We start from the raw sequence: 288,358 nt of genomic DNA, 5'->3' as shown, positions 1-288,358 counted from the left end.
CTACTGCATGACCACAGGCTTACTGAGTCAATCATCCTATTGTAGTGCTGCCAAATGGCCCTCAATTCATAAGGTGCTGACTTTCTGAGGACATGCAATCTGCCATTGGGTTCATTCTGACATATAGAATATGTTCTTTCCAGGGGTGTTTCTATGATTTTTTATGTGGGGATAAAGGGGGGACTTAGCACCAGTTGGCCATGGGAAATCAGCAAAAGGTATCACAAATAGCATTGAAAATTAGCTTAATCTACAATGCATTGTATTGGAAAACTGTTTCAACTGTTAATTTGTATCTGTCCCTTATCTATTAAAAAAACTATTTGAAAATGAACACAGGGAAAATATTCAAGTTGGATACATGTTAACTTAGTAACTCACTGGCATTGAATTATTATCAACCTTTGAAAGCAGCATCAATGATGAGATAGAATGATAGTGCTACTGTGCCTTCATCATTTGAATCACTGATCTGATTCTGACATTGTTAGATTGATGAAAGCAATGAGGTGGGAACCAACAATACCTTCTCCAATTTTCTAATGTAAAGTAATTGTCAAACTTTCTCCTGCTCCTCCCCTCCGGCGTACAATGTCGCTAGAATACTAACCACTGGACCTGGGATTCATCATTACGCACACCTGGAAATCATCATTATGCACACCTGTTAATCAATATGATTCACACCTTGACTTCATTACCTTAATCATTTTCTCCCCTTTATATGTCACTCCCTTATTTTTTATCACCAGTTGATATTGTTCTTGTTTACCAGCGTGTAGCCTTATGGAATTGTCTCATTACTGTTTTATTAAATGTCTGTATTGTGGGCAAGGAGGGCACAAGCTAAAGCGATGTCCAGTATTTCAGAAAATCCGGGATCCACTAGAGAAATGGGGCGGTCACGTGATGTTCCATCCCCTGGACAAGAAGTGAGTATTCCAAGTTCAGCTCTTCCTGTTAGACTCTTTTCGGTGTCCATCACTCTGGCTGACTGTGCCTCATGTACTGTGTCTATAGCTTTAGTGGATTCCGGCGCCGCAGGAAACTTTATGGATCAGACCCTTGCCTCCTCCCTCAACATTACCATCTATCCGCTCTCCTCTCCTTTTCCAGTTCAAGGACTCGACTGTCGGCCATTAGGATCTGGGACCATCACACACATCATTCAACCACTCACCCTCACCGTGGAGTCCAATCACCAGGAGAGCATCTCTTTGTTCATCACAAGTGTACCAGGTCACAAAATCATCCTCAGCGTCCCTTGTTTCCAACGCCATAACCCTATCATCTCATGGTCGAGGATGGAAATCACAGACTGGTCACCTGAATGTCAGAAGACCTGCTTCCCTGTCCCCTGTGGTTCCACGTTGTTTGAGAGTCTTATGGTTGCCCTTCAGCCCAACATGCCAGAGGAATACAAGGGCCTTAAGGCGGTATTCTCCAAGACCCGTGCTACTTGTATCCCTCCTCGTCGCCCCTGGGACTGTGTCACCAACCTGTTTTCCGGTGCTACACCTCTGCGCAGACGCATCTACCCTCTGTCTGTGGCTGAGCCCCATGCCAGGGTTTCAACAGGGTTCTTCTCGACCAAGCTGAAAGATCACATCACCCACATTCAAGCAGTCCTGGAACGCCTCTTGGTCTATCACCTGTTCGTTAAAACAGAGAAGTGCCAATTCCACCAGAGGGCTGTATCCTTCCTGGGTTACCAAATCAGCCTGCAGGGAGTGAGGATGGAGAACAAGAAGGTAGATGTGGTAAGGTCATGGCCAGTCCCAACCACCATCAAGGGGTTACAACAGTTTCTGGGGTTTGCCAACTTCTGCCGCCGCTTCACCTCCCTCCTCAAGTGTGGGCCGCGTAGGTTGGTGTGGTCTCCAGCAGCCGACAAGGCCTTTTGTCTCCTCAAGGGCCGTTTCACCTCCGCCTCCTTGCTAAAACACTCAAATCTCACGTTACCTTTTCTGGTTGAGGTAGACGCATCAGAAGTGGGCGTTGGGGCAGTTTTTCACAAAGACAGGGTAACCCATTGAAATTGCATCCTTGTGCTTTTTTCTCCAAGAAACTGTCCTCCGTAGAGAGGAATTATGACATCTGCGATCGGAAGCTTATGGCGATTAAGTTGGCATTAGAGGAGTGGAGACACTGACTGGAGGGTGCCAAGGAATCATTCGTCATCCTCACCGACAATCGGAACCTAGAGTACATACGGACAGTGAGGAGACTGAATCCATGTCAAGCCAGATGGGCACTTTTCTTCACCAGGTTCAACTTCACGCTGACCTGTCGCCCAGGTTCTAAGAACATCAAGGCCGATGCTCTGTCCTGTAACTACGATTCGGGAGAGGTTCCTGTCCAGAGCGCACCTATAAACCCATCCTCCCGAGTCGTGGCTCCAGTGGTTTGGGGTGTAGATGTGGACATCTGCAAGGCTTTAGAGAGGGAGCCTGAACCCCGGAATTGTCCTCCTGGGCGCATCTACGTTTTCACTGGGATAAGGGATCTGCTGCTGTCCTGTGCACACACAGCTGTTGTCGCTGGACATCCAGGTATTTCTCGCAACATCCACTCCATCGCTGAGAAGTACTGGTGGCCCACCTTGGTACAGGATGTCACTCACTATGTCAACTCCTGTTCCATCCCGAGTCACATCCCGAGTATGGAGGGCCGCCTTGGAGATGCTCGGGTCATGGTCAGCCTCACTTCCGGGTATCGGCCTCAGTCCAACGGGCAGGTGGAGAGGATGAACCAGGAGCTGGGGAGGTTCCTGAGGACTCCCTGTCAGGATCAGCAGGGTGAGTGGGCACCATTCCTTCCCTGGGCAGAGTACGCCCAGAACTTCCTACGTCAGTCCTCCACTGGGTTGACCCCCTTCCTGTGTGTTTTGGGTTTCCAGTTGGCCCTGTGGACCTCGGGCCAAACCGCGGCTCCTGAGGTAGATGAGTGGTTCCGCCGCGGAGGAGGTATGGAGCGACGTGTATGTGAGACTCCAGCATGTTGTCCATCGTCAGAAGAAACAGGCAGAATGCCACCGCAGTGAGATCCCTGTGTTCCATCCTGGGGACCGCGTCTGGCTCTCTATCAGGAACCTCCCACTCCACCTGCCCTGCAAGAAATTGTGCTCCCGGTTTGTGGGGACGTTCAAGGTTCTCCGGAGGGTCAACAAGGTGACATACAGGTTACAACTACCCAGTCACTATCACATCTCACCCTCTTTTCAAAGTTTCCCTTCTCAGACCCGTGATTCCTGGTCCCCTAGCTGATACTGTCCATAACGACACACCCCCACCCCGCCTGGACATTGAGGGGGCTCCGGCGTACACTGTCCCTACTGGACTTCCAATGTCATGGGGGCCGGGTCCAATATCTGGTGGACTGGGAGGGGTATGGCCTAGAGGAGCAGTGTTGGGTTCCGGTGGAGGACATTCTGGACCCCAACATCATCCATGATTTCCACCTTCGCTGCCCGGACCAACCCGCTCCTCGTCCTTGGGGGTCGTCCCTCTGGTCGGCGTCATCCTGCAGCTGGAGCCGCACGTCGGTGGAGGGGGTACTGTCATATCTTCTCCTGCTCCTCCCCTTCAGCGTACGATATCGCCAGAATACTATCGACAGGTCCTGGGATTCATCATTATGCACACTTGTTAATCATTATCATTCATACCTGGACTTCATTTCCTCCCCTTTCTACGTCACTCCCTTATGTTTTCTCACCAGTTGGTATTGTTCTTGTTTACCAGTGTGTAGCCTTGTGGAATTGTCTCGTTACTGGTTTTATTAAACGTTGCACCTGCTTCCCGACTCACAGCTCCGTTGTTACAGTAATGGAGGAAGAAATTTACATTGAATAGATATTCAAACAGGGCGCTATTTCATCAACACATACTACAAATGCACAGATAAATAGAAACAGAGCCATCGCCACTAGGCACAGATGTCAATTCAATGTTTATTCCACTTTCGTTCAACGTAATTTAATTGAAATTACATGGAAACAATGTTGATTCAATCTGTGTTGCCTGGGTTTTATTTAGATGGCTCTGAATAGAACCATTTTGTCACTATATCAGAACCCTCTGAACAACGTTCCAGATAGACTCAATTCAGGGCAGATATAGAACGCCTGTGGTCCAATTTGGAAGTAACAGTTTAATTCGTACTTTAACTCCAGAGGGATCTGCAGTGGTGACAGAGGTTGTATTTACCACTTTTTGAGAGTGCAGGACTAGTTACATGAATACGACAACACAACTCTTAATATTGTTCTATATTTTCTTTGAATCATATGAGCATTAATGATTACACTTGTACACGTTACACTCTTCTGCAAACTGGATGAAGTCCGTATATTTTGGAGTGGCTTTCATTTGAAGAAGAAAAAAACACCCCAGGACTATTCACACATTATTGATAAACATGTTCTTTCTAAAAAAAAATAGTACTGCCATTTATGAGAAATGTTTCAATATATTTTCCAAGATAATCTTAGCTGCTTCATTAAAAGACTGAAGAATACATCCCAGAAGCTTTTGATACCATTCCATTCTTGTGGGCCTGCTAAGGAATATTGGTGTCTCTGAGGGGTCTTTGGCCTGGTTTGCTAACTACCTCTCTCAAAGAGTGCAGTGTATAAAGTCCGAAAATCTGCTGTCTCAGCCATTGCCTGTCCCCAAGGGAGTACCCCAAGGCTCAACCCTAGGCCCCACCCTCTTCTCAATTTACATCAACAACATAGCTCAGGCAGTAGGAAGCTCTCTCATCCATTTATATGCAGATGATAGTCTCATACTCAGCAGGCCCCTCCCAGGATTTTGCGTTAAATGCTCTACAACAAAGCTTTCTAAGAGTCCAACAAGCTTTCTCTACCCTTAACCTTGTTCTGAACACCTCCAAATCAAAGGTAATGTGGTTTGGTAAGAAGAATGCCCCTCTCCCCACAGGTGTGATTACTACCTCTGAGGGTTTAGAGCTTGAGGTAGTCACCTCATACAAGTACTTGGGAGTATGGCTAGACAGTACACTATCCTTCTCTCAGCACATATCAAAGCTGCAGACTAAAGTTAAATCTAGACTTGGTTTCCTCTCGTCATTGCTCCTCTTTCACCCCAGCTGCCAAACTAAACCTGATTTAGATGACCATCCTACCCATGCTAGATTACGAAGACATAATATATAGATCACCAGGTAAGGGTGCTCCCGAGCAGCTCGATGTTCTTTACAATTCGGCCATTAGATTTGCCACCAATGCTCCTTATAGGACACATCACTGCACTCTATACTCCTCTGTAAACTGGTCATCTCTGTATACCTGTCGCAAGACCCACTGGTTGATGCTTATTTATAAAACCCTCTTAGGCCTCACTCCCCTCTATCTGAGATATCTACTGCAGTCCTCATCCTCCACATACAACACCCGTTCTGTCAGTCACATTCTGTTCGCTGCAGCTAGCGACTGAAAGGTGCTGCAACAAACAATCAAACTGGACAGTTTTATCTCAATCTCATCATTCAAAGACTCAATCATGGACACTCTTACTGACAGTTGTGGCTGCTTTGTGTGGTGTATTGTTGTCTCTACCTTCTTTCCCTTTGTGCTGTTGTCTGTGCCCAATAATGTTTGTACCATGTTTTGTGCTGCTACCATTTTGTGTTGCTACCATGTTGTTGTCACGTTGAATTGCTTCCATGCTGTTGTCATGTGTTGCTGCGTTGCTATGTTGTTGTCTTCGGTCTCTCTTTATGTAGTGTTGTCTCTCTTGTTGTGATTTGAGTTTTGTCCTATATTTATATATATATATTTATTTATTCGCAGCCCACGTCCCGGCAGGAGGTCTTTTGCCTTTTGGTAGGTCGTCAATGTAATTAAGAATTTGTTCTTAACTGACTTGCCTAGTTAAATAAAGATAAAATTAAAAAGAACAAGCCCGCAAAATTTGTATTTTTCTAGACTTGGCATCCCACCCTGTAATGGTCAAAATGTATACAATTTCCTGCAGACAATAACTTGTAACTAGCTAAATTGCTCATGGGTTTATTGCAGCATCCGTAGCACTTACCCCATCACAACCCCAAATATAAGGTTGTTTTGTTCCAATACAAACAAATACAAACCATTTGTAGATTCAAAATTAATTACTTTTAACATTTAACATTAGCTAGCTAGCTACCAAATTTGGTTCCTTGGAAGTTATGGGAACGTATGTTTTTGGTTTCACATTGGTTGTGGGAGCAAAAATATAAACATTTTGGTTGCTGGGAGATTCTGAGAACATTTTACTCTGGTTCCCTAAATGTTTTCTTGGGAGGTTTTATTAACGCTCTGAGAATGGAAATTAAAGGTCATTTGGAGATTTTTTAATAACTTAATAACTTTAACTTTCACAGAATGTGTCAATATCACTGCTAGCTTATTCTGGGCTAACCTTTTTGAAAACACAGATACAGTAGCTCACATGGAAATGATTTTGCTTCGGTATTAATCATTCAAAAAGTACATCCATGAGATTCTGCATCCGTGAGATTCAAACCTATGATCTTCTGTTCTCTATACTTGGAATTAGTCCACTGCACCACCAGGACGGAGCGCACATAGCATGTTTTTTTACAGATACAAAGCTGTTCATTTTAGTCTTTTCAAACAGACCCCATTTCAAAGGAAATAAGCATTCGTTAAGATGTTTATATGTATAATTGTTCTTTTTTATATTCCCAGAATGTAGTAAAAATATGAAATGAAACAACATGGTAACGTAAGTGCCACTATAGACAAAATGACTCCCTTTTAGGATTAGCAAACCTAAATCATTCTGATTCTGGTTTGTAACAAGATCACAAATAATGCCTTGCTCTGTAACCTTGATTTATACTGTAACTAACCAAAATTTAAACATCAATTATTTAGATTTTCTCTACTCTATTTCAATCTAATTCTTACTCTATTAAGATTAATACATTAGTTACTTTGCATAAACCAAGCTATTTCTCATCAATGCAGAGCGATACTATATGCAAATTAAATCATTATGAATGTTCTACAGACTCCTTATATTTACTATGTTTGGTTAGTTACACAGAATAGTTAAAAGCAAAAACTAAGCAATCCCTACAATTGTCTTGCCACAAATAACTTATTATATACATTAAATAATTTGATTTCACTCTCTGAAACTGAGAGGTCACTAGAGGGTTAATGTCGTATTTTATCTACTTCCATGCTCTTATTTCTACCTTTCTACCACGTGTACAGTACTGCAGCGATTTGATTATTTGAACGTTAGCTGAGTCATATGGTAAATGAATTACAGTATGTATAGGTACATATTTTGATTTCAGTGTGATGTACTGTACATGTCACTCACAGAGTGATTAACAGTGCAGTCACAAGTTGATATGCACAGGTGTGACTGAACCTTTCTGTACAACAAGTGTTGTACATCTACAGTGTCTCAAGTTAAGATTGTTTGAATCAATCATGTTAACCTGGGTAGGGAATTAGTCTGTGGTGTCTAATTAGTCTTATGGTATGCTAATTTTGTCTTATTTTAATGACCTTTTTCATTCTTCCATTGTTGTACAAACTGTTTTTCAAGAATAACCCCCAAATCAAACTACTCCCAATCCATTGATCATTTAGTTACAATGCAAAACACAAAATGAGTGTTGCGAAACTCTGGATTAGTTTCTGACCAAGTCACGAGGTCGGCTTACAAGATCACCACTTCAATATGTCACAATGACGGGGTCAAACCAGCTTCAAATGGAGGAGAGGGAAACCCAATCCCCTTTAAGCTAGGACAATTTGTCCTTCCACCTTGGCAGGTGTCTTGATGGCACTCTGTGAATAGGCAATGAATAGGTAACAACCCAGCTAGCATAACGTTCTGAGAACCATATATTTCTTAGAGCTTGGTGAGTGTGGTTGTCATATGGTTATTTCGCATAAAACCTCCCCACAACCTTCTGGGAATGGTGCAGAACAGTTGCTTGGCTTTGGAAAATTCCAAAAGTTTGAACATGGTTGCATTTGATTTCAATTTTGGTAATGTTCCAGGAACGTTCTCCAAAACTGGTTTGACATTGGGAATGTTCTCAAATAGTTTAGAGAATTTTAAGAAACAACGGTCTTCTGTGGTAATTTCAGCACTTCAACATAACGTTTCCTACGGATTTCCTCATGGTTCTATTTAAAGTCATATCAGATTGTTCCAAGAACATTAAGAAACAACGTTCTTCTGTAGAAATTGTAGTACTTCAGCATAACGTTTCCTCATGGTTCTATTTAAAGTCAAGTTCTCCATAAAAAAACAGAACTTTAGTTATGTTCAGAGAACATTCTAAGAATGTCATTTAAAAATATACTGTATACATTTCGTTCTCAGCATCAACAAAACTCTCTCTATCCTCTACTTTGTTAAGTGAGTTCAGGTGTGTTGGCCACACCTGATCTTAATGAGTGCTTGTTTCTTTTGAAATGGGGTCTGTTTTAAATCAAATCCATTTTTTTGCAACATGCGCCGAACAAAACACCCTACAGTGAAAGGCTTATTTACAAGCCCTTAAAACCTCTTGGTGCTAGGGGGCAGTATTTTCATTTTTGGAGAAAAAAACGTTCCCGTTTTAAACTAGATATTTTGTCAGGAAAAGATGCTAGAATATGCATATAATTGACAGCTTTCGATAGAAAACACCCTAACATTTCCAAAACTGTAAAGATATTGTCTGTGAGTATAACAGAACTGATGTTGCAGGCGAAAGCCTGAGAAAAATCCAACCTGGAAGTGCCCCATGTTTTGAAAGCGCTGCGTTCCAATGACTCCCTATTTGGCTGTGAATGTACCATCAACAAGCTTACACTTTCTACGTATTCCCCAATGTGTCTACAGCATTGTGACGTAGTGTTACGCATTTCTGTTGAAGAATAGCCGTAGGCGGCCACATTGTGTAAGTGGTCACATGGTGGCTCCAAGAGAGATTCTCGCGTAAAATACAGAGGTAGCCATTACTCCAATCGGTCCTAGAGACAAAACAAATTGTCCCGACGGATATATTATCGAATAGATATTAGAAAAACACCTTGAGGATTGATTCTAAACAACGTTTGCCATGTTTCTGTCGATATTATGGAGCAAATTTGGAATATTTTTCGGCGTTGTGGTGACTGCAATTTCCGGGCGATTTCTCAGCCAAACGTGAAGACCAAACGGAGCTGTTTCGCCTACAAAAATAATATTTTGGGAAAAATGAACTTTGGCTATCTACCTGGGAGTCTCGTGAGTGAAAACATCCGAAGTTCATCAAAGGTAAACGATTTAATTTGATTGCTTTTCTGATTTCCGTGACAAGGTTGCCTGCTGCTAGCAAGGCATAATGCTATGCTAGGCTATCGATAAACTTACACAAATGCTTGTCTAGCGTTGGCTGTAAAGCATATTTTGAAAATCTGAGATGACAGGGTGATTAACAAAAGGCTAAGCTGTGTCTCAATAAATTTCATTTGTGATTTTCATGAATAGGAATATTTTCTAGGGATATTTATGTCCGTTGCTTTATGCTAATTAGTTTCAGGCGATGATTACGCTCCCGCATGCGGGTTTGGGAGTCACTAGAGGTTTTACCCAACAATTCAGTTTTAAAGAAAAATACCTAAAAAATAAGAAATGAAAGTAACAAATAATTAAAGAGCAGCAGTAAAATACAATAGTGAGGTGATATACAGGGCGTACCGATACAGAGTCAATGTGCGGGGGAACCGGTTAGTTGAGGTAATTGAGGTAATATGTACATGTATGTAGAGTTATTAAAGTGACTATGCAACGATAACAAACAGAGAGTAGCAGCAGCGTAAAAGAGGGGGGGACAATGCAAATAGTTTCCTTACACATTAGATGCAGTGATCACAATATAGTGGCTATATCCAGGAAAGCCAAAGTTCCAACAGCTGGGCCTAAAATACTGTATAAGAGATCATACAAAAGATTTTGCTGTGGCTCTTATGTGGATGATGTTAAAAAAAATGTTGGTCTTGTCATGTCATTGCCCTTTTGGTGAGGTTTATGACCCCCATAAATACCTTTGCCCCTCTCCTCTCTCTACTCTACAGATTTGACTCTTCAAAAGCCCTTTGTTAACCTCTTCAACCTATGGGGGCGCTATGTCATTATTGGATAAAAAAACGTGCCCGTTTTAAGCGCAATATTTTGTCACGAAAAGATGCTCGACTATGCATATAATTGCCACCGTTGGAAAGAAAACACTCTGACGTTTTCAAAACTGCAAAGATATTATCTGTGAGTACCCCAGAACTAATCTTACAGGCGAAACCAAGATGAAACTTCAAACAGGAAATGAACAGGATTTTTGACGCTGTGTTTTACTAACGTCTCCTTATATGGCTGTGAATATGCTGTGAACGAGCTTATGCGCTCTGCCGTTCATCCAAGATGTCTGCAGCATTGTGGCGTATTTGTAGGCATATCACTGGAAGATTGGCCATAAGAGACTACATTTGTCAGGGGGCCGTCCAGTGTCCTTTGTCTAAATTGGTGCGCAATTGTCAGTAACACTCATTTTGCCATGGGATACAGAAGCAGAAGCACACTTCCAGGAACGATACATCATTGAAGAGATATGTAGAAAAACACCTTGAGGATTGATTCTAAACAACGTTTGCCATGTTTCAGTCGATATTATGGAGTTATTTTGGAAAAAGTTTGGCGTTTTTATAACTGAATTTTCGTTTTATTTTGGTAGCCAAACATGACGCAGAAAACGGACCGATTTCTCCTGCACAAATAATCTTTCAGGAAAACTGAACATTTGCTATCTAACTGAGAGTCTCCTCATTGAAAACATCCGAAGTTCTTCAAAGGTAAATGATTTATTGAATGTTTTTGCTGGTTTTTGTGAAAATGTTGCCTGGTGATGCTAACGCTAAATGCTAACGCTAAATGCTAGTTTTGCTATGGTAGAGAAGCATATTTTTGAAAATCTGAGATGACAGTGTTGTTAACAAAAGGCTAAGCATGAGAGCTAGCATATTGATTTCATTTCATTTGCGATTTTCATGAATAGTTAACGTTGCGTTATGGTAATGGGCTTGAGACTGTAGTCATGATCCCGGATCCGGGTTGGCTCGACGCAAGAAGTTAACATAGAGAGAGTCTGGTAACATCAATAGGGTAGGGAATGAAACCGTATGTTGGTAATCCAACCAGTTGAAAATATCCGTTGGATATAAAGACTATGTGTAAAGGTTTTCGTCCTCCTCTTCTGAGGAGGAGTAGGAAGGATCGGACCAATACGCAGCGTGTTAAGTGTTCGTCATATTTTTTATCAAAACTGAACACTACACAAACTGAAAACGAAACAGTTATGTGTGGAAAACACAGACACATAAAAAATCACCCACAACCAAAATGGGGAAAACAGGCTACCTAAGTATGATTCTCAATCAGAGACAACGATCGACAGCTGCCTCTGATTGAGAACCATACCAGGCCAAACACAGAAATACAACATAGAAAAAAGAACAGACTACCCACCCCAACTCACGCCCTGACCAAACTAACACAAAGACATGATAAAGGATCTAAGGTCAGAATGTGACAATATGATGTCAGGTCAGTTGTCGTCTGAGACATTATTACTGATGATAGGATGATATAAACTGTATCTTGGAAAGTCAACACATTCTAGATTCACATGGAATTGTTGTGAAAGTTAAATGTTTTAATGGGAAACTATTGGTGAAAAGATTAAATGTAATTTTAGCTTCTAGATGAGATAATTGTTTTCATAAAGTAAACTCTGCTCACTCAGTGGCCCCGCCCAAGTGAACAGATATTGGTTGTAAACTATGAAACACCCTTCTCTCCACCAATACAAAAGCCTGTTGATGATAAGTCAACCTTTGTGTTCCCGATGACGTGTGTCCATACGTTTAAAAGGGCCAATTTCAACGTGGAGGTGATAATCGATACGCTGGAAGGATGAATTTCGACTATACCAGCCAGAATATAGCATGAGCTTATAGTATGGCAACTTGGTATAAACTTTCAACTCTTATTCACCAAAGAAGTGATACATCCTAGACGTTGAGTAAGCAGCAGCAGCTGTAAACGTGGGCTAGAAAAGGACGGACAATCTCTTCAGAAAGACATGGTACTACAACGTATATGTTCTACCACACGACGACGGTACTACAATGTATCTGTTCTACCACATGTCAAACATGTAACGTGTGTTGTACTGCAGGGCAGCTCTCTAGGCCCTCTACTCTTTTCTATTTTTACCAATGACCTGCCACTGGCATTAAACATAGCATGTGTGTCCATGTATGCTGATGATTCAACCATATACACATCAGCAAACACAGCTAATGAAGTCACTGAAACCCTTAACAAAGAGTTGCAGTCTGTTTTGGAATGGGTGGCCAGTAATAAACTTGTCCTGAACATCTCTAAAACTAAGAACATTGTATTTGGTACAAATCATTCATTCGTTCTAGACCTCATCTGAATCTGGTAATGAATGGTGTGGCTGTTGAATAAGTTGAGGAGACTAAATTACTTGGCATTACTTTATATTGGAAACTGTCATGGCCAAAACATATAGATTCAATGGTTGTAAAGATAAGGAGAGGTCTGGCCGTAATATAGAGATGCTGTGCTTTCATGACACCACACTCCAAAAAACAAGTTCTGCAGGCTCTAGTTTTGATTCATGTCCAGTCGTGTGGTCCAGTGCTGCAAGGAAAGACATAGTTAAGCTGCAACTGGCCCAGAACAGAGCGGCACATATAAATACTTTGCAAGCCAGTCTTTCTTGGCTAAGAGATGAGAAGAGACTGACTGCATCACTTCTTCTTTTTATAAGAAACAATGTGTTGAAAATTGTTTTCATAGTCAACTTACACACAGCTCTGACACACACACGTATTCCACCAGACATGCCAACAGGGATCTTTTCACAGTCCCCAAATCCAGAAAAAAATGCAAGAAAGCATACAGTATTATCCAGAGCCCTTATTGCATGGAATGTCCTTCCATGTCATATTGCTCAAATAAACAGCAAACCTGTTTTAAAAAATCAGATAAAGCAACACCTCATGGCTCAACACCTCTCCCCTATTTGACCTACATAGTTTGTGTGTATACATTGATATGTAGGCTATGTGTGCCTTTTTTTATGTATGTAGTTCTGTCCTTGAGCTGTTCTTGTCTATTGATGTTCTGTATTATGTTTCATGTTTTGTGTCTTCATTGCTCCAGACCACTGCAAGGGGGAGCACTCATTATGCATTTGGGTCCCAAGGTTTTTATATGACCAATCATATCGAGTGGTTCCAATGACGAATTTGATGCGAGCCACCCATCCCTGGTGACTTTCTTCAGCAAATATGTCTGACGAAACATTACAGGGGAAGCAAACGTAACGTCATAACAAGTCAAGCTAAAAATGTACAATTGAGAGGAATATGTTAGTAGATGTAGACACAAACGATTGTACGTATTTTTTTCGCATAAAGTTAATTTATGAAAATCACTATTTAGCAAGTTAGCTGACTAGCTAACATTAGCCAGCTAGCTAGCTGGTGCAATGACATAGTATGACATTATAATTTGTGTTGTTTAATGTTTTAGGGAATCCTGACAAAACCAGCAAACCAGGCTGTCGTCTTGGGAAACAGTGGATGTAAAGAATCTAGCTAACTAAAGCATTTACTGCAAATTGAATGTACAGTTGTGTAAGTTTGCCTTGCCGTGCAATGCAGCTGAAGAAACATAGCTCGCTAACTATTTACTTGCTTATTGTGTAGTGGAGGATAAAAATCACTGTATGCCTATGAATGTGTAGCTAGCTACAGTATGGACCCTATGGACCCTAAAACGTTTGGTATGAATATTAGTTCAGAACCTATCTATGAACCTCAGCTATCATAGTTGTTGTATCAACTTCAAGTCTGAATGGCATTAATGAAGCTTATGAATTGAGTAGAATATAATAACTTTATTGTGCCAAGGCTGCAAGTCCTATATGCATGTACTGTAGTTAATACCACCCATGAGATCCATACATTGTAGCTTGTACATTGAATATATTCACTGATCATGTACTCTTCCTTGGCAAATAAAGGTGTGGTTCAGTTATGAATCTCTGTGAGACATTCTTTTTCAGTCTAATCCAATACCAGGTGTATCAAACTCCATTCTTTGAATGATGCTGTGTCTGCATGTATGTATTACAATTATACACTTCAACAGTGTTTACCACTACTACTCCTGGGACATCAATGATTACACATTGTAACTATGCAAAAGACTAGAAACATTATTAAAGTAAAGGCTGATTTGTAATTCATATATACAGAAATAAAATAAAAACTATGCATATCTAACGCCCTTCATCTGCATTAATCTGAGGACACAGGTTAGCATTTTAATGAGATACTTAATTTCAACCAGTGGAGAATGTGAAACGCTTTATTGAAAGAAGTTCATTATCCAGGTGTTATAAATACATAATACATGCATTATAATTATGATAATTGTAATATTATATTATAAATACAAGTTCAATCTGTACTTCAAATCACATATGGTGTGCAATATAAAACGAGGAAGAAAGACGAGGTGGTGAGAGAGGTGTAGAAGACAGAAAAGGAAAGAGGTAAGAACAGAGGCAGACAGCATATGATTAATGAATTACAGTGCTACCCTAATATTCTCTCAGTTCATCACAATTACAGTGTCTCTAGGGGTGTCTCCTAACCAGCCTTGGGCCCCCAGTTGGACAAAAGGTTATCTTAAGAGTGGGTGAGGTGGCAATGATGGGACTGACTTACTCTCTCACATCAAAACATACCTGCAGACGAGAGAGATGGATAGAGAGAGAGCATGACTAAGCCTTGCTTTTTTTATTCTAACATGGTCAGTCATCATAATCATCAGGAGGTGAAATGCAAAACTGACCTTGGATAATTAACTCTGGGACTACTACATCTCTATCTGTATTTCAATGTAAAGCATCTCTTTAATAATACTTCCTGTTGACCCGACCAAGTGACCTCTCACCTATGATCATGCTGTGCCTTCTGTGTCAGCCAGTTCAGATGCGGGAGGGATTCACCAACACAGCTGATACAACCTAGAGGATTTAGGGAGAAGGGGGAGAGGGATGAAGTGAAGGAGGGAGTCTGTTATTGTGGGTGTGTGGTCTCACCTGGTGTCCACACTAAGTGGCTACAGAATACTTTATGCTGGAAAACAGAAACATGAGGACAAACAATATAATATAATGTCATTATTAGACATAAATACCACTTGTAGCTTGATGATGACTTGATCATTTGAATCAGCTGTGTAGTGCTAAGGCAAAAACAAAAATGTGCACAGTTGTTTGCATTCCAAACACAGTTGGTGAGGTGTCAGGTTTGCCTCTGTACTTAAAGGGGGATTATTCCAACTCTCTGTGAAATGCTGCAGATCTGCCCACAGACAAGGTAGGAACACATCTCCCACACAGAGGAGTTGGATAGAATTCGACAGGACAAGGTATTCTTCTTCCTCCAAACTGTGCATGTGAGACAGGTTCCATGTACAACAAGACAGGCAGAGAGGAAGAGAGAAAAATAACATAACAGTTTAAAAACTTCTTATGTCTGCAGGGGCAGTATTGAGTAGCTTGGATGAAAGGTTCCCAGAGGTGCCCAGAGTAAACGGCCTGCTCCTCAGTCACAGTTGCTAATATATGCATATTATTATTAGTATTGGATAGAAAACACTCAGAAGTTTCTAGAACTGTTTGAATGATGTATGTGAGTATAACAGAACTCAAATGGCAGGCAAAAACCTGAGAAGAAATCCAAACAGGAAGTGAGGAATCTGAGGTTGGTATATTTTCAACCCAGGCCCTATTGAATTTACATTGGGATATGAATGAAGTTGCACTTCCTAGGGATTCCACTAGATGTCAACCGTCTTTAGAAACTTGAATGAGGCTTCTACTGTGTTGTGGGACTGAAAAAGAGCTGAATGAGTCAAGTTACTGGCATAGAGCCATTTCCTGGTCACGCGCATTCCACATGATATCGACTTGCTCCTCTAGACACAAAGAAATTCTCCGATTGTAACTTTATTGAAGATTTATGATGAAAACATCCTAATGATTGATTCTATACCTAGTTTGAAATGTTTCTCCGACCTATAATATTACTTTTTGAAGTTTTCATCCGAGCGTTTAGATTTGTATACCTAACGCGCTAACAAATGAAGCTACTCGGACATAAATAACGGACATTATCGAACAAATCAAGCATTTATTGTGGAACTAGGATTCCTGGGAGTGCATTCTGATGAAGATCATCAAACGTAAGCGAATATTTATCATGTAATTTCTGGTTTCTGTTGACTCCAACATGGCGGCTAATTTGATTATTTTTCTGAGTGCCGTCTCAGATTATTGCATGGTTTGCTTTTTCCAAAAGGTTTTGGGAAATCTGACACAGCGGTCACATTAAGGAGGGGTATATCTATAATTCCATTGTATTATCATCTACATTTATGATGAGTATTTCTGTTGAATCTATGTGGCTCTCTGCAAAATCACTGGATGTTTTTGGAACTAGTGAATATAATGCGCCAATGTAAACTCAGATTTTTTTTATATAAACATGAACTTTATCAAACAAAACATACATGTATTGTGTAACATGAAGTTAGTGATTAGTTAGTGATTCATTTTATCTATATTTGTGCTTTTTGTGACTCCTATCTTTGGCTGGAAAAATGGCTGTGTTTATTCTGTGGCTTGGTGGTGACCTAACATAATCGTTTGTGGTGCTTTCGCTGTAAAGATATTTGAAATCGGACACTGTGGTGGGATTAACAACAAGATTACCTTTAAAACGGTATAAGATACATGTATGTTTGAGGAATTTTAATTATGAGATTTCTGTTGTTTTGAATTTGGCGCCCTGCACTTTCACTGGCTGTTGTCATATCATCCCGTTAACTGGATTGCAGCCCTAAGAAGTTTAATTACCTCTGGTCATGGACACTTTGCCAGCAATAAAGCTTCTACGGCCTGTTCCTCGGACAGTGAACATCTGGCAATATCTACATTTTCGACCCCTTGATCAGCTCGCACTCTGAAAGTAAAGAAAATAGCTTATTTTTTGCAGATATGAAAACAATAATTGAGATATGACCGTTCAATCTAAAGCAGCAGTTGTCATTTTCAGGATACGTCAATACAGCACAGAAAGCTTAACACCAGACTGGTATTGTGGTTGTTCATTAGGTGATGGGAAATATGCAATATGTATACACAATAATGTACTTTTACCTGTTGTATCTCGAAAAAAAAGCATTGGAATTAAAAGTGAAATGTTTAACCTATTAACCTGCTTCATTATTTATGCATTACCAGTTGATGAAGAACAACTCCACTTTCATACATCATTGAACATTTGTCTACGAATAAATAAGAATAAAAAGTTAAAACAACTTTTTAGATTTGATGGAGAAATTTCACTTAGTGCCTTATCAATTTATGATTTGTATTGATGTGGACGAGAGACTGGGGAGCAGGAACAGAGTTTTTTTTGTTGAGCAATGCAACGAATCTGTATCATTCTGGCAATGATACCTGCACCATCTACACGCTACAAAGACTCCCTAACTCTTCGCCATTGTACACGATGGCCCATTGCTCGGAGACTTCCTTTGACCATTCTAAAGCCCACATGGGGCATCCTTGCCTTAATGGAGCTGACTTTCCGGTCTAACTCTTCATCTGACATATCAGAATAGCATTCCCTGATAGACTTATTGTGTTCTTTCATCCTTCTGTAAAAAAAAGCTAACCGTTACACTGTCATGAAATATGATTATATATTGACTATGAAACAAATAGGACATTGCCTGCTTATGAGTTGCCATGAAAGAGTTTGATTAATTCAACTGAAAATGGTGAGTACAGGCATTCGTAGCTAAATGCTTTTGGTTAGCTTGAGAATAATAATTGCATGATCTATCATTCTACGGTATGTATGTAATATAGTACAATGTTATGAACTAACACTGAATCGTAGGAGCTAACTACTAGCTATGTAAAAGTTGGACGGAAGAACGCCCAGTGCTGCTTACCTGGGATGCCATCATCACACAGACCTTCTTCGTAGGTGTCCGCTATGACTTCCTTTGTGTTGGAAAGAAAGGCTGAACAGTATTGGTTGTAGCCAAACTGACACTCAAAAAATAGCAAAATGAAATGAAGTTTTGTTTTCAAATACTTTTTTTGTTCTCTAAATATTATTGGGGAACACAATGCATAAAGTTTTGCGCTTTATTACAAAATATTTAATTGCAAAAATGTTTTTTTTTTACTTTGAAGCCTCGTTTTTGCTTTCAGAAAAATTATATTTGATTGAAAAATAAAAAAGTTTTGCTCTCGACAAAAATACATCCTTTTGTTGCAAGTTGGGGGGGGGTTAATAGCTAAACAATAGACTAGTCAACCTTTACTAAAGAATAGTCTAATAGCCGAGCTAGGTGTGAAAACCCCCCTCCTATCTCAGACCAGATTTGCCCTAACAACCAAGGGGGAGTTAGAGCACTGGTTATGCATTTGGGTCCCAATGCACTACTTTGTCTCTAACTGACAATGACAGTGCAATATAAACCAAATAATAAACTGATAATTGTGCATGACTTCATATGAAACAAGCAGGTTTCGATCCCTCAACGTTCTTGCCTGAAGTCCAGCGCGCTATGGACTGCACCAAAAGCATGCTCAAGCCGCAAAGTCGATAGAGCGCGTCCTCGCGGTAGCTTGCTACTCATTGTAATAAAGTAATGACTTTTCAATTAAGTTACCTTACACGTTATGTTGGCTGGCAATTTGTTAGCTACGCTGTCCTTAAGAAACCACATAGCATATCATTACAGCAGTATGTACCGGTATGTTAGTTATCTACCTATTGTTAGTAGTTATACATCAAACTTGACAGTATATTAACTATAGGCAATCTAACTACCCAACGTTTATTGACTTGATTATTCCTGTCATTCTTAGCTTAGCTAAATGGTATTGTCGTTGTGCATTCTCAATGGACATTCCGGTGCTTTCGTAAATTTGCTCTATCTACACCGATTTCAGAGCACTCTCATCTGAGTACCAGAGCGTAGAATAATTCATTTACGAGCGCTCAACACCCATTGAACATGGCCGGTGTCAGTAAACATCGGCAAAAAAACATAAATAAATTGTTTCCAGCAGCACAGTTACAGTCACCAACGTTCTGGTTAACACAAAAACTGCCTAACCAGCTCTGCTAGGGCGAGTAAAATGGTCAGAGTGGTCTCATTTGTGTCTGGAAGTAGCTAGCAAGCTAGCCAACGTTAGCTTGGGTGCTTGACTGCCATTGTAGGGCCAGAACGCTCAAATGAACCCTACAACATGGGAGCGAAACGGTCTGAATTTACAAACTAACAAATTGACAATCTCTCAACGTTCTGAAATTATGAGAGTCACGTTGTACAGTGCCATATTTTCTGTTCCATACTAAGAGAAACCCAGAGGGTTTTTTGTTTTTCATGGAATAGGAACACCATAATATTAATCAAATGAATTAAGCAAGTACCAGTCAAAAGTCTGGACACACCTACTCATTCCAGGATTTGTCTTTATTTTTACTATTTTCTACATTGTAGAATAGTAGTGAAGACATCACAACTATGAAATAACACATATGGAATCAGTTAAGAACAAATTCTTATTTACAAGGACAGCCTACTCATTCCTCCCTGTCGGGGAATTGAACCCTGTCTCCCGCGTGACCTCCCCATCTCTGGTAATGCCAATATGGAAGACTATCAAATGCTTCTCAAAGATGCCCTCTGGTGGTCAAACTAGCACTAACTTGCAGTAACAGAAAAAATGGCTGACAATTAAATGACGTGCCACAGAATGCTGCGGCAACACGCATGGTGTGCTGCAGTCTGACACAACATTTAAAGGAGGAACCACTGTAGCTGCTGCTTTTGCAACAGAAGAAAGAAAATACCCCCCAAAATACATTCAGTGAAAGTTAAAGAAGTTATTCAAAAACCTCAAAATAACCTATAGTTTACATTCTCAGAGCGTTAAGAAAACCTCCCAGTAAAACGTTCTCAGAACCTCCCTACAACTTAAAATAAACATTTCCAGAACAGACACATTTTTAATTTCTGTTCTCAGAACGTATGGCTTTGTTCCCAGAACCAATGGAAAACCAAAGATGTACTTTCCCACAACTTCCAAGGTACCAAATGTGCTAGCTGGGGACAGCTTAGCGTCACCTGTGAACCACCCTTGTCCGTGTGTGTGTGTGTGTGTGTGTGTGTGTGTGTGTGTGTGTGCGTGCGTGCGTGCGTGCGTGTGTGTGTGTGTGTGTGTGTGTGTGTGTGTGTGTATTAGGGTGGGGGATTGGATCAAATCAGAAGACACATTTCTATCTCTCATGGACTAATAAAGTATAGTATTTTAACTCATGGTGGAGAACTGGTTCATGTTTATTCCATTCAAAGTGTTTTTTCCATCCACACACCATACATTAAAGCAATAATCTTTCTTCCTCATTTATTTTTTCCTGCTCAGTAAAATTGGTATTCATGGTTCTCTTTTTCCTTCCAGGAGAATACGATGCATAAAAACAAGAAAGGGAAATGATCTTTAAAGATCAACTCGGCCCCTCTTACGTTGGAACCACCTACCCCCTCATGGCCATTCATAACACCTGAATAGTATAAGAAGACCATTGAAACCTTCAGTCAAAACAAGGTAGGTTATCCAGAGTGTAGGTTTCACCTCAAAACCAGCAAAATGAACAACAGCAAAGGTAGTCTACCCTCTAAAATGCTACAGAAATGACAACAAACCCAAAGTGACCTCCGAATCACACAAATGTGATTGCACATCCTCCTGAAGTACTTTGAATGACTCTCTGCTAAATAATCCCAAAAATATGACTCACCTGCGCTTTAAAGTGTTGTTGTCTGTTAACCCTAGCCACAACATCAAAACACAGACACCGCTGGAGAGTTTATAGATGTGTCACCTTGTAGTCTTTGAGAAGGAGAAAACATTTGTTAAAAAAAGAGAACATCCTGTATGCTAACCATGACCTGTGTTTGTGTACCTTTTGTCTGCCGTGTGCTCGCCAGCTCTGCATGGCTGTGTGTTGCTACTACTCTGGCCCTTCCAAGGCACTACGGGGTCTATGGCAGAGTGTCAGGATCCTGGTAGCACTCACTGCACCATCTCCCTGGAGAAACTCCTGGACCGGGCCATCCAACATGCTGAGCTCATCTACCTGGTCTCAGAGAAGTCTCTCACCTTGTTTGTGAGTACACCCTACCATAAATGTATGTTAAACATGGGTTGGAAATACAATAATTATGTTTTTTATTGTAGCACAAATTTAATTGTAACACGTCAAAAATGTATTCTACCTTTGCTTTCAAAAACACATGAAAAGCTGGTTTGGAGTGCATTTTTTGTTTCTAAATACATTTCAAATGTATTGTAAACAGATGATCAAGTAATTTCACATCTGTCATGGTCTGTCTTCTTTCATTCAAACCTTCTCTTGATTTTGATCGATTGTATCACTCCTTTGTATATGGATCGATCATGCAGCGACAGAGCTCATGCCAAATGTCTTCATAACTTTATTCAAACTTGAATGTTCATAACTGTAGTATTTTCTGAGAAGTGCTAGATGTATAAACCTATTACTATTACTAATGCCTGAATCCAACTGCACGTCTTTCAAGATCCCAGTGAGAACTTGAAAAACTGTTTTATCCGGTGTAGAATGATATGAAGTGTGTGCACTTATAAAAAAAAGACTAACATATGTTGTTGCTGTTAAAATATCCTTTAAAACGTCCTGTTTGGAAAGCTCAGTATGGTTTGTGGGGTAGGGAAGTGAGGTTTGTGAACTCCCTAGATGAAAACCGATCAGAACTCAAATGTGTTTCTTGTCAACAGATGGCTTATGCTGGAAGGATCTTGCTATGCGCCAGTCTCTGTTAGTGTTTTCTTCTTACTTTGTTCCATTTCTCCCTCTCTGGCTCCGTGTAGGAGGAGATGTTTATTCCCTTCCAAGTTCGAATTCCGTTGACTCAAACAGGGAACACATGCACCACCAGCACCTTATCCATCTCCACTTCCAGAAGTGAGGTCCAAGAAAACTCTGTAAGCAGGCATGGAACTGACAGAGAGGCAAAGGCTGTGTTTATATTGCTAGATGTTGGTTTTACTTCAAAATAAAATTGTTCAATGCCTATTGCTCATAATATCCTCTGCATATGATGGGTTTTTGTGTTGACTGAAAGAGCTTGATGCCATTGTTTCTCTATTTGGTTCTCTCTTGTTTCAGGACAAGTGGCTTTTGCACTCCATTCTGTTCCTAATCAAGTTCTGGATTGATCCCCTGGTCAAGCTGCAGACTTCATTGGATCGCTATGACAATGCCCCCATGGCACTGATCAACAAAACCAAGTGGATATCAGACAAGCTGATGAACCTGGCGCAAGGAGTGACCATCCTCATCCAAAAGGCGAGTCATAGGTCATATCACTGTTGCAAACAGATGTGCATACAATACACTGCTTTCAGGAGATATCCTAACATATAGTGTCTCAACCACTTTTGGAAGTATTTTTGACAAAATACAGCAGTATAGTACAGTATTTTCTCTCTCTCCAAATCTAGCTGTTTTGGTTTGTTTTAAAGCTAATGAACGTTCCTTATCTTTTCTTGCAGATGCTGGGTGAGGGTGCTGTGATGCTGGAGCAGAACAACAAGAGCCTGGCAGACTACCCTGTGCATTTTGACATGTTAGAATCGGTGCTCAGGGACTATAGCTTACTGGCCTGCTTCAAAAAAGACACTCACAAGATGGAGACCTTCCTCAAGCTGCTCAAGTGCCGGCAGAAAGGTGGCCTGGGCTGCTCTCTTTTATAGCAGAGTCCCTCCAGTGTGGAGTAGAGTGAAGTTGCTCCTAGATGCTGACCTCGGGTCAGTTTTGAATTTCCCCACTAATGGCTAAGGTTAGGATTGGGGGAGGAGATCCTAGATCTGTACCTAGGGGGAACTTCTCTCGGAGCCTCCAGTAGATACAATCTGTCCTTTCAACCGACTATCTGAAATGAACACAGGCATTATTCCTCTCTTCCTCCAACAACTTCAGCTGCTTTCTGCAGTACCTATCAACATGCTAAAGTTAAATATGCCATGTATGTTCTTGCTGCCCTATCAAGCTTGCTTGAATACCTGTAATGGTAGCTATATATTTAGGTAGGCGTAAAATGAAATGTTATGTGAATACATGTCTATTTCAAAGTTTTACTTTTAGCAATTCTAACATGTGCTTATACAATCTATGCTAACATAGCATTTAGTATTTTATACACAATATGTTGACATAGCATTCAGCATAGGAGCTGCAGAAGATATGTCTACGATATGTTTCCATGTTTAAGTAAAACAAAGCACCAGGAATGGGAGCTCGTGTTGCCTTTTAAGAAGGCAAGAGAGAAGAGATTAGAACAGCAAATATAAGAACATCAGACTGACATCTTTGTACAGAGGGGGAGGTATGACTCATCGCAATCCTCCTCATGTTAGAATAGAATAATATAGACAGGGGCACAACTTTGGATTTAGAAGTGGGGGGGACATAAATTATCAGGGGGTCTTCCCTCAGATATTTTGGGGGGGGTCATCAAAAGCTTATTTCCTGCATTTCTACTAGGGCTGTCCCCAACAATAACAAAAATATTAGTCCACCAAGAGTTGTCTTTTCTTTGGACCAATCGATGGGTCTACATTTTTAAAAAGTGTATTTTTCCATATATAGACATAGGGTATGTGTTTTAATAAAATCAACTATGTGTCCTTAACTTGTCTGATGCTGTTTGATTAAATTAAGACACACAAATGACTCAAGAGGGAGCCAGAGATCAAGATAGCCTAGCCAAAATAATAAAACAAAAGTTTCCTACCCTCCCCCACTGCTGCTGGCCTTCGCAGATTCTGCCCTTACACTTCTGAAGTAGCCAGTAATAGGCTATACCAGCAATCACAAACTTTCCCATTTGTGACCGACCGGCTAGATTCGGTCTTACGTAGCAAAATTTGAAATGATGTTTCTTACATAAAAGTAGAGACTCCGAGCTAGTAAATGGCATATCATACACTATAGTTGAGCAACAATGGGAAAGTAATTCTGCTTTGAAAGTTGATAAACTTGTAAAATCACTTTTGAGAAAATGGCCCTCGAATATTTTGGTACATATACTGGAGAGCTCTTCTTTGTCAACACCCATTCAGCATCATTCACACCCTCTTAAGCTTTAGCCCCACCCACCTCTTTAAGAATTCACATGTGGCCTCCCGGGTGGCGCAGTGATTAAGGGCGCTGTACTGCAGCGCCAGCTGTGCCATCAGAGACCCTGGGTTCGCGACCGGTAGGTCCGTTGGGCGACGCACAATTGGCCTAGCGCCGTCTGGGTTAGGGAAGGCTTGGTCGGTAGGGATGTCCTTGTCTCATCGCACACCAGCGACTCCTGTGGCGGGTAGGGCGCAGTGCGTGCTAACCAAGGTTGCCAGGTGCACAGTGTTTCCTCCGACACATTGGTGCGGCTGGCTTCTGGGTTGGATGCGCACTGTGTTAAGAAGCAGTGCGGCTAGGTTGTGTATCGGAGGACGCATGACTTTCAACCTTCGTCTCTCCCGAGCCCGTACGGGAGTTGTAGCGATGAGACAAGATAGTAGCTACTACAACAATTGGACACTACGAAGTTGGGGAGAAGGGGTAAAATTCAAAACAAAAAAAAGAATCAAGACAAAAGGCTGGTTTATACTACGGGTGTGTTCGTACATTTTATTTGGAGTGCCAGAGTGTTTTCTGGACATTTGTAAACTCAGAGCGTTGTCAGATTATTAGTTTGAGTGTTTCACTCTCGGAGTGTTCAGAGCGCACACTGGACACTCTGGCCGAGGAGTAGGGTTGATTCGAGCATTCTGACCTAATAAGAGCAGTCAAGCACCCAAGCTAACTGGTTAACATTGGCTAGACTGCTAGCTACTTCCAAACACAAATGAGAGAATAGCTCACTCTGACCATTTTACTTGCCCTAGCAGAGCTGGTTAGGCTGTTTTTATGTTATCCAGAGTGTTGGTGACTGCAACTGTGCTGCTTGCAACAATTTGATTACGCTTTTTTGCCAACATTTAATAACACGGCCATATTCAACAGGTGTTGAGCATTCGTAAATTTGTCAGTTATTCTGCGCTCTTAAATCGGAGTAGATAGCCAGAGTGAATTAACCAGCTACGTTTATTGACAGTTATCGCAGTGACATTCTATTGAAATGGTTACTTGCATAGTGGAGTCTAGCTAGATAGCTAAACAATGAACCATAATCCCAACTCATAATGTTACTGCCCTGCATGAATCTGCAGGTAGCTAACCGACCAGATCAATGTTAGCTAGCTAACATTAGGCTATAGCTAGCAATGGAAATGGCTCTGAGCTGCAAATAATATTACTACACAGATCATACATGTGACGTTAGCTAGCGAGTCAACCAGCTCATGTTATAGACAGAACCTTGCTACATGGCAGACCAATCCGAAGTCATCTCGGTCGCATCCGCACTCGGTCCGCAGGTAGTATTACATTTCATTACATTTCATTATAGTACAACGGTTTGATTTGTCTAATCTTAGCAATTTCTTCTTAGCTAGCTACATAGCCGTCTTTGTACCATAGATAATTGCGTAATTATCGTATTTCGTCGTCCTAACGCAGTCTACACTGCTATCTGCCCTGCAGCTAGCCAGCTAGCTAACGTCCACCGTCTACCGATTAGCAGCACAACTATTACACTCAACTGAACGACTTGATTAGTGTAGTGTTAGCTAGCTACATAGTTGTCTTTGCTGTCTTCGTATCCAAGATAATTGTGTAGTTTAGAGTGTGTAGGTTTAGAGTGATTATCTTAATTTACCGAGGTTAGCTAGCCAGCTATTTGTCGTCCTTAACGTAGGAGACACTGCTAGCTAGCCAACAGCTAGCCAACGTCTACCGAACAGAACTTCCGCACTCAACAACCCGGTCGCATTTCGCTTCGCTCCACAGGTAGTATCACATTTTTCATTTCATTTCATTACAGTACAACGGCTTGATTTGTTTGATCGTAGCTAGCTACATAGCTAGCTACATAGCCGTCTTTGTATCAAAGATAATTGTTTAGTCTAGAGCGATTTCCTAGGTTAGCTAGCCAGCTATTGTCGTTCTTTTAACGCAACGTAACGTAATCATCACTGCTAGCTAGCCAGCTAGCCCCGAATAGCAGCACAGTAGAAACTATTACACTCAACGGAACGACTTGATTAGTGTAGTGTCAACAACGCAGCCACTGCCAGCTAGCCTACATAGTCAACAACGCAGCCTCTGCCAGCTAGCCTACTTCAGCAGTACTGTATCATTTTAATAATTTTAGTCAATAAGATTCTTGCTACGTAAGCTTAACTTTCTGAACACTCGAGACGTGTAGTCCACTTGTCATTCCAATCTCCTTTGCATTAGCGTAGCCTCTTGTGTAGCCTGTCAACTATGTGTCTGTCTATCCCTGTTCTCTCCTCTCTGCACAGACCATACAAACGCTCCACACCGCGTGGCCGCGGCCACCCTAATCTGGTGGTCCCAGCGCGCACGACCCACGTGGAGTTCCAGGTCTCCAGGAGCCTCTGGAACTGCCGATCTGCGGCCAACAAGGCAGAGTTCATCTCAGCCTATGCCTCCCTCCAGTCCCTCGACTTCTTGGCACTGACGGAAACATGGATCACCACAGACAACACTGCTACTCCTACTGCTCTCTCTTCGTCTGCCCACGTGTTCTCGCACACCCCGAGAGCTTCTGGTCAGCGGGGTGGTGGCACCGGGATCCTCATCTCTCCCAAGTGGTCATTCTCTCTTTCTCCCCTTACCCATCTGTCTATCGCCTCCTTTGAATTCCATGCTGTCACAGTTACCAGCCCTTTCAAGCTTAACATCCTTATCATTTATCGCCCTCCAGGTTCCCTCGGAGAGTTCATCAATGAGCTTGATGCCTTGATAAGCTCCTTTCCTGAGGACGGCTCACCTCTCACAGTTCTGGGCGACTTTAACCTCCCCACGTCTACCTTTGACTCATTCCTCTCTGCCTCCTTCTTTCCACTCCTCTCCTCTTTTGACCTCACCCTCTCACCTTCCCCCTACTCACAAGGCAGGAAATACGCTCGACCTCATCTTTACTAGATGCTGTTCTTCCACTAACCTCATTGCAACTCCCCTCCAAGTCTCCGACCACTACCTTGTATCCTTTTCCCTCTCGCTCTCATCCAACACTTCCCACACTGCCCCTACTCGGATGGTATCGCGCCGTCCCAACCTTCGCTCTCTCTCCCCCGCTACTCTCTCCTCTTCCATCCTATCATCTCTTCCCTCTGCTCAAACCTTCTCCAACCTATCTCCTGATTCTGCCTCCTCAACCCTCCTCTCCTCCCTTTCTGCATCCTTTGACTCTCTATGTCCCCTATCCTCCAGGCCGGCTCGGTCCTCCCCTCCCACTCCGTGGCTCGACGACTCATTGCGAGCTCACAGAACAGGGCTCCGGGCAGCCGAGCGGAAATGGAGGAAAACTCGCCTCCCTGCGGACCTGGCATCCTTTCACTCCCTCCTCTCTACATTTTCCTCTTCTCTCTCTGCTGCTAAAGCCACTTTCTACCACTCTAAATTCCAAGCATCTGCCTCTAACCCTAGGAAGCTCTTTGCCACCTTCTCCTCCCTCCTGAATCCTCCTCCCCCCCCCTTCCTCTCTGCAGATGACTTCGTCAACCATTTTGAAAAGAAGGTCGACGACATCCGATCCTCGTTTGCTAAGTCAAACGACACTGCTGGTTCTGTTCACACTGCACTACCCTGTGCTCTGACCTCTTTCTCCCCTCTCTCTCCAGATGAAATCTCGCGTCTTGTGACGGCCGGCCGCCCAACAACCTGCCCGCTTGACCCTATCCCCTCCTCTCTTCTCCAGACCATTTCCGGAGACCTTCTCCCTTACCTCACCTCGCTCATCAACTCATCCCTGACCGCTGGCTACGTCCCTTCCGTCTTCAAGAGAGCGAGAGTTGCACCCCTTCTGAAAAAACCTACACTCGATCCCTCCGATGTCAACAACTACAGACCAGTATCCCTTCTTTCTTTTCTCTCCAAAACTCTTGAACGTGCCGTCCTTGACCAGCTCTCCCGCTATCTCTCTCAGAATGACCTTCTTGATCCATATCAGTCAGGTTTCAAGACTAGTCATTCAACTGAGACTGCTCTTCTCTGTATCACGGAGGCGCTCCGCACTGCTAAAGCTAACTCTCTCTCCTCTGCTCTCATCCTTCTAGACCTATCGGCTGCCTTCGATACTGTGAACCATCAGATCCTCCTCTCCACCCTCTCCGAGTTGGGCATCTCCGGCGCGGCCCACGCTTGGATTGCGTCCTACCTGACAGGTCGCTCCTACCAGGTGGCGTGGCGAGAATCCGTCTCCACACCACGTGCTCTCACCACTGGTGTCCCCAGGGCTCTGTTCTAGGCCCTCTCCTATTCTCGCTATACACCAAGTCACTTGGCTCTGTCATAACCTCACATGGTCTCTCCTATCATTGCTATGCAGACGACACACAATTAATCTTCTCCTTTCCCCCTTCTGATGACCAGGTGGCGAATCGCATCTCTGCATGTCTGGCAGACATATCAGTGTGGATGACGGATCACCACCTCAAGCTGAACCTCGGCAAGACGGAGCTGCTCTTCCTCCCGGGGAAGGACTGTCCGTTCCATGATCTCGCCATCACGGTTGACAACTCCATTGTGTCCTCCTCCCAGAGCGCTAAGAACCTTGGCGTGATCCTGGACAACACCCTGTCGTTCTCAACTAACATCAAGGCGGTGGCCCGTTCCTGTAGGTTCATGCTCTACAACATCCGCAGAGTACGACCCTGCCTCACACAGGAAGCGGCGCAGGTCCTAATCCAGGCACTTGTCATCTCCCGTCTGGATTACTGCAACTCGCTGTTGGCTGGGCTCCCTGCCTGTGCCATTAAACCCCTACAACTCATCCAGAACGCCGCAGCCCGTCTGGTGTTCAACCTTCCCAAGTTCTCTCACGTCACCCCGCTCCTCCGCTCTCTCCACTGGCTTCCAGTTGAAGCTCGCATCCGCTACAAGACCATGGTGCTTGCCTACGGAGCTGTGAGGGGAACGGCACCTCAGTACCTCCAGGCTCTGATCAGGCCCTACACCCAAACAAGGGCACTGCGTTCATCCACCTCTGGCCTGCTCGCCTCCCTACCACTGAGGAAGTACAGTTCCCGCTCAGCCCAGTCAAAACTGTTCGCTGCTCTGGCCCCCCAATGGTGGAACAAACTCCCTCACGACGCCAGGACAGCGGAGTCAATCACCACCTTCCGGAGACACCTGAAACCCCACCTCTTTAAGGAATACCTAGGATAGGATAAAGTAATCCCTCTCACCCCCCCTTAAAAGATTTAGATGCACTACTGTTCCACTGGATGTCATAAGGTGAATGCACCAATTTGTAAGTCGCTCTGGATAAGAGCGTCTGCTAAATGACTTAAATAAATGTAAATATAAATCTCTCGGCATGTCCAGCCCACTCATTATCTCAGCCATTCATGACTAGTGGGAAGGTCGCTGACTTTTTCCGTGGCTAAACCAACTGGAGTCTTTGACAATTTTTAGAGCCTTCCTCTGACACCGTCTGATATAGAGGTCCTGGATGGCAGGATGCTTGACCCTGGTAATGTAATGGGCCGAACACACTACCCTCTGTAGTGCCTTATGATCGGAGGCCGAGCATTTGAAATATCTGGCAGTGATGCAACTGGTCAGTATGCTCTCAATGGTGCAGCAGTAGAACTTTTTGAGGATCTAGGGACCCATGTCAAATATTTGTCATTGCACCACACGGTCAGGTTTCTGACCTCCTCCCTATAGGCTGTCTCAACATTGTCAGTGATCAGGCCTACCACTGTTGTATCATCAGCAAACTTAATGATGGTGTTGGAGTCGTGCCTGGCCTATCAGGAAGTCTAGGATCTAGTTGCAGAGGGAGGAGTTTAGTCCCAGGGTTCTTAGCTTAGTGATGAGCTTTGAGGGCACTATGGTGTTGAACGCTGAGCTGTAGTCAATGAATAGCATTCTTACATGGGTGTTCCTTTAGTCCAGGTGTGAAAGGGCAGTGTGGAATGCAATAGAGATTGCATCATTTGTGGATTCCCCATTAAGCAACAAGTCGGAGTCAGAGGCCGAGCCTTCTCTGGTCTCTACCCCTCCCGTTACGGGGTCTGAGACGCCGAAGCTTCCCACCATTAGCTCTGACAAATTGAAAACTCTAGTCATTGGCAACTCCATTACCCGCAGTATTAGACTTAAAACGAATCATCCAGCGATCATACACTGTTTACCAGGGGGCGGGGTTACCGACGTTAAAGCTAATCTGAAGATGGTGCAGGCTAAAGCTAAAACTGGCGAGTGTAGAGAGTATAGAGATATTGTTATCCACGTCGGCACCAACGATGTTAGGATGAAACAGTCAGAGATCACCAAGCGCAACATAGCTTCAGCGTGTAAATCAGCTAGAAAGATGTGTCGGCATCGAGTAATTGTCTCTGGCCCCCTCCCAGTTAAGGGGAGTGATGAGCTCTACAGTGATGAGCTCTCCAGCGATAGAGTCTCACAACTCAATTGCTGGTTGAAAACTGTTTTCTGCCCCTCCCAGAAGATAGAATTTGTAGACAATTGGCCCTCTTTCTGGGACTCACCCACAAACAGGACCAAGCCTGACCTGCTGAGGAGTGATGGACTCCATCCTAGCTGGAGGGGTGCTCTCATCTTATCTACCAACATAGACAGGGCTCTAACTCCTCTAGCTCCACAATGAAATAGGGTGCAGGCCAGGCAGCAGGCTGTTAGCCAGCCTGCCAGCATAGTGGGGTCTAAGACCGTGTCTGTGCCTCAACCTGGGTTGGGCAAAACTAAACATGGCGGTGTTCGCCTTAGCAATCTCACTAGGATAAAGACCTCCTCCATTCCTGTCATTATTGAAAGAGATGATGATACCTCACATCTCAAAATAGGGCTACTTAATGTTAGATCCCTTACTTCAAAGGCAATTATAGTCAATGAACTAATCACTGATCATAATCTTGATGTGGTTGGCCTGACTGAAACATGGCTTTAGCCTGATGAATTTACTGTGTTAAATGAGGCCTCACATCTTGGCTACACTAGTGCCCATATCCCCCGTGCATCCCGCAAAGGCAGAGGTGTTGCTAACATTTACGATAGCAAATGTCAATTTACAACAAAGAAAATTACGTTTTCATCTTTTGAGCTTCTAGTCATAAAATCTATGCAGCCTACTCAATCACTTTTTATAGCTACTGTTTACAGGCCTCCTGGGCCATACACAGCGTTCCTCATTGAGTTCCCTGAATTCCTATCGGACCTTGTAGTCATAGCAGATAATATTCTAATCTTTGGTGACTTTAATATTCACATGGAAAAGTCCACAGACCCACTCCAAAAGGCTTTCGGAGCCATCATCAACTCAGTGGGTTTTGTCCAACATGTCTCTGGACCTACTCACTGTCACAGTCATACTCTGGACCTAGTTTTGTCCCATGGAATAAATGATACTCCTGGACTATCGGACCAGCATTTTATTACGTTTGCAATCGCAACAAATAATCTGCTCAGACCCCAACAAAGGAGCATCAAAAGTTGTGTTATAAATTCTCAGACAACACAAAGATTCCTTGATGTCCTTCCAGACTCCCTCTGTCTACCCAAGGATGCCAGAGGACAAAAATCAGTTAACCACCTAACTGAGGAACTCAATTTAACCTTGTGCAATACCCTAGATGCAGTTGCACCCCTAAAAACTAAAAACATTTCTCATAAGAAACTAGCTCCCTGGTATACAGAAAATACCCGAGCTCTGAAACAAGCTTTCAGAAAATTGGAACGGAAATGGCGCCACACCAAACTGGAAGTCTTCCGACTAGCTTGGAAAGACAGTACCGTGCAGTATCGAAGAGCCCTTACTGCTGCTCGATCATCCTAACTTAATTGAGGAAAATAAGAACAATCCGAAATTCCTTTTTGATACTGTCACAAAGCTAACTAAAAAGTAGCATTCCCCAAGAGAGGATGGCTTTCACTTCAGCAGTAATAAATTCATGAACTTCTTTGAGGAAAAGATCATGATTATTAGAAAGCAAATTACGGACTCCTCTTTAAATCTGCGTATTCCTTCAAAACTCAGTTGTCCTGAGTCTGCACAACTCTGCCAGGACCTAGGATCAAGAGAGACACTCAAGTGTTTTAGTACTATATCTCTTGACACAATGATGAAAATAATCATGGCCTCTAAACCTTCAAGCTGCATACTGGACCCTATTCAACTAAACTACTGAAAGAGCTGCTTCCTGTGCTTGGCCCTCCTATGTTGAACATAATAAACGGCTCTCTATCCACCGGATGTGTACCAAACTCACTGAAAGTTGCAGTAATAAAGCCTCTCTTGAAAAAGCCCAACCTTGACCCAGAAAATATTAAAAACTATCTGCCTATATCGAATCTTCTATTCCTCTCAACATTTTTAGAAAAGGCTGTTGCGCAACAACTCACCGCCTTCCTGAAGACAAACAATGTATACGAAATGCTTCAGTCTGGTTTTAGACCCCATCATAGCACTGACTGCACTTGTGAAGGTGGTGAATTAACTTTTAATGGCATCAGACCGAGGCTCTGCATCTGTCCTCGTGCTCCTAGACGTTAGTGCTGCTTTTGATACCATCGATCACCACATTCTTTTGGATAGATTGGAAACCCAAATTTGTCTACACGGACAAGTTCTGGCCTGGTTTAGATTTTATCTGTCGGAAAGATATCAGTTTGTCTCTGTGAATGGTTTGTCCTCTGACAAATCAACTTTACATTTTGGTGTTCCTCAATGTTCCGTTTTAGGACCACTATTGTTTTCACTATATATTTTACCTCTTGGGGGATGTCATTCGAAAACATAATGTTAACTTTCACTGCTATGCGAATGACACACAGCTGTATATTTCAATGAAACATGGTGAAGCCCCAAAATTGCCCTCGCTAGAAGCATGTGTTTCAGACATAAGGAAGTGGGTAGCTGCAAACTTTCTACTTTTAAACTCGGACAAAACAGAGATGCTTGTTCTAGGTCCCAAGAAACAAAGAGATCTTCTGAATCTGACAATCAATCTTAATGGTTGTACAGACGTCTCAAATAAAACTGTGGAGGACCTTGGCGTTACTCTGGACCCTGATCTCTCTTTTGAAGAACATATCAAGACTGTTTCAAGGACAGCTTTTTCCATCTACGTAACATTGCAAAAATCAGAAACTTTCTGTCCAAAAATGATGCAGAAAAATGTATCCATGCTTTTGTCATTTCTAGGTTAGACTACTGCAATGCTCTACTTTCCGGCTACCTGGATAAAGCACAAAATAAACTTCAGTTAGTGCTAAATACGGCTGCTAGAATCCTGACTAGAACCAAAACATTTGATCATATTACTCCAGTGCTAGCCTCCCTACACTGACTTCCTGGCAAGGCAAGGGCTGATTTCAAGGTTTTACTGCTAACCTACAAAGCATTACATGGGTTTGCTCCTACCTATCTCTCTGATTTGGTCCTGCCGTACATACCTACACGTACGCTACGGTCACAAGACGCAGGCCTCCCAATTGTCCCTAGAATTTCTAAGCAAACCGCTGGAGGCAGGGCTTTCTCCTATAGAGCTCCATTTTTATGGAATGGTCTGCCTACCCATGTGAGAGATGCAAACTCGGTCTCAACCTTTTAGTCTTTACTGAAGACTCATCTCTTCAGTGGGTCATATGATTGAGTGTAGTCTGGTCCAGGAGTGTGAAGGTGAACGGAAATTCTCTGGAGCAACGAACCGCCCTTGCTGTCTCTGCCTGGCCGGTTCCCCTCTTTCCACAGGGATTCTCAGCCTCTAACCCTATTACAGGGGCTGAGTCACTGGCTTACTAGGGCTCTTTCATACCGTCCCTAGGAGGGGTGCATCACTTGAGTGGGTTGAGTCACTGATGTGATCTTCCTGTCTGGATTGGCGCCCCCCCTTGGGTTGTGCCGTGGCGGAGATCTTTGTGGGCTATACTCGGCCTTGTCTCAGGATGGTAAGTTGGTGGTTGAAGATATCCCTCTAGTGGTGTGGGGGCTGTGGTTTGGCAAAGTGGGTGGGGTTATATCCTTCCTGTTTGGCCTCCAGTATTTATGCTGCAGTAGTTTATGTGTCGGGGGGCTAGGGTCAGTTTGTTATATCTGGAGTACTTCTCCTGTCCTATCCGGTGTCCTGTGTGAATTTAAGTATGCTCTCTCTAATTCTCTCTTTCTCTCTTTATTTCTCTCTCTCGGAGGACCTGAGCCCTAGGACCATGCCTCAGGACTACCTGACATGATGACTCCTTGCTGTCCCCAGTCCACCTGGCCGTGCTGCTGCTCCAGTTTCAAATGTTCTGCCTGTGTTTATTATTATTTGACCATGCTGGTCATTTATGAACATTTGAACATCTTGGCCATGTTCTGTTATAATCTCCACCCGGCACAGCCAGAAGAGGACTGGCCACCCCACATAGCCTGGTTTCTCTCTAGGTTTCTTCCTAGGTTTTGGCCTTTCTAGGGAGTTTTTCCTAGCCACTGTGCTTCTACACCTGCATTGCTTGCTGTTTGTGGTTTTAGGCTGGGTTTCTGTACAGCACTTTGAGATATCAGCTGATGTACGAAGGGTTTTATAAATACATTTGATTTGATTTGATTTCATCTGTTGGTGCGGTATGCAAATTGGAGTGGGTCTAGCGTTTCTGGGATAATGGTGTTGATGTGAGCCATGATCAGCCTTTTAAAGCATTACATGACTACAGACATGAATGCTACGTATCGGTAGTCATTTAGGCAGGTTACCTTAGTGTTCTTGGGCACAGGGACTATGGTGGGCTGCTTGAAACATGTTGGTATTACAGACTCAGACAGGGAGAGGTTGAAAATGTCAGTGAAGACACTTGTCAGTTGGTCAGAACATGCTCGGACTACACGACCTGGTTATCTGGCCCTGCGGCCTTGTGAATGTTGACCTGTTTAAATGTCTTACTCACATCGCGGATGCAGAGAGCGTGATCACACAGTCGTCCGGAACAGCTGATGCTCTCATGCATGTTTCAGTGTTACTTGCCTCGAAGCGAGCATAGCAGTTATTTAGTCTGGTAGGCTCGTGTCACTGGGCAGCTCTCGGCTAGCTTTCCTTTTGTAGTCCATAATAGTTTGCAAGCCCTGCCACATCCAATGAGCGTCAGAGCCGGTGTAGTAGGATTCTTAGTCTTCTTAGTCTTGTATTGACGCTTTGCAAACACAGAAGCCTGGGAGGGATGAGAGAGTCAAGCCTATGGGTTCGTAGCTTCAACCCCTCATGCTTTGTTTTCTCTTTCCAGTATTATGTCTATCTTTGATAAGCTACCCAGGAAATGGCTGAAAATAGCCCATATTAATATAAGTAGCCATAGAAATAAGGTTCATGAAATCAATAACTTGCTACCATCAGATAACATTCATATATTTGCCATTTCTGAGACTCACTTAGATCATTTATTTGATGATACAGCAGTAGCAATACACGGATATAACATCTATGGAAGAGACAGAAATGCTTATGGGGGAGGTGTTGCTGTATATATTCAGAGCCATATCACTGTAATGCTGAGAGAAGATCTTATGTCAAGTGTTTTTGAAGTTTTGTGGTTGCAGGTTGGCACATCTTGGCACATCTAAAGCCTTTACTGATGCTATAGGCCAACAAGTGCTAACAGTCAGTACCTAACTAATATGTGTGAAATGCTTGATAGTGTATGTGATGTAAACGGAGAGGTCTACTTTCTTGGGGACCTGAATATTGACTGGTTTTCATCAAGCTGTCCACTCAAGAGGAAGCTTCTCACTATAACCAGTGCCTGTAATCTGGTTCAGGTTATTAATCAACCTACCAGGGTGTTTACAAACATTACAGGAACAAGATCATCCACATGTATTGATCACATTTTTACTAATACTGTAGAACTTTGTTCTAAAGCTATATCCGTACCCATTGGATGCAGTGATCACAATATAGTGGCTATATCTAGGAAAGTGTATTGAATACGATGGGAGAGATAGAGCTGGTTTCAAGCGCAGGTGTTTATTTGTAAAGGACCACAGGAGGAGGCAGGTAGCTGGGTCCAGGGGCAGGCAGAAGGTCATACACAGGGGGTCCAAAAAGGCAACAGTACAGGCAGGGAAAAGGCTAGTAACGTCGTCCGGGAGATCGGGCAATAGGTTGATAACAGGAAATCCGATAGGCTAAAGTACAGGCAGATAATAGCCCTCGTTAGTGAGGCAGGCCAAAACTATCATACATGGGAGGTTTAAATCACTGGAATCCCAGCGCCCTGAATAGAAGTGTGTCAAAAAAGAAACAATACCTCACAATGATGGGATATTGGAAATAATTAAACTAAATAGTGTGTGATAATGACATACAGGTGTGTGAACAGGTGATCAGAATTCAGGTGATTGGGATCTGGAGAATGAGCTGTGTTCAGGGGATCTATGTGTTTGAGAGTGTGAGTTGGAAAGTGAGCTGCATTCGGGGATCTACGTGTTTGAGAGTGTGAGTTGGAAGCAGACGTTACAGAAAGCCAAATATTCCAAAAGCTGGGCCTAAAATAGTGAATAAGAGATCATAAAAAAGATTTTGCTGTGACTCTATTGTGGATGATGCTAAAAAATATTTGTTGGTCTGATGTGATTAATGAGGAGAATCCAGATGCTGCACTTGAGGAATTTATGAAATTGCTTCTTCCAATTATTGATAAACATGCACCTGTTAAGAAACTAACTGTTAGAACTGTTAATGCTTCATGGTTGATGAGGAATTGAAAAACTGTATGGTTGAAAGAGATGGGGCAAAAGGAGTGGCTAAAAAGTATGGCTGCACATCTGACTGGCTTACTTACTGCAAATTGAGAAATTATGTGACTAAACTCAACAAAAAGAAGAAGAAACTGTATTATGAAGCCAATATCAATGATATAAAGAATACTGTACTTTAAATGAAATGATGGGCAGAAAGATGCATACAACTCAATTTTTCATCGAATCAGATGGCTTATTCATCATGAAACCATTTGACGATGCCAATTATTTTAATGATTATTTCATTGGCAAAGTGGAAAAACTTAGGCAGCAAATGTCAACAACAAACAGTGAGCAATTGTATTCATGCATAAAAATAAAAAAAGAATGAAAGAAAAGCATTGCAAGTTTGAATTTTGTAAAGTTCGCGTGGGAGAAGGGTAAAAATGATTGTTATCGATCAATAATGACAAACCTCCTGGCATTGACAACTTAGATTTGGGGCGGCAGGTAGCCTAGTGGTTAGAGTGTTGGGACAGTAACCGAAAGGTTGCTAGATTGATTCCCTGGGTTAACAAGGTAAACATCTGTTGTTCTGCCCCTGAACAAGGCAGTTAACCCACTGTTCCCTGGTAGGCTGTCATTGTAAATAAGAATTGGTTCTTAACTGACTTGCCTAGTTAAATAAATGTTTTTTTAAATATGGAAAGCTACTGAGGATGGTAGCTGACTCTATAGCCACTCCTATCTGTTTTATTTGTAATCTGAGCCTAGAGGAAAATCTTTGTCCTCAGGCCTGGAGGGAAGCCAAAGTAATTCCGCTACCCAAGAGTGTTAAAGTCGCCTTTACTGGTTCTAACAGCAGACCTGTAAGCTTGCTGCCAGCTCTTAGCAAACTGTTGGAAAAAAATGTGTTTGACCAAATACAATGCTATTTCTCTGTAAACAAATGAACAACAGACTTTCAGCATGCTTATTGAGAAGGGCACTCAACGTGTACTGCACTGACACAAATGACTGGTGATTGTTTGAAAGAAATTGATAATAAGAAGATTGTGGGAGCTGCACTGTTAGATTTCAGTGCAGCCTTTGATAGTATAGACCATAACCCGTTGTTGAAAAAACTTGTGTTATGGCTTTTCAACCTCTGCCATATCATGGATTCAGAGCTATCTATCTAATAGAACTCAAAGGGTTTTCTTTAATGGAAGCTTCTCTAATGTCAAACATGTAAAGTGTGGTGCACTGCAGGGCAGCTCTCTAGGCCCTCCACTCTTTTTGTATTTTTACCAATGACCTGTCACTGGCATTAAACACAGTATGTGTGTCCATGTATGCTGATGATTCAACCATAACAGCATCAGCAAACACAGCTAATGAAGTCACTAAAACCCTTAACAAAGAGTTGCAGCCTGTTTTGGAATGGGTGGCCAGTAATAAACTTGTCCTGAACATCTCTAAAACTAAGAGCATTGTATTTGGTACAAATCATTCCTTAAGTTCTAGACCTCAGACAAATCTGGTAATGAATGGTGTGGCTGTTGAACAAGTTGAGGAGACTAAATTACTTGGTGTTACTTTATATTGGAAACTGTCATGGTCAAACATATAGATTAAATGGTTGTAAAGATGGGGAGAGGTCTGGCCGTAATAAAGAGATGCTATGCTTTTTTGACACTACACTCCAAAAAGAAAGGCTCTGCAGGCTCTAGTTTAGTCTAATCTTGATTATTGTCTTAATTAAATCCCAAATTGTTTACATAGTCAACTTACACACAGCTCTGACACACACACTTATCACACCAGACATGCCACCAGGGGTCTTTTCACAGTCCCCAAATCCAGAGCAAATTAAAGAAAGCGTACAGTATTAAATAGAGCCCTAATTGCGTAGAACATCCAAGTTATTTTCCTTCTGTTGAAATAGGACAAAAAGGCTACAAAACATTTCCATACACACAACAGCTGTTAGATACTGCTAACTGATAGATACAGTGCCTTGCGAAAGTATTCGGCCCCCTTGAACTTTGCGACCTTTTGCCACATTTCAGGCTTCAAACATAAAGATATAAAACTGTATTTTTTTGTGAAGAATCAACAACAAGTGGGACACAATCATGAAGTGGAACGACATTTATTGGATATTTCAAACTTTTTTAACAAATCAAAAACTGGGTATGTTGTTGTTGCTAATCTGTGAGCTTCTCCTTTTTCAATAATAACTTTCAATAATAAGCTAAGTTTCAAATGATCATCACCTGATGAGTGGAACTGTGTTTTTTTATTGCAGTGTGCTTGCTGTTGTTAGCCATCTCTTTTGAAAATAACTTATTTGTGTCAAGCTTTATTGCATTTAAAATGGAACTGACAGCATTTTAGCAACATTACATATTTTTTAAATCGGTACATATACAACCCAGGTAAGAATGACCCTTTAAAAAAAAAAAACTTAGATATGGTCATTTTCATGTTTTCATTCATTCTTAGAATGTTTTGGAATTACGTATACTAAGAAATTTGTGAAAATTCTATAGCAATATAGAGTGCGAAAGCGGCCGTGTGTTTGGACAATTAATAGACACTGCAGTAAATAAAACTGAATAAAAACATCTGTCTTGTCCAGGACTGGAGTCTACACAGACCAGTGCGCTATAGCCAGTCAGAGCTACAGTAGACCTTTATACAAACAAGCCATTTGCTACACGGGTCTGCCATCATTCACTTTGAACTGGGCTGTGTGTGTTTACAGGCAGTAGCAACAGCGTGAATTTAAGTTATTAGAACGCATTCGCCAAAATCCACAAAATACACCTGAAAGGATTTTAAGAAAATATATAAACACCACAGGAGTCCTCTTACATTTAGGAAATGTACGGTCCTATTGATCAAACAACCATGAACAGGTAGTCTCTCTCTCTCTCCCTGAGTTATGCACATCAACAACAACAAGATCAACAATGAATGCTAGCAAGGGCAAGATGAGCTAAAAATCTAACGAAGGAACATTAGATAAACCCTCAAACTTGTTCAGCTAGTTGGCCATCAAAATTGCGCTGATAAACGATGGGGAATTGTAGCCTCCTCGTCCTTCTAAAGCTTGCCTATCAATTAAAGCTTGGGTGCTTGGTTGGGACAAGCAAACTGGCTAAAGTTGGCTAGCTTGCTAGCTAGATACTTTTAGACACAAATGAGAACACATCACTCTGACCATTTTACTTGCCGTAGCAGAGCTGATTAGGCTGTTTACATGTTAACTAGAGCGTTCTTGACTAACTATTACTTTTTTGCCTATGTTTACTGACACTAGTCATATTCAGCAGGTTTTGTGCTTTCGTAAATTCATTAGTTCTGCACTCTGGCACATTCAGATGAGCGTGCTCTGAAATCGGAGTAGATGGCCAGAGTTAATTTACGAACGCAAGAGAGACCGTGCATCCGGGAAGTATTCAGACCCCTTGACTTTTTCCCACATTTTGTTACTAAATAGCATTATTTTAAAATGAATTCAATAAAACATGTTCCTCATCAATCTATTCACAATACCCCATAATGACAAAGTGAAAACAGGTTTGTAGAGAATTTTGCAAATGTATTAAAAATAAAAAAACAGAAACACCTTATTTGCATATGTATTCAGACCCTTTGCTATGACACTCAAAATTGAGCTCAGGTGCATCGTATTTCCATTGATCATCCTTGAGATGTTTCTACAATTTGATTGGAATCCACCTGTGGTAAATTAAATTGATTGGACACGATTTGGAAAGGCACACACCTGTCTATATAAGGTCCCACAGTTGACCGTGCATGTCAGAGCAAAAACCAAGTCATTGGGTCGAAGGAATTGTCCGTAGAGCTCTGAGACAGGATTGTGTCGAGGCACCGATCTGGGGATTTCTGCAGCATTGAAGGTCCCCAAGAACACAGTCGCCTCCATAATTTTTAAATGGAAGAAGTTTGGAACCACCAAGACTCTTCCTAGAGCTAGCCGTCTGGCCAAACTGAGCAATTGGGGGAGAAGGGCTTTGGTCAGGGAAGTGACCAAGAACCCGATGGTCACTCAGATCTCCTGAGTTCCTCTGTGGAGATGGGAGAACCTTCCAGAAGGACAACCATCTCTGCAGCACTCCATCAATCAGGACTTTATGGTAGAGTGGCCAGACAGAAGCCACTCCTCCGCTGGCTGGGCCATTCAATGTCCTTGAATTTCCCAGCCAGAGCCATGACTTCAAACCGATCAAACATCTCTGGAGAGACCTGAAAATAGTTGTGCAGCGACTCTCCCCATCCAACCTGACAGAGCTTGAGGGGATTTGCAGAAAAGAATGGCAGAAACTCCCCAAATACAGGTGTGACAAGCTTGTAGAGTCATACCCAAGAAGACTTGAGGCTGTAATGGCTGCCAAATGTGCTTCAACAAAGTACTGAGTAAAGGGTCTGAAGACTTTTTTTTTTGCACAAATTTCTTAAAACCTGGTTTTGCTTTGTGATTATGGGGTATTGTGTGTAGATTGATGAGTAACATTTTTTCAAACCCATTTTAGAGTAAGGCTGTAACGTAACAAAATATGGAAAATGTCCGAATGCACTGTACGCTAACTGTATAACAGTCGTTCAAGTTCTTGCTAGCTAACCAAATTACCCCTGCATCTCTAGCTGTGTATAGGCAATGAAAATCAATATGAGGGAGAAAGGTCAGTCACTCCCCCACACCTCCAATGGCATGACATCCTCCTACCAGCTACATAGCTAGCTATCTAGGTAATGTTAGACTCCGTTTTTTTAGCTTGCTACATAAATAGATACGCTAGCCTATTAGCTACGTTATGACTAACTTGTGATCATTCTGTTTTGTCCAGAATATTGAGTGATTGAAACCAAAACAGTGCATCCCGAATGAAGGCAGCAAATAACATACCAGGCCAGCTGTGATTTCAACCTGATGGCATTATTCTTTAGACTACCAATAAATGTAGTGGTGAATTATATTTCTCATGCATTGAACTGCATCCATCTATACTGCCAACAATGCTTTAGTGTACGTCGTGGAAAGGTTGAGTCAAATAGAACCTATTTTTAAAACCACTTATGAAGTTGGTTTTGTAGCATAAACTGGGCATTTGATATTTTTTACTGATATTATGATGGTCTGTTTGTTTCATATCTGCAAATTAGTGAAATGATGTCAGTTCCACTTTAAACTTCAGGTCACCGGTTACTTTTTGTGCTGATAGTGATTTTTGTTTTGCAATGGGAAAGTAATAGTTATACATTTCAACTGGGAAATGCTAAATGGTTGTGTTTTTGTATTCTTATAATTGGAACCTACTGGTTATTTATGTCAGAGTTTTTCCATCAGCCCTATGCAGTGGTGTGTAGTGGTGTCTGGACAAGTGGGTATACTGTAATTTTTACCAAATGGCCCAGCCAGCGAAGAAAAGTAATTCTGTGTGAAAAATCACACACACAAAAAAAAAAAGTTTTCCTGTAGATTTTTCTGATTTTCACTCTCAAAATCACACATGATCTAAGTCCACAACAATGCTTAAACCATATCAATCTGATTGGGTGGGCCTGTCAGGGCCTGGTTCCCCAGTGGGTGGGCCTCTGTCCACCCAGAACCATCCATGTCTACGCCCCTGATGCAAACATCATATGATGACAATATTGAACATCACAAATAGCCTACTAACCAATACTTCAGACTAAATGTTTTCAATACCTGATTTGCATAACCATTTTTGCCTTAGTTAGCATTTACTTGTAGATACTGTATCATAAGTAGAAATGTATTTTCTTCCCTTCCTTCTACCGATGTCATTCTTCTGTGAGCTACTCCATGCCAAAACCAGTGAAGAGCTGCACACTTGCTACCTGCAGATGATATTCCTGTGCTGACTGAATGAAGACGATAACGACACGTTTTTTACTCCGCTGGACTCGGGAAGAAATTACGAGTCCTCATTGTCCGAAACAGAGTCAGAGTTACCTCTGCTGCAGAGGATAAGTTCATTAGAGTTACCAGCCTCAGAAATTGCAGCCTAAGTAAATGCTTCACAGAGGTCAAGTAACAGACACACCTCAACATCAACTGTTCAGAGGAGACAGCGTGAAATCAGGCCTTCGTGGTCAAATTGCTGCAAAGAAACCACTACTAAAGGACACCAATAAGAAGAAGAGACTTGCCTGGGCCAAGAAACATGAGCAAGGGACATTAGACCGGTGGAAATCTGTACTTTGGTCTGATGAGTCCAAATTGGAGATTTTTGGTTCCAACTGCCGTGTCTTTGTGAGATGCAGAGTAGGTGAATGGATGATCTCAGCATGTGTAGTTCCCTCCATGAAGCATGGAGGAGGAGGTGTGATGGTGCTTTGCTGGTGACACTGTCTGTGATTTATTTAGAATTCAAGGCAGACTTAACCAGCATGGCTACAACAGCATTCTGCAGCAATACGCCATCTGGTTTGTGTTTGGTGGGACTATCATTTGTTTTTCAACAGGACAATGACCCAACACACCTCCAGGCTGTTTAAGGGCTATTTGATCAAGAAGGAGAGTGATGGAGTGCTGCATCAGATGACCTGGCCTCCACAATCACCCAACCTCAACCCAATTGAGATGGTTTGAGTTGGACAGCAGAGTGAAGGAAAAGCAGCCAACAGGTGCTCAGCATATGTGGGAACTCCTTCAAGACTGTCGGAAAAGCATTCCAGGTGAAGCTGATTGAGAGAATGACAAGAGTGTGCAAAGCTTTCATCAGGGCAAAGGTCAGCTTCTTCAAAGAATCTAAAATATTAAATATATTTTGATTTGTTTAACACTTTTTTGGTTACTACATGATTCCAAACGTGTTATTTCATAGTTTTGATGTCTTCGCTATTATTCTACAATGTAAAAATAAAGAAAAGCCCTTGAATGAGTAGGTGTCCAAACCTTTGACTGGCACTGTATATTTATATTCTGGACTCTGTGTCACGACTTCCGCCGAGGTTGGCTCTCCTACCCGTTCGGGCGGTGCTCGGCGGTCGTCGTCACCGTCCTACTAGCCACTACCGATCCCTTTTCGTTTATCTGTTGGTTTTGTCTGATTGGTTGCACCTGTGTGTTGTTTAGTTAATTAGTGTCTGTATATATTGTAGGTTGTCCCACCCTTGTTTTGTGCGGGATTGTTTATGTTGTCATTATTTTCGTCTATCGGTGTTTTTGTGTTTCTTATTCTCCGGTTACTCTGTTATCCTGTGTTGGATAATTTCACCCTGTGTGTGTTTGGGTTCACCGTGTTTGTTTTGTTCAACCGAGAATAAAACCTTATATCGCTATCTGCTCTCTGCGCCTGATTCCACCCACCTTGATTAGACGTGACACTCTGACATTGCTCGTTATTGGGATTTGCTTGTATTGTTAGGTATTACTGCACTGTTGGAGCTACACCCGCGATAATATCATCAAAATATGTGTATGCCACCAATACAATTTGATTTGATTGTACAATGCAATACGATTGGCTGCATCACCGCTTGGTATGGCAACTGCTTGGCATCTGATGCAAAGGCGCTTCAGAGAGTTGTGCGTATGGCCCAGTACATCACTGGGGCCCGAGCTCCCTGTAATCCATGACCTCTACACCATATGGTGTCAGATGAAGACTCTAAAAATGGTCAAAGACTCCAGCCACCCAAGTTCTATCTGATACCGCACAGTAAGCAGTACCGATGCAGAAAGTCTGGAACCAGTAGGACCAAATAGTTATTCTGAGTATCTACTGGTTAACTGTTTAACTATCTGAATTGAACCTTTTTGCACTAACTCTTTTGACTCATCACATATACTGCTGGTACTATTAATTATGTATCCTTAACTATATGTACAGGGGGCAGCAGGTAGCCTAGTGGTTAGAGTGTTGGACTTGTAACCGAAAGGTTGCAAGATTGAATCCCTGAGCTGATAAGGTAAAAATCTGTCGTTCTGCCCCTGAACAAGGCAGTTAATCCACTGTTCCTAGGCCGTCATTGAAAATAAGAATTTGTTCTTAACTGACTTACCTAGGTAAAAATATTATAATAATATCTACCTCAATTACCTAGTACCCCTGCACATCGACTCAGTACTGGTACGCGGTGTATATAGCCAAGTTATCATTCATTACTCATTGTGTATTTATTCCTCATAGTATTATTTTTCATTTTTTTCTCTCTCCTGCATTGTTGGAAAAGGGCCCGTAAGTAAGCATTTCACTGTTAGTCTACGCCTGTTTACGCAGCATATGACAAATACATTTTGATTTGAAATGTATGAGTGTGTGGAATGCTGATGCTGATATGACTTTGTCACAAGGTGGCAGTAAAGCCTCATTAAAGTATGAAGTCTGAACTCTGATCTACAACTGAAAAGATTGAACAAAACTGTGCCCTGTGGTAGAAAACATACCCACACTTGGTAATTTGACAGATGTTCTTATCCAGATCGACTAATAGTTGGTGCATTCAACCAAGGTAAGACAACCACATATCACAGTAATTGAAAGTAAAACCTTCCTCAAAAAGTAGACATCAACCACACCAAGAACTCTATCTATACGTCACCACACAGACACATACCTGCATTTTGAGTGAGAGTAGATCAAGATGTTTGCTTTCGCATGGTACCCCAATCCAGATTAATCAAAAGAAGAAGAATTTCATTATTGCATGTGTAGTGTTGCAAAGGGAGGGCATTTTACCAGTACCTTTTACAATTTAACGTTCAACAGTTTGGCGAATTTGTAAAAGGTCTAGAATAATAAAAGAAGCATGTAAGATCAGTATTACACCTGCTTATGATATATTTGTTTTGCACATTGCACCACAGTCTCCTGACAATGTATGCCCCTTCCTTCCTTACTAAATCTCTGATCTCGCCCTGCAGTTAGAGTCCTGCTAATAAATGATGGAGAACAGTGATTATGGGCCTAATGATAAACTACTGTTGCATGGTGGAAATGAGCAGATGACAGAGTGCAAACACGTACACACGCACACACACACAGCCATGTCTCACTGTGTGGTCTGTGGTTGTACTGTGTGTCTGTGTGTGTGTGCGTGCCTGCGTGCATCTGATCTCCCTAAGGAGTCCTCAGACTGGACTTGGTTAATGAGATTATAACTCATTGCTGTCACAATCTGGGAACTCCCAGTTCCAATCCAATTCTAAACCCCCATGTCATTACCACACGTAAGCATAAGTCTACCACAATGCAGTTAGGAATGTATGCTTGTTTATACACTGAACAAGAATACAAACACTACATGCAACAATTTCAATGATTTTACTTAATTACAGTTCATATAAGGATGTCAGTCTCTCAAAATAAATTCATTAGGCCATAATCTATGGATTTCACATGACTGGGAATACAGATATGCATCTGTTGGTCACCTTAACAAAAAAGATAGGGGCGTGAATCAGAAAACCAGTCAGTATCTGAAGTGACCACCATTTGTCTCATGCAGAGCAATACATCTCCTTCGCATAGCGTTGATCAGGCTGTTGATTGAGGCCTGTGGAATGTTGTCCCACTCCTCTTAAATTGCTTTGCGAAGTTGTATATTGGCAAGAACTGGAACACGCTGTAGATCCAGAGCATCCCAAACATGCTCAATTGGTGGTATGTCTGGTGAGTATGCAGGCCATGGAAGAACTGGGACATTTTCAGCTTCTAGGAATTGTCTACAGATCCTTGCAAAATGGGGCTGTGCATCATCATAATGAAACATGAGGTGATGGCGGCGGATAAATGGCACGACAATGGGCCTCAGGATCTCATCACGGTATCCCTGTGCATTCAAATTGCCGTAGATAAACTATAATTGTGTTATATAGCCATCTCTTTCAAAATAATTTTTGTTGTGAAACATTGTTTAAATCTTATTAAAATCTGTATCTATACAACCCCAGGAAGAATGACCCTTTAAATAAATTTAATAAAATCTGACAAGCTACCACTTGGTCATTTCCACTTTTTCATAAATTCTTACAATGTTTGGGAATTATGTATACTAAGGCATTTGTGAAAACACTATAGCAATATAGATTGGGACATTGGCCATGCGTTTGGACAATTAATAGACACTGCAGTAAATAAAACCACATTTGTCTTGTCCAGGACCGGGGTCAACAAAGACCGGAATGCTATAGCCAAATAAGAGCTACAGTTGACTTTGAACTGGATTGTGTGTTTAAAGGCAGTTGCAACAGCATGACTTTAGATCATTAGAACGCATTCGCCAAAAGACACCAGAATGAATTTCTGCAAATATGTAAACACCACGGGAGTCATCTTACGTTTGGGAAACTTTACAGTCCTATTGATCAAACAACCATGGAAAACCAGGCTCTCTATACCTCAGTTATGCACTTTTTTTAATGTAACCTTTATTTAACTAGGCAAGTCAGTTAGAGAACAAATTATTATTTACAATGACAGCCTACCGGGGAACAGTGAGTTAACTGCTTTGTTCAGGGATTCAATCCAGCAACTTTTTGGTTACTTAGCCAATGCTCCAACTGCTAGGCTACCCGCCAGCCAACAACAAGATCAACAACTAATGGTAGCTAGAGCTAGATGAGCTAAAATCTAAAGAAGGAACATTTCAGCTAGTTGGCCTATAAAATTGCACTGGTAGGAATCCAGAGTGGCGCAGTGGTCTAAGGCACTGCAATCTCTGTGCCACTAGAGATTCTGGGTTCGAGTCCAGCCTCTGTCGAGACCGGGCGGCGCACAAATAGCATAGCGTTGTTAGGGAGGGTTTGGCCAGCAGGGATATCCTTGTCTCATTGTGCACTAGCGACTCCTGTGGCGGACCGGGCGCAGTACACGGCCGCCAGGTGTATGGTGTTTCCTCCGACACTTTGGTGTGGCTGGCTTCCAATTGGATGGACAGTGTGGCTTGGTTGGGTTGTGTTTCGGAGGACGTATAGCTCTCGACCTTTGCCTCTCCAGAGTCCATATGGGAGTTACACGATGAGACAAGACTGTAACTACTACCAATTGGGGAGAAAAAAAGGGGTGGAATTTTATTTTTTATTTTTGTATTTAAATAAAATTTGCACTGATAAACAATGAGGAATTGTAGCCTCCTCGTCCTTCTGAAGTTTGCCTGCCAATGCATGCTTGTCCCAACCAAGCACCCAAGTTAACTAGCTGAAGTTGGCTAGCTTGCTATCTAAATTTAGCAAAAAAGAAACGACCCTGTTTTTCAAAGATCATTCGTAAAAATCGAAATAACTTTACAGATCTTCATTGTAAAAGGTTTAAACACTGTTTCCCATGCTTGTTCAATGAACCATAAACAATTAACGAACATGCACCTGTGGAACGGTCGTTAAGACACTAAGAGTGGGGCAATTAAGGGCACAGTTCTGAAAACTTAGGACACTAAAGAGGCCTTTCTACTGACTCTGAAAAACACCAAAAGAAAGATGCCCAGGGTCCCTGCTCATCTGCATGAACATGCCTTAGGTATGCTGCAAATAGATACGAGGACTGCAGATTTGGCCTGAGCAATAAATTGCAATGTCCGTACTGTGAGACGTCTAAGACAGTGCTACAGGGAGACAGGATGGACAGCTGATCGTCCTCGCAGTGGAAGACCACATGTAACAACACCTGCACAGGATCGGTACATCCGAACATCACACCTGCGGGACAACAACTGCAACAACTGCCTGACGCACAATCCCTCCATCAGTGCTCAGACTGTCAACAATAGGCTGAGAGAGGCTGGCCTGAGGTCTTGTAGGCCTGTTGTAAGGCAGGTCCTCACCAGACATCACCAGGAACAATGTCGCCCATAGGCACAAACCCACCGTCACTGGACAAGACAGGACTGGCAAAAAGTGATTTTCACTGAGTCGCAGTTTTGTTTCACCAGGGGTGATGGTCGGATTCGCGTTTATCGTCGACGGAATGAGCGTTATACCGAGGCCTGTACTCTGGAGCGGGATTGATTTGGAGGTGGAGGGTCCGTCATGGTCTGTGGCGGTGTGTCACAGCATCATCGTTCTGAGCTTGTTGTCATTGCAGGCAATCTCAACGCTGTGCGTTACAGGGAAGACATCCTCCTCCCTCATGTGGTACCCTTCCTGCAGGCTCATCCTGACATGACCCTCCAGTAGGACAATGCAACCAGCCATACTGCTCGTTCTGTGTGTGATTTCCCGCAAGACAGGAATGTCAGTGTTCTGCCATGGCCAGCGAAGAGCCCGGACTTCAATCCCATTGAGCACGTCTGGGACCTGTTGGATCGGAGGGTGAGGGCTAGGGCTATTCCCCCCAGAAATGTCCAGGAACTTGCAAGTGCCTTGGTGGAATTGTGGGGTAACATCTCACAGCAAGAACTGGGAAATCTGGTACAGTCCACAAGGAAGAGATGCACTGCAGTGCTTAATGCAGCTGGTGGCCACACCAGATACTGACTGTTACTTTTGATTTTGACCCCACCCCCCCCTTTGTTCAGAGACACATTATTCATTTTCTGTTAGTCATATGTCTGTGGAACTTGTTTAGTTTATGTCTCAGTTGTTGAATCATGTTATGCTCATACAAATATTTACATATGTTAAATTTGCTGAAAATAAACGCAGTTGACAGTGAGAGGACGTTTCTTTTTTTGCTGAGTTTAGCTACACAAACGAGAGAACACCTCACTCTGATCATTTTACTCACCGAAGCAGAGCTGGTTAGGCTGTTTACATATTATCTAGAGCATTCTTGACTAGTTATTACTTTTTTTGCCTACGTTTAATGACATCGGTCTTATTCAGCAGGTGTTGCGCATTCATAAATGAATCAGGTGAATCCAAGAGATATGCTAACTGTTGTCGTGTCTTTGGCTATGCCGGATTAAGTGATATGACATGCTATTCTACAAAATAATTTCTCCGTAATTAATATTACCTGATTGAGCTAATCATGTAAATGTAATTAACTAGAGAGTCGGGGCACCACGAAATTATATTTATAGAGCTGTTATCTTCCGAATAGACCTAGTAATATTTTACATCAATAGCAGTCAATATTAATCGTCATCTTAATTCAGTCTCATATGAAAGTTGTAAATTCTTAGTTATCTGCACGAACCCTGGCTAACAAGTTGAATTAGCAATACAAAATTGGGTTTAATTATTTATTTACTAAATACCTAACTAATCACACAGAATTACACATACACATAATTAAATCATAACATGATTACAAATGACGTCATAAAGGAAAACATCCCTAGGGGGTGGAACAGATATGACAGCTGGTTAGACAAAAGAAAAGGGTCTGGGTTTGAGTGAAAGAGCGGGAAGACTGAGGAACAAAGGGCGAAGCTGTGCTATCGTAAATACAATATCTTATGCATTCTAAATTTACCGCCCATTTGGAAAAGGAAAATGGAATAAATATTTACGCTGAGCTGCACTTCAGTAGGTTGGTGGTAGATGGAAGGCCGTGTTGCCAAACCGAGTCCTTTGTCCTTTGAAGAATGTCTCTGGTGGTCAATTGCATACGTTGTAGTAACGTCGTTGTGTGGTAGACGGGATACTCTGGCTGTTCCTTCCTAACCTGCGTTTGCATCTGCTGTTGCTAATTCAACGGCTAGGAGGTATCACTTCTGTAGTGAATAAGAGTTCAAAGTTCATACCATTCGCAACCAAAGTTCACGTTGAAGTTGGCTTCGTTCTGTAGTTATTATCTGAACCATTCTGACATCGGACCGCCGTCCTCACATCCTCAGAACCTTACATCCTTATTCACTACATTGTCGTCAAGGCTTTATATAGGAAGCGAGAGGAGGGTGTGTTTGAAAGGTTTTATAGCCCATGTCCCTTCACAGGGGCGGGCCACTGATTGAGCAGAGCCCTACCTTATGAAAACCCAAATCTCACATTTTAGAAGATAAAATCACATTTCATCCCATCACGAATAATTTCATATTCAAACATTTAAATTGAACAACAATTCCATGTGAATCCGATAACTCTGATGTGTAGACTTTCCATTGTAGAGTTTATGTCATCTTATCATTGATGAGAAGGTCTCAGATGACAACCGAACTGACATCATATTCATTAAGTACCACTGCATATGTTCAATTGGTCGGATGACCAGAATATAGTTCATCTCCCCCCACCTTCTGATGTTCCCAGAATCTCTATGTTAACCAAGGGGTTTGCAAATGTAACATCAGTAGGGTAGAGAGAGGAAAAAGGGGGAAGTAGGTATTTATGACTGTCATAAGCCTTCCCCCAGGCCAACGTCATGACACTGTATAACAGTCTTTCTACTTCTTGCTAGCTAACCGAATGACACTTGCATCTTTAGCTGTGTATAATCAAAGAAAAAAATGATATGAGGGGAAAAAGTCAGTCACTCACCCACGCCGTGTTTTTAGCTTGCTACATAAATAGATACGATATAGCCAGGTTTTGACTGACTTGTGATCATTGCCATTGCCAGTTTGATTGTATTGACATTCTTAGTTACATTCGTCCGTTTTTGTCCAGAATATTGAGTCATTATAACTGAAACAGTGCATATCGAATGGAGGCAGCAAACAATGTTCCAGGGCAGCTGTGATTTACAATGGGATAGCAAAATGTTTTGGACAACCAAGAAATGTATTGATGAATTATATTAATCATGCATTGACCTGAATCCATATATTCTGCCAACAATGATTTAGTGTATGTCATGGAATGTTGAGTCAAATAGAACCTATTTTTAAAAGCTCTTATAAAGTTGGTTTTGTAGCATAAACTGGGAATTTGATATTTTGGACTGATATTATGATTATCTGTTTGTTTCATATCTGCAAAGTAGTTCAAATGCTGTCAGTTCCATTTGAAACTTTAGGTCACCAGTTGCGTTGTGTGCTAATGAACATTAAGTGTTTTTTGGAATGGGAAGTCATCATTTTGCCAAAAAGTTCCCAAACGGCCTGCCCAGCGAAGGAAAGGCACCCTGTGTGATGGTCTAAGTCTACAACAATGCTTAAACCCTATCAATATGATTGGGTGGGCCTATCAGGGCCTTGCTCCTCAGTGGGTGGGCCTCTATCCACTCAAGTCCATCTATGTCTACCCCCCTGATGCAAACAGCGTGTGACGACAATTGCCCTTCACAAATAGCTTACTAACCAACACTTCAGACCAAACTTTTTCAATAGCTGGTTTGCATACATGTTGTTGCCTTAGTTAGTATTTACTACATATCATACAATGATACGTCTCTCATACCTTATCGGCTACCAATGTCATTCTTCTGTGAGCTGTTCCATGCCAAAACCAGTTGAGAACTGAGAGAAGACTGAGAAACTCATATATGGTATTGAGACAGGACATGAGACCAATCGTATATAATTTAACATAGTGGTGTCGCATACTCATTTGGAAAACAGACATCTGCATGGTGTCCATATTAGGACAACCTCAGTTTTTAGAATATGTTTTTTTATTGCTGTTTACTGTGGTGTGGAGTGGAACAGAAATAGAAAATAGTTTTTTGGTGTCATAATGACCTGACGCAACCAATTAATGTATATGCACAGATCATACTTTCCCTGTCAGAAACCCCCTGGGATGTTTGAAGTTAAATGGAGTTGAGGTCATGGCCTGTGCAGTTTGCGGTTTGTGGCCTAACTGGGACCTTTCACCCTCATTGTGTTTATATGTGTTATTCAGAACATGATACTCTGACTTCAGTGCGTTGGTACATCTTATTTAGTGTGTTACTGATCTTGTTATGCTCTTGCTAACTCCATTGCTGTCCTTGTCAAGCCAAACAATGAGTATGGAGGAAACACACCATGTGGAGGTGTGTCACTATTATAGTCCATGTTAGGACAGACCCAGTAACAGAGAGCCAAGTAACTTGTAACGATTGTCGTTGGTGGAAGAAGGTGAAGACCAAGGTGCACTGTGGTACGTGTTCGGCATTTTATTAGAAAATAACTACCCACACCCATAGTGGGAAAACAGGCTGCCTAAGTATGGTTCTCAATCAGAAACAACGATTTCCAGCTGCCTCTGATTGGGAACCATACCAGGCCAAACACATAGAAATAGAAAACATAAAACACAAAACAGAATGCCCACCCCAACTCACGCCCTGACCAAACTAAAATAGAGACATAAAATAGGAACTAAGGTCAGGAAGTGACATAACTGACCCATCTGTATCCATTAAAGCAGAGTATTGAAACCAAAACTGCCGCTAATCTCCATGTATATTTATCAGACTCAAACATCGTGCTTTAAAAGCCTCTCAGATTTCTCCCCAGATGTCAGGAGGGCTGTGCATCAGAAGGATTGGGGATTATTTTAAAAGAAAAGTGCCTTTATCAGGTTATATCAAATTAATTACCTCAATGACCATATGACACCACTGTGATATTCTGCTGTAACTCCTACCATTATCTAATTGACATTATGTATAAACAAAAGAGAAGTTCAAAGTATAGTATATTTTTTACTTATCAAAGCCATGTGATTGCAGAACATCCACCTACCTACTACCTCAGAGTAAGGTGTAATACTGACAGCATTTTACCACCTACCCTTCACTTGCCTAGCAACAAGCCCAAACAATGCAAAGGTTACTGGAAAGGGAGTACGCAAAGTGGAAGCAATTATCATCATTTTATTTTGATGATTAAGTGCAGAGCTGAGAAGAAGTTGTCACAACGTAAGGGCTTTCTGTGTTAGTAACCATGTGGAAGAAATCAATTGATTTAGAATTGGCTCTTTTGTACACAAAAATATAAACGCAACATGTAAAGTGTTGGTCCTATGTTTCATGAGCTGAAATAAAACAGCTCTCAAAATATTTCTATATGCACAACAAATATTTATTTCTCTCAAACTGTGTGCACAAATCTGTTTAAATTCCTGTTAGTGAGCATTTCTCCTTAGCCAAGATAATCCATCCACCTAAAAAGTGTGGCATATCAAGAAGCTGATTACAGCATGATCATTACACAGGTGCACCTTGTGCTTGGGGCAATAAAAGGCCACTTTAAAATGTGCAGTTTTGTCACACAACACAATGCCACAGATGTCTCTAGTTTTGAGGGAGTGTGCAATTTGCATACTGACTGCAGGAATGTTGCCAGATAATTGAAAGTTAATTTCTCTACCATAAGCTGCCTCCAACGTCGTTTTAGAGAATTTGGCAGTACTTCCAACCTGTCTCACAACCGCAGAAAACATGTAACCATGCCAGCCCACGACCTCCACATCCACATCCCACATCCACATCCAGCTTCTTCACGCGTGGGACCATCTGAGACCACAGTTGGGGGTGGTGCTGAGGAGTATTTCTGTCTAATAAAAGCCCTTTTTTTGTGTGGAACAATTCATTCTGATTGGCTAGGCCTGGCTCCCCAGTGGGTGGGCCTATGCCTTCCAAGGCCCACCTATGGCTACACCCCTGCCCAGTCATGTGAAATCAATTGATTAGGGCCTAATTTATTTAAATGGACTGATTCCGCTATATGAACTGTAACTCAGTAAAATCTTTGAAATTTTTACATGTTACATTTATATTTTTGTTCAGTATAGTTGCAGTTATCATAGAGCACCAATAAGACACGTGTGAGCAGGCAATGTGTGACATCCACTTGAACATTCTCAATTCTCAATTCAGGTTACCACAAGAGAAATCTTTGGTCTCTTTGTTGCCTCTCTGGTTAATGCCCTCCTTGCCCTGTCCGTGAGTTTTAGTGTGTGGATCTCTCTTGGCAGGTTTGTTGTGGTGCCATATTCTTGCCATTTTTTAATCATGGATTTAATTGTGCTCCATGGGATGTTCAAAGTTTCTGATATTTTTTAATAACCCAACCCTGATCTGTACTTCTCCACAACGTTGTCCCTGACCTGGTTGGAGAGCGCCTTGGTCTTCATGGTGCCCATTTACATTTACATTTACATTTAAGTCATTTAGCAGACGCTCTTATCCAGAGCGACTTACAAATTGGTGCTTTCACCTTATGACATCCAGTGGAACAGCCACTTTACAATAGTGCATCTAGGTCTTTTAAGGGGGGGGGGGGAGGGGGAGAAGGATTACTTTATCCTATCCTAGGTATTCCTTGTGCCCCTTGCTTAGTGGTGTTGCAGACTCTGGGGCCTTTCAGAACAGGTGTGTATATATATTGAGATCCTGTGACAGATCATGTGACACTTAGATTGCACACAGGTGGACTTTATTTAACTAATTATGTGACTTCTGAAAGTAATTGGTTGCACCAGATCTTATTTAGGGGCTTAGCAAAGGGGGTGACTACATATGCACACACCACTTTTCCGTTTTAAATTTTTTTTAAATGTTGAAACAAGTTTTTTTTCTTCATTTCACTTCACCAATTTGGACTATTTTGTTTATGTCCACTAAATTAAATCCCCCCAAAAAATCAATTTAAATTACAGGTTGTAATGCAACAAAATAGGAAAACGCCAAGGGGGATGAATACTTTTGCAAGGCACTGTATACTCAATTGTCTGCCTTTATTCATTGTACTTTCAATGATTGGGTCATTCTTGAATTGCGGTGGCATTTGGGCAGGCCTTTTGGAAAAAATGAAGTACATTTTTCTATATGCTTTTATTTAAATATATTTGGGTACATCTTCCCATTCTAAATGAACTAATATGGCAGTGACTTTAAATAATTTGTACCATTATTATAACATTGTGCCACAGGTAGGACTAGTAACACAAATGGCTTTAGGTTATTGAAGATTTTCTTAAATGGAGGCCACAGATGCTCAAATATAAGGTCATTAACCCTTTAAAAATGATTTACTAAAGCAATATGATTAATTTAGTTCACAATATAATTTCCCTTTTATTAAATTGAGTAACATCAATGACACTTTATTTAGACACACCAAATTATCAACCGAATCTGGACCAGCTGCAGTTTAACAAGATCTTTCTTTGCAGCACTTGACCAAACTAGAGCCCGCAGGACTTACTTGTGCAGTTTGGTGTCAAAAAAGCTGAGCATCTCTTTATTCCAGCCAGACCTCTCTCCATATTTCAAATCAAATCAAATTTATTTATATAGCCCTTCGTACATCAGCTGATATCTCAAAGTGCTGTACAGAAACCCAGCCTAAAATACCAAACAGCAAACAATGCAGGTGTAGAAGCACAGTGGCTAGGAAAAACTCCCTAGAAAGGCCAAAACCTAGGAAGAAACCTAGAGAGGAACCAGGCTATGTGGGGTGGCCAGTCCTCTTCTGGCTGTGCCGGGTGGAGATTATAACAGAACATGGCCAAGATGTTCAAATGTTCATAAATGACCAGCATGGTTGAATAATAATAAGGCAGAACAGTTGAAACTGGAGCAGCAGCACGGCCAGGTGGACTGGGGACAGCAAGGAGTCATCATGTCAGGTAGTCCTGGGGCATGGTCCTAGGGCTCAGGTCCTCCGAGAGAGAGAGAGAGAGAGAGAGAGAGAGAGAGAGAGAGAGAGAGAGAGAGAGAGAAAGAGAGAATTAGAGAGAGCACATGTGGGGTGGCCAGTCCTCTTCTGGCTGTGCCGGGTGGAGATTAGAACAGAACATGGCCAAGATGTTCAAATGTTCATAAATGACCAGCATGGTCGAATAATAATAAGGCAGAACAGTTGAAACTGGAGCAGCAGCACGGCCAGGTGGACTGGGGACAGCAAGGGTCATCATGTCAGGTAGTCCTGGGGCATGGTCCTAGGGCTCAGGTCCTCTGAGAGAGAGAGAGAGAGAGAAAGAGAGAATTAGAGAGAGCACATGTGGGGTGGCCAGTCCTCTTCTGGCTGTGCCGGGTGGAGATTATAACAGAACATGGCCAAGATGTTCAAATGTTCATAAATGACCAGCATGGTCGAATAATAATAAGGCAGAACAGTTGAAACTGGAGCAGCAGCACGGCCAGGTGGACTGGGGACAGCGAGGAGTCATCGTGTCAGGTAGTCCTGGGGCATGGTCCTAGGGCTCAGGTCCTCCGAGAGAGAGAAAGAAAGAGAGAATTAGAGAAAGCACACTTAAATTCACACAGGACACCGAATAGGACAGGAGAAGTACTTCAGATATAACAAACTGACCCTAGCCCCCCGACACATAAACTACTGCAGCATAAATACTGGAGGCTGAGACAACCATTGAATCTATATGTTTTGACCATGACAGTTTACAATCTAAGGTAACACCAAGTAATTTAGTCTCCTCAACTTGTTCAACAGCCACACCATTCATTACCAGATTCAGCCGAGGTCTAGAACTTAGGCAATGATATGTAGCAAATACAATGCTCTTAGTTTTAGAGATGTTCACGACCAGTTTATTACTGGCCACCTATTCCAAAACCGACTGCAACTCTTTATTAGCTGTGGATGCTGATGCGTATATGGTTGAATAATCAGCATACATGGACCCTGTGATATACCACAATTTACATGTTTGATATTAGAGAAGCTTCCATTGGAAAAAAAATCGAGTTATATTAGGAAGATTGTCATATCGTAGATTCAGAGCTGAGGTTGAAAAGTTAATGGTCAATATCAAAGACTGCACTGAAATCAAAGAGTATAGCTCCCAAAATCAAATCAAATCAAATTGTATTTGTCACATACACATGGTTAGTAGATGTTAATGTGAGTGTAGCGAAATGCTTGTGCTTCTAGTTCCGACAATGCAGTAATAACCAACGAGTAATCTAACCTAACAATTCCACAACTACTACCTTATACACACAAGTGTAAAGGGATAAAGAATATGTACATAAAGATATGAGTGAGGGATGGTACAGAACGACATAGGCAAGATACAGTAGATGGTATCGAGTACAGTATATACATATGAGATGAGTATGTAAACAAAGTGAAATAGTTAAAGTGGCTAGTGATACATGTATTACATAAAGATGGCAAGATGCAGTAGATGGTATAGAGTACAGTATATACATATGAGATGAGTAATGTAGGGTATGTAAACATTATATTAAGTGGCATTGTTTAAAAGTGGCTAGTGATACATCTTTTACATCAATTTCCATAATTAATGTGGCTGGAGCTGAGTCAGTATGTTGGCAGCAGCCACTCAATGTTAGTGGTGGCTGTTTAACAGTCTGATGGCCTTGAGATAGAAGCTGTTTTTCAGTCTCTCGGTCCCTGCTTTGATGCACCTGTACTGACCTCGCCTTCTGGATGATAGCGAGGTGAACAGGCAGTGGCTCGGGTGGTTGTTGTCCTTGATGATCTTTATGGCCTTCCTGTGACATCGGGTGGTATAGGTGTCCTGGAGGGCAGGTAGTTTGCCCCCGGTGATGCGTTGTGCAGACCTCACTACCCTCTGGAGAGCCTTACGGTTGTAGGGAAAAGCAGTTGTACCTCTACTTTGTCTCTAATCTTCTTAATAATAATTTATTTCAACCAATCGTCAGTGCAGTACATGTTGAGTGCCCTTCTCTTATAAGCATGCTGAAAGTCTGTTAATTTGTTTATAGAGAAATATCATTGTATTTGGTCAAACACAATTTTCTCCAACAGTTTGCTAGGAGCTGGCAGCAAGCTAATAGGTCTGCTGTTAGATGTCTGCTGTTAGAACCAGTAAAGGCCGCTTTACCACTCTGGGTAGCGATAAGACTTTGGCTTCCCTCCAGGCTTGAGGACAAAGACTTTCCTCTAGGCTCAGATTAAAAATAAGACAGATAGGAGTGGCTATAGAGTCAGCTACCATCCTCAGTAGCGTTCCATCTAAGTTTTCAATGCCAGGAGGTTTGTCATTATTGATTGATAATCTTTCCATCTCTCTCACACAAACTTTACAAAATTCAAACCTGCAATGCTTTTCTTTCATTATTATTATTTTTTTATCCATGAATACAATGGCTCAGTGTTCATTGTTAGCATTTGCTGCCTAAGTTTGCCCACTATGCCAATTAAATAATCATTCAAATAATTTGCAACAGCAAATTATTTTGTGATAAGCCATCTGATTCGATGAAAGATGGAGTATATGTCTTTCTCCCCATAATTTCATTTAAGGCTTCATAACAGTTTCTTCTTCTAATTTCTACATTTGCAGAAAGTAAGCTATTCAGATGTGCAACTAGACTTACTAGCCAATTATTTCTCCCCCATCGCTTTCAACCATAGTTATTCAATTCCTCATCAATCCATGGAGCGCTAACAGTTCTAACAGTCAGTTTCTTAACAGGTGCATGTTTATCAATAATTGGAAGAAGCAATTTCATAAATTCAAGTGCAGCATCTGACCAACAAATATTTTTACCATCATACACATTAGTCACAGCAAAATCCTTTGTATGATCTCTTATACACTATTTTAGGCCCAGCTGTTAGAACTTTGGCTTTCCTGGATATAGCCACTATATTGTGATCACTGCATCCAATGGGTACGGATACACCTTGAAAACATTTCTGAGTCTCAGAAATGGCTAATATATGAATGTTATCTGATTTTGGCAAGTTGATTTCATGAACTTTATTTCTAAGGCTACATATATTAATATGGGCTATTTTCAGCCCTTTCCTGGGTAGCTTATCAGAGATAGACATAATACTGAAAAGAGCAAAAAAAGCTAAATATAAATTCAGCAGTCCATTAATCAATTGGTGTGTGTGTGAAGCGACAAACCCATAGGCTTGGCTCTCTCATCCCTTCCAGCCTTCTGGGAGGGAGGGTGGCAGCTTTCATGGCTGGGATCAGTTCTTTCCTCTTCTGGCGCACAGATTCAGGATAGTCCTCGTTGACGAAGAGATAAGTTTCTCTCAAGTTCTTGGCTCTTTCCAGAACAGCTACCTTGTCCTTGAACCTCAGACACTTGACCACTATCGGCCTATCACCTGGGTTGTGTTTTCCAGTCCTGCGGGCGCCCTCCATCTCGATCTTCCTGTGGTCCATCTCAGAGACCATTTCCCTCACTTTTTCTTCAGATGCCTTCCAGGTCTCATGTGGCGATTCCGCCCACAACCATGTTCTGCCTTGATTGTCCCTCGTGATTTATCCGTCATTGTTATCATGGAGTCACACACAGAACTAATGTCCTCTCTCAATGACTTAGATAGCTGTCATCTTGCCTTTCTCCTGTTTCAAGTCATCGAGCTGACCCTGGGAGAATGTTATACCTTAGGCCTAGTATGTCACATGGGCTAAGACTAAGCATGTAATCCAGAGGGACAGGGGCAAAACATCACTTATTCATTCACAGCTAAGTTCAACATGTATCAGGTGGAATTTCCTGTCCAGCAGCCCCATGTTTGGCAATGATGTCAGTCTAGCCGCTACTCAACTGTGGCTATTTTTAGCTCTGTGTGTGTTACATGGGCATTTGTGTGAAGGTGAGGAGTAAAAATAGGAGACCCACACCAGTTAGTTTTGTTTATACTGTTTGGTATACAACATTCTCATGTACAATCATAATAAAAGCTCTGCTCTTAAATGTTCAGCGATAGGCCAGGCTCAGCCCAACAAATCTTGTATGTATAAAGCAAGAAAGAGGATACTGACACCTTTTTTTTATCCTATATTCACAAAGTCTCAAACAAAGAGTGTTGATATAGGATCAGCCAGCCAGCCCCTCTTTCAATGTAATCTTCTTAATAACTTAAAAGGGAAAAACTGATCCTAGATCAGCACTCCTACTCGGGGACGCTTGATGAATACAGACCCACGCATAGAACCCTGTCTGTCATTTAAAAAATTTAAACTTGACATTTTATACAAAACTTTGTTACATTATAAAAAAGATAAACAAATGCTGTAAAATAATTTTGGAACTTCTATTTATAGAACTCGCGATAGCATTGTTGTAGGGTTTCGTTCCCTCAAATATGAGAGTACTTCACACCTTTCTAACCATATTCAATAGGGCACACCGCAACAACCTGTAGCAAAAGGTTTTGCAGCACAAATGAGTTTCTTATTGGACAGGTTCAGGTAGTCCCTCCCGTTTCGGTCCGTTTTCTTCAATTTATTTCCTAGTGAATACAACCCAGGGTAACAGTCGAAATGTGAAAGCTCTTAACACATTTAGGGGAACTCATGACAAAGCATGTCGAGACAGTGAATTATGGCTTGTGCAGTATAAAAAAAAGACATGTCTTTTGTCAGGGAAATATGACAAATTGGACATATTTTTGGCAGGTGGAAACATGACAGTGGTGGCATTGATAGATATATAGAGCACCTAGTGTTGCCCTCCATACCCTGGATGTCTGTAGCAGTCCTCAAACAAATCATTCATTAAAAAGGACTTCAGTAGCCCCTTGTGTAAGAGTAGAGTCATTGCTTTGAGACTGACACAAAAAGCCCAATGCTTGGCTGCTAAAATGGCTGTGGATTGTCAATGTGGTTTCCAGAGAACTATACTGAACACAGAAAAACACCAGTCTTAGGTCCCAAAGGGTATATTTCTTTTGCCATGTGCTCCATTTGAATAAAATTATCTAACCTCCTTGGGTGATGGCCATGTCCATTTCCAAGTAACTCGCTTCCATTGTCTTCAGCAACTTGACAGGAGTCTGATTGTATTTGCATTATGTATTTTTTGTGTGATTGTAAATGCTTTCATCATGATCTCCTACAACAGCGGTAGGCAACTAGATTCAGCCTTGAGATGATTTTTGCCAGAACATAATAATAAACAGAGTATTTGAAAATAACAATAATTTCCTACTTTGATTACATTGAGACATAATCACATCTTTTTTTATGGAATTATTGGGAACAGATTTCCTAGTCTCCTTTTTTCTGAATTCCTGGTGATTTTAGTCTTTCTTGACCAAAAACTAAAATCCCTCTAAAAACTCAACTTTGGGGAGCCCCCCCACACAAAAAAAAAATCACTTGAGGGCCGGTTTTGGCACACGACCTGTTGGCAACCCCTGTCCTACACAAGCGTGTATGTTACCTGGTGGTGCCCAGACCACACCCACATCACTCTCCTGTGTCCGGCATCATGTCAAGCATGGCGTGAATCTCCTCTGCACTGTATCCCAGAAGGCCGTTCAGGTCGCAGACAAAGCGGTAGACATATCGCTTGCCAGACGTCTTGTGGATTATGTTCTTGTTGTAGTAGTAGCGCAGGCCACGGCTCAGCTTTTCATAGTTCATCTTGGGCTTGTTCTTCCTCTGGCCCCAGCGCCTAGCCACCTGGAGGGGAGGAGTGAGGACGAAAGGTGGGAGAGAGCGGGAGAGGGTCAAATTATCTTGATCCACCTCATCCCCAATTTCCTATGGCAAGATCAAGCAAACATACTTTTAACTTTGTCTATTCCAATAGGTATTGTCAATGTGAATTAGTAGCTGGATATAGGATGACGTGATGATCAAATTAGGTGTTGCTTGACACTTCCCTGGTTGCCTAAGTGGAAGGGATGTTCTCACCTCATCGGGATTGGTCAATTTGAATTCCCAGCCATCTCCCGTCCAGCTGATGACCGACTGACAGGAAGTGTCAGTCAAGAGCTCCAACAGAAATTGCCACAGCTGGATCGGACCACTTCCTGTGGAAGCACAACCAAGGAACATACAGTTTATTACTTAAATTACTTGGTATTTAATTGAATCTCAAAGAAACAAATAATCACCTTTTGAGTTAGTCAGCAAATATAGTCACCTACCAGGTAGTCAGCAATTGTTGTGCATTCTTGGGTTACATAAACACACACACCTGTGTATCCCGCAAGAGCCGCTGCCGGTATGACAGACTTGTCTTTGGTCAGGTCCATGCGCTCCTTCACATAGTCTTTGAAGGTGCCTTTGGCTGGGTGGCCACGCAGCGTGGCCGGGTAGTCGTCTGAGTCAAAGCTGTTGTAGGAGGGCACGCGCTGCAGACTGCAGAAGTGGGAGTGGCTGCCCCGGGACTGGGTGAGACGCTCACAAGCATCTAGGCTCTCCACACTCTCAAAGGATTCTTGGCTCCCAATTTTACCTGGGATGAAAGAGTGGAACACCACAGCCATGTTCAGTTGGGGGAAAACATTTTGAAACAAAGTGAAGCATGGGGGAACTACCTGAACCAAAATTCTAAAATATTCTGCTGAAAAATAGCTACGGTGTGCAATACTGAACACCAACCAGGTATTTATAATGAGGATCATAAAACTGAATGTTCATTTGCATCACAGTGAATAATATCCATCCACACAATGTCCATAATGAGCTTGTTAATGATCTCCTTGCTTAATCTGATTCTACCAGGCTAAAATGTCATACATTCAATGTACGGGAGAATATTATATACAGCAGACAAACATTCTCCCATGATGTCTTCTATAGCATTTAAGGTGGAGGAGAATGTGGTTGAATTGGTAGAACATGGCGTTTGCAACATCAGGGTCGTGGGCTGATTTCCACAGAGGTCAATAAGATAAAATATGTATGCATGCATGCATGTATAACTTTCGTAAAACTGACCATCCTACCGATCCTCGACTTCGGCGATGTCATTTACGAAATAGCCTCCGACACTCTACTCAGCAAATTGGATGCAGTCTATCACAGTGCCATTCGTTTTGTCACCAAAGTCCCATACACTACCCAGCACTGTGACCTGTACACTCTCGTTGGCTGGCCCTCGCGTCATACTCGTCGCCAAACCCACTGGCTCCAGGTCATCTACAAGTGTCTGCTAGGTAAAGCCCCGCCGTATCTCAGCTCACTGGTCACCATGGCAGCACCAACCCGTAGCACTCGCTCCAGCAGGTATATCTCACTTGTCACCCCCAAAGCCAATTCCTCTTTTGGCCGCCTCTCCTTCCAGTTCTCTGCTGCCAATGACTGGAACGAACTGCAAAAATCACTAAAGCTGGAGACTCTTATCTCCCTCACTAGCTTTAAGCACCAGCTGTCAGAGCAGCTCACAGATCACTGAACCTGTACATAGCTCATCTATAAATAGCCCATCCAATCTACCTCATCCCCATTGCATATTTTTTTATTTCTCTTGCTCCTTTGCACCCCAGTATCTCTACTTACACATTCATCTTCTGCACATTCTACCATTCCAGTGTTTAATTGCTACATTGTAATTACGTCGACACCATGGCTTATTTATTGCCTTACCTCTCTTATCTTACCTCATTTGTACAAGCTGTATATAGATTTTCTACTGTATGTTTGTTTATTCCATGTGTAACGCAGTTGTTGTGTGTCGAACTGCTTTGCTTTATCTTGGTCAGGTCCCAGTTGCAAATGAGAACTTGTTCTCAATTAGCCTACCTGGTTAAATAAAGGTGAACATTTTTGGGGACAAAAGCATCTGCTAAATGGCATATGTTATTATATTACATGACTGTGGTCTTACCTCGAATGACGTGCCCCATGCACATGTTGTCATGGGAGACCACTTCCTGTTTGATGGTGAGGTAGTCCCCCTGCTTAGGACCCAGTGGGCCAGTAGAATGTCCGTTCTCAGTCTTGATTGACAGCAGGTCCTCACAGGTGGTTGGTAGAAGTGTCTGATTGGACTCTGTGATGAAGCCTGGCTCTGAGTTGATCGATGGAAGGATGCACTGGGCACGTTCAGTTCCATAGTCTACGGAGAAGAATTGGGGGAGAGACATTACATCTCTCCCAAAAAAGGGAGTAATGATATTTCTCTCCATTATAAAATGGACAGTATGATTTGGACAAAAGTTGTCTCTTGTGATTTGGGCAGAAAAGCTATACTCACTGGCAAGGTAGTCATAAGTGAACCGGGACTCCTGGAATGTGGGCATCAAGCCATTGACGGGGAAATGCCTCACATCTTTACCAAGAAAGACATAGTTATGATATCCCCGCTTTAACACAAAACTATATATATATAAAAAGTATTTAGTCAGCCACCAATTAATACAGGTAACGAGTGGAGGACAGAGTAGCCTCTTAAAGAAGTTACAGGTCTCTGAGAGCCAGAAATCTTGCTTGTTTGTAGGTGACCAAATACTTATTTTCCACCATCATTTGCAAATACATTCATTAAAAATCCTACAATGTGATTTTCAGGATTTTTTTTCTCATTTTGTCTGTCATAGTTGAAGTGTACATATGATGAAAATGACAGGCCTCTCATCTTAAGTGGGAGAACTTGCACAATTGGTGGCTGACTAAATACTTTTTTGCTCCACTGTATACCAACTAAACAATACCACAGTAAAGTATCAATGTTTGTGGGATCGGATGCCAACACATTTTATACAATAGGTTTTGATGTCCGTTAAAACTATTTTGCGCTGATGATAGCCGTAGTCTCTCAATAGCCTAGCAATTATGCTAATATACAGTGGGGAGAACAAGTATTTGATACACTGCCGATTTTACAAGTTTTTCTACTTACAAAGCATGTAGAGATCTGTAATTTGTATCATAGGTACACTTCAAAATAAATGACATTGGGATGAGGTAGTTGGGTGGGCTATATACAGATTGGCTGTGTACAGGTACAGTGATCGGTAAGCTGTGTGGGATTTCCAACAATACGAAAGAGGTTGAACAGGCTAGTAATAGGGGTTGCAGCAATTGCGGTGGATCATTTTAGAAAGAGAGGGTGCAGATTGTCTAGCCCAGCTGATTTGTAGGAGTCTAGATTTTGCAGCTCTTTCAGAACATCAGCTATTTGGGTGCAGAGCTGTTGGCCGGGGTAGGGGTGGCCAGGTGGAAAGCATTGCCAGTCGTAGAAAAATGCTTATTGAAATGATTGATTATCTTAGTTTTATCAGTGGTGACAGCGTTTCCTAGCCTCAGTGGAGTGGGCAGCTGGGAGGAGGTGCTCTTATTCTCAATGGACTTCAGTGTCCCAAAACTTATTGGAATTAGTGCTACAGGATGCATATTTCTGTTTGAAAAAGCTAGCCTTAGCTTTCCTAACTGACTGTTTATATTGGTTCCGGACTTCCCTGAAAAGCTGCATATTGCGGGGGCTATTCGATGCTAATGCAGTACGCCACAGGATGTTTTTGTGCCGATCAAGAGCAGTCAAGTCTTGAGTGAACCAAGGGCTATCTATACCTCTTCTTAGTTCTGTTTTTTTGAATGGGGCATGCTTATTTAAGCTGGTGAGGAAAGTACTTAAAGAATAACCAGGCATCCTCTGCTGATGGAATGGAGGTCAATATGCTTCCAGGATACCCGTGCCAAGTCGATTAGAAAGGCCTGCTCGTTGAAGTGTTTTAGGGAGCATTTGACAGTGATGAGGGGTGGTCGTTTGACCACGGACGCAGGCAATGAGACAGCGATTGCTGATATCCTGGTTGAAGACAGCAGAGGTGTATTTAGAGGGCAGGTTGGTCAGGATGATATCTAGGAGGGTGCCCGTATTTACAGATTTATGGTTGTACCTGGTAGGGTCCTTGATAATTTGTGTGAGATTGAGGGCATCTAGTTTAGATTGTAGGATGGCCAGGGTGTTAAGCATATCCCAGTTTAGGTCACCTGACAGCACAAACTCTGAAGATAAGTGGGGAACATTCACATCTGGAATTAACAGCTGGCGGCTGAAGGGGGTCAATAACAAGCAGCAACAGTGAGAGACTTATTTCTGGAAAGGTGGATTTTTAAAAGTAGAATCTCAAACTGTTTGGGCACAGACCTGGATAGCATGACAGAACTCTGCAGACTAACTCCACCCCCTTTGGCAGTTCTATCTTGGTGGAAAATGTTGTACTTGGGGATGGAAATTTCAGAATTTTTGGTGGCCTTCCTAAGCCCGGATTCAGACACTGCTAGGACATCAGGGTTGGCGGAGTGTTGTAAAGCTGTAAATAAAACAAACTTAGGGAGGAGGCTTCTGATGTTAACATGCATGAAACCAAGGCTTTTACGGTTACAGAAGTCAACAAATGATAGCGCCTGGGGAATGGAACTGGGGGGCTACAGGGCCTGGATCAACCTCTACATCACCAGAGGAAAAGAGGAGTATGATAAGGGTACGGCTAAAGGCTATAAGAACTGGTCATCCAGTGCGTTGGGAACAGAGAATAAAAGGAGCTGATTTTTAGGCGTGGTAGAATAGAGATTCAGGGCATAATGTACAGACAATGGTATGGTAGGATGTGAGTACAGTGGAGGTACCCCTAGGCGTTGGGTGACGATGAGAAGTTGTCTCTGGAGGCACCAGTTAAGCCAGGTGAGGTCTCCGCATGTGTGTGGTGGGACAAAAGAGCTATCTAAGGCATGTTGAGCGGGACTGAGGGCTCTACAGTGAAATAAAACAAGAACTAGCCGAGACAGCAGTAGACAAGGCATATTGACATTAGAGGCATAAAGCAATCACAGGTGTTGATCGGGAGAGCTAAGACAAAAATGGGTAAATGGCGATGAATGTCATCTAATATTTTAAATTGTATTTAACCACCCTAATGTTGCAGGACCCCAGGAAGTTTAGCTGCTGCCCAGGTGATATTTATTTATAACAACATTTCAACCCTTAGGTCTTCATTAGGCATGGAGCAGCAGTGTGGTGTTTTCCATGAGTTTGCTCCAGCACCTGCGGAAAGTACCTGGATGTGCATATGTTCTTCAGCTTTTGACCCTTAATAAATAGTAATCCAGTAAGGTTATGGGCACCATGTTGCTGGGTTAGAAGTGATGCTAATAGCCTTAATAGATGTTGTTGGCCTAACATTGATACTAAAAGCCATAGGCTACTACTGTATTCTGCTGGCCTAGTAATGATGCGAATAGCCATAGGCTACTGTATGTTGCTAGTCTAGTAATGATGCTAATAGAAATGTAAAAAGCCATCTGTTGCTATCCTAGCGATGACACAGGTGCTACCTACCTCTCTGCATCATCTCCAGGTGTTCCCACAGGATGTCCCCCACAAAGTCAGGTGCCAGGTCCAAGAAGCACTCCTTCCCCAGGGCACAGAGACTTACCCCGGCCATACGGAAGCAGTGCAGGTCCACGCTCTTCAGGCTGAACTCGTTCACTGTCCACAGCAGCCACTGGCCCACCTGGCTCTCTGACCAGTGCCTGGGGTCTGGACACAGAGGAGGAAGGGGTGTAGACATCAAAAACAGTCTTCCTTAGTGTGATCCCGTGTATTCACTGACTATCTGGATCATATGTCGCTGTGTATGCAGATACGTTGGTTACTTAACAGTGACCCTCTACAGTGTTGGATCAATGCAGTATTTCTGCCAAGGGCCAAAACATAGAGCAAGAGGCTGGGACAGTCACAAAATAAAATGTATTTTGATATTATTCATGATAAATTGTACAGCATTCATGACAATGCATTATCTGTGGAGCAATACTGTACATCCAGCTTTAAAACTTGAAATAGCACTTTTTGTACAACACACTAACAGCAACGGTTTGACACTGGGAGCAGGTCAACCTTAATCTGAAATTGCCATAAGTGAAACGTTGCCAGCACATGTTTTTGTTGGAGAAACAGGCATCCAGCATTGTGGAAAAAACTATTTGCAGTACATACCTGGTTAAATAAAGGTTAAATAAAAAAACGGTTTTGTTTGAACTAACTTTGTTGCTGTAATATCCTAAACGCATGTAGCCATTTCACAAATAGGGATTCCGGCTTTAAGTCAGTGGGACCTTATCCAAAAATAAAATGCTCCTCAAACAGTTTTGAGAATACATCATATACACTTGTGTATAGTGTGGTGTTTAGCATAAGTTATAACCCTCTCGCACCGAATCCAAATCCTTAGACTTTTTGGCAGATAAAGTTAAAACTCCCTGCACCAAAATTCCTCAGCAACTGCCGAGACTCCTAGGCGCTTATTAACAGAGACCCCCTAGACGGAGTGACTCACTGTCTATCCACGCCTCACACGTTTGTTTACTCTTAACAGGCTGCTCCTCCAACTCTCCCACCAGGTCACATGGTCTCATGCCTACTCTAAAGAGTGAATGGGTTGTCATGTCGAGGTATATTGCAAGTTGGTTTAACAACCAACCAGTGGTGGAAAAAGTACCCATTGTCCTACTTGAGTAAAAGTAAAGATACCTTAATAGAAAATGACAAGTAAACATGAGTCACCCAGTAAAATACTTAGAGTAAAAGTCTTGGTGTTATATATACTGATGTATCAAAAGTAAATGTAATTGCTAAAATATACTTAAGTATCAAGAGTAAAAGTACAAGTATAAATAATTTAAAATTCCTTACATTAAGCAAAGCAGACAGACACATTTTCTAGTTTATTTTAAATCCAATCCAACACTAAAAGACCTCCTTTACAAATGAAGCATTTGTGTTTAGTGAGTCCACCAGATCAGAGGCAGTAGGGATGACCAGGGATGTTCTCTTGATAAGTTTGTGAATTAGACAATTTTCCTGTCTTGCTAAGCATTCAAAATGTAACGAGTACTTTTGGGTGTCAGGGAAAATGGATTAAATAAAAAGTAGATCATTTTCTTTAGGAATGTAGTGAAGTAAAAGTTGTCAAATATAAATAGTAAAGTACAGACCACAAAAAACTTAAGTAGTACTTGAAAGTATTTTTACACCACTGCAACCAACTTGGCTTTGACAGACAGCTCCCACCCGCATGTTGTAAACACTGTTGAGGCAGCACATTCCTACTGGGTCAAAAAAATTGCCTCGGAGAAAAATAAATAAGGCAGGCTCCGTTTCATCAATCAATAACTTGGATTGACCTGTGTGTGTAAAATGTGCAAAACATTTCAGATAGAAATGTATACAATTTACACGATTCATATACAGTCCCTTCAGAAAGTATTCAGACCCCTTGACTTGCCACATTTTGTTACTCAAATTGATTTTATTTTAATTATTCAAAAACTCAATCTACACAGAATACCCCATAATGACAAAGACACATTTAGAAATGTCTGCAATTTTTTTTTTTTTTAATTAACAGAAATACCTTATTTACATCGGTATTCAGACCCTTTGCTATGAGATTCAAAATTGAGCACAGGTGCATCCGGTTTCCATTGATCATCCTTGAGATGTTTCTACAACTTGGAGTCCAAGAATTCAATTGGTTTGACATGATTTGGAACCGCACACACAGATCTATATAAGGTCCCACAACTGACAGTGCATGTCAGAGCAAAAACAAAGCCTTGAGGTCAGAGGAATTGTCCGTAGAGCTCCGAAACAGGATTGTGTCGAGGCACAGATCTGAGGAAGGGTACCAAAAAAATGTCTGCAGCATTGAAGGTCCCCAAGAACACAGTGGTCTCCATCAATCTTAAAATAGAAGTGTGGAACCACCAAGACTCTGCCTAGAGCTGGCTGCCTGGCCAAACTGAGCAATTGAATTGGAGAAGGGCCTTGGTCAGGGAGGTGACCAAGAACCCGATGGTCACTGAAAGAGCTCCAGAGTCCCTCTGTGGAGATGGGAGAACCTTTCAGAAGGACAACCATCTCTGCAGCACTCCACCAATCAGGCCTTTATGGTAGTGGCCAGACGAAAGCCACTCCTCAGTAAAAGGCACATGACAGCCCACTTAGAGTTTGCCAAAATGCACCTAAAGACTCACAGACCATGAGAAATAAGATTCTCTGGTCTGATGAAACCAAGATTGAACTTTGTCCTGAATGCAAAGCGTCACATCTTGAGGAAACCGGATACAATCCCTACAGTGAAGCATGGTGGCAGCATCATGCTTTGGGGATGTTTTTCAGCGGCAGGTACTGGGAGACTAGTCAGCATCGAGGCAAAGATGAACGGATCAAGGAGAGATCATTGATGAAAACCTGCTCCAAAGCACCAAAAACCTCAGACTGGGGCAAAGTTTCACCATCCAACAGGACAACAACCCTAAGCACATAGCCAAGACAACGCAGGAGTGATCGAACATCTCTGGAGAGACTTGAAAATAGCTGTGCAGCGACGCTCCCCATCCAACCTGGCAGAGCTTGAGGATCTGCAAAGAATGGGAGAAACTCCCCCAAAGAAGGGGAGAAGACACGGTGGTATAATCACTGCCAAAGTACTAAGTAAAGGGCCTGAATACTTATATAAATGTGATGCTTCCATTTTTTTTTTTTTTGTAATAAAATAGCAAACATTTATAAACCTGTTTTTGCTTTGGCATTATGGAGTATGATGTGTAGAATGATGAGGGGAAAAAACTTCAACTTTAGAATAAGGCTGTAACAAAATTTGGAAAAGGTCAAGGGGTCGGAATACTCCCCAAAGGCACTGTACTTCATATACAGACATCTATTCTACACAATTAATTTCTCTGGGCCCATATTCTTAAAGAGTCTCAATATAGCAGTGATTTTAGATGCAAACTGATCCGAGATAAGCAATCTAACTCTGAGATGCTTTTTGAATTTGGGCCCTGAACATTTAACATTGTAATGCTCTCCTAAACAGGGCCCTGTTTTATTGGTTGCCATAGGCAGTGCGTTTCTGAATGCTGTACAGGGGGGGGTGGACTTACCTCTGGGCATGCCCAGTCTCTGTTGCTCCTTGGTGAAGCCGCTAAACGTGGCCCTCAGGGCCTGTGACATCATCTCCCTGCTTCCCGGGGTGAGCAGGGGCACGTCGCTGAAGTCCACATCTGCCAATACGAACAAAAAAGACAACTCAGCCCCAATGCTAGTACCCTTGGTCACCAATCTGATACCATACTGTAAACTGGGTTCCGGGCAACATTAGTATGCATTGACGGTTCTACTTGTTTAGTATGTCACACAACTTCCCAAGTCTCCTGTCCGCTCCATCGACTCGTCGTGGCCCAAACACAGTGGGTTATACCACAAACAGCATGAATAGGGGTCTTGCCCTGATCACTGCGCCCCCCAAACCAAAGAGACAGAAGCCCTGTGCCAGTCTACCCCCCGAAACCAGAGAGTCAGAAGCACCAGCTTGGATTTGTTTAATGTTGAAGTAATTAAGGGAATATGTACATGTAGGTAAAGTGACTAAGCATAGATAAACAGAGTAGCAAGCAGGAATCAGGAGGATAGAGTTATGGTCAGATCAGCCAAATGGAGGGCGAGGGAGAGCTTTGTACGCGTCAGTGTGTGGAGTAAGGTTTTTTAATACTCTGGTTGCACATGTAACATGCTGGTAAGTTTCCCTGCATTAAAGTCTCCAGCCACTAGGAGCACCACTTCTGGATGAGCATTTTCTTGTTTGTTTATGGCCTTATACAGCTCGTTGAGTGCGGTCTTAGTGCCACCATCGGTTTGAGGTGGTAAATAGACAGCTACGAAAAATATAGATAAACACTTGGTAAATAGTGTGGTCTACAGCTTTTCATGAGATACCCTACCTCAGGCAAGCAAAACCTAGAGAGTTCCTTAATATTAGATTCTGTGCACCAGCTGTTATTGTCAAATAGACAGACCGCCACTCCTTGTCTTACCAGAGCCAGCTGTTCTATCTTGCCGATGCACGGAAAACTCACCCAGCTGTAGGTTATCCATATCGTCGTTCAGCCACGACTCTGAAATATAAGATTTTACAGTTTTTAATGTCCCGTTGGGAGTCTTGATTGGAGCTCATCCAGTTTATTATCCAATGATTGCACGTTGGCTAATAGGACTGATGGTAGAGGTGGATTACCCACTCGCCATCAGACCCTTACAAGGCACCCCGACCTAATTCCACGATATCTCTGTCTCTTCTTCATGCGATTGACAGGTATTTGGACCTTGTCCGGTGTCTGAAGTAAATCCTTTGCGTTCGAATAAAAAAGTATTTTTGTCCAGTACGAGGCGAGTAATCACTGTCCTGAAATCCAGAAGCTATTTTCGCTCAAAAAGAGACGACGGCAGAAATACCACATAAAAAATAAAAAAGTTACAAATAATGCGAAAAAAAAACACAATAGCACAATTGGTTAGGAACCCGTAAAACGGCAGCCATCTCCCCGGTGCCATTGCAACTAATGTCAGTAAAGATAGAAATGCACCAGAGACCGTCCTTAAAACCAGCCAGACTGATGAGTGTCAGACTGACCATAGCCAGTGAGTCTATCTAGAGTCATCAAGCGAAAACATGAACATAATTAACAGTTTCCATTTTGAACATACCAGGGGTCAGGGGGTGTGATATCTGCATTCTGTGGCTTGCCAACAGAAGATCACATGGTTGGTTCCTGAGGGGGTAGGGTTGAGGAGAGGAGAAGAATTCCACTGAGAACTTCTGTTTTTTCCCCTCAGTATCAAGTTTGTGAGCAGGTTGATTTGTTTCATTGTACTCTCAGCACACTTTCTTGTCCTGCCTGATACAGAAAATCCCAATCAAAGCGAATACTACTAAAACACCCACTATCCAATCCCTCCCTTAATAACTTCCTGTTCTAAAACATGATTTTAAAAAAGGGCAGCCATCACAAAGCCAGACATGTCACTGGCAAACACTCCAGTCTAGCCTACGATATTCTTTCAGAGAGTTGTGGAAATTTCCTGGAATCTGTGGCAAGGAGAGACAGGGAATGGGAACCACATGTTGGATATCCTGCTATGGTGTGTCTGGGATAGTCTGGTTTGCCAACAGCGACACGGGAAGTCACAAGGGCCCAAGTGGGAACCTCAAGTTATGGTGTACAACACAGTCCAGGTCAGAGTTGTTGGAACATTCCCACTGCACTGTCTGCATAGCCCGGAAATCATTCACAACAACGACCTAATAAGCAGATAGCAACTTTTTGGCAATTGAAACTAACTTCCTTTAGTTGGTGTGTATTTTTCATTTTGAATGCTACCAGAGATGGTTACTGCTAAATACATGTAGGTTCATATTGGGACATGGGACGATACCAGTATAAAGATACTAGTTAGTACCGTGGCAAGGAGACAAAACAAGAAGCAGATTTAACTTATTTTAAAAAACAGCCTTCATGTTGGAAACAAACTTCATTATATTGTCATCCAGAGTCACATTTATTCACCAAGCTATTGCACACAATATTTTACATGCAGGTATTTAAAGGACCAAAGAGTTAGGTCTGCGTCATGTTCTTTTTTGCCCTAAATTGTATTATTTATTTTTTTGACAAAATAATTGGGATACTGGCATTGTCACAGCCCTAGTTTATGTAAGTTTGTCTCACTACTGACACATTCAAACATGCTGTTAATTTGAGTCGCCAACTAGCCTAAAGCTTGTGACTTTTGTTCTCTTTGTATGTGTCAAAGAAGTTGGGCGATATATCCAGTTTTAGATTATTTAGCCGGGAAACATAATTTCTGTTTAAAAATACTGATGTCTGTTTGGATACTGATGAAGACATAAGAGTCAAACATATTTTTTAGAGTCAGGGGCATCAAACAACAAAGGTAATGTATTACATTTTGATTAAACATTTCATATAAAAACATTACTTGGGGTCAAAATCTAGTTTCTAAAGATATCCACCTTTTCCTCAGGGCATTCTGGGGGGGAAAACTCAAATGAAACAGATCCAAAAGTAAATGAATAAGTGATTAGGGAGATGGAAAAATCACTGAATTAGTTTGACACCCTCTATGACATTGCTGGATTTCGTGGACCACGAAGCCTGACTCACGCGTGTGTCATCATGTGCTGGGAGAGGGAAACGAGAACACACCCTCACAAAATATATGGGCTGAGCAATGATCTCCCATTGCGAGTATTGCTTGAGGAGACACCCTCCACCACGCACACAGCCATGTTACCCCGGTGGTCTGGTTAAAAGATCACACAGAACCATTATGCAGGTTACCAGTCAGCTTGGGTTTCTGTGATTATTCTAAACCCTAATCATTCTCTGGCATGGCTGTCATTCAGCGCTGATAATATATCTCAGATTAGGAGTGTGGCTACATCCCAAATGGTACCCTATACATTGCAAAGAACCCATAGGGCTTCAGTCAAAATTAGTGCCGTTTATAGAGATTTGGGTGCTAATTTGGGACGCACGCTGTGTTTTATGACTAAGCGTTACAAGGCGGGATGAGGCAGTCCAGTCAGTCCACTGGCATGCCAAGAGAGCTACACTGTTTAGAGAAAGCACACCAAGGCCAGGGTGTAAGAGAATGGAATGCGGCCCCCCTCTTCCACGCATGACACGTGAATGGCTCACCTAGCCACCCTTGTCGGACAATGCCTCAACCTCCTTCCTGGAACTCCACATCAAAGTGTGAATATTTTTATTTATTTTTTTACATTATTTAAATCAAGTCACTCAGTATAATTAACTAGGTCACATGACGAAATCCTACAAATTTTAAAATAGAAAAAAACAATCCCCAGGCCCCCCGAATCCTTTTGACTCTAGCATTCATTATGATACCCAAAGCTGTAGAGGCATGGCCATTTCATATTTAACTGCCACCTTTCACAGTAAAACAGACGCCTCACGTGTTCTTACCACAAGAGGAGTTACGGGACTGTCCTAGAATTGCTATTCAAGCACTACGGAAAGCCCCATGAAGTAAACAATACATTGAACACACGTAGGAAAACCTAAAAACAACCTAAAATAGCTCACTTCAATTCAAATCATCTTGCAATAATATCACTCAAGAAGATCTGTGTTCGACTTTGAATCAAACATTTCCAGATCATGTAAAAATGTATCTGATCATTTATCCATATGTACATTGGATGGTGCCCTCATTGATCGTGTCCTCGCTTATAAATATTCGGTTATTTGGATTGACGAGTTACTTAAGAAAAATGTCATTAGGGCCAATACCAGTATCGCGATACTCATTAGTATCGTGGCAAAGTAACAAAACACGAAGCAGATTTAACTTCCTTAGGAAAATAACCCTAATGTTGGAAACAAACATTATGTTGTCATCCAAAGTCACATTTATTTATTTTCCAAGATACAGTAAATAATATTTTACATACAGCAGGTTTTTAAAAGGACCAAGTGTTTTCATTTTTGCCATGGAAAAAAATATTGCGATACTGGTATTTTTATTTACTTAACTAGGCAAGTCAGTTAAGAACAAATTCTTATTTACAATGACGGCCTACCGGGAAATAGTGGGTTAGGGGGGCAGGATGACATTTTTACCTTGTCAGCTCTGTGATTCAATCCAGCAACCTTTTGGTTACTGGCCCAACACTCTAACCACTAGACTACCTACAGCACCTTGTTGTCCCAGTCCTAATTAAAAATGGTCTTCTTTTACAGGAATAAAACATACCTTTCATTAAATAGCAGAAAAAAATATTCAGTCGACATTCATAAGTGTTACACAGATGTAGTATCTTAATTTGAACCAGTTTGCTACAGCAGGAAATAATTTTGCAGCGACAGGAAATGTGATTTATAATTCATGGACATTTTTTGTAGGGGTTGATACATTTTTCATTAGTTCAAATCAAGTCTCACATTTTAAAGTGGAAATAAAAATGTAGAACCCTTTTTAAAGCTTGAATAAAATACAATTCTCAGCAACAAAAGTGATCAAATTAAGGTCCTAGAGCTGTAAACTACAGCAATATTATCTATAAGAGTGCAGCTGCCACTGTTTTGAAAAGTAGGCTGGTTCTCTGAAGTTTAGTAGATCGACGCATTGCATTATTTTTGTCTATAAAGCCCTCCTGGCATAAACTTCCACTGTAACTTACTTAATTGTTTACTTACAGATGTACAAGATTCCAGACCCAGTCTCAGGTCTGCACTGAGTTAGGTAAATCTGCTTTTAGTTTTTCTGTACCTTACTTGTGGAATGATATCAAAAGGCTCTCTAAAGTTGTATTAACTGGTGCCTCTAGGGCAATTCAAAAGGCTGATTAAGGAACTTTTTGGTGAAGAATGTGTTTATTTTTCTGTGATTGTTTTTCTTTTCATATATTGATGTGAATAATGGTGTATGTTGATTAGTATAGTGTATATTGATATGTATACAGGGATCATCTGTGATAGAGACCTTGGTCTCAGCATGAACCCATTATTTAAACAATTGTAACATAACAGTCTAATCATTTTTGCTGTTAATTCAGGGGCATCCTGCCCAAAAAAGTATCTCCACAGGTGCGGCCGGTCCCCTATCCACAGTAGCTGGCATTATTTTGACAGCTAATGTTTCAGTCATCATGTACCTGGCTGATCGGCTTACTTCAAGCAAAGACGTTCTCCAGAAGTCTAGTGATCACAGGCAGTGATCAGATGGGGACAGATTCCCATCAGTGACTAGTGTACATATCCTAAGTGAGACATCTCCAGGACCGGAGAGGTAACGTGTGTCACTTCAATGCAAAATGGTGGAAAAGGCTGCTCTCTCTAGATGTCCAACACCTGCCAGAACCTCATCAGCCCAACACGCCTTTGAAAGACGTGACAGACTAAACCCATCACAACAAACGTCATTAGACATTTAGGGCTTATAGACATAACATTCAACCTCTAACTCATTTAAGAGCGCTTTTTTACAATACCATTGTCACTGAGCACAAGTGTAATAAAACAAGTGTACGACCAAAGTATCATGGTTGTGTTACTCAGTGTGGTAGCTCTCCCCCTTGAGTGAAGAGGCTGGTTGTTGGGAGAGTTGGCAGGATGGTGCAAGCTTGTGCAGACAATGCTGTAACTATCAGCACTTTCACACTATGCTGATCACATGAACATTGTGTGTGTGTGTGGTACTCTGTTTTCACACTTGGATCTTAGTTTAATGTGGTTGACGAATGTGTGAATAGCCTAGTTTCCATGACGTTTTATGTCGTCTGCATTAACACAGCAAGTCTTGAGCAAAAACATCTGAGAAATCATATAGTTTGAATCATATCAATGAAAGTAGAATATGAAACAAATATAAAAAGGGAGCAAGCTACATAATCTGATATTTAAGCATTGGCAAACTATTGACAACTGAGTCTATGGGTGACAAATAGGACAACTATGGCAATGTGAGATATATCATAACACGGATGAGAGAAAACAAGAACATCTAAAAACAGGTAAGAAAGTGTAGACAAGTCAGTAACCTATGCTAAAAAGGGTATCTGAGCCAATAGACAAATTTAGCTAGTGAGGGGATTCGATTATCCGACCAGAGTTGCCCCGGTGGAAGAAGTTTGTCGTTGGACATGTGATAGCATTCATTTTGGAACGAATGCTACGCCTCTCGCGCGTGAGCAAGGTGAGCTCTGGCCAACAGCAAAGTCGGCTCAAAACAAAAGTGACATAGGTTGAGCAGGATTCTGTGTTTTCACATGCAAAAATGATTGTTTTTTGATAAAAAACGCTTTATCTGCATTCCCAATGAAAACTAATTTGAACATATATTTTATAGAAAAGAGTTATATTTCTGAACGATGCACCATGATGCCTTGTTAACAACCTGACCAAACAGCGCAGATTATACTGTTAGATTTGAGGTCACTCACAGGGATAAACCGGTGCACCGATTAATCTTAATCGAGTGCTGCCATTAATTAATGGATTTTTTTTCTCACAATTTTTTATTTTACCTTTAACCAGGTAGGCTAGTTGAGAACAAGTTCTCATTTACAACTGTGACCTGGCCAAGATAAAGCATAGCAGTGTGAACAGACAACAGAGTTACACATGGAGTAAACAATAAACAAGTCAATAACACAGTAGGAAAAAAAAGTCTATATACATTGTGTGCAAAAGGCATGAGGTAGGCGAATAATTACAATTTTGCAGATTAACACTGGAGTGATAAATGATCAGATGGTCATGTGCAGGTAGAGATACTGGTGTGCAAAAGAGCAGAAAAGTAAATAAATAAAAATAGTTTTATTTTTTATTTTTTTATTTTACTAGGCAAGTCAGTTAAAGAACAAATTCTTATTTTCAATGACGGCCTAGGAACAGTGGGTTAACTGCCTGTTCAGGGGCAGAACGACATGGGGATGAGGTAGGTAAATTGGGTGGGCTATTTACCGATGTTAACAAAAGGTGTGCACAATTACTGATGCGCGCCTAAATCATCACTTATCTGCATAGGTACAATACAATGTTGCGTTATAAAAAAATGTATGCATGTAATGATAACACAATCGTGTTCTCCATCATTTACATAGACTTAGGCTAAATGGAATAAAAGCTATCAAATGAAACGGCATTTTGATGCTACACATATTTATGGCACTCAACATAAATAGTCTGCAATAGGGTTAATATTGGTAGTTGTCTGACTGTGTAAACTCAAAGTATGCCTAGATGTCATATCAGTAATACAAATAATTATTAGACAAAGCTACTTACAATGCAATTTTTCGGACTTCATCAAAGTTAACGCTGGTTTGATATCAAGAACGGCCGTCATCTCGGCAGCTGCTTCATAACGTTGATCCAATTATCACTTTTGAGTCCCAGCCGCTGCCGATTGATGCGTTATTCAATTGATTGATTTGTAGGCTATTTGAGCTCTGGGCGAATCTTGATTGCGATCCCTTTATTGTCAACTTCGAATGGTATTATTCCCCATAATTTTTCTTAAGACATAAAAGTGTGTAATAAGTCCCTCTGAAATGACGTATACGCCACTGAAAGCTACAACAAACACTCATGTTGTACGCTCTTCGCTGAAAGGGGCAGGGTTTGACACATGACGCGTATTAGAGGCGAGGCCACAAACTCTACAGATGCCTGTCAGATTACTAATCATAAACAGAGCAATTTTAGGTAAATAAAACCGTTACATGGTTTACAATGAGTGTGAGTCCATGCCAAGGTGAGTCATGCACCAATAACTATATGTGTTCTACAAATAGCATTACATTCATGTTAATTTCCCTTCTCAAGCTTGAAAAAGGAGGACGCATTAGTTGAACTTCATAGTAGTTGGTTTGGTTTATGACTGATTAACAACATTGAATAGATGGAATATCCCAGGGTGAAAACGTCTATGTGGATTCCATAGCCTGAGTGAATGCAGACAGATGATGTAATAATTGATTTATTCTGGGAGTCAGTCAAATTCAACTTGTCCAACATCCAGTCAAGGAATGAGGCAACGTGTGTGTAGAAAATGTTGCACTGTGTCCTTATAGTTTGTTTTTTGCCGTTAATGCTATCCTTCTATGAGTAGATTGAATGTGCCCCTAAGCGCTGATATTGGGTCAGTTTTGCAATTTCCCCACTAATGGTTAAGTAATAGGATTGGGGGAAAGGAGGCTGGTCCTACATCTGTACCTAGGGGAAACTTCACTCTGAAGCCTGATTGATTGTTCCATATTAATGAGACCCAGTTATCATTTCCAGTCAGTGGAGAGACACCAAGTCACATTGATTGGAATGTTTCCTTTGGTGACTGATTCTAACCACAAAGCACAAACACACACATACACCTTGTCACTTGCTTGCTCATTGACTCACTCATTCACTCAGGGACGCACACATGCCTGCTCGTTCGCACACACGCACACACATGCACACGCATGCATGCGCACACCCTGTCACACACAATGCATCTTGTGTCCTCAGTGCTTTGCCTATCCCAGTCTCCTCTCCTTGTGGTCTGTGGTCTGTGGGGACTCTGTGGAGAGGCAGAGGAGACAGTGTAGTGTGGTCTGTGGGGACTGTGTGGAGAGGCAGAGGGGACAGTGTAGTGTGGTCTGTGGGGCAAGGGTCCAGCAGGGTCTCCCTGTGGGGAAGGAGGGACAGACAAGGGGTCAGAGTGAACAAAGCTTTGGCTCATTCCGACCAATTAGCCCAGTCAAAGAGTCAGCTCATCCTGTTACTGCCATCATGTGCCCTCCATCAAATCATAGTGGTCGTAAGTCCATTATCTCTCCCCCCAGCCTCTCTTAGCGCTGTCTCCCCCACTCAATCACATATGGTATAGTGCGTACCAAATGGCACCCTATTCCCTATATAGTACACTACTTTTGACCAGGGCCCTATGTAGGGAAAAGGGTACCATTTTGGACGCATTCATTGTCTAGCCTACTGACTGACCAAACTTCTGAGGAGGAATGCACATTCAGGAATGACTTAATTAGTACACACAGTGAATGAAGCATTGTGTGGCACAGACAAAGACGACCAATTATTATTACGATATCAATCTTGCTAACAACACATGTATTTTACTGATTCAGAGGGGTTGGATTAAATGTGGAAGACACATTTCAGTTGAATGCAATCAGTTGTACAACTGACTAGGAATCCCCCTTTCCCTTTCCCATTAAGGGGTGAATCCTAACATCCACTTTAGTAAAATGTTCACTTATTGACATCAATGCATTACATTGACATCAATGCATTACTAAGGGAAAATTCCATTTAAGTGGAAGTTAGTATTCACCCCTAAATTAGCAAGTCTTTGGGCTCAATACAACATACATGTTTATGACGCATTCAGATTAAATGGAAGAGATGGCGCCAATGTTAACTTGGCTAATTGAGAGAGTGAGGTCTTCTATCTCAGTGGTTTATGACAGGAATAAATGTGTTATGAAGCTGATTAGTTTCCTCTTTTCCCAATGCCCCACCTTGTTCACATCTGTTTACATAGAAGAGAAAAGGAAACATGGCTGTACCCCCCACCCAATCCACAAAGTGTCCTTCTGACATCCTCTCACACTAGGCCTGGGATGTGTTCTGTAGAGCACATATTAGTTAAACGCTTTGCAACATCCTGGGACAATTAGTGTTCTTATTGGACAAGTTTAAGTAGTAGCTCCTAGTTTCACTCCACCCTTTTTTCTCCCTGCTGTTTTCTTCCTGTCGTGTCGTTATAGCGTTGAGCCAGTAACCAAAAGGTTGCTGGATCGAATCCCTGAGCTGACAAGGTACAAATCTGTCATTCTGCCCCTGAAGAAGATAGTTAACCCACTGTTCCCCAGAAGACCATCATTATAAATAAGAATTTGTTCTTAACTGACTTGTCTAGTTAAATAAAAAAATAACGAAAACAACATTAGGTTTCCTCTACTGCAACACCCTATGGCCACAACCCAAACATGTATTTTATTTCTCCATATCTACTTTTATGTACAGCTATGAGTTAATTTATGTTCATAAGTACATATGCAGTCCATGTGTGTGACTGACTCTCAGTGTATTAATTCCTGTGTGCTTTTATGAGTTTGAAAGTATGAGTGGGAGTTGTGCGACAAACAAAAGCACACGTCATAGACAGAAGAAGGCAGCAGTCTTTTCAAGCTGTTCACACACATCTTTGGTGTTGATGTCCACGGGGTATGTGTCGCCCTCTAATGGATACATTAACATTTTACATTTTGATCATTTATCACACACTCTTTTTTTTTTTTTTGAATTTTACCCCTTTTTCGTGGTATCCAATTGTTTTTTTTAGTAGCTACTATCTTGTCTCATCGCTACAACTCCCGTACGGGCTCGGGAGAGACGAAGGTTGAAAGTTATGCGTCCTCCGATACATAACCCAACCAAGCCGCACTGCTTCTTAACACAGCGCGCATCCAACCCGGAAGCCAACCTCACCAATGTGTCGGAGGAAACACCGTGCACCTGGCAACCTTGGTTAGCGCGCACTGCGCCCGGCCCGCCACAGGGGTCGCTGGTGCGCGATGAGACAAGGATAACCCTACCGGCCAAGCCCTCCCTAACACGGACAACGCTAGGCCAATTGTGCGTCGCCCCACGGACCTCCCGGTCAGAGCCTGGGCGCGAACCCAGAGTCTCTGGTGGCACAGCTGGCGCTGCAGTACAGCGCCCTTAACCACTGCGCCACCCGGGAGGCCAAATCACACACTCTTATCCAGAGTTACTCAAGGTCAGTGGATTCAACTAAGTGAACTTCTCTTTACGGCTGTACTTGTGATAAGGATATATGTTGAGTGTACAGGGCTGACTGTTAATGACATGTTATTGTCACCTTTATTAAAAGCTATGTAGCTTTGCTTCTTCCTTTTAGCTCAGTAACATTTCATCAGCATGTTTATTTCCCAGACATACAATAGTTTATAGTTTATTTATTGCTGCTGTTTAGAGCCTGGGCGCGAACCCAGAGTCTCTGGTGGCACAGCTGGCGCTGCAGTACAGCGCCCTTAACCACTGCGCCACCCGGGCGGCCAAATCACACACTCTTATCCAGAGTTACTCAAGGTCAGTGGATTCAACTAAGGTAGGTAAGACAGCCACATGTCAGTGATTGGCTGCAAGTAAAACCTTTCCACAATACAGTAGCTATCAGCAACAAGACAAGTGTGAGTGTTAGTGCATAAAAGGCAAGTACAATAGTAAGTCTTTTTTTTTTTGGGGGGGGCAATGTGATTCATGGGCAAGGGAAGTCAATATAGGAAGGAGTAAAGACCCAAATATGCAGCCACAGCTGGCAGAAATGATGAGGCATCTGGAGAGAGATTCATTCTGCACACCACACACACACACACACACACACACACACACAGTTAAGACATTATTCAAAATATTAAATTACATTAACAAGGATTCAAACATATTGTAGATCACATACTCTCTTCTTAAACTCTAAACCTATCTTAACCCTTGTAGAGCGATAGCACACAAAGCTATTTTGGTCAACCTATAAACTATTGTATGTCTGGGAAATAAACATGCTGATGAAATGTTACTGAGCTAAAAGGAAGAAGCAAAGCTACATAGCTTTTAATAAAGGTGACAATAACATGTCATTAACAGTCAGCCCTGTACACTCAACATATATCCTTATCACAAGTACAGCCGTAAAGAGAAGTTCACTTTCAAAATATTGCACCTACTCACACCACTTCCACATCCACTGCCATGGCCATGCCCCTGTGTGGTGCCCAAAGTGCAGTTTTGTAGTCGCAGAATGTGTTTGATAAAGCAGATCAAGCGCCTCTCACATGTATGTGAAAATGAATTATGAATGAATTGAATCAGTGAATTAAGACTTCATTTTAGATCGTCCACTGTGAAGATGTTTGTGGACACAATGGCCAAAACCTGCACTAAAGTCCACTGGGCAAAAACTGGTTGAATCAACGTTGTTTCCACCTCATTTCAACCAAAAAATTCTATGTGATGACGTTGAATCAATGTGGAAAACTGATTGGATTTGAAAAAGGTCATCAATGAAGTCCTCAAATTTAAATCTAAATCCAATGACATGGTGACAATTTTTTGTTGAATTCACCTTAGTTGACAACTCAACCAAATCAAAACTAGACGTTGAACTGATGTCTGTGCACATTGGGAGGGCTCCTTCAGTAACGAAGATAAATAGCTACAGTAAAAGATGGCTCTGTTGGCATTCTATATAGCTTCACTTGTTATTTTATTGCTGCTGTTTAATTATTTGTTCGTTTTATTTTCTAATTTCTATTTTTTACTAAACACTAAATTATTTATTTTTTCTTAACTTCTTAAAGCATTGTTGGTTAAGGGCTTGTAAGTAAGAATTTCACTGTAAGGTGAAATATGACAAAGACATTTTGATTTGATTGGCTCAAACACATTAAGAAGGAAAGAAATTCCACAAATGTACTTTTAACAAGGCACAGCAGTCCATTGAAATAGATTCCAGGTGACTACCTCATGATGCTGATTGAGAGAATGCCAAGAGTGTGCAAAGCTGTCATGAAGGCAAAGGGTGGCTACTTTGAAGAATCTCATATATAAATATATTTAGATTTGTTTAACACTTTTTTGGTTACTACATGATTCCATATGTGTTATTTCATAGTTATGATGTACTCACTCTTACTCTACAATCTAGAAAATAGTAAAAAATAAAGAAAAATCCTTGAATGAGTAGGTGTGTCCAAACTTTTGACTGGTGCTGTAAGTAGTACTGCAAGGTTTTACATAGTCAAATGTAACAAATAACTACATTTTTAATAAAGAATTGTACAAACGATACATTTGTGACAAAAATGAGGCTCATAGCCTGTGGCAAAAATGAGGGGCTCATAGCCTGTGGCAAAAATGAGGGGACACGAACAACAGCCAATCAAAAAGGTTCTTTATTATAAACCAAACTATTAACTTTAAACAAAGATAAAGGAATGAGTTGTGAAAGTATCATAATGTAAGGTGTATGTAAAGTGCAGGGATGCGTGAGTCTGTGTGTGTGAATGACTGAGTGAAAACTATGCAAAACTACAAAGGAATAAACAAAACAGGATCATACCTGGAGGAGCAGAGAGAGCGAGAGAGAGACAAGAGTGATTAGTGAAGCTGTACAAATACCCTGAGCCCAGGTGACTCCAATCACTAACGACCCTCCTCTGCCTGCAGGAGGTACCGCCCCTGCACTGCAGAGGAGGGGCCGTGACAATATTTTGTAAAGAAATTTTAAAAACAATTCAATACAGTAATTTGTGTGTAACATATTTACAGTCCCTTCAGAAAGTATTCAGACCCCTTCACTTTTTCCACATTTTGTTACGTTACAGCCGAATTCTAAAATTGATTAAATACATTTAAAAAACTCTACACACAATGCCCTATAATGACAAAGCAAAAAAATATTTTTGAAATCTTTGAAAATGTATTAAACTTAAAAACAAAATGATCTTATTCACCTAAGTGTTCAGACCATTTGCTATGAAACTTGAAATTGAGCTCAGGTGTATCCTGTTTACATTGATCATCCTTGAAATGTTTCTACAACTTGATTTGGAGTCCATCTGTGGTAAATTCAATTGGTTTGACATGATTTGGAAAGGCACACACCTGTCTGTATAAGGTCCCACAGTTGACCTTAAAAGATTTAGATGCACTACTGTTCCACTGGATGTCATAAGGTGAATGCACCAATTTGTAAGTCGCTCTGGATAAGAGCGTCTGCTAAATGACTTAAATGTAAATGTAAATGTTGACAGTGCATGTCAGAGCAAAAACCAAGCAATGAGGTTGAAGGAATTGTCCGTAGAGCTTTGACACAGGATTGGGGGAAGGGTACCAAAAAATGTCTGCAGTATTGAAGGTTCCCAAGAACACAGTGGTCTCCATCAATCTTAAAATGGAAGAAGTGTAGAACCACCAAGACTCTTCCTAGAGCTGGCTGCCCGGCCAAACTGAGCAATCGGGGGAGAAGGGTCTTGGTCAAGGAGGTGACCAAGAACCCGATGGTCACTCTGACAGAGCTCTAGAGTTCCTCTGTGGGGATGTGAGCACCATCCATACGGGGAAGCATGGTGGTGGCAACATCAAATCAAATCAAATCAAATTTATTTATATAGCCCTTCGTACATCAGCTGATATCTCAAAGTGCTGTACAGAAACCCAGCCTAAAACCCCAAACAGCAAGCAATGCAGGTGTAGAAGCACAGTGGCTAGGAAAAACTCCCTAGAAAGGCCAAAACCTAGGAAGAAACCTAGAGAGGAACCAGGCTATGTGGGGTGGCCAGTCCTCTTCTGGCTGTGCCGGGTGGAGATTATAACAGAACATGGCCAAGATGTTCAAATGTTCATAAATGACCAGCATGGTCGAATAATAATAAGGCAGAACAGTTGAAACTGGAGCAGCAGCACAGTCAGGTGGAAGTTGAAACTGGAACAGCAGCATGGCCAGGTGGATTGGGGACAGCAAGGAGTCATCATGTCCGGTGGTCCTGGGGCATGGTCCTAGGGCTCAGGTCCTCCGAGAGAGAGAAAGAAAGAGAGAAGGAGAGAATTAGAGAACGCACACTTAGATTCACACAGGACACCGAATAGGACAGGAGAAGTACTCCAGATATAACAAACTGACCCCAGCCCCCCGACACATAAACTACTGCAGCATAAATACTGGAGGCTGAGACAGGAGGGGTCAGGAGACACTGTGGCCCCATCCGAGGACACCCCCCCCCCCCCCATCATGCTGTGGAGATGTTTTTCAGTGGCAGGGACAGGGAGACTAGTTAGGATCGAGACAAAGAGGAATGGAGCAAAGTACAGAGAGATCCTTGATTAAAACCTGCTCCAGAGCGCTCAGGACCTCAGACTGGGGCGAAGGTTCACCTTGCAACAGAACAAAGACCCTAAGCACACAGCCAAGACAACGCAGGAGTGGCTTCAGGACAAGTCTCTGAATGTCCTTGAGTGGCCCAGCCAGAGCCTAGACTTGAACCCGATCAAACATCTCTGGAGACCTGAAAATAGCTGTGCAGCGACGCTTCCTATCCAACCTGACAGATCTTGAGAGGATCTGCAGAGAAGAATTGGAGAAACATTCCAAATACAGGTGTGCCAAGATTGTAGCGTCAAACCCAAGAAAACTCAATGCGGTAATCGCTGCCAAAGGTGCTTCAACAAAGTACTGAGTATAGGGTCTCAATAAACTCAGCAAAAAAAGAAACATCCTTTTTTAGGACCCTGTCTTTCAAAGATAATTCGTAAAAATCCAAATAACTTCACAGATCTTCATTGTAAAGGGTTTAAACACTGTTTCCCATGCTTGTTCAATGAACCATAAACAATTAATAAACATGTACCTGTGGAACGCTCGTTAAGACACTAACAGCTTACAGATGGTAGGCAATTAGAGTCACAGTTATGAAATCATAGGACACTAAAGAGGTCTTTCTACTGACTGCTCATCTGCGTGAATGTGCATGCTGCAAGGAGGCATGAGGACGTCAGACGTGGCCAGGGCAATAAATTGCAAAGTCCGTACCTTGAGACTCCTAAGACAGAGCTACAGGGAGACAGGATGGACAGCTGATCGTCCTCGCAGTGGCATACCACGTGTAACAACACCTGCACAGGATCGGAACATCCGAACATCACACCTGCGGGACAGGTACAGGATGGCAACAACAACTGCCTGTGTTACACCAGGAATGCACAATCCCTCCATCGGTGCTCAGACTGTCCGCAATAGGCTGAGAGAGGCTGGACAGAGGGCTTGTAGGCCTGTTGTAAGGCAGGTCCTCACCAGACATCACCGGCAACAACATCGCCTATGGGCACAAACCCATTGTAGCTGGACCAGACAGGACTGGCAAAAAGTGCTCTTCACTGACGAGTCGCAGTTTTGTTTCACCAGGGGTGATGGTCAGATTCATGTTTATTGTCGAAGGAATGAGCTTTACACCGAGGCCTGTACTCTGAAGCGGGATCGATTTGGAGATGGAGGGTCCGTCATGGTCTGGGGCGGTGTGGCATTTGAAATTACCATAATTGCTTACACCTATCCACTTGATATATCAGGTTTAACTTATAGCTAGATACCTCAATATGACATATAATTACATGTATAGATAGCAACATGTAGATGACCAACTAGCTAGATGAAAAATGGTTGTTGAAAAATGGTTGTACATGGCTAAATCTGTCCAGTTTTCTAATAGAAGTTAACTGCTTAACGTTACTCTGAATGTTGTTGCGCCTCTGACTAGGCAGGCTGAGGTAAATAAGTACACTAGCTAGCAAAGTCAATCTAAAAACAGCATAAATTATTTCTTCCTATTTAACAATATTTTCTTATATAAAACAACGATATGGTAAGGAAAGTGTTCTCTTTCAAGTCTTTTCGCTCCTTTGAGGCAGCAGGTGGTCAGCAGGTTGTCACTGTCAAAAACACCGTCCTTAGAGAGCAATTCTGAGGTAATAAATTTGCACGGACTGAGCGAGCGTTTTGAGGTGAAATAGAACAAGAACTGCCCTCGTCCTCCTTCCTTCACGGCCGCTACAAGGTAAAATACAGCCAAGCAACCAGCATAGCAACGGATGCTTTGGTTCATTATGTAATACGGTCAGAATTTTGCACGTTCTAGCAACAGCCCTAGCAACAGAAGCTAGAACTCATCGAATCCCATTGTAACGGAGGGGGAAAACACTTTTTGGCAGGGGGACACTATTTGGCAAGACAGGCCCCAGGCCCGAGATCTTGCTTGAGGGAAATAAAAATACATTAAATTGGGCTCCTGAGTGGCACAGCGGTCTAAGGCACTGCATCTCAGTGCAAGAGGTGGCAGGTAGCCTAGTGGTTAGAGCGTTGGACTAGCAACCGCAAGGTTGAAAGCTCAAATCCCTGAGCTGACAAGACAAAAATCTGTCGTTCTGCTCCTGAACAAAGCAGTTAAACACACTGTTCCTAGGCCATCACTGAAAATAAGAATTTGTTATTTACTGACTTGCCTAGTTAAATTAAGGTGACTTTTTATTTATTTTTAAACACACCTCCTCAGAGATGCTGAAGGATGCCATGCTTTCAACAGGAAAAATGCACTTCCATTTCATTTATCTCATTGGGTACATCATGGGCAAATGTAAATAGTTATTTTCAGATTTTTGGTGGAATGACACACAAAGAAAACTGCAGAGGTGCCCTGTGGCTCCATACCTTCCCTGTGTAAAGACACCCTGTGACAGATTAAGCGTACACTGTTGTTTTTGCAGCCAGTTACCTGTAAGTAATGTTAAACCAAAGTTACGTTGTAATTTATGCTAACATACAGTACCTTTTTTACAGTAACTTACAGGTAACTGGCTGCCAGTAATTTACAGTAAAAACGACTATATTTTGTACAGTGTAGTCCTGGACTTTAAACAAAAAATATCCATTGAACATGCTTCTTATTCCAGGACTAAGCTTAATAAAACTGACCCCTCAAGTTCAAGTACTTCACAGCATGCAGGGTTTTGTTGTGAACATCAATAAGTGCATCCAGAGCAAATGTCAAAGCAACTAACCAAAGTCTCTGCAATTTGCAGTGAGGAGCCATAAACCCATAAAAAATCAGTTCAGCTACAGAATCCCGCAGCTCATTATCACTGACATTCAAATCCTCCAACCTAGTTTGGTTTGATCTGATCACTGAGGCCAGACCCTCACAAGCCTGCTCGGTTAGTCTACACCTCTCCAGTCTTCAGAGAGTGGAGATGAGGAGGGAGAAGATAGAGAGAATTTGAAGTGACAGTGCACATCCAAACAATCAGGGCAGTTCACCTTGAAATGAAAATTCTCTCTGGATACCTTTACCCCTACCCAGTCCATGGATGTTGATTTGAGCATCCACAGACAGTGATTTTTGGTCCAGTCCAGCCTGGATTTGGCCTAAAAATAGATGTCTATGATTGGTTCCGATTTGGGCCGGAACGGCCTTCATTTGGCCTAAAAATAGACGTCAATGATTGTTTTAGATTTGTTTCGGACCGGCCCAAAAATCAACGTCTGTAGACGTTCAAATCAAGGCAAGGGCAGACCGACCAAATTCGGGCCTTGTTTGGGGGCAGATCTCATCAGAAATATACCCAGTGTGCTTTGCAAGTGTTCGTTTTCACATTTACATTCTGGTAATTTAGCAGACACTTATCCAGAGCGACTTACAGTCTGTGCTGTTCCACTGGATGTCATAAGGTGAATGCACCAATTTGTAAGTCGCTCTGGATAAGAGCGTCTGCTAAATGACTTAAATGTAAATGTAATGTAATGCATTCAACTAAGGTAGATAACATTTAAGTCATAAACAACCACATTTCACAGTCATGGCAAGTCAAATGTTTCCATAACCATTACTGAGAATGTTGTTGTAGATTGTTAAAGTGTTCTGTTGATTGTGTCAAAAGCCCTAGAAAATGATCACTACCAATTCTGAAGGATATGAAATGGCTAACATAAGTATGAGTGATATATGGGAGCAATTATACATATTTCTTACTTCAATATCTGTTTTGCTCCAATTAGCTTTTTATTTAGTATTTTTTATATCTGACATAATGCTTTCCTCTAACATTATAGGAGTGGCTTTTTTTACTGAATCCTTCGACTCATTCCGTTAATTTGATTCAGTCATGTCCAGAGTACGCAGTATCCATTACCGGCTGAGCAATGAACAAAAATCTCAAAATAATCATGATTCTACCACTCTCTCATTCACCATCATGGGCTTATAGGAGCTACCACTTGTGACTGAGTGTGCTTCAAACGATGTACATTTGTCATTGCTAGGCATACAAATAAGATTATTTCCTGATAACGTTGAAATGAGGTCCGTTTGCAGCTGCAACAAGAATAGATTGTCAACAATTCTTGGCGGAATGCAATTGCTTGACTGCTGCAGGGGAGAATAGCACAATATCGTCAGCGAACTGCAGCAGCCAGCTTCTCGAGTTTGTTGAGCAGAGGTAGGCTGTGTATCCATTTTTTTTAGTTCTACCAGGCTGCATCCATGTCAATCAATTATATTCAATAATCAATTCATTGCATTAATACTTGCACCATGCGATCAATCAGTTCTAAACATTTAGTTTCCTGCGCATAGGCTACATATGATAGACAGTGGGTGGTCGGAACATGTCTCTGGAGCCGTTGAGCCGGAGGAGCGAATATTGCCAGTAGGATTCATTGCGGCCAGCAGGTCAAATTAACAACTAAAATGAATGAGTTACTCAGAAAAAAATACATTATGACTCTGGTGTCAGTAAAAAGAGTTGTTTAAAAATAATCGGTCGCCAGCTAGACAGTGTTTCCTCCGACACATTGGTGCATCTGGGTTAAGCAAGCAGTGTGAAGAAGCAGTGCGGCTTGGCAGGGTCGTGTTTTGGAGGATGCATGGCTCTTGACCTTCGGCACTCCCGAGTCCGGAGAGGAGTTGCAGAGATGGGACAAGACCGTAACTACAAATTGGGGAGAAAAAAAGGTAAAAGTACAAGAAAATTATGAATTGTTTGCGAACTGCACATCACTGACATCTAGATATTATGTGACATTATGTACAGTTGACATTTAAACCATAGAAACGACAAACAAAAAAACTAAACATTTCTTCGTCATTAAAATATGCACTTTATAACATAGGACAAAGACTGATTTTCAACATCCGCAGAGTTGTCTTTTTAATGCCCGTATAAAATATATATTCCATAGAAGTAGGGTTGCACATTTTGGGGCATATTCAGAGGTGGAAACTTTCCGTGGGAATTAAAGGGAATATATGTAAATTAATGGAAATATATGTAAATTAATATTAATACCATTTAAATGCAGATGTTTTTTTTTATTTACAATATCATATGGAGACAGAAACATAAACCTTTTACCTTATCATAAGTAGACATAATTGCAAATTATTAAATCCTTCCAATATAATTTTTTTAACCAATTTAGTTAAATTAGTTGACTCTTCAACATGAGATGATTTCACCGAACAACAAAAGAAAGGGAATATTGAATGATCCCCAAATATCCATCGCATTTCCAAAAACGTTTTCAACATACATCTGTAAAATGATAGTCTAGAAACTAAAGCTTTGGTTGTCTTCCTCTCAGGTTTCCATGTCTTTCCTGGACCTCCTCAATGTCCACCTCTTGAACATCCGATTGTGAGGTCTCATCTTCACTGTTACTGGCTTGTTGTCAGGCTGACCTCGCTCATCAACTCATCCCTGACCGCTGGCTACGTCCCTTCCGTCTTCAAGAGAGCGAGAGTTGCACCCCTTCTGAAAAAACCTACACTCGATCCCTCCGATGTCAACAACTACAGACCAGTATCCCTTCTTTCTTTTCTCTCCAAAACTCTTGAACGTGCCGTCCTTGGCCAGCTCTCCCGCTATCTCTCTCAGAATGACCTTCTTGATCCTAATCAGTCAGGTTTCAAGACTAGTCATTCAACTGAGACTGCTCTTCTCTGTATCACGGAGGCGCTCCGCACTGCTAAAGCTAACTCTCTCTCCTCTGCTCTCATCCTTCTAGACCTATCGGCTGCCTTCGATACTGTGAACCATCAGATCCTCCTCTCCACCCTCTCCGAGTTGGGCATCTCCGGCGCGGCCCACGCTTGGATTGCGTCCTACCTGACAGGTCGCTCCTACCAGGTGGCGTGGCGAGAATCCGTCTCCACACCACGTTCTCTCACCACTGGTGTCCCCCAGGGCTCTGTTCTAGGCCCTCTCCTATTCTCGCTATACACCAAGTCACTTGGCTCTGTCATAACCTCACATGGTCTCTCCTATCATTGCTATGCAGACGACACACAATTAATCTTCTCCTTTCCCCCTTCTGATGACCAGGTGGCGAATCGCATCTCTGCATGTCTGGCAGACATATCAGTGTGGATGACAGATCACCACCTCAAGCTGAACCTCGGCAAGACGGAGCTGCTCTTCCTCCCGGGGAAGGACTGCCCGTTCCATGATCTCGCCATCACGGTTGACAACTCCATTGTGTCCTCCTCCCAGAGCGCTAAGAACCTTGGCGTGATCCTGGACAACACCCTGTCGTTCTCAACTAACATCAAGGCGGTGGCCCGTTCCTGTAGGTTCATGCTCTACAACATCCGCAGAGTACGACCCTGCCTCACACAGGAAGCGGCGCAGGTCCTAATCCAGGCACTCGTCATCTCCCGTCTGGATTACTGCAACTCGCTGTTGGCTGGGCACCCTGCCTGTGCCATTAAACCCCTACAACTCATCCAGAACGCCGCAGCCCGTCTGGTGTTCAACCTTCCCAAGTTCTCTCACGTCACCCCGCTCCTCCGCTCTCTCCACTGGCTTCCAGTTGAAGCTCGCATCCGCTACAAGACCATGGTGCTTGCCTACGGAGCTGTGAGGGGAACGGCACCTCAGTACCTCCAGGCTCTGATCAGGCCCTACACCCAAACAAGGGCACTGCGTTCATCCACCTCTGGCCTGCTCGCCTCCCTACCACTGAGGAAGTACAGTTCCCGCTCAGCCCAGTCAAAACTGTTCGCTGCTCTGGCCCCCCAATGGTGGAACAAACTCCCTCACGACGCCAGGACAGCGGAGTCAATCACCACCTTCCGGAGACACCTGAAACCCCACCTCTTTAAGGAATACCTAGGATAGGATAAAGTAATCCCTCTCACCCCCTTAAAAGATTTAGATGCACTACTGTTCCACTGGATGTCATAAGGTGAATGCACCAATTTGTAAGTCGCTCTGGATAAGAGCGTCTGCTAAATGACTTAAATGTAAATGTAAAAAAGCCTCAGATTTTCCCGGATGGCCACCCATTTTTCAACCCTTGTATTGGTCAGCCTGTTGCGTGTTTTGGTGTGTGTGTTCCCAAACAAGTGCCAGTTGTGCTCTGAGGTGGCTGATGTTGGTGGGATTTGGAGGATGATGGAGGCAACAGGGGAAAGAGCCTCAAATCCACAAAGTCCCTTCCACCAGGTGGTTGATGAGATATGTTGGCACAACTGCCATATTGCATCTCCACCCCAAAGCCCTTGCTTGGAAGTGTACTTCACCAGACTGCCAAGAACCTTGCCCTCATCCAGGCGAAGGTGGCGTGACACGGTAGTGATGACACCATAGGCCTTGTTGATCTCTACACCAGACAGGAAGCTCTTGCCAGCATACTTGGGGTCCAACATGTACGCTGCAGCTTGTATGGGCTTCAGACAGAAGTCTTCACGATTCTTTATGTATTTCAGAACTGCAGTTTCCTCTGATTGGAGCAACAGTGAAGTGGGCAGGCCAGTACAGATCTCTTCTCTTACATCTGCAAGCAGAGTCTGAACATCAGACAGGATGGCATTGTTTCCCTCAATCCGTGCAATGACTACTGCTATAGGTTTCAGGCTACTTACCAGTCTCTCCCAAAATACATCATCCAGGAGGATCCTCTTGATGGGGCTGTCCATATCAGCAAAATGGGACACATTTTCAACACACTGGTATTTAGCCATGATTTTATTGATATGGCCATTTCTTTGAGAGACTCCGCGTCCTCCAGGAGACTGTCAAACAGGATGACAACACCACCCCGACGTGTGTTGCTGGGCAGCTTCAATGTGGTGCTCTTATTCTTCTCACTTTGCTTGGTGAGGTAGATTGCTGCTATAATATGACCCTTCACATACCTAACCATTTTCTTGGCTCTCTTGTAGAGTGTATCCATTGTTTTCAGTGTCATGATGTCCTTGAGGAGCAGATTCAATGCACAGTCAATGGTTGTGATGTGAGGGTAGGACTCCTTCACTTTAGACCAAGCGGCATTCATGTTCGTAGCATTGTCGGTCACCAGTGCAAATACCTTCTGTGGTCCAAGGTCATTGATGACTACCTTCAGCTCATCTGCAATGTAGAGACTGGTGTGTCTGTTGTCCCTTGTGTCTGCTCTTGTAGAATACTGGTTGAGGGGTGGAGATAATGTAGTTAATTATTCCTTGCCCACGAACATTCGACCACCCATCAGAGATGATTGCAATACAGTCTGCTTTCTCTATGATTTGCTTGACCTTCACTTGAACTCTGTTAAACTCTGCATCCAGCAAATGAATAGATAAAGCATGTCTGATTGGAGGGGTGTATGCTGGCCAAAGAACATTCAGAAATCTCTCCAATACACATTGCCTGTGAGCATCAGAGGTGAACCAGTTGGCAACCTCAGGAGGCTGAAGAAATTCGGCTTGTCACCAAAAGCACTCACAAACTTCTACAGATGCACAATCGAGAGCATCCTGGCGGGCTGTATCACCGCCTGGTACGGCAACTGCTCCGCCCTCAACCGTAAGGCTCTCCAGATGGTAGTGAGGTCTGCACAACGCATCACCGGGGGCAAACTACCTGCCCTCCAGGACACCTACACCACCCGATGTTACAGGAAGGCCATAAAGATCATCAAGGACATCAACCACCCGAACCACTGCCTGTTCACCCCGCTATCATCCAGAAGGCGAGGTCAGTACAGGTGCATCAAAGCTGGGACCGAGAGACTGAAAAACAGCTTCTATCTCAAGGCCATCAGACTGTTAAACAGCCACCACTAACATTGAGTGGCTGCTGCCAACACACTGTCATTGACACTGACCCAACTCCAGCCACTTTAATAATGGGAAATGATGTAAATATATCACTAGCCACTTTAAACAATGCTACCTTATATAATGTTACTTACCCTACATTATTCATCTCATATGCATACGTATATACTGTACTCTACATCATCGACTGCATCCTTATGTAATACATGTATCACTAGCCACTTTAACTATGCCACTTTGTTTACTTTGTCTACATACTCATCTCATATGTATATACTGTACTCGATACCATCTACTGTATGCTGCTCTGTACCATCACTCATTCATATATCCTTATGTACATATTCCTTATCCCCTTACACTGTGTATAAGACAGTAGTTTTGGAATTGTTAGTTAGATTACTTGTTGGTTATCACTGCATTGTCGGAACTAGAAGCACAAGCATTTCGCTACACTCGCATTAACATCTGCTAACCATGTGTATGTGACAAATAAAATTTGATTTGATTTGAGTTGCATACACAACTCAAGCCAGACATTCATCAGCATTTATCTGACTACGTCCCTCCATTGGGTCAAAACAACTTCTGATTCCAGGAGGACCATGAGCTGTTGCTATCGATAAGGTGTCTAATTCATAATTTTCACCTCAAATAGAAAATGAGGGACTTTTGTTAGAGGTTGCTTGTTGTGAACACTGAGGGAACTTTATGCACTTGGCCAGATGATTCTGCATCTTTGTTGCATTCTTCACATATGATTTGGCATGGTATTTACAAATGTACACATTTCCTCTATGTTAGCTTCAATGAAATGTTTCCACACATCAGATAGTGCCCGTGGCATTTTCCTGTAAAGATTAGAAAAGGAATTGTATTAAAAAAAATACAATTCCAGGTACATATAAATAGTTAAGAAGTTAGATTAAACAACTCCTTTGTAAGATAAATGTTTTAAAATGAAACACTCCTCAGTTAGCAGGCTCAAGCAAGCTAAAACCCACATGGTAGCAAAATTGTTAACAAGTTAGAAATGATTTAAACACACTTTTGTCACGTTCTGACCTTAGTTCTGTTATATTATCTTTGTTTTAGTATGGTCAGGGCGTGAGTTGGGTGGGTTGTCTATGTTCGTTTTTCTATAATTTGGGATTTCTGTGTACGGCCTAGTATGGTTCTCAATCAGAGGCAGCTGTCAATCATTGTCCCTGATTGAGAGTCATACTTAGGTAGCCTGGTTTCACTTTTGAGTTGTGGGTGTTTATTTTCTGTGTTTGTGCCACATGGGACTGTTCTGTTTGTTTTTTTGATGAATTTAAGCTAAATTCCCCAAATTCCAGGGCTTAACATCCCATGGAAGACTTCCAGAAAAATTCTGGAGATTAACCAGAAAGTTTCCAACCCTTTGCAACTCTACATAGAACGTCTTTAAAATGTTAACTTTAACATCAGACTTCTTTTCAACATATTTTTAACATTATTTCGCTCACTGGGTATGCCTCTCACTTTCAATCTTTATCCCACACCGTACCTGTCTCTCACTGTCACACTTGATCAGGAAACACTGATGGTCGTATGATGGGTCAACAGTTTGAACTCACCTAAGTGTCTGCAGCATATAACTTTTATGGTTGACACCATTGCAGAGTAACTTCACTAAGCTAAGGATCCTGGGACTAAACACCTCCCTCTGCAACTGGATCCTGGACTTCCTGGCGGGCCGCTCCCAGGTGGTAGGTAGGTCAGAGACCTGGCCAGGCGGTGCCAGAATAACAACCTATCCCTCAACGTAACCAAGACTAAGAAGATGATTGTGGACTACAGGAAAAGGAGGACCGAGCACGCCCCCATTCTCATCGACGGGGCTGTAGTGGAGCAGGTTGAGAGCTTCAAGTTCCTTGGTGTCCACATCAACAACAAACTAGAATGGTCCAAACACACCAAGACAGTCGTGAAGAGGGCACGACAAAGCCTTTTCACCCTCAGGAAAGCCTTTTCCCCACTAAAGCCTTTTCCCCACTAAAAAGATTTGGCATGGGTCCTGAGATCCTCAAAAGGTTCTACAGCTGCAACATCGAGAGCATCCTGACTGGTTGCATCACTGCCTGGTACGGCAATGGCTCGGCCTCCAGCCGCAAGGCACTACAGAGGGCAGTGCGTACGGCCCAGTACATCACTAAGCTCACTAGGCTAAGCTGCCTGCCATCCAGGACCTTTACACCAGGCGGTGTCAGAGGAAGGCCCTAAAAATTGTCAAAGACCCCAGCCACCCCAGTCATAGATTGTTCTCTCTACTACAACATGGCAAGCGGTACCGGAGTGCCAAGTCTAGGACAAAAAGGCTTCTCAACAGTTTTTACTCCCAAGCTATGAGACTCCTGAACAGGTAATCAAATGGCTACCCGGACTATGTGCATTGTGTCCCCCCCCAACCCCTCTTTTATGCTGTTGCTACTCTCTGTTTATCATATATGCATAGTCACTTTAACTGTACATTCATGTACATACTACCTCAATTGGGCCGACCAACCAGTGCTCCCGCACATTGGCTAACCGGACTATCTGCATTGTGTCCCGCCACCCACCACCCGCCAACCCCTCTTTTACGCTACTGCTACTCTCTGTTCATCATATATGCATAGTCACTTTAACCATATCTACATGTACATACTACCTCAATCAGCCTGACTAACCGGTGTCTGTATGTAGCCTCGCTACTGTATATAGCCTGTCTTTTTACTGTTTTATTTCTTACCTATTGTTCACCTAATACATGTTTTGCACTATTGGTTAGAGCCTGTAAGTAAGCATTTCACTGTAAGGTCCACACCTGTTGTATTCGGCGAACGTGACAAATAAACTTTGATTTGATTTGATTCATGCTGTCATTTGAGACTGTTGTTGTTGCTCAGATCCAGTTCTCTGATTTAGTTATTGGCACACATTAGAGATGATGCCACAGTTTCAAAGCTGTCTGGTTGAATCCGACAGTGGTCCAACCTGAGAAAAATGTCATTGAGTGTCAACAGAAGCAAATGAGTGGAATATATCTGTTGAAGGAAGTGCAAACTCAGTCCTGTGAATAAATATCAAACAACATTTCTGTAAGTGAAAATACTCACAGAATTGTATTGTGTAACTTGATGACTGGCAAGCGGTTTGAGTGGCCATGTTCTGCATTGTAGGCTTTCAAGTCAAAGACGTCTGAAGTTCTATCTGATACCATTAGCACACAGGCCAGGGCTAAGGATTGTGGGGCCATCAGTTCCATCACTGAGTTTAAGGAGGTCAGAACCCCCTCCTGTGAGCATTATCATGCAGCTCAGCCAGACAGTGAAACAAATTGTTGTGTCTCTCTGAATTGAAATTTGCATTGCTCTTGTCCATAACATACCCATATCCCTTTTGTGTGAGTATCTTCACGGATCTTGCATTTGACATGCTCAATTGTTTCAATGAGGCGGTCAAATATCCCATCCACTGTTGTCCATCCGTGCATCCTCCGAAACACAACCCAACCAAGCCGCACTGCTTCTTGACACAATTCCCGTTTAACCCTGAAGCTAGCCGCACCAATGTGTCAGAGGAAACACTGTGCACCTGGCGACCGTGTCAGTGTGCACTTGGCCGGCCTGCCACAGGAGTCGCTAGTGCGAGATGGGACAAGGACATCCCTGCCGGCCAAACTCTACCCTAACCCCTAAGAAATGTCACCATTCACTCTCCGTATCACAGTTGTGTGCTGATCATATAAACTCAATTGCTCAAATATAGATTTGTCAAATACTCCAGCCACCCTAGTCATAGACTGTTCTCGCTACCTGCACGACGCCGAAGCGCCAAGTACAGGTCCAAAAGGCTTCTTAATAGCTTCTACCCCAAGCCATAAGATTCCTGAACAGCTAATCAAATGGCTACCCAGACTATTTGCATTGTCCCCCACCCCTCTTTTACGCTGCTGCTACTCTCTGTTTATTATCTATGCATAGTCACTTTAACTCTACCTACATGTACATATTACCTCAACTAACCTGTTCCTCCGCACATTGACTCTGTACCGGTATGTTTATAGCCTCGCTACTGTTATTTTACTGCTGCTCTTTAAATATTTTTATTTTTTACTTCTCTATTTTTTACTTAACACTTCTTTTTCTTAAAACTGCATTGTTGGAAAGGGCTTGTAAGTAAGCATTTCACTGTAAGGTCTACACCTGTTGTATTCGGTCCATGTGACATACACAATTTGATTTGATTAGACAGAGACGATTGCTCAAACCCAGACAATGAGCATTTGTTTTGTAATTCAAAAAGAACAGCTGACGTGGAAGAAGATCAGATTAGAATAGGGCAGGCACAAATGATCAAATACAGAATACAAATCTCTTATGATAGAATACTTACATTTGAAAGGTCATTTCCCTGACAAATCTTAAAACAAACAGAACAAATATGAGTAAATGGAAGAGGCATGAAAGCACAGCCTCATGCAATTAGAATGATATAGCTCAACATGCAAAGCAAACAAAGGCACCCACATTTAGAAGTGATACTTATGAGAGAAGGAGAGCGTATTGCAACATCCTCTGTGCATTGAGACTGGTCCCTTAAACAATGTACTATACAGTGGTACTAGGCCTGATCACCATTGTTTGATCCCTGGCAAGCTGTTCCCCAAAAACCATTGTTCCACTAAAACTGATAAATACAACATTGCAACTCTCTCTCTGTAAATCCTAATGTGTTTCTATAAAAATGGGGCAATGCTTCCAGACAATTTCTGACTGTGGTTTAATTTGAAATACCAGGTATCAACGTTGCGCTTTCATGATGATGCATCGTAAAGAAGCATCACATAATAGAAGCCAAGTATGGTCTTGGTGTTGAATGAAGTTTGACCAAATATAATAAATGTGTTTTTGCTTGTATTTCTGTCTGTCTGTGTCTCCCCCTTGCTCTCTGTCAATATCGCTATTTCTGACAACCTATACATCAGGTTTAGAATATTTCTATGCTTCTGTTGTCAGCTCCTGTAGACGATTTAATGGTACCTCACACCCGAATGAAGGATGCCATAGGACTGGAGTGCTACATATAGAGGTGAATAAGTGGGCTTGGCTCACCATCTTGTTGCTGGTATGATGACCATTTGAATGCATGCACTCACTGTCGCTCTGGATAAGAGCATCTACTACAATAATAAAATGTCAAATGTAAATGTTTTACATACATATTTCATATTGCTGTATTGAATTATCAAAAAAAAGAACCCTGATTAGATCGTGAAAAAACCATTTCTTTAAACAATAAAAGCTCATTTATCAATATTTCTGAAAACTCTTAATTTGCTGTTTGTTCTTGTTTTATCTCAGGAGAAATAGTTTTTGTTTGTTTTTGTTTCTGACTGATGTTCAAGAGCTGCAAAAAACTCTCAATCACACACTCTTACTGACACTTGTGGGTGCTTCACGTAATGTGCTGCTACCATGTCATGCTGCTGCCATGTTGTGTCGCTACCGGGCTGTGTTGTTGTCTTAGGTCTCTCTTTATGTAGTGTTTCTTTTGTCATTATGTGTGTTTTGTCCTACATTTTAGTTTTTAATCCCAGACCCCATCCTCGCAGGAGGCCTTTTGCCTCTTGGTAGGCCGTCATTGTGCATTCGGAAAGTATTCAGACCCTTTGACCTTTCTTCACATTTTGATATGTTACAGCCTTATTCTAAAAATGGATTTGAAAAAAAATCCCTCATCAATCTAAACAAAATACCCCATAATGACAGATTTTTTGACATTTTTGCAAATGTATTATAAATAAAAAACAGAAATACCTTATTTGCATAAGTATTCAGACTCTTTGATATGAGACACGAAATTGAGCTCAGGTGCATCCTGTTTCCATAGAACATCCTTGAGATGTTTCTACAACTTTATTGGAGTCCACCTATGGTAAATTCAATTGATTGGACATGATTTAGAAAGGCACACACCTGTCTATATAAGGTCCTACAGTTGACAGTGCATGTCAGAGCAAAAATCAAGCCATGGGGTCGAAGAAATTGTCCATAGAGCGCCGAGACAGGGTTGTGTCGAGGCACAGATCTGGGGAATATTACCCCCAAAAATCTGCAGCATTTAGGGTCCCCAACAACACAGTGGCCTACATCATTCTTAAATTGAAGAAGTTAGGAATCACCAATACTCTTTCTAGAGCTGGCCGCCCGGCCAAACTGAGCAATCAGGGCTTGGTGAGGGAGGTGACCAAGAACCCGATAGTCACTCTGACTGAGCTGGGAGAACCATCCAGAAGGACAACCATCTCTGCAGCACTCCACCAATCAGGCCTTTATGGTAAAGTGGCCAGACGGAAGCCAGTCCTCAGAAAAAAGGCACATTACAGCGCAATTGGAGTTTGCCAAAATGCACCAAAAGCACTCTCAGACCATGAGAAACAAGATTCTCTGGTCAGATGAAACAAAGATTGAACTCTTTGGCCTGAATTCCAAGCGACACATCTGTAGGAAACCTGGCACCATCCCTATGGTGAAGCATGGTGGTGGTTGCATCATGCTGTGGGGATGTTTTTCAGTGGCAGGGACTGGGAGACTAGTCAGGATCGACGGAAAGATGAACGGGGCAAAGTACTGAGAGATCCTTGATGAAAACCTGCTCCAGAGTGCTCAGGACCTCAGACTGGGGCGAATGTCCACCTTACAACATGCCAACAAACACAGCAAACAAGCCCTAAGCACACAGCAAAGACAACGCAGGAATGGCTTCGGGACAAGTCTCTGAATGTCCTTCAGTGGCCCAGCCAGAGACCTGAAAATAGCTTTGCAGCGATGCTCCCCATCAAACCTGACAGAGCTTGAGAAGATCTGCAGAGAAGAATGGGAGAAACTCCTCAAATACAATTGTGCCAGGCTTGTAGCATCATACCCAAAAAGACTCGAGACTGTAATCGCTGAGTAAAGGGTCTGAATACTTATGTAAATGTGATATTCCGTATTTTTATTCGGATAAATTTGAGACGTTTCTAAAAACCTGTTTTTGCTTTGTCATTATGGGGTATTGGTGTATAGATTGAAGGGGGGACAAACAAATCCATTTTAGATTAATGTAACAAAATGTGGAAAAATCACGGGGTCTGAATACATTCCGAATGAACTGTAAATAAGAATTTGTATTACAATGTACACGTTACAATGTCAGAAGTATTACAATGTAAACTTACTGTCTGCATATTTCAAAACATGGAATATGAGGGTGTAGTGAGATACATAATGGGCTGAACGATTCTCATCACTCATCTTGAAAAAAACGTATATTAAAAACTTGGAAGTCAATCAATCCGCCATCATTGACACAATGGAAAATGTTTTATTATTGAAATAGGATGGGCAACCGAGAAAAAAACAAATTGGTACAATTTAAGGCAAAGCGGCAAACAGTAATGCAGGCACTAAGGTTGGGGGTGTGAGCATGTGGGTATGAGCAGATGAGATGCAGGCACTAAGGTTGGGGGTGTGAGCATGCGGGTATGAGCAGATGAGATGCAGGCACTAAGGTTGGGGGTGTGAGCATGCGGGTATGAGCAGATGAGATGCAGGCACTAAGGTTGGGGGTGTGAGCATGCGGGTATGAGCAGATGAGATGCAGGCACTAAGGTTGGGGGTGTGAGCATGCGGGTATGAGCAGATGAGATGCAGGCACTAAGGTTGGGGGTGTGAGCATGCGGGTATGAGCAGATGAGATGCAGGCACTAAGGTTGGGGGTGTGAGCATGCGGGTATGAGCAGATGAGATGCAGGCATTGTTTGTGTTTGTCTTTAAGATGTTTTTCGTATGCTTTTGAAGTGCAAAAAAAGGAATCTAATGAATCTCTCCAATCTTTTACAGGAATGATGTGTCAAGCTCGAAGCTCCTATTTGGACACTGAGGTGCTGTGGGGGTATCGCTTCACACCAGTCCTCTCCCTGGATAAGGGCTTCTATGAGGTGAACTACAACAGCTTCCACAGCATCTATGAGACCAACACGCCCTGCTGTAGTGCCAAATATCTGGCAACCACCACAGCCAAAAAGGTCCACCTCGAATCAGGTCTGGTGGCACTACCAACTTCCAGACAGTCTGTGTCATCAATGTGACAGCCACTTTTCAGCTATTGTATATTTTCTAAAATTAATATCTTATATTGTCGCATAATTTCCCTACTCTATACTCTACCATGTGAATTAATGAATTAACGGCTCTATTCAATCTGTAGAGCTGAAAATCCGCTTTATAGTGATTGAGAATTAAAGGCAATGTTTCTGTGGTCCGGGAGACTGCATTCACGGTAAAAGCTGCATATACGTTGGCTCAATCGGAACTTAGTCTACCTTTACATTTTAACACGGATCTTCGACGATAGGGATTGAATCCAGGCCTAAATAAATGTTCTTTAATTTCAAAATAGGACAAAGGTTTCCAGAGTGAAAAGATGCTCTGTGCAAAGGTCACCTACAGGATAGGGAGGAATGTGTTGGAAATCTGTTGCAGTTTTATGAGAACATGGCAAAAACATTAATGTGTCCAGTTTTTTGTGGGTTAGGTAAATATTCCATCAACATCCCATCAAACATACACAGAACATGGTTGCCATGTTATCAGAATATAAGATAATCATGTTCTAGTCATTTTAGTACTGGCCAATGATTATGAAGATGAATCTGATCCAACCATAAGTTCATACATTGTGCATCTGGCCTGAGAGGATGGAAGTTCAATATGTAGCTAGGTAGGCAAATGTTAATTAGCTGGCTAATCGTTGCCCATGAAGTTAGGCTAGCGAGCAAGCATTTTAGCCAGGTAGCCTAGGATAACAAAACTAAAAGTAAGTACTGTAAGTCAACATGAAGAGAGGAGGATGGCATTGGCATTTCTCTACAAGTAGGGTGAGTCAACATGTTTTTTCAACTTACACACACACACACAAAAATCAGTACCATGGACAACCACATGATATTTATCTTATGTTGATTGGACTAAATCGTTTTTGGAATCTTTTAGTTGGCACTGTATTAGACTAAGCAGAGGTGATTTGACGATGTTGAAGTTAAAATGGTCCTGGAATGGTGGAGGCAGTTCCTGTTTCTTTGCAACTTGCGTTAACTCTCCGGTGTTCTAAATCAATAGCTTTTTAGTAGTCCAAAAATGTTGGAAGCATTAACTTGATTAACCATGCTGTAGGTCATGTAACGGTTTGTTACATGCAATATGCTTTGTGGACTTCACCGGACAGATGTTGCTCTCTGGTTTTGTGATGAAAAACAAATGTGGTTGAATTTATTCTGCCACTGTGTCTTCTTATTGTCTCGGCCTTAGGCCTATATATCACAGTGGCAAGGCAAATGAACTAACTTTATAGAGACAACACCGCAATTACAACAACACACAAGTCGGAAGTTTACATACACTTAGGTTGGAGTCATTAAAACTCGTTTTTCAACCACTCCACAATTTTTTTTTTCATAAACTATAGTTTTGGCAAGTCGGTTAGGAAATGTACTTTGTGCATGACACAAGTAATTTTTCCAACAATTGTTTACAGACAGATTATTTCACTTAGAATTCATTGTATCACAATTCCAGTGGGTCAGAAGTTTAAAAACACTAAGTTGACTGTGCCTTTAAACAGCTTGGAAAATTCCAGAAAATTATGTCATGGCTTTAGAAGCTTCTGATAGGCTAATTGACATCATTTGAGTCAATTGGAGGTGTACCTGTGGATGTATTTCAAGGTCTAACTTCAAACTCAGTGCCTCTTTGCTTGACATCATGGGAAAATCAAAAGAAATCAGCCAAGTGCTCAGAAAATAAATTGTAGACCTCCACAAGTCTGGTTCATCCTTGGGAGCAATTTCCAAACGCCTGAAGGTACCACGTAGCCGCCATACCTCACAGGAAGAAGACACGTTCTGTCTCCTAGAGATTAATGTACTTTGGTGCGAAAAGTGCAAATCAATCCCAGAACAACAGCCAAGGACCTTGTGAAGATGCTGGAGGAAACAGGTACAAAAGTATCTATATCCACAGTAAAACGAGTCCTATATCGACATAACCTGAAAGGCTGCTCAGCAATGAAGAAGCCACTGCTCCAAAACCGCTATAAGAAAGCTACAGTTTGCAACTGCACATGGGGACAAAGACTGTTCTTTTTGGAGAAATGTCCTCTGGTCTGATGAAACAAAAATAGAACTGTTTGGCCATAATGACCATCGTTATGTTTGAAGGAAAAAGGGGGAGGCTTGCAAGCCGAAGAACACCATCCCAACCGTGAAGCACAAGGGTGGCAGCATCATGCTGCAGGAGGGACTGGTGCACGTCACAAAATAGATAGCATCATGAGGAGAGAAAATTATGTGGATATATTGAAGCAACATCTCAGGAGGTCAGTCAGGAAGTTAAAGCTTGGTCGCAAATGGATCTTCCAAATGGACAATGACCCCAAGCAGACTTCCAAAGTTGTGGCTTAAGGACAACAAAGTCATGGTATTGGAGTGGCCATCACAAAGCCCTGACCTCAATCCTATAGAAAATTTGTGGGCAGAACTGAAAAAGCGTGTGCGAGCAAGGAGGCCTACAAACCTGACTCAGTTACACCAGCTCTGTCAGGAGGAATGGGCCAAGATTCACCCAACTTATTGTGGGAAGATTGTGGAAGGCTACCCAAAATGTTTGACCCAAGTTAAACAATTTAAAGGCAATGCTACCAAGTACTAATTGAGCGTATGTAAACTTCTGACCCACTTGGAATGTGATGAAAGAAATAAAAGCTGGAATAAATCATTCTCTCTACTATTATTCTGACATTTCACATTCTTAAAATGAAGTGGTGATCCTAACTGACCTAAAGCAGGGAATATTTACTCCGATTAAATCTCAGGAATTGTGAAAAACTGAGTTTAAATGTATTTGGCTAAGGTGTATGTAAACTTCCGACTTCAATTGTAAGTTGTAATATGGCTTTTTTCTCCTGCCTTGGCTCCCCCAGTGATTTTCCCCACCCACTGCTACTGTGTGAAGAGTGCTCCTGGGACAGTCCCAAGATCCCGGATACCCATGTTAATCCCTAAAACACACTGGATGTTTATCAGATTGTGATAAAGGTGTGTAGGAAAGGATAGTCCTTTTTCAGTGTCCCAACTATCTTCCTTCACTGTGGTCCTGTGTAGCTCAGTAGTCTGGATCGTGTGTTTGATTCCCGCTGGGGCCACCCATATGGAAATGTATGGAAATGTATGCTAATTTTATACCACGGCTGTCAGCCGGGCTCGAACCACCCAGTTTATAATATATTATATACAATTGTATCATTCACTTGTGCACTACTCTTAGTGTTGCATTGGTCAGGAGTGAGGGTGTAGGTATACAACAGCACCAGAGTCCTCTAGTCGCTTCAGAGCTTTCACCTCATGGGAGAGGTTGTGGTACGAATTCTGTCAGGAAGAGGAGAAATTTAAACATCTATTGATTTTCAAATATGTTAACACACCATGCAAAGTGGTTTGAAATTGTTCATGACAACAGAACGCCAAAGTCACTCCTCTGTATCAATACATTTAATTTGATGTGTCTCCACATGTCATATTCAATGTTATTCATATGTGACTTTGCATAGTGTTTTAGACAAGACAACTGATTGTTGATAGTCCAAGGGCTACATCCCAATTATCTTTCCTTCCTCCCAAAGTGTGCTCTCTTTCACTTGCTTTCACTGATTTGAAAGGAAATGACTGGTTTACAGAATGTGGTGGAAACTCCCTCTGGCCCATGCATCCACCAATCCAATGCTTTTAGATTTGTGGGAAGTAGTGAATGAGTGTACACTTCAGAAGAATGTAGATATTGTTGAAGCACCCCATTTCAATTTCCTCCCTCACCTTCATAGACTTCATGGTGTCATAGCCATAGTAGTGAATGGGGTGCTTCAGGTCTTTAGACTCTGGGTAGCCAAATCCAGCGATGTGGATCACGTCACAGTAGTTAAGGGCCACGTAGATGGCCAGAATGCCAGTTGTAGGGTGCGCTGGGATCTGTGAGGACAAGCGCAAGAGACACATTAGAGATATTATATTTTATTTCACCAGGAGGTGGCAGCACTAGTGTGTAAAAATAACAATGAAAGACGATCAGTCTTCTCCATCACTAAAACATCAGTTTTAATATAATAATAATATGATATACACCATTTAGAAACGCTTTTATCCAAAGTGATTTGCAGTCATGTGTACACACATTTTACATATGGGTGGCCCCAGGTATCAAATCCACAATCCTGGCATTGCAAGCACCATTGTCTACCAACTGAGCCATAATGCCTAAACACTGTACATACTTACGTCCGGTTTCACACACACAGGTGAAGCCTAGTCCTGGAGGGTGGGGGGGGGGGGATATATTGTAGGTTCTATGAATTTAATTGTTTGCATAATTTCTAATCCCCCTTATTTTAATTTTCTTTATACTTTTTCCCTCCTACCCTACCATCCCTATCCTGATTGGAGTAAACTAACGGACAGCAATACTGCTACTTACAGCTATTTTCGCTCACATCTACGGTACCTGTAGTTAAATAATTATACGTATATTCCTAATATTCTCTTTCTTCAAGTGCTGGATTTAATCTCACAGCGGCCAATCCCCCAATCATTCTGATTTGAACTCAATCCCTCCAATGTCCACAGATTAACCCATCTTTCCAAGTATATTGCTATTTCCTTTTGCAATACATCCCTCCATTTTACTATGATGTCTTATGAGGGTCCAGAACCTCCCTATTTATTACATTTCTACTGCTATTTCCCTAAAAATAAATACCTTACCCCAGACTATAATAATATTTCCCATTAACTGATCGTGGTTTTTCAGATCCCCTAACAATGTTCGCAGGTCCATCTAAACCCTAATATTTTGACATAACAACCGTCCCTGGACCTGACTCCAAAAGCGAGCCACAAATGGACAGTACCAGAATGTTCAATTGATTGTTTCCTCAAGACTGACTGTTCAATGCCTTATATATTGAGCATTATTTTTGTAGCAAGTATTTTATATGATAGCATTAAATTGAAACGAACGGATTGTTTGTTTTATACTGTATGTCAGTTCATAGACCCGATGCCAAGGTATTGGGAAATCAAGAATGGTATTGCTGTCAAAACTTTTTGACTTTAAGCCATCATTTTTGGTGGATTTATAGTACCAATTTTAAGCCATTTATGATTCAATGGTGGTGCTGGTTGGTGGTTTGAAGATATCCCTCTAGTGGTGTGGGGGCTGTGCTTTGGCAAAGTGGGAGGGGTTATATCCTGCCTGGTTGGGGCCACAGTGTCTCCCGACCCCTCCTGTCTCAGCCTCCAGTATTTATGCTGCAATAGTTTGTGTCGGGGGGCTAGGATCTGTCTGTTATATATGGAGTATTTCTCCTGTCTTATCCGGTGTCCAGTGTGAATTAAAGTATTCTCCCTCTAATTCTCACTCTCTCCCTCCCCTCCCGGAGGACCTGAGCCCTTGGACCAAGCCTCAGGACTACCTGGCTTGATGACTCCTTGCTGTCCCCAGTCCACCTGGTCGTGCTGCGGCTCCAGTTTCAACTGTTCTGCCTGCGGCTATGGAACCCTGATCTGTTCACCAGACGTGCTACCTTGTCCCGGACCTGCGGTTTTTGACTCTCTCTTACCGCACCTGCGTGCTCTAACTCTGACTGCTTGACTATGAAAAGCCAACTGACATTTACTCCTGAGGCGCTGACCTGTTGCACCCTCTACAACCATTATGATTATTATTATTATTATTTGACCCTGCTGGTCATCTATGAACGTTTGAACATCTTGGCCATGTACTGTTATAATCTCAACCCAACACAGCCAGAAGAGGACTGGCCACCCCTCAGAGCCTGGTTCCTCTCTAGGTTCCTGCCTTTCTAGGGAGTTTTTCCTAGACATTTTGCTTCTACATCTGCATTTCTTGCTGATGGGGTTTTAGGCTGGCTTCCTGTATACCACTTTGTGTCATCTATTGATCTAAAAAAAAAGGCTTGATTGGGTGGCAGACAGACCAATTCTTTAATTTCTATTTTACTTCATCTTTAAGTCACTGTCTCTTCCAATTTTGTGGCAGAGCCATGGTGAGTTGGTTCTAATTTTGTATTGAGTATACACCTCCATGCACTGTTGTTAAATGCTTGTGTGACAATGTTACCGTTCTTGTTTACAATGTCCTTCATAAATATTTTACCCTTGTAGTTTTTCCAGGAAATATACTTTTTTCTCTATCAGTACATTGTGGAGTTTAGACATTATTTGCTGTAATATTAGATCTTCCTTTTCTGGAGGATGAAATTGAAATTGTAGCCAACTCTGTATGACTTCATTTAAAAAGGAAGATACTTTAAAGAGGGACCCATTGTCAAGGTTTTAATCTGCAAAAAGGCAGAGCCCACTCTTAAACATAGGATGGGGCTCTCTTATAAGGCTTGCTCGAAAACCAGTTTGGATTTAGATACAATTTCAGTAAAATGGAGGCTTTAAGGGAGATATTTTATGCCTTAATATTTAATTGTTTTAAACCTCCAAACTCAAATATGCTTGTATAACGTTATCTGGTTTTCCATTCCAAATAAAGTGAAATATGTTTTTCTTCGCATGATTTGAAAAAGGATTCTCCTGGAGTCGGTAGAGCAATGAATAAATACACTATATATAACACTATATATACAAAAGTATGTGTGGATTCTGCAAAAAAATTGTGGATTCAGCTATTTCAGCCACACCTGTTGCTGATAGGTGTATACAATTCAGCACACAGCCATGCAATGTCCATAGACAAACATTGGCAGTAGAATGTCCTTACTGAAGAGCTCACTGACTTTCAAAGTGGCACCGTCATTTTTTTATTTTACCTTTATTTAACCAGATAGGCTTGTTGAGAACAAGTTCTCATTTACAACTGTGACCTGGCCAAGATTAAGCAAAGCAGTTCAACACATACAACACATACAGTGGGGCAAAAAAGTATTTAGTCAGCCACCAATTGTGCAAGTTCTCCCACTTAAAAAGATGAGAGGCCTGTCATTTTCATCATAGGTACACTTCAACTATGACAGACAAAATCCAGAAAATCACATTGTAGGATTTTTAATGAATTTATTTGCAAATTATTGTGGAAAATAAGTATTTGATCACCTACAAACAAGCAAGATTTCTAGCTCTCACAGACCTCTAACTTCTTCTTTAAGAGGCTCCTCTGTCCTCCACTCGTTACCTGTATTAATGGCACTGTATTACTGCAGTGCCAGACGTGTCCCCCTGCTTAAGCCAGTACATGTCCAGGCCCGTCTGAAGCTAGAGAGCATTTGGATGATCCAGAAGAAGATTGGGAGAATGTCATATGGTCAGATGAAACCAAAATATAACTTTTTGGTAAAAACTCAACTCGTCGTGTTTGGAGGACAAAGAATGCTGAGTTGCATCCAAAGAACACCATACCTACTGTGAAGCATGGGGGTGGAAACATCATGCTTTGGGGCTGTTTTTCTGCAAAGGGACCAGGATGACTGATCCGTGTAAAGGAAAGAATGAATGGGGCCATGTATCGTGAGATTTTGAGTGAAAACCTCCTTCCATCAGCAAGGGCATTGAAGATGAAACGTGGCTGGGTCTTTCAGCATGACAATGATCCCAAACACACCGCCCGGGCAACGAAGGAGTGGCTTCGTAAGAAGCATTTCAAGGTCCTGGAGTGGCCTAGCCAGTCTCCAGATCTCAACCCCATAGAAAATCTTTGGAGGGAGTTGAAAGTCTGTGTTGCCCAGCAACAGCCCCAAAACATCACTGCTCTAGAGGAGATCTGCATGGAGGAATGGGCTAAAATACCAGCAACAGTGTGTGAAAACCTTGTGAAGACTTACAGAAAACGTTTGACCTCTGTCATTGCCAACAAAGGGTATATAACAAAGTATTGAGATAAACTTTTGTTATTGACCAAATACTTATTTTCCACCATAATTTGCAAATAAATACATTTAAAATCCTACAATGTGATTTTCTGGATTTTTCTTCTCATTTTGTCTGTCATAGTTGAAGTGTACCTATGATAAAAATTACAGGCCCCTCTCATCTTTTTACGTGGGAGAATTTGCACAATTGGTGGCTGACTAAATACTGTTTTGCCGCACTGTAGTTACACATGGAATAAACAAACATACAGTCAATAATAAAGTAGAAATAGTCTATATACAGTGTGTGCAAGTGAGTTAAGATAAGGGAGGTAAGGCAATAAATAGGCCATGGTGGCGAAGAAATTACAATATACCAATTAAACACTGGAGTGATAGATGTGCAGAAGATGAATGTGCAAGTAGAGATACTGGTGTTCAAAGGAGCGAGATCAATAAATAAATACAGTATGGGGATGCCACCTGTCATAGGATGCCACCTTTCCAACAAGTCAGTTTGTAAAAGTTCTACCCTGTTAGAGCTGCCCCTGTCACCTGTAAGGGCTGTTATTGTGAAGTGGAAATGTCTAGGAGCAACAACGGCTCAGTGGCGAAAGGGTAGGTCACACAAGCTCACAGAACAGGACTGTGCTGAAGCACGTAGGGAGAAAAAAAAGGTCTGTTCTCAGTTAAAACACTCACTACCGAGTTCCAAACTGCCTCTGGAAGCAACATCAGCACAATAACTGTTAGTCGGGAGCTTCATGAAATGGGTTTCCATGGCCGAGCAGCCGCACACAATCCTAAAATCACCATGTGCAATGCCAAGCGTCGGCTGGAGTGGTGTAAAGCTCGGCGCCATGGAACTCTGGAGCAGTGGAAACGCGTTCTCTAGGGTCATGAATCACACTTCACCATCTGGCAGTCCCACGGATGAATCGGGGTTTAGAGGATGCCAGGCCAGGTGAACATCAACATACCCAAATGCATAGTGCCAATAATGGTCTGGGGCTGTCTTTCATTGTTCAGGCTAGGCCCCATAGTTTCAGTAAAGGGAAACCTTAAAACTACAGCCTACAATTACATTCTAGATGATTCTGTGCTTCCAACTTAGTGGCAACAGTTTGGGGAAGGACCTTTCCTGTTTCAGCATGACAATGTCCCCATGCACAAAGCGAGGTCTCTACATAAATGGTTTGTTGAGATTGGTGTGGAAGAACTTGACTGGCCTGCACAGAGCCCTGACCTCAATCCCATTGAACACCTTTACGATGGATTGGAACGCTGACTACGAGCAAGGCCTAATCGCCTAAAATCAGTGCCTGACCTCACTAATGCTCTTGTGGCTGAATGGAAGTAAGTCCCAGTAGCAAATTTCCAACAGCTAGTGGAAATCTTTCCAGAAGAGTGGAGGCTGTTATAGCAGCAATTGTGGGACCAACTCCATATTAATGTCCATGATTTTGGAATGAGATGTTCGACAAGCAGGTGTCCACATACTTTTGGTAATGTGGTCATGTATGTAAACTGAGATATCACTAGAAAATGAATTAGGGTAATCTTCTCGTAAATGGAGAGGTGTTCTCAGAGAAGTAACTGTTATTTATTATTTTACATAAAGGTTTTTGAACAATACTTTTACCCATCTTAAGTTGAAAAAAACAGGCACTTAAACAGATTCTAGACGTACTGTATCAAATGCTTTCTCAAGATCTGCTATAACGGTTATACATGGTTTACCTGCATTCTCATAGTTTTCTATTATTTGTAGTAGTTGTCTAATGTTGTCTCCAATATATCTTCCCTCTAAGAATCCCGTCTGATTGTGATGAATAACGTCCAGAAATACCTTTTTTAGTCTATGAGCAATACATTTGGCCAATATTTTTGCATCACAACACTAAAGGGTCTAACTCATTGTTACCATCTAACTCATTGGTTACAAAGGACAACTAGTAACCCCAAGGACCAAAGTTCAGACACCAAGGTCTGTAGGTTCCAAAACATAGATGACTCTCCACCCTTTCAGTCATTTCCCTTACAAAACAAGGTTTGTTTTCTTAGTCACTCCTTCCAAAGAAAGAAGGAGACGAGAGAGGAAGGATAGCATCAGTGACCCAACTCCTAGCTGTGACTAATGGGAGGAGCGCTATTCCCTAAAGTGACCTCATCAAGAGTGGCCATGTCACAGTCATTAAATAATTTTATCAAGTTTACAAGACACAGGCTAAGCTCTACTATTTAAAAAAATTGTTATATTGAACAGATAGAACAGTAGAGAGGAGACAGGAAAGATTGGAGGAGATAGAGCCAAAGGGCAGTGGGCGAATGCAAACCCATGCCGACTCTGTCCCTAGTGCAGTGGGGTCAGTGGCGAAACCACTGGACCACACAGAAAATGCATCCTCCTGTCTTCCCTTCTTTGAGGTAGTCATTGATCAGTATGTGATTGTATAGGTGAAAGCAAAGGTCCCATAACATACCTTTCACCAATCCGTGAAGCGGTACAAGAGCGCCAATTCTAGGTCCAAGAGGCTTCTAAACAGCTTCTACCCCCAAGCCATAAGAATCCTGAACAGCTAATCAAATGGCTACCCAGACTATTTGTATTGCAGTTTTCACCTGGTTGGTCTTTGGAGGTGTGTTGAGAGGCAAGCGGAGCAGGCGGCTGGCAGTTTGCTGCAGGAAGTAGGGGTCCAGGATGCGGATGTGGCTGGTTTTACCCAACCAGATCTCAGGAGGGGGTTTCCAGAAGCCCTTTCTGATCTGAAGCCACATATAGAGTGAATAGAGTGAGTCTAGTTAGAAAGAGTCCTGGGTGGTCCGTATGTATCAAGCGTCTCAGATTAAGTGTGCTGATCTAGGATCAGGTCCCCTTGTCCATCTATTCTTATTCATTATGAAGGCAAAACTGATCCTAGATCAGGACTCCTACTCTGAGACGCTTGATAAATACGGCTTCTGGTTAAAACAGCTTCACCAGTAGGTTTACGTTCCACACCAGCACACTACTTAGTAGGGCCAATATCCACACCAGCACACTACTTAGAATCAGACCTGGGTTCAAGTACTATTTGAAATCATTTCAAATACTTTCGCTCGGTTTGATTGAGCTAGCAAGGCGTAATGGAATTGTTGCAAAAGTGCAAACCCTACCCATCTAGGACTGCAGGCAGACTACACCAAACACTAGAAGTATTTGAAAAATGTCAAATTGTATTTGAACCCAGGTTTGCTTAGGATGCAATCCCAATACATTGCTTAATTTTACAGTGCCGTAAAAATGTATTTGCCCCCTTTCTGATTTTCTCTATTTTTGATATTGACTGTTATCAGATCTTCAACCAAAACCTAATATTAGATAAAAGCAACCTGAGTTTACAAATAACAAAACAAATTACACGTATTTAATTTCTTTAATTAGCAAAGTTATGCAACACCCAATTCCCCTGTGTGAAAAAGTTATTGCCCCCTTACTCTTATTAACTGGTTGTGCCACCCTTAGCTGCAATGACTGTAACCAAATGCTTCCTGTAGTTGAATTGGAAATGGCATAACTTTTAAATAAATAAAATAAGTATAATTTTTTGGGGTTATTTGCAAACTCAGCTTCTAATATTAGGTTTTGGTTTGAAGATCTAATAACATTCAGTATGAAAAATTTAGAAAATCAGAAAGAGGGCAAATACTTTTTCACAGCACTGTATGTACTAAACTAGCGTGGAAATTACAACAGAGCCTAGATCTAAGTATTAACTCCTGCCCAGTCATTGGTTGCTCACACGTGCCTTCTCGTCCCTCTTAGAATTAGACTACTGTGTAAATGAGGGTGGCATGACCCTACACCCCAAGGCCGTTCCTTTCAACATTATTATTAGACACTGCTCCAACACAACCTATTAACAGAGCCTCAGGGTAGGGAGATAGGGTGGGAAATACAATGTTCCAGCAGGTGAGGGTGATCATGTTTAAACGGACAGGGTGTTTTAATGTGGCATTGGGGAGAGAAGAGTGTGTGTATGGATGTATGTGTGTGTGTGTGTGTGTGTATGTGTGTGAATGAAACAGAAAGAGGTAGACAAGACTAACTAGAAAGAGTAATCAGTTGTATAATCCCCTGTCCTCCATTCATGTTTTTTTTTAACCTCAAATATGATACTGTATGTCCTGTAATCAGTTTTAAAGTTACAAGGCACATTTCTGTATAAACAGACAATAAAACCTTACTTAATCTCATCATATGTTGTCTTAAAGGTAGATGGGGAGTAATGGGCATCCCTGTCTTTGTGTTGTAAATATCACATCCAGTATAGTACCCTCTTCTCATTGTACAGGATCTCTTTGAGCCAGCGCACGTCCTGCTGCTTGAAAGGCACGAGGACCATGAGGGTGTCAGGGTCATTGTGGATGTTGGGGTTGTAGGAAGCCGACTCAGGGTAGAAGAGGCGCATGGTAGTCTTGTTCCCCACGTCGGCCTCATACCCCCGAACTGGTGCATCATTCAATCTGGGTATGACCAATAAGACATTGCATGAACCATAGTCACACAGCCTACATACTGCTGTTATAACCATGACATAATGTGAAATAAATGTGACATAGCAAGACATAAAGCACTCAGTCTCTTTACCTGATCACTATGTCATACTTGTTAATGGCACTTCCTAACGAGGTGTTCTTGATCGCGAACCCATTTCCAACCACCATGCAGGTTTTGCAAGGCAAACTGAGGGCAGGAAGAAGACAAAACAGTACAGCTCAACCAAGGTATCATGGTAGACCTTTTAAAAACATGAATTGTCCATCAGGAATGTGTCAACTGTCAGCTGAATAAAATATTAACATCAATAGATTCATAAACTAGATTGTAATCTTATGCAAACAATGACTAGTTTCTACAGTAGCGTCATTGTCAGGAATGAGATGTACTTTGACCTAACTGTTTTATCGTCTCAGGCATGTCATAGCTAGCCATGGCTGCCAATGCTTTCATGAGAAAAAGCTCTGGAAAACAGAAAATTAACATAAGCATCTCACACAAACATGAGACACAGACATGGTTAATGCAGATAACACTAGTAACATTGATGCTTGCAATTACATGTCAGTAATAACACTGTCATAAGAATAACATAACATGCACTAGTCGAGTCCAAAAGCATAATTCAAATGAAAGCACACTGAAAAGCACCTTGAACAGAATATGCATTTTGTATGAAGTACCAGAGGAGGCTGGTGAAGGGGACGGCGGCTCATAGAAATGGATTGAATGGTGTCAAACACGTGTTTGATGTGTTTGATACCGTTCCATGAATTCCGTGCCAGCCATTACAATAAGCCTGCCATTCTATTTAAAATGCCACCAGCCACCACTGGAAATACCCTTTGAAGTGGAGGATGGTGACAACATACCACTGCCCTTAACACCATAAGGCAAGGCTAACGTGGACAAGTAGCGTCGCCAGAAGAAATCCTCCAGCTTCAAGAAAAGTTGAGCATTCCTGCTCACACTGGTAGGACAAAACACAGGTAGAAATACATACACCTGCTGATAAGAAATATTAAATCAATGTGGCATAGACTTACATAGTTATTTTAAGTGAGTCTATGATTTTGGAAGGAAGTTAGATGTTATATACTTGCTTCGAAAGCCTGATTTAGATACGAATTTGTTAAGAATCACACTTGTGTTGAGAAACAAACCCAAACTCATTGTATCATTGCAAAACCAAACTCGTTTGTTAACGGTCAAAAAAAAGAAAAAACTTCTGTTACCATGGCAAAACATGACACACCTAACTGGTCACATTTCCAAGAACCCACAAAGTAAAAAAACAAAACAGAAGAGAAACATGCACATGTTTTGAATGGCCATTTGTGATATTGTTGTCACTACCAAAGTTGCAGATGTATTTTTTTTCCTTCTATGCTATATTTACATTAATTATTCAAATAGAGCCTATGACCCAAATATTTGGCAGTTGAGAAAGAAAAGCTTCATCTTATCTGCAGCGGAGAGTGAGAGAGAGGAAGAAAGGGATAAAGAATGAGAGAATGAGAGTGAAAGAGGGAGAAAGAAAGAATAAAAACAAATCAACTCCCCCCTCCTCTCCTCCATGTTTCTTATCAAGTAGACTTTATTACTCACTTGAAGTTGAGTCTCTCCCACTTCTGAGAGATATTCCAGCTGTCACAGAGGGCCTGACTGAAAGCCCTTTCACTACTGAAAGACACAGAACATGGAAACGAAACAGAAACAGAAACACACAATTGAAATAGAGACTCGACTGAAACACACACAGTATGGGGTCGGTTTCCACTGTGGATATCTGTAGTAGAAATTAGCCACCTGTGGTAAACTGTGGGGTGTTGGGTTGAGCGTGCAGAGATTGACACAGAGACAGAGAGGCTTTAGTCCATAAAAACAACTTTACTAAGACAAAAAATAAATATATCAAAGAAATAACTTTTTGCTCAGTCTTCCTTCTCTCTCTTAACTGGTGTCCGTCTCTCTCCCTTCTCTCCCGCGGTGTGCCATCGTGCTCCTTTTATTTAGCCTCCACAACTGGTTGGCACTTTCCTCTAATTACCTTCACTTAGCTGTCCGTGTCGGGGTGCCCAGCTCACGTATTCCCAGCAGAGGGAGCCAACATCGCCTCAAGTACCTCACTTCTATTACCATCCCCCGGGGTAGACCTCCTGGGATGCCACCCCACCCCCTTGGCCCTGACTATGAGGGAGGCATGCTCAGGGCTAGGTTTGCATCCCTCCTGGATAGGGCGTCCGCATTGCCGTGCTGGGCCCCCCGACCTGTGGATGACAGAGAAAGAGAATCGCTGTAAGGACAGGAACCAGCGGGTGACAGGGTCATTCGTGTCCTTAAATCGTGCCATCCACGTGAGGGGGGCATGGTCAGTAATCAGGGTGAACTTCCTCCCGAGGAGGTAATGCTTGAGGGTGGCGAGGGCCCACTTCACGGCGAGGCCGTACTCGGCAATTGAGTATTCCTTCTCCCTCGGGAGAAGCTTCCTGCTGACATACATGATGGGGTGCTCCTCGCCTTCCTGCTCTTGGGACAAAAAGGCCCCTACCCCAGTGTCAGACGCATCTGTCTGGACCAGGAGTTTATTTGAGAAGTCCGGGGTGACTTGTACCGGGTGCAAACATAGCACATCCTTCAGGGCCTGGAACGCCGCCTCTGTGTCCTCCGCCCATCGCACCGTCTGGGGTAGTTGTGCCTTGGATAAATCTGTGAGGGGAGAAGCTATTGCGGCAAAGTTAGGTACAAATCTACTAGCAAATTGTTTTTCTTGTGGTTTCAAATTTCCCCTCCCGATCTGATATCCCAGATACTCCACTTCGGCGTAGCCCAGCTTGCACTGTTGTGGCCGGGTCCACGTTACGCACAGCGCCTTGCGTGGGTGCCATTTCTTCAGTAAATTCACATGGTAAAGCTGGGGGGGGTTTCTCTGCACTGGTTGGCGGACCTTATAATTGACGTCGCCTACCCGCTCATTGATGTCGTAGGGTAATGCCACATACAGTGGGGAGAACAAGTATTTGATACACTGCCGATTTTGCAGGTTTTCCTACTTACAAAGCACTTCAACTATGAGAGACGGAATCTAAAACAAAAACAAAAATCCAGAAAATCACATTGTAACGTGGCTGGGTCTTTCAGCATGACAATGATCCCAACACACCGCCCGGGCAATGAAGGAGTGGCTTCGTAAGAAGAATTTCAAGGTCCTGGAGTGGCCTAGCCAGTCTCCAGATCTCAACCCCATAGAAAATCTTTGGAGGGAGTTGAAAGTCCGTGTTGCCCAGCAACAGCCCCAAAACATCACTGCTCTAGAGGAGATCTGCATGGAGGAATGGGCCAAAATACCAGCAACAGTGTGTGAAAACCTTGTGAAGACTTACAGAAAACGTTTGACCTCTGTCATTGCCAACAAAGGGTATATCACAAAGTATTGAGATAAACTTTTGTTATTGACCAAATACTTATTTTCAAATAAATTCATTAAAAATCCTACAATGTGATTTTCTCTATTATTTTTCTCATTTTGTCTGTCATAGTTGAAGTGTACCTATGATGAAAATTACAGGCCTCTCGCATCTTTTTAAGTGGGAGAACTTGCACAATTGGTGGCTGACTAAATACTTTTTGCCCCACTGTAGCCAGGAATTTACTCTCCGTGGTAGGGATCAGCACCAAGACCTTCTCACCAGGTTGGAACTCTTGTGGTTGGGCCCCCCGGTTGTAGACACGCTCCTGGGCACGTTGCGCCTGGCCCATCTTCTCTCTCACCACTGGCCAAATCCCAGTCAAATCCCCGTCATCCTCTCCCTCATCTCCTCCACATGTTCTACTATGCTGCGAAGCTGGGTCCCAGTTCCACTCATCTCTCTCGATGACCTTCTTCAGCATCTGTTTCAGGGTCTTATCGAAGCGTTCCACCAGCCAGTCTGTTTGTGGATGGTACACACTGGTCCTCACCTGTTTGATTCGTAACAGATTGCAGACATCCTTCATCACACAAGACATGAACGTGGTGGCCTGGTCCGTCAGGATTTCCCACGGGATACCCACCCAGCTAAATAAATGGAAGAGCTCCCGTGCGATATCTTTTGCTGCCGCCGTGCGTAGCAGGATTGCCTCAGGATACTGGGTGGCGCAATCCATGATTGCCAGGATGTATTGGTGTCCCCTCGCGGTCTTCACCAACGGACCCACCAGATCTATTGCCACCCACTCGAATGGCACTCCTATAATGGGCAAGGGAACCAAAGGGTTTCGATACTTCACCCCCGGAGCTGTGATCTGGCACTACGGGCAACAACGGCAGTAGTCCTCCACGGCGCACTTGACTCCGGGCCAGTGGAACTGGTTCCCGATCTGCTCCCTGGTTTTCTCCATCCCCTGGTGTGCCCCAAACAGGTGGATGTGGGCAAGCTGCAACACAGTCCTAACATACTGTATGGGTATGAGTAACAAGTCTTTTGTCTCCCCATTATGCTTTACTACCTGATACAATCAGTTATGCTTGATTGCGAAGTGGGGGTAGCACCAATCACTTACCCCAGGTAACAGTAAGCCATCCACCACAATCACCTGGCCCCTAGCGTTCTGGGGATTTGAGTTTTCTAATTGGGCCATCCCGAACTGACCCGTGAGGATTCCCGTGTCGGGAGGTCCGTCTAGGGCCTCCACCTCCATAAAGTGGAGCCTGAGGGCTTCCTCATGCGGTGGCTCGCTTGCCGGAGCGGGGTCGTCTCCCTCCTCTGGGTCCGACTCGGGCCCAGTGGACACCTCTTGTGGCTAGGGTTGGGTTGCACAGGCCACTGTCTTTTTTCCTTTTCTTCCTACCTCAAGTGCTCGCCTCCCCAGGTCCCTCCTCCACAGTGCCTGGAAGAGAGGGCAGTCTCGGCCGAGGAGAATGGACACGGGTAGGTTAGGAACAGCTCCCGCGCGTATCTGGCACTCCCCCTTTGGGGTGGTTATCCTCACCAGCACCGTTGGGTACCTCTTCGTGTCCCCGTGTACACAAGACACTGTCACCTCCTCGTCCCCCGGTTCCTCGTTCCCCTCTCGTGTGAACCACTGCTGGTGGGCCTGGGTCACCATGCTGCTGGAGTCCAGCAGAGCGCTGGTGTCGATGTCATCGATTTGTACCAGAACCATGTGCGTACCATGTGTCTCGGTGTGCGCCCAACAGGAAGTGACGTAACCCGCCATCCGGGTTGTCCCAGAGTTGGGGGGTGCGGAGGGCATGGCCTCCTCCCGGACTGGACAGCTCCACGCGAGGTGCCCCGGCTCACCGCACTCATAGCAGAGTCTCTGATCGGGGTCCAGCAGCCGCTGGCGTCGTCGGTTTGAGTCACCCTCCCGCTTCACAGCCTTGGCTGGTTCCGTCCGGGCCCCCTTCAGCTCCTTGCCTCTCTTTGTGTTGGTCGCCCCCCTCGCCGCGTCTCCTTTCTCCGCTCGGGCCGCTCTCAGCAGGTCCTGGGTGTTCTGGTGAATTTCCACCACTGTCAGCAATTCCTCCAGGCTCTGGGGGTTCTGCATGCGCACCATCTTCTTCATCTCGTAGGGCAGGGCCCGAAGGTATTTATCCAGGACAAGTTTGTCGAGCATCGGGAGGGACGGTACTTCCGTCAGTAGCCAGCCACACCAGGTCGCTTATCTGCGCACGGGGGGACAGGGTGGGGTCAAAGTCCCAGTCGTGGACCAGTTGTCCACGGCGTGCGAGATTGAACCCATAACGGCCTAGTATCTCCCGTTAGAGTTCCTCATAATTCGCGGCCTGGTCAGTGTTCAAATCAAAGTAGGCCTTCTGGGCCTTCCCAGAGGTAGGGTGCCGACAGGCTGGCCCACTGGGGTTTGGGCCATCCTTCCCGCTGTGCCGTCCTCTCGAAGGTGCACAGATACGGCTCCACGTCATCTTCCTTCCTTAACTGAATCAAGAACTGATTCGTGCCAGACTCCTGAGCCCTCCCAACCTTCAACTGGGCTACCTCAGCTACCAGTCTGCGGTTTTGTTGGAGCTGCTCCTCCAGCGCTTGCTCCTGGAGAGCCTGTTGCTTCTGCTGGCTGAGTATGAACTGAGCCACCAGCTCCTCCATGGTAATCTCCGCACACTCGACCCCACGGCACCCAAATCTATTGAGTTCCCCGCATCTCCACCATATGTGGTAAACCGTGGGGTGTTGGGTTGAGCGTGCAGATTGACACAGATACAGTGAGGCTTTAGTCCGCAAAAACAACTTTACTAAGACAGAAAATAAATATATCAAAGAAATAACTTAGGTTTTGCTTCAGTCTTCCTTCCTGTTTCCGCAGGTAGCTAAAAACTAAATTATCATGACACGAGCTGAATTAAATGTAAAAGGCTTTGAAAATAAAAAGCTTGTTTTTGTGAGAAAAGTTTGAAAAAGAACAGGAATTTCTAATTAAAATATTCTACTAAAATATGAAAATACTACATGTCATAGATGCAAATCCTGAACTTGATGGGATGGTCTGGTCGAAGCTATCTGTCATCGATACTGCTCTATTTTTCTCTTATACATACAATTTGTAATGTTCTGTAATTGTTCTGTTTAGATAGCTATACTGAATAAAATGTGCCGCTTATCGAAGTCTAGCAAACCCACTTATCTGACATTTTGGCCAAAAAGATAACGTGCAAAGGAACGTTGTGTTTGCATTTGGCCAACACCTCATGCAAAGAGACTTTGAGCTTCTCCTCTGTCTTTCTCTAACAGTGCCTGGTCAGGGCAGCCCTGAACCAAGCTTAATCTCTCCCCCCAGCTGTGCTAAAGAGTACATGGGTACGTCCCAAATGGCACCCTATTCCCTATATAGTGCACTACATTTGACCAGGGCCCATAGGCACTATTTTTGACCGGAGCCCTATGGGCCCTGGTCAAAAAGTAGCACACTATATAGGGAATAGTGTGCCTTATGAGACGCAGCCTGTATCTCTCTTACAAGCCACACCGTGCTTACATAAACTCTGCCATCCTCTGTAGCACTCAAATCCTGTCAAATGCAGAAGGACCTTGAGGAGGACCAGGTGGCTGAATGAAGACAAAAGGGAGGTTTACCTCTGAAGGAAGAAATGTGAATAGTAGTAGGACACACAGCACAGCAGCAGCACAGGTACAAGTACTCTGGACCATGCTGCAAATTAACACAGGGAGGTGATTTTAATGTACAGATACCCTTTGCACGCTTCACAGCACAGCATGCCGTTCTCGCCTGGGTCAAAATCCGTAAAAGAAAGGCAGACACAAAACAATTTCCCTGGTGGTGTTGAAGACACAAGGGCATTTGTTATTTCAATTTAATGCCATAAAATATTTTTCACTAGCCGATTTTGACCCAGGCGAGAGCAACATGCTGTGCAATGCTGTGACACAAATAACAAAAAAAAGACTGGTCAAACTCAAGCTCTGGGGGCTGTATATATCAATCCAGGATCAGTTTATCCTTTCAGATAATAATCTGAACTTTAAGTGAACTGAACTTGAACTTCAAGACAGTGAAAATGTCCTGGAATTTGACTAATGGTAACGGAACTGTTTTTCAACACATTACACATAGCAGAGTAGCAACAAGACAACATCTGGGGTGCTTATTAACAATAAGGCGTTACAAGCAACACATTTCAATATATTCACAAAGAAAAGCCCTTTTTTTTTACTAACCTCCCCTCACATTTGAACTGACTAATGTTAAGGAAAACCCAACAGCAGATTATACAATAACATAATACCATGACTGGTTTAGTCATAACTGACTAAATTACGTGGCATTAGGTTATCTGAAATCTGAAGAATCTGTTAATTCTCAAACTGATAGAATTGGATATAATTCATTCAAATACTGGTATAAATCACTTACTTTTGGTGTTCTTCAGGGACATCTTCACCTGCTCCTTCTCATGTCTGGAGTGTTTGTGGTGATGGTTTCACCCTGAGAGAGAGAGTGAGTGAGTGAGTGAGTGAGTGTGGTGGTGAGTGAGTGAGTGAGTGAGTGAGTGAGTGAGTGAGTGAGTGAGTGAGTGAGTGAGTGAGTGAGTGAGTGAGTGAGTGAGTGAGTGAGTGAGTGAGTGAGTGAGTGAGAGAGAGAGAGAGAGAGAGGAACATCCCATTTAATAGATCGCCCAATCAGCTAGCCACCAGTCAGCTGTAACAACTGCCCTTTTCCTCCCTCCCCTCATAGGTTGGTCTACACACACACACACAAAAGCTCTCTCTCTCTCACACACACACACACACACAAGCTAGGAATTGCCAGGGTCCTCACAATACAATATTATCACAATACTTAGGTGCCGATATGATATGTATTGCGATTCTACATGCCCTGCCATTAAATAATGTGATTTTATTGAGATTCCATAGTCCAAACATATTGGGACATGAGAGAGCCATAATAAAATGTTTTGGTCAATCATGGAAATAAAAGTGCTGAAAACAAATTGGCTCCTTATTTAAAAAGAAGATGGAGAACAAACTATGAAGGAAAAATACTGGAGTTTTGGTGCAGGTACAACCAATTAGTGCAAAAATAATACTGTGATATTGTCAAAAAGATATCTTGTCAAAAATAATATTCCGATATGTAAAAACAATTCAGCATCACTAACACACACAAATCTAATTTTATTTGTCAAATGTGCCGAATACAACAAGTGTAGACCTTACCGTGAAATGCTTACTTACAAGCCCTTACCCATCAATGTTGAATTTGTTTTAAAGTAAGAAAATATTTGCAAAAATAAATAAACACAAAATAAAATAAGCTAAAGTAACAGTAACGAGGCTATATACAGGTGGTACCAGTACCTAGTCAATGTGAGGGGGTCAGAGCATGTGAGCGGAGTTGAGCAGTTGGAAATCTCACTCATGGAGCTGTGCTTGCAGACAGCTCCAGCGCTCAATGTGGCATTGAACGTTTTAGCAGGATTCTTTCTCTTCACAACTGGCTATGTGATTATTGCAGCTCAATGGGTTTAATTTTGTTGACAATTTTGATACCTTTTGGAAACAAAACACGTTTTATAAGGAATATGGGATCCAACCAAATCATTTGGGTTCCTGGATCCTTTCACAGCATTATAAGGCTACGTTGAGACAATGACTTATCAATGCCCCAAGCCCAAATACGTTAATCCCTACCATTGTGTCTCTGAGTCGTCATAATGCTTTAGCAAATGTACATTATACCAGGGGCGTTGGTAGACACAATGTAAGTAACCTAATTTATGTCCCTCTAACTGCCCTGAATGCCTCTGCTGATCCTACAGCTATTGTATGCAGCAATCATGTGCCTATGAACCAGATTTATGCTGTTTGTACTGAGGTGGTGTGCCCTAGTAGGAAGGCCACTGTGTGCAGCTCCCCCTGCACTAACATAAATAACATGAGCATATCTACTTCTGCTAAGCTTCCCAGTAAAGCAATGAAAAGCATCACAGAACAGAGCTCAAAATAGCCCATGTTAACATATGTAGCTTAAGAAACAAGGTTCATATTCTGACTATCTCTGAAACTCACTTAGATAATACATTTGATGATACAGTGGTAGCAATACAACATTATAACATTTACAGAAAATGTGCTTAAAATCAGTATCCAGATCCATCGGATGTAGTGATCACAATATAGTAGTCATATATCGGAAAACCAAAGTTCCAAAGGCTGGGTCTAATATAGTGTAGAAGAGGACATACAATTCATGTTTTAGTGATTCCTATGTTATTGATGTAAAGAATATTTGTTGGTCTGTGGTGTGTCATGAGATGCAAACAAACGCTGCACTTAACACATTTGCAAAATTGCTTATCCCAATTACTAATAGGCATGCACCCAATAAGAAAATGACTAAAAACTATTAAATCATCGTGATTGATAAGGAAGTGAAAAATTATGGTTGAGAGGGATGAGGCAAAAGTAATGGCAAATAAGTCTGGCTGCACAACCGACTGGCAAACATACTGCAAGTTGAGAAATCATGTCACTAAACTGAATAAAAAGTAGAAACTACATGATGAAACAAAGATAAATGACATAAAGAATGATAGTACAAAGCCTTGGAGCACCTTGAACTAATAAAAAAAAAGGCAAACGCTTATTCATCACAAAACCGACTGATATTGCCAACTACTTTTTTTCATTGGCAGGATTAGCAAATTTAGGCATATGACATGCCAACAACAACCGCTGATACGACAAATCCAAGTATATCTGAACAAATTATGAAAGACAAACCTGTTACCAACCCTAAGTAAAGTTTTGAAAAAAACGTGTTTGACCAGATACAATGCTATTTTACAGTAAACAATTTGACAACAGACTTTCATCACCCTTGTAGGGAAGGACATTCAACAAGCACAGCACTTACACAAATGACTGATGATTGGCTGAGAGAAACTGATGATAAAAACATTGTGAGGATGTTATGTTAGACTTCAGTGCAGCTTTTGACATTACCCATCATAGTCTGCTGCTGGAAAAACATATATGTTGTGGTTTTACATCCCCTGCTATATTGTGGATAAAGAGTTACCTGTCTAACAGAATACAGAAGGTGTTCTGCAAGAAGCACCAGTGACTCGGTCTATAAAAAAATGGTCAGATGAAGCAGATGCTAAACTACAGGACTGCTTTGCTATCACAGACTGGAACATGTTCCAGGATTCTTCCGATGACATTGAGGAATACACCACATCAGTCACTTGCTTTATCAATAAGTGCATTGACGACGTCGTCCCCACAGTGACTGTACGTACATACCCTAACCAGAAGCCATGGATTACAGGCAACATTCATACTGAGCTAAAGGGTAGAGCTGCTGCTTTCAAGGTGCGGGACACTAACCCGGAAGCTTACAAGAAATCCCACTATGCCCTGCGACGAACCATCAAACAGGCAAAGCGTCAATACAGGGCCAAGATTGAATCATACTACACCGGCTCCAACGCTCGTCCGATGTGGCAGGGCTTGCAAACTATTACAGACTACAAAGGGAAGCACAGCAGCAAGCTGCCCAGTGACACGAGCCTACCAGGCGAGCTAAATCACTTCTATGCTGGTATCGAGGCAAGCAACACTGAGGCATGCATGAGAGCATCAGCTGTTCCGGACGACTGTGTGATCACGCTCTCCGTAGCCGACGTGAGTAAGACCTTTAAACAGGTCAACATACACAAGGCTGCGGGGCCAGGCTCCGGGACGGATTACCAGGACGTGTGCTCCGGGCATGTGCTGACCAACTGGCAGGTGTCTTCACTAACATTTCCAACATGTCCCTGATTGAGTCTGTAATACCAACATGCTTCAAGCAAACCACCATAGTCTCTGTGCCCAAGAACACAAAGGCAACCTGCCTAAATGACTACAGACCCGTAGCACTCACGTCCATAGCCATGAAGTGCTTTGAAAGGCTGGTAATGGCTCACATCAACACCATTATCCCAGAAACCCTAGACCCACTCCAATTTGCATACCGCACAAACAGATCCACAGATGACACAATCTCTATTGCACTCCACACTGCCCTTTCACACCTGGACAAAAGGAACACCTATGTGAGAATGATGTTCATTGACTACAGCTCAGCGTTCAACACCATAGTACCCTCAAAGCTCATCACCAAGCTAAGGAGCCTGGGACTAAACACCACCCTCTGCAACTGGATCCTGGACTTCCTGACAGGCCGCCCCCAGGTGGTAAGGGTAGGTAACAACACAGTTAAGCAGTCCTCCAGGACTCTTTCCAGATATGGGCGTTTAGATTCGTGTTTAGTGGACATATTCCCCACAAAGTGGAGTGGTCATTCGCAACGACGTGATGTGCCATTTCTGTTCAAGGTGAAAGCAGATCGACTTTTCGGATTTTGAGTAGGCTTGGCTTGATCAAGCGGGCCCTGGATATGGTCTCGAGCGAGATAAATTTGAATTTTAACGTCCTTGCTATGGGTGTTAATTCCTGCGAACCTGGTGTCCGGTAATTCCCTGTCTAGTCCTTGTGACTTATCTTTTACCCTTTTCTCAAATGTTTCTCACTTTAGTTCTTCATGTAGTGGAACTTCTAGAGAACCTTGGTCTACATTTTGATCGTCCTTTAACCCTTTGTTACCCTTGTGCTCTGACACTTTGTGTGGATCGGGTGCAGGAACGTAGCGAACAGGTCGATTGTAGCGGTAGTCGTTTCGATGGCGACGTACTTTACAGTTATTTTGACCGCGGAGGTTATTGGAATCGTGGTTTCGTGGTAGAAACCGTTGTTGAAACCGTCAACGCTCCAATACCTGATAATGCACCCTCTAACTGGAGTGAGTGCTCCTGGTCAAACTTCAAAACCGAGTGGTCAGGGCTCTTAGCGTTGTGAACTTTTGATGCCTCAAAAGCTGTGCTTGCATTCTCTCTGAGTTGTAAGATAGGCAAGCCAACGTGGGCTGCAGGGCCCAAGTAGGTAATGAAGGTGGGATACATGTTTGATAGAAACATTTGTTTGAATGGTAACAGCTCTTCCATTCCTGTTTCAGTGAGTAGACCAAAGTAAGCTGAACGAAGTCTATGATAATAAGCTTGTGGGTGTTCGTTCCGAGCTTGTTTGACGATGTTAGCCAGTTAGCTATCATGTTTGCGAGTAGCAAAACCACTGAATTCTCATTTCAAAGCTATGGCAAGTTTAGCGTAGTCATTTAGCACGTGTTGATTGAACCCCGTCACGTGTCTATTTGATGTTCGCTTCAACAGGTAAACTCTGTCAGAACCCGTAGCATCCGGTTAGCCATCCAATGCGTCCTTTATGTCAGCTAGGAACGTCTCAGTATCGTTTGGCTGACTTGGAACAGCATTAAAGGTGGGGAAATTCTTGACCAGTTTGTCAAGGTATTCTGTGACAAGCGGGCGGAGAGGTTTGGCTTCCTCCCGTGGGAAAATTGGGGCCGAAAGGCCAAGAGGAGAAGCCAAGCTTTGGCTTTGTTGGCAAAGAGGCACCATATTACTCAGTGCCGAATGGCCAAGAGGAGAAGACTGAGGGACACATGAGGGAGGCAGTTCCAGAGATAGCAGAATTTTTCCCTTTTCTGCATTTGTCATTGGTTTTCCGGTTCTCCCCACCTGTCCCCTTATGTCTAACATTACCTGCTCATGCTTCAGCTGTGCACTGCGGTATTGGACCGATGCCAAACTCGGATGGCAAGACATCAGGGCTAGACTGGAGAGAACATTTACGAGGCCCGAGCCCGATGTTTGATTTTGGAGAGCGTTGTTCGCCATGTCTGCTGTTTTTCCGTTAATGGCATAATTAGGGTTGGTATCGCTGCTGAGGTCAGAGATCAATCCTTTTATGGGTGGGGACTACCACCTCTGATAGCTTGCACATTATTAGAACATTTGAAAGGAAAAATGTTTTTCCCATTTTTCCAAAGTTTGGTTTTGGGATACGTTAGAAGCTAATTTTTTAAAATATATTTATAGACGTTAATGAACCATCCATACTATACCAGTAATGTGGGAGTCGGATGTGAATGAATTTGCAAAAGTAAATTTGATTAATTAATCAATGATAATGATTAATCATACCTGGATAGGCTATCTGGGAATTAAACCTTACTTAACCTGGGAAGTTGGTTCATCTCGGTTACTATTGCAACGTTTAAAATGTATCATTTAATTCCCTTTGTTAGCTTAGCCTATCATGCTAAACTTATCCTATTTGTACAGAAATCTCACTTCCAAGTACAAAATAGGGTGATTTTACATATAACGTAATTACGTTCAAACCATTTCTCTGCCTTATTTTTTAGATGTTTTAACCAGAATGCACGGCAAACAACGAAATGCACCGTGTTCTACTCGCGTGGAAATGTGAGAAAGATAATTATCGCTCGTCAAGCTAATATCTACTCAATTTCAATTGGCTGGCTCTTTGTCCTTGCTTGAGAAATTAATAATGACTGAGCCTACCCGGTTCTGAAATGCGGGAGGCAGAAATTGCCCACATTTGGCCAAACGCTCTATTTCTCAAATTTCTATAAGTAGCTGGATTGTATCCTAGCACTAGGCTGGTGAAGGGGACGGCGGCTCATAGAAATGGATTGAATGGTGTCAAACACGTGTTTGATGTGTTTGATACCGTTCCATGAATTCCGTGCCAGCCATTACAATAAGCCTGCCATTCTATTTAAAATGCCACCAGCCACCACTGGAAATACCCTTTGAAGTGGAGGATGGTGACAACATACCACTGCCCTTAACACCATAAGGCAAGGCTAACGTGGACAAGTAGCGTCGCCAGAAGAAATCCTCCAGCTTCAAGAAAAGTTGAGCATTCCTGCTCACACTGGTAGGACAAAACACAGGTAGAAATACATACACCTGCTGATAAGAAATATTAAATCAATGTGGCATAGACTTACATAGTTATTTTAAGTGAGTCTATGATTTTGGAAGGAAGTTAGATGTTATATACTTGCTTCGAAAGCCTGATTTAGATACGAATTTGTTAAGAATCACACTTGTGTTGAGAAACAAACCCAAACTCATTGTATCATTGCAAAACCAAACTCGTTTGTTAACGGTCAAAAAAAAGAAAAAAACTTCTGTTACCATGGCAAAACATGACACACCTAACTGGTCACATTTCCAAGAACCCACAAAGTAAAAAAACAAAACAGAAGAGAAACATGCACATGTTTTGAATGGCCATTTGTGATATTGTTGTCACTACCAAAGTTGCAGATGTATTTTTTTTCCTTCTATGCTATATTTACATTAATTATTCAAATAGAGCCTATGACCCAAATATTTGGCAGTTGAGAAAGAAAAGCTTCATCTTATCTGCAGCGGAGAGTGAGAGAGAGGAAGAAAGGGATAAAGAATGAGAGAATGAGAGTGAAAGAGGGAGAAAGAAAGAATAAAAACAAATCAACTCCCCCCTCCTCTCCTCCATGTTTCTTATCAAGTAGACTTTATTACTCACTTGAAGTTGAGTCTCTCCCACTTCTGAGAGATATTCCAGCTGTCACAGAGGGCCTGACTGAAAGCCCTTTCACTACTGAAAGACACAGAACATGGAAACGAAACAGAAACAGAAACACACAATTGAAATAGAGACTCGACTGAAACACACACAGTATGGGGTCGGTTTCCACTGTGGATATCTGTAGTAGAAATTAGCCACCTGTGGTAAACTGTGGGGTGTTGGGTTGAGCGTGCAGAGATTGACACAGAGACAGAGAGGCTTTAGTCCGCAAAAACAACTTTACTAAGACAAAAAATAAATATATCAAAGAAATAACTTTTTGCTCAGTCTTCCTTCTCTCTCTTAACTGGTGTCCGTCTCTCTCCCTTCTCTCCCGCGGTGTGCCATCGTGCTCCTTTTATTTAGCCTCCACAACTGGTTGGCACTTTCCTCTAATTACCTTCACTTAGCTGTCCGTGTCGGGGTGCCCAGCTCACGTATTCCCAGCAGAGGGAGCCAACATCGCCTCAAGTACCTCACTTCTATTACCATCCCCCGGGGTAGACCTCCTGGGATGCCACCCCACCCCCTTGGCCCTGACTATGAGGGAGGCATGCTCAGGGCTAGGTTTGCATCCCTCCTGGATAGGGCGTCCGCATTGCCGTGCTGGGCCCCCCGACCTGTGGATGACAGAGAAAGAGAATCGCTGTAAGGACAGGAACCAGCGGGTGACAGGGTCATTCGTGTCCTTAAATCGTGCCATCCACGTGAGGGGGGGCATGGTCAGTAATCAGGGTGAACTTCCTCCCGAGGAGGTAATGCTTGAGGGTGGCGAGGGCCCACTTCACGGCGAGGCCGTACTCGGCAATTGAGTATTCCTTCTCCCTCGGGAGAAGCTTCCTGCTGACATACATGATGGGGTGCTCCTCGCCTTCCTGCTCTTGGGACAAAAAGGCCCCTACCCCAGTGTCAGACGCATCTGTCTGGACCAGGAGTTTATTTGAGAAGTCCGGGGTGACTTGTACCGGGTGCAAACATAGCACATCCTTCAGGGCCTGGAACGCCGCCTCTGTGTCCTCCGCCCATCGCACCGTCTGGGGTAGTTGTGCCTTGGATAAATCTGTGAGGGGAGAAGCTATTGCGGCAAAGTTAGGTACAAATCTACTAGCAAATTGTTTTTCTTGTGGTTTCAAATTTCCCCTCCCGATCTGATATCCCAGATACTCCACTTCGGCGTAGCCCAGCTTGCACTGTTGTGGCCGGGTCCACGTTACGCACAGCGCCTTGCGTGGGTGCCATTTCTTCAGTAAATTCACATGGTAAAGCTGGGGGGGGTTTCTCTGCACTGGTTGGCGGACCTTATAATTGACGTCGCCTACCCGCTCATTGATGTCGTAGGGTAATGCCACATACAGTGGGGAGAACAAGTATTTGATACACTGCCGATTTTGCAGGTTTTCCTACTTACAAAGCACTTCAACTATGAGAGACGGAATCTAAAACAAAAACAAAAATCCAGAAAATCACATTGTAACGTGGCTGGGTCTTTCAGCATGACAATGATCCCAACACACCGCCCGGGCAATGAAGGAGTGGCTTCGTAAGAAGAATTTCAAGGTCCTGGAGTGGCCTAGCCAGTCTCCAGATCTCAACCCCATAGAAAATCTTTGGAGGGAGTTGAAAGTCCGTGTTGCCCAGCAACAGCCCCAAAACATCACTGCTCTAGAGGAGATCTGCATGGAGGAATGGGCCAAAATACCAGCAACAGTGTGTGAAAACCTTGTGAAGACTTACAGAAAACGTTTGACCTCTGTCATTGCCAACAAAGGGTATATCACAAAGTATTGAGATAAACTTTTGTTATTGACCAAATACTTATTTTCAAATAAATTCATTAAAAATCCTACAATGTGATTTTCTCTATTATTTTTTCTCATTTTGTCTGTCATAGTTGAAGTGTACCTATGATGAAAATTACAGGCCTCTCGCATCTTTTTAAGTGGGAGAACTTGCACAATTGGTGGCTGACTAAATACTTTTTGCCCCACTGTAGCCAGGAATTTACTCTCCGTGGTAGGGATCAGCACCAAGACCTTCTCACCAGGTTGGAACTCTTGTGGTTGGGCCCCCCGGTTGTAGACACGCTCCTGGGCACGTTGCGCCTGGCCCATCTTCTCTCTCACCACTGGCCAAATCCCAGTCAAATCCCCGTCATCCTCTCCCTCATCTCCTCCACATGTTCTACTATGCTGCGAAGCTGGGTCCCAGTTCCACTCATCTCTCTCGATGACCTTCTTCAGCATCTGTTTCAGGGTCTTATCGAAGCGTTCCACCAGCCAGTCTGTTTGTGGATGGTACACACTGGTCCTCACCTGTTTGATTCGTAACAGATTGCAGACATCCTTCATCACACAAGACATGAACGTGGTGGCCTGGTCCGTCAGGATTTCCACGGGATACCCACCCAGCTAAATAAATGGAAGAGCTCCCGTGCGATATCTTTTGCTGCCGCCGTGCGTAGCAGGATTGCCTCAGGATACTGGGTGGCGCAATCCATGATTGCCAGGATGTATTGGTGTCCCCTCGCGGTCTTCACCAACGGACCCACCAGATCTATTGCCACCCACTCGAATGGCACTCCTATAATGGGCAAGGGAACCAAAGGGTTTCGATACTTCACCCCGGAGCTGTGATCTGGCACTACGGGCAACAACGGCAGTAGTCCTCCACGGCGCACTTGACTCCGGGCCAGTGGAACTGGTTCCCGATCTGCTCCCTGGTTTTCTCCATCCCCTGGTGTGCCCCAAACAGGTGGATGTGGGCAAGCTGCAACACAGTCCTAACATACTGTATGGGTATGAGTAACAAGTCTTTTGTCTCCCCATTATGCTTTACTACCTGATACAATCAGTTATGCTTGATTGCGAAGTGGGGGTAGCACCAATCACTTACCCCAGGTAACAGTAAGCCATCCACCACAATCACCTGGCCCCTAGCGTTCTGGGGATTTGAGTTTTCTAATTGGGCCATCCCGAACTGACCCGTGAGGATTCCCGTGTCGGGAGGTCCGTCTAGGGCCTCCACCTCCATAAAGTGGAGCCTGAGGGCTTCCTCATGCGGTGGCTCGCTTGCCGGAGCGGGGTCGTCTCCCTCCTCTGGGTCCGACTCGGGCCCAGTGGACACCTCTTGTGGCTAGGGTTGGGTTGCACAGGCCACTGTCTTTTTTCCTTTTCTTCCTACCTCAAGTGCTCGCCTCCCCAGGTCCCTCCTCCACAGTGCCTGGAAGAGAGGGCAGTCTCGGCCGAGGAGAATGGACACGGGTAGGTTAGGAACAGCTCCCGCGCGTATCTGGCACTCCCCCTTTGGGGTGGTTATCCTCACCAGCACCGTTGGGTACCTCTTCGTGTCCCCGTGTACACAAGACACTGTCACCTCCTCGTCCCCCGGTTCCTCGTTCCCCTCTCGTGTGAACCACTGCTGGTGGGCCTGGGTCACCATGCTGCTGGAGTCCAGCAGAGCGCTGGTGTCGATGTCATCGATTTGTACCAGAACCATCGGAGGGGCCGTCTCGGTGTGCGCCCAACAGGAAGTGACGTAACCCGCCATCCGGGTTGTCCCAGAGTTGGGGGGTGCGGAGGGCATGGCCTCCTCCCGGACTGGACAGCTCCACGCGAGGTGCCCCGGCTCACCGCACTCATAGCAGAGTCTCTGATCGGGGTCCAGCAGCCGCTGGCGTCGTCGGTTTGAGTCACCCTCCCGCTTCACAGCCTTGGCTGGTTCCGTCCGGGCCCCCTTCAGCTCCTTGCCTCTCTTTGTGTTGGTCGCCCCCCTCGCCGCGTCTCCTTTCTCCGCTCGGGCCGCTCTCAGCAGGTCCTGGGTGTTCTGGTGAATTTCCACCACTGTCAGCAATTCCTCCAGGCTCTGGGGGTTCTGCATGCGCACCATCTTCTTCATCTCGTAGGGCAGGGCCCGAAGGTATTTATCCAGGACAAGTTTGTCGAGCATCGGGAGGGACGGTACTTCCGTCAGTAGCCAGCCACACCAGGTCGCTTATCTGCGCACGGGGGGACAGGGTGGGGTCAAAGTCCCAGTCGTGGACCAGTTGTCCACGGCGTGCGAGATTGAACCCATAACGGCCTAGTATCTCCCGTTAGAGTTCCTCATAATTCGCGGCCTGGTCAGTGTTCAAATCAAAGTAGGCCTTCTGGGCCTTCCCAGAGGTAGGGTGCCGACAGGCTGGCCCACTGGGGTTTGGGCCATCCTTCCCGCTGTGCCGTCCTCTCGAAGGTGCACAGATACGGCTCCACGTCATCTTCCTTCCTTAACTGAATCAAGAACTGATTCGTGCCAGACTCCTGAGCCCTCCCAACCTTCAACTGGGCTACCTCAGCTACCAGTCTGCGGTTTTGTTGGAGCTGCTCCTCCAGCGCTTGCTCCTGGAGAGCCTGTTGCTTCTGCTGGCTGAGTATGAACTGAGCCACCAGCTCCTCCATGGTAATCTCCGCACACTCGACCCCACGGCACCCAAATCTATTGAGTTCCCCGCATCTCCACCATATGTGGTAAACCGTGGGGTGTTGGGTTGAGCGTGCAGATTGACACAGATACAGTGAGGCTTTAGTCCGCAAAAACAACTTTACTAAGACAGAAAATAAATATATCAAAGAAATAACTTAGGTTTTGCTTCAGTCTTCCTTCCTGTTTCCGCAGGTAGCTAAAAACTAAATTATCATGACACGAGCTGAATTAAATGTAAAAGGCTTTGAAAATAAAAAGCTTGTTTTTGTGAGAAAAGTTTGAAAAAGAACAGGAATTTCTAATTAAAATATTCTACTAAAATATGAAAATACTACATGTCATAGATGCAAATCCTGAACTTGATGGGATGGTCTGGTCGAAGCTATCTGTCATCGATACTGCTCTATTTTTCTCTTATACATACAATTTGTAATGTTCTGTAATTGTTCTGTTTAGATAGCTATACTGAATAAAATGTGCCGCTTATCGAAGTCTAGCAAACCCACTTATCTGACATTTTGGCCAAAAAGATAACGTGCAAAGGAACGTTGTGTTTGCATTTGGCCAACACCTCATGCAAAGAGACTTTGAGCTTCTCCTCTGTCTTTCTCTAACAGTGCCTGGTCAGGGCAGCCCTGAACCAAGCTTAATCTCTCCCCCCAGCTGTGCTAAAGAGTACATGGGTACGTCCCAAATGGCACCCTATTCCCTATATAGTGCACTACATTTGACCAGGGCCCATAGGCACTATTTTTGACCGGAGCCCTATGGGCCCTGGTCAAAAAGTAGCACACTATATAGGGAATAGTGTGCCTTATGAGACGCAGCCTGTATCTCTCTTACAAGCCACACCGTGCTTACATAAACTCTGCCATCCTCTGTAGCACTCAAATCCTGTCAAATGCAGAAGGACCTTGAGGAGGACCAGGTGGCTGAATGAAGACAAAAGGGAGGTTTACCTCTGAAGGAAGAAATGTGAATAGTAGTAGGACACACAGCACAGCAGCAGCACAGGTACAAGTACTCTGGACCATGCTGCAAATTAACACAGGGAGGTGATTTTAATGTACAGATACCCTTTGCACGCTTCACAGCACAGCATGCCGTTCTCGCCTGGGTCAAAATCCGTAAAAGAAAGGCAGACACAAAACAATTTCCCTGGTGGTGTTGAAGACACAAGGGCATTTGTTATTTCAATTTAATGCCATAAAATATTTTTCACTAGCCGATTTTGACCCAGGCGAGAGCAACATGCTGTGCAATGCTGTGACACAAATAACAAAAAAAAAAAGACTGGTCAAACTCAAGCTCTGGGGGCTGTATATATCAATCCAGGATCAGTTTATCCTTTCAGATAATAATCTGAACTTTAAGTGAACTGAACTTGAACTTCAAGACAGTGAAAATGTCCTGGAATTTGACTAATGGTAACGGAACTGTTTTTCAACACATTACACATAGCAGAGTAGCAACAAGACAACATCTGGGGTGCTTATTAACAATAAGGCGTTACAAGCAACACATTTCAATATATTCACAAAGAAAAGCCCTTTTTTTTTACTAACCTCCCCTCACATTTGAACTGACTAATGTTAAGGAAAACCCAACAGCAGATTATACAATAACATAATACCATGACTGGTTTAGTCATAACTGACTAAATTACGTGGCATTAGGTTATCTGAAATCTGAAGAATCTGTTAATTCTCAAACTGATAGAATTGGATATAATTCATTCAAATACTGGTATAAATCACTTACTTTTGGTGTTCTTCAGGGACATCTTCACCTGCTCCTTCTCATGTCTGGAGTGTTTGTGGTGATGGTTTCACCCTGAGAGAGAGAGTGAGTGAGTGAGTGAGTGAGTGAGTGAGTGAGTGAGTGAGTGAGTGAGTGAGTGAGTGAGTGAGTGAGTGAGTGAGTGAGTGAGTGAGTGAGTGAGTGAGTGAGTGAGTGAGTGAGTGAGTGAGTGAGTGAGTGAGAGAGAGAGAGAGAGAGGAACATCCCATTTAATAGATCGCCCAATCAGCTAGCCACCAGTCAGCTGTAACAACTGCCCTTTTCCTCCCTCCCCTCATAGGTTGGTCTACACACACACACACAAAAGCTCTCTCTCTCTCTCACACACACACACACACACAAGCTAGGAATTGCCAGGGTCCTCACAATACAATATTATCACAATACTTAGGTGCCGATATGATATGTATTGCGATTCTACATGCCCTGCCATTAAATAATGTGATTTTATTGAGATTCCATAGTCCAAACATATTGGGACATGAGAGAGCCATAATAAAATGTTTTGGTCAATCATGGAAATAAAAGTGCTGAAAACAAATTGGCTCCTTATTTAAAAAGAAGATGGAGAACAAACTATGAAGGAAAAATACTGGAGTTTTGGTGCAGGTACAACCAATTAGTGCAAAAATAATACTGTGATATTGTCAAAAAGATATCTTGTCAAAAATAATATTCCGATATGTAAAAACAATTCAGCATCACTAACACACACAAATCTAATTTTATTTGTCAAATGTGCCGAATACAACAAGTGTAGACCTTACCGTGAAATGCTTACTTACAAGCCCTTACCCATCAATGTTGAATTTGTTTTAAAGTAAGAAAATATTTGCAAAAATAAATAAACACAAAATAAAATAAGCTAAAGTAACAGTAACGAGGCTATATACAGGTGGTACCAGTACCTAGTCAATGTGAGGGGGTCAGAGCATGTGAGCGGAGTTGAGCAGTTGGAAATCTCACTCATGGAGCTGTGCTTGCAGACAGCTCCAGCGCTCAATGTGGCATTGAACGTTTTAGCAGGATTCTTTCTCTTCACAACTGGCTATGTGATTATTGCAGCTCAATGGGTTTAATTTTGTTGACAATTTTGATACCTTTTGGAAACAAAACACGTTTTATAAGGAATATGGGATCCAACCAAATCATTTGGGTTCCTGGATCCTTTCACAGCATTATAAGGCTACGTTGAGACAATGACTTATCAATGCCCCAAGCCCAAATACGTTAATCCCTACCATTGTGTCTCTGAGTCGTCATAATGCTTTAGCAAATGTACATTATACCAGGGGCGTTGGTAGACACAATGTAAGTAACCTAATTTATGTCCCTCTAACTGCCCTGAATGCCTCTGCTGATCCTACAGCTATTGTATGCAGCAATCATGTGCCTATGAACCAGATTTATGCTGTTTGTACTGAGGTGGTGTGCCCTAGTAGGAAGGCCACTGTGTGCAGCTCCCCCTGCACTAACATAAATAACATGAGCATATCTACTTCTGCTAAGCTTCCCAGTAAAGCAATGAAAAGCATCACAGAACAGAGCTCAAAATAGCCCATGTTAACATATGTAGCTTAAGAAACAAGGTTCATATTCTGACTATCTCTGAAACTCACTTAGATAATACATTTGATGATACAGTGGTAGCAATACAACATTATAACATTTACAGAAAATGTGCTTAAAATCAGTATCCAGATCCATCGGATGTAGTGATCACAATATAGTAGTCATATATCGGAAAACCAAAGTTCCAAAGGCTGGGTCTAATATAGTGTAGAAGAGGACATACAATTCATGTTTTAGTGATTCCTATGTTATTGATGTAAAGAATATTTGTTGGTCTGTGGTGTGTCATGAGATGCAAACAAACGCTGCACTTAACACATTTGCAAAATTGCTTATCCCAATTACTAATAGGCATGCACCCAATAAGAAAATGACTAAAAACTATTAAATCATCGTGATTGATAAGGAAGTGAAAAATTATGGTTGAGAGGGATGAGGCAAAAGTAATGGCAAATAAGTCTGGCTGCACAACCGACTGGCAAACATACTGCAAGTTGAGAAATCATGTCACTAAACTGAATAAAAGTAGAAACTACATGATGAAACAAAGATAAATGACATAAAGAATGATAGTACAAAGCCTTGGAGCACCTTGAACTAATAAAAAAAAAGGCAAACGCTTATTCATCACAAAACCGACTGATATTGCCAACTACTTTTTTTCATTGGCAGGATTAGCAAATTTAGGCATATGACATGCCAACAACAACCGCTGATACGACAAATCCAAGTATATCTGAACAAATTATGAAAGACAAACCTGTTACCAACCCTAAGTAAAGTTTTGAAAAAAACGTGTTTGACCAGATACAATGCTATTTTACAGTAAACAATTTGACAACAGACTTTCATCACCCTTGTAGGGAAGGACATTCAACAAGCACAGCACTTACACAAATGACTGATGATTGGCTGAGAGAAACTGATGATAAAAACATTGTGAGGATGTTATGTTAGACTTCAGTGCAGCTTTTGACATTACCCATCATAGTCTGCTGCTGGAAAAACATATATGTTGTGGTTTTACATCCCCTGCTATATTGTGGATAAAGAGTTACCTGTCTAACAGAATACAGAAGGTGTTCTGCAAGAAGCACCAGTGACTCGGTCTATAAAAAAATGGTCAGATGAAGCAGATGCTAAACTACAGGACTGCTTTGCTATCACAGACTGGAACATGTTCCAGGATTCTTCCGATGACATTGAGGAATACACCACATCAGTCACTTGCTTTATCAATAAGTGCATTGACGACGTCGTCCCCACAGTGACTGTACGTACATACCCTAACCAGAAGCCATGGATTACAGGCAACATTCATACTGAGCTAAAGGGTAGAGCTGCTGCTTTCAAGGTGCGGGACACTAACCCGGAAGCTTACAAGAAATCCCGCTATGCCCTGCGACGAACCATCAAACAGGCAAAGCGTCAATACAGGGCCAAGATTGAATCATACTACACCGGCTCCAACGCTCGTCCGATGTGGCAGGGCTTGCAAACTATTACAGACTACAAAGGGAAGCACAGCAGCAAGCTGCCCAGTGACACGAGCCTACCAGGCGAGCTAAATCACTTCTATGCTGGTATCGAGGCAAGCAACACTGAGGCATGCATGAGAGCATCAGCTGTTCCGGACGACTGTGTGATCACGCTCTCCGTAGCCGACGTGAGTAAGACCTTTAAACAGGTCAACATACACAAGGCTGCGGGGCCAGGCTCCGGGACGGATTACCAGGACGTGTGCTCCGGGCATGTGCTGACCAACTGGCAGGTGTCTTCACTAACATTTCCAACATGTCCCTGATTGAGTCTGTAATACCAACATGCTTCAAGCAAACCACCATAGTCTCTGTGCCCAAGAACACAAAGGCAACCTGCCTAAATGACTACAGACCCGTAGCACTCACGTCCATAGCCATGAAGTGCTTTGAAAGGCTGGTAATGGCTCACATCAACACCATTATCCCAGAAACCCTAGACCCACTCCAATTTGCATACCGCACAAACAGATCCACAGATGACACAATCTCTATTGCACTCCACACTGCCCTTTCACACCTGGACAAAAGGAACACCTATGTGAGAATGATGTTCATTGACTACAGCTCAGCGTTCAACACCATAGTACCCTCAAAGCTCATCACCAAGCTAAGGAGCCTGGGACTAAACACCACCCTCTGCAACTGGATCCTGGACTTCCTGACAGGCCGCCCCCAGGTGGTAAGGGTAGGTAACAACACAGTTAAGCAGTCCTCCAGGACTCTTTCCAGATATGGGCGTTTAGATTCGTGTTTAGTGGACATATTCCCCACAAAGTGGAGTGGTCATTCGCAACGACGTGATGTGCCATTTCTGTTCAAGGTGAAAGCAGATCGACTTTTCGGATTTTGAGTAGGCTTGGCTTGATCAAGCGGGCCCTGGATATGGTCTCGAGCGAGATAAATTTGAATTTTAACGTCCTTGCTATGGGTGTTAATTCCTGCGAACCTGGTGTCCGGTAATTCCCTGTCTAGTCCTTGTGACTTATCTTTTACCCTTTTCTCAAATGTTTCTCACTTTAGTTCTTCATGTAGTGGAACTTCTAGAGAACCTTGGTCTACATTTTGATCGTCCTTTAACCCTTTGTTACCCTTGTGCTCTGACACTTTGTGTGGATCGGGTGCAGGAACGTAGCGAACAGGTCGATTGTAGCGGTAGTCGTTTCGATGGCGACGTACTTTACAGTTATTTTGACCGCGGAGGTTATTGGAATCGTGGTTTCGTGGTAGAAACCGTTGTTGAAACCGTCAACGCTCCAATACCTGATAATGCACCCTCTAACTGGAGTGAGTGCTCCTGGTCAAACTTCAAAACCGAGTGGTCAGGGCTCTTAGCGTTGTGAACTTTTGATGCCTCAAAAGCTGTGCTTGCATTCTCTCTGAGTTGTAAGATAGGCAAGCCAACGTGGGCTGCAGGGCCCAAGTAGGTAATGAAGGTGGGATACATGTTTGATAGAAACATTTGTTTGAATGGTAACAGCTCTTCCATTCCTGTTTCAGTGAGTAGACCAAAGTAAGCTGAACGAAGTCTATGATAATAAGCTTGTGGGTGTTCGTTCCGAGCTTGTTTGACGATGTTAGCCAGTTAGCTATCATGTTTGCGAGTAGCAAAACCACTGAATTCTCATTTCAAAGCTATGGCAAGTTTAGCGTAGTCATTTAGCACGTGTTGATTGAACCCCGTCACGTGTCTATTTGATGTTCGCTTCAACAGGTAAACTCTGTCAGAACCCGTAGCATCCGGTTAGCCATCCAATGCGTCCTTTATGTCAGCTAGGAACGTCTCAGTATCGTTTGGCTGACTTGGAACAGCATTAAAGGTGGGGAAATTCTTGACCAGTTTGTCAAGGTATTCTGTGACAAGCGGGCGGAGAGGTTTGGCTTCCTCCCGTGGGAAAATTGGGGCCGAAAGGCCAAGAGGAGAAGCCAAGCTTTGGCTTTGTTGGCAAAGAGGCACCATATTACTCAGTGCCGAATGGCCAAGAGGAGAAGACTGAGGGACACATGAGGGAGGCAGTTCCAGAGATAGCAGAATTTTTCCCTTTTCTGCATTTGTCATTGGTTTTCCGGTTCTCCCCACCTGTCCCCTTATGTCTAACATTACCTGCTCATGCTTCAGCTGTGCACTGCGGTATTGGACCGATGCCAAACTCGGATGGCAAGACATCAGGGCTAGACTGGAGAGAACATTTACGAGGCCCGAGCCCGATGTTTGATTTTGGAGAGCGTTGTTCGCCATGTCTGCTGTTTTTCCGTTAATGGCATAATTAGGGTTGGTATCGCTGCTGAGGTCAGAGATCAATCCTTTTATGGGTGGGGACTACCACCTCTGATAGCTTGCACATTATTAGAACATTTGAAAGGAAAAATGTTTTTCCCATTTTTCCAAAGTTTGGTTTTGGGATACGTTAGAAGCTAATTTTTTAAATATATTTATAGACGTTAATGAACCATCCATACTATACCAGTAATGTGGGAGTCGGATGTGAATGAATTTGCAAAAGTAAATTTGATTAATTAATCAATGATAATGATTAATCATACCTGGATAGGCTATCTGGGAATTAAACCTTACTTAACCTGGGAAGTTGGTTCATCTCGGTTACTATTGCAACGTTTAAAATGTATCATTTAATTCCCTTTGTTAGCTTAGCCTATCATGCTAAACTTATCCTATTTGTACAGAAATCTCACTTCCAAGTACAAAATAGGGTGATTTTACATATAACGTAATTACGTTCAAACCATTTCTCTGCCTTATTTTTTAGATGTTTTAACCAGAATGCACGGCAAACAACGAAATGCACCGTGTTCTACTCGCGTGGAAATGTGAGAAAGATAATTATCGCTCGTCAAGCTAATATCTACTCAATTTCAATTGGCTGGCTCTTTGTCCTTGCTTGAGAAATTAATAATGACTGAGCCTACCCGGTTCTGAAATGCGGGAGGCAGAAATTGCCCACATTTGGCCAAACGCTCTATTTCTCAAATTTCTATAAGTAGCTGGATTGTATCCTAGCACTAGAAATGTATTGCTAATGTTACCCACTGGCTACGTCAGAAACCACGGCTATTCTTATACAGCACAGGGAATTCAATAACACATTGAACTGGATTTTTACTAGTGACGTCTCACATTAACCCATTCGGCATACTTTTTGCTAGCATTATATTACCGGAGTGCATCATACATAAAAACAGATACGCCTGTGGCCTACCAACACTGGCTTAGCGCGGTAGGTGGACAGATCTATCCTCTAATTTCTAACCTTACTGGCTCGATGCCCTTGCTCTAGAAATTAATATTGACTGACAGAAATCATACAGTTTGGCCTGACGGAAGAGTCCCTAGTGGGCTAAGCCGATATGACAGCTTGGTGGACAACAGGAAGTGGGTATGGACTGAGAAAGAAACTGGAAAGACCAAAGGGATCACTACACACAGTTGATAATTATATTCATTGAAATGCTAATCCTTTGCACATGAACGCTCACTCATTCGGGAATAATTGCAATGAATATATATTTACGCCCAAGTGTCGTTGTGATCTTCTCTGTTGGCATCCGGTCCGTCTGGTGGAGAGTTCATTCGAGTCTCTCTCTCTCTTTCAGTTTCCCTGAAGATCAAAGTCTTTAGTGGTTAGGATGGGTACTTCAGAGTACCATCTCTTCTCATAGAATAGATGTTTCGGCGGTTGTCGGTATTCTTGTCCCAGGTTTACATAATTTCTAGCTGCAGACTAGTAATTAGTATCTATGATTTGCGCTTATTCTGTAGGGATCGATAGTCTCAGAGTTGAACCATTTCCAGCCGTGTAATTCTCCACGTGGTATGGTTTTCTAATCTTGGTACTCAAGCCTGTGCCACCTCAGTTTACATCGAGGTATGCGTGGTCTAAACTATTCACAATCACAGCTCACGCTGTGGGTTTGCTCAGTCTAAAGAGGATTTTCTTAGGGGCTTTTATTTGTAAAAGTAGAAAAGGCGCCTGATCATGTCTATGCTCACATTAAAGGTTAAACATCACATTACATCATTTCACAAATAGTTTCATCATTACTCATTCATTTTATACAAGAATTAGATGCAAACCCCATAATTGAGAAATGTACCCATTCAGAGACCCATTCATATTTATGTGTTTCCTGTCCTCTCTGAGGTCACCAAATGAAACACACTCATCATAATGTCCCTTTAGTAACCACGGACCATTCCCACCATCTCACTAGTGGACATATTGTTTTTTCCCATTTTGGGGATTTAGGAGTTCGGCCACCTGAAATACTTTGTTCACTCTGTGGTCTCTCTACATGAAAAGGGGGAGAGTTTCCGCCAGGAATTTACGATCTGAGATAACAGAATCTGGGTGTAGGAGAGAGTGAGAGAGGGGGAACCCACAATCTATACCCAGAAAAGGCCACGTCATGACAACACCTTGCTATATTGTTAGCTAGCTAACTACAGCTACTGACACAGATTGTAATTTTGCTATGTTTTGGGCTTAATTTCATACAAGCATATCTTCGTCCACATTACCTCACCTCGCTGCCACTCCACGATTACTTTTGGCCTTTTTAAAAAGGAGGCGAGAGAGGACGGAGGACAGGACACAGGATTTTAGCAAATTCAACTGCGAAAAGGCCTGTGTACCAAACGACCACCATTCTCAATGTGTTCCTCCCTCTGAGGTCCTACCGTAGTAGTGTTGTCGTGTTTGGGAGTCTAGACACTACAGCTTGCCGGCAGGCCTTGGTCAACCCGCAGAGGGAAGGAGAGGGAGCAGGTGGGCATGCTCCACCCCACAGCCCGGGGCCATGTAGCTCAGGGCGGTGAAGTGGATGTGGAAGTGGTAGTAGGAACAACTGGTAGTGGAGGTGCACCTTCAGCTTACTGGCTGCCAAATAAACAGTCAGTAGTCCTAGGAAAAGTAAGTCCCATCCCTCTAACAATCGCAATACGCTCAACAAGCAAGGTATAAATATATCCTATAAATCACATTGGCTACGGATGCCTGTCTGCATCAAACTTTAAACATTTCATCAACTATTAACTTAGTTCCTTCCGCCTGAAGCTTGAGCTAGTGAACTTGCAACATTGTATAAAATATTCTGGGCTCTCAGAGTTTCCTGTGCCAGTGAGCTTGGGACAGACACAGCTGTAGGCTATTTGCGCAAGGGATAAGAAACAGTGCTTGACTTGGGCAGGAGTTCACCAGAGCTGAGTACCGGCACCTCAAATTTTCAACTGCTTGAGCTCTTGTTCCTCCTATAGAATATTAGCTCAAAGGTAATGTGGAGCTCCTGCACCTACATATGAACAGTACCAGCACCCAAAATGAGTACCGGAACCTATTTCAGTCCAAGTCAAGCACTGATAAGAAGTAATCAGGTAGGCCTATTTTATGACGTTTCCACTGGATCAGAACATTACATTTTCACCTTTCACGCTGAGTGGTTATCGAAAGGGAGAGGTGGAAAGATTTTTCAAATACATTGAGGAACTATTGTAATTCTAAATAATGTTAAAACATACTTTGTTTGCTTGCTGTTTGAGGTGAAGAAAACATTACTTTGAGAAGCTCGACAGGTCATTAGTGGTGGTATGTTAAGCCAATCAGAAATACTATCAGATCCCCAAATGGGCACATTTATATGCCTCCATTTACGCACAGGCCAGGTAGCCTATAGGCCTACATCTATGCTTGCGCGTTCTTACTCAACATTGACAGGAGCGCTCCAAACAAAAGACAATGACTAATCGACAAAACATAAAGTTGAGTGAGCTAGGATGAAAATAGTTAATATAACTTTTGAAATGTACAGCGAAAAAGGGGCCAGTCTTACAGTATTCTCCCTGTACACCAAGTCAGAATCGCAAGATAAATAAAGGGGGCATACAGGCAGACAATGAAAGCTCTTTCAATATTCAATGATTACATTTCTCTAAAACAGGCTATAGGCTACATGTGCACCACTAAGTCAGAACAGTAGGTTAAGTTATGAGGGGGAAAGGACCACATTATTAGGGTGAGGCACGTAGGCTACTAACAGCTAACTACACAACATACACTTAGTATCACTTTCTTAGCTACAGTATGTATCGAATATTGTCATATATTCCCTGTCATATTACATAATTTATGCAGCAGCATACAATATTTGTTTTGACTCACCTTGTTGTGCTGTCCTCACAGAAAGGTGGTGCGGCCGTCCTTCTTGCGGGCAAATGCTGGTATCAAAGAGACCCTTAAACCTAAATTTGGACCACACATCCACTCCACTGAATAGCAGGTTAGTCATTGCTTTCCAACGTATGCAGTTAGCCAATGATTCCTTCCAAATCACTCATTTTTGAATTTGCCATTTCCAAATAGTTGTGTAATATTTATGTCCAATGAGCAGCAATACGTTTTTTCTATAATTTCTCTTCATATGACAAGGATTTAAAAGGATTTGCCAGTAGATTGTGGACTTGATTCATGATGATGACTGCTAGTCTATCTTGCTAGCTAAGATTTTGAAAGTATGATGTTGACATCAGTCCAATCAAAGCTACGGTAGATATAATGTGATTTGACGTCATTTTATCTGCGACCTTGAGCCTTCTTGGATGGGTACTTTGAATGTAACTCCTAGCACCCAAGAGGCTTGGAATTGTTGTCCCCATGAGTGACATAACACTGAGTCAATCACGGCGCAACTAGAGATCATTACCAACCCAGACACTCTGTATATTCCCGCTGGCTGACTCACCACCACAGAAAGCAATGAGCAACCTGCATGTTGGAGGTGCCTTACTCAAGAAAGCAAAAAAAGAGACCATTTTCGTATGCGGCAAAGCTGTCATAAAGGCAAATGGTGGCAACTTTGAAGAATCTCAATTATAAAATATATATTTATTTGTTTAACACTTTTTTTGTTGCTACATGATTCCATATGTGTCATTTAATAGTGTTAATGTCTTCACTATTTATTCTACAATGTGGAAAATAGTACAAATAAAGAAAAACCTTGGAATGAGTGGGTGTGTCCAAACATTTGACTGGTACTGTATATATTTGTTTCTGCTCGACTAAAACAATTTGAGTCGACTAACAGCATAACAACCAAACAATCTACTAGTCGACTAATTGGGGTTAGCCTTATTATTTACGCAAAGAAAAATTCTACAAGAGAACATTGTGAGAGCTATTGATTTTATGGTCCTGCCAACCGTCCTAAGCATATATATATATTTTTTAACTTTATTTAACTAGGTAAGTCAGTTAATAAGAACAATGCTTTGCGGGTCCAATGCTTTGCGTTTCTGCATCGGACGGCCTATGTTAAGATTGAAGATTAGTTGGGATTAATAGTGTCATTGACGTCACACGTGGCAGTTGGTATCGTACAGAACACCGTTTGGGATTGAATATTAGGCTATATCGTCCATTCACTGTCATTTCTACAGACAGTAAAGCACAAAGCCAATACAACAAAAAAAAATACAAAAATAAAGCAAAATAGAATGAATGTTGTGTGGTACCCTAAATGAACACATAACTGTTGTACTTGTTGTTATTGCACTTAATAGCACCACTGCCAATTTCGCTAATAACTGCTGCTTTTTAGGAAGATTTTTCTTGCAATAACTGTGATATGTAGTTGTTTTACCTACCTTATCTGAATGCACTGACTGTAAATCACTCTGGTATAAACTAAATGACCAAAATGGAAATGAATGTCACACTCCTGAAAATAACAAATGACCCGTATAAGAAGAAAGAAACACAAGAAACTATTGCTGTGTCAGTTGGATGTGAAACATTGACTAAACCGGAAATCACACAGAGGAGGAAACAGCACCAAGACCACACTTGACTCTCTGTAAAAAACAGCATTTTTGATAAGTTCTCTATCTCGCTAAATCACCCATTAAGGTCAGGGGTTGAGCTCCAAAATAATTTTCATACCATTGATTGAAATATGGTCATTCCTGTGGATCTGTAGTTGTTCCACTCACAAGGTAGTGAAACTCTCACATGGTAGTGAATTTGAGAGTGGTTACATTACATACATACTTTCCCAGCCCCACCACTCAGCTTTCTACCAAACAGAAAACATTGGTTAACTGCTTGCGATGGTGGCAGAGGTGGTAAGAGATGCCAAAGCAAATTCCAGGTAAATATATAGTCCCAGCCCACTCATCTGAAAGTGGCACATCCTACGTTGTTTGTGACACATTTGTAAACAAAATATGACCCCAATCTTAATGGTGTCTGTAGGCTGAAGTACCACTGCAATTTGAAATATATTTGAGAGTACTCACGTACACACACACAGACATGTCTAAATTAGAGTAATGGTGAAGCAATTCAAGGTTGCAGTGGGAAAGATGTGCTACCATTGGCTGTATAATACACCAATTGCCATTATACACACTCACCACTCATTGCCCAGACCAGCACAATCTTAGCAGGATCTACATCATCATTATGAAACTTTCCCAGACATTGCTGTGTAACCAATAGACCTGCCCCAACAGGACGGAAACAGACCATTTTAGTGAACAATGCTTTCATTTTAGTGAACAATGCTTTTTTTCAGAACTCGGCATCAAGCACATGGCTCCCCACTGGAAAACAGGGTTCATTTCCTGTCTCCACCCTTCCTCCTGTGTCACCCTCATTTCTATCTCCCCATATGTGTCCATTAACAAAGCCTGATAAAAATACCTTAAAGTAGAGTGGATATTCCACTCTTTTTAAAAAACAAAGGTCACTTAAAGGTAAAGTAAAAGACGCAAAAACTAAACTTAAGAACAGGAAGCATATAAATAACGCACATAGAACAGATCTACCTCTTCTTAGACTTGCTTTCAATGAGAACGACAGATCTATAACTAAACATTTCTATGTGAAATTGATCAGGTTGATTGTGTTTCACAGAGAAGACAAACACTGCACCTTGAATTTGTATCTCTACATCAGATAAGCATTTTGAAATAGTAGCCTGTAGTCAGTCCCTATCAGTTTCTTGAGAAGCACCTGCATCAAGGATAAGATGACTTCAATGTGACTGTTCACAAACAGCCTAAAAAACGTTGTCACTTAGTTGACTGAAATTCACCCCAGTTGACGAGTCAGAATTGCTGTCTCACTTTATGTGATTAGTCACATTTCTACATTCATAACATCTTTAGGATTATGAAAAAATGTGATTCCTCAGGATATATCAAATGTTATGGTGTTCATTATTGTTTTGAAAAATTAAGCACATTAAAAGGGGTCTTCTATTGAGGTCTTTTTCACACGAAAGTTTAAGGTTAGGATTGAGGGAGGGAGGGGAAGCTGATCCTAGAGCTGTACCTAGGGAAACTTCACCTCGGAAACCAATAGCAGCAGACCCAATGCCTTTCAGAGGACTGTAGCAGTGAAATCCTGGATGAAGATCCATAAAATGTTTGCGGCATGGAACTATCCCATTGTGACGGAGCACACATCAACAAGATTAGGCTTTAAGGCCTGCTCTGTGATCACTTATTTTGACCAAGGCCCAGTGCACTAATTTATAGGGAATAGGCCATTTGGGACAGAGTCGATGTATAATTTCAAAAGAAAATGAATACAATACAATGTAGCAAAAGTAACCTCTTTAGCATCTATCTGGCAGCTATAGGCCTACACACCATATTTAATGTTTCCTCTATTCTACTTGACATGTAATTATCTGGTGCTATTACTACTATAAAACACCCAATCAACATGGTTCTGTGTCTTGATAGTCTGTAATTGGTTGGTGTGTTTGCAATGAATCACACTATTCTTCACCATCCCTTCTTCTCATATTGTTTGAGAACTTTAAGTCCCCAGTTGAAATTAGATGATTTATTATGAATATATAGTTATATGGCATTATCATATTCCTTAATCCAAACATCATCCCTATAAATTAGTGTAGGCTACATTAGTTAAAATGTAATGCTGCAATGTTGGTAGCCTAATAAAAACTGCATGAATTCAATAAATTATACACAAAATACACATTATTCAGTCATGCCATGTGTTTTTGCAACTCGCATTGTTATTCATGCCAAAGATTCCGAATTTTACCAACAGTCCACAACTTGTTACATTTAATAAACATGTATTATTACTAATGAATGTCTTACCATAAATAGATTTAGAAAATAGTAAATAGATTTAGAAAACCGAAGAAAAGCCGAGAACTTACCCTTGTAGAACCACAAATATTGTTCCCTGTAGCTGTCAACTGAAGGTAGGTCTATACAGTGGATAAATGCATACAAGACTGAGGGATGGTAGCTATGCGTCTCACTATTCTTTAGGGTCAAATATGACACAATTCAGAAAGATAACAATATTTGAAGACGATGTTTTCAAAAGTACACCATTTGAAACGCTGTTGTCAAGAAACAACTGCTTTTACGCACGATATTGGACAAATACCCGATGACTTCTAGGCTACACTTAAACGCATGCGCCATGCACTGGAAATTTGTCACTACAGAAGAATCTTTCGGTTTTTACCAACTAACTGTACAATGAGAATGGCGCTGACGGAGATGGCTGCCATTTTACGACCCCGTAACTAATTGTGCTATTGTGTATGTTTTTTCGCGTTATTTGAAACGTATTTTGTATGTGTCTTATGACCGAAAAGAGCTTCTAGATATCAGGACAGAGATTACTCACCCCGTACTGGAGAGTCGGGCGGGAATGATTTACTTTAGACGCCCGAAAATGCCCTCATCCCCGTCACTCGCAGGAGAAAGAGACGGAGGTATCAGGGACGAGGGTCCGGGTGCCTTGTAAGGATCCGACGGGAGAGCGAAATCTACCTTTACCATCCAGCATACCACCCTGCCTACCACTGCTGGCTTGCTTCTGAAGCTAATCGGGGTTGGTCCTGGTCAGTCCCTGGATGGGAGACCAGATGCTGCTGGAAATGGTGTAGGAGGCACTCTTTCTTCTGGTCGAAAAAATATCCCAAAGCCCCAGGGCAGTGATTGGGGACATTGTGCTGTGTAGGGTAAGGTCTTTCAGACGGGATGTTAAATGGGTGTCCTGGCTCTCTGAGGACATTAAAGATCCCATGGCACTTATCATACGGGTGTTAACCCTGGTGACCTGGCTAAATTCCCAATCTGTCCCTCAAACCATCATGGTCACTTAATAATCCCCCATTTACAATTGGCTCATTCATCCCCTGTAACTATTCCCCAGGTCGTTGCTGTAAATGAGAATGTGTTCTCTGTCAATTTTACCTGGTAAAATAATGGATAAATAAATAAAATAAAATATTAGCCAATGTACAATCAATCAATAATAAAATAGACAAACTATGACAACGTCCACTACAGTTGAAAAGTTCAGGGTCACTTAGAAATGTCCTTCTTTTTGAAAGAAAAGCACATTTTTTTGTCCATTAAAATAACTTCAAATTGATCAGAAACACAGTGTAGACATTGTAAATGACTATTGTAGCTGGAAACGGCAGATTTTTTATGGAATATTGTTAGGGTTGCGTCAATTCGAATCTGGTATCAGGATAAATATGACATTGAGTCACCGATTGTATACTATGTATTTTTTACGGAGTACCACTCTCCATATTGTTTGAGTGGCTGAGTTAGTTTTGACATAAATCTGCTTGAAAATCTATGGCAAGACTTAAAATGGTTGTCAAGCAATGATCAACAACCAATTTGACAGAGCTTGAAGAATTCTGAAAAGAATAATAGGCAAATATTGTACGATCCAGGTGTGCAAAGCCCTTCGAAAGGTACCAAGAAAGCTCACATCTGCAATTGCTGCCAAAGGTGATTCTAACATGTATTGTCTCAGGGTATGTAAATGATATATCTGTATTTCATTTTCAATTAATTAGCAAAAATGTTTTTATTTTATTTTATTTATTTTTTTACATGTTTTCACTTTGTCATTATGGGCTATTGTGTGTAGATGGGTGAGAATTGTTTATCTCCATTTTGAATTCAGCAAAATGTGGAATAAGTCAAGGGGTATGAATACTTTTTGAAGGCACCGTATGTTTAGTATCTGGCAAAATTATTATGAAAAAAATGTGCATCAATATTTTCTCTAAAACTGATTTTTGGTTTGTAAGTGAATTTCAAAGTGGCAGACATTTGTGGCCTTGTTTCATTTGGTGAAAAGTCCATCCTCCACCCTCTCTCCTCCGTGACCAGGATGTCGAGGAGATGTCATTCCGTTAATAGGCGAACGGAAGAGTGTCCTCCTTTCATCGATAGCCACCTTTCATTGAGGATAAACATGCAGGTCCTTCGTGGAAGAGTTTTGAAATCTCCCAAACCCTCTTTGAATCAGCTTTAGTTTTTTCTGGGGAGAAAAACATGCCTCCTTGAGCTGGCTGAGCAGGCCTTGGTCAGCCCACAGGAGGAAGGAGAGGGAGCAACTGTGGTAGTCCCGGGAGTCTGCCTGGAGGTTCTGGATGACATCCGAAAGCAGGTGGGCATGCTCCACCCCACAGCCCAGGGTCTTGTAGCTCAGGGCGGTGAAGTGGATGTGGAAGTAGTAGTAGGAACAGCTGGTAGTGAAGGTGCACCTTCAGCATACTGGATGCCAAATAAACAGTCAGTATTCCTAGGCAAAGTAAGTCCCATCCCTCTAACATTCGCAAAACACTCAACAAGCAAGGTAGAAAAATGTCCTGATCAAAATAAATGTCCTATAAATCACATTGGCTACGCATACCTGTCTGCAACAAACTAAATATTGCATCAACTATTAACTTAGTTCTGGCCCGAAGCTTGCGCTAGTGAACTTGCAACATTGTATAAAATATTCTGGGCAGCCTCCCGGGTGGCGCAGTGGTCTAAGGCACCTAGCTGTGCCACCAGAGACTCTGGGTTCGAGCCCAGGCTCTGTCGCAGCCGGCCGCGACCGGGAGGTCCATGGGGTGATGCACAATTGGCATCAATTCTCAACTGCTTGAGCTCCTGTTCCTCTTATAGAGTATTAGCTCAAAGTATCGTGGTGCTCCTGCACCTACATATGAACAGTACCAGCACCCAAAATGAGTACCGGAACCTATTTCAGTCCAAGTCAAGCACTGATAAGAAGTAATCAGGTAGGCCTATTTTATGACGTTTCCACTGGATCAGAACATTACATTTTTACCTTTCACGCTGAGTGGTTATCAAGAGTTTATCGAAAAGGAGAGCGATGGAAAGATATTTCATATACATTGAGGGACTATTGTAAATCTCAATCATGAACTTGTTTGCTTGCTGTTTGAGGTGAAGAAAACATTACTTTGAGAAGCTCCACAGTTCATTAGTGGTGTTGTGTTAAGCCAATCAGAAATACTATTAGATCCCCAAATAGGCACATTTATATACCTACATTTGCGCGCAGGCCAGGTAGTCTATTGGCCTACATCTATGCTTGTGCCTCCTTACTCAACATTGACAGGAGCGCTCCAAACAAAGGACAATGACTAAATTGACAAAACTTGTAAATGGAATGAAATAAACTTAATCTTGAGCGGGCTAAAATGGAAATAGTCAATTTACCTATTTGTTCAGCACTTTTTAAATGTACAGTGACAGAACTCAGATCATGGGCCAGTTTTACAGTATTCTCCCTGTATACCAGAACCACAAGATAAATAAAGGGGGCATATAGGCAGACAATGAAAGCTCTTACAATATTCAATGATTACATTTCTCTAAAACAGACTATAGGCTACATGTGCACCACTAAGTCAGAACAGTAGGCTAAGTTATGAGGGGGAAAGGAACCAAATTATTAGGGTGAGGCACATGGGCTACTAAAAGCTTACTAGACAGCATACACAGTATTACTTTCTTATCCACAGTATGTATATATCCCTGTCATATTACATCATTTATGCAGCAGCATACAACACATTTTTGGGCTCACCTTATTGTGCTGTGCTCACTTGAACAGGAAGGTGGTGTGGCGGTCCTTCTTGTGGGTAAATTTAGTCATCAAAGATACCCTTAAACCTAGACCATACACCTACTCCACTGAATAGCAGGCTAGTGATTGCTTTCCAACGTATGCAGTTAGCCACTGATTCCTTTCAAACCACTCATTGTTGAATTTGTGATTTCCAAATAGTTGTGTAATGTTTATGTCCAATGACCACCAATACATTTTTTCTATAATTTATCTTCATATGACAAGGATTTAAAATGATTTGCCAGTAGATTGTGGACTTGATTCATGAGGATGACTACTTGTCTATCTACTTTATAACTACGGTAGATGTAACGTGATTTGACGTAATTTTATCTGTGACGTTGAGCCTTCTTGGATTGGCACTTTTAATATAACTCTATGGTAGCACCCAAGGGGCTTGAATTTTCGAGCTCTCCCCGTAGGTTTTGTGGTGACATAGTGTCCCCATGAGTGACATAACACTGAGCCAATCACTGTGCAACTAGAGATCATTACCAACCCCTACACTCCGTATTTTCTGCTGGCTGACTCACCACCACAGAAAGACATGAGCTATGCTAAAATAGCTGCATGTTGGAGGTGCCTTACTCGTGAAAGCAAAAGATAGACCATTTTTGTATGGGGAAAAGCTGTCATGAAGGCAAAGGGTGGCTACTTTCAAGAATCTCAATTATAAAATGTATTTTTATTTGTTTAAGACTTTTTTGGTTACTACATGATTCCATATGTGATATTTCATAGTTTTAATGTCTATAAAATAAAGAAAAACCCTGAAATGAGTTTACTGGTACTGTATATATGTGTTACTGCTCAACTAAAACAATTTCGCTCGACCAACAGCATAACAACCAAACAATCTATCAGTCAACTAATTGGGGTAAGCCCTATAAAAATCAACCATGAATTTGTGCTCTGTATAAATTGTGATCATTTACCACGAGCTATGATCAATATCAAACCAGAGAAATTCCATGGATTTACACAAAGAAAGATTCTACAAGAGAACATTGTGAGAGCTATTGGTTTTATGGTCCTGCCAACCCTCCTAAGCATTTAAAAAATATATTATTTTTTTTACCTTTATTTAACTAGGTAAGTCAGTTAAGAACAAATTATTATTTACAATGACGGCCAAACGGACGACGCTGGGCCAACTGTGCCCGCCCTATGGGACTCCCAATCACGGCCTGATGTGATACAGCCTGGATTCTAACCAGGTTACTGTAGAGACGCCTTTTGCTCTGAGATGCAGTGCCTTAGACTGCTGCACCACTCGGGAGCCCCTAATAGCATACACATAATTCATAAACCAAGCACACATCTCATTTATGCTCCTATATCCATGGCCTACTCCTATGCTCTCTCTACACACCGTCCTTTATCTACAAGTTTTCATGCAGCCTCACATGGAAATAACATGTTTGGCAACAAACAGTTGGTCCATAAGAGAAGGGCTGACTACATCATATCCCAGTGTATAGAACAGATAAGGGCTACACTTACAGTACCATTCAAATACATGGCGACAAACTGTCCATAACACAAAGACAAGGCGGACCTATAATCTGTCATTGTCGCCTATAGAAAAGGCTTTGTGGTTCTGCTTCAGACGGCCTATGTTAAGATTGAAGATTAGTTGGGATTAATAGTGTCATTGGTGTCACACGTGGCAGTTGGTATCGTACAGAATACCGTTTGGTATTGAATATTAGGCTATATCGTCCATTCACTGTAATTTCTAGACAGCCAGTATGGCACAAAGCCAATACAACAACAACTAAAAAAACATAAAACAAAGCAAAATATAATTAATGCATGTTGTGTGGTACCCTAAATGAACACATAACTGTTGTACTTGTTGTTATTGCACTTAATAGCACCACCGCCAATTTTGCTAATAACTGCTGCTTTTTAGGAAGATTTTACTTGCAATAACTGTGATATGTAGTTGTTTTACCTTCCTTATCTGAATGCACTGACTGTAAATCACTCTGGTATAAACTAAATGACCAAAATGGAAATGAATGTCACACTGCTGAAAATAACAAATGACCCGTATAAGAAAGAAACACAATTAACTATTGTTTTGTCAGGTGGATGTGAAAATCTGTTGATGTGCCCTTGAGCAAGGCACTTCACCACAACTGCTCCTGTAAGTTGCTCTGGATAAGAGCGGCTGCTAAATGACTAAAATGCCAAATGTCTGCAAAGGTGATGCAGAACCCGGCATCAAGCACATGGCTCCCCACTGGAAACTGGGTTCATTTCCTGTCTCCACCCTTCCTCCTGTGTCTCCCTCATTTCTAACCCTCCATATGTGTCCATGCCTGTCTTAACAAAGCCTGATAAAAAATACCTTAAAGTAGAGTGGATATCCACTCTCTTTAAAAAACAAAGGTGACTTAAACGTTCAATATGCAGAAATCGCTCCCGCCATTTCCTGGTAGCGAAAATTCAGATAGTTCGCCTAATTTCAGTTTATGTGACAAAGCAATAAATGTAAAGAATTATTGTAACATCTAAACTGCTGTGAAATATCCTTTCAATAACAAACCATATTGAATTTTCAGCTGTTTGAAGTTGCTGTACAAAACAAAGTAAAAGACGCAAAAACTAAACTTAAGAACAGGAAGCATATAAATAACACACATCGAACAGATCTACCACTTCTTAAACTTGCTTTCAATGAGAATGACAGATCTATAACTAAACATTTCTATGTGAAATTGGTCAGATTAATGGTGTTTCACAATGAAGACAAACACTGCACCTTGAATCTGTATCTACATCAGATAAGAATTTTGTAGTCAGTCCCTATCAGTTTCTTGAGAAGCACCTGCATCAAGGATAAGATGACTTCAATGTGACTGTTCACAAACAACCTAAAAAACATTGTCACTTAGTTGACTGAAATTCACCCCAGTTGACGAGTCAGAATTGCTCAGTCTCACTTTATGTGATTAGTCACATTTCTACATTCATAAAATCTTTAGGGATTATGAAAAAATGTGATTCCTCAGGATATATCAAAGGTTATGGTGTTCATTATTGTTTTGTTTTTTTAAATTATGCACATTAAAAGTGGTCTTCTTTTGAGGTCTCACAATTCTCTCTGGGCTGATACCCAAACAATGACTCTACACCAAGACTCTCCAACACTGTTCCGGAAGAGCTACCGTCCTGTAGGTTGATTCCAACTCTAATCTAGCGCACCTGATTCTAATAATTAGCTGGTTGTGTTGCTGAATCAGGATGGTTACACCAGGAGTTGGAGCGAAAACCCACAGGAGGGTAGCTCTCCATGGACAGGATTGGGGAGCACTGCAGAGAGATAAGCTGACACGGGACTTAACATACACCTGCTTACAAACTAAAAGAACAACAGCCTTAAGGTGACATTTAATTTTTGAACTATCCCAACACAGTTAAAACAGTATGTGTGTGTTAAATGTGTGAGAGAGTGTGTCTGTATGTCCTGGGAGAAAGTGAAGTGGGTGTGAGGGAGACTACTCTTGTGGTGAATGTGTGAGAATAAATGTTTCCACCACCATCACTACAGGCACACTACTGTGTGCACAACAAAAGGGTTTGAAATGAGGAGCTCCCAAATACCTATAGATTGTAGTGAGATGTTGGTCCTAGATGCTGATCTTGGGTCAGTTTAGCATTTTTCACATGAAAGGTAAAGGTTAGGATTGAGGGAGGGAGGGGAAGCTTATCCTAGAGCTGTACCTAGGGAAACTTCACCTCGGCAGACCCGATGTCTGTAGCAGTGAACTCCTGGATGAAGACCTATAAAGTTTACGGCACATCAACAAGATTAGGCTTTAAGGCCTGCTCTGTGATCACTTATTTTGACCAAGGCCCAGTGCACTAATTTATAAGGAATAAGCAATTTGGGACAGTCGATGTATCATTTCAAAAGAAAATGAATACAATACAATGTAGCAAAAGTAACCTCTTTAGCGTCTGGCTGCTATAGGCCTACACACCATATTTAATGTTTCTCCAATTAGCACCAGCTAATTACATGTCTGTAATGGATTGGTGAGTTTGTATTGAATCAAACTACTATTCACTGTCCCTTCTTTTATCTAGCATGTCACATTTGAGTTGTGTAAAAAGAAAGTCAATTTAATCATCTTAAATCCTTCACCAGTCTGATAAATGTAGCCTATTCTTAAAATCAATGTTATCTCATATTGTTTGAGAACTTTAAGTCCCCAGTTCAAATTATATCATTTTTTATGAACATGAAATAATATGGCATGATCATAGTCCTTAATACAAACATCATCATATAAATTAGTGTAGGCTAGATTAGGTCAAATGTAATGCTGCAATTTTGGTAGCCTAACAAAAATTGCATGAATTCGATAAATTATACACATTATTCAGTGATGCGATTCCAGCTAGCACAATGGATTTGGGCCGATTCCAGGTTGAGTTGGGGCACTTGGCTGAAAGTCAGACTCGGCTGACGTCAAGTGGCCCGATTCTGGGCCGCCATAGGCAGTATTACTTATGGCTAGTATGCAGGGATTGGGCTCGGGCCAATTCCGGTGTGAGTTATCTGGCCCAAATGTATTACTTGGGGCTCGGGCCGAATGGGCCTACTATCTGGCAGATGATTACACGGGCTGCTTTAAATAATTAACATTTCATTATTTATTTTTACTTATTTTCTAATTGTTTCTGTGATCAAAAAAGAAAATTAACATTTAAATTAAATTCTTAAAGAGTCCTCTGTAGTATTTTTGTATTTTGATACTTTGTGCAAGCCAATTGATAAGCATAAATAATGTTGTGGATCGAGCCTCCCTCTAACACCATATCCAAACCGCACTCACGCATGCGGCATCTTGCGCAAATTGATTTTGACCCCACACCAAACGCGATCACGACAAGCAGGTTGAAATATCAAAACAAACTTTGAACCAATTATATTAATTTAGGGTGTTGATGAATAGCTATATGAGAAACGAGACCAAGTTGAGACTCTGGACAAGGCGGATATGGTATAGTAAAGGCCGTTTATTCAAACGTAATGATATCTGGCAAAACGTGCTGCACGGCCCCTTTTCGTCTAGTTCTTATGGAACCATCAGTAAAAGAGAGAGAGAAACATGATGGGCAGTCCATTTTATACATTGAAATGACATATGTAGATTCTGGTAGTCCTGGCTTCTGGTAGGTTGCTTGTAGGTGATTGACAGTCCCCTCCAGCCTGGTGTCCGTATCCCATTGGCTCTTGACAGAGTTCTTTGTCTTTGGAGCCCATCCCGAAGTGGGTCGAGTGTGTGTGTGTGTTTAGGAATTTCAGTGTTTACGTTATCTTGGTCAGCCCCCGTAAGGGGTTGTATCAGTGCGGTTAGTATCTACCGAAGGACAGGGGTGAGGGGAAGGTTTATGACACAGTGTGCAAGCTATTTTATCATGCTTAGGCCACAGGCAGACAACAGTCAGTGAATGCGTTATTACATGTGTTAATATGTTACTACAATAACGTGTTAATATGTTACTACAAGGGACAGGTCGAAAAGCATGAACACACCGCTCGCATCGTAAACATAGATGTTATTCAATTATTGCACCCATACCGCTCGCGCACACCAACAAGCGTCTGCGTTGCCAGGCGCTAAAATAGAAGTTGCTTCAATTTGTGGTGCAGAACGCACTGCAAGTCCTGCCTCTCCCATCTCCTCATTGGCTTTGAAGCATATGCCCACGTGCCATCTCCTCATTGGTTATACCCACTTCGGTGATTTAAAGATGAACTGAGTTCGGTCGGTTGTCGTGGTACCTATGAAAGTTAGATGCCAATCGCCATATAAAGTCCAAAGAAAAATCTTGAAAGGAGGAGATATGACTAGAAATGATTCGCTGACTGTTTTATGTGTGGTTTAATTGTCATAGTAGAGGACCTTGTGCATTTCAGGTAAAATAACAAAGCAAAGTTTATATCCCAGAACAAATTAGCTAGCAACTACAAGCTAGCGAGCTAAATTGCCATGAATGTTAAATGCTTTTCAACCTGTCCCCAAATTCATATAATTGGTTCAGAGATTGTTTTGATAATAAAAACCTGCATTGGCCCAGCGCCGTTGGAGGGTTTGGCCGGCCGGGATGTCCTTGTCCCAACATGCTGTAGCGACTCTTGTGGCGGGCCAGGTGCATGCAAGCTGACACGGTCATCATGTGTATGGCGTTTCCTCCAACACAAAATGTTTTTTTGTGGATGAGTCTAATTTGTATGTATAAAATGTATGATAGTAATATTTAAAATTATTACAATTGGGCAATTTTGTATACATGTATTTAAATTTGCATCAGCTGGGGAGATTCTGGTAAGATGCCGGCAAAGTCGGCTCAATTCTGGTAGACAGAAACGCTCGGTGTACTTGAATGACTGCCCAGAATCGGCCCATTTTGATTCTGGGCCGATTCAATCAGTTCTGGCCCCGGCAAGAGGGCCGCTTCAGGCCGATTCCTCATTGCTAACTGGGATGTTTTTTGCACAGGCATTGCCAAAGATTCAGAATTTTATCAGCAGTCCACAACTTGTTACATATAATAAACATGTATTATAACTCATGTCTTACGGTAAATAGATTTAGGAAACCGAAGAAAAGCATAGAACTTACCTTGGATACAAGGATACATGCATACAAGACTGAGGATGCGTCTATGCGTCACACTATTCTTTAGGGTCAAATCTGACAATTCAGAAAGATTACAATATTTGAAGACAGATGTAGCCAAAAGTACACACCTCGAAACGCTGTTGTCAAGCAACTGCTTTCATACAGATAGACATTCCTGACGACTTCTAGGCTACACTTAAACGCATGCGCCATGCACTGGAAAATGGTCATACAGAAGAATCGTTTGGTTATTACCAACTGTACTAGTCGAGTCGGTCCATCCCTTCTAAATACCCGTTATTTAGACATGTTTCCTAAATGTGCTATTCAGGTATTAAAATGGTTTCTCTAAACTTGGTTGTTTTTCCTCCCAAAATGTTTTTTAGTGTAGTCAGTGGCACACTATCATATTCCACCTAACCAGTGGTTTAAAGTAAAAATACTTTGAAGTACTAATTAAGTAGTTTTTTGGTATATCTGTACAGTCGTGGCCAAAAGTTTTGAGAATGACACAAATTTTAATTTTCACAAAGTCTGCTACTTCAGTGTCTTCAGATATTTTTGTCAGATGTTACTATGGAATACTTACGTATAATTACAAGCATTTCATAAGAGCCAATATTTGCAGTGTTGACCCTTCTTTTTCAAGACCTCTGCAATCCGCCCTGGTATGCTGTCAATTAACTTCTGGGCCACATCCTGACTGATGGCAGCCCATTCTTGCATAATCAATGCTTGGGAGTTTGTCAGAATATGTGGGTTTATGTTTGTCCATCCACCTCTTGAGGATTGACCACAAGTTCTCAATGGGATTAAGGTCTGGGGAGTTTCCTGGCCATGCACCCAAAATATTGATGTTTAATTCCCCGAGCCACTTAGGAAAAGGCATTGTTCGTCACCAAACTGTTTCTGGATGGTTGGGAAAAGTTGCTCTCGGAGGATGTATTAATACCATTCTTTATTCATGGCTGTGTTCTTAGGCAAAATTGTGAGTGAGCCCACTCCCTTGGCTGAGAAGCAACCCCACACATGAATGGTCTCAGGGTGCTTTACTGTTGGCATGACACAGGACTGATGGTAGCGCTCACCTTGTCTTCTCCGGACAAGCTTTTTTCCAGATGCCCCAAACAATCGGTAAGGGGATTCATCAGAGAAAATTACTTTACCCCAATCCTCAGCAGTCCAATCCCTGTACCTTTTGCAGAATATCTGTCAGTCCCTGACGTTTTTCCTGGAAAGAAGTGGCTTCTTTGCTGCCCTTCTTGACACCAGGCCATCCTCAAAGTCTTCGCCTCACTGTGTGTGCAGATGCACTCTGCTGCTGCTGTCATTTCTGAGCAAGCTCTGTACTGGTGGTGCCCCGATCCCGCAGCGGAATCAACTTTAGGAGACGGTCCTGGCGCTTGCTGGACTTTCTTGGGCACCCTGAAGCCTTCTTCACAACAACTGAACCACTCTGTTTGAAGTTCTTGATGATCCGATAAATGGTTGATTTAGGTGCAATCTTACTGGCAGCAATATCCTTGCCTGTGAAGCACATTTTGTGCAAAGCAATGATGACGGCACATGTTTCCTTGCAGGTAACCGTGGTTGACAGAGGAAGAACAATGATTACAAGCAACACCCTCCTTTTGAAGCTTCCAGTCTGTTATTCGAACTCAATCAGCATGACCGAGTGATCTCCAGCCTTGTCAACACTCACACCTGTGTTAACGAGAGAATCATTGATATGTCAGCTGGTCCTTTTGTGGCAGGGCTGAAATGCAGTGGAAATGTTTTTGGGGGATTCAGTTCATTTGCATGGCAAAGAGGGACTTTACAATTAATTGCAATTCATCTGATCACTCTTCATAACATTCTGGAATATATGCAAATTGCCATCATACAGACATTGTTAAAATTAATATTTGTGTCATTCTCAAAACTTTTGGCCACGACTGTACTTTACTATTTATATTTATGACAATTTAGTACTTTTTGCACCACTAGACTTAAGTACATTTAAAACCAGATATTTTTAGACTTTTACTCCTATAGTATTTTACTGGGCGACTCCCTTGAGTCATTTTCTATTAGGGTACCTTTACTGAAGTATGACAATTCAGTTATTTTTCTACCACTGCACTTGTCCAAATACATCAAGCATCTTCAGAGAAGTCACAACTGGCAAACAAAAATGGTTGTACAATTCTTTATTTCTGTTCAACAAATATATTTTTAAAAAGTTTAACAAAAAATGAGCAACTGCAAATTCTGAATCCACCAAGGCAATACAGTACAACTACAGTTGAACCTCAATCCTCAGGACTTGTATTAAAAACAAAATAATCTATAGGCTACAGAGAAACAAATACAGTGCTTTCAGAAAGTATTCACACCCCTTGACTTTTTCAAAATTGTGTTACAGCCTGAATTTAAAACAGATTAAATAGATTTTTTGGTAGAAATTAAAAGCTTAAATGTCTTGAGTCAATAAGTATTCAACTCCTTTGTTATGGGAAGCCTAAAGTTCAGGAGTATGTTTTTTTGCTTAAGTCACAGAAATTTAATGGACTCACTCCGTGCAATAAATGTTTAACATGATGTTTGAATGGCTACATCTCTGTACCTCACACATACAGATAATTGTAAGGTCCCTCAGTCGAGCAGTGAATTTCAAACACAGATTCAACCACAAAGGTTTTCCAATGCCTCACAAAGAAGGGAACCTAATTGGTAGATGGGTAAAAAAAAAAAAAGACATCAAATATTACTTTGAGCATAGTGAAGTTAATAATTACACTTTGGATGGTGTATCAACACACACAGTCACTAAAGTTACAGGTGTCCTTCCTAAACGCTCAGGGATTTCACCATGAGGCCAATAGTGACTTTAAAACAGTTACAGAGTTTAATGGCTGTGATAAGAGAAAAGGGAGGATGGATCAACAACATTGTATTTACTCCACAATACTAACCTAATTGAGTGTGAAAAGGAAGCCTGTACAGAATGAAAAATATTCCAAAAACATACATCCTGTTTGCAACAAGAGACTAAAGTAATAGTGCCAAAAAATGTGGAAAAGCAATTCATTTTTTGTCCAGAATATAAAGTGTTGTATTGGATTTGCCCCAAACATATTACTGAGTACCACTCTTAATATTTTCAAGCATATTGGTGGATTCATCATGTTATGGGTATTCTTGTAATCGTTAAGGAGTGGGGTGTTTTTCAGGATAAAAAATAAAAACATCATGGAGCTAAGCACAGGCAAAATCCTAGAGGGATACCTGGTTGTCTGCTTTCCACCAGACTGGGAGGTGAATTCCCCTTTCAGTAGGACAATAACCTAAAACACAGGGCCAAGTCTACACTGCAGTTTCTTACCAACACACAATGTTTGAGTGGCTGAGTTAGTTTTCACTTAAATATGCTTGAAAATCTATGGCAAGACTTAAATGGTTGTCAAGCAATGATCAACAACCAACTTGAGGTTGAAGAATTCTGAAAAGAATAATGGGCAAATATTGTACGATCCAAGTGTGCAAAGTCCTTAGAAACGTACCCAGAAAGACTCGCAGCTGTAATCGCTGGTGATTCTAACATGTATTGACTCAGCGGTGTGAATACGTGAGACTTTTTTTTCAGGCTGTAACAAAATGTAGAATAAATCAAGGGGTATGAATACTTTCAGGCACTGTATGTACAGTATCTGGCTAAATTATTAGAAAACAATCTGCATGAATATTTTCTAATACTGATTTTTGGTTTGTAAGTGAATGTCAAAGTGACGGACATTTGTGGCCTTTTCTCATTTGGGAAAAAGTCTGTCCTCCACCCTCTCTCCTCCATGACCAGGAACCCGATAAGTGGTTGAGGAGATATCAATTCGTTCCCTTCGTGGAAGAGTTCTGAAATCTGCCAAACCCGCTTTGAATCAGCGTTAGTTTTTTTCTGAGGAGAAAAGCATGCACACATTGAAAATCAATATGCTACTTATCGTTTTATCTATAAAATGTCTGGCACAACTAACTTTATTTGTCTTTATCACTTACCACATGTATTTTTAGATTTACCCCTGTAAACGTCATTCATGCAACACGCGAATGGAGGAGTAATTTCATACAAGCATATTTTCGTCCACATTTACCTCTCTTCGCTGCCTCTCCATGACCTTTTTAAAAAGGAGGCGAGAGAGGACGGAGAAGAGAAGATACAGGATTTTAGCAAATTCAATTGTGAAAAGGCCAGAGTTCCAAACCACCACCATTCCCAACGTGTTCATCCCTCTGAGGTCCTTCCGTAGTAGTGTTGTCGTGTTTGGGCGTCTAGACACTACAGCTTGCCAGCATCCTTGAACTTGCTGAGCAGGCCTTGGTCAGCCCGCAGGGGGAAGGAGAGGGAGCGACTGTGGTAGTACTGGGAGTCTGCCTGGAGGTTCTGGATGACGTCCGAAAGCAGGTGGGCATGCTCCACCCCGCAGCCCGGGGCCTCGTAGCTCAGGGCATTGAAGTGGATGTGGAGGTGGTAGTAGGACGGTTGGTAGTGGAGGTACACTTTCAGCTTACTGGCTGCCACACCGTACCGCTTCAGAATGCTCTCCTGTGATAGGGGAAAGCACCATGAGAAACAAGCACAACTATATGACAGAGGAAGGAGTGGTTGCCCCAAGACCCATCAAACTCAACTCTGAACCTCAAAGACAGTTCAACTGCAGTTTTTCATTGTTCCCCTCTAATCAAGGACTGATTTAGACCTGGGACACCAGGTGTCTGCAATGAATTATCAGGTAGAACAGAAAACTAGCAGGCTACAGACCATGTAGTGTAAGAGTTAAGTAGTGAGGCTGATCATTAATCTGTACCTATGGGAAACTTCACCACGGAATGTATTTGACAGGAAAAGAAAATGGTTTAATGACAAGAAGGTTGCTAAATAAACAGTCAGTATTCCTAGGCAAATCCCATCCCTCAAACAATCGCAATATGAAAATATGTATGTATTATAGGATCCTTCTCACCTCTCCCTTCTTGCGGATGTTAGTCAGCAATGGCAGATGCAGCGCTGTCAGGCCTCGCAAACTTTTGATGTCCCTTCGATGAACGATGGCAATCAAATGCAAGTCATCCAACTAGGGGGGGTGAAAGTAACCATGTGTTCAAGAATAGGCTTGAATGGCATCTCCATTGTCCACTTTGGCCCTATGTATAAAGTGTCTCAAAGTCGAAGTTCTGATTTAGGATAGGTTTAGACTTTTAGATCACTTGGACAGAATCATACAAGGTATCTCACCTGCTTTTGATCCCACTTGAAGTCTGGGAGCAGGACAAAGCCGACGTCCTGGTCTGGGTCCTCATAAACGATGCGCTCTGCCTCCGCTTTCTTCTCCAAGATGTTGTACACCCACTGGAGGGGAAATACACAGCAACAAGAAAATCATTACCACATAAATCATAGAAGTGCAGGTTTACAAATCACAATCTTTCAATATTGGCAACCATTAATTGGATATTTGAGTGATATAAAAGTAAACTATACCTGACAAGTATGAGAAGTTTAGGTTAATTTCCCCATCCTTTGTGGGCTCTACTTGTCAAGCAGCAGAAGGGCGTATTTGCCGATGTACTGTTACTGTACACTGTTTCAAATACCTGCCATTTGTTGAAAATTGCCCACTCGTGTTCTATGTGGTGATGAAAAGACCTTTATTAGTGAAAGGCATATCAAGTCTTTTCAGTTAGCCTTTTCATTCCGCTTTGTTCACCTAAAAGAGCTGGCTCCAAACACCGCTTTGTTCAGTAGCCATGATTGTGTTAAATAAACATGGATGGGGCCTCAGACTGGCCTCTGACAGAGGCCTCCAAATAACTAGTCCGCCCCTGACAGCGGCATCACGTTAACCCTTTAAGATCGGAGGAAAGCCCTTACTAATGACCTATCAAGCATCCGTGACGCATTGCCCAATCTGGCTCTTTTATATGGATGGTATTGTAATCCCAGATTGAGGATGATCACCTGTAAGAACCGTGCATTTACAGAGTCGACAATCAAGGCCTTCGGATGTGGAGTGGGATACTGTGGGACTAATATTTTCACCTTGAAAGCAATGAAATGCTACCTGTACACTGAAGCTCTGACTCTGAATGTAAGGTAGGGTGATAGAGCGGTAGTCCTCCCCAGTCTCCTGCACCAAGTAGGTCTCCTGGCGCAGGTATTTCTTCACATGCTTCTCTGTGGCCGGACACACCACTGTGGTCTTCATCTCTTTGGAACCAAGAAACAAGGATCAATATCACATCAGATTTCAGTCAGAGATTTGAATTCCATTAGGAAATGATAATGGTGCCACTTCGCATTGCAGAATTATTTGATTTGGTCCAATGTATTGAATCTACAGCTGTCCCCGACTGAAGCAAATCTTGGTCGACCGAGTCGTTCTGTTCCAATCGATTGGTCAAGATGTTTAAACCTGTTTTTCCATATAATCGACAGACACACCTTGTGTTTGAATAAAACCAACGACATATGAACTGAGCTTGTCTGATGCTTTAAGCACACTGTTTGGTTAAATAATTAGGACACACACACACACGACTCAAGAAAGAGCCTGATGGTCACACGCAGTTTTAAAAAATGACAGCGATTGCCTGTGTGACTGGCGCACGTTCTCGCTCTCCTCCTTACTGCAGCGAAAATGCACAACAAGTCTTTATTGCGCTGTCTGTGTTGAAGCTGCAACAATTTCAGACATTTAGTTTACTTGTTTTTAAATTAAAATGTTTATAGAAATCCCTCATTTGTTTAGGAAAAAACATTCCCTATTCCCTCAACCCTTGCTGTCTTTACTCGAAACATGTGAGCATTGCATGCATGTGACCAATAGGGCATGACCTATAGCCAATCAGTCACATCAATGAACTGGTTATAACCAACTCCGAACACAGTAATGTCGACAGCAAAATGGATGCGGAGGATGTGAAAAAGAAACTTGAAATGGGCAAATGTTTACAGGTTGTTCAGGAGGGAAAGAGGAAGTCAGATCTGTGGAAGACATTTGACTTAGTTGTGGAAACTACTGGAGATCTAGAAAAAGTCGGGTTTTGGAGCAAGTGTTGTGTGAGTATTGTGTGCCAAACAGTTGCTTTTAGATTACAATATAATTTTTTCTGACCGGTTGGACCAGTATAAACGGTAAATACATTTGTGTACTAGAGAGTCTAGTAGATTTGGATATAAAACACCCTGAAGTTTCTAAAACGGTTTGAATCATGTCTGTGAGTATAGCAGAACTTATTTAGCAGGCGAAACACAGGACAAACCATTCAGATTTATTTTTATTTTTAGGTCACTCGCTTTTCAATGGGTTTTCTTTGGGAATCCAGATTTCTAAGGGACCTTATTGCAGTTCCTATCGCTTCCATTGGATGTCAACAGTCTTTAGAAATTGGTTGAGGTTATTCCTTTGTAATGAAGAAGTACGGCCATCTTGAACTCGGGTCACTTGAAGTGTACTGTTAGATACCGCTTACTCTTCCGGGTTGGAGCGAGCGGTCGCATCCGCACTCGGTCCGCAGGTAGTATTACATTTCATTATAGTACAACGGTTTGATTTGTCTAATCTTAGCAATTTCTTCTTAGCTAGCTACATAGCCGTCTTTGTATCATAGATAATTGCGTAATTATCGTATTTCGTCGTCCTAACGCAGTCTACACTACTATCTGCCCTGCAGCTAGCCAGCTAGCTAACGTCCACCGTCTACCGATTAGCAGCACAACTATTACACTCAACTGAACGACTTGATTAGTGTAGTGTTAGCTAGCTACATAGTTGTCTTTGCTGTCTTCGTATCCAAGATAATTGTGTAGTTTAGAGTGTGTAGTTTTAGAGTGATTATCTTAATTTACCGAGGTTAGCTAGCCAGCTATTTGTCGTCCTTAACGTAGGAGACACTGCTAGCTAGCCAACAGCTAGCCAACGTCTACCGAACAGAACTTCCGCACTCAACAACCCGGTCGCATTTCGCTTCGCTCCACAGGTAGTATCACATTTTCATTTAATTTCATTACAGTACAACGGCTTGATTTGTTTGATCGTAGCTAGCTACATAGCTAGCTACATAGCCGTCTTTGTATCAAAGATAATTGTGTAGTCTAGAGCGATTTCCTAGGTTAGCTAGCCAGCTATTGTCGTTCTTTTAACGCAACGTAACGTAATCAACACTGCTAGCTAGCCAGCTAGCCCCGAATAGCAGCACAGTAGAAACTATTACACTCAACGGAACGACTTGATTAGTGTAGTGTCAACTACGCAGCCACTGCCAGCTAGCCTACATAGTCAACAACGCAGCCTCTGCCAGCTAGCCTACTTCAGCAGTACTGTATCATTTTAATCATTTTAGTCAATAAGATTCTTGCTACGTAAGCTTAACATTCTGAACACTCGAGACGTGTAGTCCACTTGTCATTCCAATCTCCTTTGCATTAGCGTAGCCTCTTGTGTAGCCTGTCAACTATGTGTCTGTCTATCCCTGTTCTCTCCTCTCTGCACAGACCATACAAACGCTCCACACCGCGTGGCCGCGGCCACCCTAATCTGGTGGTCCCAGCGCGCACGACCCACGTGGAGTTCCAGGTCTCCGGTAGCCTCTGGAACTGCCGATCTGCGGCCAACAAGGCAGAGTTCATCTCAGCCTATGCCTCCCTCCAGTCCCTCGACTTCTTGGCACTGACGGAAACATGGATCACCACAGACAACACTGCTACTCCTACTGCTCTCTCTTCGTCTGCCCACGTGTTCTCGCACACCCCGAGAGCTTCTGGTCAGCGGGGTGGTGGTACCGGGATCCTCATCTCTCCCAAGTGGTCATTCTCTCTTTCTCCCCTTACCCATCTGTCTATCGCCTCCTTTGAATTCCATGCTGTCACAGTTACCAGCCCTTTCAAGCTTAACATCCTTATCATTTATCGCCCTCCAGGTTCCCTCGGAGAGTTCATCAATGAGCTTGATGCCTTGATAAGCTCCTTTCCTGAGGACGGCTCACCTCTCACAGTTCTGGGCGACTTTAACCTCCCCACGTCTACCTTTGACTCATTCCTCTCTGCCTCCTTCTTTCCACTCCTCTCCTCTTTTGACCTCACCCTCTCACCTTCCCCCTACTCACAAGGCAGGAAATACGCTCGACCTCATCTTTACTAGATGCTGTTCTTCCACTAACCTCATTGCAACTCCCTCCAAGTCTCCGACCACTACCTTGTATCCTTTTCCCTCTCGCTCTCATCCAACACTTCCCACACTGCCCCTACTCGGATGGTATCGCGCCGTCCCAACCTTCGCTCTCTCTCCCCGCTACTCTCTCCTCTTCCATCCTATCATCTCTTCCCTCTGCTCAAACCTTCTCCAACCTATCTCCTGATTCTGCCTCCTCAACCCTCCTCTCCTCCCTTTCTGCATCCTTTGACTCTCTATGTCCCCTATCCTCCAGGCCGGCTCGGTCCTCCTCTCCCGCTCCGTGGCTCGACGACTCATTGCGAGCTCACAGAACAGGGCTCCGGGCAGCCGAGCGGAAATGGAGGAAAACTCGCCTCCTGCGGACCTGGCATCCTTTCACTCCCTCCTCTCTACATTTTCCTCTTCTCTCCCTGCTGCTAAAGCCACTTTCTACCACTCTAAATTCCAAGCATCTGCCTCTAACCCTAGGAAGCTCTTTGCCACCTTCTCCTCCCTCCTGAATCCCCCCCCTCCTCCTCCTCCCTCTCTGCAGATGACTTCGTCAATCATTTTGAAAAGAAGGTCGACGACATCCGATCCTCGTTTGCTAAGTCAAACGACACCGCTGGTTCTGCTCACACTGTCCTACCCTGTGCTCTGACCTCTTTCTCCCCTCTCTCTCCAGATGAAATCTCGCGTCTTGTGACGGCCGGCCGCCCAACAACCTGCCCACTTGACCCTATCCCCTCCTCTCTTCTCCAGACCATTTCCGGAGACCTTCTCCCTTACCTCGCTCATCAACTCATCCCTGACCGCTGGCTATGTCCCTTCCGTCTTCAAGAGAGCGAGAGTTGCACCCCTTCTGAAAAAACCTACACTCGATCCCTCCGATGTCAACAACTACAGACCAGTATCCCTTCTTTCTTTTCTCTCCAAAACTCTTGAACGTGCCGTCCTTGGCCAGCTCTCCCGCTATCTCGCTCAGAATGACCTTCTTGATCCATATCAGTCAGGTTTCAAGACTAGTCATTCAACTGAGACTGCTCTTCTCTGTATCACGGAGGCGCTCCGCACTGCTAAAGCTAACTCTCTCTCCTCTGCTCTCATCCTCCTAGACCTATCGGCTGCCTTCGATACTGTGAACCATCAGATCCTCCTCTCCACCCTCTCCGAGTTGGGCATCTCCGGCGCGGCCCACGCTTGGATTGCGTCCTACCTGACAGGTCGCTCCTACCAGGTGGCGTGGCGAGAATCCGTCTCCACACCACGTGCTCTCACCACTGGTGTCCCCCAGGGCTCTGTTCTAGGCCCTCTCCTATTCTCGCTATACACCAAGTAACTTGGCTCTGTCATAACCTCACATGGTCTCTCCTATCATTGCTATGCAGACGACACACAATTAATCTTCTCCTTTCCCCCTTCTGATGACCAGGTGGTGAATCGCATCTCTGCATGTCTGGCAGACATATCAGTGTGGATGACGGATCACCACCTCAAGCTGAACCTCGGCAAGACGGAGCTGCTCTTCCTCCCGGGGAAGGACTGCCCGTTCCATGATCTCGCCATCACGGTTGACAACTCCACTGTGTCCTCCTCCCAGAGCGCTAAGAACCTTGGCGTGATCCTGGACAACACCCTGTCTAACATCAAGGCGGTGGCCCGTTCCTGTAGGTTCATGCTCTACAACATCCGCAGAGTACGACCCTGCCTCACACAGGAAGCGGCGCAGGTCCTAATCCAGGCACTTGTCATCTCCCGTCTGGATTACTGCAACTCGCTGTTGGCTGGGCTCCCTGCCTGTGCCATTAAACCCCTACAACTCATCCAGAACGCCGCAGCCCGCCTGGTGTTCAACCTTCCCAAGTTCTCTCACGTCACCCCGCTCCTCCGCTCTCTCCACTGGCTTCCAGTTGAAGCTCGCATCCGCTACAAGACCATGGTGCTTGCCTACGGAGCTGTGAGGGGAACGGCACCTCAGTACCTCCAGGCTCTGATCAGGCCCTACACCCAAACAAGGGCACTGCGTTCATCCACCTCTGGCCTGCTCGCCTCCCTACCACTGAGGAAGTACAGTTCCCGCTCAGCCCAGTCAAAACTGTTCGCTGCTCTGGCCCCCCAATGGTGGAACAAACTCCCTCACGACGCCAGGACAGCGGAGTCAATCACCACCTTCCGGAGACACCTGAAACCCCACCTCTTTAAGGAATACCTAGGATAGGATAAAGTAATCCCTCTCACCCCCTTAAAAGATTTAGATGCACTACTGTTCCACTGGATGTCATAAGGTGAATGCACCAATTTGTAAGTCGCTCTGGATAAGAGCGTCTGCTAAATGACTTAAATGTAAATGTAGATAGAGGCGCGTGACCAGAAAGCTAGCTACAGTTTGTTTTCCTCCTGTTTTGAACACAGATCATCCAGTCTTCAATTTTATCGATTATTTACGTTAAAAATTACCTAAAGTTGTATTACAAAAGTAGATTGAAATGTTTTGGCAAAGTCTACAGGTAACTTTTGAGATATTTTGTAGTCACGTTGCGCAAGTTGGAAACTGTGTTTTTCTGGATCAAACGCGCCAAATAAATGGACATTTTGGATATATATCGACGGAATCAATCGAACAAAAGGACCATTTGTGATGTTTATGGGACATTTGTGTGTGCCAACAAAAGAAGCTCGTCAAAGGTAAGGCATGAATTATATTTTTATTTCTGCGTTGTAGAGTTGAAATATGGTTTCTCTCTTTGTTTACGGTGGTGCTATTCTCAGATAATAGCATCGTTTGCTTTCGCCGAAAAGCCTTTTTGAAATCTGACATGTTGGCAGGATTCACAACAAGTGTAGCTTTAATTTGCTATATTGCACGTGTGATTTAATGAAATTTAGATTTTTATAGTAATTTATTTGAATTTGGCGCTCTGCATTTCCCCCGGCTTTTGGCCAGGTGGGACGCGTCCCACATATCCCAGAGAGGTTGACTGACTTGCCTAGTTAAATAAAAGGTTACATTTCCCAAACTGACTCCTGTAATTCTTTTTTTTTTCCAATGAATTGACAGTTGGAGTTTTTTTTCTATACTTTTTCTATACTTCAGAAGCGAGGTAAACAGTGCACTTGGGATGCGTTTTCAGGCCATGCTTGCGAAAGTGAACTTATAATTTCCAAACGTTTAGGTCAGTTGTATGCTGTTTATGATCTAGTACACAGGAAGGGTTAAGTTAAATAGGCGAGAAAAAAAATACTAACACAAAAGGGAAACCCAGCCACGAGCTGCCCAGTGACTCGAGCCACCCAGACGAGATAAATGCCTTTTGTGCTCGCTTTGAGGGAAGCAACACTGAAGCATGTATGAGAGCAACACCTGTTCCAGGCGAAGGCGACTGTGTGATCACGCTCTCCGTAGCCGATGTGAGCAAGACCTTTAAACAGGTTAACATTCACAAGGCCGCGGGGCCTGACGGATTACCAGGATGTGTACTCAGAGCATGTGTGGACCAACTGGCAAGTGTCTTCACTGACATTTTCCACCTCTCCGTGACCAAGTCTGTAATACATACATGTTTCAAGCAGACCACCATAATCCCTGTGCCCAAGAAAGCGAAGGTAACCTGCCTAAATGACTGCCACCCCGAAGCACTCATGTCAGTAGCCATGAAGTGCTTTGAAAGGCTGGTTATGGCTCAAATCACCATCATCCCAGAAATGCTAGACCCACTCCAATTTGCATACCGCCCCAGCAGATTCACAGATGACGCAATCTCAATCACACTGCCCTTTCCCACTTGGACAAAAGGAACACCTATGTGAGAATGCTGTTCATTGACTACAGCTTAGCGTTCAAAGCCATAGTGCCCACAAAGCTCATCACTAAGTTAAGGACCCTGGGACTACACACCTCCCTCTACAACTGGATCCTGGACTTCATGACGGGCCGCACCCAGGTGTTAAGGGTAGGCAAAGTTACATCTGCCACGTTGATCCTCAACACGGTGGCAACTCAGGGGTGCATGCTTAGTCCCCTCTTGTAAGCACGACACCAACACCAGCGTTAGGTTTGCTGACGACACAAGTGGTTGGCCTGATCAACAACAACAACGAGACAGCCTATAGGGAGGTCAGAGACTGTGTGGTGCAAGGACAACAACCTCTCCCTTAACGTGATCAAGGCAAAGGAGATGATTGTGGACTACAGGAAAAAGGAGGACTGAGTAAACCCCCACTCTCACTGACGAGGCTGTAGTGGAGCAGGTTGAGAGCTTTAAGTTCCTTGGCGTCCACATCCCCAACAAACTAACATGGTCCAAGCACACCAAGACAGTCGTGAAGAGGGCACGACAAAACCTATTCCCCCTCAGGAGACTGAAAAGATTTTGCATAGGTCCTCAGATCCTCAAAAGGTTTTACAGCTGCACCATCGAGAGCATCCTGACAGGTTACATCACTGCCTGGTATGGCAACTGCTCGGCCTCCGACCACAAGGCACTGCATAGGGTAGTGCGTACAGCCCAGTACATCACCGGGGCCAAGCTTCCTGCCATCCAGGACCTCTATACCAGGCAGAGGAAGTCCCTAAAAATGGTCAAAGACTCCAGCCACCCTAGTTATAGACTGTTCTCTCTGCTACCGCACGGAAAGTGCTACCAGAGCGCCAAGTCTAGGTCCAAGAGGCTTCGAAACAGCTTCTACCCCCAAGCCACCCTGAACAGCTAATCAAATGGCTACCCAGACTATTTGCATTTGCGCCCCCCCACCCACCCACCCACCCATCTTCTACGCTGGTGCTACTCTGTTATTATTTATGCATAGTCACTTTAAGAACTCTACCTACATGTACATATTACCTCAATTACCTTCACACCGGTAGCCCCTGTATATATCCCTGCTATAGTTATTTTACTGCACTCTTTAATTATTTGACATTTCTCTCTTTTTAAAAGTATTTTCTTAACTGCATTTTTGGTTAAGGGCTTGTAAAGTAATAATTTCACTATGTCTACACCTGTTGTATTCGGCGCATGTAACATAACAGATTTTAATAAGATATCAAATGTTCATATACATCCCCAGGAATATTGACACCTTTTTTACATTTTCTGACAAGTGAGCACTTAGATATGGTCATTTTCACATTCATATGTTTGAGAATGACTTACAGTAAGGATTTGTGAAAACACTGTAGCAATATAGAGTGGGAAAGCGGCAGTGCATTTGGACAATTAATAGAGACTGCAGTAAATAATACATTTGTCATGTCCAGACCCGGATTCTACAGAGACCAGTGAGCCATAGCCAATCATAGGTACAGTAGGACCTATATGCAAATAAGCTCCCTCTCAAGGGAATGACGAATTTTCATATAACTGTTCATGTCATTTTGGAACAGATCTAGCTTATGTATCCTAGGGCATACCATTCAAATGAGCAGGGGGTTGGAGTTGATACGTGCTGTAGATATCATTCCTCATGTCCAACTTCAGTCTGGAGCCATTGAAAATCTCCAACAGGGTGTCTTCCCTAATAGGGGTCTTCTCCAGAATGATGACCGCATCCTGGTCGTTCAACTGATAGGGTATCAAGGAAATAATACATTGTTGTTTGAGATTCAATGGACTGTACACCTTGTTAACTAGCTACCTAGACAATCGAACGTTAACAAGGTTAAGTATTTAACCACATGTATTGTTGTCATATAGTTGGACAAGACATGCATGATACAAATAAACAATTTTATTCAACTAACGACACCTCGCGGCCCTAGGCAGCCATCGCTAAATTGGTTCGTACACTGACGACTGGTCACTGTGACAACAGGCAAGCAAGACGAATTATGCGATGCGAGCTTCTACCAAGCTACTAACATTTGAAGTTTAAGTGGCCGCAACCACAGATTTCCAACCTATATAATATAGCTATTTAACGTCACCACTTATAAACATCTATAATCTTTTTGGTTTTAGTTTAGCTAGCTATTAGCCAACATTGACTAACTAGCTAGATACCTAGATAGCAGTAACGTTAGCCACCTTTCCGTGTATGAACATATTTTTCTCCCGTGCAGAGTCCCGCAGAACCCTTGTTGTTTTAAATCCGAACAAAGGATTTGCAGATGCTGATTCATTGTGATTATCTTGGTCACTATTCGGGTCATTCTTTAGTCGTTTGGCCTTAGAAGTATCAGTTTCATTTCTGTCCGCAAAATCAACTTCACGTTTACCAGTCTCCGCCATTTTTATTCTGAGGCACTTCTTCTTCGGTGGGGTTTTATGGCAGACTGACTACATGCTTATTGCCTCGACCTACTGGTTGGGGTGAAAACTGAGAAACTTTAACATAGGAAATAAACGAAGGGTGAAAAAAACACTCATATTGCCCCAAAACAAACAGCCGAAAATAATATATATTATATAAATAATAATCTCCTTCTTATTCATGTCTACTGTTAGAGTTGCGTAAATTCAAATCTGGTATCAGGATAAATATAACAACGAGTCACCGATTTTATACTATGTATTTTTTATTAGCTAAGTAATAAATGGCAAATGCAACTTTCGTATATACGGGCTCACTGTAATACCACACAGGGCAGAACAGGGAACTGAGGGGTCTCCAGAATGATGACCGCATCCTGGTCGTAAACAGTATTCTTTCTACTGTGATAGACAGTTCCAACCCTGTTGGCCTATCACAGTAGAGACTGGGCGTGGTTTAAACTTGCTCAGCCTATTGCAGGCGCCCAGGCGGGTCCCCGCCTCTTGGCGCTTCTGTTGATAGATGTAACTTGCTTGTGAAGAACATCCAGGCTCTCATGCTCCATACCATTATCTCGCACCTGGCTCCTGTTATCTAACAAAAGTCCACTTGTTCTCGCAACACCCCGTTCTGAATGTGCCCCCCAAACTCATTGCGTCTTCTGTATTTTTCCATCTCAGTTAAACCTTGTGATGACCACCCCTCCCTATCACAACTTTGTAAGATACAGCAAGTCACACCATGTGCTCAATATTGTTACATACAAACACAAGGACAAAGCATCTGCTGGGCTGTTATCTACAGTTTTGCAACATGCAGGTCACACCATGTTACTCAGTTCTTGTCACACACAAACAGGCAAGTAGCAAGCAGTTGTTTAATCTCATAATGATGCTCCAGTGCACAAATGCAGACACCTCACACAACCAACATCAGATAATATTTAATCATATCTAATGGCTATAATGTAAAATACAGGATCCAACACTACTCAGATCCCTACACAGGCTCTGGGGCCTGAGAGGGGGGAACTTATTTGGACAATATTCCTTGCAATATTTCAGCTGATAAGTTATGTAGATCCAAAAGCCTTTTAGACCCTTTCACAATGATTTCCAATTTCTGCTGGTTTGGCCAGTACAATTTATCACCTGCTCAATGAATGCAACAAAAATACACTTTCTTCACGATCATTAAGGCCTATATCAGGAACGCAACTGTTGAACAACATTCTCAGCACACTGTGGGGCATACACTGCCATGTCTTCCTCATCTTCATTTGGTCTAACTATGTCCACTGCCTCCTGATATTTGCTACTTCAATCCAGTAGCTGTGTGTGGGTAAAATCACTGAGGAAGCCAAGCCAAACCAGTAAAAAAGCCAAATTGCAACCTGTTGTGATAATTGCATTGTTTGCTCTATAACCCATTTGTTCATAAGCCATCATGATATACAATAAGGTCGTGACAACAAAAAGACGACAGCCACACTGTAGGGGAATAAATTAAACTACACATACATTTGTTTCATCACAAAACCAGAGAGCAACATCTGTCCAATAACAAATATTGCATGTAACAAACAGGTATATCACCTGCAGCATGGTCAAACAAGTTCATGTTTTCGCCAGTTTACTAAACAGTGTCGTGTCTTTGGCTATGCCGGATTAAGTGATATGACATGCTATTCTATAAAATAATTTCTCTGTCATTAATATTACCTGATTGAGCTAATCGTGTAAATGTAATTAACTAGAGTCGGGCACCACGAAATAATATCTATAGAGCTGTTATCTTCCGAATAAACTCTTAAAGACCTAGTAATATTTTACATCAATAGCAGTCAATATTAATCGTCATCTTAATTCAGTCTCATCTGAAAGTTGTAAATTCTTAGTTATCTGCACGAACCCTGGCTCACAAGTTGAATCAGCAATACAAAATTGGGTTTAATTATATATTTACTAAATACCTAACTAATCACACAGAATTACACATACACATAATTAAATCATAACATGATTACAAATGACGTCATAAAGGAAAACGTCCCTAGCGGGCAGAACCGATATGACAGCTTGTTACAGAAAAGAAAATGGGCTGGGTTTGAGTGAAAGAGCGGGAAGACTGAGAAACAAAGGGAAGAAGCTGTGCTATCGTAAATACAGTATCTTATGCATTCTGAATTACCGCCTATTTGGAAAAGGAAAATGCAATAAACATTTACTCTGCGCTGCGCTTCGGTAGGTTGGTGGTAGATGGAAGGCCGTGTTGCCCAACCGAGTCCTTTGAAGAATGTCTCTGCCGGTAAATTGGATACGTTGTAGTAACGTCGTTGTGTGGTAGACAGGAAACTCTCATCTGACCAGAGCACCTTCTTCCACATGTTTGGTGTGTCTCCCAGGTGGCTTGTGGCAAAATTTAACCAACACTTTTTATGGATATCTTTAAGAAATGGCTTTCTTCTTGCCACTCTTCCATAAAGGCCAGATTTGTGCAATATACGACTGATTGTTGTCCTATGGACAGAGTCTCCCACCTCAGCTGTAGATCTCTGCAGTTCATCCAGAGTGATCATGGGCCTCTTGGCTGCATCTCTGATCAGTCTTCTCCTTGTATGAGCTGAAAGTTTAGAGGGACGGCCAGGTCTTGGTAGATTTGCACTGGTCTGATACTCCTTCCATTTCAATATTATCGCTTGCACAGTGCTCTTTGGGATGTTTAAAGCTTGGGAAATCTTTTTGTATCCAAATCCGGCTTTAAACTTCTTCACAACAGTATCTCGGACCTGCCTGGTGTGTTCCTTGTTCTTCATGATGCTCTCTGCGCTTTTAACGGACCTCTGAGACTATCACAGTACAGGTGCATTTATACGGAGACATGATTACACACAGGTGGATTGTATTTATCATCATTAGTCATTTAGGTCAACATTGGATCATTCAGAGATCCTCACTGAACTTCTGGAGAGAGTTTGCTGCACTGAAAGTAAAGGGGCTGAATAATTTTGCACGCCCAATTTTTCAGTTTTTGATTTGTTAAAAAAGTTTGAAATATCCAATAAATGTCGTTCCACGTCATGATTGTGTCCCACTTGTTGTTGATTCTTCACAAAAAAATACAGTTTTATATCTTTATGTTTGAAGCCTGAAATGTGGCAAAAGGTCGCAAAGTTCAAGGGGGCCGAATACTTTCGCAAGGCACTATATATATATATATATATATATATATATATATATATATATATACACACCTTTTGGAACAGTGGGGACTGTGAAGCAACAAACATAGGCACAGATATATATATATATATATATATATACACACCTTTTGGAACAGTGGGGACTGTGAAGCAACAAACATAGGCACAGACACATGCATACACACACATGATAACATACGCACTATACACACACGTACACATAGATTTTGTGTTGTAGATATGTGGTAGTGGAGTAGGGGCCTGAGGGTACACAGTGTGTTGTGAAATCTGTTATGAACGTATTGTAATGTTTTTATATTGTATAACTGCCTTAATTTTGCCAAACCCCAGGAAGAGTAGCTGCTGCCTTGGCAGTAACTAATGAAGATACATAATAACTACAAATATCTCTCGAAAACCCTTCTCTGTAGGGTTTTTGCTTGCAAAACATTTTTTTTTAGAAACATATGCCGATATGCCCCTTATCTTTCATATCAGCAAGAAATACAATTTTTAAATAAAAATATACACTTACTGTAGCAGTTTTGCACAGATTAATACATTATGTGTGCCTCCAGTTGAAGAAACTACACTTCCTTCCTAGTTATGCTAACACACAGCCATGTGTTCAGAGAACTCTAGATCACTAATCAGCACAAGTAGGCACCTTTGCCTTCCGTCTGTCTTCCATAAACAAACACTGTAACATGGAGATATGGCCGTGTGGGAACACTAATCCTAACCCTAGTTAGCTGGGTTAATATACCCCAGCATTACATCTGCAGGGAGAATGTCATCAAACATCACTAGACCGCTGGTCCTTGGAGCCTTAGTGCCTTCTTCTTCTGCTCTTTGGGTAGCCAATCACTCGACTTCAAAAGCAGTACCTCTTGTGGCAAAACTGCAGATACTGCATTTCGTAATGCATTGCTAGGCTACTGTATTTTTTAAGGGTGGCTGAACTTCCTGACTTTAAATTTAAAATGTTTTATCATCGACATTTGGAACTATGGACATTTTACAATATTGTCCCATTGTGTCATTTACTGATGGTCCATAACTAGCCCCATAGGGATTACAATTGGATCAAGTGCAGCTGCACTCTGAATTGATGATTACTTGGGTGTCTCCAGCTGTGGAAATGTGGCCAGAACTGAAATAAACCCAACCTAAGGAAAACTGTTACAGTACCTTTCATTCCGTAACAGATTTTTTTTTCCTATCATTGCACAAATCTCAGTTTTTGGACGAGACTAACTTTATGACCAACGTTAACCTATTTCAGCTGGGTAGTCCATTTCTACACAATAATAAAGGTTTCTGATTGATATTGATGACACAGGTCATTTTCAAAATGAGAAGTTGTATTTTACGGGCAATCACTCATTAAATGCATAGCTGAGTGTTCTAAAATAAAATGTAATTTGTCAAATGCTTTGAAAACAATATGTGTAGACTAACAGTGAAATACTTACTTACAGGCCCTTCCTAACAATGCTGAGGAAAAATTATAGAAAGACAATAACACAAGGAATATATATACAATGAGTTTCTACATTGTAGAATAATAGTGAAGACATCAAACCTATCAAATAGCTAATGGAATCATGAAGTAACCAAAAAAGTGTTAAACAAATCAACATATATTTTATATTCTTCAAAGTAGACACCCTTTGCCTTGATGACAGCTTTGCACACTCTTGGCATTCTCTCAACCAGCTTCAACTGGAATGCTTTTTCAACAGTCTTGAAGGATTTCCCACATACACCTTAGCCAAATACATTTAAACTCAGTTTTTCACAATTCCTGACATTTAATCCTCGTAACAATTCCCTGCTTAGGTCAGATAGGATCAGCACTTTATTTTAAGAATGTGAAATGTCCGAATAATGGTAGAGAGAATGATTTATTTCAGCTTTTATTTCTTTCATCACACTCCCAGTGGGTCAGAGGTTTACATACACTCAATTAATATTTGGTAGCGTTGCCTTAAAATTGTATAACTTGGGTCAAACATTTCAGGTAGCCTTCCACAGGCTTCCCACAATAAGTTGGGTGAATTTTGGCCCATTCCTCCTGACAGAGCTGTTGTGACTGAGTCAGGTTTGTAGGCATCCTTGCTCACACACGCTTTTTCAGTTCTGCCCACAAATTTTCTATAGGATTGAGGTCAGGGCTTTGTGATGGCCACTCCAATACCTTTACTTTGTTGTCCTTAAGCCATTTTGCCACAACTTTGGAAGTATGCTTGGGGTCATTGTCCATTTGGAAGACCCATTTGCAACCAAGCTTTAACTTCCTGATTGATGTCTTGAGATGTTTCTTCAATATATCCACATCATTTTCCATTCTCATGATGCCATCTATTTTGTGAAGGGCACCAGTCCCTCCTGCAACAAACCTTCCTGAGCGGCATGACGACTGCGTGGTCCCATGGTGTTTATACTTGCATACTATTGTTTGTACAGATGAACGGGGTACCTTCAGTCATTTGGAAATTTCCCCCAAGGATGAACCAGACTTGTGGAGGTCTACAATTCTTCGTCTGAGGTCTTGGCTGATTTCTTTTGATTTTCCCATGATGTCAAGCAAAGAGGCACGGAGTTTGAAGGTAGGCCTTGAAATACATCCACAGGTACACCTCAATTGACTCAAATTATGTCAATTAGCCTGTCAGAGGCTTCTAAAGCAATGACATAATTGTCTGCAATTTTCCAAGCTGTTTAAAGACATAGTCAGCTTAGTGTATGTAAACTTCTGACCCACTGGAATTGTGATACAGTGAATAATATATTTTTTTTTTTTAAATTTACCTTTATTTAACCAGGCAAGTCAGTTAAGAACAAATTCTTATTTTCAATGACGGCCTGGGAACAGTGGGTTAACTGCCTGTACAGGGGCAGAACGACAGATTTGTACCTTGTCAGCTCGGGGGTTTGAACTCGCAACCCTCCGGTTACTAGTCCAACGCTCTAACCACTAGGCTACTCTGCCGCCCCAATATGTGAAATAATCTGTCCGTAAACAGTTGTTGGAAAAATGACTTGTGTCATGCACAAAGTAGATTTCCTAACCGACTTGCCAAAACTATAGTTTTTTAACAAGGAATTTGTGGAGTGGTTGAAAATGAGTTTTAATGACTCCAACATAAGTGTATGTAAACTTCACACTTCAACGGTACAACTCATCCCAAACCATCTCAATTGGGTTGAGGTCGGGTGATTGTGGAGGACAGGTCATCTGATGCAGCACTCCATCACTCTCATTCATGGTCAAATAGCCCTTACACAGACTGGAGGTGTGTTGGGTCATTGTCCTGTTGAAAAACAAATGACAGTCCCAACTAAACGCAAAACAGACCATAAGGACAGATTTCCACCGTTCTAATGCCCAATGCTTGTGTTTCTTGGCCCAAGCAAGTCTCTTCTTATGATTGGTGTCCTTTAGAAGTGGTTTCTTTGCAGAAATTTGACCATGAATGCCTGATTCACGCAGTCTCCTCTGAACAGTTGATGTTGAGATGTGTCTGTTACTTGAACTCTGTGAAGCATTTATTTGGGCTGCAATTTCTGAGTGGCAGTTAACTCTAATGAATTTATCCTCTGCAGCAGAGGTAATTATGGGTCTTCCTTTACCAGATTAACTGAACTTCATGTCTTAAAGTAATGATGGACTGTCATTTCTCTTTGCTAATTTGAGCTGTTCTTGCAATAATATGGACTTGATTTTACCAAATAGGGTTATCTTCTGTATACCACCCCTACCATGTCACACACAACTGATTGGCTCAAACGCATTATGAAGGAAAGAAATTCCACAAATTAACTTAACAAGGCACACTGGTTCATTTAAATGCATCCCAGCTAACTACCTCATGAAGTTGGTTGAGAGAATGCCAAGAATATTCTTTTATTTGTTTAACACTTTTCTGTGTTATGTGTTATTTCATAGTTTTGATGTCTTGGTGTTTTCACTATTATTCTACAATGTAGAAAATAGTAAAAATAAAGAAAAACCCTGGAATGAGTAGGTGTGTCCAAACTTTTGACTGGTACTGTAGATATAGGTAGAGGTAAAGTTACTAGGCAACAGGATAGATAATAAGCAGTAGCAGCAGCGTATGTGATGAATCAAAAGAGTTCCACCATGCCCAAACTGGATGCACGTGTGCGCACCGTGTGCAAATTGATCTTGTCCCCCGACACCGAACGTGATCACGACACGCAGGTAGAGATATCAAAACAAACTCTGAACAAATTATATTATTTTGGGGACAGGTCAGAAAGCATTAAACTTTCATGGCAAATTAGCTAGCTTGCAGTTGCTAGCTAATTTGTCCTATTTATATATCTAGCTTGCAGTTGCTAGCTAATTTGTCCTATTTATATATCTAGCTTGCTGTTGCTAGCTAATTTGTTCTGGGATATATACATTGAGTTGTTATTTTACCTGAAATGCACAAGGTCCTCTACTACGACAATTAATCCACACATAAAAAGGTAAACCGAATAGTTTCTCGTCATCTCTCCTCCTTCCATTCTTTTTCTTCTTTGGACTTTACATGGGGATTGGCATCTAACATTCATAGTTACCACAACAACAGACCGAACTCGGTTCATCTTTCAATCACCCACGTGGGTATAACCAATGAGGAGATGGCACGTGAACATATGCTTCTAAAAGCCAAATGAGGAGATGGGAGAAGCAAGACTTGCAGCGCGTTCTACGTCCCAAGTTGAAGCAACTTCTATTTTAGTGCCTGGCAACGCAGACGCTCGTTTGTGTGCTCCAGCAGTGTGGGTGCAATGACTAAATAACATGTATGTGTAAATTTATTTTGCATCGTTCGCGCATGAGATGTGGCCGGTGTGGTCAGCATGTTAGTGCAAGGGGTGGTCAATGCAGATAGTCTGGTTAACTATTTAGGCTTGGGGTAGAAGGGGGGGTAGAAGCTGTTCAGGGTCCTGTTGGTTCCAGACCGGGTGCATCGGAACCACTTGCCGTGCGGTTGCAGAGAACAAAGGCTATGACTTGGGTGACAGGAGTTTTTTTAAACCATTTTTAGGGCCTTTCTCTGACACCGCCTGGTATTGAGGTCCTGGCTGGCAGGGAGCTTGGCCTCAGTGATGTACACACGACCCTTTGTTGCACCTTGCGGTTGAATGCCAAGCAGTTGTCATACCAAGCGGTGCTGCATGCAGTCAATATGCTGTCAATGGTGCATCAGTCAAACTTTTTGAGGATCCAAGGGCTAATGCTAAATTATTTTCAGCTTCCTGAGGGGGAAGAGGTGTTGTTGTGCCTTCTTCCCGACTGTGTTGGTGTGTGTGGACCATGTTTATGACGTGGACAGAGAGAAACTTGAAGCTCTCGACACCACTACAGCCCTGTCTATTGTGGACACCAGGTTTTGTACTGTGTGTTGATCAGTGGCGGTCAGTTTAAAAAAAAAAATATGAGCATAGCCTTATTTCTATTACAGCATACTGGATGACCGTCGTTCATATTCCATTCACCCAGTTCAATGTAACATCGATAGGTTTAGGCTACTACATGATACTCACATTTTCCCTATACCTATTATGAGGTTGCTACAACCTACACTATGAATTAAAGTTTACAACGTAGGTGCACACAGGCCGAGAGAACATTTTAGGGTGACAGTGACACATTGACAGACAAAACATTTCTTAAACGGTCTAACACAAATCGGCTCAATAAATAAACCCCTGATCACACATAAACACAGTTCACTTTCATAGCAGCCATGTTGTATTCCTTCTCGCATCAATGCTCTCTCCTCCTCTCCCCTTTTACCTTCGCTTATGGACTTCAATGCACAACACATCAGCTGTTTGTGACCAGGCGAAAAAAACTTTCCAAGCAGTAACGTTACAGCGTTCAGTTAGTAAGCAGTTTAGCAGTTACACCGGAGGGCCCCGGTGGCAAAAAAATAGTAAAACCTAAAGCTTACCTTGACTTGGAAGAGTTCCAGTGTTGTGTTGGATAGTCATAGTCAGCTAGCTAGAAAGCATCCCTCTGTTTGAGCCAGGTGTTTGAGTAGGCTAAAATTGCGAGCTGCATTTGCTAGCTAAGTAAGCGAAAGCAAAAAAAATGACAAAATATATCTCGCTTCTCCTTCATTTTTGAAGAAATGGATTGCTTAAAATCTGTTCAACTATCATCTTTCTCTCTCTTTGAGTCAACTACTCACCACATTTTATGCACTGTGCAGTGCTAGCTAGCTGTAGTTTATGCTTTCAGTACTAGATTCATTCTCTGATCATTTGATTGGATGGACAACATGTCAGTTCATGCTGCAAGAGCTCTGATAGGTTGGAAGACGTCCTCTGGAAGTTGTCATAATTAAATCACATACTGTTAAGTTTATGGAAGGGGATGAGAACCACGAACCTTCTAGGCTTTGTACTGAAGTTAATGAAGCTAGCTGTCCTCCGGCTACACTATGGTGCTACATTAGAGAGTGCTGTTGAGGCTACGGTAGACTGTCATAGCAAAACAGTGTGTTTTAATCAATTATTTGGTGACAAGTGAATATATTTAGTATAGTTTTATCTAAAAAGGATACATTTGAAATGTTTGACTATTTTTATGAAATTCAATGAGGATGGTCCTCCCCTTCCTCCTCTGAGGAGCCTCCACTGGTGTTGATGTGTGCAAAGAAATACACAATATACACAGAAATGTGTTGTGTAAAGGTTTCTTGTTTAAATTGAATGGTAGAAAGTTCATTCTTGCACTAATAACTTTAGTGTAGGTTATTGTGAAAAGAAATTAGGACCAGAAGTTTAAATTGGGATCTGGGAAACAGAGTGTAAACAAAGTACATTTTTATTTAAAAAAATTATAAAATGTTTGTTTTACAATTTACACAGTAATGTCTATCAGTAATGTTTGTCCCAGAACAGACTGTGAGATTGGAGATTCCCTAAAAACACGCCACTTCGATACATCTACGACTGCAAGTGAGTATTTCGTAGCATGTTAGGAGAACTTACGCAGCAGGTTAGGAGAATTAGGTTAAGAAAAGGGTTAGGTAAAATGCTCTCCTAAACTGCTATGAAAAGTCCCTTCCGCTCGTAGCTGTATCGAAGTGGCATGTTTTTAGGCAATCCTGTGTGATTACTGGATACTGAACATAACATCCGCCTCACAACTTATAATGAATGAAGTTTGCATGAAGGAAACAGACACAAACTTATGATCAATTTTGATGGGAATTACTGGGACAGTGATTATCCCCAGATTTAAAATGGCAGATTCAATGGTAATTTTAACACACAGCAAAATATAATGTTCCACAAATGCCATATTCTAGAATGCCGCGGTGGGGTAATGTATGACCGACACATTTCATTTCTCAATACAAATTACAACTTTGTCTACAAATGTAATTTAATGTAGAAAGTTGCTGGAGACTGCTTAGAAATCCTTAATATATCTTAAAAACAACAAATGAGGCCTTCAGAAAATGTACATTCGTCACATCATACAGATTTGAACAAAGGGCCAGAGACTAGAGTGGTATGTCCTTCCTATTCTCTGACATATTTCTCACAAATCACATTGTCATGCTTCCTCCCTCTGGACCAAAAAAGGGCTGAGCAATATGCTAAATTTAGTATGCATGGAAAGGGTGAATGGGAAAATAAGTTTGAAGTTTCCTCAGCTGTCTGTGTCTTATGTAAAATAAAATAGAAATTCCATAACTTGAAAGCCCCCATTGCTAAAAATAATTTTGGGATGGCAAGCTTTAATATCAGTTCAGCCATTTTGGCACAGTGACTCACTACCTAAACCAGATGCAACTAGTTTCATGTAGCCATGAGAAGTCATGTGATCTTCTACTGCTATCTTGTGGATGAACTGGGAATCAGGAGATATAGACTACATGACCAAAAGTATGCGGACACCTGCTCGTTGAACATCTCATTCCAAAATCATTGGCATTAATAAGGAGTTGGTCCCCCCTTTGCAGCTATAACAGCCTCCACTCTTCTGGGAAGGCTTTCCACTAGATGTTGGAACATTGCTGCACGGACTTGCTTCCATTCAGCCACGAGCATTAGTGAGGTTCGGCACTGATGTTGGGCGATTAGGCCTGGCTCGCAGTCGGCGTTCCAATTCATCCTAAAGGTGTTCGATGGGCTCTGTGTCAGGCAGTCAAATTCTTCCTCACCGATCTCGACAAACCATTTCTATATGGACCTCACTTTGTGCACGGGGGCATTGTCAGGCTGAAACTGGAAAGGGCCTTCCCCAAACTGTTGCCACAAAGTTGGAACAGAATCGTTTAGAATGTCATTGTATTCTGTAGAGTTAAGATCTTCCTTCACTGGAATGAAGGTGTCTAGCCCAAACCATGAAAAATAGCCACAGCCCATTATTCATCATCCACCAAACTTTACAGTTAGCACTATGCATTAGGGCAGGTAGCGTTCTCCTGGCATCCGCCAAACCCAGATTCGTCCGTTAGACTGCCAGATGGTGAAGCGTGATTCATCACTCCAGAGAACGTGTTTCTACTGCTCCAGAGTCCAATGGTGGCGAGCTTAACACCACTCCAGCCGACGCTTGGCATTGCGCATGGTAATCTTAGGCTTGTGTATGGCTGCTCGGCCATGGAAACCCATTTCATGAAGCTCCCGACTAACAGTTCTTGTGCTGACATTTTTACATTTAACATTTACATTTAAGTCATTTAGCAGACGCTCTTATCCAGAGCGACTTACAAATTGGTGCGTTCACCTTAAGACATCCAGTGGAACAGCCACTTTACAATAGTGCATCTAAATCTTTTAAGGGGGGTGAGAAGGATTACTTTATCCTATCCTAGGTATTCCTGAAAGAGGTGGGGTTTCAGGTGTCTCCGGAAGGTGGTGATTGACTCCGCTGGCCTGGCGTCGTGAGGGAGTTTGTTCCACCATTGGGGGCCAGAGCAGCGAACAGTTTTGACTGGGCTGCGCGGGAACTGTACTTCCTCAGTGGTAGGGAGGCGAGCAGGCCAGAGGTGGATGAACGCAGTGCCCTTGTTTGGGTGTAGGGCCTGATCAGAGCCTGGAGGTACTGAGGTGCCGTTCCCCTCACAGCTCCGTAGGCAAGCACCATGGTCTTGTAGCGGATGCGAGCTTCAACTGGAAGCCAGTGGAGAGAGCGGAGGAGCGGGGTGACGTGAGAGAACTTGGGAAGGTTGAACACCAGACGGGCTGCGGCGTTCTGGATGAGTTGTAGGGGTTTAATGGCACAGGCAGGGAGCCCAGCCAACAGCGAGTTGCAGTAATCCAGACGGGAGATGACAAGTGCCTGGATTAGGACCTGCGCCGCTTCCTGTGTGAGACATTGCTTCCAGAGGCAGTTTGGGACTCGGTAGTGAGTGTTCTAACTGAGAACAGACGACTTTTACCTTCAACACTCGGCAGAATCTTTCTGTGAGCTTGTGTGGTTTACCACTTCGCTGCCGATAACACAATAACAGCATTTACAGATGACCGGGGCAGCTCTAGCAGGGCAGAAATTTGACAAACTGACTTGTTGGAAAGGTGGCATCCTATGACGGTGCCACGTTGAAAGTCACTGAGCTCTTCAGAAGGGCCATTCTACTGTCAATGTTTGTCTATGGAGATTGCATGGCTGTGTGCTGAAATAGCCGGATCCACTAATTTGAACTAGTGTCCATATACTATTGTATATATATATATACACTGCTCAAAAAAATAAAGAGAACACTTAAACAACACAATGTAACTCCAAGTCAATCACACTTCTGTGAAATCAAACTGTCCACTTAGGAAGCAACACTGATTGACAATACATTTCACATGCTGTTGTGCAAATGGACTAGACAACAGGTGGAAATTATAGGCAATTAGCAAGACACCCCCAATAAAGGAGTGGTTCTGCAGGTGGTGACCACAGACCACTTCTCAGTTCCTGTGCTTCCTGGCTGATGTTTTGGTCACTTTTGAATGCTGGCGGTGCTTTCACTCTAGTGGTAGCATGAGACGGAGTCTACAACCCACACAAGTGGCTCAGGTAGTGCAGCTCATCCAGGATGGAACATCAATGCGAGCTGTGGCAAGAAGGTTTGCTGTGTCTGTCAGCGTAATGTCCAGAACATGGAGGCGCTACCAGGAGACAGGCCAGTACATCAGGAGACATGGAGGAGGCCGTAGGAGGGCAACAACCCAGCAGCAGGACCGCTACCTCCTCCTTTGTGCAAGGAGGAGCAGGAGGAGCACTGCCAGAGCCCTGCAAAATGACCTCCAGCAAGCCACAAATGTGCATGTGTCTGCTCAAACGGTCAGAAACAGACTCCATGAGGGTGGTAATGAGGGCCCGACGTCCACAGGTGGGGTTGTGCTTACAGCCCAACACCGTGCAGGACGTTTGGCATTTGCCAGAGAACACCAAGATTGGCAAATTCGCCACTGGCGCCCTGTGCTCTTCACAGATGAAAGCAGGTTCACACTGAGCACATGTGACAGACGTGACAGAGTCTGGAGACGCTGTGGAGAACGTTCTGCTGCCTGCAACATCCTCCAGCATGACCGGTTTGGCGGTGGGTCAGTCATGGTGTGGGGTGGCATTTCTTTGGGGGGGCGCATAGCCCTCCATGTGCTCGCCAGAGGTAGCCTGACTGCCATTAGGTACCAAGATGAGATCCTCAGACCCCTTGTGAGACCATATTCTGGTGCGGTTGGCCCTGGGTTCCTCCTAATGCAAGACAATGCTAGACCTCATGTGGCTGGAGTGTGTCAGCAGTTCCTGCAAGAGGAAGGCCTTGATGCTATGGACTGGCCCGCCCGTTCCCCAGACGTGAATCCAATTGAGCACATCTGGGACATCATGTCTCGCTCCATCCACCAAAAGCGGATGCTTTAGTCCAGATCTGGGAGGAGATCCCTCAGGAGACCATCCGCCAATAAGGGAGGTCATACAATAGGGAGGTCATACAGGCACGTGGAGGCCACACACACTACTGAGCCTCATTTTGACTTGTTTTAAGGACATTACATCAAAGTTGGATCAGCCTGTAATTTTGAGTGTGACTCCAAATCCAGACCTCCATGGGTTGATAAATTTGATTTCCATTGATAATTTTTGTGTGATTTTGTTGTCAGCACATTCAACTATGTAAAGAAAAAAGTATTTAATAAGAATATTTCATTCATTCAGATCTAGGATGTGTTATTTTAGTGTTCTCTTTATTTTTTTGAGCAGTGTATATACACATATGTATGTATACATGTGTATTTACATCAATGGATGATGGATGAGAAAAGAGACTTCCTTTTCATTCCTTTAAGACAAAAAATGAAGGCATGGCCCAAGCCCTCCACTTTTAAAATGGCTGTGTTCCTATGGGAATTTGCACATATCTAGAGAGCGCCATGATTCGGTAAAATAAGTTTTTTTTGTCCTTTCAACCCGATATCGTTAAAATCTCTTATTTCCCAACAATTGGAGGACAATTATGTTGTTTTAACTGGAATGATGTGGTAAAGCCTTTTTTGCAAAAATAACATCTATATGGTCTTTCCCCTGTGTGATTCCTCATATGCACTCGCAGGTGTCCAATTTGACCGTAGCATTTCCCACATTCATTGCAGAAATAAGGTTTCTCCCCTGTATGGGTCCTCATATGCCTTTTCAGAAAAGATTCCCAATTGAACCTTTTGCCACAAACATGACACCTGTATGGTTTCTCCGTATTGTGAGAAACCATAAGCATCTTTCTCATATGAATCTTGTTCTTCATATGCCTCTTAAGATCCCAGTTCCGTTTGAAACATTTGCCACAAATTTGACAAGTAAATGTTTTATTTGATACTCTGTAGCCGTCTCCATCAGGTTCTGTTTTCATCTCAGTCGTGTTGGTGGGCGAATCCACAATTCGGATTTGGAAAAGATGAGAGGGCTGAGGTGGTTCCTGATTTTTCCCAGAGGCAGGAGTAAATATGAACTCTTTGTTATCAGAATTCAGCCTTTCAAGCAGCTGTTCCCCTTGACTGGTCCAGAGTTCTTCCTGTTCCTCTTTAATCTGAGTGGGCTCTGGGTCCTCCTGCCCTAGACTGGAGTTCCACTCCTGCTCACAGTGCTGCTGCTCAGTTGGAAGCTCCTCTTCAGAGACAGGGAAAGAGAGCTGCTGGAGGTCTGGAGAGAAGGATAGGTCATTAAGAATCGTACAATTTGTTTGGGACATATTTTCAGAATTAATGGGACCCTACGGCCTATCGTTATACTAAGGCAACAAAATCTATACAGTGCATTTGAAAGTATTCAGACCCCTTGACTTTTTCCACATTTTGTTACGTTACAGCCTTATTCTAAAATTGATTAAATACTTTTCTCCCTCATCAATCTACACACAATACCCCATAATGACAAATTAAAAATCAGGTTAAGACATTGTTGCACATGAAATACCTTATTTACATAAGTACCCTTTGCTATGAGACTTGAAATTGAGTTTAGGTGTATCCTGTTTCCATTGATTATCCTTGAGATGTTTCTACAACTTGATTGGAGTCCACCTGTGGTAAATTCAATTGATTGGACATGATTTGGAATGGCACACACCTGTATATATAGGGTCCCATAGTTGACAGTGTATGTCAGACCAAAAACCAAGCCATGAGGTTAAAGGAATTGTCCTTAGCGCCACGAGACAGGATTGTGTCGAGGCATAGATCTGGGGAAGGGTACCAAAACATTTCTGCAGCATTGAAGGTGCCCAAGAACACAGTGGCCTCCATCATTCTTAAATGGAAGAAGTTTGGAACCAACAAGATTCTTTCTAGAGCTGGCCGCCCGGCCAAACTGAGCAATCGGGGGAGAAGGGCCTTAGTCAGGGAGGCGACCAAGAACGTGATGGTCACTCTGACAGAGCTCCAGAGTTCCTCTGTGGAGATGGCAAACCCTTCCAGAAGGACAACCATCTCTGCAGCACTCCACCAATCAGGCCTTTATGGTAGAGTGGCCAGACAGAAGCCATATGACAGCCCGCTTGGGGTTTGCCTCAGGGTATGAGAAACAAATTCTCAGATTCTCTGGTCTGATGAAACCAAGATTGAACTCTTTGATAATATGTTTATTATTTTACAATAAAAAATCTAATAAAAAAGACAGCAATACTAACAATGACATTCATTGTACTGTTGAATGGGATGGCCAATTTAGAGAACAAAACAAAACTTAACTCACACATACACAAAATAAAACAAAATCCTATTAGGTGGTACATGTGTAAGAAGACAGCATATAGTCATTACAAGCAGTGTAAATAAGCCAAAAATAAATATTGAGTGGAGTACAGCACAGAGTAGCAGCAGATCACCAACCCAGTTATGAAGCGGGACTAGACCATTTATCCAGTATCGGCTGCCATATTTTGTAAAACATTGGACTTCTATTGGAGCTATTGTATCGAATCTTTTCCATATGTATTACATTCCCTAAATCCCGTAACCACATTTCAAAGGTAGGTAGTCTCCAGTTACCAAAATTGCAATATGAGGCTTTTGGCTAATAGAGTACAAAGAGAGACAGCTTTCCCTTCGTGGTTATTCCCATCAACTGTACCAAACAGAGCGGTCAATGGGTCTGGGGCTAGAACTCTATCAAAGGCTCTAGATAAGTAATAAAAAATGAGAGCCCAGTAAACATGTAACTTAGGACATGTCCAGAATAAGTGGGTCAACGTCCCCTCATCCTGCTTGCACCTCTCACACAGTGGTGAGGTGTCCGGGAATATTTTATGCAGTTTTACTTTTGAGTAATGTAACCTGTGTATCACCTTAAACTGTACAAGGTTGTGTCTGGCATTCACTGAACTGTGGTTTATATTCCTGAGAGCTTCTACCCAGTCCTCATCTGAGATTTCTGACCCAAGTTCTTGTTCCCAAGCCCTTTTAATGGTGTCTGTGGATACCTCTATGTGGGCCTGTAGCACATCATACAGTCTAGAGACCGACCCTTTTGAATGTGGTTTGACAAGGATCAAGCTATCTAATGTAGGACTATTTGGCTTCATGCCATACTGTGGGATATGTGTCCTTACAAAATTCCTGATTTGGAGGTATCTGAAAAAATGTGTTGTTGGCATGTTGAACTTTCCCTGTAATTGTTGAAATGAAGCTAACTGACCATCTATGTATAGATTACCAATTGTTGTGAGCCCCTTCTCCCTCCACTGTGAAAACACCACATCATCCAATGGGGGGTGGAAAGCATGATTCAGGCAAATCGGGCTGTCAATGTATACAGTGGGTATGTTAAGAAAATACCTCATCTGTTTCCAGATCCTAAGCATATGACAAATGACTGGGTTAGAGTCATAAGTGGATTTTTTCACATATGATGGGCTATTAACAAGTGCAGGGAGTGAGGAACGTTGACAGGAGGCCTGCTCAATCAAAAGCCATGCAGGCATATCCTTCTGTCTCATCGCAGGTAAGCTTTCCCTCCAGAAAGACACAATGTTCAGATTAGCAGCCCAATAATACAGTTTAAAGTGAGGAAGGCCAAAGCCCCCTCTATTTTGTACTTGCATAAATGCTTCTTTGAAATTATGGCTGCCTTGTTATCCCATAAAAATGGAGTTACTATTGAATCCAGTTTCTTAAAATAGCTTTGTGGTATGAAATTGGGTAGACATTGGAAGAGTTAAAGAAACCTGGGTAGGACAACCAAGGAGATAGGCAGAGTTTTCCAAAAATCTATATTTTGTTTAATTATGCTGATATATTTTCATGTCCCAATTCGCTTTCAATAGCTGATCAAGGTCTCTTGTCACTACAATGCCAAGGCTTGTGAACTTGTCCATCACTGTTCTAAACGGGGTAGATTGCAAAAATTGCATATCCACAGGCTGTGATATTGGCATCAACTCACTTTTTTGCCAGTTTATCTTGTAGCCAGAGAAGGAGCCAAATGTGTTTATCAAGTTAAGTAAGGGTGGAATAGAAGTTTTAGGCTTGGACAAAAACAAAAGAACATCGTCTGCATATAGGGACATTTTGTGCTGTGTGTCCTTTATTTTAACAGAAGCTATATTGGCACATGCCCGAATGCGAGTAGCAAGGGGTTCCATGGCTATAGCGAAGAGAGCAGGCGAAATAGGGCACCCCTGTCGGCACCCCTTGAACAAGCGGAATGACTGCAACATTTCTTGATTGGTTACCACGGACGCCATTGGGTGTGCATAAATAATTCTTATCCAATTAATAAATTCCTTTCCGAACCCGAAGTGCTCCAGAACCGACATCATATACTTCCACTCAATCCGATCAAACGCCTTCTCTGCATCAAGAGCTATTACCACTGCCTCAACCTTATGATCGTGATACATTACGTTGAAAAGGCGTCTCAAATTGTAGTATATATGTCGGCCCGGGATAAAACCTGTCTGGTTAGGGTGTATGATGTCGGAAATGTATGTTTTCAATCGGTTTGCCAATATCTTTGTCAACACCTTGTTTTCTAAGGGGAGTAACGACACGGGGCAATAAGACGACATCTCCATGGAATCTCTATCTTTTTCAAGATCAGTGCTATTGTAGCCTCATACAGTGTTTGCGGGAGTTTGGCATTTTCTTTGGATTGTTTAAACATTCGCAACATAAGTGGAGATAGACTGGCGCAGTACTTCTTATAGAATTCTATTACATATCCATCGGGCCCAGGGGCCTTGCTGTTTGGAAATTGTGCTATCGCTGTGTTAATTTCCTCTAAAGTTATCCCTGCATTGAGTGCAGAAGCTGCCCCCCTGTCTAGTTTAGGAAGTTCACATTCAGCGAGAAAGCGTTCCATAGTTTGTGGATCAGTAGCATCGCATTTTGATTGGTATAGCTTTGAGTAAAACTGCGCAAAGCATTTATTAATATCCTGCGGATCTGTTACTATTTTACCCTTCTTGACTTTTATTTTGTGAATAGCTCTAGATGCCTGTACATGCCTTAGCTGTCTTGCTAATAATTTATGTGGTTTGTCACCCAGTTCAAAATAATAATAGGGTGATAGGTAACCGACTCAGCTGCTGAAATTAGTTTGGAGTCCAACAAAAAATAGTCAATTCTGGAATATGATTTATGAACTGATGAAAAGAAAGAGTAATCCCTGTCTGTTGGGTGCGTCAGTCTCCAAATATCGACAATGTTAAGGTTTGTCATCAATGTATTTAGACAGACACTGGCATTTGATTGTTGAAGTGATCTTGATAGCTGTTTATCTAAAAGAGGATCTAACGTACAGTTAAAGTCCCCTCCAACAATAACACTTGTATCCAAGATATTTGGTATGTCCTTACATACCCTTTGAAAAAATAATGGATCATCGAAGTTGGGTCCATATAAATTGACCAAGGTTACTGGTTTCGAATTCAGTGTACCAGCCACAATAATATACCGACCATTAGGATCTGAAATCGAGGATGAGTAAACAAACGGAATGTTTTTCCTTATCAGGATTGCTACTCCTCTCGCTTTTGCATCAAAGTTAGACTGGTATATCTGACCGATACAGCCGACTCGTAGCTTGGCCTGAGCGGAGCGTTTAATATGAGTTTCTTGAAGAAACACTATGTCAGCACCCACTATGTCAGCACCCAGTGATTTAAGATGAGAAAAAACCTCGTTTCACCACATGCCCTAAGCCATTACAGTTCCAGCTGACTATCTTTATTCCACCTGGTCTACTCTGTGCTCTGTCTCTATGTGGCATTTCTTATTTTAGAGCAAATTGTTGCTGTCATACAAAACTAAGAAGAAAAACGAGCTTGTCATGCCACCTGTACTAATAATAAACGTGAACATAAAACACAGACCCCATCCCCCCTCCCGTCCCTTTACTGAGTGACTTCCCCAAACGAAGCACTCCTTGGCTAACACACAAACCTTAGGGTGTCTAGACATACAGCTTGAACTAACTCGTCGTCTATAGATGCTCCGCATATACGCTAATATTAAATAACACTTAACACTTAACTCTCACGTTAGGGGGTGAGTGGCGCTAAAACATGATGTGCCAAACAATGCTATATTAGCCACAACATCTCACCAATCATAAGTCCCAAATTCTGATCTTCTAATCGAAAAGACATAGGCCGGAAATCCAAACACATTCCTGGCCTGTATTTGGTCATTTAGCCGGCTGACACAGCCGTTCTGTATCCTCAGCCAGGGAGCTTGCTTGTCAAGAACATATCGGCCTCTTTTGAGTTGTCAAACGTACGTGTTGATCCTTCGACTGTCACCTTAAACCGGGCTGGGAAGAGGAATCCATATCGGATGTTGGCCGCCCTGCATTTGTTTGCGTACCTCATCATACTCTTTCCGTTGGTTCCTCACCTCCAAGGTAAGATCTGGGTAGAAAGACACCCTGGCTCCGTTGAAGTTAAGGGGGAACTTTTGACTAGCCAGCTTGAGGATGAGATCCCTGGTCTGGGGCCGTACAATGAATGGCCTTGGTGGCCCGCCCTTGGCCGGCTTCGTTGCCTGAGATCTGTGTGCGCGGTCGATCAGGATGGCCGTTTTGAAGTGTTCACTCCCCAGCAGGGTCGGTATCAGCTCCGAGACAAATTCAGTGGGTTTCCCTTTCTCAGTGTCCTCCTGGATGCCACATATTCGGATGTTCTGGAATCTTGAATGCGACTCGAGCATTTCCAGTCAGGCTTTCAGGGTTTTGTTGTCATTTTTGAACGTTGCGCACTGTTTCTCTATGTCCTGTAGCCTGGCCTCGTGATCGACTGTTGTCTGCTCAACCTCATGCACCCTTCTCTGAGTTGCCTTCACAGTTTCGGCCAAAGTCCCAAAGTTGAGATATCAGCCAACCTTGTGTCCACCTTCTTGCTTAGTGAGTTTATGGCAGCCAGTATGTCACTTTGCGTAGGCTCTGTGGGGAACTCTTGGAAGCTAGCCTCTTCAGCTAACTCCTCGTGGGTTGAAATTGGTTCGTTGTCTCTCATTCAAATTATCTTGTTTAGCGCTCCCTTTTTTGGTGCCTTTTCCCTTTGTCATATTTGTTTGAAGTTATAGGTCGTGAAAGGTTAAGATAAATACTAATTTGTTTCAAAATGGAGCGGAGCACGTCTACTCCATAGCACGCTCTCTAGCGCCCCAGATTGAACTCTTTGGCCTAAATACCAAGCGTCACATCTGGAGGAAACCTGGCACCATCCCTACAGCAAAGCATGGTGGTGGCAGCATCATGCTGTGGGGATGTTTTTCAGTGGCAGGGATTGGGAGACAAGTCAGGAGAGGGAAAGATGAATGGAGAAACGTACAGAGAGATCCTTGATGAAAATCTGCTCCAGAGCGCTCAGGACCTCAGACTGGGGCGAAGGGTCACCCTAAGCAAACAGACAAGACAACACAGGAGTGGTTTCGGGTAGAGTCTCTGGATGTCCCTAAGTGGCTCAGCCAGAGCCCGGACTCGATCAAACATCTCTGGAAAGACCTGAAAATAGCTGTGCAGCGACGCTCCCCATCCAACCTGACAGAGCTTGAGAGGATCTGGAGAGAACAATGGGAGAAATTCCCTAAATACAGGTATGCCAAGCTTGTGGCGTCATACCCAAGAAGACTTGAGGCTGTAATCGCTGCCAAAGGTGCTTCAACAAAGTACTGAGTAAATGGTCTGAATACTTATGTAAACATATTTTTTCTGTTTTTGCTTTGTCATTATGGGGTATTGTGTGTAGCTTGATGAGGGAAAAAGCTATTTAAATCAATTTTAGAATAAGGCTGTAAAGTAACAAAATTAGTATTTCATTCTGTAACAAAGCCATTTTGTGGGGAAAAACTCATTCTAATTGGCTGGGCCTGGCTCCCTAGTAGGTGGGCTTGGGAGGGAATATGCCCACCCACTTGGGAGCCAGGCCCAGCCATTATTTATATAAACTCAGCAAAAAAAGAAATGTCCCTTTTTCAGGACTGTCTTTCAAATATAATTAGTAAAAATCCAAATGACTTCACAGATCTTCATTGTAAAGGGTTTAAAAACTGTTTCCCATGCTTGTTCAATGAACCATAAACAATTAATGAACATGCACCTGTGGAACGCTCGTTAAGACACTAACAGACAGTAGGCAATTAAGGTCAGTTATGAAAACTTAGGACACTAAAGAGGCTTTTCTACTGACTCTGAAAACCCTGAAAAGAAAGATGCCCAAGGTCCTTGCTCATCTGCATGAACGTGCCTTAGGCATGCTGCAAGGAGGCATGAGGACTGCAGATGTGGCCAGGGCAATAAATTGCAATGTCGGTACTGTGAGAGGCCTAAGACAGAGATACAGGGAGACAGGACGGACAGCTTATCGTCCTCGCAGTTGTAGACCACGTGTAACAACACCTGCACAGAATCGGTACATCCGAACATCACACCTCGTTCTGTGCGTGATCGGAGGGTGAGGGCTAGGGCCATTCCCCCAGAAATGTCCGGGAACATTCAAGTGCATTGGTGGAAGAGTGGGGTAACATCTCACAGCAAGAACTGGCAAATCTGGTGCAGTCCATGAGGAGGAGACGCACTGCAGTACTTAATGCAGCTGGTGGCCACACCAGATACTGACTGTTACTTTTGATTTTGACCCCCCCTTTGTTCAGGGACACATTATTCAATTTCTGTTAGTCACGTCTGTGGAATTTGTTCAGATTATGTCTCAGTTGTTGAATCTTATGTTCATACAAATATTTACACATGTTAAGTTGGCTGAAAATAAACGCAGTTCACAGTGAGAGAATGTTTTTTTTTTTTGCTGAGTTTATATACTGTATATACAAAATTCCCCCCAAAATATTTCCAAGAAGGATGTTACACTTTTAAACATACATTTGTTTTACAATGTACACATTGTCTGTCCCAGTAGTGGAGAGGGTAGCAAGTTTTAAGTTCCTCGGCATACACATCACAGACAAACTGAATTGGTCCACTCACACTGACAGCGTCGTGAAGAAGGCGCAGCAGCGCCTCTTCAACCTCAGGAGGCTGAAGAAATTCGGCTTGTCACCAAAAGCACTCACAAACTTCTACAGATGCACAATCGAGAGCATCCTGGCGGGCTGTATCACCGCCTGGTACGGCAACTGCTCCGCCCTCAACCGTAAGGCTCTCCAGAGGGTAGTGAGGTCTGCACAACGCATCACCGGGGGCAAACTACCTGCCCTCCAGGACACCTACACCACCCGATGTTACAGGAAGGCCATAAAGATCATCAAGGACATCAACCACCCGAACCACTGCCTGTTCACCCCGCTATCATCCAGAAGGCGAGGTCAGTACAGGTGCATCAAAGCTGGGACCGAGAGACTGAAAAACAGCTTCTATCTCAAGGCCATCAGACTGTTAAACAGCCACCACTAACATTGAGTGGCTGCTGCCAACACACTGTCATTGACACTGACCCAACTCCAGCCACTTTAATAATGGGAAATGATGTAAATATATCACTAGCCACTTTAAACAATGCTACCTTATATAATGTTACTTACCCTACATTATTCATCTCATATGCATACGTATATACTGTACTCTACATCATCGACTGCATCCTTATGTAATACATGTATCACTAGCCACTTTAACTATGCCACTTTGTTTACTTTGTCTACATACTCATCTCATATGTATATACTGTACTCGATACCATCTACTGTATGCTGCTCTGTACCATCACTCATTCATATATCCTTATGTACATATTCCTTATCCCCTTACACTGTGTATAAGACAGTAGTTTTGGAATTGTTAGTTAGATTACTTGTTGGTTATCACTGCATTGTCGGAACTAGAAGCACAAGCATTTCGCTACACTCGCATTAACATCTGCTAACCATGTGTATGTGACAAATACAAGTTGATTTGATTTGAACACTAAGACGGTTGGATGCCGGTTATGTTTGAGGACATCTGTAAATACATCCACCTCGCAACCTCTATGTGAATCATAAAATGTCAGTTTTCCACGCAGGTTGTAGTTCTTGCTGCATTAACTGCTCCTGTGCGATTCCTCATATGCCATATCAGGCTACTCTTCTGCCTGAAGGATTTGCCACATTCCTTGCACTGATAGTTTTTCCCTTGTTTCTTGATTGTTACCAGAACACACACACATTGTTTTCTCCTGCGTGTGAATGATCATGGGATTTTTAATTGGGATGCCTTGATTAAGTATTTTCTACACAAAGAGCATCTGTATGGTCTCTCCCGTGTGTCCCTTCATACGCCTTTTCAGATCAGATTCCCAATCGAAACGTTTGCCTCAAACATGAACACTGAACTGTTGTTCACTTGTGTGTTCCCTCATATTTTGCGAGTTGTGACTGAAACATTTGCCACATTCACTGCATCAGTAAGGTTTCTCCCCAGTATGGGCCCTTGTAGGACTTACAATAAGAGTTCAATTTGAAACATTTACCACACGAGGAGGGTCACAAATGTGACTATCCAGATTTCAGACACAAGTCATTTCACACACACTGCTACATTCTGAAACACCATTGCAGTCTCCATCTGGTTTTGTTAAACTCTTCAGTTGTGTTGGTGGGATAAAGATATTAACCAATTTGGATTTGGTTAATATCTGAGGACTGAGGTTTCGATCCTCCTGATCACATTTACTTTTCACACAGGCAGGAGTGAATATGAACTCTTTGGTATGAGACTTCAGCCCTTCCAGCTGCTCTTCTGCCCGCCTCATTGGTCCAGAAATCTTCATGTTCCTCTTTAATCTGTGTGGGGTCTGAGTCCTGCTTCATTCCTGCTCACAGTGCTGATGCTAAGGGGGAACATCCTCTGCAGAGACTGGGAGAGAGACCCACTTGAGGTCTGCATAGGATAGGAAAATAATATTTCACAAAAAATGTATTCCTTATTCAATGTTTAATATGGTACATTTATTGATATAAATCACTCAGAAAATGTCCTTACACGTTCACAGCTTGAATATATTTCAGCATGGTCATTTGACACCGTTAGAGAGAATAAAGGAAATATGTATTTATTTCCTTAATGAAATAATGTCCACAGTTATCTGATTACAGCAAAGTGGTGAGCTTACTGTACAGCGTGCATACCATAAAAGAAACAGACACCAAGAACCAACGTAAACAATGGAACAAATGGCAACAAATGGTACGGCAGGTAACCTAGGTGTTAGAGAGGCAGGCCAGCATTTCAACTCCACATAACACAATCTGAAAAAGTCAAAAGTGAATATTTTTTTATACCCACTGTATATTGTTCTCTCCAGTGTGAATAATCAAATTGTCAGTTTTCCACTCAGGTTGAAAAAGTTGCTGCATTATTTGCTCCGGTGTGTGATGCCTCATATGGTTGCTCAGAGTTCCCTTCTTCCTGAAGGATTTGCCACATTCCTTGCACTACATAAGTTTCTCCCCGGTGTGTGCACTCAAATGTTTAGTCAGACTTATTTTCTGGTTGAAGCATTTACCACAATATTGACAGCAATACCGTTTCTCCCCTGTATGACTTGCTGTATGTAATCTTAATTGAAATGCTGTGGTAAAACATTTTCTGCACAGAGGACACTTGTGTGGTTTCTCCCCTGAGTGTCGCCTCATATGCACAGTCAGATGTCCTATCTGACGGAAGCATTTGCCACATTCATTGCAGCCATAAGGTTTCTCCCCAGTATGGGTCCTCTTATGCCTTTTCAGATCAGATTCCCAATAAAACAGTTTGCCACAAATATTACACCTAAACGGTTTCTCCCCTGTGTGTCCCCTCATATGCACTGTCAGATGTCCGATTTGACTAAAGCATTTGCCACATTCACTGCAGCAATAAGGTTTCTCCCCAGTATGGGCCCTCATATGCCTTTCCAGAGCAGATTTACAGTTGAAACATTTGCCACAAACAAGACAAGGGTTTTCACCAATGTGACTTGGTTTCATCTTGATCTCTTTAGTTGTACTGGTAGGGGACTCCACAATTTGCATTTGGAAAAGATGTGAGGGCTGAGGTGGGCCCTGATTTTCGACAGAAGCAGGAGTAAATATGAATTCTTTGGTATCAGACTCTAGCTCTTTAAGCTGCTCTCCCCCCTGACTGGTCCAGAGTTCCTCATGTTCCTCTTTAACTTGTGTGGGCTCTGGATTCTCCTGCTTCAGACTGGGGCTCCACTGCTGCTGTTCAAGGGGGACCTCTTCTGGGAGACAGAGCTGACGGAGGTCTGGAGAAAAGGATAGGAAAGAGGAATCTTTCAAAAACTATTAATTCCTTAAGCATTGTCTTACATGGTTAGTTGGTACACTTACAGTCCATTTCTACTGGATAGACGCATGGTTGCTTTGAGTTGGGAGCAGTCTGACCGCATGCCTTTATATCGGATTCTCCCAGAGAACCTTGAAGTCTCTGTTGCCTAATCTTCCATCATTCTACACTCAAAATGACTAAGTCCTACGATTTAAATAACGCTAATACGTTAAACATTGTGAACACCACTTTTTATTTCTTTACTGTAATAAGCTTGGAAAAAACCTATTGAAAAAAGATTTGAAACTCTGTTGGCACTCAAATCAATTACAAAATCCACAACCCAATGCCCTTTCTGGAAAATGCCATGGGCCAGCTGTTGCTAGCCTAGTCTGCGGCATGCTGATGGCTAGCTAAATGGTACTTTCAGCGTCCAAATATTGACAAAATGACTAATATGCTGACCAAACCAGGCTCCGCACGTGCGTCTGTGTGCGCCATCGTGCGAGTGTTGATTTTGTCTATCCCCATCAAAATATCAAAACCAACTGTGAACCAACTATATTAATTTGGGGACAGGTTGAAAATACACATGAAAAGCCATTCAAGAACATTTAGCTAGCTTTGTTGCTTTTTTTTTTTTTTTGCTGGATACTAGTATAAATTGTTATCCATTTTGAGTCCTGCAAAATTGTGTGTACTCCAACAATTTATCCACTGTTAAAAAGCTAAACCTTGTTAGTTTTCTTTGGATAATTTCTTCAAATGTTTTATGGCAGTTGGCAACAAACTTTAAAGTGCATTACAGCCACCAATTGGACTGGAGTCTGGACCTTGTTCATCTTTTAAATCACCCACATGAGTATTTGCTAGAGGTCGACCGATTAATCAGAATGGCCTATTAATTAGGGCCAATTTCAAGTTTTCATACCAATCGGTGATCAGCATTTTTGGACACCGGCTTGTCACCAAAACCACACCGCCTGGTACGGCAGCTGCTCCGCCCATAACCGTAAGGCTCTCCAGAGGGAGGTCTGTGAGGTCTGCACAACGCATCACTGGGTGCAAACTACCTGACCTCTAGGACACCTACACCACCCGATTTCACAGGAAAGCCAAAAAGTTCATCAAGGACAACAACCACCCGAGCCACTGCCTGTTCACCCCGCTATTGAATGTTATGTCATAATTATGTAAAATTCTGGCAAATTAGTTGGCAATGAGCCAGGCTGCCCAAACTGTTGCATATACCCTGACTCTGCGTGCTAGAGAAGTGACAATTTCACCTGGTTAATATTGCCTGCTAACCTGGATTTATTTTAGCTAAATATGCAGGTTTAAAAATAATATTCTTCTGTGTATTGATTTTAAGAAAGGCATTGGTGTTTGTGCTTTTTTCGCAAATGCGCTTTTGTTAAATCATCCCCCGGTGTTGCATCGATTATATGCAACGCAGGACACGCTAGATAAACTAGCAATATCATCAACCATGTGTAGTTAACTAGTGATTATGATTGATTGATTGTTTTTTATAAGATAAGTTTAATGCTAGCTAGCAACTTACCTTGGCTTACTACATTCGCGTAACATGCAGTCTCCTCGTGGAGTGCAACGAGAGGCAGGTGGTTATAGCGTTGGACTAGTTAACTGTAAGGTTGCAAGATTGAATCCCCCGAGCTGACAAGGTGAAAATCTGTCGTTCTGCCCCTGAACAAGGCAGTTAACCCACCGTTCCTAGGCCGTCATTGAAAATAAGAATGTGTTCTTAACGGAATTGCCTAGTTAAATAAAGGTATAAAAATATATATTTTTTAAATCGGCAAAATCGTCGCCCAAAAATACCGATTTCCGATTGTTATGAAAACTTGAAATCGGCCCTAATTAAATCGGCCATTCCGATTAATCGGTCAACCTCTAGTGTGTATAAGGTAGTTGTTGTGAAATTGTTAGGTTATATTACTTGTTAGATACAACTGCATGGTCGGAACTAGAAGCACAAGCATTTCGCTACACTCGCATTAACATCTGCTAACCAAGTGTGTGACAAATACATTTGATTTGATATTGCACTCCACAAGGAGACTGCATGGCAGGCTGACTACCTGTTATGCGAGTGCAGCAAGGAGCCAAGGTAAGGTGCTAGCTAACATTAAACCTATCTTATAAAAAACAAGCAATCTTAACATAATCACTAGTTAACTACACATGGTTGATGATATTACTAGTTTATCTAGATTGTCCTGCGTTACATATAATCGATGTGGTGCCTGTTAATTTATCATTGAATCATAGCCTACTTCGCCAAACGGGTGATATAACAACCGCATGTCGTTGCACCAATGTGCACCTAACCATAAACATCAATTCCTTTCTTAAAATCAATACACAAGTATATATTTTAAAACCTGCATATTTAGTTAATATTGCCTGCTAACATGAATTTATTTTAACTAGGGAAATTGTGTCACTTCTCTTGCGTTCCGTGCAAGCAGAGTCAGGGTATATGCAGCAGTTTGGGCCGCCTGGCTTGTTGCGAACTGTGTGAAGATAATTTCTTCCTAACAAAGACCGTAATTAATTTGCCAGAATTGTACATAATTATGACATAACATTGAAGGTTGTGCAACGTAACAGCAATATTTAGACTTAGGGATGCCACCCGTTAGATAAAATAAGGAACAGTTCCGTATTTCACTGAAAGAATAAACGTTTAGTTTTCTAAATGATAGTTTCCGGATTTGACCATATTAGTGACCTAAGGCTCGTATTTCTGTGAGTTTATTATATTATAATTAAGTCTGATTGAGCGGCGGTAGGCAGCAGCACGCTCGTAAGCATTCATTCAAACAGCACTTTCCTGCATTTGGCAGCAGCTCTTCGCTGTGCTTCAGCCTAAGCCTATCAACTCCCGAGATTAGGCTGGCAATACCAAAGTACCTATTAGAATATCCAATAGTCAAAGGATTATGAAATACAAATGGTATAGAGAGAAAAAGTCCTATAATAACTACAACCTAAAACGTCTTACCTGGGAATATTGAAGACGCAAGGAACTTAAAACTTCTTGTAACTAGGAGGCAGTATTTTCATTTTTGGAAAAATAACGTTCCCAATGTAAACAGGGCTATTTTGTCAGGACAAGACGCTAGAATATATTGAATATATAGAAAACACTCTAAAGTTTTCAAAACTGTAAAAATATTGGCTGTGAGTATAACAGAACTGATATTGCAGGCGAAAGCCTGAGAAAAATCCAATCCGGAAGTGACTCATGTTTTGAAAGCTCTGCGTTCCGATGCGTCCCTATTGAGCAGCGAATGGGCTATCAACCAGATTCCTTTTTCTACATATTCCCCAAGGTGTCTACAGCATTTTGACGTAGTTTCACGCATTTATGTTGAAGAATGAGCGTAAGCGACTATATTGTGTAAGTGGTCACCTGATGGCTCTCAGAGTGATTCTTGTTTAAAAAAATATATTTTACCCCTTTTTCTCCCCAATTTTGTGGTATCCAATTGTTAGTAGTTACTATCTTGTCTCATCGCTACAACTCCCGTACGGGCTCGGAAGAGACGAAGGTTGAAAGACATGCGTCCTCCGATACACAACCCAACCAAGCCGCACTGCTTCTTAACACCGCGCGCATCCAACCCGGAAGCCAGACGCACCAATGTGTCGGAGGAAACACCGTGCACCTGGCAACCTTGGTTAGCGGGCACTGAGCCCGGCCCGCCACAGGAGTCACTGGTGAGCGATGAGACGAGGACATCCCTACCGACCAAGCCCTCCCTAACCCGGACGACGCTAGGCCAATTGTGCGTCGCCCCACGGACCTCCCGGTCACGGCCGGTTACGACAGAGCCTGGGCGCGAACCCAGGGACTCTGATGGCACAGCTGGCGCTGCAGTACAGCGCCCTTAACCACTGTGCCATTAGAGTGATTCTTGCGTAAAATACAGAGGTAGCCATTTCTCCTCTCGGTCCTACTGAAAAGCCAATTGTCCCAGTGGATATATTATTGAATAGATATTTGAAAAACACCTTGAGGATTGATTATAAACAACGTTTGCCATGTTTCTGTCGATATTATGGAGCTAATTTGGAATATTTTTTGCCGTTTTCGTGACCGCAATTTCCGGTCGATTTCTCAGCCAAACGTGAAGAACAAACAGAGCTATTTCGCCTACAAAAATAATATTTTTGGAAAAAAGGAACATTTGCTATCTAACTGGGAGTCTCGTGAGTGAAAACATCCGAAGCTCATCAAAGATAAACGATTTAATTTGATTGCTTTTCTGATTTTCGTGACCAGGTTGCCTGCTGCCAGCTAGGCAAAATGCTATGCTAGGCTATCGATAAACGTACACAAATGCTTGTCTTGCTTTGTCTGTAAAGCATATTTTCAAAATCTGAGCTGACAGGGTGATTAACAAAAGGCTAAGCTGTGTTTAAATATATTTCACTTGTGAATTCATGAATCTGAATATTTTCTAGTAATAGTTATGCCCGTTGCGTTATGCTAATTAGTGTCAGATGACGATTACACTCCCGGACCCGGGATGGGTAGTATCAAGATTAAACGTTAGCTTTTTTTTTACATGGCACACATTGCACTTTTACTTTCTTCTCCAACACTTTGTTTTTGCATTATTTAAACCAAATTGAACATGTTTCATTATTTATTTGAGGCTAAATTTATTTTATTGATATATTATATTAAGTTATAATAAGTGTTTCTTCAGTATTGTTGTAATTGTCCTTATTACAAATATATATATATATATATATATATATTTATTTAAATATACAGTGGGGAGAACAAGTATTTGATACACTGCCGATTTTGCAGGTTGTCCTACTTACAAAGCATGTAGAGGTCTGTAATTTTTTTATCATAGGTACACTTCAACTGTGAGAGACGGAATCTAAATCAGAAAATCACATTGTATGATTTTTAAGTAATTAATTAGCATTTTATTGCATGACATAAGTCTTTGATCACCTACCAACCAGTAAGAATTCCAGCTCTCACAGACCTGTTAGTTTTTCTCTAAGAAGCCCTCCTGTTCTCCACTCATTACCTGCACCGGTTTGAACTCGTTACCTGTGTAAAAGACAACTGTCCACACACTCAATCAAACAGACTCCAACCTCTCCACAATGGCCAAGACCAGAGATCTGTGTAAGGACATCAGGGGTTAAATTGTAGACCTGCACAAGGCTGGGATGGGCTACAGGACAATAGGCAAGCAGCTTGGTGAGAAGGCAACAACTGTTGGCGCAATTATTAGAAAATGGAAGAAGTTCAAGATGATGGTCAATCGCCCTCGGTCTGGGGCTCCATGCAAGATCTTACCTCGTGGGGCATCAACGATCATGAGGAAGGTGAGGGATCAGCCCAGAACTACACGGCAGGACCTGGTCAATGACCTGAAGAAGGCTGGGACCACAGTCTCAAAGAAAACCATCAGTAACACACTACGCCGTCATGGATTAAAATCCTGCAGCGCACGCAAGGTCCCCCTGCTCAAGCCAACGCATGTCCAGGCCCGTTTGAAGTTTGCCAATGACCATCTGGATGATCCAGAGGAGGAATGGGAGAAGGTCATATGGTCTGATGAGACAAAAATAAAGCGTTTTGGTCTAAACTCCACTTGCCGTGTTTGGAGGAAGAAGAAGGATGAGTACAACCCCAAGAACACCATCCCAACCGTGAAGCATGGAGGTGGAATCATCGTTCTTTGGGGATGCTTTTCTGCAAAGGGGACAGGACGACTGCACCGTATTGAGGGGAGGATGGATGGGCCCATGTATAGCGGGATCTTGGCCAACAACCTCCTTCCCTCAGTAAGAGCATTGAAGATGGGTCATGGCTGGGTCCGAAACACCTAGCCAGGGCAACTAAGGAGTGGCTCCGTAAGAAGCATCTCAAGGTAAGGTCCTGGAGTGGCCTAGTCAGTCTCCAGACCTGAACCCAATAGAAAATCTTTGGAGGGAGCTGAAAGTCCGTATTGCCCAGCGACAGCCCCGAAACCTGAAGGATCTGGAGAAGGTCTGTATGGAGGAGTGGGCCAAAATCCCTGCTGCAGTGTGTGCAAACCTGGTCAAGAACTACAGGAAACGTATGATCTCTGTAATTGCAAACAAAGGTTTCTGTACCAAATATTAAGTTCTGCTTGAACGATGTATCAAATACATATGTCATGCAATAAAATGCAATTAATTACTTAAAAATCATACAATGTGATTTTCTGGATTTTTGTTTAGATTCTGTCTCTCACTGTTGAAGTGTACCTATGATAAAAAATTACAGACCTCTACATGCTTTGTAAGTAGGAAACACTGCCGATTTTGCAGGTGATCAAATACTTGTTCTCCCCACTGTGCGTGTGTGTATATATAAAACTTTTTTGATTTAAAAAAATATATATACATACATTTATTTTACAAAAGCAACATTTGGCCTATTAATTGGTATCGGCGTTGAAAAATCATAATCGGTCGACCTCTTGTATATGCTCTTAAAAATCTATAAGTAGGTGGGAAAGGTGGGATATTCAGCACGGCAAGCGTCTAAAATATACTGAAGGAAAATAGAAAAGAAACAGTGTCAGGCCCATGTTTCATGAGCTGAAATAAAAGATCCCAGAAATGTTCCATACGCACATGAAAAATTATGCTCACTAACAGGGATGTTTCTTCTTTACCAAGAGAAGTCATGAGTGAAGTGGTGGTCACACCAGATACTGACTGGTTTTCTGATCCATAACCCTACCTATTTTTTAAGGTATCTGTGACCAACAGATGCATATGTTTATTCCCAGTCATGTGAAATCCATAGATTAGGGCTTAATGAATTTATTTAAATTGACTGATTTTCTTATATGAATTGTAACTCAGTAAAATCATTGAAATTGTTGCTTGCATTGCAGCATTTAATTTTTGTTCTGTGTCGAACCAAGTTATATTTCAGCACCTGGCTACGCAGACACCCGTTGATGAAATGATTGAATAACATGTATGTGTAAATGTATTTTGCAACGTGGCGGGTTTGGTCAGCATAAGTCATGGCATTAGAAACAAAAACTGCCATTATCATGTTATGTTCCTAGATGCGCACACACACACACAAAGTTATAGCTTATAATTAGTTAGCTACAATGACTAGCTTGCTATATTACCTACAATTTCCATCTAGCTAAGCTAACTAGCCAGCCAAAGCAGGGTCATGGGTGGAAGGGATGCAACGTCTGTCAAAATCTATGTCATACTTACCAAAATCCCCTAGTATTTTTATCAGCAGCGGTGGCAAAGGTTTGGGGGGTGCTGGAGTCACCACCATGTACAAATTAATAGGGGATATAACCTTAACCACCAGAGCTCGTTCATGGTGGTTAGCATGCAACAACAGCTGGGCGCTAGTTAGAAAGTTGTGTTTATTTTGACAAGCGAGTGAGAAATAACTTGTAATAATATATTACTCTAAAACAAAATTCTACGTTTTAAGTGTGAAGTACGCATTTGTCTAAAGAAAGAAAATTCACATGAGCACCACAATGCCTACTCCATTCATGCTCTACCAAGTTTTTCCCAACACCCTGCTTTGACCTACTACAGTAGCTGTTGGCCTATTGTACTTCAAACAATGTGTATGCAGGTTACTTAGGATTTAAACCTTCTCAAATAGCCTAATTCATACTCGGAGGAGGAGCTCGCATAATAATGTGATTTGTACTGCATACAAGTTACAGTATTGGATTCTTCGCACACACACAACAAATTCCAAGCATTTTTTTTCTTACTATGAAAGCAAGCTGTGCTTTTATACTTAAAAGACCATCATGCTTGATTGAGCGAGCAGCTTTGCACTGTAGTAATGTGGTGCCTGCCGGTATTTCCTTAAACCATTATATTAGCAATACATGTAATTGACAAAAATATATATCATAAAACATTTTCAGGTCAGTAGGTGTTCAACATTATAAATGATTATGGCATGATGGAAAGTCACTCCTATATAAAAGGTCTAAAGAACCTGTCTCTCTTCCTGATTTCTGTTTAGCTTACCTGTGTAATATTGACAAACTCAGAAACACTTGTTTAGCAAACATGGTCCTGTGTAATCAATTGCTGTGCTGATCAGTTCATTCGAATGAATATGTAACAATACATACAGCCTAATGATACAGATACAGAGAGAGAGAGAGAGAGACAGACAGAAATGACTAACAGAAATGAAATAATGTGTCCCTGAAAAAGTAACAGTCAGAATGCAGCTGGTGGCCACACCAGATAAAGTACTGCAGTGCGTCTCCTCCTCATAGACTGCACCAGATTTGCCAGTTATTTCTGTGAGATGTTATCCACTCATCCACCAAGGCACATGCAAGTCCCGGAGATTTCTGGTGGGGAATGGCCCTCGTCCCTCGATCCAACAGATCCCAGACTTGCTCAATGGGATTGAGATCCGGGCTCTTCACTGGCCATGGCAGAACACTGACATTCCTGTCTTGCAGGAAATCACGCACAGAACAAGCTGTATGGCTGGTGGCACTGTCATGCTGGAGGGTCATGTCAGGATGAGCCTGCAAGAAGGGTACCACATGAGGGAGGAGGATGTCTTCCCTGTAACCGTGACTCGTCAGTGAAGAGCATTTTTTGCCAGTCCTGTCTGGTCCAGCGACAGTGGGTTTGTGCCCATAGGCGATGTTGTTGCCGGTGATGTCTGGTGAGGACACCTGTATCTTTGTGGTGACTGGGTGTATTTGGTACAACACCCAAAGTGTAATTAATAACTTCACCATGCTCAAAGGGATATTCTTCTTTGCGAGGCATTAGAAAAACTCCCTGAATCCGTGTTTGAAATTCACTGGTCGACTGGGGGACCTTACAGACAACTGTATGAGGTCATTAAAAAATCATGTTAAACTTCATTGCACACACAGTGAGTCCATGCAACTTATTTTTATTTTTTAAATTTTACCCCTTTTTCGTGGTATCCAATTGTTTAGTAGCTACCATCTTGTCTCATCGCTACAACTCCCGTACGGGCTCGGGAGAGACGAAGGTTGAAAGTCATGCGTCCTCCGATACACAACCCAACCAAGCCGCACTGCTTCTTTACACAGCGCGGCTTGCCATAACAACTCAAGACATTTCAGTTATTCTTTTTTAAATTAATTTGTAAACATATCCATAAACATAATTCCACTTTGACATTATGGAGCACTACAGGTTTGCGCCAAAAACGTGGTAATGAACTACAATGACCATAATCCATTGCGCATCTACTTGTTCAATATGTGTTTCTTTTACGCCAGCTACAGAAGAGAGAAGAATACGTGATGTGAGGGGATATAAAGAACAGCTGTTGCTTCGAAAGGTACAGTTGAAATCGGAAGTTTACATACACCATTTAAACTCAGTTTTTCACAATTCCTGACATTTAATCCCTAGAAGAAATTCCGTTTTAGGTGAGTTAGGATTACCACTTTATTTTAAGAATGTGAAATGTCAGAATAATAGTAGAGAGAATGATTTATTTCAGATTTGATTTATTTCATCACATTCCCAGTGGGTCAGGAGTTTACATACACTCAATTAGTATTTGCTAGCATTGCCTTTAAATTGTTTCACTTGGGTCAAACGTTTCAGGTAGCCTTTCACACAAGCTTCCCATAATAAGTTGGGTGAATTTTGGCCCATTCCTCCTGACAGAGCTGGTGTAACTGAGTCAGGTTTGTAGGCCTCCTTGCTCACACAAGCTTTTTCAGTTCTGCCTACAAATGGTCTATAGGATTGAGGTCAGGGCTTTGTGATGGCCACCCAATACCTTGACTTTGTTGTCCTTAAGCCATTTTGCCACAATTTTATGCTTGGGGTCATTGTCCATTTGGAAGACCCATTTGTAACAAAGCTTTAACTTCCTGACTGATCTCTTGAGATGTTGCTTCAATATATCCACATAATTTTCCTCCTCATGATGCCATCTATTTTGTGAAGTGCACCAGTCCCTACTGCAGCAAAGCACCCCCACAACATGATGCTGCCACCCCCGTACTTCACGGTTGGGATGGTGTTTTTCCTCCAAACATAACGATGGTCATCATGGCCAAATAGTCATATTTTGTTTCATCAGGACATTTCTCTATAAAGTATGATCTTTGTTCCCTTAAGCAAACCGTAGTCTGGCTTTTTTATGGCGCTTTTGGAGCAGTGGCCTCTTCCTTGCTGAGCGGCCTTTCAGGTTATGTCGATATAGGACTCTTTTTACTGTGGATATAGATACTTTTGTACCCGTTTCCTCCAGCATCTTCACAAGGACCTTTGCTGTTGTTCTGCGATTGATTTGCACTTTTCGCACCAAAGTAAGTTCATCTCTAGGAGACAGAACCCGTCTCTTTCCTGAGCGGTATGATGGTATCATGGTGTTTATACTCGCATACAATTGTTTGTCCAGCTGAAAGTGGTAACTTCAGGCATTTGGAAATTGCTCCTAAGAATGAACCAGACTTGTGGAGGTCTACCATTTTTTTTCTGGGATCTTAGCTGATTTCTTTTGATTTTCCCATTATGTTAAGCAAAGAGGCACTGAGTTTAAAGGTAGGCCTTGAAATACATCCACAGATACACCTCCAATTGACTCAAATTATGTCAATTAGCCTATCAGAAGCTTCTAAAGCCATGACATAATTGTCTGGAATTTTCCAAGCTGTTTAAAGACATAGTCAGCTTAGTGTATGTAAACTTCTGACCCACTGGAATTGTGATACAGTGAATAATACGTGAAATAATCTGTCTGGAAAACAATTGTTCGAAAAATTACTTGTGTCATGCACAAAGTAGATTTCCTAACCGACTTGCCAAAACTATAGTTTGTTAACAAGACATTTGTGGAGTGGGTGCCTACTGACAAAGAAATGATCAGTCTATAATTTTAATGGTAGGTTTATTTGAACAGTGAGAGACAGAATAACAACAAAAAAATCCAGAAAAGCGCATGTCAAAAATGTTAAATTGATTTGCATTTTAATAAGTAATAAGTATTTGACCCCTTCTCAATCAGAAAGATTTCTGGCTCCCAGGTGTCTTTTATACAGGTAACGAGCTGAGATTAGGGGCACACTCTTAATAACTTCTTGATGCACCCATCCCGTTAGTGGGATAATTTTCGTCAACATCCGCTAAATTGCAGAGCGCCAAATTCAAATTAAATTACTAAAAATATTTAATTTTCATGATATCACAAGTGCAATATAGCAAAACACAGCTTAGCTTGTTGTTAATCCACCTGGCGTGTCAGATTTCAAAAAACCTTTTCAACGAAAGCATACCAAGCGTTTATGTAAGGACATCTCTCTCAGCAGACAAAACATTACAAACAGCTAGCAGCCAAGTAGATTGGTCACGAATGTCAGAAAAGCAATCAAATGGATCGCTTACTAAAACTTTGTAGCGAGGCAGGGGAATCGGGGATAGTCGCATTAGAAGGGGTGGAGGACCTAAAAAAAAGCACTAAATCGCTCAGCACTACATCCAACAAACATCACTTGAAGAATATTGAAGAACGGTGCACACCATTGTGAGAAAACATGTTGTTCAGTACAAACAGTTTTTTAAAACTGAACACACCCCAGGTTAGACATAACAGTATAACTAGAAGGGATTCTCTCCTACTAATAACAAACAAAGGTCAACACGTGCACCTCGATGAACTATGAGTCAAACAGGTATAAAAAGGGATGAAAGGTGTCGCTGTACCAGTTATCAATAAAAAGCATTATTTAAACAATGCTACTTTTTAATTAAACTGCCTTTTAGGGTTGAGTAGCCTAACTGCCGTAACTGTTTTAGCATTGGCTACCTAGCTTGAGGACGAAAAGGGCAGTTTAATTCAAAACAAGCAGTATTTCAATCTTAGAGATTTACCGTTACCTGGGGTGTATTCATTAGTCGTAGTCCATAGCAAAATATTTTGTCTGTTGCAAAATAACTTTTACTCTAGAAACCAAACGGAAGCAAGCAGAAGCAAACAGAATGACACGAGAACGGACCTAAAGGAATTTGTCCAATAGAAACTGTTGTTTTCATTGTAACAGTTTCTTCGACGAATGAATACACCCCTGTGTTGAGGTACGTTTTCATAACCGTTTGACTCGTAGTTCACCCAGGTACACCTGTTGATCTATGTTCATTACGACTAGGAGAGAATCGGCAAGCCCCTGTTCAAATACGTTTCGAAGCAGCCTTATTCCAAGCTACAGAATTGTAACCGTGATATGTGATGGTAGTTCCTGCAAAGATGTCTGGGAGCTAAAATGGCAAAGGAACTACATGTGGATTTAATTTTAGGGGAAGTAATGAGCTCTACAGCAAGGTCTCTCAACTCAATCGCTGGTTGAAAACTGTTTTCTGCTCCTCCCAAAAAATAGAACTTGTAGATAATTGGCCCTCTTTCTGGGACTCACCAACAAACAGGACCAAGCCTGGCCTGCTGAGGAGTGACAGACTCCATCCTGACTGGAGGGGTGCTCATCTTATCTACGAACTCAGACAGGGCTCTAACTCCCCAAGCTCCAGCTTATTGGAGTCTGCCACTAGCACAGTCAGTGTAGTCAGCTCAGCTATCCCCATTGAGACCATGTCTGTGCATCAATCTAGGTTTGGCAAAACTAAACACGTATTGGCCTTAGCAATCTCATTGGAATAAAGACCATCTCCATTCCTGTCATTATTGAAAGAGATTGTGAAATCTCACATCTCAAAATAGGGCTACTTAAATGTTATATCCCTCACTTCCAAGGCAGTTATAGTCAATTAACTAATCACTGATCATAATCTTGATGTGATTGGCCTGACTGAAACATGGCTTAAGCCTGATGAATGTACTGTGTTAAATGAGGCATCGCCTCCTGGTTACACTAGTGACCATATCCCCAGTGCATCCCGCAAAGGCAGAGGTGTTGCTAACATTTACGATAGAAAATTTCAATGTACAAAAAAAAAGAAAAAAAGACTGCGTTTTCATCTCTTGAGCTTCTAGTCATGAAATCTATGCAGTCTACTCAATCACTTTTTATAGCTACTGTTTACAGGCCTCCTGGGTCATATACAGCGTTCCTCACTGAGTTCCCTGAATTCCTATCGGACCTTGTAGTCATGGCAGATAATATTCTAATTTTTGGTGACTTCAATATTCACATGGAAAAGTCCACAGACCCACTCCAACAGAGACCCACTCACTGCCACAGTCATACTCTGGACCAAGTTTTATTCCTTGGAATAAATGTTGTGGAACTTAATGTTTTTCCTCATAATCCTGGACTATAGGACCACCATTTTATTACGTTTACAATCGCAACAAATAATCTGCTCAGACCCAAACCAAGGATCAAAAGCAGTGCTATAAATTCTCGGATAACCCAAAGATTCCTAAATGCCCATCCAGACTCCCTCCACCTACCCAAAGACGTCAGAGTACAAAAATCAGTTAACCACCTAACTGAGGAACTCAATTTAAACTTGCAGTCGCACCCCTAAAAACAAAAAACATTTGTCATAAGAAACTAGGTCCCTGGTATACAGAAAATACCCGAGCTCTGAAGCAAGCTACCAGAAAATTGTAACGGAAATGGAGCTACACAAAACTGGAAGCCTTCTGACAAGTTTGGAAAGACAGTACCGTGCAGTAAAGGTTGACCGATTAATCGGAATGGCAGATTAATTAGGGCCGATTTCAAGTTTTCCTAACAAACTGATTTTTTTTTTTTACACCTTTATTTAACTAGGCAAGTCAGTTAAGAACACATTCTTATTTTCAATGACGGCCTAGGAACAGTGGGTTAACTGCCTTGTTCAAGTGCAGAACGACAGATTTTTACCTTGTCAGCTCGGGCATTCAATCTTGCAACCTTACAATTAACTAGTCCAACGCTCTAACTACATTGCACTCCACGAGGAGCCTGCCTGTTACGCGAATGCAATAAGAAGCCAAGGTAAGTTGCTAGCTAGCATTAAACTTATCTTATAAAAAACAATCAATCATAATCACTAGTTAACTACACATGGTTGATGATATTAATAGTTTATCTAGCGTGTTCTGCGTTGCATATAATCAATGCGGTGCGCATTTGCGAAAAAAGCACAATCGCTGCACGACAGTACCTAACCATAAACATCAATGGCTTTCTTAAAATCAATACACAGAGGTATATATTTTTAAACCTGCATATTTAGCTAAAAGAAATCGAGGTTAGCAGGCAATATTAACCAGGTGAAATTGTGTCATTTCTCTTGCGTTCATTGGACGCAAAGTCAGGGAATATGCAACCGTTTGGTCAGCCTGGCTCATTGCGAACTAATTTGCCAGAATTTTACGTAATTATGACATAACATTGAAGGTTGTACAATGTAACAAGAATATTTAGACTTAGGGATGCCACCCGTTAGATAAAATACGGAACGGTTCCGTATTTCACTGAAAGAATAAACGTTTTAAATGATAGTTTCTGGATTTGACCATATTAAATGACCTGTGTGTTTATTATGTTAAAATTAAATCTATGATTTGATATTTGATAGAGCAGTCTGACTGAGCAGCAGCAGGTTCATAAGCATTCATTCAAACAGCACTTTCGTGTGTTTTGCCAGCAGCTCTTCGCAATGCTTCAAGCATGGCGCTGTTTATGACTTCAAGCCTATCAACTCCCGAGATTAGGCTGGTGTAACCGATGTTAAATGGCTAGCTAGTTAGCGTTTCACATCGTCACTCGCTCTGAGACTTGGAGTAGTTGTTCCCCTTGCTCTGCAAGGGCCGTGGCTTTTGTGGAGCGATGGGTAACGATGCTTCGGGGGTGGCTGTCGATGTGTTCCTGGTTCGAGCCCAGGTAGGGACAAGGAGAGGGACGGCAGCTATACTGTTACACTGTTACACTGTAAATACTAAAGTGCCTATAAGAGCATCCAATAGTCAAAGGTATATGAAATACAAATGGTATAGAGAGAAATAGTCCTATAAATACTATATTAACTACAACCTAAAACCCTTGGAATATTGAAGCCTCATGTTAAAAGGAACCACCAACTTTCATATGTTCTCATGTTCTGAGCAAGGAACTTAAACGTTAGCTTTTTACATGGCACATATTGCACCTTTACTTCTCCAACACGTTGTTTTTGCATTATTTAAACCATATTGAACATGTTTAATTATTTATTTGAGGCTAAATTCATTTTTATTGATGTATTATATTAAGTTAAAATAAGTGTTCATTCAGAATTGTTGTAATTGTCATTATTACAAATAAATAAAAACAATTGGCCGATTAATCGGTATCGGCTTTTTTTCATCCTCCAATAATCGGTATCGTGATGAAAAAATCATAGTCGGTGGACCTCTATCGTGCAGTATCAAAGAGCCCTCACTGCTGCTCGATCATCCTATTTTTCCAACTTAATTGGGGAAAATAAGAACAATCCCCAAAAAATTATACTGTCGCAAACCTAACTAACAAGAAGCATTCCCCAAGAAAGGATGGCTTTCACTTCAGCAGTGATAAATTCATGAAGTCCAATTATGGACTCATCTTTAAATCTTAGTATTCCTCCTAACCTCAGTTGTCCTGAGTCTGCACAACACTGCCAGGACCTAGGATAGAGGGAGACACTCAAGTGTTTTAATAGCATAGCTCGACACATTGATGAAAATAACCATGGCCTCTAAACCTTCAAGCTGCATTCTGGACCGTATTCCAACTAAACTACTGACAGAGCTGATTCCTGTGCTTGGCCCTCCTATGTTGAACATAATAAACGGCTCTCTATCCACCGGATGTGTACCAACCTCACTAAAAGTGGCAGTAATAAAGCCTCTCTTGAAAAAGCCAAACCTTGACCCAGAAAATAAAAAACTATCGGCCTATAATCAAATCTCCCATTCCTCTCAATTTCTTTTTAGAAAAAGCTGTTGCACAGCAACTCACTGCCTTCCTGAAGACAAAGAGTGTATACGAAACACTTCAGTCTAGTTTTAAACCCCATCATAGCACTGAGACTGCACTTGTGAAGGTGGTAAATGACCTATTAATGGCATCAGACCGAGGCTCTGCATCGGTCCTCGTGCTCCTAGACCTTAGTGCTGCTTTTGATACCATCGATTACCACATTCTTTTGAAGAGATTGGAAACCCAAATTGGTTTACACGGACAAGTTCTGGCCTGGTTGAGATCTTATCTGTCGGAAAAATATCAGTTTGTCTCTGTAGATGGTTTGTCTTTTGACAAATCAACTGTAAATATCGGTGTTCCTCAAGGCTCCGTTTAAGGACCACTATTGTTTTCACTATATCATTTTACCTCTTGGTGATGTCATTCGGAAACATAATGTTAGCTTTCACTGCTATGCGGACGACACACAGCTGTAGATTTCGATGAAACATGGTGAAGCCCCAAAATTGCCCTCCCTGGAAGCCTGTGTTTCAGACATAAGGCAGTGGATGGCTGCAAACTTTCTACTTTTAAACTCGGACAAAACAGAGATGCTTGTTCTAGGTCTCAAGAAACAAAGATCTTCGGTTGAATCTGACAATTAATCTTGAAGGTTGTACAGTCGTCTCAAATAAAACTGAAGGACCTCGGGGTTACTCTGGACCCTGATCCTCTTTTGACGTATCAAGGAGAGCTTCCCCCCTCCCTCCCATCTACGTCACACTGCAAAAATCAGAAACTTTCTGCCCAAAAACGATGCAGAAAAATGGATCCACACTTGTGTAACTTCTAAGTTAGACAACTGCAATGCTATACTTTTTGGCTACCCAGATAAAGCACTAAATAAACTTTAGTTACAGCTAAACACGGCTGTTAGAATCGTGACTAGAACCTAAAATTTGATCATTTTACTCCAGTGCTAGCCTCTCTACACTGGCTTCCTGTTAAGGCTAGGTCTGATTTCAAAGTTTTACTGCTAACCTACAAAGCATTACATGGGTTTGCTCCTACCTATCTTTCCGATTTGGTCCTGCCGTACATACCTACATGTACGCTACGGTCACAAGACACAGGCCTCCTTACTGTCCCTAGAATTTTTAAGCAAACAGCTGGAGGCAGGGCTTTCTCATATAGAGCTCAATTTTTATGGAATGGTCTGCTTATCCATGTGAGAGACGCAAACTCAGTCTCAACCTTTCACCTGGCTTAAATGGCGCCTCTAGAGAAAAAACTTCTCTCATCGTCACTCAATGCCTAGGTTTACCTCCACTGTACCCACACCCTACCATACACGTCTGTACATTATGCCCTGAATGTACTCTACAACGCCCAGAAATCTGCTCCTTTTATTCTTTGCCTCCAACACACTAGACGACCAGTTTTGATAGCCTTTAGCCGTACCCTCATCCTACTGCTCCTCTGTTCCTCGGGTGATGTGGGGGTTAACCCAGGCCCAGTGTGTCCCCAGGCACTCTCATTTGTTGACCACTGTAAGCGTAAAAGCCTTGGTTTCATGCATGTTAACATCAGAAGCCCCTCCCTAAGTTTGTTTTACTCACTGCTATAATACACTCCGCCAACCCTGATGTCCTTGCCATGTCTGAATCCTGGCTTAGGAAGACCACCAAAAATGTTGAGATTTCCCTACCCAACTACAACATTTTCTGTCAAGATAGAACTGCCAAAGAAGGAGAAGTTCCAATCTACTGCAGAGATAGCCTGCAAAGTTCTGTCATATTTTCCAGGTCTATGCCCAAACAGTTCGAGCTTCTAATTTAAAAAATGTATCTCTCAAAAAATAAGTCTCTCACTGTTGCCACTTATTATAGAGCCCCCAGCTGTGCCCTGGACACCATATGTGAATTGATTGCCCCCCATCTATCTTCAGAGTTTGTTCTGTTAGGTGACCTAAACTGGGATATGCTTAACACCCCGGCTGTCCTACAATCTAAGCTAGATGCCCTCAATCGCTCACAAATGATCAAGGAACCTACCAGGTACAACCCTAAATCTGTAAACATGGGCACCCTCATAGATATTATCCTGACCAAATTGCCATCCAAATACACCTCTGCTATTTTCAATCAGGATCTCAGCGATCACTGCGTCATTGCCTGCATCCGTTATGGGACCATGGTCAAACGACCACCCCTCATCACCGTCAAACGCTCCCTAAAACAATTCTGCGAGCAGGTCTTTCTTATCAACCTGGCTCGGGTATCCTGGAAGGATATTGACCTCATCCCGTCAGTAGAGGATGCCTGGTTGTTCTTTAAAAGTGCTTTCCTCACCATCTTAAATAAGCATGCCCCTTTCAAAAAATGTATAACTAAGAACAGATATAGCCCTTGGTTCAATCCAGACCTGACTGTCCTCGACCAGCACAAAAACATCCTGTGGCGTACTGCACTAGCATTGAATAGTTCCTGCAATATGCAACTTTTCAGGGACGTCAGGAACCAATACACACAGTCGGTTAGGAAAGCAAAGGCTAGCTTTTTCAAACAGAAATTTGCATCCTGTAGCTCTAACTCCAAAAAGTTCAGGGACAGTGGAAAGTCCGTTGAGAATAAGAGCACCTCCTCTCAGATGCCCACTGCACTGTCACCACCGATAAATACACAATAATCGAGAATTTCAATAAGCATTTCTCTATGGCTGGCCGTGCTACCCCAATCCCGGCCAACAGCTCCGCACCACCCGCAGCTACATGCCCAAGCCTCCCCAGCTTCTCCTTCACCCAAATCCAGATAGCAGAAAGAGCTGCTATCTGAAAAAGCTGCAAAACCTGGACCGGTACAAATCAGCTGGGCTAGACAATCTGGACCCTCTCTAAAATTATCCGCCGCCATTGTTGCAACCTTTATTACTAGTATGTACAACCTCTCTTTCGTATCGTCCGAGATTCCTAAAGATTGGAAAGCTGCCGCGGTCATCCCCCTCTTCAAAAGGGGGGTGACACTCTAGACCCAAACTGTTACAGACCTATATCCATCCTGCACTGCCTTTCTAAAGTCTATCGAAAGCCAAGTTAACAAACAGATCACTGACCATTTCGAATCCCACCGTACCTTCTCCGCTGTGCAATCCAGTTTCCGAGGTGGTCACGGGGGCACCGTAGCCACGCAAAAGGTACTAAACGATATCATAACCGCCATCGATAAAAGATAATACTGCGCAGCCGTATTCATCAACCTGGTCAAGGCTTTCGACTCTGTCAATCACCGTATTCTTATCGGCAGATTCAGCAGCCTTGGTTTCTCAAATGACTGACTCGCCTGGTTCACCAACTACTTCTCAGAGTTCGGTGTGTCAAATCGGAGGGCATGATGTACGGACCTCTGGCAGTATCAATGGGGGTGCCACAAAGTTCAATTCTCGGGCCGACTCTTTTCTCTGAGTATATCAATGTCGCCACTCTTGCTGCGGGTGATTCCTTGATCCACCTCTACGCAGACGACACCATTCTTAATTTTTTTTAACATTAGCATAACGCAACGTTAACTATTCATGAAAATCGCAAATGAAATTAAATCAATATGCTAGCTCTCAAGCTTAGCCTTTTGTTAACAACACTGTTATCTCATATTTTCAAAAATATGCTTCTTAACCATAGCAAAACAAGCATTTGTGTAACAGTATTGATAGCTAGCGTTAGTGTTAGCATTAGCATTTAGCGTTAGCATTTAGCATTAGCATTCAGCAGGCAACATTTTCCCAAAAAACAGAAAACCATTCAAATAAAATAATTTACCTTTGAAGAACTTCGGATGTTTTCAATGAGGAGACTCTCAGTTAGATAGCAAATGTTCAGTTTTTCCTGAAAGATTATTTGTGCAGGAGAAATCGGTCCGTTTTCTGCTTCATGTTTGGCTACCAAAAAAAAACGAAAATGTATTCATCCAAACGCCAAACTTTCTTCCACATTAACTCCATAATATCGACTGAAACATGGGAAACGTTGTTTAGAATCAATCCTCAAGGTGTTTTTCACATATCTCTTCATGATATATCATTCCTGGAAGTCTCCTCTCTGTCTCAATCACATGGATGAATGCGAGCAGCTTGGAGATTACGCAACAATTTCAACAAAGGACACCGGGCGGACACGTGGTAAATGTAGTCTCTTCTGGCCAATCTTCCAATGATATGCCTACAAATACGTCACAATGCTGCAGACAACTTGGAGAAACGATAGAAAGGGCAGGCTCATTCGTGGCGCTTTCACAGCCATATAAGGAGACAATGAAAAACAGAGCGTCAAAAATCCTGCTCATTTCCTGTTTGAAGTTTCATCTTGGTTTCGCCTGTAGCCTACAATGTGATTTTCTGGATTTTTTTTTCTAATTTTGTCTGTCATAGTTGAAGTGTACCTATGAAAAGTACAGGCCTCTCATCTTTTTAAGTGGGAGAACTTGCACAATTGGTGGCTGACTAAATACGTTTTTGCCCCACTATATGTCTTCCATTTCCTAATAATTGCTCCCAGCGTTGATTTCTTCAAACCAAGCTGCTTACCTATTGCAGATTCAGTCTTCCCAGCCTGGTGCAGGTCTACAATTTTGTTTCTGGTGTCCTTTGACAGCTCTTTGGTCTTGGCCATAGTGGAGTTTGGAGTGTGACTGTTTGAGGTTGTGGACAGGTGTCTTTTATACTGATAACAAGTTCAAACAGGTGCCATTAATACAGGTAACGAGTGGAGGACAGAGGAGCCTCTTAAAGAAGTTACAGGTCTGAGAGAGCCAGAAATCTTGCTTGTTTGTAGGTGACCAAATACTTATTTTCCACCATAATTTGCAAATAAATTCATTAAAAATCCTACAATGTGATTTTCTGGATTTTTTTTCTTCTCATTTTGTCTGTCATAGTTGAAGTGTACCTATAATGAAAATTACAGGCCTCTTTCATCTTTAAGTGGAAGAACTTGCACAATTGGTGGCTGACTAAATACTTTTTTCCCCACTGTACCACCCACCATTGCGACCTGTATGCTCTCGTCGGCTGGCCCTCGCTACATATTCATCACCAGACCCACTGGCTCCAGGTCATCTATAAGTTTTTGCCAGGTAAAGCTCTGCCTTATCTCAGCTCACTGCTCACCATAACAACACCCACCCGTAGCACGCGCTCCAGCAGGCATATCTCACTGGTCATCCCCAAAGCCAACACCTAATTTGACCGCCTTTCCTTCCAGTTCTCTGCTGCCAATGACTGGAACAAATTGCAAAAATTGCTCAAGTTGGAGACATATCTCCCTCACTAACTTTAAGCATCAGCTGTCTGAGCAGCTTGCCGATCGCTACAGCTGTACACAGCCCATCCAACTACCTACCTCATCCCCATATTGTTTTTATTAACTTTTTTTGCACACCAGTATTTCTACTTGCACATCAATCACTCTAGTGTTAATTTGCTAAATTGTAATTACTTCGCTACTATTAGCCTATTTATTGCCTAACCTCCTTACTCCATTTGCACACACTGTATATAGATTTTTCTATTGTGTTATTGACTGTATATTTGTTTCTCCCATGTGTAACTCTTGTTGCTTTTTGTCGCACTGCTTTGCTTAATCTTGGCCAGGTCGCAGTTGTAAATGAGAACTTGTAAAAAACAAAATAAAAATGTATAGCACATTTGGAAAGTATTCAGACCCCTTGACTTCTTCCACATTTTGTTACGTTAAAGCCTTATTCTAAAATTGATGAAATTGCTCCCCCCCCCTCAATCTACACACAATACCCCATAATGACAAAGCAAAAACAGGTTTTTAGAAATGTTTGCAAATGTATTAACAATATAAAACAGAAATATCACATTTACATAAGTATTCAGACCCTTTACTCAGTACTTTGTTTAAGCACATTTGGCAGCGATTACAGCCTCATGTCTTCTTGTGTATGACACTACAAGCTTGGCACACCTGTACTTCGTGAGTTTCTCCCATTGTTCTCTGCAGAGCCTCTCAAGCTCTGTCAGGTTAGATGGGGAGAATTGCTGCACAGCTGTTTTTAGGTCTCTCCAGAGATGTTCGTTCAGGTTCAAATCCAGGCTCTGGCTTGGCCACTCAAGGAGTTTAGGAGGTGTCTTGGCTGTGTGCTTGTCCTGTTGGAAGATGAATCTTCTCAGATTGGACCGATCTCGAACAGATTTCATCAAGGACTTTGCTCTGTTCATCTTTCCCTCGATCCTGACTAGTCTCCCAGTCCCTGCCGCTGAAAAACATCCCCACAGCATGATGCTGCCACCACCATGCTTCACCGTAGGGATGGTGCCAGGTTTCCTCCAGACGTGATGCTTGACATTCAGGCCAAAGAGTTGAATCTTGGTTTTATCTGACCAGAGAATCTTGTTTCTCATGGTCTGAGAGCCCTTTAAGAGGGAGTTTGCCAAAAGGCACCTAATTTCTGTACCAACAAATGTAGCCTATTGAATATCATTATAGTTGTTTCGGTATGTTGCATTGAAAGTGTCAAATATTGTTAATTCGATCACAACTCCCACAGTAAAGGGAAACGTTATTTAACTAAGGGGGAGTTCAATTCAGCGGAACTGCGCACCCAGTTTCGCGAAAACATTGATCACCAGCGTTGGAGCAAACCATTGAGGAAAGCTCAGCATTGCATGTAAATAGGTTTGGCTGCTAGGCTGAAGTAGCAAGGACATGCACATTAAGAGAAGATGATATCCAGGCCATATGACACCCAGACCATATATTTTTGAAAGAATACATTAACCAAGACCATACGTGCATTCATGACAGCTGAACGTGCTATGGTCAGCAGGATACAGGAAGAAAGATGTAGGCAAGATAACTGATGACTAACACGTAAAACATAAGCATGCAATACATACATTATTTTTAGAACATGGAAAGAGTTCTGCCATCGTTGTAACCAAAAGCAGATACTAAGGGGGAGTAACTTTATTTACAAACCACTTGAGCTTTCAAACCACTTGAGCCACAGATTCCAAATAAGTCTCATGACGTTGGAAAAATTACGCACAACATTGCACAGGTCTTATTTTCACGATTTGGACATTCATTCGCTATCCAAAGCTAATAAAGATGTGGAAATGTGAGCTGCATTTTGTATTCCAAGTTTAAATAGTTAGGGAGCGTAAACAAAGTACAAACTTTTTTTACATTCAAATTTCTGACTGACTTCAAACAAGGTTCAGAATGTCCACTGACTACCCTTCTATATTACACACCCTTTAGTTTGTCAATTTTCATCTCACAAGATTTTACATGAATTTTTTTACATTTAAAGTTTCAATAGCTCCTTGGTCATATGTGACTTCAAACAAGGTTCAGAATGTCCACTCAGTGGGCCTACACATTGCACACCCTTTAGTTTGTCCATTTTCATCTTACATGGTTTTACATGTATTTCTCAAAATGTAGAATTTCAATAGCTCCTTGGTCATGTGACATACTGACCTCAAACAAGGTTCAGAATGTCCACTGACTATACCTTCATATCGCACGCTCTGATGTGTCTCCTTTCATATCATGCTATTAGAATTACATATGTAAGCTTTGCAGGCCTTCATTTTACATGGGTATTAAAAAAGAATAATAATTAAGTCAACAAAATGTTCCATCCTCGCGATAACTATATTTCACATGGACACTGAAAAGATCCGCAAATGGCTGTATGTGGTATGGATCAAGGACAGAAGAGGTGTTCAAACAGAAGTGCTTAAAGGAAGGAGCACAGGTAGGCCTCATGAAAAACAGTGTTTCATATGCTCTTTTTAATCACAGTAATAGGCAGTGATTTGAAGGTCACAGTGAGCTTGATAACATGAAAGAATCCTTTTCATAGCATCACTTTCATATACTGTACATTAAGACAAATCCTTCTACGTTGAGTATTAGAACGCAGTTTACATAACCTGATAATAACTTGATATTTGTGTGTATTCACAACAAGACACCTGCAGACAACTTACAAAATGCAATATTGCATTTGAGGGTATGTTTTTCTGATGAAAAAAGTTATTTGATGCATTGCCTACTATCTCTAGCTGGGAAAATAAATTCCTACGTCTTTTGTGAGTAAAATCCTTTTTCCAAAATTGATTTAGGTACATTTTTGTGAAGAGGTATGAGGGTTGTGATATAGGTCATTTAATATTAAAATCATTTAAGGGGTCAATACATTTCTATATTGCTTCCCCAGTATCTGCATGAACCATCAGCCAAGTGTTTTTAGTTGACCCTGCTGGACAGAAAGAGAAGGAGGATTCGGAACACGCTGCAATTCAATTCAGGTCTTAGTTATTCCATTGTACTGGATATAATACATGTTAGCATTTTACATACATTCATAAGTGTAATACTTTTTTATGACATACTGTGAAAAACTCTTGCCTGCTGGCTCTGTCACTTTCAGACATGCACAGAGCAGACTTGAACCACATGGGTTCCCTGTAAAGAGAGAGTCATCCAAAAGGCACAGACACACCCCTTGACTTTCAATTGGCACCGTTGACCTGTATGTATCCTCTCCTGATTGGCTCTGTGGTGCACAGTCTGGCAGTCTGACTAAAGTGCCAGAGGTATGAGGAGAGACATCCTCCTTTGTATTTATGGGAACAAATATTTCCTAACACTTTGGATCCTATTCTTGGACAGTTAGAAGGCAATGCATCAATGCAAAAAAATATATATGACTAATTACTGTCCATGAGTAAACTCAACCTTGTGGGTCTATGGGTGATTGGGCCAATAAAGTGCCAACTCAATTCTACCACTGACTAGTCTCTCATGCCCCTACGAACAGGGACACAGAGCAATAGTTTTTCATCTAAACCAGACCTTTTTTTACTGGAGTACACTAACCCCTAATTGGGGCTCTTTTCTTGACACATAGTAGCAGTTTACCAGATAAGAAGTCAAGAAGATCAAAAAGTAGATTGTTGTAAGGGTGTATTACATCCTATGCTGGCCTCATTGTCATTTCCATTCTGGATTCCGAGTGGTAAAATAATAGCTAAAAAATGCCCCTATGTATGTGTATATATTTTCCACCAAGACAGAACTGCAAAAGGGGGTGGAGTTGCAATCTACTGCAGAGGCAGCCTGCAGAGTTCAGTCATGCTATCCAGGTCTGTGCCCAAACAGTTCGAGCTTCTACTTTTAAAAATACACCTTTCCAGAAAAAAAGTCTCTCACTGTTGCCGCTTGTTACATACCCCCTCAGCCCCCAGCTGCGCCCTGGACACCATATGTGAATTAATTGCCCCCCCATTTATCTTCAGAGGTTGTACTGTTAGGTGACCTAAACAGGGATATGCTTAACACCCCGGCCATCCTACAATCTAAGCTAGATGCCCTCAATCTCACAAATTATCATGGAACCTACCAGGTAAGGTACAACCCCAAATCCGTAAACTCGGGCACCCTCATAGATATCATCCTAACCAACCTGCCTGCGTCAGTAATGGGTCCGCAGTCAAACGACCAACCCTCATCACAGTCAAACGCTTCCTAAAACACTCCTGCGAGCAGGCCTTTCTAATCGACCTGGCCCGGGTATCCTGGAAAGATATTGACCTCATTCCGCCAATAGAGGATGCCTGGTTGTTCTTTAAAAGTGCTTTCCTCACCATCTTAAATAAGCTCAGTGTGTCAAATGGGAGGGCCTGTTGTCCGGACCTCTGCCAGTCTCTATGGGGGTGCCACAGGGTTCAATTCTCGGGCCGACTCTTTTCTCTGTATACATAAATGACGTCGCTCTTGCGGCTGGTGATTCTCTGATCCACCTCTACGCAGACCACACCATTCTGTATACATCTAGCCCTTCTTTGAACACTGTGTTAACTAACCTCCCGACGAGCTTCAATGCCATACAACTCTCCTTCCGTGACCTCCAACTGCTCTTAAATGCAAGTAAAACTAAATGCATGCTCTTCAACCGATCGCTGCCCGCATCTGCCCACCCGCCTAGCATCACTACTCTGTATGGTTCTGAGTTAGAAAAGGTGGATGTTACGGATAACAGTATCCTGTGTTCTTTTCTCTCCTTCTCCCCTCACAGGTGAAAATCTTCACTCCCCAATCAGTCACCAATCCAATCATCAATCAGAAGATACACCTCCTCCTGTTTCCTACCCAATCACAGTTCCTTTCCCTTGGTTTAAAAACCCTGTCAGTAGTTTGCTCTGGAGCGCAATCTCTCTGTAAATGCCATGTCTGTAGGTCTCTGTGTTTCACGCTCTCTTTGTGTATTAACCTCTCTTTTGTTTGAGCACCTCCATAGCACTTTGTCCTCACCTGTGAGTATTGTTTTGGTTATGGTGTTTGTTTGCTGGTGGGAAAAGGGGAACCAAGACAAGTCGCCCATGGGCATACACTACCTGTAGGTAAACTTTGTTAAATACCCTAGTTAGAACTGGGTGGACCACCCACTGTATTTTTGGTTAGTTAGTTAACTGATGTTGAAATAGGCTAGTCTAGCTTAGGGGTGTTTTTGAATACTTATTATTTCTTTCCTTGGGTCCAACTCCGCCCCTTTTCCTGCCCCCCCCCCATTACCGTGTGTTTTCAAATAAACCTTGAGTTTGACGGTAGATTTCAGTTGTCCTGGTTATTTCATTCACACTTTGTCACTATTATAATTTGCCTGAGTTATGTTACGGGTCTCATTACCACCCCCGCTAGACTGTCGGGCCAAAAGGGATTCGTAACAGTGGACAACTACAAATACCTAGGTGTCTGGTTAGACTGTAAACTCTCCTTCCAGACTCATATTAAGCATCTCCAATCCAAAATTCAATCTAGAATTGGCTTCCTATTAGCAACAAAGCATCCTTCACTCATGCTGCCAAACATACCATGCTGCCAAACACACCCTCGTAAAACTGACGATTCTACCGATCCTTGACTTCGGCGATGTCATTTACAAAATAGCCTCCAACACTCTACTCAGCAAATTGGATGCAGTCTATCACAGTGCCATTAGTTTCGTCACCAAAGCCCCATATACTACCCACCACTGCGACCTGTATGCTCTTGTTGGCTGGCCCTCGCTTCATATTTGTCGCCAAACCCACTGGCTCCAGGTCATCTAAGTCCTTGCTAGATAAAGCCCTGCCTTATCTCAGCTCACTGGTCACCATAGAAGCACCCACCCGTAGCACGCGCTCCAGCAGGTATAATTTCACTGGTCACCCCCAAAGCCAATTCCTCCTTTGGCTGCCTTTCCTTCCATTTCTCTGCTGCCAATGACTGGAACGAATTGCAAAAATCACTGAAGCTGGAGTCTTATATCTCCCTCACTATCTTTAAGCATCAGCTATCAGAGCAGCTTACAGATCATTGCACCTGTACGTAGCCCATCCAACTACCTGATCCCCATATTGCTATATATTTTCTTTTTGTTGCTCTTTTGCACCACAGTATCTCTACTTGCACATTCACCTTCTGCACATCTCACTCCAGTGTTAATTTGCAAAATTGTAATTATTTTGCCACTACGGACTATTTATTGCTTTACCTCCCTAATCTTACTTCATTTGCACACTGTATAGACTTTTATATTGTGTTATTGACTGTACGTTTGTTTGTTCCATGTGTAATTCTGTGTTTGTGTCACACTGCTTTGCTTTATCTTGGCCAGGTCACAGTTGTAAATGAGAACTTGTTCTCAACTGGCTTCAATGTAAAATCATGTGAGATGAAAATGGACAAACTAAAGGGTGTGCAATGTGTGCCTGTGCCATCGGGTTAGCTACAACCAGTTTTGAAAGTGTTAGGAGTAATGGTTAAAGAGCTATTGAAATTTGACAAATTTGATTTGTCACTGTTGATGGTCCCTAACTGCTGTTGATGGACGTAAGGAAAACTACAGGCGAATATCCGTCGAATATCCAACCTGAAACTGTCTTTACCTCGGTTTACAGGGACAATGTTTGGGAAACCGTTATTCCCAATCCCACTTTCTCCCCATGGCCGCAACCATAGCACGATAAACGGTAATTTTGGCCATTCGGGTCAACCATGACTCGACACAGTAGTTGCTACAAACCTGATCGATGTAATTTTATCTCCGGATTGAAAACCAAACCAAGCAGCCGTCGTAAACGCTTGATCTCCTCCTTTGAACTGGAAATTTCGTCCTGGTATTCTGTTATCGTTTTTTCTACTTCTACGTAGATCTCCACGGCAACCGCGGTTAGTCGCTTGGTAAGAAACCCATTCAACAACTGTAGTTTGGACATTTTTGCAAGACCTAATGTAAAAGACTTGACCACTTCTAGCTAGTAGACTGGCTACGTATGGAGAAAAAAAACATCTGACAAAATGTACCCAAGACCACGTGACCTCAACCACGAACATCGTCATGTGATCAAAATAGGAAGTGGCGTTAGTCTTTTCGTCTGATTCAAAGGTGCTAGGTTGGGTGGAAGCGCCCGATATATTTGATTGTTAACCTTCAAGGTTTCCCCATGAAAAGACGAAATCATTTGTGTTTAATAGTGACGACCATGGGGACACTTTTTCTGCTTATGGTGGTATTATATGGTTCAATAAATTCACAGGTACGTAGCTCCTTTCAATAGTTTTTATGGTATTGATTTACCTGTTTTGCTGACTGTCAGCGTCATATCCTTCCTTGCCCTTCTTGAGTTAGCTAACAGTTGCCAGAATCAATAGTTACTTGTCATATGTGCCCTAATACATAGATTACACAATTATTTCTCACTTAAAACCCTGTTAAGAACAAACTGTCTGTTTTAGAACAGGATCCTTCCTGTCTGTCCTGTTAATAAGATACCCTGTCAAAATAATAATACGTCTTTGTACTGAACGACCAGTTGAACAACGGGATGGGTTGTGGTAAAGGCCCTATTTGAGGCCATCAAATCCATTATGTACTGTGGGTAAATGGTGACTTGTTGGCGACGTTGGCTAGCTAAGCCAAATATAGTTAATCTGTGTCGTTTACAGTGGGAGCAAATTAAGCATAGTGGGCAGGTTTGAGCATGTATTTGTATATTTCTATTAGGGAACACCTCCTGTGAAGTATGAAAACTGCACAAACTCAATTCGACCTTACACTCCTAAACGGAATTATTTTCAACTTTGGAAAAGCATTGACTCCATAAAACTTAGTACACTGTGTTCTGAACAGAGTTTTTAGTTTAGGGAACAGAAAAGGATTGAAATCAGATTTTTCATAATGAGAAAATATGCAGAATTTCAGCCCAGTTTAACCTAGTGCCATCCTCTCCCACTACCTGCGACTGGACTTCCTCTCACTACCACATTTGGTGGTGAGAACTTTGAAAACGGATGCTTCAGCTTGATAGCCTTGTGATGTGTCTGGGTTACCCTTTGTCTGTGATAAGCTAATACAGAAACACATCATCGGGTCTAAAGGTTGTCTGGCGCCGAACTGCGAATGTGCAGGCCATCAAAAATCAAAGACACTCCTTCGATATAAAATTGCTTTTGACGAAAATGTGTCAATTTCACAAGGTTGGAGTAATAACTTATAATAACTTGTTACAGCCTGAATTTGAAATGGGTGAATTTTAGATTTTTTTTTGTCATTACACACAATTGCCCATGATGTCAAAGTGGAATCTTGTTTTTAGAAATTGTTACAAATTAATTTAAAATGGAAAGCTCAAATGTCTTGAGTCAATAAGTATTCAACCCCTTTATTATAGAAAGCCTAGATAAGTTCAGAGGTCAAATGTGCTTAACAAGGCACATAAGTTGCATGGACTCACTCTCTGTGCAATAGTGTTTAAGATGATTTTTTTAATGACTACCTCATCTCTGTACCCCACACATACAATTATCTGGAAGTTCCCTCAGTCAAGCAGTGAATTTCAAGCAATGATTCAACCATAAAGACCAGGGAGGTTTCCAAATGCCTCAAAGATGGGCACCTATTGGTAGATGGTTAAAAAAAAAAGCAAACATTGAATATCCCTTTGAACATGGTGAAGTTATTAATTACACTTTGGATGGTGTAGCAATGCATCCAGACACTACAAAGATACAGGCGTCCTTCCTAACGCAGTTGCCAGAGAGGAAGGAAACCGCTCAGGGATTTCTCCATGAGGCAAATGGTGACTTTAAAACAGTTAGTTTAATGACTGATAAGAGAGAACTGAGGATTGTAGTTACTCTATACTAACCTAAATGACAGCTTGAAAAGAAGGAAGCCTGTACAGAATAAAACATATTCCAAATCATGCATCCTATTTGCAATAATGCACTTAAGTAAAACTGCAAAAAAAAATGACAAAGTAATGTCCTGAATACAAAGCGTTATCTTTGGGGCAAATACAACTCATCACTGAGTACCATTCTTCATATTTTCAAGCATGGTGGTGGCTGTATCATGTTATGGGTATGCTTGTCATCAGCAAGGACTAGGGAGTTTGAGGATAAAAAGAAACGGAATAGAGCTAAGCACAGGCAAAATCCTAGTGGAAAACCTGGTTCAGTCTGCTTTCCAACAGACACTAGGAGACAAATTCACCTTCCAGCACTGGAGTTGCTTACCAAGACGACAATGAATTGTCCTTAGGTCTAGTTACAGTTTTGACTTAAATCGACTTGAAAATCTATGGCAAGACTTGGAAATGGCTGTCTAGCAATGATTAACAACCAACTTGACAGAGCTTGAAGAACTTAAAGAGAATAATGTACAAATATTGTACAATCCAGGTGTGCAAAGCTCTTAGACTTACCCAGAAAGACTCACAGCTGTAATCGCTGCCAAAGGTGATTATAACATATATTGACTTAACTTTTTTAATCAATATTAGTCTTATTTTTCATAAATTCTAACATGTATAAAAAAAGATATATTCTACTTTCACATGAGTATTGTGTAGATCGTTGACAAAAAAAATACAATTAAATCAATTCTAATTCCACCTTGTAACACAACAAAATGTGGAAAGAGTTAGAGTGAATGCTTTTTCTGAAGGCGCTGTACCAGCAAGTTTATTACATATCAATCCATATCAACAGTAAATCAAATGCAGTAAAATAATTAGCCCTAATCAAATAATTTCCCATTAGAATGCATAAGGCAATGTTTTGTTTCTTTGGCAGCAATCGGAAACATCTGGCCTAAAACCAGATTACAGACTTCTTGGACGACCACTGTACAAATTGGATATCAACTGGCCCAAATATCCCGAGCTTTTCAGCGGCGAGGTATTTGGAGTGGCTGTCAACCAGTATGCTGGTGTGGTATATGTTGCACAGGTCAGTATGTTATCTTGAAGTCCTGTATTTGATTTAAAACCAATGGTGTTATGATACAAAACTTAAAGAGACAAAGGGAAAATAAAAAGCAAGGCTTAAAAAAACAGATTAGCATAACATTGTCATTGTAAAAACAGTGCTGAGTACAGATGTGCTGTACAAAATAGATGACAATGTAGGCTATTCGGTATTAAATAACCAAACTTCTATGTCCCAGAGAGGTGAGACGGTTCCAAAGGTGCTGGTGTTCACAACAGACGGAGAGTTCCTACAGGCCTGGAACACGAGCACCCTGGAGATGCCCCATGGGATATTTTTGGCCGACGCCGCCACCAACCCCACCGTGTGGGTCACGGACGTAGGAAACGGTGAGGCCTCACAGCAGACCTAGGCCCGGTTTCCCGATAGAGCTGGAACTTAAGCTTATGAGTGTAACGATGCACCTTTCCTACAACGGCCGAAGATGTAGCATGCGTTTCCCAAAACACCATGCAGAGAGAACGGTTGCTAAGTGCGTCGTTGGAGTATGTGTCGATACCGATAGGATCGAAAGGAAGGGAGTGCTGCTTTCGGATCAGCTTCATTCAGCTCTTTCCTCAACATTAATTACAGTGCATTCGGAAAGTATTCAGACCCCTTCACTTTTTCCACATTTTGTTACATTAAAGCCTTATTCTAAAATGGATTAAATAAAACATTTTCCTCATCAACCTACACACAATATCCCATAATGACAAAGCAAAACAGGTTTTTAGAAATGTCTGCAAATTTATAAAAAATACCTTATGTACATAAGTATTCAGACCCTTTGCTATGATACTTGAATTTGAGCTCAGGTGCATCCTGTTTCCATTGATTATCCTTGAAATGTTTTTACAACTTGATTGGAATCCACCTGTGGTAAATTAAATTGATTGGACATGATTTGGAAAGGCACACACACCTGTCTGTATAAGGTACCACAGTTGACAGTGCATGTCAGAGCAAAAAGCAAGCCATGACGTCAAAGGAATTGTCCGTAGAGCTCTGAGACAGGATTCTGTCGAGGCACAGATCTGGGGAAGGGAACCCCAACATTTCTGAGGCAATGAAAGTCCCTAAGAACACAGTGGCCTCTGTCATTCTTAAATGGAAAAAGTTTGGAAGCGCCAAGACTCTTCTTAAACAAGAACCCGATGGTCACTCTGAAAGAGCTCCAGAGTTCCTCTGTGGAGATGGTTGTCCTTATAGGTTCTCCCATCTCAAGATAGAACTCTTTGGCCTGAATGCCAAGCGTCCCATCTGGAGAAAACCTGGCACCATCACTACGGTGAAGCGTGGTGGCATCATCATGCTTTGGGGATGTTTGTCAGCTGCAGGGACTGGGAGAATAGTCGGGATCGATGGCAAGGATGGACGGAGCAACGTACAGAGATCCTTGATGAAAACCTGTTCAGGACCTCAGACTGTGGCGAAGGTTCACCTTCCAACAGGAAAACGAACCTAAGCACACAGCCAAAACAACACTGGAGTGGCTTCGGGACAAGTCTCTGAATGTTTTTGAGTGGCCCAGCCATAGCCCAGACTTCAACCCGATCAAACATGTCTGGAGAGAACCTAAAAATAGCTGTGCAGCGACGCTCCCCATCAAACCTGACAGAGCTTGAGATGATCTGCAGAGAAGAATTGGAGAAACTCCCCAAATATAGGTGTGCCAAGCTTGTAGCATCATACCCGAGAAGACTCGAGGCTGTAATCACTGCCAAGGGGGCTTTAACTAAGTACTGAGTGAAGGGTCTGAATACTTATGTAAGTGAGATATTTCTTTTTTTTCTAAAAACCTGTTTTTGCTTTTTTTTAATGGGGTATTGTGTGTAGATTGAATAAAGCTGTAATGTAACAAAATGCGGAAAAAGTGAAGTGGTCTGAATACTTTCCGAATACGCTGTATTTCACAATACTGATGCCGTATCAGCTCCTATAGAGAGATTACCATCTACGACTGCAAATATTCTAATGCTTACCCAGTAAAAATGCTCTAAATCACAGATTTTGCACGTTGCGCACATGTTCGGCTGCGCCAGTAATATTTTTTGAGAAATTACAGATCGTAGCTTACAAGTAGCAAATAGAACTCAGTTGATTGAACATAATTTGCTTGTTTATCTTTTAATGCAGTCATCTCAGTTTTTATTTGAATCATATTTGTATATGTTGCTTGTTTGTATCAATTGCAAAGACATTGGCAACTTTGTATATGTAGTCAACTTTGTTCTGAAGTTATTGAGGTCACAGAGAGAAGGATAAACCATGCTATGTTTAGCAGAGATCTTCTGTGTATGTGACGCGGGAGGGCATAAAAACATCTAACAAAGCACTTAGCTGTTCTACAAGTGGTCTGATGTAGGGTTCAGATTACGAGTGTTTTCAAGTGCAACGTTAACGATAGTTTTGGGAAACCACTCAAGAGTTTTAAAGATGGTCATACGAAGGTTCTAACGATGAATTTAGCCATAAAGAGCCACTGAACAGGCCGATTGGCACGTGTTTTTCTATTGCTCATTAGAAAACTATATTTCAGTCTTAGAGGTGTGTTTCTTGACTGATTCCACATTTGGTTAATGAAGTTTGTTCTATGAGACACTGTAGATGCAGAAGCCGATTTCACTTCCTTAAATTCCCCAGAATTAATCTATGAACTCATGAAATCTGTAATACATTTTTACATTTTGGCCGAGGATGTTTTAGATGCAAAATTTTACATCTAACTAAGGTGTTTGGTGCAGTATTTCTCAAGTAAAAACATTTACGAAGTGTTGTCTTATGTAAACAGTCGGAGCTGCTGGGCAGATCTGTCTCACTGACTATGCTATTGGATAGAGAGCAATCACTGCAGATCTTCACCCTATGTTAGTGGGCAAATGGACATCGTCAAATCAAAACCTAACCTTCATTTACCTAGTGTGACACACAGATGTTCCAAACTCTATTTTAGACCAGACTGACTTCAAGACCAAAATCATCATATTTACACTTTGTAGTCAATTTTGACTCTAAAATAACTGTTTCTGACTCATATCGATGCCACATAGGCCATTTTCAAAGGGATTTGTTGCTTTTTAAAGGCAGATGTTTTTTAAGATGCTTTTGGGAAACCGGGCCCTGGGTCGTGTTCATTAGGACACGCAACGGACAACATTTTGCAACAGAACTGAAAAAAAGCCCTATTGTGAACGTATTCTATGTACTAAACACTTTAGTATTGACAAAATACAGTGTATTTACTTTGTTAGTCATACACACATCTGGCTGATAAACATTGGATCCAGCTAAAGTGCCTTGCCTAATAGAAAAGTTTTTACACAACCTCATCACTCATCTATTTCCCAAAATATGAGCTTCCTTCACCTGTCTGCTGTCTCATTGCTTAGAACGCTGCTGTAGTCTGTGTTTTGAGTGACTACTGTATTTTTCCTATCCAATCTGTTGTAGGCCCGTATGGTCACTCCATTAAGCAGTACTCTCCCTCGGGCAAGCTGCTCCAGGTCCTGGGCTCAATGGGTGAAGCCGGCTCTGGGGTCAACCCGCTCCAGTTTGACCAGCCCGCTGAAATCTTTGTCCACAGCTCTGGGGAGATCTACATAGTGGATGGGGACGGAGGGATTAACAACCGCCTCATCAAACTGTCCAAAGGTGATGGTGACATTATAACCACAGAGAGCCTAGAATAAGTTGTATATGTCATTCTGTGGTTATAACATTATGTTCTATGCCAGAGCCACACTTCCAAAATGCCTAAATATAATTTCTAGAACGGACATTCCCATTAAAGTTCTGGTAATTCTATTTGTATGGCCATTCATAGAAAATACTACCCATTGAAATAACATAATGCTATAGCCATGGTGTGATCCATGTTATAACCTCTATATGGTTTCTCTATAGACCTGGAGGTGCAATGGATGCACGGAGAGAAGGGCCAGGGCCTTGCACAGTTCTACATCCCCCATAGTGTGGCAGTAGATAACTATCAAAGGGTAGGTACATTGTGCAGGACTCTGCAGTACAAGCAGTGCTGTGTTGAAGACCACTTCAAGTTCAAAACCTTATTGTCCAATATTGTGAAGTGATGTTTAAGCAGGCATCTCGTGGTTGAAATGCTTCACAAGCTGAAATCCAAGTCTCATCTCACTCAACTTTTATAGATCTGTACCTGATACAGATTGATGGTGACATTTTCGTAGTGCAAACTAATAGTGCAAAGTGCAAGAAGTACTGTAAACCTCATTCTAATTTTGCAGTGTAAACTTTTCTTCAATTATATGCGTTATATGGGCTACCGAGTGGTGCAGTGGTTTAAGACACTGCATCTCAGTGCACGAGGTGTCACTGCAGTCCCTGGTTCGAATCCAGGCTGCATCACACCCGGCTGTGATTGGGAGTCGCACAGTTGGCCCAACGTCGTCCTGGTTTGGCCGGGGTAGGCCGTCATTGTAAATAAGAAATTGTTCTTAACTGACTTGCCTAGTGAAATAAAATAAATGAGGTGATTAATTTAAGTAGAGTTTGTAAGCTGGGTGAGTGTACAAAACATTAGGAACACCTAACCTAACACAGACTGACCAGGTGAAAGCTATGATACCTTATAGATGTCATCTGTTAAATCCACTTCAATCAGTATAGATGAAGGGGAGGAGACATGTTAAAGGAGGAGTTTTAAGCACATTGAGACATGGATGTGTGCCATTCAGAGGTTGAATGGGCAAGACAAAAGATTTAAGGTGCCTTTGAACAAGGTATGGTAGTAGGTGCCAGGCACACCGGTTTGAGTGTCAAGAACTGCAATGCTGCAGGTTTTTTTACACTCAACAGTTTCCTGTGTGTATCAAGAATGGTCCACCACCCAAAGAACATCTGTCCAACTTGATACAACTGTGGGACGCATTGGAGTTAACATTGGCCAGCATCCCTGTGTAACATTTTCGATGCCTCGACAAATTGAGGCTGTTCTAAGGGGAAAAGTGGGTGCAACTCAATATTAGGAAGGTGTTTCTAATGTTTTATACACTGTGTAGTCTCCTCTTCATAATGCATATGATTTAAGAAAAGTTTCAAATTAAATCACACTGCTAGATGAGGTTTATGGTAAGCTTTGGATTTTGTGGTAAGTGTGTGTTGTGGTGTTGCGTAGGTGTGGGTTGCTGACAGAGGAAACAAGCGAATCCAGGTGTTTAATTCTGTGACTGGAGACTGGCTTGGAACATGGGGAAGCTGTTTCAATGAGGATGCACCCTACTCTGTCAGGTTAGTAGTGATAGTCCCAATATTTACCTGTCAGTCTTATTTTGTTATCTTTCATGGACACACTGGTTTTGCTAACTGCAACTCAATATTAGGAAGGTTTCCTTAATGTTATGTACACTCAGTGTAATTAATTATCCCCATAGGTTGACACCAGACCAGAAGTACTTTGTGGTGGTGCAGCTGAACACCAATCAGATCTCCCTACTGGAGGCTCCACCTGTGGGTGTGATTGGTCAGTGCCAGGTGGTCAGTGTCATCCAATTGGCTGAAGACGTCAAGCCCCACCTAGTGGACCTGGACCTGAAGACGGGGGCTCTGTATGTGGCTGAGATTGGTGCACAGCAGGCTCAGAAGTTTACCCCATTCAGCCTGGGTACTGGCTTCCTGCAGGATGGTTGATGCACTCTATTATAGGCCGTGTTCCAGGCGGACAACATTGCAGACACATGACAGATCTCAGAATGCCTGGATTGGTGTTTAACATATCACTTAACCACATATGATAGCAATCTGATGCCCGACTGTGCAGTCTATGATCTGGGCACAGAACCACTGGCTGATGCAGTGCAACGTCTGCAATGTAGTTGGCCTGGACCACGACTATAATCTTTTGATGAGAAGTTAACATGTATATTTAAATAGATTCAAATGAGCCGGGCCACTTATTGGACAAATCAAAGATGCCATTTTCTCCCCATACTGCTCATTTGAATAATTATTTACCCCAGGCTCACTAAGGTATAAAGTCCTTTGTATGTAACGTGCTACGCCAATCAGGAACTCTTAGCCAGCTCTATGTTTACTGTTTAGTTCTTATGGAGGTATAGAAAAGTATTGCATGTCCAACTAACCAATCTCACTGGTCCCTTACGTGTTAACCAAACCTCATGATCCTGTTACTTAATTGCATGAAAGAAATGGTTGTAAGAACCATAATTTGAAATTCTTTAAGGCAGCTATGTTTTAAAAGCGTCAAAGTGACTTGTGCTGTATGAGGTACTACTACTATCAAGTGAGAAACTTGTTTTCTTACTTGCAGTATGTTTGATCACATATGACCAGTGCTATTCAGATTAGATTTGAAAGGGTTCGGTGTCATCCGCTAGCCTGTATATATTTTGCCAGGGGAAGTGTCGTGATATGAAATGTGTGGTTTTGCATTGAAAGTGTATAACATAAGCTTTCAATGCAAAGCATAACATTATTATGATTGTGTGTGTATATGGTTTAATTGGGATTACAAGTCCTGTATTTTTTTGTGTTTTTACCCTGGGGAACAAATCTTATTTTATGGGGAAATGTTTACATTGCTTGCTCCTGAATATTGTTTATGGTCATATGCATATTTTGTTAAATTTGATTGTATGAATATACTGTGATTTGTTTCTGCTGCTTTTTATTAGTGCCATATCTTAGTCATGCTCTGCATCATTGAATGTTCATTGAATTTTCAATTTTTATGTTGCTTGTTATTCTTTCATTTTCAAGGGTAAAGATTGACAGAAATAAGATCTAAATAAACTTTTTAAAAACCAATTTTGTCATAATGATATAGCTTCCCCTGGCTTTAGTCTGTCATTATTTTGATGCATGAATACCAGGGGAGGACGGCTCATAATAATTTCTGGAGTGGAGTGTAATGGCTGCAATAGAGTGAATGGAATGGTATCCAAAACATTATTATGAGCTGTCCTCAGCAGTCTTCACTGATGAATCCACAACCCCTTCATGTAAAGGGATTCTGAAAACAGCAAGGCAAAGAAAAACAGACCAAAAACAGGAATTACAGTCTGAGTGACAAATGTAATTAGATTATCAATCCACAGCAATTGCAAACAAAATGCTGTTAGAAATCACACGGAACCCAAACCGGCTGCGCGCGTGCCCTATCGCGCATAAATGTATTTTGCCCCCCCACACCAAACGCGATCACGACACACAGGTTAAAATATCAAAACCAATGACATTAATTTGGGGACAGGTCGAAAAGCATTACACATGTATGGCAATTTAGCTAGTTAGCTTGCACTTGCTAGCTAACGTTAATTTGTCCTATTTAGCTAGCTTGCTGTTGCTAGCTAATTTGTCCTGGGATATAAACATTGAGGTGTTATTTTACCTGAAATGCACAAGGAAGTCTACTCCGACAATTAATCCACGCACAAAACGGCCAACCGAATCGTTTCTAGTTATCTCTCTTCCAAGGCTTTTTCATCGTTTAATTTATATGGTGATCGCATCTAAACTTTCATTATATTACCACGACTTCCGGCAAAACAGTTCGTCTTTCAATCACCCACGTGGGTATAACCAATGAGGAGATGGCACGTGGGTACCTGCTTCTATAAACCAATGAGGAGATGGGAGAGGCAGGACTTGCAGCGCAATCTGCGTCAGAAATAGGAATGAGTTCTATTTTAGCCTTTGGAGTCGTTGGCGCAATAATTGAATAACATGGATTTCTAAATTTATTTTGCGACGCTTGCGCACGCGATGTGTCTGGTCAGCATGTAAGAGTAATTTAAACTCGTTTTTCAACCACTCCACAAATGTCTTGTTAACAAACTATAGTTTTGCCAAGTCGGTTAGGACATCTACTTTGTGCATGACACAAGTAATTTTTCCAACAATTATTTACATACAGATTATTTAATTTATAATTCACTGTATCACAATTCCAGTGGGTCAGATGATTACATACACTAAATAGACTGTGCTTTTTAAACAGCTTGGAAAATTCCAGAAAATGATGTCATTGCTTTAGAAGCTTCTGATAGGCTAATTGACATAATTTTAGTCAATTGGAGGTGTACCTTGGATGTATTTCAAGGCCTACCTTCAAACTCAGTGCCTCTTTGCTTGACATCATGGGAAAATGAAAAGAAATCGCCAAGACCTCAGAAAGAAAATTTTAGACCTCCACAAGTCTGATTCATCCTTGGGAGCAATTTCCAAATGACTGAAGGTACCAAGTTCATCTGTACAAACAATAGTACGCAAGTATAAACACCATGGGACCACGCAGCCTTCATACCGCTCAGGAAGGAGACGTGATCTGTCTCCTAGAGATGAATGTACTTTGGTACTACAAAGTCAAGGTATTGGAGTGGCCATCACAAAGCCCTGACCTCAATCCTATAGACAATTTGAGGGCAGAACTGAAAAAGCATGTGCGAGCAAGGAGGCCTACAAACCTGACTCGGTTACACCAGCTCTGTCAGGAGGAATGGGCCAAAATTCACCCAACTTATTGTTGGAAGATTGTGGAAGGCAACCTGAAACATTTGACCCAAGTTAAACAATTTAAAGGCAATGCTACCAAACACTAATTGAGTGTATGTGAACTTCTGACCCACTGAGAATGTGATGAAAGAAATAAAAGCTGAAATAAATCATTTTCTCTACTATTATTCTGACATTTCACATTCTTAAAATAAAGTGGTGATCCTAACTTACCTAAGACAGGGAATTTGCTTGGCTGAAATGTCAGGAATTGTGAAAAACAGAGTTTAAATGTATTTGACTAAGGTGTATGTTACTTTCAACTTCAACTGTAGGTGCTCCTTTTGGGAAAGGGTAGAGTGCAATAGAGACAGGGAGAGGTTTAAAATGTAAGGGAAGACACTTGCCAGTTGGTCAGCGCATGCTCGCAGTACACGTCCTGGTAATCCGTCTGGCCCTGCTGCTTTGTTAATGTTGACCTGTTTAAAGGTCTTAATCACATTGGCTGCAGAGAGTGTGATCACACAGTGTTCTGGAACAGCTGGTGCTCTCATGCATTCTTCAGTGTTATTTGCCTCGAAGCGAGCATAAAAGTAGTTTCTCTTGTCACTGGACAGCTCTCGGCTGTGCTTCCCTTTGTAGTCTGTAATGGTTTGCAAGCCCTGCCACATGCGACGAGTGTCAGAGCCGGTGTAATACGATTCGATCTTAGTCCTGTTTGATGGTTAGTCGGAGGGCATAGCAGGATTTCTTAGAAGCTTCTGGGTTAGAGTCCCGCTTGAACGCGGCAGCTCTAGCCTTTAGCTCTGTGCAGATGTTGCCTGTAATCCATGGCTTCTGGTTGGGGTATGTATAAATAGCATTCTCATATATAAATACATTTGATTTGATTCATATAGGTGTTCCTTTTGTCCAGGTGGGAAAGGCCAGTGTGGAGTGCAATAGAGATTGCATCATCTGTTGGGGCGGTATGGAAATTGGAGTGGGTCTAGGGTTTCTGGGATAATGGTGTTGATGTGACACTGAGTCACCAATTGTATGCTATGTATTTTTTATTAGCTAAGCAATAAGTGGTAAATGCAATTTTCGTATATACAGGCTCTCTCTCCCACCTCGAAGGGCAAACAGAGAACTGACTTGTTCCTGACAAAGATATTATAATATACTCTGATGACAGAAGTAGTTCCTGCTTCCGAGTCGGCCTGTCAGAGTAGAGACTGGGCGTGGTTAAGACTCACCCAGCCTATCATTGATTGTTGGCGCAGAGGCTGGTCCCAGCCCCTTATGCGTTTCAGCGGTCAGTTGTTGTAGCTGTGTAGAATATACAGTTATCAGGCACCTGGCTTGTTATCTAACAAAATACAGTTTGTTCTCGCAACACTACGTTCTGAATGTGCCCCCCCCCCCCCCCCAACTCATTGCACAGTTCCTGTCTTCATGTTATTCTGTATTTCTCCATCATGAGAAAGGCCTATGGCCCAGAAACTGTTAACAATGTCTCAAGTCAGCTATGTTGCATAACACATACATCCACACAAGCCAACAGCAGATAATATTCAATCACATATATGGTAACGGGCTATAGTGCCTAACACAGAATCTTCATAGTAGGATTCCCAGAACATATTCCAGTCTGAGCTAGCAAAACAGTCCTGTAGCTTAGCATCTGCTTCATCTGACCACTTTTTTTATTTATCTCGTCACTGGTGCTTCCTGCTTTAATTTTAAGCAGTTATCACCAATCTCCTGTGATGGATATACTGACAATATACATGTCTCTCCACACAATGGGAGTCGTCCACAAAGCAGCATGGCGGGCTGTCTAGCTCCCGCCTACCCTTTCTTTGGAGTGATTGATACATCTCGTTATTGTAATCAATTTTTAATCTTCAATCAGGGTTGTTGACGTCAACCGCTTGATTTCAACGGAGAGACGCTATGCTACTAGCCTCATGACATGAATATGCATAGCCATCTCTTTTTTATCAAAGTCGCCGGGGTGTCATGTGTCCTACTTAACGACCCTGGGTTTATAAACGCTGATATTGACTCTGCCGCACGAGTATGCTTTTGCGGCACAGTCGGTAGCGCGCTGGAGTTCGGGCCTGAAGGTCGCGAGAGTGTTTCAATACACTGGTGTCAGAAGTGGGATCGGACCTTGCATCCACGACAGTGCGTGTGCTTGACCGGTGAGCGCGTTCCTGTAAGACGTAGATTGGCAAACTAGCGCGAGGACGCGCTCTTTGAAAGGATTAGTGTAACGACCCTGGGTTTATAAACACGGATATCGAGTCCGCCGCTCGAGCAAGCTTTTGCTGCGAGTCGATATCCGCGCTTATAAACACAGGGTCGTTACATTATATTAGTACACTCGTAACAATTTAAGCATTACGAAACTCCTATTTGATCAAATAAACCTCATGTAGCAAATAAGCCATTATTTTTTGTTGTTGACCAAATTCGATACTCATTGACTTTGACGCCAACTGCTGGAGAGAAACAGATTTTTCCGCCGAGTTGAGCATCTCCCTTCCTCCAACCCAACCACTGTTTAAAAATTAAATTTGAGAGAAATGGTATGAATGGCCGGGATTTATAACTTGCGACTGTGGTAACTAGTGACGACCAATACCAAAACCCGTGCACAAAGAATGTCAACAGTGACGTCATTGGGTCCTAAAAAAGTGTTTAAAAAACCGCCTATTTGGATTTATGTTTCTTGGTATACCTGTATGGGTTCATTTTTAATCGTTTTTCATGATTATTCCATATGTGAAAAAATAAGGGGGTTAAGATCCCAAAATTATCAATATTAGATCTTAACTTTTCAAATTCATGTCAATCCAATCCAGGTTTATTTTTGGACAGCATTATTTCAGGCCCAAGTGTTTTGGCGTTGTTCAATCATGGCGGAATTGAAGGTCTTTGGAACTGAGGTGGATCCTCAGTAAAGAAAAACATATTTTTCATATTTTGGTGCGTGCAACTTCCGTTGGATTAATATGTAATAATGTACTGATCCTTTCAATCAGGACTGTCATAACGACGTTGCAACACTGCATGGTAAGTTGGCTGAGGGAAAGCTACCAGATAGCTGAATAGTTAGCTATCAAACGTCGTTAGCTTACTCCCAGGGGGATGCTTGCACAACTTGAAATGCTTGATAGTATCTAGAACTATGCAAACAGTCTCTTAGTGTTAGATATTCTACAAATATGTATTTATTTGCTGTAATGTTGTATTTTGAGTGTCATGCAACTTTCAATTTAGTAGTTAACGCGTTACCTCGCTAATGTTGTTGTGCAGGCTAACGCTGGTTTTGCAAACCAGAGTAAGTCATTTGGCACCCGTAGGCTACTTCTAGCTATCTAGTGTCACTGTTTAGCCACCCAACTGAATGCGTTTTCTTCCTATGTCAATGATATTAGGACGGTAGAATTGAAGGAGTATATAAGCCTCTTACTGAAGGATGTCAACAGGTACCAACCAATGATATGTATTAGGGGGGCGCTATTTTGAAGCTACCGGGCAGCCATTCTGGTACGATAATCTCTTTTCACGCCACTTCCATTCCAGGTTAGGATCATTTATGCAGCAGGCTAGGAGACTGAGGTTAGGAAAAGGGTCAGTGCTCTCCTAACCTGCTACGAAAAACGCTTCTTAAAAGTGTGTCCCATTTGGTGCTCCTCTGTTGGGGAAAAAATCATAATAATTAGACGAGGTACGATCATGAATATCCTACCAACGGGACATCAAAAACTGTAATATCATATGTTTCACGGAATCGTGGCTGAATGGCGACATGTACGCTGTACGACATGTGCGCTGCACCGGCGAGATAGAACAGCACACTCCGGTAAGACGAGGGGGGCGGTCTTTGCATTTTTGTAAACAACAGCTGGTGCACGAAATCTAAGGAAGTTTCTAGATTTTGCTCGCCTGAAGTAGAATCATAAAACACGGGACGAGATGTTAAAAACTGTCCATTGTGCCAATAGATGGAATGCACTCACATGAGATTTGCCGTGATGTTGACAGAGTGGCATGGGAGGTTTATTTCTTAGACTGGATGTCAATTTTGGGACACATCCTCAGTAGTGTGCCTTCGAATCAGTGGGTGTTTCGGCCTTTAATCACTAAACACCCTCAGCAAAGGTAGCCAGCCAAAGGGTGATCAAGCCTTAGCTTGTGTCCTATGCCCAATTAAGATGTCCCACGGGACTATGCAAGGCAGGGGCGTCCTCTTCCCTGAGCCAGCCCAACAGCTGACCGCATACCTCATATGCCCTCCTCAAGTTGGAGGGATCTGAATTGGGTTCTCAGGTGGGGGTGGGGGGTCATGAAGTTATAGCCCAGCAAGGGTCCTTCCGTTTGATCCAGATCCACTGGCTGCTTGAGAAACTGCTCTGACGGTCTGCCGCAGAGCCTGTCCATGGATTCCAAGTTCTTTCAGCAACCCGATGATAGAAGAAGCCACGAATCCTCTGCATCCCACTTCAACTGGCCAGACTTTTGCATTCCAGCCACGCTGAGTTGCGTCTGCTGCCAACTCTGTGTAACGCAGTTTCTTACGCTCGTAGGCCTCTTCAACAGAGTTTTCCCACGGGACTGTGAGCTCTATGATGTACACAGCCTTTCGTGAAGGGGACCAGAGTACCATGTCTGGCCTAAGGTTGGTAGAAGCAATCTGAGATGGAAAAAATAGTTGCTGGCCAATATCGACAAGCATCTTCCAGTTCCGGGCCATGGCTAGGTGTCCAGTTTCTGGCTTCGTAGGAGGATACTTGGGCCTTTTCTGTCCCTCCCGGATGAATGTTGTTGTTTTGACGGGATTGCTTGTTTTTGGAGGTAATGAATTGGTTGCACTCCTCTTGGTCTCAAGTGCTGCAGCCAGGCTCTTGAGGACCTGATTGTGCCTCCAGGTGTAGTGGCCTTGTGAGAGGCTGGTCTTGCAACCTGTCATTATATGCCTGAGAGTCGCTGGAGCTGGGCAGAGGGGGCAGGTCGAGTCCTCGCCATACCATTGATGTAGATTTTTTGGTGATGGAAGCACATCATAAACAGCTCTTATGATGAAGCTGATGTTGCTTGCCTCCATTTGCCAAAGCTCACTCCAGTTGATCTTTCTCCTCTCCAGGCCTTCCCACCGCGTCCATTGCCCTTGTTTAGCAAGAGAGACAGCCTTTGCACTTCTTGCAGTCTCCTCCTGTCTGCGCAACACCAGCTGGCAACACCAGCTTCCTGCGTTCAGATGTTGTTGCCTTATGGAACGTTGGTTTGCTTGCTGCCAGGCCAAAGCCTCCTCTTCCATACTGGATATTCCCCACAATGTCTTTGTGTCTCAGGGCTGATGTAGCTTGCTGCACAGCCTTGGATGATGTCCATTTCCGTCCAGTATATTGTATATTGTGATAAATTGCAGGCTACACTACTTGCCTAGAGAGTTCTCAGCTATACTTTTCGTGGCTGTTTATTTACCACCACAGACAGATGCTGGCACTAAGACCGCACTTAGTCAGCTGTATAAGGAAATAAGCAAACCAGAAACCACTCACCCAGAGGCGGCGCTCCTAAAGGCCGGAGACTTTAATGCAGGTAAACTTAAATCAGTTCTACCTAATTTCTATCAACATGTTAAAATATGCAACCAGAGGGGAAAAAATTCTAGATCACCTGTACTCCACACACATGTACAAAGCTCTCCCTCGCCCTCCATTTGGTAAATCCGGCTCAACTCTATCCTCCTGATTCCTGCTTACAAGCAAAAATTAAAGCAGGAAGCACCAGTGACTCGGTCTATAAAAAAGTGGTCAGATGAAGCAGATGCTAAACTACAGGACTGTTTTGCTATCAGACTGGAACATGTTCCGGGATTCTTCCGATGGCATTGAGGAGTACACCACATCAGGGGCGGCAGGGTAGCCTAGTGGTTAGAGCATTGGACTAGTAACAGGAAGGTTGCGAGTTCAAACCCCCGAGCTGTCATTCTGCCCCTGAACAGGCAGTTAACCTGTTCTTAGGCCGTCATTGAAAATAAGAATTTGTTCTTAACTGACTTGCCTGGTTAAATAAAGGTAAAATAAAAATTAAACGTCACTGGTTCTATCAATAAGTGCATTGAGGACGTCGTCCCCACAGTGACTGTACGTACATACCCCAACCAGAAGCCATGGATAATAGGCAACATTCGCACTGCCGCTTTCAAGGTGCTGGACCCTAACCTGGAAGCTGACAAGAAACCCTGCAATGCCCTGCGACGAACCATCAAACAGTCATTTTTCACTGTAGTTTTACTGTTGTTTTTATTTCTTTACTTACCTATTGTTCACCTAATGCCATTACATAAAATCCGTAATCCAGGTTTTATACACGTAATTGGTACCAACTCCGGGAATAAGTTTACTAATAACAATAGACCGGTGGCTTAGGTTAGTTAACTAGCTTGTATCAATCCTGATTTGGAAGCTGCTGACAATGCTTGTTTATGGTTTAATAATATCCATATTCTGATATGGAACTTCTATTACTGACAACCATATTGCATTATCCAATTCAGATATATTATGACTTATTGGTACACAGAGCTAGTCCTTCTTCTACCATTACTTTGTACATGACAGGTACCCTGACACTAAGAGTTGGAGAAACGTATTCATATTTCAAATAAAGTAATTGTAGTGCATGGATAATCTAGATGATTACATATTTGACATGTCCTCTCTTCTGCTCACTGTAAATTTAGTTGATGATTCAGCAGGAGAAACCGCAGCTGGCCTGCACCATGCCTGTGGTGTGGCCCACTCTCCTTGACTTGGGCAGGGATGAGTGTAAGAGAATCCTCCGTAAACTTGGTAAGTGCCTTTGAACTTATCCGGCCTCTCTGGCTTGCCTTATGCATGAAGTGATTTGTCACTTTCAAAGAACCCCAAATGTTACTGCTATTTCAGAGTGAAAGTTGTTTTTAATGATAAACCATATTGTTTCAACAGAGCTGGAGGCGTATGCCGGTGTTATCAGTGCTTTGCGAGCCCAAGGCGACCTCACCAAGGATAAGAAGGATCTCCTTGGAGAACTCACTAAAGTCCTCAGGTAAACCAGCAAAGTCACTGTATATTTTTCTCATAGCTAGAGGAACCTATGAAATATGGGACCCTTTTCTTAATAAAAACAAACTTGGCTTGTGACTTAATTGCTCGTACTTTCTTTGCTAATACTGTATGGTTGTCTCCCACAGCATTTCAACAGAGCGTCATCGTGCAGAGGTCCGTAGGGCAGTCAATGATGAGCGCCTTACCACCATTGCCTATCAGTAAGTCAAGTTACCCTCTTAAGGTGGTCAGTACTAAAACTACATACACATTATGACCAACTACTACATACTAGTACACGCTTCAGCCCCTCAATTTATCATATTTTTACCATGAGGAGTACACCACATCAGTCACTGACTTTATCAGTAAGTGCATCGAGGACGTCGTCCCCACAGTAACTGTACGTACATACCCCAACCAGAAGCCATGGATTACAGGCAACATTCGCACTGAGCTGAAGGGTAGAGCTGCCGCTTTCAAGTTGCGGGACTCTAACCCGGAAGTTTACAAGAATTCCTGCTATTCCCTGCGACGAACCATCAAACAAGCAAAGCGTCAATACTGGGCTAAGATTGAATCATACTACACCGGCTCAGACGCTCGTCTTATGTGGCATCGCTTGAAAACTATTACAGACTACAAAGGGAAGCACAGCCGAGAGCTGCCCAGTGTCACGAGCCTACCAGACAAGCTAAATCACTTCTATGCTCGTTTTGAGGCAAGCAACACTGAGGCATGCATGAGCGCATCAGCTGTTCCGGACGACTGTGTGATCACGTTCTCCGTAGCCGACGTGAGCGAGACCTTTAAACAGGTCAACATACACAAGGCTGCGGGGCCAGACGGATTACCAGGACGTGTGCTCCGGGCATGTGCTGACCAACTGGCAGGTGTCTTCACTGAAATTTTCAACATGTCCCTGATTGAGTTTGTAATACCAACATGTTTCAAGCAGACCACCATAGTCCCTGTGCCCAAGAACACGAAGGCAACCTGCCTAAATGACTACAGACCCGTAGCACTCAAGTCTGTAGTCATGAAGTGCTTTGAAAGGTTGGTAATGGCTCACATCAACACCATTATCCCAGAAACCCTAGACCCACTCCAATTTGCATACCGCCTAAACAAATCCACAGATGATGCAATCTCTATTTCACTCCACACTGCCCTTTCCAACCTGGACAAAAGGAACACTTATGTGAGAATGCTATTCATTGACTACAGCTCAGCGTTCAACACCATAGTACCCTGAAAGCTCATGACTAAACTAAGGATCCTGGGACAAAACACCTCCCTCTGCAACTTGATCCTGGAATTCCTGACTGGCCACCCCCAGGTGGTGAGGGTAGGTAGCAACACATCTGCCACGCTGATCCTCAACACTAGAGCTCCCCAGGGGTGCTTGCTCAGTCCCCTCCTGTACTCCCTGTTTACCACGACTGCATGGCCAGGAACGACTCCAACACCATCATTAAGTTTGCAGATGACACACAACAGTGGTAGGCCTGATCACCGACAACAGCGAGACAGCCTATAGGGAGGAGGTCAGAGACCTGGCCGGGTGGTGCCAGAATAACAACCTATCCCTCAACGTAGCCAAGACTAAGGAGATGATTGTGGACTACAGGAAAAGGAGGACCGACCCCCATTCCCCGTGTCCACATCACCAACAAACTAAAATGGTCCAAACACGCCAAGACAGTCGTGAAGAGGGCACGACAAAGCCTATTCCCCCTCAGGAAATTAAAATGATTTGGCATGGGTCCTGAGATCCTCAAAAGGTTCTACAGCTACAACATCGAGAGCATCCTGACTGGTTGCATCACTGCCTGTTACGGCAATTGCTCAGCCTCTTACCGCAAGGCACTACAGAGGGTAGTGCGTACGGCCCAGTACATCACTGGGGCTAAGCTTCCTGCCATCCAGGACCTCTACACCAGGCGGTGTCAGAGGACGGCCCTAAAAATTGTCAGACCCCAGCCACCCCCGTCATAGGCTGTTCTCTCTACTACCGCATGGCAAGAGATACCGGAGTGCCAAGTCTAGGACAAAAAGGCTTCTCAACAGTTTTTACTCCCAAACCATAAGATTCCTGAACAGGTTGTCAAATGGCTACCCAGACTATTTGCATTGTGTGTGTGTCCCCCAACCCATTTTTTTACGCTACTGCTACTCTCTGTTTATCCTATATGCATAGTCACTTTAACTATACATTCATGTACATACTACCTCAATTTGGCCGACCGACCAGTGCTCCCGCACATTGGCTAACAGGGCTATCTGCATTGTGTCCGACCCGCCAACCCCTCTTTTATGCCACTGCTACTCTCTGTTTATCATATATGCGCATAGTCACTTTAACCATATGTACATACTACCTCAATCAGCCTGACTAACCAGTGACTGTATGTAGCCTCGCTACTGTATATAGCCTGTCTTTTTACTGTTGTTTTTATTTCTTTACTTACCTATTGTTCACCTAATACCTTTTTTGCACTATTGGTTAGAGCCTGTAAGTAAGCATTTCACTGTAAGGTCCACACCTGTTGTATTCGGCTCACGTGACAAAAAAACTTTGGTTTGATGACAATTGTATCTGTCTTGTCAAGCATGTCAGGTCCCAACAGTTCCTCAGAGTGGTCCATTGAGGGGCGTCGGCTGGTCCCGCTGATGCCCAGACTGGTCCCCCAGACCGCCTTCACTGTGACGGCCAACGCAGTGGCCAGCGCCACAGCCAATCAGAACGCTTCGCTTCTGCTGCCTGCCGAAACAGGAAATAAAGAAGGTAAGATCAGACAGCTCAAGGTGGAAATTGCTCTTAACCACAGATCTAGGATCACATTACCTTGCTCCTAATCTTAGCCTGAGGGTTAATCCATTTGAATTCAATCACTTTTTGACAGCACCTCTTTTGATTTGAACTGAACCTTCCATATGTATTTGCCCATTTAAATTGACTTTTTGAACCTGAATGCCAAAATATTCAAGAGATGAAAGTGCTCAAACTTGACCTATTTTACATGCCCCCACCATTCCATGAGACATACATGTATTCATCACTGGAAAAGATAAACTATTGAGATTTGATATAATTTAAAAGCTTACATACAGGGTTGTCAAACTATTTGATCATTTCTAGATTTATTTATTTTTAAATTTTTTACCTTAAGTCAATTGTGTAAAATCAGACATTTCAAAATATTAGCATATGTTGTAGCTTAGACCCTATTTTACGTCATCTGGCCCTGTCAGTAGTAACTTTTTACCTGCAACATCAACTGAAGAGGGAGGAAGACGTTACATGATTAATCACTTATGTCTTCTTATAGTGTCTTTTTATATGAATTATGGTTGTTATTTGTTTGCAGTGGTTGTTTGCTACTCCTACACAAGCACCACGTCCACCAGTGCCACGGCGCCCAGTGGCAGTGCAGCAGCCGTGGTGAAATCCCCCCGTCCGGCCAGCCCCGCCTCAAACATGGTGGTGCTGCCCAGCGGGAGCACCGTCTATGTGAAAAGTGAGTGTCAGAACAGAGATTCCATGTTTGTTTATTATTTTACTTTGGAAAGAAAAATAAGTGTTTCTTTAAGAATTTTGCATTGGTTAAGGAGTCTCCGGTGCGACACTCACTAAACAGAACCTGAAGTCTGTCAATGTATTGCTGCATTCTTTGTCTCCGTCTGTATGTTTCTCTCGCTCCCCCAGGCGTGAGCTGCTCGGATGAGGATGAGAAGCCGCGTAAGCGGAGGCGGACTAACTCCTCAAGCTCCTCCCCTGTGGTGCTGAAGGAAGTGGCCAAGGTGACCCCGCCCATGTCCAAGACCATCACTGTGCCGGTGAGCGGCAGCCCCAAGATGAGCAACATCATGCAGAGCATCGCCAACTCCCTGCCACCGCACATGTCCCCCGTCAAGATCACCTTTACAAAGCCCACCACCCAGACCACTAACACCACCACGCAGAAGGTGAGCAGGACAGAACTGACCATTGTTCAGTATAAATCCTCTTGTTCTATAGGCAAAGAGTCAATATAGTGAGGTGTGAGCCAGATAATATAGGAATGTATGGATATGTTTGAATGATCGTAAGTGATTGCATACGGTTTGCAAACTCTATTGTAAGTGATTGTGTATAAGAACTTAATTGTAAGTGGCTGTGTAATTTACTGTATAATGTATGTTTTGTCAGGTGATCATTGTGACGACCTCTCCAAGCTCCAACTTCGTTCCCAACATCCTGTCCAAGTCTCACTCACACAACTATGCGGCGGCCATGTCCAAGTTGGTGTCCACCTCCATGCTGACCTCGGCCAACCAGAAGCAGACAGTGTTAATCCCGGCCAGCTCCAGTCCCTCCTCGGCCCCAAACACAGTCGCTGTGACCACCATGGTTTCTTCCAGCCCGTCTGTGGTCATGTCAACAATAGCGCAGGGTAAGTTTGAATGTCCCACTTCCGGCAGTGTTTTCAAATAGTTTGTTTACTCAGGATTTATTACCGGCCTTCGCCCAATTTAGACAAAGATTGTCTTGTTCTAGCAACTAAGACCTTTCATGTATACAACATTTTATTGAAACAGGAATTGTACTGAATTGTGTGTATCTGATTGGTCTTTGAAACTGACCACTATTGCTTGTCCTCTCCCTGTGCCAGGTGGCTCGTCGACGGGCATGAAAGTGGCCTCTGCCAGGCTCCCCTCTCCTAAGACCATGGTGGGCTCTCCAACCCAGATTCTGGCCCAGTTCCCCAAGCAGCACCAACAGTCACCCAAGCAGCTGCAGCAGGGCTCCCCCATGGGGGCCGGCGTCATGGGCCAGGCCCAGTCCTCTACCACTCTCCCCGGCTCCAAACCCACCATCCAGATTAAGCAGGAGTCAGGTGAGTACAGGGCGTGATACCCAACTCTACTGGTGTTAGTACTCTACCCTGAGTATGCAAGTGTACAGAAAGTCTTAATCATGTATTTAACTAATGATTTGTCTAATTGTACCTGTAGGTGTCAAAATCATCACCCAGCAGATGCAGCCCAGTAAGATCCTGCCCAAGCCCTCCTCTGTAGGCATGTCCAGCAGCAGTTCCTCCCCCATCATGGTTGTCAGTAGCAACGGGGCCATCATGACCACCAAGTTGGTGTCCCAGCCCACAGGTGTGCCTTCTCACATACTGCTTTTCGACTGTAACACAAGTGTTATACTAGTGTATACACACTGATGTTTTACTAGGTAAACGGTGTTTCCAAAGCTAGGGCTGACAGTGAGGACTTGTGAAGAACAAAATCAACAACATCTGCATAATCAAAACAGTTGCTTTGTGAGGATATCTTAACCATTGATGGCGTAAACCCATGTTCAGTTAGCCATTATGTAAATGCTGCCAGAAAAGCCCCAGTGGCTTTCTTGGTCCCAGGTTAGAGCAGGTCCACCGAGGCCATGGCCCAGTGAGTCCCAGGAGCCAGGCTGTGGGGGTGGAAACACAAAAGTCTGAGGCTGTTTGGTAAAATACCAAGGTAAATGCACCAACAGTAAACTCACAAAACAGACAACTGTCGTCCAAACATGTAAATAATACACAAGGACAGTAGATGTCTGCACTGGTTTGGATAATCTGTTTTAATCCTTTATTCTATTTTACTTACTTAGTGTATTTCTTATTTCTCGTTTGCTTTTTTTCTAGTAATACATTGTTATAGATATATTGCATTGTTGGGTTTTGAGTTTGCAAGAAAGGCATTTCACTGTACTTGTGCATGTGACATGAAACTGACATGAAACTAGATATTGATATGAAGAAATACTTAGCAAAGCCCCATTGAGGAAAAACATTGATTTTGTGCAGGCACCCAGGCCACATACTCAAGGCCCACTGTGAGTCCCTCCATTGGCGCCAGGATGGCGACGTCAACCAGTGGTGCCACCTACGTCAAGACCACCAGCGGCAGCATCATCACGGTGGTCCCCAAGTCTCTAGCCACACTAGGCGGCAAGATCATCAGCAGCAACATTGTGTCTGGTGAGTTTGAAAGTTCTGTAGTGTTACTAGGGTTTCGGGGGGTATTTACCGGTGATGTTTACATTTACCAGTTAACTACTGGAATTTTGGATACTTTAAAGGATTTCAAATAATTGATGTAACATGTCAAAAATATATTGCTGATAATAAAATGTTTTTTTCATGTGAAAAATAGAATCACAAAGCTGTCAAACATCCTCAGTATAACCTATCAACTTAGTGCTGTTTAATATGAAGGTTTCTGTCTGGATTAAATTTGTTGTAAATACTTTGGGGCTGAACTAGTGGAAGTTGTGAAATAAGTCAATAGTTGGAAGCGTTGCAGAGTAATTTGCAGATTTAATTCTTTTTCCTTTTTTTTTGAATTTTACCCCCTTTTCTCGCCAATTTCGTGGTATCCAATTGTTAGTAGTTACTATCTTGTCTCATCTCTACAACTCCCGTACGGGCTCGGGAGAGACGAAGGTCGAAAGCCATGCGTCCCCCGAAACCCAACCAAGCCGCACTGCTTCTTAACACAGCGCGCATCCAACCTGGAAGCCAGCCGCACCAATGTGTCGGAGGAAACACCGTGCACCTGGCGACCTGGTTAGCGTGCACTGCGCCCGGCCCGCCACAGAAGTCGCTAGTGTGCGATGAGACAAGGATATTCCTACTGGCCAAACCCTGCCTAACCCGGACGACGCTAGGCCAATTGTGCGTCGCCCCACGGACCTCCCGGTCACGGACGGCTGCGACAGAGCCTGGGCGCGAACCCAGAGTCTCTGGTGCCCTAGACCACTGCGCCACCCGGGAGGCCAGATTTCATTCTTGATTCAATGTTGTTCTTTTGTTTTTATTATTAGGCTATTTTCTCCTTAACCATATTGTCCTTCTACTAGAAACTCATAGACGACATGGACACGGATATAAAAATGTATATGAATATATACAATGGTGTAAAGTACTAAAGTGTTTTTTTGGGGTATCTGTACTTTACTATTTATATTTTTTTTACTTTTACTAAACTACATTCCTAAAGAAACTTGTACTTTTTACTCCAAACTTTTTCCCTCACACCCAAAATTACTAATTATATTTTGAATGATTAGCAGGACAGGAAAATGGTCCAATTCACACACTTCTCAAGAGAACATCCTGGTCATCCCTACTGCCTCTGATGTGGCGGACTAAATAAACACACATGCTTCATTTGATAATGATGTCTGAGTGTGCCCCTGGCTATTCATTCATTTATTTATTTTTAAGAAAATGGTGCCATCTGGTTTGCTTAATATAAGAATGTGAAATAATTTATACTTTTACTTTTCATACTTAATAAGTATATTATAGAAATTACATTTACTTTTCATACTTAAGTACAGTACCAGTCAATAGTTTAGACACCTATTAATTCCAGGGTTTTTCTTTATTTTTACTATTTTATACATTGTAGAATAATAGTTAAGACATCAAAACTATGAAATAACACATGTAATCATGTAGTAACCAAAAAAGTGTTAAACAAATCAAAATATATTTTAGTTTCTTCAAAGTAGCCACCCTTTGCCCTGATGACACTTTAGCACACTCTTGACATTCTCTCAACCAGCTTCACGAGGAATGCTTTTCCAACAGTCTTGAAGGAGTTCCCACGTATGCTGAGCACTTGTTGGCTGCTTTTCCTTCACTCTGCGGTCCAAGTAATCCCAAACCATCTCAATTGGGTTGAAATCGGGTGATTGTGGAGGCCAGGTCATCTGATGCAGTACTCCATCACGCTCCTTCTTGGTCAAATAGCCCTTACACAGCCTGGAGGTGTGTTTTCGGTCATTGTCCTGTTGAAAAACAAATGATAGTCCCACTAAGCGCAAACCAGATGGGATGGTGTAGCCATGTTGGTTAAGTGTGACTTGAATTCTAAATAAATCAAAGACAATGTCACCAGCAAAACACCACCACCTCAATGCTTCACAGTGGGAACCACACATGTGGAGATCATCCGTTCACCTACTCTGCATCTTACAAAGGCACTGCAGTTGGAACCAAAAATCGAATTTGGACTCATCAGACCAAAGGACAGATTTCCACCGGACAAATGTCTGTTGCTCGTGTTTCTTGACCCAAGCAAATATCTTTTTCTTATTGGTGTCCTTTAGTAGTGGTTTCTTTGCAGCAATTCAACCATGAAGGTCTGACTCACGAAGTCTCCTCTGAACAGTTGATGCTGAGATGTCTGTTACTTGAATTCTGTGAAGCATTTATTTGGGCTGAAATGTCTGAGACTGATAACTCTAATGAACTTAATGATGGACTGTCCTTTTCTTTGCATATTTGAGCTGTTCTTGCCATAATATGGACTTGGTCTTTTACCAAATAGCCCTATCTTCTGTATACCACCCCTACCTTGTCACAATTTCTTTAACCCTTTTTTGGGGGGTTTATGACATGATTCCATGTGTTATTTCATAGTTTTGATGTCTTTACTATTATTCTTCAATGTAGAATAGTACAAATAAAAACAAACCCTTGAATGAATAGGGTTGTCCAAATGTTTGACTGGTGTGTGTGTGTGTGTGTGTGTGTGTGTGTATATATGTATATACTCTGCTCAAAAAAATAAAGGGAACACTAAAATAACACATCCTATATCTGAATGAATGAAATATTCTTATTAAATACTTTTTTCTTTACATAGTTGAATGTACTGGCAACAAAATCACACAAATTATCAATGGAAATCAAATTTATCAACCCATGGAGGTCTGGATTTGGAGTCACACTCAAAATTAAAGTGGAAAACCACACTACAGGCTGATCCAACTTTGATGTAATGTCCTTAAAACAAGTCAAAATGAGGCTCAGTATGGTGTGTGGCCTCCACGTGCCTGTATGACCTCCCTACAACGCCTGGGCATGCTCCTGATGAGGTGGCGGATGGTCTCCTGAGGGATCTCCTCCCAGACCTGAACTAAAGCGTCCGCCAACTCCTGGACAGTCTGTGGTGCAACGTGGCGTTGGTGGATGGAGCGAGACGTGATGTCCCAGATGTGCTCAATTGGATTCAGGTCTGGGGAACGGGCGGGCCAGTCCATAGCATCAATGCCTTCCACTTGCAGGAACTGCTGACACACTCCAGCCACATGAAGTCTAGCATTGTCTTGCATTAGGAGGAACCCAGGGCCAACCGCACCAGCATATGGTCTCACAAGGGGTCTGAGGATCTCATCTCGGTACCTAATGGCAGTCGGGCTACCTCTGGCGAGCACATGGAGGGTTGTGCGGCCCCCCAAAGAAATGCCACCCCACACCATGACTGACCCACCGCCAAACCGGTCATGCTGGAGGATGTTGCAGGCAGCACACCGTTCTCCACGGCGTCTCCAGACTCTGTCACGTCTGTCACATGTGCTCAGTGTGAACCTGCTTTCATCTGTGAAGAGCACAGGGCGCCAGTGGCGAATTTGCCAATCTTGGTGTTCTCTGGCAAATGCCAAACGTCCTGCACGGTGTTGGGCTATAAGCACAACCCCCACCTGTGGATGTCGGGCCCTCATTACCACCCTCATGGAGTCTGTTTCTGACTGTTTGAGCAGACACATGCACATTTGTGGCCTGCTGGAGGTCATTTTGCAGGGCTCTGGTAGTGCTCCTCCTGCTCCTCCTTGCACAAAGGCGGAGGTAGCGGCCCTGCTGGGTTGTTGCCCTCCTACGGCCTCCTCCAGGTCTCCTGATGTACTGGCCTGTCTCCTGGTAGCGCCTCCATGCTCTGGACACTACGCTGACAGACAGAACCTTCTTCCCACAGCTCGCATTGATGTGCCATCCTGGATGAGCTGCACTACCTGAGCCACTTGTGTGGGTTGTAGACTCCGTCTCATGCTACCACTAGAGTGAAAGAACCGCCAGCATTCAAAAGTGACCAAAACATCAGCCAGGAAGCATAGGAACTGAGAAGTGGTCTGTGGTCACCACCTGCAGAACCACTCCTTTTTGGGGGTGTCTTGCTAATTGCCTATAATTTCTACCTGTTGTCTATTCCATTTGCACAAGCTGTTGTGAAATGTATTGTCAATCAGTGTTGCTTCCTAAGTGGACAGTTTGATTTCACAGAAGTGTGATTGACTTGGAGTTACATTGTGTTTAAGTGTTCCCTTTATTTTTTTGAGCAGTGTATATATCTCTCTCACACTATACATGGCCATAGGTTTGTGGACATGTGCTTGTTGAACATCTCATTCTAAAATCATGGGCATTAAATGGAGTTGCCCCCTGCTGCTATAACAGCCTCTACTCTTCTGGGAAGGCGTTCCACTAGATGTTGGAACATGACTGCAGGGACTTGCTTCCATTCAGCCATGAGCATTACTGAGGTCAGGCATTTCGGCCTGGCTCGCAGTCGGCGTTCCAATTCATCCCAGAGGGGTTGAGGTTAGGGCTCTGCAGGCCAATAAAGTGCTACCACACCAATCTAAATTGTCATGCTGAAATAGGAAAGGGCCTTTTCCAAACTGTTGCTACAAAGTTGGAAGCACAGAATCGTCTAGAATGTCATTGTATGCTGTAGTTTTAAGATTTCCCTTCACTGGAACGAACAGGTCTAGCCCGTTGCATGAAAACAGCCCCAGACCATTATTCATCCTCGTATTCGGGCAGGTAGCGTTCTCTTGGCATACCTCAAACCCAGATTAGTTTGTCGCAGTGCCAGATGGTGAAGTGTGATTCATCACTCCAGAGAACGCCTTTCCACTGATCGAGTCCAATGGAGGCAAACTTTACACCACTCTGGCCGATGCTTGGCATTGCGCATGGTGATCTTAGGCTTGTGTGCGGCTGCTCGGTCATGGAAAACCATTTTGTCAAGCTCCTGACAATCAGTTATTGTGCTGATGTTGCTTCTAGAGGCAGTTTGGAACTCGGTAGTGAGTGTTGCAACCGAGGACAGACTATTTTTACGCACTACTCTCTTCAGCACTTAGCGGCCCCGTTCTGTGAGCTTGTGTGGCCTGCCACTTCACGGCTGAGCCGTTGTTGCTCCTACACGTTTCCACTTCACAGTAACAGCACTTACAGTTGACCGGGGCAGCTCTAGCAGGGCAGAAATTTGACAAAATTAATTTGTTGGAAAGGTGGCATCCAATGATGGGGCCATGTTGAAAGTCACTGAGCTAATTCAGTACGGGACATTTTACTGCCGCTGTTTGTCTATGGCGATTGCATGGCTGTGTGGCTGAAATGGGAGAATCCACTAATTTTGGCGATGTAGTTACTCTAGTATACATTTATTAAAGTTTACATAGATTAAGCAAAATTACCTAACTTTTGCAACCCTAATGTTACCAATTTTGACTGAACATCTAGTTGTCCAATTATAGTGACTTCAAATGTTGTGTTTTGGCAAACCTTTAGATGTTCTTTCCCCCTCCATTGCAGGTACAACAACTAAGATAACTACCATTCCTATGACGTCCAAGCCCAATGTTATTGTGGTGCAAAAAACCACTGGCAAAGCAACGACCATCCAGGGCCTGCCTGGCAAGAATGTGGTCACCACACTGTTGAATGCAGGGGTCAGTTCAACATGATTGTTATTATAAATGAAACCGTTTTAATTAAGACATTTTTTATGTTAAATAAAATCTAAGTAATTATTTCAGAAGTGTTCAAATGTATTGACCCCAAAACTTATTTTAAATTTTTTTGATAGTTCTAGTTTAGCCTTTCTGTCTGATCAGTCTATTGCTTTCAGCTCCATGTTATGCATTTACATGTTTATGTTTTCAGTTGTCATTTAGCAGACGCTCTTAATTCATAGTGACTTACAATTAGTACATTAATCTTAAACTCTGGTCAAAAGTAGTGCACTATATAGGGAATAGGGTGCCATTGGTTACAGAACCAAAATATGAATGCCTCTGTGCCATAGGGCGAAAAGACCCTGCAGGGTGTGCCGGGGTCCAAGCCAGCCATCATCACAGCCTCCAGACCCATCACCAAGATGATCGTGACCCAGCCGAAAGGCATGGGCTCAGGGGTGCAGCCCAACACCACCACCAAGATCATCCCCACCAAAATAGTGTACGGCCAGCAGGGCAAGACCCAGGTCAGTAACAGTCCAACGCTGTCTATGTAGGGTGAAGTTGCCCCTAGACGCTGGCTCTTGGGTCAGTTTTGCCTTTACCCCTCTAAATCTTAGGTTTGGGGAAGCTGATCCGAGAGCTGTCTGTACTCTGGGGAAACTTCACCCCGGAGCGTCTCAGCCACTCAACGAGTAGTGTGAACGAGATCATTTCGTACTAAAAGCTCTTTGTCTTGGATACAGTTCTTTCGGAAAGTATTCAGACCCCTTGACTTTTTCCACATTTTGTTATGTAACAGCCTTAACTTAAAATGGATTTAAAAAAAAAATAATAATAATTCCTCGTCAATCTACATGCAATACCACATAATGAAAAAGCAAAAACAGGTATTTAGACATTTTTGCAAATGTATACATTTAATTTACCACAGGTGGACTCCAATCAAGTTGTAGAAACACATCAAGCATGAGCAATGGATACAAGATGCACCTGAGCTCAATTTCGAGTCTCATAGCAAAGGGTCTGAATATTTATGTACCTAAAGGTGTTTCTGTTTTTATTTAGCACATTTGCTAAAATCTCTCAACCTGTTTTCGTGGCCTCCGGAGTGGCGCAGTCGTCAGTTGAACGTTGTTTCCTCCGACACATTAGTGCGTCTGGTTTCCGGGTTAAGCGAGCAGGTGTTAAGAGGTAGCGCGGCTTGGCAGGCCATATTTCGGAGGATGCATGACTCGACCTTCGCCTCTCTCTCTCGAGCCCGTTGGGGGAGTTGCAGCGATGAGACAAGATCATAACTACCAATTGGATATCACAAAATTGGGGAGGAAAAGAGAGGTAAAATTACAATAAAAAATATATATTTAAAAACTTTTGCTTTGTCTTTATGGGTTATTGTGTGTGTGTATATGTGTGTGTGTGTGTGTATATGTATGTATATATATATATATATATAATACATTTTTAGGATAGGGCTGTAATGTAACAATGTGGAATAAAGGAAGGTTTCTGAATGCACTGTATATTTTAACTTCTGTCCTGAATTACCAATGCATCAGGTCAGTGTAACTTTAGGATTGCAAGACCATACCGCTTTAAATAGGCACATTAATTATATGTATGATGTAAAAAAGGAACACCAGGACACTTGACATTGGTCTCAGCTGTGCTGTACTTTATGGAGCAACAAAAACTATTTCTCTAGTGCCATTCACTGAGCTCTTCTAGGTGTGTAATATTGAATATAACGTTTTTTAAACATTGATTCGTGTCCAGGTGCTGATCAAGCCCAAGCCCATCTTCCAGACTGCAGTGTTGAGCGAGCAGACCAGGCAGCTGGTGAGCGAAACACTGCAGCAGGCGTCCAGGGTGGCTGACGCACAGGAGGGGGCGCTGAAGGATGAGTCAGGTGGCATCGCCGAGGGCAGCTTTCAGCCCGCCGATGGCTCCAACAGCAGCAGTCACGGTACGTCGTGGCACTCCACATAACAGCAAGAAGTACATGATATAGCCTGCAGCCTAACTACGAGAACAAAAAAGACACTCAAGTTAAAACTGTGTATTGTAGTCTCACACAGCTATTGACTACCTCATCTGTAGTATGAAAGTGTAAAGTGTATCTATTCTCACAAGTATCCAGCTAAGTTCAATTCCCTTCACTTTCAAATGGTAAATGGCTCCACTCGCATAATATAATTATTTCAATTCCCTTTTACTTGAATGCCATGTCCAATTTAATTCCCACATCGACTGGAATCTAAAGGGAATCCGCACAATTCCATATGACTTGTTTTGGTTGTTGTCACCGGTCAGACTCCCAGCCTGTAGTGCACATCATCTCCTCCAGAGGGCAGGAGTGGGCTGAGCAGCATGAAGTGTCGGTGGAGTCCGGCCCCACCATCATCTACCAGGACGTGTCTACGGGGAACGTGACCCAGTCGGCCACCTCAACCATTAAGGCCCTGCTGGAGCTGCAGCAAACCACAGGTGACTAACAGACTGACCACCGTCACCATGACAACTACCATACCACTTACCAGGGTTGGGGTCAATTCCATTTAAATTCAGAAACGGAGTAATCTTCCTGGCAACAAGGCTAGTCACCTGTTAATAGTGCTTGTTATTATGGCTGGGATTCTATCCCAGAAGTCAGTGGAAGAACTCTGGGGGGGTTTCCAAACCACTTCCCCTTTTGTAATCTTTATTGCTGTGGACCTTTCACTGACTTCTTGTAAAAGGCTGTTTGTTGCTTGATATTGAGTGTGACTGAGTTGAGTGTGACTGATGCCTGATATACAAAAACATCCCCCTTTTAGTGCTTGCAGATAGAAACGAGATGGAGCCATCGCCATATTGCACCTATCTTGTCCTTGCTATAGTGGTAGGGTTGGCTAACCGTGGCAGGGTTTTGTACCAGACCTGACTCAAATAATATAGATATTAAATTTGTACACCACGATTAGTTGAATTAGGTGTGTCAGGTGCTGTGCGAATATCCTGACACTGCAGCCCCTAAAACAATGTTTAATACAAACGACTTGAGAAGAAAGTCCCAGCTTCTGACACCTCCGTTTTTCCACACATACAAACACACAATTTCTTACCGGTGCAATTAATGGGCCTGTGGCGCACTCAAACACAGCCTGATCACAGGTCAAGTGACTGGACTCTCTGGGACCTGATTCTGGGAGAATCGGATGTAAAAGTGTTCGTCGTTGGGGTCAGACTGCTCTGAACTCTAATTCTCATGTAAGTGATGGTACTTTGTCGTCCCGCGTCTTTCCAAATATAAATGGAGTAGTTGTTTATTAGATGACTGATAGTGACAGTCTCTGTTGCCTTTACAGTGAAGGACAAGGGTGAGGCGAAGCCCAGGCAGCACACCATAGACCTGAGCCAGATGGCTGTGCCCTTTCAGATGGCCCAGGACAAGAAGCAGCAGGATCCAGTCTCCCCTGGGACATCCACTGTAGAGACTGAACCGTCCACTGAATACATCACTGCTGGTACATGAACTGACCACTCGGGTTGCCTCCCAAATGGCACCCTATTCTCTATATAATGCACTACTTTTCACTGAGGTCCAGCCCTGTTCAAAGGTAGTGCACTATATAAGGGATAGGGTGCTATTTGGGAAGCGAGCTCACTGAAACATTTCTCCTTGGGCATTACACACAGCCAAGACACTATAATCTGTCTTACTTTTTAGTTTCTCAGATTTGATCAATTGTCATATTACACTGTATTGTCATCACTTTAGGAGGACACCTAAAATGATCCCCAAAGTGATATGATGTTCACTTTCTTTTCATACTGTTTCATTGTGAAATACATTGATGTACAGTACCAGTCAAAAGTTTGGACACACCTGGGCATTCCTTCAACCAGCTTCATGAGGTAGTCACCTGGAATGCATTTCAGTTAACAGGTGTGCCTTGTTAAAAGTACATTGGTGGAATTTCTTTCATCCTCAATGCATTTTGAGTCGATAAGGTGAGGGCCGGTTTATAGAAGATAGCCCTAAAAGACCAAGTCCATATGACAAGAACAGCTCAAATAAGCAAAGAGAAATGAGTCCATTACTTTAAGACATGAAGAACTTTGACATTTTCTTCAAGTGCAGTCGCAAAAACCATCAAGCGCTATGATGAAACTGACTCTCATGAGGACCACCACAGGAAAGGAAGACCCAGAGTTACCTCTGCTGCAGAGGATACGTTCATTAGAGTTACCAGCCTCAGAAATTGCTTCAGAGTTCAAGTAACAGACACATCTCAACATCAACTGTTCAGAGGAGACTGCGTGAATCAGGCCTTTGTGGTTGAATTGCTGCAAAGAAACCACTACTAAAGGACACCAATAGAAGAAGAGACTTGCTTGGGCCAAGAAACATGAGCAATGGACATTAGACCAGTGGAAATCTGTCCTTTGGCCGCAGCATTCTGCAGCAATACACCATCCAATCTGGTTTGAGCTTAGTGGGACTATCATTTGTTTTTCAACAGGACAATGACTCAACCCACCTCCAGGCTGTGTAAGGGCTATTTGACAAAGAAGGAAAGTGATGGAGTGCTGCATCAGATGACCTGGCCTCCACAATCCCTCGACCTTAACCCAATTGAGATGGTTTGGGATGAGTTGGACCGCAGAGTGAAGGACAAGCAGCCAACAAGTGCTCAGCATATGTGGGAACTCCTTCAAAACTGTTGGAAAAGCATTCCAGTTGAAGCTAGTTGAGAGAATGCAAAGCTCTCATCAAGGCAAAGGGTGGCAACTTCGAAGAACACTTTTTTTTGGTTGCTACTTAATTCCATATGTGTTATTTCATAGTTTTGATGCCTTCACTATTATTTTACAATGTAGAACATATTAAAAATAAAGAAAAACCCTTTAATGGGTAGGTGTGTCCAAACTTTTGACTGGTAGTGTATATCATATTTCGTCACCCCTTAATGATATTACACCTTGGATGGAAAATTATACACTTTCCTACTCATGTATTCAGGGGTTTACACACAATTGTAGCCCTTAACCAAGCAGAAATAAGCAAAGTAAAAAACAGCAGGCTGTTCTATACTTAGCTGTACTCACTAAAGAATGTCTCGAAATAATGCCGTTCCGAGTAATTGAGAGCAATTCCATGTTAAAAACAAGGTTTCCATCCAACCTTTTTATGCGAGTAAAGTATGTCAGAAAAAAAAACATTTTAATTACAGGCTAAACAAAATACAATAGACAAGGTGGGATATTTTTGTGTCAGGAAAATTAATTATGCGATAAATGGTGGAAACTATTTTTTTTATCCACAAATATTTATAAAATAACCCTTATTGAATTAAACTAGGAGTCACCCGATGACATGTGTGGTCCTCCCAGCTCGTCGGGAAAACATGCCGTTTATTAGGCTACAGATTAAATAAGGTATGATGAACTTCAGGGGGCGGTGAAAGTGCAAGGTTGATTCTCCTTTCCAATAAATATTGAGGGTCTTATTCTGGTGACATGATTGATGCTTGCGTTTGACAAATAAAAATAATTTTGTCCATAATGATCTCATGTAGGCTATACGTGCCCTCTAGCCAACAGTGCTATCTGTGAACTGTACTGTATCTGTTGGCTGTGTGCACGTGCCTTTTATCTGCAACAAGTCAATGTAATGGAATAACCCCCCTGGTGGGAAAATGCGCACATTGTTATTAAGTGGATTTTAGAATATTCACATGCAAACTCTGTTGCCAATTGGATGGGAACCTAACTTATGATGATCTCTCTTTGTGCAGTTAAAGCCAGCCGGGCCGGACCATCCTCTGGAGGCGACATGGTCGTGTCCGCTAGCCAGCAACTGGCGGCGTCCTCACAGAGCACAGGTCACACCCCCATGGTGGTCAAGTCCATCCCAACTTCCTCTGCGGTCACCGTCACACGCATTGTCCAACTGGTGAGACAAAACGCCTACGCTAGGCCAATTGTAGCGATGAGACAAGAAAGTAGCTACTAACAATTGGATACCACGAAATTGGGGAGAAAAAAGGGGTTAAAAAAAAAAAAAAAAAATCACAAATATATGTTCGTCTTTGTATTCTTCTTTTCCAATGTTTTATTAAATCATATAGTGCATGTTATACTGCATTATCTCACTGGCATAGGATCTCACTGTTCATTAGGTAAGTGTACATTCTTAAAATAAAGTGGTGATCCTAACTGACTGTGAATGTTGAATGTGAAATATCAGAATAATAATAGAGTGATGTTTATTTCCGCTTTTATTTCTTTCATCACATTCCCAGTGGGTCAGAATTTGTAGTATTTGCTAGCATTGCCTTTAAATTGTTTAACTTGGGTCAAATGTTTCGGGTAGCCTTCCACACAAGCTTCCCACAATAAGTTGGGTGAATTTTGGCCCATTCCTCCTGACAGAGCTTGTGTAACTGGGTCAGATTTGTCGGCCTCCTTGCTCGCACACACTTTTTCAGTTCTGCCCACAAATTGTCTATAGGATTGAGGTCAGTGCTTTGTGATGGCCACTCTTGAGATGTTGCTTCAATATATCCACATAATTTTCCCCCTCATGATGCCATCTATTTTGTGAAGTGCACTAGACCCTCCTGCAGCAAAGCACCCCCACAACATGATGCTGCCACCCCGGTGCTTCATGGATGGAATGGTGTTCTTCAGCTTGCAATCCTCCCCGTTTTTCCTCCAAACATAGCGATGGTCATTATGGCCAAACAGTTATATTTTTGTTTCATCAGACCAGAGGACATTTCCCCCAAAAGTACGATCTTTGTCCCCATGTGCAGTTGCAAACTGTAATCTGTCTTTTTTATGGTGGTTTTGGACCAGTGGCTTCTTCCTTGCTGAGCGGCCTTTCAAGTTATGTCAATATAGGATTCATTTTACTGTGGATATAGATACCTTGGTACCTGTTTCCTTCAGCATCTTCACAAGCATCTTCACAAGATCTTTTGCTGTTGTTCTGAGATTGATTTGCACTTTTCGCACCAAATTATATTCATCTCTAGGAGACAGAAGGCGTCTCCTTCCTGAGCGGTATGATGGCTGCGCGGTCCCATGGTGTTTATACTTGCGTACTATTGTTTGTATAGATGAACATGATACCTTCAGGCATTTGGAAATTGCTCCCAAGGATGAACCAGAGTTGTGGAGGTCTACAATTTCTTTTCCGGGGTCTTGGCTGATTTCTTTTGATTTTTCCCATGATGTCAAGCAAAGAGCCATTGAGTTTGAAGGTAGGCCTTGAAATACATCCACAGGTACACCTCCAATTGACTCAAATGATGTCAATTAGCCTATCGCTTCTAAAGCCATGGCATCATTTTCTGGTATGTTCCAAGCTGTTTAAGGCACAGTCAACTTAGTGTATGTAAACTTCTGACCCACTGGAATTGATACAGTGAATTGTAAGTGAAATAATCTGTCTGTAAACAATTGTTGGAAAAAATTACTGAACAAAGTAGATGTCCTAACCGACTTGCCAAAACTATAATTTGTTAACAAGACATTTGTGGAGTGGTTGAAAAACGAGTTTTAATGACTCTAACCTAAGTGTATGTAAACGTCCAACTTCAACTGTATCAATATGCACCAATATTCAGGTAACTGCCAAAATAATGGAAACATGAGGGATACAAATAGTGTTGAATGCAGGTGCTTCCACACAGGTATAGTGTGAGTTAATTAAGCAATTAACATCCCATCATGCTTAGGGCCATGTATTAAAATGCTGGGCAGGCTATGTCTCCATAAGATGACAATACCCCCATCCACAGGGCACTAGTGGTCACTGAATTGTTTGATGAGCATGAAATCGTTATAAACCGTATGCCATGGCCGTCTGTCACCAGATATCAAGCCAATTGAACACTTATAGGAGATTCTGGAGTGGCGCCTGAGATAGCGTTTTCCACCACCATCAACAAAACACGAAATTGCGGAAGAATGGTGTTGCGTTGAGTTCCAGACACTTGTAGAATCTATGCCAAGGTGCATAGAAGCTGTTCTGGATCATGGTCGCCCAACACCCTATTAAGATACTTTGTTGGTGTTTCCTTTATTTTTAGCAGTTACCTGTATTTCCATATATACCACTATTGTTAAGGATCGTATAATGTCATTCCAGGCGTCGGAGGGCCAGCTTATCCACAGTAAGCAGGCGGAGGAGATGGTGATGGAGGAGGGTGAACTAGAAGGGGACACCCTGGACCCCCAGACGGGCCTGTTCTACCGTTCCATCCAACTCGCGGCAGCCCCTGCCCCTCAGCACCACACACTCCCCCAACCCCAAAGCCAGTCACACTCTGAGCCCCAGTCGGAGCAGGGCAGACACATGCCCCACTCCACCCAGCCCATGCCCCATTCCACCCAGCCCCCACAGCTACACAGCAAGCCCCAGATGAGCCAGCCTTCCTCCACCTTGGTGAAGAAGCCACCCCAGCTCCAAGAGCAGTACCAGCCCAAGCCCCAGGCTCCAGGGCAGAGCCTGAAGGAGAGGCCCTCCTCTGCCTCGGGATCCCCCCAGCTGGTGGGCCTGGGCACCCCTACAAAGCCACCCTCCCTCACCCCCCAGCTCCCCAAGCTGCAGCAGGCACCCACCTCCCACCACAGGCCCATCCACACACAGCTGTCCCAGCCGCCACCCCTGCAGGCCCACCACCCGGTGGGTGCAGACAAGACCCCTTCCACAAGCCTGGTGAGCACCATCCCTCTCTGATGGACCTCCAGGCCCCAGTGACTATTTTATTTATTGGTCCGGGACAGATCAGGTTGACACAGTGAATCATCAACTGTCAGATGCATTGTGCCATAATGCTTTAGAATAGAACTTCATTTAAACTTTATTTGCCTTCTAGATGGATTTGGACTTAAACATTTAAAAGGATTTACACCGAGTGCACATTCCATACATGTAAATCTTGTTCTGATTCACAGCACTTGTCCCTTGATGGGCCTTTTAAGATCAATAAGATAAGACAAAGCTCTGGGCACCATGCCACAAATTCCCTTCCCATCAGATCCGTGTTGTTTGTACAGTAGCGCAGGAAGCCTGACAAAACCTTCACGTATGACAACCTGAAAATAAATTACCATTGTTTTTCATTCAAAAGGGGGCATGAGTTTCCCCATGCCCTACACTAGTTCCAACCATAGAAATGGAAGGGGAAGCCCTTTCAGACCATGGCAATTTGACTAACACTCATGGGTACATTCAATATGGCCGCTGGTCTACATATTACAGAACATTGACTTGAATTGCAATGTCTGTTCTATTAATTTCTATAGTTCCAACCAAATCCATTTTTCCCCTCTCTCCCCCGACATAGCCGCCAATCATCACCCAGGGCGCCAGCATCACCAAGATCACCTTCGGCGGTAGCAGCTGCCACCAGTCCCCGCCCGTGTCCAGCAGTGGCGAGGCCACAGCAAAGTTGGTCCCCGCCGAGCCCAGCAGCTCGGGCCCGTCCGGCGGCGAGAAGCCCTCCGTTTCGGACATTCTCAAGATTTCCATGATGGAAGCAGAGATCGACCCTAGCGCCGAGCCAATGGTGGTGGACTCGTCCAGCGACTGCAGCCCCTACGGGAAGGGTGTTGGGGCAGGAGGAGATTTGGGTGTGTTGGGGGGCTCAGGCCCGGTCATCAGCAGCTCGGGGGCCTCCCTGCACCACTCATCCCACTCCAAGCCCCAGCACAGCCAGTTTAGCCGCATCCAGGGCCTAGTGGCCAAGGGCAAAGAAGACCTGGACGTCATTGAGGTACATTTCTGTGATTTCAAAGATGTATGTTATAGCATAGTAAAGCCTTACTAATTACATATTCTGAGCCATATGATTAACATCTCTTAAACATAGCTTATTATAGGACAACAGTCATCTAAGCTTTTAACATCTATAGACAATAAAAGCTAAATAACATCCGTTTACTCCCCTCCCCAGGTGATCCCTCGGTACTCTATCATGCCAGACTCCAGCCAGTCCAACGTGGTGGTGGAGCCCAGCGGCTTCCTGGAGATCAGCAACTACACCAGCCAGCGGCTGGACGAGGAGAGTGTCATGGAGCAAGAGGTGGACAGCAGCAATGACGAGGCCACCACTGTCAGCCCCATGGAGGGCTGTGCCGACCAGTCCCAGTGACCACTACACGTGTCAACTCCGTCACACACGATGTGTGGCAGAGATGAGGGTGATTACGGTCATCACAGTGACTTGTGGTTATCTCCCGACTTAGTTAGAACCCTAATCACGTTACGGCAAACGAATAAATGAGGTATTTGCATAACGGTATTTGATTCGACAATGTAAATTTGAATACATGATAGTACAGTTTGAGTTTCTGACTTGTAATAAATAAGTTTGATGGCCTTCAGATTACTTCAGTTTGTTTTAAAGTGGGCACATGCAGTGATTCAAGATTTGTCACAGACAATAATGGCTGACCATAAAGGGATTGTAGTAACCCTTGAGGAATTAACACTTTGAAGTTGAAACAGTTGGTAGGAACAATTGTTGGAAGAAATACAAACAAATAAATACACATTCAACCTTGTTAGTTTGAGTTTTTCTGTTTTGTGTTCTCTGTGTAACTTTTTAGAAGTTTAACTAAACTTTTATACAACAGCTTAAAACAGTTTTTCTGTTACAGGACTGCACACAATTTGGCATTCCCTTGGTGAATGTCGTTTTGTACATGACCTATCAGTCCATCTTAATGAATTGACCTTTCAACACAAGGAAATCACCAATGTTTCCACCAAATGTTTATTTGCATTAAATCATAGGGGTAAAAAATAATGGCTTAATGTATGCTAGGCTAGTGTGTGTGTGTTGGGAAGTTTCTGTGAATACCAGCACCCTTTTGTTAGTGCCGTAAGTCTGGGTTGTATAATTTACATTTTTGTCATTTAGCAGATGCTCTTATCCAGAGCAATTTACTGTTGTGAGTGCGTAGATTTTTTTGTACTGGTCCCCCATGGGAATCGAACCCACAGCCCTGGCTTTGCAAGCGCCATGCTCTACCAACTGAGGCTATACAGATTTTATGAGTGTGTTTACACAATGTGGTTGGTCTAACTGCAGTGTAGTCAGCGATGGAGATGGAGGCTAGCCATTGTGCTAACTAGCCTACAGAGCATCTGTGTACTGGACTGGCTGAAAGGGGAATCTGTCATTCATTATAGGGTGCTTTTGCTCTCTCGTCGGCCTTTGGCGAATCTTCTCATGTTATCCACACAGAGGGACTTTGTGTCCGGATATTGCTAAAGCCAGGAGTATGCCCAAGCCCAAGGGAGGATGATGTAGACCTACAACTAGCTCTCCCCTCATTTACTCCTTTGAGTGGTTAGCATTGTGTGCTAACAAGCCACATTAGTAGCCAAAAGATGATTCAACGGTTCATTTCTGGATACAGTAATTGACATTTTGGGCATTGCTTTGAGGTTGTTTCTGGCTGAACATGTGACAAGCATCTGTTTTGCTAATTGAAATTGTTAATGATACTTCAACTCACATGGATTCTAAATCATGCCTTTGTAAAACTGAAAATATGTAAGCATTGGCTGCACATACCATAATAAATCAGGTGTGTTTTGTAAGAATGGGGGACCACAGACATAATCATTGTCCTTTTATTTAGCCTTTGGTTTGTGTTGTATTTTTCCCTAATTACATGCACAAGGTGTTTATAACCCATTATCAGTCACTATTTACAAATGTACTTCATAATATTATTCCACAAATTTCCATTTGAAAATCCCTTTGTATATATATATCATTGACACCATGCGCAAACTGTCCGTCTTGTTTGCTGCACCTGTTTTATAACTGTATCTACCCATTACAGCTAATGGGGAAACTGCACTCTGACAACAATCGATTTACAGGGGTGTATTCACTAGGAACCACCCGGTTCGAAACGGGACGGACTAACCTGAACTTGTCCAACAAACACTCATTTTGGTTGCAAAATGTTTCCAGTTGCAAAACGTTTTGCTACGGTGTGCATTAATAAATGCACCCCCGAATTTCTCTTTCTATTTTAGTACAATTAGAGAGATAAGGAAGTGAGGTCACACGGGAAGCCCCTTGTGGGATACCATAGCAAAAACTGTCGTAACCTCTACGCTAGAATTTCCATGAATAATAGATTCAGTTTAAATTCTAAATAGACCTTAAAAACCCCTTGACGTTGTCCGCGCCCCACGGAAATGTAATTAGCGTAATAAAAAAATCCCCATAAAAATCTCTGTTAACTAGAGATGGTTGCGCAACTGTGGTGAAAAGTTGCAGAGCTATAGTGTGTTTGTCAGACGATGAAATATCCCGAAAATTGGTATTCTCACGAAAACGTCTGTAGCATCCAAACTGATATGACCCCTCTGTGGAAAGATGAGACTCTCACGAACACGTCCTCTGTTTTGCTATACGATCCCCGACTCGTCTCGTCGGTTCTCCCAACTTCTATCTGTAGCGTCTGAAAAGTACGAACACGTACATGTCAGTGTTTTTGACGTAGATGCCCCACAAGACTGAAGGTAGCCTGGTACCAGTTTTAAAAAAATGAATGGGAGCATATATGGAAGTAGTTTAGTGCGTAAAACCAAAAAATGGGTTTTATTATATTGTCCCCTGAAATAAAAATAATACCCTGATCGTTCTTATATCTTTCAAATATAGGACAGACATTTCCAAACAAAAGTTTTTCCATGTATGAATCTGTAATTCAATGTGTTTCTATTGGCTATAGCAGAAAGGTCAAATTCAATGTTTCATCAAATATTTTTTTTATGCCTAAAAGGAGTCTTAAAATTCTACATGAGCATTGTTATGACCATCTTAAAACATCTTAAACGCTAGTAAAACCAAATGCATGCTTTTCAACCGATCGCTGCCTGCACCCGCATGCCCGACTAGCATCACCACACTGGATGGTTCCGACCTTGAATATGTGGACACCTATAAGTACCTAGGTGTCTGGCTAGACTGCAAACTCTCCTTCCAGACCCATATCAAACATCTCCAATCGAAAATCAAATCAAGAGTCGGCTTTCTATTCCGCAACAAAGCCTCCTTCACTCACGCTGCCAAGCTTACCCTAGTAAAACTGACTATCCTACCGATCCTCGACTTCGGCGATGTCATCTACAAAATTGCTTCCAACACTCTTCTCAGCAAACTGGATGCAGTTTATCACAGTGCCATCCATTTTGTCACTAAAGCACCTTATACTACCCACCACTGTGACTTGTATGCTCTAGTCGGCTGGCCCTCGCTACATATTCGTCGCCAGACCCACTGGCTCCAGGTCATCTACAAGGCCATGCTAGGCAAAGCTCCGCCTTATCTCAGCTCACTGGTCACGATGGCAACACCCATCCGTAGCACGCGCTCCAGCAGGTGTATCTCATTGATCATCCCTAAAGCCAACACCTCATTCGGCCGCCTTTCGTTCCAGTACTCTGCTGCCTGTGACTGGAACGAATTGCAAAAATCGCTGAAGTTGGCGAATTTTATCTCCCTCACCAACTTTAAACATCAGCTATCTGAGCAGCTAACCGATCGCTGCAGCTGTACATAATCTATTGGTAAATAGCCCACCCATTTTCACCTACCTCATCCCCACAGTTTTTATTTATTTACTTTTCTGCTCTTTTGCACACCAATATCTCTACCTGTACATGATCATCTGATCATTTATCACTCCAGTGTTAATCTGCAATATTGTAATTATTCGCCTACCTCCTCATGCCTTTAATAGACCCCTTTTTTTCTCTACTGTGTTATTGACTTGTTAATTGTTTACTCCATGTGTAACTCTGTGTTGTCTGTTCACACTGCTATGCTTTATCTTGGCCAGGTCGCAGTTGCAAATGAGAACCTGTTCTCAACTAGCCTACCTGGTTAAATAAAGGTGAAATAAAAAAAAATAATAATAAATGTCATACGTTAGCTTAGTAGACCCCATTTTGAATGGGGTCTACTGTATCTGAAACCTGTGCTAGTTGATTCCATTGAATACAACCTTTTTCAAATGCAATCCCCAACAAAAATATGCATAGTGGTACTTGAGAAGTCTCAATTGCTGAATGTAACTTCATAAAAGAGGAACTGAGAGAACTTTCACTGCCAGGCTTGTGGTTCAGGCTCCCAAACATCTGTGTGTGTTTAGACCTTGCAACCACAGATCGACCAGCGCAACCACAACTAGAACACAACCACTCAACTCCGCTACCCACCTCAGCATGGGAGCAAGCAAGTCTGTGCCTCAATATAGGAATACTCTTTTTACCCAACCGTGCTGACCCGAACCGTACTATACTGGCTCAGATCATTTCCTTTCACTATGTCCTTTCCATTACTATTCCAGCTACTCTGGTGGATGCATACCCAGCCCAGTCCAAAAGGTTTGGCTTAGCTAAGTAGAGTGAAATCACAACTTGTGCATTTATTTCAGTCACACAGATCATTTTTCTTAAGTTCAGATCATTTAATTTAGGTTCCCTATAAGGTAGACTGTATCTCTGCATGCATATGTTAATTAAAATGGGATACATTCTTGTTGTTGGACACGTCCTTCCTTCTAAGACGTCTACTGGCATCACTAGAAGAAGAATCTTTAACATACACACTCGGGTTGTACATCTATCTGCATTTAATTTTCACACAATGATTGTGCTATTTTTTTGTGATAAAACCATTGTCCAACCAATGTTTGTGACATTGTTTTTGTACAGAAACATTCCACTTTTTCACAACCATTGTGCCAAAAGCATTGTATATCAGTTCAGTGTGTGCGGAGTGGAATCCAGCCAGAATCTGGTTTGTGGTAATACTCCTGGTTAACCTGATCCCTCACTTTAATACTCACTGTGGTGTCCATGGAGGGAGTTGAATGGGCATTTGGGGCCATATGTATTAAATGTCTCTAAGTGTCTCAGAATACAAGGGCTGATTTAGGGTCAGGTTTTCCTTTTAGATTATAATGAATAAGACTACATGGACAGGGTGGATCTGATCCTAGATCAGTACAGAGTGAATATGTTTCTAGATCATTCTGCTGTGGCTCACTCGCTGGTAGATTCGTGGGTGTCATCTGTTTTTCTACCCTCCTATCGATGTCTGACCGGGCTTAGTTGAGGTGGTAGGGTCACTCTGACTCCTTTTTCAGTGACTGGTCCTCTGGCTATTCCTATATTCATCAACCTGGCCTGCTTTTGGTCTGCCTTTCTCCTGCTTTGGAATTGATATCCTGGGTTGAGGGTTGAGTGTGCTCAGGCTGAGATCTGTCCGGCAGCCCAGATGTATTTGGACGTGGCCCTAGGATATGTGACTTTATATAGTGGCGAAGTAATTACAATTTAGCAATTGACACTGGAGTGATAGATGTGCAGATGAGGATGTGCAAGTAGAAATACTGGTGTGCAAAAGAGCAGAAAAAAACATATGGGGATGAGGTAGGTTGGTTGGAAGGGCTATTTACAGATGGGCTGTGTACAGCTGCAGCGATCGGTAAGCTTCTCTGGCACCCAATGCTTGAAGTTAGTGAGGGAGATACAGTGGGGGAAAAAAGTATTTAGTCAGCCACCAATTGTGCAAGTTCTCCCACTTAAAAAGATGAGAGGCCTGTAATTTTCATCATATGTACACTTCAACTATGAATTTATTTACAAATTATGGTGGAAAACCTTTGTTATTGACCAAATACTTATTTTCCACCATAATTTGCAAATCAATTCATTAAAAATCCTACAATGTGATTTTCTGGACTTTATTTCTCTCATTTTGTCTGTCATAGTTGAAGTGTACCTATGATGAAAATTACAGGCCTCTAATCTTTTTAAGTGGGAGAACTTGCACAATTGGTGGCTGACTAAATATTTTTTTGCCCCACTATGTAAGTCTCCAACTTCATTGATTTTTTTCTTCTTCTTCTATTCATTCCAGTCATTGGCAGCAGAGAACTGGAAGGAAATGCGCCAAAGCAGGTGTTGGCTTTGGGGATGACCAGTGAAATATACCTGCTGGAGCTCGTGCTACGGGTGGGTGTTGTTATCGTGACCAGTGAGCTGAGATAAGGCGGAGCTTTACCTAGCAAAGACTTATAGATGACCTGGAGCCTGTGGGTTTGTCGACGAATATGAAGCGAGGGCCAGCCAACGAGAGCATACAGGTCGCAATGGTGGGTAGTATATGGGGCTTTGGAGACAAAACGGATGGCACTGTGATAGACTGCATCCAATTTTCTGAGTAGAGTGTAGGTTACAGCCAGGTCTCATGTCACTGGCTAGGAAAAACTCCCTAGAAAGGCCAAAACCTAGGAAGAAACCTAGAGAGGAACCAGGCTATGTGGGGTGGCCAGTCCTCTTCTGGCTGCGCCGGGTGGAGATTATAACAGAACATGGCCAAGATGTTCAAATGTTCATAAATGACCAGCATGGTCGAATAATAATAAGGCAGAACAGTTGAAACTGGAGCAGCAGCACAGTCAGGTGGAAGTTGAAACTGGAGTAGCAGCATGGCCAGGTGGACTGGGGACAGCAAGGAGTCATCATGTCAGGTAGTCCTGGGGCATGGTCCTAGGGCTCAGGTCCTCCGAGAGAGAGAAAGAAAGAGAGAAGGAGAGAATTAGAGAACGCACACTTAGATTCACACAGGACACCGAATAGGACAGGAGAAGTACTCCAGATATAACAAACTGACCCTAGCCCCCCGACACATAAACTACTGCAGCATAAATACTGGAGGCTGAGACAGGAGGGGTCAGGAGACACTGTGGCCCCATCCGAGGACACCCCCGGACAGGGCCAAACAGGAAGGATATAACCCCACCCACTTTGCCAAAGCACAGCCCCCCACACCACTAGAGGGATATCTTCAACCACCAACTTACCATCCTGAGACAAGGCTGAGTATAGCCCACAAAGATCTCCGCCACGGCACAACCCAAGGGGGGGGGGCAACCCAGACAGGATGACCACAACAGTGAATCAACCCACTCAGGTGACGCACCCCCTCCAGGGACGGCATGAGAGAGCCCCAGTAAGCCAGTGACTCAGCCCCTGTAATAGGGTTAGAGGCAGAGAATCCCAGTGGAAAGAGGGGAACTGGCCAGGCAGAGACAGCAAGGGCGGTTTGTTGCTCCAGAGCCTTTCCGTTCACCTTCCCACTCCTGGGCCAGACTACACTCAATCATATGACCCACTGAAGAGATGAGTCTTCAGTAAAGACTTAAAGGTTGAGACCGAGTTTGCGTCTCTGACATGGGTAGGCTTAAATGTAGGCAGACAGTTCCATAAAAATGGAGCTCTATAGGAGAAATCCCTGCCTCCAGCTGTTTGCTTAGAAATTCTAGGGACAATTAGGAGGCCTGCCGTCTTGTGACCGTAGCGTACACTACACTACTAGTAGACTACACTACTGTTCAAAAGTTTGGGGTCACATAGAAAGGTCCTTGTTTTTGAAAGAAGAGCACATTTGTTCTCCATTAAAATGACATCAAATTGATCAGAAATACAGTGTAGACACTGTTAATGTTGTAAATTACTATTGAAGCTGGAAACGGCTGATTTTGTATGGAATATCTACATAGGCGTACAGAGGCCCATTATCACAGCAATCATCACTCCTGTGTTCCAATGGCACGTTGTGTTAGCTAATCCATGTTTATCATTTTAAAAGGCCAATTTGATCATTATCAAACCCTTTTTCATTTATGTTAGCACAGCTTAAAACTGTTGTGTTGATTAAAGAAGCAATAAAACTGGCCTTCTTTAGACTAGATGAGTATCTGGAGCATCAGCATTTGTGGGTTTGATTACAGGCTGAAAATGGAGAAATGAAGGCTATTCCATGTGAGAAACTGCCAAGAAACGGATGATCTCGTACAACTCTGTGTACTACTCCCCTCACAGAACTATGCAAACTGGCTCTAACCAGAATAGACAGAGGAGTGGGAGGCGCCAGTGCACAACTGAGCAAGAGGACAAGTACATTAGACTGTCTAGTTTGAGAAACGGAGCCTCACAAGTCCTCAACTGGCAGCATCATTAAATAGTACCCGCAAAACACTAGTCTCAACGTCAACAGTGAAGAGGCGACTCCGGGATTTCTTTCAAGAACTTGGACTTTTCTAAGTGACCCCAAACTTTTGAACGGTAGTGTATATAAATCATTGGTTTTGTCCAGCTGAATACAGCCCTGGATTGGTCAGAGAGAGAGCATGCTGGTTGGCCAGGAAAGAGGCTGTGCTATGCTGTACTCCCACAGTGAAATCCTTGGTTTATGTTCAGGGCCAGCTCCAGGCATAAGCGACTTAAGAGGTCGCTTATGGCCCACGGCCGCTAGTGGGCCCCTGCCAAAGAAAAAACATTTGGGGTCTAAAATTACTGTGGAGAGTTTTCAAAATTTGGTTGTGCAGCAGCAGTTTTTTTCCTGTTATATCAGTCACTGACGGTCACTAAATTCGCAATGTCAGCTAACCATTTTTTGATTGGTAAATTAGTCTAGCTAGCTACTGTATCTAAACTTGTAGATGTCCAGTAGAGTTGCATGAATTTTGTTATTAAATTGCTAAACTTCTGTCTGCCCCATGGCAAGATGTGTAGAATTGCAGAAAGCTTGCTTTAAAACTCCAAAACTTTCTCTACTCCCCATGTCAAAATGTGTGGAATTGCAGAAAGCTTGCTTTAAAACAGCAACACTTTCTCTAAACCCCATGGCAAAATGTGTAGAATTGCAGGAAACTTTCAAACTTAAAGGGATACTTCTGGATTATGGCCCTTTATCTACATCCCCAACAACAGTATTATGCTAGCAGATACCCATAGACTTCCAGTCATTGCACTGGCTAGCATTGGCTTGCGAAACTACCTCTAACTTCCTTCATAATGGACACAGAGACATAACAATAGCATCCACTAATTAATCAGACTCTGGGGAAGTAGATAAAGGGCCTCATTGCCAAAATGCCGAAGTACCCCTTTATTTTTTAAACTCCGCTGTCAAGAGGGGGGGCACTTAAATGTTTTGCCAGCGAGGTGGTTTTGCTCGCTTAAAGACTGTTTATTTTGATTCTCATGGAGAGACAGATAGCTTAGCTCTGTGCTCATCCCTATGGTAGATGTCTTAGCTGGACTTTGAACTTCTGACCACAACCACCAGTTGGTTAGGGGCATAGGGGAGGATGACGTTTAGGAGGGAGAGAAGAGGAGGGGGAGATGAGGAAGATGGGAAGGGGGAAGCAGGAAGGGGATAGGAGGACGGAGAGGAGGACAAGCAGGAAGGGGAGAGGAATAATTGGAGGAGAAGTAAGGGGGAGGAGGAGAGGATAGGGTAAGAGAAAGGAGGTGCAAGATGAAAGGAGGAGCAGGGGTAAGGAGGATGAGGAGGATAAGGATGTACTGTAGATAGAAGAACCCCCCAAAAAAAAAAAAAAAAAAGTGAGTCTGCCTGGGAATGTTAGGAGCAGAGGACATAAATAATGTTGGCTGAAGGTCACCTTTGATCTCTCGGTTTCTCATGTTCCCTCTCAGAGTGTGTGCAAAACCCCGAACCGGAGTATCAGTTCTGGGTTGTGCTCATTGGGACACACTATAGCAAAACAGTTTGCAATGGAAAACTGAATTAAGCGTTTTAATTAAGCGTACCTAAACTCCATTTCAGAGCGTCTTCCTACTGAACACGGCCTTCCTCACAGAGATTATCAGAGTTTGAACATGACTCATCTTCATTGGAAACATCCAGGAAGCAATGAAGAAATGAAATAACCTATGGTGTCAGTATATGATTAATTGCTAAAGTTTCCTAATTATTGTTAACGTTTCCTAATTTCATACACATTATTGTTCGCCAATGTTGCCTCGTGTGTCATATTCACTAGGAACCAAACTGTAGCAAACAGACCTAAACATGGAGGGATTACCTTAATTTGTCAAATGAGAAACGCATGTTTCGTTTTCAGTTGCAAAACGCTTTTCTACGTTGTGCACTATTGAATTTGACCATGGGTTCCATCTGACCAATGAGGTTGGACATACACAGACCATAAGAGGTCAGACAGTCAGCAGTGTTTGATAAATGTCAGTGTATAATTTCAATGTTTTTGTCATAATAATACTGCCATCATATCGCATTGTCTCGAACTTGTTTTACTGTGAAAATGTGTTCAAAATGCCGTAGTCTGTAATTTCAGGTCTTTGGTAGAATTTAACCTTGAATTTTTGAGAAACAGAATGTATTGAATGATTTCCTCCCTCTCTAGTAATGTGCGTTTTGTGTTATTTGCTATCTGGCAGAACGATCATACTGGAATAACTTCCTCAACTCTCTCAAGTGTCCCATCATTGTTTTGAGGGAAGGTGGCGGATCTCTGCCAAAGAGGTAGCAATTGTCAGAAAAGTCAGTTAATTGAGATTAGTCCACCAAGAAAGCATACCTTATTTGTGTCCCAAATGGCACACTATTCCCTACATAGTGGACTACTTTTAAAAAGTAGTAGGGAATAGGGTGTAGGGAATAGGGTGCCATTTGGGACATTGCACCCACTGTTAACAATGAGGAAGTCCCCTTATAGCATCTGTAGTCCATCCTTATGTGAGAAGTACCCTTCACACACTGCTATCAGGTTCCCCTCTCCCACACACTCAATAAAGGCCACAGACAGAGGGGCGGTACACTCTACTTAGACAGATAGTGGGTGTACATTTCACTTCGAGTGAATAGCCTAGTGGAACAAAGTCAGGGGCAGTACGAGCGAAAGATAAGCAAAATGTCAGTGACGCAGCACTTCTGTAAACTATGACAGAGCAAAAAGAGTGTTTGTTCTATATCGGTTTTTACCACATCTCCATCTGCCGATGAGTATTGATGTTATGTTATTTCCACGTTGTCTCTGTATGCCTCAACACTGGTATCAAAAACATTAGGGACCCAGTTTAAATGATAACAACATAAAAATAGTTTTATGCAGCATTCATAGTCTTCATAAACACTACGTAGAAAGATGCGTCACAAATCAAGCAAAATGTTGCCAAATGTGGCATAAACCTTTTGCCAAGTATTTATTTAAGAGCAAGTTAAATTTACCAAACCATCCAGTTTCTAGTACTTTCCCACCAGTCCAACCATTGCTGTCATGTGTAATTGTTTGAGTATTTGTATATGTATTTATTATGAATTCCCATTAGCTGCTACCACTCTTCCTGGGGTCCGGAAAAATTATGTCAGTTATACAATTTTAAAAACATTAAAATACATTCATTACAGAATTCACAACACACTAAGTGTGTGCCCTGGGGCCCATGTTCCACTACCGCATATCTACAACACAAAATCTGTGTGTGTATAGTGCCTATGTTATCATGTTTGTGTATGCATGTGTCTGCCTAGCTTTGTGTTGATTCACAGTCCCCGCTGTTCCATAAGGTGTATTTTTATCTGTTTTTTATCTGATTCTACTGCTTGTATCAGTTACCTGATGTGGAATAGAGTTCCATGTAGTCATGGCTCTATGTCGTACTGTGCGCCTCCCATAGTCTGTTCTGGACTTGGGGACTGTGAAGACACCTCTGGTGGCATGTCTTGTGGGGTATGCATGGGTGTCTGAGCTGTGTGCTAGTCATTTAAATAGACAGCTCGGTGCTTTCAACATGTCAATACCTCTCACAAATACAAGTGGCGAGGAAGTCAATCTCTTCTCTACTTTGAGCCAGGAGTGATTGACATGGATGTTATTAATGTTTTCTCTCTGTGTACATCCAAGGGCCGTGCTGCTCTGTTCTGAGCCAATTGTAATTTTCCTAAGTCCCTCTTTGTGGCACCTGACCACAAGACTGAACAGTAGTCCAGATGCCACAAAACTAGAGCCTGTAGGACCTGACTTGTTGATAGGGCTGTTAAGAGCAACACTTTATTATGGACAGACTTTTCCCATTCTTACCTACTGTTGTAACAATATGTTTTGACCATGCCAGTTTACAATCCAGGATTACTCCAAGCAGTTTAGTCACCTCAACTTGCTCAATTTCCATATGATTTATTACAAGATAAAGGTTTAGGTGAAGGATTTGTCCAAATACAATGCTTTTAGTTTTTTTTTTTTATATTTAAGAAATATTTAAATATATCTAACTTATTCCTTGCCACCCATTCTGAAACTAACTGCAGGTCTTTGTTAAATGTTACAGGCATTTCAGTTTATGTAGTAGCTGTAGTAGCTGACATGTATAGGTAACTAACATGTATAGTCATTCACATACATCGACACACTGACTTTACTCAAAACAAGTGGCATCTCATTAGTAAAGATTGAAAAAAGTAAGGGGCCTAGACAGCTGCCCTGGGGAATTCCTGATTCTACTTGGATTAAATGTAACCTTTATTTAACTAGGCAAGTCGGTTAAGAACAAATTTGTATTTACAATGACGGCCTACCGGGGAACAGTGGGTTCAGGGGCAGAATGACAGATTTATCTTGTCAGCTCGGGGATTCAATCCAGCAACCTTTCAGTTACTGGCCCAACGCTCTAACCACTAGGCTACCTGCCACCCCATGTTGGAGAGGCTTCCATTAAAGAACACCCTCTGTGTTCTGTTAGACAGGTAAAACATTATCCACAATATAGCAGCAGACTAAGATCAATAATGTCAAAAGCCACACTGAAGTCTAACAAAACAGCCCCCACAATCTTTTATCATCAATTTCTCTCAGGCAATCATCAGTCACTTGTGTAAGTGCTGTGCTTGTTGAATATCCTTACCTGTAAGCATGCTGAAAGTCTGTTGTCAGTTGGTTTACTGTTGCATTATATCTGGTCAAACACTCTTCTTCCGAAGAGGAGAGGCGAAAAGGATTGGAGGACCAATATGCGGCGTGGTAAGTGTCCATGGTTCTTTTAATACGAAAATGTACACATGAACAAACTAACAAAACAAGAAACGTGAAAACACAAAACAGCCCTATCTGGTGCAAACACAGAGACAGGAACAAACACCCACAAACACACAGTGAAACCCAGGCTACCTAAGTATGATTCTCAATCAGAGACAACTAATGACACCTGCCTCTCATTGAGAACCATACTAGGCCGAAACATAGAAATACCCAAATCATAGAAAAACACACATAGACTGCCCACCCCAACTCACGCCCTGACCATACTAAATAATGACAAAACAAAGGAAATAAAGCTCAGAACGTGACAGTAGGCTTAAATTTAAGATATGGCAAATAGGAGTGGCAATATCGTCCGCTATTATCCTCAGTAATTTTCCATCCAAGTTGTCAGACCCCGGTGGCTTGTCATTGTTGATAGGCAACAATAATATTTTCACCTCTTCCACGCTCACTTTATGGAATTAAAAATGACAATTCTTGTCTTTCATAATTTGGTCAGATATGTGTCGTATCAGCGTTTGTTGCTGAATGATGGAGCTGAGTTTGCCTATTTTCCACAAAATTAATTTAAGGTGCTCGCTCCAACGCTTTTTACTATCATTCTTTGTCATTTATCTTTGTTTCATCGTATAGTTGTTTCTTCTTTTTATTCAGTTTAGTCACATAAATTCTCAATTTGCAGTACGTTTGCCAATCGGTTGTGCAACCAGACTTATTTGCCATTCCTTTTGCCTCATCCCTTTCAACCATACCATTTTTCAATTCCTCATTAATCCACAATGATTTAACCATTTTTAGTCATTTTCTTAACGGGTGCATGCTTATTAGTAACTGTGATAAGCAATTTCATAAATGTGTCAAGTGTTTGCTCCTCATTACACACCACGGACCAACACATATTCTTTACATCAACAACATAGGAATCACTACAAAAATTATTGTATGACCTCTTATACACTATATTAGGCATAGCTTTTGGAACTTTGGTTTTCCTAGATATGGCTACAATATTGTGATCACTGTAGCATATTACTTCAGCAGTATTTAACATGAGATAATTTCTAATTTTCACAGGAATGTGGTTATGAATATAAATATCTACACCTCCACCACTGGCATTTCTGTATTTTCTGTACATTTTATAAGCTTGTATTGCTACCACTGTATCATCAACAGTATTGTCTAAGTGAGTTTAAGAGAGAGAATATGAATGTTGTCTGTTACTGGCAAGATACTAATTTCATGAACCTTGTTTCTTAAGCTACATATGTTAACGTGGGCTATTTTTTGTTCACTTTTCTGGCATGGTTGCTTGATTTCATTGCTTTACTGGGAAGCCTTGCGTAAGTAGATACAGTTGAAGTCAGAAGTTTACATACACTTAGGTTGGAGTCATTAAAACTTGTTTTTTCAACCACTCCACAAATTCCTTGTTAACAAACTATAGTTTTGGAAAGTCAGTTAGGACATCTACTTTGTGCATGACACAAGTAATTTTTCCAACAATTGTTTACAAACAAAATATTTCACTTATAATTCACTGTATCACAATTCCAGTGGGTCAGATGTTTACATACACTAAGTTGACTGTGCCTTTAAACAGCTTGGAAAATTCCAGAAAATGTCATGGCTTTAGAAACTTCTGATAGGCTAAATTACATCATTTGAGTCAATTGGAGGAGTACCTGTGGATGTATTCAAGGCCTACCTTCAAACTCAGTGCCTCTCTGCTTGACATCATGGGAAAATCAAAAGAAATCAGCCAAGACAACAATTGTAGACCTCCACAAGTCTGGTTCATCCTTGGGAGCAATTTCCAAATGCCTGAAGGTACCACGTTCATCTGTACAAGCAATAGTATGCAAGTATAAACACCATGGGACCACGCAGCCGTCATACCGCTCAGGAAGAAGATGCGTTCTGTCTCCTAGAGATGTACGTACTTTGGTGCGAAAAGTGCAAATCAATCCCAGAACAACAGCAAAGGATCTTGTGAAGATGCTGGAGGAAACAGGTACAAAAGTATCTATATCCACAGTAAAATGAGTCCTATATCGACGTAACTTGAAAGGCCGCTCAGCAAGGAAGAAGCCACTGGTCCAAAACCGCCATAAAAAAGCCAGACTACGGTTTGCAACTGCACATGGGGACGAAGATAGAACTTTTTGGAGAAATGTTCTCTGGTCTGATGAAACAAAAATAGAACTGTTTGGCCATAATGACCATCGTGATGTTTGGAGGGAAAAGGGGGAGGCTTGCAAGCTGAAGAACACCATTTGGCTAAGGTATATGTAAACTTCCGACTTCAACTGTATTTGTCATGTTATTTATGTTAGTGCAGGATGAACGCCACACATAGTGTACTTCCTACTAGGGCACACTGCATAACAGCATAAATCTGGTTTATAGACACGATTACTGCATACAATAGCTGTAGGATCAGCAGAGGAATTAAGGGCAGTTAGAAGGACATAAATTAGGTTACTTACATTGTGTCTACCAACGCCCCTGGTATAATGTACATTTGCTAAAAATATTATGATGACTCTGCGACACAATGGTAGGGATTAACTGAGCTGGACTTGGGTCATTGACAAGTCATTGTCTCAACAAAGCCTTATATTGCTGTGAAAGGATCCAGGAACCCAAATGATTTGGTTGGATCCCATCCTCCTTATAAAACGTGTTTTGTTTCCAAAAGGTATCGAAATTGTCAACAAAAGTTCCACCCATTGAGCTGCAATAATCACATAGCCAGTTGTGAAGAGAAAGAATCCTGCTTAAGCGTTCAATACCACGATTCATAGAGGACACAGGGCCAGATATGATGGGTCTTTTATAAGTGTCTAGCAGAGTCAATCACCTCTTTGATATCCAGTTTCAACTGTTCAACCCTTCGTAACGTAATTTAAACCCACATGGACTACGATAGAATCGATGTCCATATCCTGGCGTAGTAGATTTGGGAGCAGCTTAGTAATGTCATTTACTTGAGCTCCGGGATAGGACATTGTTTTTGCACAGAGGAATAGTCACATTTCTTACCATGGAGCCTCCCAAAATCACGGCTGGCGAAAAGGACAAGGATATCCGCCCACTCCCACGCTCCACAGGATGTTGCAGGCCTCCGACAGATGGAGAAGCGCCACTTGATCCAGAGCAGGGACAGAAGGTTGCCAACGTTGACTTCGAAATCGTAGGGGAAGGAGTAGGCAGAGCGGCCACAGACACAAGTACACACAGCGACAAAGGTGCAGGAAGATCAGGCTCCAGGGGGCGAAACTATTAGTTGATTGTATCTGCTCCGGGCCTCTCGTTGGGAGTGTAGACTGCTTTGCGGGAGGCCGCTGTCTTCGGATTCCACGGCTCATGACATTTGACCATTGCTGATTGCCATGCTCCTCTTGCTGTGCTCCTTCGACTCCGCTATCAGATGGGGGAGGAGACGCAGGAGATGGCTCCCCAGGCAAATGAACTCCGGGCAACACCGGCCAGTCGGATAACGACAAACGACAAGACGGAGATGCATCCAACATGTGCGAACACCGTCCAGCCACGGGCGTAGAAAAGGTAAACATTCCACTCTGCGTTTTCCCCAGTTTCTTATGTAGGCTGGCTACCTTCGTGATCAAGGAAGCTACCTCAAGCCTACAATCCTCACAAGCAAACAATTGTAACATTGGAACTCTGAGTGATCCAGTTTGCCCCGAAACAAAGCGTAGTAGATACAGCTCCTACAGCACTAGAACCGTTCATTTACTTCATAGGGCTCCATTGGAAAACTCATCTGGGACTAACTTCCTTAGCTTGATGGCTGTTAAAAGCTAACCGAGTCACGGAATCCATGCAGAAACAAGTTTGGTATTTATGTTTAACAAAGATTTGTTGTTTTAGTTAAAATAACAAACCAAGTTTTTCCAGTATACAGTGTTCAGCTGCACATTCTGATTGGTTAGCAAATTCGCTTATTTAACACGTGTTTAAGCTTAGTTTTTACCGCAGTCCTTCTTTTACAGTCTTAAATGTTTGAGTAAGGCCAGCTATCTCGCCTTATAAAGGGTTTATGAAGGCTTAA

General features: G+C 42.5%; 7 protein-coding genes across 38 annotated transcripts; 3 read left to right on the top strand and 4 right to left on the bottom strand.

Annotated features, from left to right (window-relative positions):
- Positions 1-20,865: 20,865 nt before the first annotated feature.
- On the top strand, positions 20,866-23,895 carry smtlb (somatolactin beta). Its single transcript, XM_029672077.2, has 5 exons — positions 20,866-20,881; positions 21,207-21,385; positions 22,129-22,242; positions 22,427-22,606; positions 22,813-23,895. The coding sequence occupies exons 1-5, from the start codon at positions 20,866-20,868 to the stop codon at positions 23,011-23,013; spliced, it is 690 nt and encodes a 229-aa protein (XP_029527937.1). The 3' UTR covers positions 23,014-23,895.
- A 36,610-nt stretch (positions 23,896-60,505) lies between these two features.
- LOC115136123 (protein c-ets-1-B-like) lies at positions 60,506-79,548 on the bottom strand. Of its 6 annotated transcripts, XM_065023837.1 has the most exons (9): positions 73,115-73,214; positions 72,487-72,525; positions 71,515-71,634; positions 67,904-68,104; positions 64,817-64,891; positions 64,448-64,678; positions 62,813-63,073; positions 62,527-62,645; positions 60,506-62,292 (listed from the first exon to the last, which is right to left on the bottom strand). In XM_065023837.1, the coding sequence occupies exons 1-9, from the start codon at positions 73,140-73,142 to the stop codon at positions 62,077-62,079; spliced, it is 1,290 nt and encodes a 429-aa protein (XP_064879909.1). In that variant the 5' UTR covers positions 73,143-73,214; the 3' UTR covers positions 60,506-62,076. The 6 variants fall into 6 exon arrangements, with proteins under 6 accessions (XP_064879909.1, XP_064879908.1, XP_029527430.1 ...); XM_065023836.1 differs by lacking the exon at positions 73,115-73,214 and adding an exon at positions 79,243-79,547 and having other exon boundaries at positions 64,448-64,891; XM_029671570.1 differs by lacking the exons at positions 72,487-72,525; positions 73,115-73,214 and adding an exon at positions 79,243-79,546.
- Positions 79,549-84,916: 5,368 nt separating this feature from the next.
- LOC115136122 (CMP-N-acetylneuraminate-beta-galactosamide-alpha-2,3-sialyltransferase 4-like) lies at positions 84,917-151,378 on the bottom strand. 25 transcript variants are annotated; one of them, XM_065023809.1, is made up of 16 exons: positions 148,167-148,309; positions 146,683-146,762; positions 144,040-144,126; positions 137,361-137,432; positions 136,559-136,634; positions 131,100-131,174; positions 124,006-124,077; positions 123,207-123,282; positions 117,745-117,819; positions 117,009-117,106; positions 116,537-116,600; positions 116,227-116,322; positions 115,913-116,102; positions 114,219-114,362; positions 107,542-107,694; positions 90,565-91,515 (listed from the first exon to the last, which is right to left on the bottom strand). In XM_065023809.1, exons 7-16 carry the CDS (start codon positions 124,025-124,027, stop codon positions 91,393-91,395), a joined length of 1,041 nt encoding a protein of 346 aa, XP_064879881.1. In that variant the 5' UTR covers positions 124,028-124,077; positions 131,100-131,174; positions 136,559-136,634; positions 137,361-137,432; positions 144,040-144,126; positions 146,683-146,762; positions 148,167-148,309; the 3' UTR covers positions 90,565-91,392. The 25 variants fall into 25 exon arrangements, with proteins under 25 accessions (XP_064879902.1, XP_064879881.1, XP_064879896.1 ...); XM_065023824.1 differs by lacking the exon at positions 136,559-136,634; XM_065023807.1 differs by lacking the exon at positions 144,040-144,126.
- An 11,917-nt stretch (positions 151,379-163,295) lies between these two features.
- Positions 163,296-176,559, bottom strand: dcps (decapping enzyme, scavenger). The gene is made up of 6 exons (XM_029671566.2): positions 176,332-176,559; positions 175,719-175,869; positions 167,219-167,364; positions 166,393-166,506; positions 166,121-166,231; positions 163,296-165,702 (listed from the first exon to the last, which is right to left on the bottom strand). Exons 1-6 carry the CDS (start codon positions 176,533-176,535, stop codon positions 165,436-165,438), a joined length of 993 nt encoding a protein of 330 aa, XP_029527426.2. The 5' UTR covers positions 176,536-176,559; the 3' UTR covers positions 163,296-165,435.
- Positions 176,560-201,642: 25,083 nt separating this feature from the next.
- LOC115136119 (oocyte zinc finger protein XlCOF6.1-like) lies at positions 201,643-231,288 on the bottom strand. Its single transcript, XM_029671565.2, has 2 exons — positions 231,014-231,288; positions 201,643-202,969 (listed from the first exon to the last, which is right to left on the bottom strand). Exons 1-2 carry the CDS (start codon positions 231,204-231,206, stop codon positions 202,158-202,160), a joined length of 1,005 nt encoding a protein of 334 aa, XP_029527425.1. The 5' UTR covers positions 231,207-231,288; the 3' UTR covers positions 201,643-202,157.
- Positions 231,289-231,345: 57 nt separating this feature from the next.
- Positions 231,346-241,041, top strand: LOC115136118 (NHL repeat-containing protein 3). The gene is made up of 7 exons (XM_029671563.2): positions 231,346-231,527; positions 234,067-234,222; positions 234,440-234,590; positions 237,694-237,894; positions 238,147-238,238; positions 239,393-239,505; positions 239,649-241,041. Exons 1-7 carry the CDS (start codon positions 231,435-231,437, stop codon positions 239,902-239,904), a joined length of 1,062 nt encoding a protein of 353 aa, XP_029527423.1. The 5' UTR covers positions 231,346-231,434; the 3' UTR covers positions 239,905-241,041.
- A 4,559-nt stretch (positions 241,042-245,600) lies between these two features.
- On the top strand, positions 245,601-271,941 carry emsy (EMSY transcriptional repressor, BRCA2 interacting). Of its 3 annotated transcripts, none has more exons than XM_029671561.2 (20): positions 245,601-245,790; positions 249,482-249,578; positions 249,717-249,816; positions 249,962-250,036; positions 252,428-252,603; positions 253,187-253,336; positions 253,525-253,784; positions 254,008-254,251; positions 254,471-254,695; positions 254,814-254,963; positions 255,653-255,826; positions 261,239-261,375; positions 261,732-261,908; positions 263,158-263,347; positions 263,695-263,868; positions 264,729-264,887; positions 267,162-267,319; positions 269,522-270,091; positions 270,723-271,151; positions 271,332-271,941. In XM_029671561.2, exons 1-20 carry the CDS (start codon positions 245,788-245,790, stop codon positions 271,527-271,529), a joined length of 3,846 nt encoding a protein of 1,281 aa, XP_029527421.2. In that variant the 5' UTR covers positions 245,601-245,787; the 3' UTR covers positions 271,530-271,941. The 3 variants fall into 3 exon arrangements, with proteins under 3 accessions (XP_029527421.2, XP_029527420.2, XP_029527422.2); XM_029671560.2 differs by having other exon boundaries at positions 249,470-249,578; XM_029671562.2 differs by lacking the exon at positions 264,729-264,887 and having other exon boundaries at positions 249,470-249,578.
- The last annotated feature ends 16,417 nt before the right edge of the window (positions 271,942-288,358 follow it).

The sequence above is a fragment of the Oncorhynchus nerka genome, linkage group LG10 (assembly GCF_034236695.1).
Source record: "Oncorhynchus nerka isolate Pitt River linkage group LG10, Oner_Uvic_2.0, whole genome shotgun sequence".
Taxonomy (NCBI): Eukaryota; Metazoa; Chordata; class Actinopteri; order Salmoniformes; family Salmonidae; genus Oncorhynchus; species Oncorhynchus nerka.
Note: the sequence above shows the minus strand (reverse complement) of the source record. Positions and strands in the feature narration are given on the sequence as shown.

What these genes read in the sequence shown, in the direction of transcription:
- smtlb (XM_029672077.2), top strand. An exon ending in AGAAGTCTCTCACCTTGTTT is followed by an intron (nt 21,386 to 22,128) that starts GTGAGTACACCC and finishes GGCTCCGTGTAG; the next exon opens with GAGGAGATGTTTATTCCCTT. An exon ending in GTGAGGTCCAAGAAAACTCT is followed by an intron (nt 22,243 to 22,426) that starts GTAAGCAGGCAT and finishes CTCTTGTTTCAG; the next exon opens with GACAAGTGGCTTTTGCACTC.
- LOC115136123 (XM_065023833.1), bottom strand. Translation starts at nt 73,142, where the DNA reads ATGCAGATATCACACCCCCTGACCCCTG. An exon ending in GAGACTGGGCATGCCCAGAG is followed by an intron (nt 68,105 to 71,514) that starts GTAAGTCCACCC and finishes CTCTGTGTCCAG; the next exon opens with ACCCCAGGCACTGGTCAGAG. An exon ending in CCTGGAGATGATGCAGAGAG is followed by an intron (nt 64,892 to 67,903) that starts GTAGGTAGCACC and finishes TTCTTGGTAAAG; the next exon opens with ATGTGAGGCATTTCCCCGTC.
- LOC115136122 (XM_065023812.1), bottom strand. Translation starts at nt 124,027, where the DNA reads ATGTCCCTGAAGAACACCAAAA. An exon ending in AAGTATGACATAGTGATCAG is followed by an intron (nt 116,103 to 116,226) that starts GTAAAGAGACTG and finishes GGTCATACCCAG; the next exon opens with ATTGAATGATGCACCAGTTC. An exon ending in ACACCATGAAGTCTATGAAG is followed by an intron (nt 91,516 to 107,541) that starts GTGAGGGAGGAA and finishes CCCAATTTGTAG; the next exon opens with TTACGGTCTTGTCCCATCTC.
- dcps (XM_029671566.2), bottom strand. Translation starts at nt 176,535, where the DNA reads ATGGCGGAGACTGGTAAACGTGAAGTTGATTTTGCGGACAGAAATGAA. An exon ending in ATATGTTCATACACGGAAAG is followed by an intron (nt 175,870 to 176,331) that starts GTGGCTAACGTT and finishes ATACCCTATCAG; the next exon opens with TTGAACGACCAGGATGCGGT. An exon ending in ACATCCGCAAGAAGGGAGAG is followed by an intron (nt 165,703 to 166,120) that starts GTGAGAAGGATC and finishes CCCCTATCACAG; the next exon opens with GAGAGCATTCTGAAGCGGTA.
- LOC115136119 (XM_029671565.2), bottom strand. Translation starts at nt 231,206, where the DNA reads ATGTCCAAACTACAGTTGTTGAATGGGTTTCTTACCAAGCGACTAACC. An exon ending in GATAAAATTACATCGATCAG is followed by an intron (nt 202,970 to 231,013) that starts GTTTGTAGCAAC and finishes CCTTTTCTCCAG; the next exon opens with ACCTCCGTCAGCTCTGTCTC.
- LOC115136118 (XM_029671563.2), top strand. Translation starts at nt 231,435, where the DNA reads ATGAAAAGACGAAATCATTTGTGTTTAATAGTGACGACCATGGGGACA. An exon ending in ATGGTTCAATAAATTCACAG is followed by an intron (nt 231,528 to 234,066) that starts GTACGTAGCTCC and finishes TTTCTTTGGCAG; the next exon opens with CAATCGGAAACATCTGGCCT. An exon ending in CCTCATCAAACTGTCCAAAG is followed by an intron (nt 237,895 to 238,146) that starts GTGATGGTGACA and finishes GTTTCTCTATAG; the next exon opens with ACCTGGAGGTGCAATGGATG.
- emsy (XM_029671560.2), top strand. An exon ending in GAACTCACTAAAGTCCTCAG is followed by an intron (nt 249,817 to 249,961) that starts GTAAACCAGCAA and finishes TGTCTCCCACAG; the next exon opens with CATTTCAACAGAGCGTCATC. An exon ending in CATGTCAACAATAGCGCAGG is followed by an intron (nt 254,252 to 254,470) that starts GTAAGTTTGAAT and finishes TCCCTGTGCCAG; the next exon opens with GTGGCTCGTCGACGGGCATG.